Source organism: Dendrobates tinctorius, unplaced genomic scaffold (assembly GCF_039654945.1).
Source record: "Dendrobates tinctorius isolate UK_male_01 unplaced genomic scaffold, ASM3965494v1 ptg000202l, whole genome shotgun sequence".
Taxonomy (NCBI): Eukaryota; Metazoa; Chordata; class Amphibia; order Anura; family Dendrobatidae; genus Dendrobates; species Dendrobates tinctorius.
In genome coordinates this window covers 159,764-448,121 of record NW_027361869.1, presented here as the reverse complement: position 1 = coordinate 448,121, position 288,358 = coordinate 159,764, and the positions used below count along the sequence as shown (strand labels likewise).

At 47.6% G+C, this 288,358-nt stretch overlaps 6 protein-coding genes across 26 annotated transcripts in view; 4 read left to right on the top strand and 2 right to left on the bottom strand.

Annotated features, from left to right (window-relative positions):
* SLX4 (SLX4 structure-specific endonuclease subunit) overlaps window positions 1-11,798 on the top strand; it is a 14,025-nt gene extending 2,227 nt beyond the window's left edge. Inside the window, exons 2-15 of one of the 4 annotated variants that reach the window (XM_073553518.1) lie at window positions 335-669; window positions 920-1,057; window positions 1,142-1,691; window positions 1,769-1,975; window positions 2,291-2,478; window positions 3,665-3,981; window positions 4,057-4,276; window positions 4,346-4,437; window positions 4,526-4,672; window positions 4,810-4,979; window positions 5,922-8,215; window positions 8,587-8,689; window positions 9,770-10,117; window positions 10,436-11,798. In XM_073553518.1, coding sequence (XP_073409619.1) covers window positions 432-669; window positions 920-1,057; window positions 1,142-1,691; window positions 1,769-1,975; window positions 2,291-2,478; window positions 3,665-3,981; window positions 4,057-4,276; window positions 4,346-4,437; window positions 4,526-4,672; window positions 4,810-4,979; window positions 5,922-8,215; window positions 8,587-8,689; window positions 9,770-10,117; window positions 10,436-10,763 — 5,340 coding nt within the window. In that variant the 5' untranslated portion in view covers window positions 335-431 and the 3' untranslated portion in view covers window positions 10,764-11,798. Of the gene's footprint in view, window positions 1-334; window positions 670-919; window positions 1,058-1,141; window positions 1,692-1,768; window positions 1,976-2,290; window positions 2,479-3,664; window positions 3,982-4,053; window positions 4,277-4,345; window positions 4,438-4,525; window positions 4,673-4,809; window positions 4,980-5,921; window positions 8,216-8,586; window positions 8,690-9,769; window positions 10,118-10,435 lie in introns of those variants that run through there. The other 3 variants (XM_073553516.1, XM_073553517.1, XM_073553519.1) reach the window with 3 other exon arrangements.
* A 5,821-nt stretch (window positions 11,799-17,619) lies between these two features.
* Window positions 17,620-38,874, top strand: NLRC3 (NLR family CARD domain containing 3). The gene is made up of 19 exons (XM_073553510.1): window positions 17,620-17,740; window positions 19,628-19,754; window positions 20,232-20,489; window positions 21,410-23,087; window positions 23,178-23,264; window positions 23,383-23,466; window positions 24,482-24,565; window positions 25,719-25,802; window positions 26,716-26,799; window positions 26,904-26,987; window positions 35,431-35,514; window positions 35,604-35,687; window positions 36,030-36,113; window positions 36,529-36,612; window positions 36,974-37,057; window positions 37,993-38,076; window positions 38,208-38,291; window positions 38,363-38,446; window positions 38,650-38,874. The coding sequence occupies exons 2-19, from the start codon at window positions 19,748-19,750 to the stop codon at window positions 38,738-38,740; spliced, it is 3,213 nt and encodes a 1,070-aa protein (XP_073409611.1). The 5' UTR covers window positions 17,620-17,740; window positions 19,628-19,747; the 3' UTR covers window positions 38,741-38,874.
* A 538-nt stretch (window positions 38,875-39,412) lies between these two features.
* On the bottom strand, window positions 39,413-86,000 carry CLUAP1 (clusterin associated protein 1). 5 transcript variants are annotated; one of them, XM_073553511.1, is made up of 13 exons: window positions 85,844-86,000; window positions 82,049-82,160; window positions 81,854-81,938; window positions 70,886-71,065; window positions 70,098-70,193; window positions 62,996-63,079; window positions 57,570-57,703; window positions 57,347-57,488; window positions 52,527-52,599; window positions 47,267-47,374; window positions 47,062-47,111; window positions 39,839-39,895; window positions 39,413-39,716 (listed from the first exon to the last, which is right to left on the bottom strand). In XM_073553511.1, exons 1-13 carry the CDS (start codon window positions 85,863-85,865, stop codon window positions 39,528-39,530), a joined length of 1,332 nt encoding a protein of 443 aa, XP_073409612.1. In that variant the 5' UTR covers window positions 85,866-86,000; the 3' UTR covers window positions 39,413-39,527. The 5 variants fall into 5 exon arrangements, with proteins under 5 accessions (XP_073409612.1, XP_073409613.1, XP_073409614.1 ...); XM_073553512.1 differs by lacking the exon at window positions 85,844-86,000 and adding an exon at window positions 83,910-84,014; XM_073553514.1 differs by having other exon boundaries at window positions 39,607-39,716; window positions 47,267-47,370.
* A 32,624-nt stretch (window positions 86,001-118,624) lies between these two features.
* On the top strand, window positions 118,625-182,018 carry LOC141057025 (glucagon receptor-like). 3 transcript variants are annotated; one of them, XM_073553508.1, is made up of 14 exons: window positions 118,625-118,802; window positions 124,854-124,914; window positions 160,035-160,131; window positions 163,659-163,766; window positions 166,198-166,319; window positions 166,821-166,927; window positions 167,592-167,748; window positions 168,762-168,921; window positions 169,011-169,071; window positions 169,182-169,251; window positions 170,693-170,781; window positions 178,165-178,260; window positions 179,984-180,025; window positions 181,076-182,018. In XM_073553508.1, exons 1-14 carry the CDS (start codon window positions 118,735-118,737, stop codon window positions 181,077-181,079), a joined length of 1,242 nt encoding a protein of 413 aa, XP_073409609.1. In that variant the 5' UTR covers window positions 118,625-118,734; the 3' UTR covers window positions 181,080-182,018. The 3 variants fall into 3 exon arrangements, with proteins under 3 accessions (XP_073409609.1, XP_073409608.1, XP_073409610.1); XM_073553507.1 differs by having other exon boundaries at window positions 118,627-118,802; window positions 178,165-178,303; XM_073553509.1 differs by lacking the exons at window positions 118,625-118,802; window positions 124,854-124,914 and adding an exon at window positions 157,666-158,020 and having other exon boundaries at window positions 178,165-178,303.
* ANKS3 (ankyrin repeat and sterile alpha motif domain containing 3) lies at window positions 181,385-205,903 on the bottom strand. 6 transcript variants are annotated; one of them, XM_073553503.1, is made up of 17 exons: window positions 205,840-205,903; window positions 193,121-193,302; window positions 192,684-192,882; window positions 192,478-192,599; window positions 191,753-191,834; window positions 191,438-191,573; window positions 190,916-191,056; window positions 190,630-190,764; window positions 190,458-190,552; window positions 190,107-190,268; window positions 187,885-188,009; window positions 187,554-187,695; window positions 187,306-187,478; window positions 187,138-187,217; window positions 183,251-183,337; window positions 183,072-183,162; window positions 181,385-181,824 (listed from the first exon to the last, which is right to left on the bottom strand). In XM_073553503.1, the coding sequence occupies exons 2-16, from the start codon at window positions 193,276-193,278 to the stop codon at window positions 183,080-183,082; spliced, it is 1,920 nt and encodes a 639-aa protein (XP_073409604.1). In that variant the 5' UTR covers window positions 193,279-193,302; window positions 205,840-205,903; the 3' UTR covers window positions 181,385-181,824; window positions 183,072-183,079. The 6 variants fall into 6 exon arrangements, with proteins under 6 accessions (XP_073409604.1, XP_073409606.1, XP_073409603.1 ...); XM_073553505.1 differs by lacking the exon at window positions 205,840-205,903 and adding an exon at window positions 197,604-197,728; XM_073553502.1 differs by lacking the exon at window positions 205,840-205,903 and adding an exon at window positions 197,289-197,535.
* LOC141057021 (dynein axonemal assembly factor 8-like) lies at window positions 197,954-272,862 on the top strand. Of its 7 annotated transcripts, none has more exons than XM_073553495.1 (32): window positions 197,954-198,099; window positions 201,019-201,129; window positions 201,213-201,293; window positions 201,642-201,938; window positions 202,345-202,426; window positions 202,539-202,701; window positions 202,938-203,105; window positions 204,600-204,899; window positions 204,978-205,128; window positions 206,288-206,470; window positions 206,539-206,691; window positions 206,853-207,044; window positions 213,358-213,468; window positions 213,660-213,804; window positions 215,212-215,527; window positions 215,601-215,641; window positions 215,838-215,992; window positions 216,596-216,731; window positions 217,475-217,597; window positions 217,987-218,178; window positions 224,930-225,284; window positions 225,391-225,425; window positions 225,529-225,591; window positions 225,917-225,970; window positions 227,113-227,282; window positions 228,461-228,656; window positions 237,013-237,110; window positions 258,778-258,874; window positions 262,917-263,128; window positions 263,205-263,290; window positions 269,623-269,686; window positions 269,946-272,862. In XM_073553495.1, exons 2-32 carry the CDS (start codon window positions 201,037-201,039, stop codon window positions 270,021-270,023), a joined length of 4,590 nt encoding a protein of 1,529 aa, XP_073409596.1. In that variant the 5' UTR covers window positions 197,954-198,099; window positions 201,019-201,036; the 3' UTR covers window positions 270,024-272,862. The 7 variants fall into 7 exon arrangements, with proteins under 7 accessions (XP_073409596.1, XP_073409597.1, XP_073409598.1 ...); XM_073553496.1 differs by having other exon boundaries at window positions 197,959-198,124; window positions 204,981-205,128; XM_073553497.1 differs by having other exon boundaries at window positions 197,960-198,124; window positions 202,947-203,105.
* Window positions 272,863-288,358: the final 15,496 nt, after the last annotated feature.

The window sequence follows — 288,358 nt, the reverse complement described above, 5'->3', positions numbered from 1 at the left end:
CGTGACTCGAGCCTTATAGGGACACAAAGGGACTTTTTTTTTTTCCAATTAAATGGAAACCTTTCCCCGTCCCTTTATCAGAGCAGTCCAATCAGCTGGCACCCATTTCTAGTCAGTGTTCTGTTTCTGTGCAGCGCCTCCGCAGGGAAAATTAAGCATTACACCGTCTCTATGTAATTCAGTAGGTTGAGATACGATCAACAGAGGAGAGGATCCTGCGCACAAGACCCCTCTCCCCCCGCTATTTATTAACCCCAATTCCCCAGTGGTATGTATAGAGATGGGTCTTGTAACCAGACAACCACTTTGATGACTTTTCTCTCCATTTTTCCAGCAGCTGGTATTATGATGGAGAGGTGAAATGAGGGAACGCCCCCCATCCCCCACCCCGATATAACCATCTCACCACCGCTCCAGAGACGACGTCACTAATGGTCGAGTCGGATGATGAATTTGCTGAACTTTGCTCCAAACTATTGAAACGGGTTAAGAAGAATAACAACCCCATAGAAAGTCAAAATGTCCCCAAAGCCAGCACCGCAGCAAAGGGGAAAGTCAAGAGGATCAGACCGCCTGCGAGCAAGAAGCAGAAAAAAGATGGGGGCAGCAGAGAGGCCGAAGTGGGTGTCACATCGGGACCTGGCTTAAACAGACCGGAGCAGAGGAATGGTACGGCACAGATCCACCTTACTAATGGCCTCCAAGATGGTAATAAGAGGAAATCAGATCATTATTTTAGTAGTAACAGAGCTGCAGTACCTACAAGTGGCCACTAGGCGGTGTTCAGCTCTGTGGCGGTCCCAGCGCTAGGTAGCAGTCGGGTGTCGGACCCCGAAAGATCTAATATTAATTACCTGTCCTAAAGATAAGTCATCCTGGACAGCCCCTATAACCACAGCTGTAAATTCCATTTCATCAGATGGCGGCCAGAGAGGAGACCCCAGAGCCCTCGACCATGTGAATGTAAAAGATCTGGTCTTGGAACGGATGCAACAGTTCAAGAGGACAGTCCCCAGCCGGCTGAAGTTGGACTCCACAGAGATCAGCGAAGCCCCCGGTGAGATAGCAGCGTCATTGTCTTTCTCCGTCTCGTCATCATTTCTTTCCTTCCATCTTACTCTTTCTTAATTTGTTCTTGTAGTCGGACCTCTTATAGCAGGACTGAGCACGCGGGACGATGGAGCTCTGGCCCTGGCGAAGCCTCCTACGGCAGGACCGAGCATGCGGGACGATGGAGCTCTGGCCTTGGCGAAGCCTCCTGCGGCAGGATCGAGCACGCAGGACGATGGAGACCTGACCCTGGTGAAGCGTCCTACAGCAGGACCAAGCGCGCAGGATGGTGGAGCTCTGGCCCTGGTGAAGCCTCCTACGGCAGGACTGAGCGCGCAGGATGGTGGAGCTCTGGCCCTGTTGAAGCCTCCTACGGCAGGACAGAGCGCCCAGGATCGTGGCGCTCTGGCCCTGTTGAAGCCTCCTACGGCAGGCCTGAGCGCGCAGGATGGTGGAGCTCTGGGGAAGCCTCCTACGTCAGGACCGAGTGAGCAGGATGATGCAGCTATGGCCCTGGCGATGCAAATGAATGTCAAAGAGAAGCCATCTAGCTTGGAAGACCAAGGACTCTTTTTTTGCCAGTTGTGCCAAAAAGACTTGACCGTCATGACCAGCGACCTCAGGGAGCAGCATGTGAACAGGTAAGTGGATGTTTCCCCAAATCCCGCTACATGGCTCACATCTGGAGACATCTACATTGGTTCCTTCATTTCTTCAGGTGCTTGGACCAGGTGGAGAGTTTGGGAGGAAACTCCGTGACCCCGTTAGTTCCTAGTTGTCCTTTGTGCGGGAAACCTTTCAGCACAGAGAAGAGCCGGGCGTCCCATCTAAAACGCTGCGCTGCAAAACTGGAGGTTCCTGCTCAGACGCTACTGCAGGCAGTTCAGAGACAGGCGGCTGAGGCGGGATCAGGGGTGCCACCACGGTAAGATCGAGACTCTATCTCGCAGTAAAATGTTGCACACCTAAATAGATTTATCTGACCTCATAAGGCCGGAGTACTTACTTTGAAAATCCATGTCCAGAATAGCAGTATAATTCTGATAGTAAAATGAGCATCTTACCTGGACTCCTAATTACACATCTTGATATCAGAATGACACAGCCAATCTCATGAAATATTTTCATAGTTCCCCAGCCTCATCAAGGACCAAGAGGTCGATTTAATATTATCTTTGGTTTGTATTGTATTGTGAAATCTGGTGGCGGTATTTAAAGTTTCCCTACTTCATCTCTCCAGGGTCGTCAACGGGAAAAGAAGAGGAGTAACAAAACAGAAGGAACCCTCCAAGAAAAGGAAGATTGGTCAGACCGGTGCGGAGATGGAGGATTTGATGGTCGCCATGGCATTGTCTCGATCAATACAGGAAGAGAAGAGGGCGCAGACTGCAGCTGGAGGTCAAGTCACCCCGGATCCGCCTGCTCGAGGTACCACACTGAGATTGGGGCCGTCATCTGTTTAGTTGGGCACTTCCAGGGCTACTGCCAAATGTCTGGCTCTGTGGACGGCGGCCAGCCTTCACTCCATTAAGAGGAGAAGTCATTTAATAAGAAAGGCTTTTCTTACTGGAGTCAAAAATTAAAGGTGCATCAAATTTATCCAGAGGCACTCACCCTTTAATACATTTGGAGCACCTCAGACTGTCCAGACGCCATCTTTGAGCAGGCATAGAATTGCGCTTTTATTTGGTCCAGTCTTTCAGGCCATGGCCCCTAGGCTTACCGGGGTCTTCCGGTTTTGAAAAACGCCTTTTCTCGAATGCAGTTTCTTAAATAAAAATAATAGCCTGACTCGCCCTCCCCGGGTCCAGATCTGAGTCTTTGCCGTTGCTCCCGGTGTCTTATTGTCTGTAGCTTCGAGGTCACATCGACTGCGCTGCTGCCAATAATGGAGAATAGCGGAGTCACTTAGACCCACTGGGCTCATTGATTGGCTGCAGTGCTTTGGATTTGACATCAGCACTGCAGACAATGACAGCGTAGGGAACTTAGTGCAGGACCTGAGGAGGTTGAGTAAGGACAGTTTTTTTTTTTTGTTTTTTTTTTAATCCCAGAAAAACTTAATCCATCCACTTTTCTCAGCACTAAGGCCGGTTTCACATTTGTGCTTTATGGCGCTGCGACGGCCTGCGCACGGCCGCCGCTAAGCCCCGCCCCCTGCCGGCTCCCTGCCCGCCCCATCCGGTCATCGCCGCCTACTAGCGCACATGGTCGCTTGCGATCTGCGCACACTATCTTTAGCATAGGGTGCTCAGATCGTGCGCTGGCCGTGCGCTAGCAGGATTTTGCCGTGCGCTGCGCACTTTTGAAGGTGCGCCATGCGCGCCGAAATGCAACATGCTGCGTTCGGCGCACACGGGCGCACCTTCAAAAGTGTGCAGCATACGGCAAAATCCTGCTAGCGCACGATCTGCGCACCCTATGCTAAAGATAGGGTGCGCAGATCGCAAGCGCCCATGTGCGCTAGAAGGCGGCGATGACCGGAAGGGGCGGCCGTGCGCAGGCCGTCGTAGCGCCATAAAGCGCAAATGTGAAACCGGCCTAAGTGACGTGAGAGATGCAAAATGGCGAAATGTCTAACAAAAAATGTCGCCCACCCCCCGTTTTGTTTCAGAAAAGAAAAGTCGTCGGAAGCAAAAGGATAAACCTACCCCCCTTCTGCTGGTCCAAGCCCCCGAGGAGACCAAGGAGAAGCTGCAGAAGAGATTGTCCATGCTGCTGACCGAAGAGGCTGCGGAGAACAGTGTCCTCACATTGCCCCCGAGCCATTTCTGGTCAATGATGGAAGAAGAGCGAGAAAACTGGAGACTGCGAGGAGGAAAGCGATGTGTCCTGTGGGAGATCAGTAATCTGATGGAGAAAAGAGACCCCCAGAGCTACTACACAGCTGAGCTGATGCCCCCGATAGCTGCATGGAAGTCGCCTGTGAAGGTGAGACACACACACGCATGGAGGCGCAGTATCGGCACTGGATGGAAATTGTCAACATTGCTCTTGTTTCAGAAGTTGCAGAGTTCAGAGACGAGTGTGAACACAACCGTATTACGTCCTGGAAAACTGCAGAGCCAGACGGCCGGTGACCAGGATCCCGATCCCCTGTCCTGGGAGGATAAAAACCCGCTATCCGACAGTCAGAAGGCATTGCTGGACCTCGCCGAACTGGCCGGAGAGGGGATGACGCTCACTCAGTGGAATGGAGGTGGCGGCACTTATCACGAGTGTACAGGTAACATGGCTTCTCGGCTCCTCCGTACAGTGCGGCCGTCCGTATACTAATGACACTATTGTACGGCAGGCCGAGAGTCACCGATCGGTATCGCATCGAGCGGATTCATCCTGGCACAGGAGGAGAGGAGCAGAAACGAGATCCGTGCTCCTGATTACAAGGTACGACCGTCGGAAAGGAATGGCCCGCGCTGACACTCGTTACTTACATATGTCTCATTTATCTGTCCTTTCTTTTGTTTTTTTTTAGCTCCAACTGCTTGTTCTGTCAGCCGATTTCATGGAGATGGTGAACAACCCCCATCTGAGTGACACCCAGCTGCAGACTGACTGCGGGGAGGTGCTGCATGCTCACATGTTTGTGCTGTATGCACGCTGCCCCCTGCTGGTCGAAGCCGTAAGTGAAACATCTTCTAGATTTTGCATTGATGGCCTATTGTTGGGATATGCTATTAATGCTCCAGCGCTCAGCACCATGTCCTCCACTGGACTTATTTTACTTTTATTCCTCTTTTGTCGGATCTTCTTTTCTAGATCCACTCTGAAGGCTTCTGGGTAGATGAATCCGGCACGGGCCGAGCTCGACGCCTCCTACTGAACGATGTGTCTGCGGAGGCCGCCCTCTGCTTTCTCCAGTTTATATATTCAGCCACCTCGGATATTCCCAGCCATTGCCTGCCGCACGTTTGTGAGCTGGCGCGCAGGTATCTGATGTAGTGAGGACATAGGAGATATCAGCACATCCCATCCCTGTGTGTCTACCAGTGTCGGTGCACATTCCCCGCACTGCCGGATAGACATTTTTTGCAGAATTAGCAGGAATTAGATATATTCTATTTCAAGCAACTTTTGAGACACTTGTTGAGTAGCAGAAAGCGCAAAACCTCCTATTTTTAAACGTTCATACATCCAAAAAGTTATAAAATCAGGTTACATGGGGGCCCACATCTGTAACATATAGTAACAGTAAGACCGAAAAAAGACATTAGTCCATCTAGTTCAGCCTATAAAATTCTGTCAGAATAAATCCCCACATATACGTTCTTCTAAAGAACCTAACAATAACTGTAAGATACAATATTGTTACGCTCCAGGAAGACATCCAGGCCTCTCGCCGTCACCATCTCCTCAGGCAGGGAATTCCAGATTCTCACTGCCCTAACAGTAAAGAATCCTCTTCTATGTTGGAGGAAAAACCTTTTCTCCTCCAGACGCAGAGAATGCCCCCTTGTGACTGTCACCTTCCTTGGTATAAACAGATCCTCGGAGAGATATTTGTATTGTCCCCTTATATACTTATACATGGTTATTAGATCGCCCCTCAGTCGTCTTTTTTCTAGACTAAATAATCCTAATTTTGCTAATCTCTCTGGGTATTGTAGTTCCCCCATCCCCTTTATTAATTTTGTTACCCTCCTTTGTACCCGCTCTAGTTCCATTATATCCTTCCTGAGCACCGGTGCCCAAAACTGTACACAGTACTCCATGTGCGGTCTAACCAGGGATTTGTACAGAGGCAGTATAATGCTCTCATCATGTATATCCAGACCTCTTTTAATGCACCCCATGATCCTGTAATAATTCTGATTTGTGCTACGATTACTTTGAGGAAACTGGTATTAATCAGGATTTTGACTTCCTTCTAGGTTTGATGTGAAAAGTCTTATAGAAGCCTGTGAATCTCTAATCGCTGGAACGCATAACTCCGAAGGTCAGATGTCCACACAAGAGGAGGAGGGTGATGATGGAGGAGAACGAGCAGAGACTTTCCAGGAGTTGCTGAAGTCCATGTGGTTGGATGAAGGTGAGGACGTCTTTGAAGATTTGAAAGCGGAGGATGAGGAGAAGCCGGATGATAGCGGCGGTGTAGGAGAGGGAGAGCTGGAGGAGATCTACGAATTTGCTTTGACTCAACGTAAAATGATAGCAGAGCAAGAATCCGAAAGTGAAGAGGAAGCGAAATCTGAAGACGTTTCTCCAAAGTGTAGAAGTCTTACTCTAGATGAGAGAAAAGGAATGGATTTGGTAATCACCGCTCCACCTAAAGTGTCTGCATACCCAAAAGTCATGGACAATTCTCCCAGAAAATCACCCGCATGTCTTCTGTCTCACAGCCCCGAATATTCTGTGGTTCCTTCCGTAGCTTCTTCTGCCAAGTCCAAAATGGAGCCGTCATCTTCTTGCTCTGATGTTCACGTTAATGTTACGGGGACTTCTCCAACTAAACAAGTCATTACCTCTCCCGTCCCTGTCATTTCTCTGATCTCCCCAAACAGCGATGAAGACCCCGAGGCAGATATGTTTGCTCAGCACAGTCCTCCACCTTTAGATGATAGTTACGACCGCATGTTCTCTCAGACATGTGGTGAATATGGGGAGCCGTCCGGTGTGGGGGAAAGCAAATCCCAGATAAATCCAGCTAGTCCTCAAGATCAGCAACCCATACTTACCAGCTCACCTACCGCCATGCCGTATCCCACCCTCAGGTGTTCTCCAAACATCCGGCCACATTCATTTCTAGACCGACCTTCCTACTCAAGTGAACATGAAAAATCCCTGCACTCCAGTGTCAGAGATTCTCTTCATGGTACAGCCTCTCAGAATGGAAAAGATCCTTCTCCCAAATCTCAAGATGCCGACATCATTCTGATCTTGTCCTCAGATGAAGAGGCTGAGTCCAGCAATCAATCTGCGGCACCGACCAGAAGTTCACGCTCTGACGTGCCTGATATAGCAAAGGCCATTAAAGATTCTCCGGTTAGTTTTACACAGGAAAGAAGAAGCGAAGGGCTATCCTGTCTAGAAATGAGCAGTAGCTCAGAGATGTCTTGGTTGGTGCCCGCAACACCCTTACCCCAATTAGCAAGCTCCAGAATTTCCCCGCTGCAGACATCATGTTTACCTTCGACCAATCAGTCTTTACAGAAGACGTCACACGCAACTCAGTCGCCTCCAAATTCATGGAAGACGTCCCACACCGATCAGTCACCACCAAATTCCAAGGTGATCTCCCAAGCAACTCAGTCGCCTCTAAATTCATGGAAGACGTCCCACACTGCTCAGTCACCACCAAAGTCCAAGGTGATCTCCCATGCAACTCAGTCGCCCCCAAACTCATGGAAGGCGTCCCACACCGATCAGTCACCTCCATACTCACAGAAGACATCCCACACCGCTCAGTTGCCGCCAAAGTCCAAGGTGATGTCCAACGCAACTAATTCACCTTCAAACTCACGAAAAAAATCCCCCCTCACTTGGTCACCTCCAAACTCACAGAAGTCTCCTATAACCTCCAGTGAGACAGCAAAATCATCTAAAAAATCTAGAAACTTTGACCTTGATGTTTCCTGTAAAAGTTTGGTTTCTCAGACTCAGACAAGCCTAGTGTCCCTCCCTTTGATGTCTCCAAAGACTCCCAGGTCACTGCGACCCTCCATACAAGAATCCTTTGAGGCACAGTCTAGAGCGCCTAGTAAAACCCCTTCTTCCCCACTGATCTCCAGCGCTAGCAGCACTGTGTTTGAGATTGGGGACAGCGAGGACGAGGCCCCTGTAGCAGAGCCCCAGGCCAATATCAGCAACTGCAGCTTCCAGTTTGACTATGATGAGCCTCCTATCCCCATGGAGGAAGATTTATGGCACAGCATGAATGAGACCCCAAAGAAGCCTTATTCTCCTCCTTCTCCACCTTTACGTTTGAATAAGACACCAACCAAAACCTTGAGTTGTGATGCAAACAATCCTTCACCTGCGAAAAACAGAACACCAGCAAATATCGAAGGCTCCCCACCATCCGCAGCCTCTCAGAGCAGCCGTCAGAGCTATCTCAACTCCAGGTTGTGGGAAGACTGGGAGGATGAAGACCCCAAGCTGCCCGCTGTCCTCCCTCTGTCTCAGCGACTAAGTGTCCCAGAGGTGCAGAAGGAGCTGAGGACTCCAGGTAAGGCACGCTATGTATCCGGAAGGTTGTTTATCACATGACAAACATGTATCACCAGTCCACAGTAGCGGTAATGTGCGGGCAGCGGCGGCCCATCTGCTGGAATATTTACCTCTTGTTCTGGTTGAATGGAGTGGGGGAGTCTCAGCAGTAGGTCCAGCGTGAAGTCATCAAAAGATGCCTTGGGATTGCCCCGCAGGTTGCAGGAGGTTCGCAGTGCTCTTGTCTGGCAGTCACAGTCTACCGACTTGGTCTTTCAATCAGGGTCCTGCAAACTTTTTTTTTTTTTTGCCCAACACTAGTTTTGGCTATCTAACATGATGACTTGGACCAATGTAGGACTCTTCTAACAAACTGTGTTTCCTCAATAGTTTCTATCGTGCGTAGAAGAGAACTTGCTCCCAAGGTTCCCATCACTCCACTGCCTGACTATTCGGAGATGGACACTCCAGTCCTGAAAAAAGAGCTAAGCAAGTAAGTTCTCTCCATGTCGCACTGTTATACTTGTATTACTTGCTTATGGCAGAACTATCATCATTAATTTGCTTCCATTTTTCAGAAAATATAGCTTGTTTTCACCGGACCTTCCCTTTGTCATTGATCTGCAGGATAGGTGATAACTTGTTGATTAGTGATGAGCGAGTGTGGTCGGATAAGGCGTTATCTGAGCACGCTCGTGCACTAATACTGTGCTCTAATACTATGGGCAAGTAGCAGTGGCCTTATGTCTCTTAGCCTGTTTGTTAGGCAATCCCTGCATGTGTTGCGGCTGTCGAACAGCCGCGGTGACTCAAACATAGTATTCGAGCACGCCAAAAACACTCGTTTAACACAGCTCGCTTATCACTATTGATGAGGGGGCCCGACCACTGTGATCTGCAGAAGAACAAGGAGCTGTTAAAGTGGAGTGTAGTGCACATGTCCGACCACCGCTCCATTCGTTCTCTATGGGGGTGGCGGATAAAGCAAGGCACAGTTCTCGCAGCGCCGTCGGGGAAGAATGGAGTGTCCAAGCATGCACACTGTGCTCCATACTAATGGAGATAGAAGCCGATCATTGGGGGTTCCAGTGGTCGGACTCCCACCATTCAATCAGCTATCACGTTAGATTTGAAAGATGGTGCACATGCAGATTTCAGAGCGCAGTTCTTGGGATTGATGGGGGTCCCAGTGGTCAAACTCCATGGGTGTTCAGCAAGTCACTTATCCTGTGGATAGTTGATGTCTTGCCCAGGTAGGAATAACCCTTTAACCACTTTTTCGACATTTGGTTTACATGGATCATACATCTCAGGTGTGGGTGTAGGGAACGGGTTCAGTAGCTGAGCCCAATGTACACACAGTCAGCACCTGCTGCTAACAACATTGACCAGAGCCATTATTGCTGCTGGTTAACTCCTTAAATACCACTGTCAATCACAGACAAAGGCATTTTTAAGTGGCTCCTGGCATAAGAGAAACAAAAATAAAAAGTGGCTGCACTGGGAAGTTTTACATTTTTTTTTTAATTATTCTATGTATCTTTGACTGCTGTAATTTCCGTCTGCTACTTAGATTTGGCGTACGTGCTCTCCCCAAAAAGAAGATGGTACTAAAGCTGAAAGAGATCTTCTGCTACACCCATCAGGTCATGAGCTCCGAATCTGAGGAAGACGTCCCTTCATCCCAGCCCCATCGAAGCAAAGGCAGCAGCGTAGCTCAAGTGCTGCCAAAACCTTCTGAAGGCAAACAGCGGCATCAAAACAATACCATGGGGTCCAGCAGCTCGCACCTGGGGAAAAAAGGGACCTCTGTGTGCACAGCGAAGGAAACAGACCCAGGAGACGATCAGTCACTGACAGCATCTCAAGAGTCAACTACGTCCTCTCTGGCTGCAAGCGATACCTCATCCTTATCCCAAAGGTAACGCGATCCAGCGGCACTGTTCACATTGTATGATTGACAGTGGTAGGGATCATAGATTGGAGTGGGAGGTAGTGATTGCACCAATGCTGCCCCCTCAGCTACGTCTCCTCCAGGTGTCATCTCTAGTTTCTGTATCTCCGGCTCCATCTGGACACACATCCGGCCAGTGATTGTCAGCAGAGATCACATGTTTGTCCAGACGGAGCAGATAGTACCAGAGACCCAATTAATTCATGCGGCTGCCATTGGGCAGAACGTACCCGTACAGATGTTTCGCTCCTCACTCAGGTGTTTCTTTTTTACGTCCTTCTGTAGCTCTAACAACAATGAGTTTGAGACAGCGTTTGCAGATGAAGACGACGACGAGCCAATGCCAGCCTCACAAGCCGCCAGCAAAGAGGCTCAGACAGCGGAGGCCGTGAGGAGCTTTATCGAAATGCATCCCGAATTACATAAGCGGATCTTGCTTTATCAGCCCCTGGACCTGGCCGGCCTTCAGGCGGAGCTCAAACAGAATGGTATCAAAATTGCCGCTGGGAAACTGCTGGACTTTCTGGATTCGCACTGTATCACTTTTACTACCGCTTCCACACGCAAAGAGAAGAAGAGCCGAACACGGAGGAAAGCTGGGAAGCGCTACTGAGATGCTTCAAGGGAGTCTCTACAAGAAGGTTGCCTGGCGACAATGGAACTTTGATTTTTGTTACTTCTGTATGGTAGTCACAAAGTTCTAGCTGTATATAATGGTTTGTGACATGGTCATCTACGGCCTCAGGAGCTACGGATGACTGCTGTTGCCTCCATTAGAGGGGGGCCTCTTTAAATGGAAAATAAGGTTAATGTCCTTCTAAAAGTTGTGGCGTGAGACGCATCTGCAAGAGCAGGAGATCTGGTTTCAGAAAACCCTGTCTATGGGCTGCAGTTTGTTTGAAAACAAACTTTGCTTTACTCACCCTCCCCGGGTCCAGCGCTGAGTCTCCACCGCTGCTCCCAGCGTCTTATTGTCTGCAGCTCTGACATAACGTCGACAGCGCTGCAGGCAATCAGTGAGCTCAACAGCTTTTTGCTGAGCTCCGTTTTTGGCTGCAGCACTGTCACCGTGACGTCAGTGCTGCAGACAATAAGACGCTGGGAGCAGCGGTGGAGACTTCGCGTTGGACCCTGGAAGGGCGAGTAAGGCATATTTGTCCTTTATTAATAAGCTTCCGCTGGTGGAATGGTGCTTTCCTTGTTTTCGGAAAACCCATTTAAGCAATGGTATCTACAGCGCCTTCTGCTGCTTCTTGCGCTGCCACTTTTGGGCACAATTGTGAATATGCAGCAGATTTGCCATTTGCAGAAGATCTGTTCCCTATTTGTGCAGCAGCATTGCAAATGCGATTCCTTTCATTCCTGTTCACACGCTGCACAGAGAATCTTCAGACAATTAATTTTTACTGTGGATGTTAAATCAGAAATGTAAAAAGGTGAAATGTGCAGAAACTCTCCATCTTTTCCTCAATGAAATTCACAGCAGATTTTTGCTATACAAAAACCCATACGACATGTGGGAACTAAGCAAGAGACAAAGGAGGAACTCCTGATCAGTGTATGTGACATTTTTGCATGTTTTAAAGTAACAAAATTTTTTTGTAAATTATGTATTTTCAGTTTAATTTGTAATAAATACGTAAAGTCAGTTGTCTTCATATAGTTGATTACTACAGATAAAATTATTAGTAATAAAGGGATTGTCTAAGATGAATCTTTAGGAGCGCACCGCTCCTTTGCCTCAAGTGGGTGACGAATCTTCAGGAGTGCACCGTTCTTCTGCCTCAGGTGGGTGACTATTCTTCAGGAGTGCACTGCTCCTCTGCTTCAGGTGGGTAGTGAATCTTCATGAGCGCACTGCTCCTCTGTCTCAGGTGGGTAGTGAATCTTCATGAGCGCACTGCTCCTCTGCCTCAGGTAAGTGACAAATCTTCAGCAGTGCACCGTTCCTCTGCCTCAGGTGGGTAGTGAATCTTCATGAGTGCACTGCTCTGCCTCAGGTAAGTGACGAATCTTCAGGAGTGCACCGCTCCTCTGCCTCAGGTGGGTAGTGAATCTTCATGAGTGCACTGCTCTGCCTCAGGTAAGTGACGAATCTTCAGGAGTGCACCGCTCCTCTGCCTCAGGTGGGTGACGTATCTTCAGGAGCGCACCCCTCCTCTGCTTTATGTGGGTGACTAATCTTTAGAAGCGCATCGCTCATCTGCCTTAGGTCGCTGAGGAATCTTCAGATGCGCACCACTCCTCTGCCTCAGGTGGGTGGTGAATCTTCAGGAGTGCACCGCTCTTTTGCCTCGGGTGATGAATCTTGAGGAGTGCACCACTCCTCTGCCTCAGGTAGGTGCATTTTAAGGAGTGCACTGCTCCTCTGCCTTGGGTGGGTGATGAATCTTCAGGAGTGCACCACTCTGCCTTGGGTGATGAATCTTCGGGAGTGCACTGCTCCTCTGCCTCAGGTGGGTGATGATTCTTTAGGAGTGCACGGCTCTGCCTCAGGTGGGTGATGATTCTTCAGGAGTGCACCGCTCTTCTGTCTCAGGTGGGTAGTGAATCTTCATGAGCGCACTGCTCCTCTGCCTCAGGTAAGTGACAAATCTTCAGCAGTGCACCGTTCCTCTGCCTCAGGTGGGTAGTGAATCTTCATGAGTGCACTGCTCTGCCTCAGGTAAGTGATGAATCTTCAGGAGTGCACCGCTCCTCTGCCTCAGGTGGGTAGTGAATCTTCATGAGTGCACTGCTCTGCCTCAGGTAAGTGACGAATCTTCAGGAGTGCACCGCTCATCTGCCTCAGGTGGGTGACGTATCTTCAGGAGCGCACCCCTCCTCTGCTTTATGTGGGTGACTAATCTTTAGAAGCGCATCGCTCATCTGCCTTAGGTCGCTGAGGAATCTTCAGATGCGCACCACTCCTCTGCCTCAGGTGGGTGGTGAATCTTCAGGAGTGCACCGCTCCTTTGCCTCGGGTGATGAATCTTGAGGAGTGCACCACTCCTCTGCCTCAGGTGGGTGCATTTTAAGGAGTGCACTGCTCCTCTGCCTTGGGTGGGTGATGAATCTTCAGGAGTGCACCACTCTGCCTTGGGTGATGAATCTTCGGGAGTGCACTGCTCCTCTGCCTCAGGTGGGTGATGATTCTTTAGGAGTGCACGGCTCTGCCTCAGGTGGGTGATGATTCTTCAGGAATGCACCGCTCTTCTGCCTCAGGTGGGTGAATCTTAAGGAGTGCACTGCTCCTCTGCCTTGGGTGGGTGATGAGTCTTCAGGAGTGCACCGCTCCTCTGCCTCAGGTGGGTGATGATTCTTCAGGAGTGCACCGCTCCTCTGCCTCAGGTGGGTGAATCTTAAGGAGTGCACTGCTCCTCTGCCTTGGGTGGGTGATGAGTCTTCAGGAGTGCACCGCTCCTCTGCCTCAGGTGGGTGATGATTCTTCAGAAGTGCACGGCTCCTCTGCCTCAGGTGGGTGATGATTCTTCAGGAGTGCACCACTCCTCTGCCTCAGGTGGGTGAATCTTAAGGAGTGCACTGCTCCTCTGCCTTGGGTGGGTGATGAATCTTCAGGAGTGCACCACTCTGCCTTGGGTGATGAATCTTCGGGAGTGCACTGCTCCTCTGCCTCAGGTGGGTGATGATTCTTTAGGAGTGCACGGCTCTGCCTCAGGTGGGTGATGATTCTTCAGGAGTGCACCGCTCTTCTGCCTCAGGTGGGTGAATCTTAAGGAGTGCACTGCTCCTCTGCCTTGGGTGGGTGATGAGTCTTCAGGAGTGCACCGCTCCTCTGCCTCAGGTGGGTGATGATTCTTCAGGAGTGCACCACTCCTCTGCCTCAGGTGGGTGAATCTTAAGGAGTGCACTGCTCCTCTGCCTCAGGTGGGTGATGAATCTTCAGGAGTGCACCGCTCCTCTGCCTCAGGTGGGTGATGATTCTTCAGAAGTGCACGGCTCCTCTGCCTCAGGTGGGTGATGATTCTTCAGGAGTGCACCACTCCTCTGCCTCAGGTGGGTGAATCTTAAGGAGTGCACTGCTCCTCTGCCTTGGGTGGGTGATGAGTCTTCAGGAGTGCACCGCTCCTCTGCCTCAGGTGGGTGATGAATCTTCAGGAGTGCACCGCTCCTCTGCCTCAGGTGGGTGATGAATCTTCAGGAGTGCACCGCTCCTCTGCCTCAGGTGGGTGATGATTCTTCAGAAGTGCACCGCTCCTCTGCCTCAGGTGGGTGATGAATCTTCAGGAGTGCACCGCTCCTCTGCCTCAGGTGGGTGATGATTCTTCAGAAGTGCACCGCTCCTCTGCCTCAGGTGGGTGATGAATCTTCAGGAGTGCACCGCTCCTCTGCCTCAGGTGGGTGATGAATCTTCAGGAGTGCACCGCTCCTCTGCCTCAGGTGGGTGATGATTCTTCAGAAGTGCACCGCTCCTCTGCCTCAGGTGGGTGATGAATCTTCAGGAGTGCACCGCTCCTCTGCCTCAGGTGGGTGATGATTCTTCAGAAGTGCACCACTCCTCTGCTTCAGGTCGCTGAGGTATCTTCAGGTGCACACCACTCCTCTGCCTCAGGTGGGTGGTAAATCTTGAGTGCACCGCTCCTTTGCCTCGGGTGATGAATCTTGAGGAGTGCACCACTCCTCTGCCTCAGGTGGGTGAATCTTAAGGAGTGCACTGCTCCTCTGCCTTGGGTGGGTGATGAGTCTTCAGGAGGGCACCGCTCTGCCTTGGGTGATGAATCTTCGGGAGTGTAATGCTCCTCTGCCTCAGGTGGGTGATGATTCTTCAGGAGTGCACCGCTCCTCTGCCTCAGGTGGGTGGTGAATATTTAGGAGTGCACCGCTCCTCTGCCTCAGGTGGGTGATGAATCTTCAGGAGTGCTCCGCTCCTCTGCCTCAGGTGGGTGATGAATCTTCAGGAGTGCACCGCTCCTCTGCCTCAGGTGGGTGATGATTCTTCAGAAGTGCACCACTCTGCCTTGGGTGATGAATCTTCGGGAGTGCACTGCTCTGCCTCAGGTGGGTGATGATTCTTCAGGAGTGCACCACTCCTCTGCCTCAGGTGGGTGAATTTTAAGGAGTGCACTGCTCCTCTGCCTTGGGTGGGTGATGAATCTTCAGGAGTGCACCACTCTGCCTTGGGTGATGAATCTTCGGGAGTGCACTGCTCCTCTGCCTCAGGTGGGTGATGATTCTTTAGGAGTGCACGGCTCTGCCTCAGGTGAGTGATGGTTCTTCAGGAGTGCACCGCTCTTCTGCCTCAGGTGAGTGATGAATCTTCAGAAGTGCACCGCTCCTCTGCCTTAGGTGGGTGATGAATCTTCAGGAGTGCACCGCTCCTCTGCCTCAGGTGGGTGATGATTCTTCAGAAGTGCACCGCTCCTCTGCCTCAGGTGGGTGATGAATCTTCAGGAGTGCACCGCTCCTCTGCCTCAGGTGGGTGATGATTCTTCAGAAGTGCACCGCTCCTCTGCCTCAGGTGGGTGATGAATCTTCAGGAGTGCACCGCTCCTCTGCCTCAGGTGGGTGATGAATCTTCAGGAGTGCACCGCTCCTCTGCCTCAGGTGGGTGATGATTCTTCAGGAGTACACCGCTCCTCTGCCTCAGGTGGGTGATGATTCTTCAGGAGTACACCGCTCCTCTGCCTCAGGTGGGTGAATTTTCAGGAGTGCACCGCTCCTCTGCCTCAGGTGGGTGATGATTCTTCAGGAGTACACCGCTCCTCTGCCTCAGGTGGGTGATGATTCTTCAGGAGTACACCGCTCCTGACTCAGGTGGGTGATGATTCTTCAGGAGTGCACCGCTCCTCTGCCTCAGGTGGGTGATGATTCTTCAGGAGTACACCGCTCCTCTGCCTCAGGTGGGTGATGATTCTTCAGGAGTACACCGCTCCTGACTCAGGTGGGTGAACCTCTTTATGGTTCTCTTCTTGCAGCCCCAAAAATCCCATCACTGGTGAAATATGGACAGATCTGCTTAGTGGTCTTTGCTGGTGAAGTCCTTTTATGCCTCACTTTTTTGCCAGAGCAGATTCAAACAGCATATCCCGCTCTGGAGGATGTGTCCTGTTCTGCATTACACGAGACAGTTCATTGATTTTAATGAAAACTGTAATACTACATGTCACCACTGGTGGCGCTGCAGGCACATTGCACACTTCCAGATTTCCCCACTGATTGCAGCTAATCACTGGGGGACCGTGCGACGCACATTTTTTGGAGAAACCTTCCTAATGATATGGATTAACACCTCAGTGCATAAAACAAGGTAAAAAAGATGACAAATTCTCAAAATGCTTCGAAAACTAATTAACAAGGCGCCAGTGGCCACAGGGTTGTGGCTAGGTGATGCCAGCGAGCAGGTAGCTGCCCCGTAGCGTCACGCAGCGTTGCTGGGACGCCTCCAGACTTTGCAGCGCTCACACACGTAGGTCTGCCTCCTTCCTCGTGTGGTTTGTTACATCCTGAGTGTGACCGGAGTCAGACGCGCAGATATTCTTCCTCTGTATTTATATCAATGCAAAAAAAAACCCCATCAGAACCTTCCTCCATGTGCACAGGAGGTACAGATTACCACCAGGATCACCCCCCACACCATAAAACTGCAGCATGGATGCTCGGTGATGGCCATACACCTTTAGATCAATGTTGGGCAAATCTAGATGTACTTGATGGGGATGTACTAACTTTCCCCAGTTGGACAATACACCATCAGTAACTCCTCCAGGCCCATCATACACATGCACGCTCAGGCCCAGTGTATGTGTGCTTTCATTAGTGGGGGCTAAACTTCAGAAGAAAGGATTGGGCATACTGAAATTCAACATGCCTGATCATTCAGCAATATAACATGTTGTGGGAGTTACTAGGCCCCCCATACAGGGCACTACTGGGATTGGCCATTTTCACTCTTTTATCCATGGTTACGTCCACTAACAACTAAATAACTGTCACTATGAATGGTCGTAACCGTGGATACCTAAGACACTGCACATGGGGTAAACAACTAGGCTAATCAGAAGAACTATACTACATTTGTAATTGGAGGTGTTTGCTAATATTCTTATTATTACACCTACTACTTATTGGGATAGGATCTTGGAGATGGGAATACAATGTTATAAACAGATATTCCGACGTGGATCAGTTCCTTATGCTCCTTGTTCCAGTTATTGGAGACATTCTGAGCTGGACATTTTAATTTCTGAGACCCTAACCTCAGTAGCTGTCCCAAAGGTACTAATGAACATTTGGTTACCCCGTTTTCTAGATGATCAGATTCCGGATTACAGGAACTATACAGTAATACAGATTTGTAGATGAATCCTCGCCGCTTCTCCTCTCACTTCTAGTAAATGGTTCTTCTTGTGAATTGTCTCCAATGACAAGCTGATCTTTATTTTCTATTCTTCTAAGTTTAGTTTCAAGACCTAAGACAGGAAGCCAGAGAGGGTGAGACGCTGAGGCGGAAGAGGTGAGATGCTGAGATCAGTGGGACCAGACTGAAGAGCACGGCGCATAGCAGAGCTGAGAAGGTGGTCAGAAGGCTGGAGGGCCGGGGAGAAGCTGCGGCACCAGGAGCTGCCGAGGAGGATTAAAGACCGGCCACAGGTAACGGAGGTATTGCCCATCTGTCTGGGCTAATAGGATGAAGCAAGGAGACCGAGATCAGCGGTGATGATACAAGACCGCCACTCACCCTAGCTCAAAACTGCGGAGGGTCCATAGTGAAGAGGCCACATTGCCCCAATGCGATGGGCAATATGAAACTAGCTAGAACAATGGGGCTGATCCTCACGTGGGTCTGTGTGCAATAGAATGAGGGCGATGGGAGATCGACTCGGGTCAGTAGCAGAGGGCGATGGGAGATCAACTCGGGGTCAGTAGCAGAGGGCGATGGGAGATCGACTCGGGGTCAGTAGCAGAGGGCGATGGGAGATCAACTCGGGGTCAGTAGCAGAGGGCGATGGGAGATCGACTCGGGGTCAGTAGCAGAGGGCGATGGAAGATCAACTCGGGGTCAGTAGCAGAGGGCGATGGGAGATCGACTCGGGGTCAGTAGCAGAGGGCGATGGGAGATCGACTCGGGGTCAGTAGCAGAGGGCGATGGGAGATCGACTCGGGTCAGTAGCAGAGGGCAGCTTTGGGAATATGTGACTGAATCCCATTGTGCCCCTCTTTGCTTTTGATTTTTAAAAGCTATAAAACTTTTTTTTTCTCCAGTTGATATCATTGCATCAGGGTACGAGCTGTAGATTTATTAACTTTCATTGGGGTCAACAAAACTTTTTTACGATTTATTTTTCATTTTTTTTTTAGAATTGTAGCGACCATTTACATTTTGTCTTTTTCCTTTTGGAGTGAAAGGTATGTGATAAGTATTATATTTTATTAGTGCAGACAATTAGAAACGTGGCAATAGTTAATTTTCTTTTATTTGGAAAAAGCACTTTTTTATTTTTATTATATATTTTTTTTTAAAAATTTTTATGGTCCCCCTAGGGCACGTGAACCTGTGATCACTTGATTGCTTCTACATTGTAATCTGCTATGTCAATGCTCCCTTGTTGTGTAAGAAACTGATGGCAGGAGGGACACTTTCCCCCATTTCCAACCTCTTAGATGCTGCTGTCATAAATGAGCGCAGCATCCAAGAGGTCTGTATGAAATGGACTTCATGTTGGTTCCTGTTTCTGTTGTTCCTTTTGATATAGGCAAAATTTGGGGTTTATTGGGGGGTTGGGACGAATTTTGGTTTTGGGCTTATTTTTTATAATTTTTTTTTTTTGCACGCTGTTTCCCTCTTAAATCAGCACTAAGGCGAGAAGTCAGGGCTGTGGAGTCAGTAAATCAAACCTCTGACACCGACTCCACCAAAATGGGCTCCCAACTCCACAGCACTGCGACAAATTAATGTTTAAATTAAATGAGAAATATAGTCGTCACCGGAGGTTTTTTTTTACTTTTGTATGCTCTTCCTGATTCTGAAGAGGTAAGGTCTTTAAGATAATCCTGCAGAAAACACAGGGGTTAATCTCCCCCAGAAGATCAGTTTAATTTTGCTTGCCCTAAGGGGGAGGAGCTTATTGATTCTAAGTCCTAGCAGTGGGGGGGAAGCTCCTGCTGCAGTGGGGGGGAAGCTCCTGCTGCAGTGGGGGGGAGGCTCCTGCTGCAGTGGGGGGGAGGCTCCTGCTGCAGTGGGGGGGAGGCTCCTGCTGCAGTGGGGGGGAGGCTCCTGCTGCAGTGGGGGGGGGGCTCCTGCCGCAGGGGGGAGGCTCCTGCTGCAGCCAGTTGTCTTACAGAGGAGGCTATAGCTGAACTCTTCAGAAACAGAGATTTCTTTATATTTTTTTTAGTTTTCATTGTAAAACAAGACAAATAGGATAAAAAGATATGAAGCATGTTAGGTTAGTCTTCATCTTTTTAACATCAAGATATTGAGTTTATTATATGCATTTTTTTGTTTTTTCATTCCATGTGTGGACTGACATAAATTAGTTTTATGACCTCGGGACGCTGTCTGCTGGGTTTAGTCTACCTTCAGCATAGATGAAGTGATGACATGGACCTTGATCACGTCTGGAATCCTGGAATTTTGTGTTATTTCAAAACAATGACATGGAAGGTTTGTAAACAGCTCTTTATATACTATATGCCTTGTGCTGTTCAAGGGTACATGTCCTTACCCCACCTCTTTATAGCCTTGGCCCACAAGGGCTACATACACCTCCTGGTGGTAAAGTTATTTAGTAGAGTTTCTGTCTCCGAATCCACTGTAGCTCTGTACAGCTACTGGTAGTAAAGTTATTTAGTAAAGTTTCCATCTTCTGAATGAGTATCTGACTTCAGTATTGTACTTTATTCGAGGAAGCTGCTCAACCACCAACATGGTGGGAATTTCTTGTAAATTCATGTTTATTGGGTGATTAATTTTTTGCTTAATTAGACAAATTTAGCATTTTGGGATCCTGGAAATAAAATATAAACTAAATGAGTTTGTCTTTTAGACCTAGAATGAAAAGAAATGCGCTTCAAGATTTTTTTTCATTTTGAGCTATTTAGGCATTGCTTACCTGATAGTACGTCTCTATCTTGTTTTTAGGCCTATGGATTCTCCGGTACAGGAGACAGCTGGCATCCAGTGCCTGTCCGGAATCCCTCCAGGAAATCATGACAAAGCTACAAGATCTGCAGCTTTTGGCTGCAGACGAGGTGAAACGCCTTCAGGAGTTACCATTGCCCAAGCGGGCAGAGGCCCTTATGGACACTGTAGGTGGGAAGGGCAGGATGCCTCTCCAAGCTTTTCAACACTGCATAGAGAACAGTCGCACCTGCCTTTACCTGCGGATCCGCCACTATGGTCGGTGAAGTCCTATATGTGAACTCTAGGGTTTGTCTTAACTTTCTTGAAAAGCTTGAACACACTTGTTCATACAATGGTTTGTTTTATTTTGTTCTTATTTGAATGTGCACATTGTAGATTCAGAATTATGGCAGCAAAACCGCTAAAAAACAGATATGGAAACAAAGAGTATTTGAAACAAACCACAATGTGTGTTATATCTTAGATTCCTCACAGTACTCTTGGTATTCTCTCCAGCAGCTTCATCAGGTCATCACCTGAAATGGCTTCCAATGGATAGGTATGCCTCACCAAAGCTCATTTGGCCTTCAGCAAATGTTTGTGACCATCAGATGTATTTTTGCAGAGGTAGTGTTGGTACACAGATCCATAGTTTACAACTGTTCTAATTTGGAATATTGCAAGAAGCACTGAACTAAGTACAGAGAAACAACAGTCCATTGTTTATTGTCAGTCAGAAAATTGCTAGAACCTTGAAGAAATTCTCAAGCGCAGTCATGAAAACAATAAATCTCTATGATTAAACTGGCTCTCAAGAAGACCACCCCAGGAAAAAGACGACTAAGAAGCCTGGTTTGGGATGATATTGACAGCAGAGTAAAGGCAAAGCAGTCAAGAAGTGCTCGGCCCATCTTGGAACTCATTCATAATGGTTGGAAGCCATTCTTGGTGAAGACCTGACAACGCAGCTTGAGAGAATGCCAAGGGGGTGAAAAGTTGACAAGAGGGGTACCATAATATTCTGGTTTCACACGTGTTGCTTAGCTTCTTGTTGCCACGTGTCCCTTTGTGGTTTTGCTGCCTTCAATCTGAATCTATGTGCATATTGCAGTAAGAACAAGGAAAACCATTGCACAAACAGGTGTGTCCAAACTTTTGACTGGTACTCTACTTCAATCACATTTGTCTTTTTACAGATCCACTGGTGCGGAAACATTTGGACAATGTGGAATACGATGATCACCAGCCACTCTTGGCGCAGTTAAGCTCAGTTCTGATGGTAGAAGGTCTCAAAGATGCCCAGATTCAAGAACATGACGTTGGACAGCTAGAACTAGAGCAGGCTGGACGAGCAGGCGCAAAGTGGTTGCCTCTTGAAAAAATGCTCATGCCGTTGTCACGAGTCAGTCTTCCCCCACGTATCACCCTAACTGTGGGGGTGGCAGGGGTGGGCAAGAGCACTCTCGTTCAACTGTTTGTGGAAAAGTGGACACGTGGCAAGTTGTGTCCAGAAATTAAATCTGTGTTGTCTCTGAAACTGTGGGAGCTGAATATTCATGATCGCCTCTCGGCAGAGAAGTTAGTCCGTATTGCTTGCCCTGGAACTACCACTCTACCGCCAAGTTCTCTTCTCATTTTGGATGGTTTGGATGAATTACGAGCACCACTCGATTTCTCAGACTCTGTTGGCAGCATTGACCCCCAGAAAGAGCTTTCTCCAGAGTGTCTCATTACCAATATTTTAAGGGGGAACCTGCTGCCAGATGTCACCGTGTGGGTCACATCAAGACCAGGAGCAGCTTCAAAGATTCCTGGTGGGCTTGTAGATCGTATGACAGAAATCCCTGGTTTAGGGTCAAATGACATCAAGGATCTTCTAGATCATGTGATACATGACACCAACGGCACCCTGCAGAGGGTCTGGGATCATCTACAATGTCATCGTGCCTTGAAGGCTCTATGTTCTGTGCCCACCTTGTGTCATATTATAGGACTTTCTCTAGAGTTTACATTGCATGCTCAAGACTCAACAAATCAACATTTACCAGATACGTTGTCGGCCATATTTTCCTGGTACTTAAAAGCCCAATTCTGTGATGCAGAAGGGATAGAACAACCATCAAATGGTCGGAGAATGGTTGGAAATTTGGGCAAACTGGCATTCCAGGGCCTGCTTAGAAAACGGACAGTTTTCTATGAGTCAGATCTGAAATCTTGTGGGATCGAGACCCCAGTTCTGCCTGGCAGCTTATGTTCACGATTGCTGGTTTCTCAACACTCTCCCTCATGTGCATCTTTCGCTTTCTCCCATCTTTTGCTGCAAGAGTTCCTGGCAGCTGTTCACTACCACTCTGCTGCTAAACGTGCCATCTTTGACCTTTTTGCCGATGGCGGAGTCTCTTGGCCCAAGTTGGGCTTTCTCAATCACTATAAAAGTGCCACCCAGCGCGTTTTACAAGCTGATGGAGTACAGTTGTCTATTTTCCTCCGTTTCCTATCTGGACTTCTTTCAGCACAGGTCCCGCGCGTCCTAGCCGGATGTCTTCCAAGTAAAGAGGAACCAAGCAACCATCGTGGGTCGGCTATAGATCACCTTCAGAGCTTGCTCAGTGCGGGAAAGGCAATCTCTGGTGGGATGGTGAACTTGGTGTGCTGCCTTTACGAGATGGGTCATACTGAGCTGATCAGTGCAGTGGATGAGGCTCTGAAGACGGGGACTCTTAGGGGTCAGTTGAACCCACTGACAAGTTCTGCTCTTGCCTATTTGCTGCGCGTGTCATGCAGCTGTTCCCAAGAAACGAACCTCAACCAATGCCTGAATTATGGACTAGTCCAGAACTTCCTTCCTCAACTCCAGTACTGCACCAACCTCCGGTAATTACTACAAGTCTTGCGACTATCCATAACGTGCTATTACATGTGCGATACGGGGTGTTTGCATCTCATATACATTTCTTTATACAGAATGGAGAATAACAACTTTAAGGATGATGTTATGGAACTGTTGGCCACCATCCTGCGTGCCAAAGACTGTGCCATCCAGAAAATCAGGTGAATAGCCCATGATCAAATATCTGTCCGAACACACAAGTAATACGAGTAGAGGTCTTGGACTCATTGAGAAGCTATAACAATAAATCTGCCTTTTCTCGACGCTCTTTATTTACAGCCTTGCAGAAAACCAGTTGGGTAATCGTGGTATTAAAGTGTTGGGCAAAGCTCTCATGGTGAACCAGACTCTTTCATCTCTTGAGTAAGTCTCCATGAATCAGACGGGAACCTGTAGGATGTCATTGAGGTATGAAGGCCCTGGTTTCTCCTTGAGGAGATCTAGATGGTGTTAGAAGCAAATTAGCTTCTTCCAAATGGTAAACAAAACTTTAGATTTTGTTTTTTATTCCTTTTGGCTCACCACGAGCTTGAACTTTGTTATTTTTTGGTTGATTTCATTGTATAAAAGCTTGTTTTATTGTGGTACAAACTGTAGTTTCTATCAATAACATTTCTGATCTCGTTTTATTAATTTTTGGGAAAGCGAAATGGCCAAAAAACAGCGATTCTGCCTTTTCAATATTTATTTTGGATTTACCGTATGGGATAAATAATATAATATTTAATTAGTTTAGACATTTTTGCACGGAGCGATACTACATGTCATTTTTTTTCGCTAATTTTAATGAATGTTTTGGAAAAAGGGAGGGGCACAGTGGGCCACGATGCTTCACCTGGGGCAGTGGAACATAATGTCAGGGGGCAATGTGCCACGACGTTTTCTCGGGGGCAGTGGAATATGACGCTAGCCCAGGGGGAAAACGGGCCACGATGCTTGCCAGGGGGCAATGGAACATGATGCTAGCCTGGGGGCAGTTGGCCATGACGCTAGCCCAGGGGGGCAACGAGCCACGACGCTTGCCCAGTGACAGTGGAACACAACCCTTGCCCGGGGGCAGTGGGCCACGACGCTAGCCCGGGGGCAATGGAACATGATGCTAGCCTGGGGGCAGTTGGCCATGACGCTAGCCCAGGGGGGCAACCAGCCACGACGCTTGCCCAGTGACAGTGGAACACAACCCTTGCCCGGGGACAGTGGAACATGACGCTAGCCCGGGGGGGCAACAAGCCACGACGCTTGCCTGGGGTGGCAGTGGGCTATGTTGCTTGCCTGAGTTCGCCATGTGCTTGCTTTGGTGCCACCAACTGGAGGTAGCTACACTGTACGTCCTTTGAGACACAAACATACTATTAATCGCCTGCATTTTATACCACAGCCTGCACAGCAATATCATTGGACCCAATGGTGCCCGAGCCTTGGCAGAATATCTGAGGAACAATCAAGTACTTCTGAGTCTGGAGTGAGTAGACAGTACTGTGTCACACTGACCTCCTCTATGCATCGGTTAGAACAGTCAGACGTGAAGAAAAATTTGCCTTTGTTGCCCATAGCGACCAATCAGAGCTCAGCTTTAATTCTTAAACTGCCCTAGTAAAATGAAAGCTCTGTTGTGATTGGTTGCTATGAGCAACACAGACATGGTTTCTTTTAGGTGGTTTTGATAACTCTGCCCTAACGAATGCCTCGCTGCCAATACTAACATGATCTCTCCCTAGCTGCAATTAGAAGGACTTTTGGAGAGCAGACGACTTACTGCCAGTCAGTCACTTGTATCCATGGCTGGCCTCACATTGGTTTGTGCCCTCGGTTGCTCCTTCCAGAGGTGCTGTCTATATGGTGCACGATGTGTTCTATTCATTATGCCATAAAAGGTCTAATTATCAGCATCATACGGTAAATAAATACTGCACATAGTGCCTAAATAATACTACCTTATAGTGCTTATAAATTAGACAATGACCAAATAATAATACCAGATAGTGCTCAAATAATGCCGACACACAGTGACCAAATACCACCATAAAGTGACCAAATAATACCACCATACAGTGACCAAATGACAGTGATATATTGAAGTATGGTATAATGTTCCTCCTTGCAAAGAGCGACGTGTCAACCCTGACATGCCGAGGTGAGGAGACTTTTAGGCCGCAATGCTCCTCTGGGAAATATGCAAATTGTCTCTTCAGATGGGAAGAGGAGAACTCTAGCGCCACCTATAGGAAGTAGCAATCCTAAAATCCTAATAGAGTCAATATTGATTTTTAGAATCGTTACTTCTTATAGGTGGCGCTAGAGTTCTCATCCTCTTCCTCTCTGAAGAGACAATTTGTATATAGACGTATGGCACTGTACAGCGACTAAATAATACTGTTATACAATTAATGTTAAAATGTGTGTTGGTGACACTATTTGGCTGCTCACCCGTCGGTGTGGCCCCTGCAGCACGGACGGCTGATGCGCCTCATACGCAGAGGATTTCCCTAATCCCAACCCTTTGTCACCTTCAGTGCATTCATGAGGTGCTTCTCCTTGTATCCTGGGAGCGTCACCTGGACCTCCACCCTCGTCAGATTCTTGTTAATGGGGCTGTGCCTTCATCTTTATTACAGTCTACAAAACAACCGCATCAAATCTGAGGGGGCCGAGCACCTGGCGCAGTCTCTACGGAAAAACCGCAAGCTGAAGGCCCTGAAGTGAGTGGACACGTTATTTATGGGTGACGTGAAGATCCCGGACCCCAAAGCCAAATCTGCAACCGGGACCGGCCAGGGGCCATTTCTAATACTAGCGGCTTGTGATGTGGTACAGCAGCATTTGGCTCCTGCAGGCACCAGGGTCCAGGTGTGACTCTACACCCCCACAAACTGTCCATCGGGGTTCCATATTAACCCCGTTCTTACTTAGGATGTAATATTACGTCCTATAGTGGGTGCGGATGTATGGAGTGGGCTCAGGAGCTGACCTTGCTTCCTACTGGTCAGGCGCTGGCTGTGTCATACCGCCAACACCTGCCTGTAACGGCAACCCGCTCTGATCGCTGCTGTTTAACCATTTAAGTGGCAACATCAATCTCTGACGGAAGCATTTACATGGCACGACTGGGTGGCGCTATGATTCCAGCATCCATTGCTCCACTTACCACGAGGCGATGGGGGAGAAGATAGGTTGCGACTATAGCAGAGCGCCTACTGTCGCTCCTCCACCACCATCTTGGGGCTCCTAAGGGCTTCATAGAAGATTGTGGTGCAGTACATAGTACAAAGCAATCAAGTACTTGCAGAATTAAGTCCACTAGGGGGACTAAAATATACTTTTTTTATATAAATTTTTACTGTAAAAAAAAAATACACAAAATTTAAACCCTCTTTCAATTAAAAAAATAAAAAAAAATTTGGTATTTTTGTGCCAGTAAAAGTCCATTTTACAGTCGCCAGCCACACACACACACACACACACACACACACACACACACACACACACACACACACACACACACGCTATAAAAAAAACTAAAAAAAACACAATTTGCAACAGAAAAAAAGACAAACAAACCCTCATATGGCTATATCCGCTGAAGAATTAAAACTCCATCTTGCCTTACAACAGTATTAAGAAGAACGGCATTGAAGCTGCGGGGGCAGAGAGCCTGGCGTCCAGCCTGAAGGAGAACCAGGTACTCCAGGAGCTGTGGTGAGTGATCTGCTCTGTCGTGTTCCCGACCTCTCAGCCCACCGCACGGTGTCATAAAGGGGAAGTTCTGATGGTTTCACATCCTTTGGGTGGGTTTCTTGCAGGTTATCAAGCAACAGCCTGGGAGACCAAGGAGCCGCGGCCTTGGCGGAAGCTCTCACTGCAAACTCAAGTTTAATCACCCTGGAGTAAGTCATATCTATGAATGGGGGGGTCCGAGGCATGGGGGTCTGAGGCAGGTCACATCCGTGTGGATCCCACTGATTGCCTTGTTCCTCGCTTTTACAGTGGCTCACGAAAGTATTCGGCCCCCTGGAACTTTTCAACCTTTTCCCACATATCGTGCTTCAAACATAAAGATACCAAATGTAAATTTTTGTTGAAGAATCAACAACAAGTGGGACACAATTGTGAAGTTGAACGAAATTTATTGGTTATTTTAAATTTTTGTGGAAATTCAAAAACTAAAAAGTGGGGCGTGCAATATTGTTCGGCCCCTTTAACTTAATACTTTGTTGCGCCACCTTTTGCTGCGATTACAGCTGCAGGTCGCTTGGGGTATGTCTCTATCAGTTTTGTACATCGAGAGACTGAAATTCTTGCCCATTCTTCGCAAACAGCTTGAGCTCATGGAGGTTTGATGGAGATCGTTTGTGAACAGCAGTTTTCAGCTCTTTCCACAGATTCTCGATTGGATTCAGGTCTGGACTTTGACTTGGCCATTCTAACACCTGGATACGTTTATTTGTGAACCATTCCACTGTAGATTTTGCTTTATGTTTGGGATCATTGTCATGTTGGAAGACAAATCTCTGTCCCAGTCTCAGGTCTTTTGTAGACTCCAACAGGTTTTCTTCAGGAATGGTCCTGTATTTGGCTCCATCCATTTTCCCATCAATTTTAACCATCTTCTCTGTCCCTGCTGAAGAAAAGCAGGCCCAAACCATGATGCTGCCACCACCATGTTTGACAGTGGGGATGGTGTGTTCAGGGTGATGTGCTGTGTTGCTTTTACGCCAAACATATCGTTTGGCATTGTTGCCAAAAAGTTCGATTTTAGTTTCATCTGACCAGAGCACCTTCTTCCACATGTTTGGTGTGTCTCCCAGGTGGCTTGTTGCAAACTTTAAACAACACTTTTTATGGATATCTTTGAGAAATCGCTTTCTTCTTGCCACTCTTCCATAAAGGCCAGATTTGTGCAGTGTACGACTGATTGTTGTTCTATGGACAGACTGTCCCACCTCAGCTGTAGATCTCTGCAGTTCATCCAGAGTGATCATGGGCCTCTTGGCTGCATCTCTGATCAGTCTTCTCCTTGTTTGAGTTTAAAGTTTAGAGCGACGGCCGGGTCTTGGTAGATTTGCAGTGGTATGATACTCCTTCCATTTCAATATGATCGCTTGCACAGTGCTCCTTGGGATGTTTAAAGTCTTGGAAATCATTTTGTATCCAAATCCAGCTTTAAACTTCTCCACAACAGTATCACGGACCTGCCTGTTGTGTTGCTTGGTTTTCATGATGCTCTCTGTGCTTCAAAACAGAACCCTGAGACTATCACAGAGCAGGTGCATTTATATAGAGACTTGATTAGACACAGGTGAATTATATTTATCATCATTAGTCATTTAGGACATTGGATCATTCAGAGATCCACAATGAACTTCTGGAGTGAGTTTGCTGCACTGAAAGTAAAGGGGCCGAATAATATTGCACGCCCCACTTTTCAGTTTTTGAATTTCCACAAAAATTTAAAATAACCAATAAATTTCGTTCAACTTCACAATTGTGTCCCACTTGTTGTGGATTCTTCACCAAAAATTAACATTTGGTATCTTTGTTTGAAGCATGATACGTGAGAAAAGGTTGAAAAGTTCCAGGGGACCAAATACTTTATCATTGATTGCAGTGGCTGTGCCATTGTAGAAGGTACGCCTCGCTCAGGGATTGCCTGCAGAACTGTAATCTGACTTAAGATTTGGTATCTTTGAAGCATGATATGTGGGAAAAGGTTGAAAAGTTCCAGGAAGCCGAATACTTTCGCAAGGCACTGTACCTGGTTCTCCCCCGACCGTAAGACACAGGACAGAAAAAGTTAAACAGACCGGCTGGTTGCACATGTGCCCCGACGTTCCATCAAGTCTGCACTTGGCTCTAGTCGTACTGTCAGTGCGATAGATTTAGAGAGGCGTGACGGGACACATGAGTGACCAACCGATCCATTCAAGGCATCCTGCTCATGATCTTGCTGTGCAGAGAAGAGGGACACTAATATAACAGCTAACACTTATCCAGGAGAGACTGGAATATACCTTTAAATAAACAGTTGCCATGCAAAGTCTAGGGCCGCACGCAGCCCTATAACGGTTCCATGTTATATGGACAGTGGCCAGAGGCAGCAGTGGCCCATACCGTACCTGATTTTTTTACAGACACGCGGAGTTGTTTCTCATGGTTGCATATTACGCTGGATGACTAATCTCTATATAATATATCAGTATTTATTTCCTCTTTGTGTCATTGCAGTTCCCTATCCTTTAGCTGAAACGTTCCTACTAACTGTGAAAGTCAGGAAAGAGGGACACAGTGTGGGCCGGGGGACTTTATATTTTACGCTATTTCCCGTACCTCACCTATTTTTATATATGTGTTCGCTCAGAAATAGTGCTCTGTGAAGCCCAATAGTGTCCTCACACAGTACAGTACCCCTTTCATGGCCACCACAGACTATCTACGCGCTCACAGTATGATGCCAAACAGTACATTCCCCACACACAGTATGATGCCCCACAGTACATTCCCCCCACACACAGTATGATGCCCCACAGTACATTCCCCCCACACACAGTATGATGCCCCACAGTACATTCCCCCCACACACAGTATGATGCCCCACAGTACATTCCCCCCACACACAGTATGATGCCCCACAGTACATTCCCCCACACACAGTATGATGCCCCACAGTACATTCCCCCACACACAGTATGATGCCCCACAGTACATTCCCCCACACACAGTATCATGCCCCACAGTACATTCCCCACACACAGTATCATGCCCCACAGTACATTCCCCCACACACAGTATGATGATCCCACAGTACATTCCCCCACACACAGTATGATGCCCCCACAGTACATTCCCCCCACACACAGTATGATGCCCCCACAGTACATTCCCCCCACACACAGTATGATGCCCCCACAGTACATTCCCCCCACACACAGTATGATGCCCCCACAGTACATTCCCCCCACACACAGTATGATGCCCCCACAGTACATTCCCCCCACACACAGTATGATGCCCCCACAGTACATTCCCCCCACACACAGTATGATGCCCCCACAGTACATTCCCCCCACACACAGTATGATGCCCCCACAGTACATTCCCCCCACACACAGTATGATGCCCCCACAGTACATTCCCCCCACACACAGTATGATGCCCCCACAGTACATTCCCCCCACACACAGTATGATGCCCCCACAGTACATTCCCCCCACACACAGTATGATGCCCCCACAGTACATTCCCCCCACACACAGTATGATGCCCCCACAGTACATTCCCCCCACACACAGTATGATGCCCCCACAGTACATTCCCCCCACACACAGTATGATGCCCCCACAGTACATTCCCCCCACACACAGTATGATGCCCCCACAGTACATTCCCCCCACACACAGTATGATGCCCCCACAGTACATTCCCCCCACACACAGTATGATGCCCCCACAGTACATTCCCCCCACACACAGTATGATGCCCCCACAGTACATTCCCCCCACACACAGTATGATGCCCCCACAGTACATTCCCCCCACACACAGTATGATGCCCCCACAGTACATTCCCCCCACACACAGTATGATGCCCCCACAGTACATTCCCCCCACACACAGTATGATGCCCCCACAGTACATTCCCCCCACACACAGTATGATGCCCCCACAGTACATTCCCCCCACACACAGTATGATGCCCCCACAGTACATTCCCCCCACACACAGTATGATGCCCCCACAGTACATTCCCCCCACACACAGTATGATGCCCCCACAGTACATTCCCCCCACACACAGTATGATGCCCCCACAGTACATTCCCCCCACACACAGTATGATGCCCCCACAGTACATTCCCCCCACACACAGTATGATGCCCCCACAGTACATTCCCCCCACACACAGTATGATGCCCCCACAGTACATTCCCCCCACACACAGTATGATGCCCCCACAGTACATTCCCCCCACACACAGTATGATGCCCCCACAGTACATTCCCCCCACACACAGTATGATGCCCCCACAGTACATTCCCCCCACACACAGTATGATGCCCCCACAGTACATTCCCCCCACACACAGTATGATGCCCCCACAGTACATTCCCCCCACACACAGTATGATGCCCCCACAGTACATTCCCCCCACACACAGTATGATGCCCCCACAGTACATTCCCCCCACACACAGTATGATGCCCCCACAGTACATTCCCCCCACACACAGTATGATGCCCCCACAGTACATTCCCCCCACACACAGTATGATGCCCCCACAGTACATTCCCCCCACACACAGTATGATGCCCCCACAGTACATTCCCCCCACACACAGTATGATGCCCCCACAGTACATTCCCCCCACACACAGTATGATGTCCCCACAGTACATTCCCCCACACACAGTATGATGCCCCCACAGTGCATTCCCATACACACAGTATGATGTCCCCACAGTACATTCCCATACAAACACAGTATGATACCCAACAGTACATTCTCCCCACACACAGTATGATGCCCCCACAGTACATTCCCATACAAACACAATATGATACCCCACAGTACATTCTACCCACACAGTATGATGTCCCCACAGTACATTCCCCCACACAGTATGATGTCCCCACAGTACATTCCCCTACACACAGTATGATGTCCCCACAGTACATTCCCCACATACAGTATGATGTCCCCACAGTACATTCCCCCACACACAGTATGATGCCCCCACAGTACATTCCCATACAAACACAGTATGATACCCAACAGTACATTCTCCCCACACACAGTATGATGCCCCACAGTACATTCCCATACACACAGTAAGATGCCCCACAGTACATTCCCCCCCACAGTATGATGTCCCCACAGTACATTCCCATACACACAGTATGATGCCCTCACAGTATATTCCCCCACACACAGTATGATGCCCCCACAGTACATTCCCATACAAACACAATATGATACCCCACAGTACATTCTACCCACACACAGTATGATGTCCCCACAGTACATTCCCCCACACAGTATGATGTCCCCACAGTACATTCCCCTACACACAGTATGATGTCCCCACAGTACATTCCCCCCACACAGTATGATGCCCCCACAGTACATTCCCATACAAACACAGTATGATACCCAACAGTACATTCTCCCCACACACAGTATGATGCCCCCACAGTACATTCCCATACACACAGTAAGATGCCCCACAGTACATTCCCCCCACACAGTATGATGCCCCACAGTACATTCCCCCCACACACAGTATGATGCCCCACAGTACATTCCCCCCACACACAGTATGATGCCCCACAGTACATTCCCACACACACAGTATGATTCCCCACAGTACCTTCCCCCCACACACAGTATGATGCCCCCACAGTACATTCCCATACACAGTATGATGCCCCACAGTACATTCCCCCCACACACAGTATGCTGCCCCACAGTACATTCCCCCCACACACAGTACGATGTCCCCACTGTACATTCCCCCACACACAGTATGGTGTCCCCACAGTACATTCCCCTCACACACAGTATGATGCCCCACAGTACATTCCCCCACACACAGTATGATGCCCCACAGTACATTCCCCCACACACAGTACGATGTCCCCACAGTACATTCCCCCACACACAGTACGATGTCCCCACAGTACATTCCCCCCACACAGTATGATGTCCCCACAGTACATTCCCCCCCCACACACAGTATGATGTCCCCACAGTACATTCCCCCCACACACAGTATGATGTCCCCACAGTACATTCCCCCCACACACAGTATGATGTCCCCACAGTACATTCCCCCCCACACACAGTATGATGCCCCACAGTACATTCCCCCCCACACACAGTATGATGCCCCACAGTACATTCCCCCCAGACACAGTATGATGCCCCCACAGTACATTCCCCCCAGACACAGTATGATGCCCCCACAGTACATTCCCCCCACACACAGTAGGATGCCCCCACAGTACAGTCCCCCCAACACAGTACGATGTCCCCACAGTACATTCCCCCCACACAGTATGATGTCCCCACAGTACATTCCCCCCACACACAGTATGATGTCCCCACAGTACATTCCCCCCACACACAGTATGATGTCCCCACAGTACATTCCCCCCACACACAGTATGATGTCCCCACAGTACATTCCCCCACACACAGTACGATGTCCCTACAGTACATTCCCCCACACACAGTACGATGTCCCCACAGTACATTCCCCCCACACAGTATGATGTCCCCACAGTACATTCCCCCCACAGTACATTCCCCCCACACACAGTATGATGCCCCCACAGTACATTCCCCCCACACAGTATGATGCCCCCACAGTACATTCCCCCACACACAGTATGATGTCCCCACAGTACATTCCCCCACACACAGTATGATGTCCCCACAGTACATTCCCCCACACACAGTATGATGTCCCCACAGTACATTCCCCACACACAGTATAATGCCCCACAGTACATTCCTCCCACACACAGTATGATGCCCCCACAGTACATTCCCCCCAACACAGTACATTCCCCCACACACAGTATGATGCCCCCACAGTACATTCCCCCACACACAGTATGGTGTCCCCACAGTACATTCCCCCCACACAGTATGATGCCCCACAGTGCATTCCCCCCACACAGTATGATGCCCCCACAGTACATTCCCCCACACACAGTATGATGTCCCCACAGTACATTCCCTCACACAGTATGATACCCCACAGTACATTCCCACACACACAGTATGATGCCCCACAGTACATTCCCCCACACTCAGTATGATGCCCCCACAGTACATTCCCCCACACTCAGTATGATGCCGTCACTGTACATTCCCCCACACACAGTATGCCCCCACAGTACATTCCCCCACACACAGTGTGATGCCCTCACAGTACATTCCCCCACACTCAGTATGATGCCGTCAGAGTACATTCCCTCACAGACAGTATGATGCCCCACAGTACATTTCCCCACACACAGTATGATGCCTCACAGTACATTCCCCCACACACAGTATGATGCCCCACAGTAGATTCCCCCACACACACAGTATAAGTGTCCACCCACACCCTCTAAGTGTGCATGCACACATGCAGTATCATGGCCCATACAGTCCCTCCCATACAACCATCACATTTGCCCGTCACACCCCTGCTCGCTGCTCCTAGATAGCGCCTGAAAACTTGCCAAGACCTTCTGGTAATGTGACATTTTCGGTTGCAGAACCTTCAGGCTATACCTAGACAGAATTTTAAGTTTAACCCCTTAGTGACGGGCCAACTTTTTAAATTCTGACCATTGTCACTTTATATGGTGATAACTCTGGAAAGCTTCAACAAATCCCATTGATTTTGACATTATACTTTATGATAATGGTAAATTTAGGTTGCTATGTTTTGTATTTATTTATAAAAAAAATTCAGAAATTTAACAAAAATGTAAAAAAAAAAATTGCAATTTTCAAACATTGAATGATTATCCATTTAATCCAGATAGTCATTCTACACAAAAACATTAATAAATAACATTTCCCACATGTCTGCCTTACATCAGCACCATTTTTACAATGCTAATTTATTTTATTAGCCTTTTAGGAGGTTTAAAAAATGTAGCAGCAATTTTTCATTTTTTCCTGGAAATTTACAAAAGTTATTTTTTTGAGGGACCTATCAATATTTGAAGTGACTTTAGGGGTGCTATATATTGGGAAACCACAAACGTGATACCATTTTAAAAACAGCACCCCCTGACACATTTGAAAACTGCTGTCAGGTAGTTTATTAACCCTTGAAGTGATTTTCAGGAATTAATGCAAAGTGGTATAGCCGGAATGAAAAAGTGTTTGTTTACCACCTAAATGTCGGTAACTTCTGAACTGACCGCTATAGCCGGGAGACTCTAAAGGTACTGTCACACTTAGCGATGTACCAGCGATCCCGACCAGCGATATGACGCGGTCAGGATTGCTGGTACATCGCTAAGTGGTCGCTAGTGAGCTGCCACACAGGCAGATCTCACCAGCGACATCGCTGGGGTCGGGGGTCGCTGATGCAGCAAGTTGTCAGCTATAGTGGACAGCCGACAGCTGCTGGATTGTCCCCTGTATGGGGATGCTAGACTCTTATATCTGATGTCAGTTAAAAGACGTATTGGCGGTCATTAAGGGGTTAAAGAGGTAAACTGTCCCTCTAAAATGAATGACTATTACTTAATTCTTCTGCTATAGATGGTGGGATTTGTGGATTTCCTAGTTTTTTCATGTATTTTCACACTGATCTCCTTTGTGTCCAGCCTGCAGAGTAATTCCATCAGTAATCGTGGCCTGACGTCCCTGACCGGTGGCCTGAGCCAGAACTGCGGTCTCAGACATCTGACGTGCGTCCTCAGCGTTCCCTATAGACGGTGACATCTCAGAATATCGCATGTATTATATATTTTTTGCCGTTTTTTCCTCTGTTTCCCAGTTTGCGGGAGAACTCCATCAGCATTGAGGGCGCTCAGGCCCTGTCAGAGTCTCTCCAAAAAAACACCACTCTGACACACTTGGAGTAAGTAGTCACCCTTAAAGGGATATTAACCCCTACATTAATTGTACCCTTCCAATAATACAACCTGCTTAAAGGGGTGGACTGGGATTTTAAAAAAATAAACCAATGGGCAGGTCAGTACTCACCCGGTAAATCCTCGCCTGTTTGCTTATCCGGTGACGTGACTCAATCACGTGTCACTGCAGCCATGTGCCGGCCATGGTTGGCCTGTTGCTTACATGCCAAGGCCAGTGATTGTCTGCAGTGGTCACATAGATATAAGGCACGGTGCCGCTATTTATACGTTACACCAATGTGACGGAGATGCCACATAGTAACTTAGGATATTTATGACCCCTTCAGTCTGACGGCGAATCTGCTGCACGATGAAGGCGTGGAGGCTCTTTCCGGAGCGCTGAGGGAGAACCGGAGCCTGGAGACTCTACAGTAAGTTCTCACAACGGGCGTTAGCCATGAATTGGCTTTTTTTTGGCCATTTTTTGACTATCGGTAAAGATCAAAGGTGTTAAAGGGGTTGTCCAATCAGAAATGGGGCATATTGAGATCGTTGACTCTGTACTCATTTGTGAGCCGGAGTGCTACGTAGCAAGGGCAACGGTGATCTCTTGCGGCCTCCCCTCCAAGGCATGCGCAGAAAAGGCATGGCCACGACCCTCCCGCTTGGTCTGTGGGATGTCAATCAATCCAGTGGGCCGCTCATGAGAACCCGCCCACAGGACTCCTTAACCTCATTGTCACCGTCCTGGATGGATAACTCTTTGGAGGCATTTTAAGGGAGAGGATGAGAAGGCTAAATCATCATGCATGTTCGTTTTAACACCATCTAATTCCTCTCCGTCAGCCTCCAGTGGAATTTTTTACGGGCGGGCTCGGCGTGGTCCCTTGCAGGAGCCCTTCGTGTTAACCAGTGTCTGCGCCTTTTAGAGTAAGTATGAAGCATAAACTAAATGTGGGTATATAGGGGGTAAATAATATAGAATCACATTTCATACTCGTGTCTAGCATTCTGTGCAGGGTAATTTTCTAAATTTATCCTTGTATTGGTTGGTGCTCCAAATCCCCATACATAGAGGTAGAGTAAATTCTAACTTCCTGCAGCAACCACGAGGGGGAGCTCAAGGGCTAAATTCAATGTACGCAGTAAGCTCCTCAGCTCCCTCTAGTGGTGGCTGCAGTCAGACAGAATTTACTCTGCGCCAGCACTGAATACATCAGAAATGTTACAGGATTTTCGTATTTTTAAAATTTTTGAATAATAAACTGCCTAAATATTCCAATCTGATTAGTTTACAGGAAAATGCCATTGGGGACGAGGGCGCGTGTGCACTGGCTAGTGCCCTGCAAAACAACTCTACACTTTCTGCTCTTTGGTAAGTCTTCTTAAAACAAAATTCAGTGGACTGTCATGTGAAAATGATTTCAGAATGAGTGAAACACAGGCAGATGATCGTAAGAAGGATGAGGAGGAGCACAACGAGATGGCAAAAAGGATGTACAGACCAAGGTGCGAGAAGGAGAAGATGGAATAAGTGGCTGAAAACTTGGGAAAATTGGCAAATGTGGCATTCCCTGGGGATAAAATACAAATATAGGCCTGAGAACGATCAATCACCAGGGGTGTGATTTAGGATGAATGAATGAATAGCAGTTGACAGAAAAGTCACCATAAAGTGATATCATCATAGTGGCGAAGTACAACCCTGACCCAATGACCACTGGGTGTCAGGAAAGCTACATGCGGAGTCTTATCTGCGTCCTCCAGCAGAATTGTGCAGTCATCTGTCAATAGATCCATTTCCTGCTACTGATGAGAGGTCTCTGCCGACTCTGTCCCAATCTACAAAGCAAAGCTGAAAAGTAAACTGCAGAAAACAGGAAACATGTGATGTGAAAACTGAAAGAACACCGATTCCAATTAGGGTATGTGCACACACTGCGGATTCTGCTGCGGATCCGCAGCGGTTTTTTCTCTGCGGGTCCGCAGCAGATTCTGTTGCATTGTACAGTACCTTTATTTCCTATGGAAAAAAAAAAACGCAGTGCACATGCTGCGGACTTGCTGCAGGTTACAATCCGCAGCATGTTAATTCTTTGTGCGGTTTCCGCTGCGGTTTCACACCTTATCATTATGAGGTGTGAAACCGCTGGGCAAAACCGCAGGCTAATCCGCAGATAAACCGCAGGACTTCTGTCCTGCGGATTTTCCAACAAAATCCGCACAACCTGAAAACTACGTGGGCACATAGCCTCACATATGAGCACAATACATTTCTCCTGCATTTTATCATCATTTATTATGTCACAGTCTGCAGGGTGCAGCTGTCGGACCGTCGGGAGCACAGGCTCTAGGAGAGGCTTTAATGGTGAACAAGACTCTGACCACGCTTGAGTAAGTACCTTGCACAGATGTAGCAGAGCTCATTTTGTCACAACCCCTGTTCCTATCGCAGGTAAGCCTGTTGTGGTGATTTATTATTTATGTAACTTGATGATTTATCCATTTTTTTTGCCTTTCTTTAGTTTACGAGGGAACAATATTGGCCTTCGAGGAGCTAAGGCTTTGGCGGCTGCGCTGAAGGTTAATGGCGCCCTGCAGATTCTGAAGTAAGGACTACACATGGGAAGGTCTGTAATGTAACACAGGCAGCTACCTACCAGCCATCTTGTCTTCTCAGCTTGCAGGAAAACTCCATCGGTCTCGACGGTGCCATCTGTCTTGCCAACGCAGTCTCTGGAAACTCTTCTCTCGTCTCCCTCAGGTATGTCTCCATTGCCTCCAACATCCAGGTGAGCCCTAATACTCGCCATTTAGTAAGAGACCCCCCATTCAGATCTCTTACCTAATAGTGGGAGGGTGACCCTGCATTACGGGGCAGCCTATTGACATCACTGGGAGTAATGCAGTACTTAGTTTTTCCTGAGGTGGCGCTGCAAGGAAATTGAACATTTTATAAATATTCAGTTTGCAGGGAAACCACATTGGTCAATCCGGAGCCAAAGTGATTTCAGATACGCTGAAGAACGACGCCCCACACTGCAAGGTGAACCTATGAGAAGCCTTCATGCCGCTCCGTGGGCCTGGGGGCACTGGACAGAGCACAAGGGTGTCAGACTCATAATAGATATTGGAGAAACCATAATTAGGGCGATGCTATCGAGCAGTCTCATTAAACTCTTACTAATTTAAGGTTTTGGGTGTTTCCCTTTAAATTATTCGCAAAAAAAAAAAAATTGGGGGAGATGAACACTTGTCTGATAACCTCCCAGGAGTGAAATTTAGAAGACAAATAAGCCGGCTCTACTATCATAGCGCAACAGAAAGGCATTAGGACCTCCCGTCACAACATAGAAGGATGTATATACCAAAGGTGGGGGGTGAACTCAGATACCCCCTGTAATCACATATATTACCCCCAGGGGTGAAGTATGGTGGGGAACAGTGGTCACAACTGCACCCAGAAGTAGAATTAAGGGGGTCTCAAAGGTTCAGCTAAATGTTATATGTTTGGTAGTTTTGATCAGTGGGGGTTCGAGTCCAGAGAAGCCCCCCATAGACTGACTATTGAGTCCATGCACAGCTGAAGCTGGGGGGCTTCTGCCGTCCCTTGTGCGATCGATGGGAACATCAGCGCCCGTCTGCCACTGATCAACACTAAAAAATTTTTTTTCAAAGTTTAGTTCCCCTTTACCATCTTCTCCTTTTTATGCTTTTGTTAAAAAAATCATTACATTAATTTGTTTATTTTTATAGATCTAGATTATGTAACAAAAGGTGTAAAATTGTGAAGCGATAAGGGAAGAATAAATACAAGAGGAGGAGGAGGGTGGCTGGGAAGAGAGTTAGAAGTCGTTGTCGCTCTCCACAAATGATTCACTTTGCTGCAATCGCCTACTCGGTTTACCCAGTCCTCTCTTGGGTCCCCTTGCCCTTACGATTTCTTCCTCATCATCATCATCGTCGTCGTCATCATCGTCTTCGTCCTCATCATCTTCGTCCTCCACATCCATTTCACTGTCTTCTAATGCATCCTGTGCAAAGGAACGATGGCGACATATTTGTTCAAGGTTCATCCATATTGCAATGGTCTGGGCCTCTTCTGACACCACTGGGGAGGCTGCCACGTCCCGTGGTTAAAGGGGCTTGTACCAACCTGCTGGCAGCTGCTCAGAGCCTCAGTATTAACTATAACAGCAGGACTGGCTGCCGCCTCCACGTAATGACAGCAAGGAAATAAAAAGGAGACATGAGGATGAAGAGGAGGAGAGAGCGCGAGAGTATAACAACAGTCAGCAATGAAGAACGGAATGGGAAATGGATAGAAAAAGGCAGCAACCTGCGGGTGACGAACCGGAAACCCAAACCCATATTACATACGGTATAAAAATATACGCAGTCATGACTGAACGTATTAGCACCCTTGAAATTGTTCCAGAAAATTAAGTAATTGCAATCATTTTCTAGGAGAAATACAAGTTTTCTTATACACGTTTGTTTATTGGAAAAACACACACAAAAAAAAAAAAGATAAAAAAAGGCAAACTGGACATCATTTCACACAAAACCCCAAAAATGGGCCGAACAAAATTGTTGGCACCCTCAGCTAAATATTTGGTTGCACACCCTTTGGAATAAATCACTGCAATCAATCGCTTCCTATAACCATCCACAATCTTCTTACACCTCAACTGGAATTCTGGACGACTGTTGTTTTGCAACCTGCTCTAGGTCTCGATATGAAGGAGCCTTCTCCTGACATTTAAGATCTATCCACAGATGTTCAATGGGATTTAGATCCTGAATCATTGCTGCCACTTAAGAACCCTCTCCAGCGCTTTGTTTCCATCCATTTCTGGCGCTTCTTGACGTATGTTTGGAGTACGCAAACCTAACTTACTGACACTGGGAACTAGATTGAGACCCTAAATCCTTTGGGAATCTTCACATTTCATGATGTCTTGCATACAGTCAAGGTCCCTACTGGCAGAGGCAGCAAGGCCACCCCAAAACATCGTTAAACCTCCACCATACGTGACTGTAGGTACTGTATTCTTTTCTTTGTAGGTCTCATTCCATAAACAGTAGAATGATGTGTTTTACCAAAAAGCTCTATCTTGATCTCATCTGTCCACAAGACTCTATCCCAGAAGGATTTTGGCTTTTGGTGCCAACAGTTTTGTACAGCCCATTTTGGGGGTTTTGCTTGAAATTATGTCCAATTTGCCTTTTTTTATTTGTGTTGTTCCAATACCCACAAAGGAAACAAATGTGTATAACAAAACATGTGTAATTGCTAAAATTGTCTGGGAGAAAATACTTCATTTTCTGGAACAATGTCAAGGGTGCCAACACTTTCAGCTATACAAAGAATGGTTGCACTCTATCATGCTAAGGCATGTCAATGTGGAATATATGTAATTAGAATTGCAATACAGCTTTAGAATTAAAGAAAAAAATATATGAGACTCTTAGCATAAAATTTGGCCAAATATTATCTGCCCACCAGCCAACGTCAAGGAGTGCAACCATTCTTTGTATACTGTATATGGGGGTAGCTCCTCTTGGTATGCACCTATTCACATTAGTTTGGATGTGCCAGTCAGTTTTTTTTAACACTTTCAGCTATGACTGTGTGTGTATACATATATACAGTGGGGAAAATAAGTATTTGATATTCTGCTGATTTTGCAAGTTTTCCCACCTACAAAGAATGGAGAGGGCTTTAATTTTTATCATAGGTACACTTCACCTGTGAGAGACAGAATCTAAAAAGAAAATTTCTGGATTTTTAGATTGTATGATTTTTAACCCCTTCACCCCCAAGGGTGGTTTGCACGTTCATGACCGGGCCAATTTTTACAATTCTGACCACTGTACCTTTATGAGGTCATAACTCTGGAACGCTTCCATGGATCCCGGTGATTCTGACAATGTTTTCTCGTGACATATTGTACTTCATGTTAGTGGTAAAATTTCATTAAAATAACTTGCGTTTATTTGTGAGAAAAACGGAAATTTGGCGCAATTTTCCAACTTCGAATTTTTATGCCCTTAAATCACAGAGATACGGCACACAAAAAACTTGATAACTAACATTTCCCACATGTTTACTTTACATCAGCACAATTTTGGAACCAAAATTTTTTTTGTTAGGAAGTTATAAGGGTTAAAAGTTGACCAGCGATTTCTCATTTTTACAACACCATTTTATTTTTAGGACCACATCACATTTGAAGCCACTTTGAGGGGTCTATATGATAGAAAATACCCAAAAGTGACACCATTCTAAAAACTGCACCCCTTAAGGTGCTCAAAACCACATTCAAGAAGTTTATTAACCCTTTAGGTGCATCACAGGAATTTTTTTGAATATTTAAAAAAAATGAACATCTAACTTTTTTTCACAAAAAAAATATTTCAGGTTCAATTTTTTTTATTTTACCAAGGGTAACAGGAGAAATTGGACTGCAAAAGTTATTGTGCAATTTCTCCTGAGTACGCTGATACCTGATATGTGGGGGGGGGGGGACGACTGTTTCGGCGCATGGCAGAGCTCAGAATGGAAGGAGCGCCGTTTGACTTTTTCAATGCAAAATTGGCTGGAATTCAGATCGGACGCCATGTCACGTTTGGAGAGTCCCTGATGTACCTAAACAGTGGAAACCCCCTACAAGTGACCCCATTTTGGAAACTAGACCCCCCAAGGAACTTATCTAGCTATGTGGTGAGAACTTTGAACCCACAAGGGCTTTACAGAAGTTTATAACGTACAACGGTACAATTAAAAAATCATATTTTTTCCACAAAAATGATCTTTTCACCCCAATTTTTATTTTCCCAAGGGTAACAGGACCCTAAAAGTTATTGTGCAATTTGTCCTGAGTACGCTGATACCCCACATGTGGGGGTAAACCACTATTTGGGCGCATGGCAGAGCTCGGAAGGGAAGCAGCGCCATTTGACGTTTTTGGCTAGAATTGAGATCGGACACCATGTCGCGATTGGAAAACCCCTGATGTACCAAAACAGTGGAAACCCCCCACAAATGACACCATTTTGTAAACTAGACCCCCTAAGGAACTTATCTAGATGTGTGGTGAGCACTTTGAACCCCCCAGTGCTTCACAGAAGTTTATGACGCCCGGGCGTGAAAATAAAAAATTCGTATTTTTTCCACAAACATGATCTTTTAGTCACCATTTTTTTATTTTCCCAAGGGTACCAGGAGAAATTGGACCCCAAAAGTTGTTGTCCAATTTGTCCTGAGTACGCTGACGCCCCATATGTGGGAGAAAACTACTGTATGGACACACGTCGGGGCTCGGAAGGGAAGTAGTCACGTTTTGGAATGCAGACTTTGAGGGAATGTTCTGCGGGTGTCATGTTGCCTTTGGAGAGCCCCTAATGTACCTAAACAGTGGAAACCCCCCACAAATGACCCCATTTTGGAAGCGAGACCCCCTAAGGAACTTATCTAGTTGTGTGGTGAGCACTTTGAACCCCCAAGGGCTTCACAGAAGTTTATAATGCCCGGGCATGAAAATAAAAAAATCGTATTTTTTCCACAAACATGATCAATTAGTCCCCAATTTTTTCATTTTCCCAAGGGTAACAGGAGAAATTGGACCCCAAAAGATGTTGTCCAATTTGTCATGAGTACGCTGACACCCCATATGTGGGAGAAAACTACTGTATGGACACACGTCAGGGCTCGGAAGGGAAGCAGTGACGTTTTGGAATGCAGACTTTGATGGATTGGTCTGCGAGTGTCATGTGCATTTGGAGAGCCCCTGATGTACCTAAACTATTGAAACTCCCCACAAGTGACCCCATTTTTGACACTAGACCCCCCACGGAACTTATCTAGATGTGTGGTGAGCACTTTGAACCCCCAAGTGCTTCACAGAAGTTTATAACGCTCGGACGTGAAAATAAAAAAATCATTTTTTTCCACAAAAATGATATTTTTGCCCCCATTTTTTTATTTTCCTAAGGGTAACAGGAGAAATTGGACCCCAAAAATTGTTTTGCAATTTGTCCTGAGTAGGCTGATACCCTACATGTGGGGGTAAAACACTGTTTGGGCGCATGGCAGAGCTTGGAAGGGAGGGAGCACCATTTGACTTTTTCAACTCAGAATTGGCTGGAATTTAGTTCAGACGCCATGTTGCATTTGGAGAGCCCCTGATGTGCCCAAACAGTGGAAACCCCCAATTCTAACTCCAACCCTAACCCCAACACACCCCTAACCCTAATCTCAGCCCTAGCCCTAACCCTAACGGAAAAATGTAAATAAATACATTTTTATTTATTTTATTATTTTTCCCTAACTAAGGGGGTGATAACGGGGGGTTTGATTTACTATTTATGGCGTTTTTTATTTTTGGTAGCTGTCGCACGCTAAAAGACGCTTTTTATTGTAAAAATAGTTTTTGCATCGCCACATATTGAGAGCTATAATTTTTCCGTATTTTGACCCACCGAGTCATGTGAGGTCTTATTTTTTGCGGGACGAGTTGACGTTTTTATTGGTACCATTTTCGGGCACGTGACATTTTTTGATCGCTTTTTATTCCGATTTTTGGGACGCAGAATGAACAAAAACCAGCGTTTCATGAATTTCTTTTGGGGGGGTGCGTTTACACTGTTCCGCGTGCGGTAAAATTGATAAAGCGGTTTTATTCTTCGGGTCAGTACGGTTACAGCGATACCTCATTTAGGTCGTTTTTTTATGTTTTGGCGCTTTTATGCAATGAAAACAATTTTATATAAAAAATAATTATTTTTGCATCGCTTTATTCTGCGAGCTATAACTTTTTTAATTTTTCGCTGATGATGCTGTGTGGCAGCTCGTTTTTTGCGGGACAAGATGATGTTTTCAGTGGTACCATGGATATTTATATGCGTCTTTTTGATCGCGCGTTATTACACTTTTTGTTTGGCGGTTTGATAATAAATCATTATTTTTTGCTTCGTTTTTTATTTTTATTTTTTAAGGGGTTCGCTAAAGGGGTTAACTAATGGGACAGTTTTATAGGGCGGGTCGTTACGGACGCGGCGATACCTAATATGTGTACTTTTATTGGTTTTTTTTTTTTTATTTCCAATAAATGGATTTATTTGGGGGAATATTTTTTTTTTTTTCTAATTTATTTGGCGATTTTTTTAAAATTATTTTAACACTTTTTTTTTTTTTTTTTTTTAAACTTTATTAAATAGTCCCAGGTGGGACTTCACTGTCCTGTGACAGATCGCTGATCTGTCACATCACAGATCACTGTGACAGATCAGCGATCTGTCACCGGCAGTGCAGAAGGCTTCCTCATGCCTGCGCTTTGCAGGCACTGAGGAAGCCAGCTTCCTGCAGGCCCCCGGAGGTCCCCGCCGCCATATTGGATCCGGGGACCTGCAGGAAAGGAGCCCCCTGCAGCAGCGCTGCACATTGCGCTGCCGTGGGGGGCTCAGGGAAGCACGGAGCGAGTCCCCTCCCTGCCGATGCTTCCCTTTAACCCCCGGTACACCGCGATCATATTTGATCGCGGTGTGCAAGGGGTTAACGTGTCGGGGGCGGTCCGTGACCGCCCCTGACACATTGTGCCGGGTGTCAGCTGTGATAATCAGCTGACACCCGGCCGCGATCAGCGGCGCTCACCACGTGGGCGCCGCTGATCGCGGTAGACGTACTATCCCGTCCATGGGCATAGGGGCCCGGGTCCCATGGACGGGATAGTACGTCTGATGTCAGGAAGGGGTTAAACAATTAAATTGCATTTTATTGCATGGAATAAGTGTTTGATACAATAGAAAAACAGAGCAGATCTTCTCCAGATCTTTCAGGTTTCAGGGCTGTCGCTGGGCAACATTGAGTTTCAGCTCCCTCCAAAGATTTTCTATTGGGTTCAGGTCTGGAGCCTGGCTAGGCCACTCCAGGTCCTTGAAATGCTTCTTACAGAGTCACTCCTTAGTTGCCCTGGCTGTTTCGGATCATTGTCATGCTGGAAGACCCAGACACGACCTATCTTCAATGCTCTGACAGAAGGACGTTGTTGGCCAAAATTTTGCGATACATGACCCCATCACTCCTTCTTTCAATATGTTGCAGTCATCCTGTCCCCTTTGCAAAAATTCACCCCCAAAGTATGATGTTTCCCCCATTATGCCTCACAGTTGGGACGGTGTTCTTGGGGTTATACTCATCCTTCTTTCTCCAAACACGGCGCGTGGAGTTGATACCAAAAAGTTCTATATTGGTCTCATCTGACCACCTGTCTCCCTTGCCTCCTCTGAATCATCCTGTAGCCCAGGGTTCCCCAACTCCAGTCCTCAAGGCCCATCAACAGATCATGTTTTCAGGATTTCCCTAGTATTGCTCAGGTGATAATTGCTTCACCTGTGCAATACAAAAGAAATCCTGAAAACATGATCTGTTGGTGGGCCTTGAGGACTGGAGTTGGGGAACTCTGCTGTAGCCTATCCCAGACTTATGCAGGTCTACAATTGTGTCCCTGGTGTCCTTAGACAGCTCTTTGGTCTTGGCCATGGTGGAGTAGTTGGAGTGTGATCAAGTGTGTGGACAGGTGTCTTTTAAACAGGTGCAATTAATACAGGTAATGAGTGCAGAGTAGGAGGCTTCTTAAAGAAAAACTAACAGCTCTGTGAGAGTCAGAATTCTTGCTGGTTGGTCGGTGATCAAATACTTATTTCATGCAATAAAACCCAATTTAATCATATTAAAATCATACAATGTGTTTTTCTGGATTTTTTTTTTGGGGGGGGGATTCTGTCTCTTAGTTGAAGTGCACCTATGATAAAAATTACAGACCTCTCCATTAATTGTAGGCGGGAAAACTTGCAAAATCGGCATACACCCCCCTCTATTTGCATATTTACAAGATTGCAGTTTCCTTGCTTGGCAACTAGGCAGCAGTAAAGGTTACCCTATGTAATATCCACTCAAGGTATGGGGCCCGAGTCATCAATTTTTTCCCATCTAGACTTTGGTGATTTTCATTTTCACTATCTTTGGAAGTTTTAAGGGCAATCTATGAGATTTCCAGATGCTTTCATCTGATTCAATTTTATGTTTTATTAGTCTCAAATGTTCCCCTCCAAATTATTTTATGTACATGTGATTTTTTTTTTTTTTAACAAAATGTGTGCCATTTTACAGTTGAAAACATTTTTGGTTTTGGGCAACATTCATGTGAATGATTATCATGAAGACTTTGGAGCAAATAATGTCATCTGATACCACAAAAGGAAAAAAGGAAAGTGACTAAAAAAAACCCCATCACAAATGATGACTCAGGGCCACAGTGTCGATTTCCGGATTTAATAGACTGAGCCGTATCGTGGTCATCCTCTGCGGTCACTTACCTCGTCGCTGTCACCTCCGTGCATGGTCCCCACAATACGGCCTCCCCTCCCTGTAACAACACATATTTGTTAGTCACGTCCCCTGCTCCTGCCTCCTGTTCCAATGTTCAAAAAGAAAGGGTTAATGTTCCCAGAAATCAGTAGTGGTGCAGACGTTCTGCGCTGATGATGCCGGGACGTGACACCACATACTGGAGCGCAGTACCTTGCATGCTGCGCCCCATCTGGAACCTGCCGAGTCTTCTCTCCTCGTCCTCCATCTCGTCAGAGCCGTCGTCCTCCTGGATCTCAATGTCCGAATCTTCATTACTAACTAGAGCAGATAAAGTCGTGAGAAACACGGGACCGACACCCCGGGCTCATGTGCGAGAAGGTAGAAGGATGTGCGACTAGTTATGTAACGGACCTGACACAGGTAGTAGAGGTGGTATGTGATGGCTGCTATGTGGATGAAGTACAGGTAGCGGAGGTGGTATGTGATGGCTGCTATGTGGATGGAGTACAGGTAGCGGAGGTGGTATGTGATGGCTGCTATGTGGATGAAGTACAGGTAGCGGAGGTGGTATGTGATGGCTGCTATGTGGATGAAGTACAGGTAGCGGAGGTGGTATGTGATGGCTGCTATGTGGATGGAGTACAGGTAGCGGAGGTGGTATGTGATGGCTGCTATGTAGATGGAGTACAGGTAGCGGAGGTGGTATGTGATGGCTGCTATGTGGATGGAGTACAGGTAGCGGAGATGGTATGTGATGGCTGCTATGTGGATGGAGTACAGGTAGCGGAGGTGGTATGTGATGGCTGCTATGTGGATGAAGTACAGGCAGCGGAGGTGGTATGTGATGGCTGCTATGTGGATGGAGTACAGGTAGCGGAGGTGGTATGTGATGGCTGCTATGTGGATGAAGTACAGGCAGCGGAGGTGGTATGTGATGGCTGCTATGTAGATGGAGTACAGGTAGCGGAGGTGGTATGTGATGGCTGCTATGTAGATGGAGTACAGGCAGCGGAGGTGGTATGTGATGGCTGCTATGTGGATGGAGTACAGGTAGCGGAGGTGGTATGTGATGGCTGCTATGTGGATGGAGTACAGGTAGCGGAGGTGGTATGTGATGGCTGCTATGTAGATGGAGTACAGGTAGCGGAGGTGGTATGTGATGGCTGCTATGTGGATGGAGTACAGGTAGCGGAGATGGTATGTGATGGCTGCTATGTGGATGGAGTACAGGTAGCGGAGGTGGTATGTGATGGCTGCTATGTGGATGAAGTACAGGCAGCGGAGGTGGTATGTGATGGCTGCTATGTGGATGGAGTACAGGTAGCGGAGGTGGTATGTGATGGCTGCTATGTGGATGAAGTACAGGCAGCGGAGGTGGTATGTGATGGCTGCTATGTAGATGGAGTACAGGTAGCGGAGGTGGTATGTGATGGCTGCTATGTAGATGGAGTACAGGTAGCGGAGGTGGTATGTGATGGCTGCTATGTGGATGGAGTACAAGTATCTGAGGTGGTATGTGATGGCTGCTATGTGGATGGAGTACAGGCAGCAGAGGTGTTATGTGATGACTGCTATGTGGATGAAGTACAGGTAGCGGAGGTGGTATGTGATGGCTGCTATGTACATGGAGTACAAGTAGCGGAGGTGGTATGTGATGGCTGCTATGTGGATGGAGTACAGGCAGCGGAGGTGGTATGTGATGACTGCTATGTGGATGGAGTACAGGTAGCAGAGGTAGTATGTGATGGCTGCTATGTAGATGGAGTACAGGTAGCGGAGGTGGTATGTGATGGCTGCTATGTGGATGGAGTACAGATAGCGGAGGTGGTATGTGATGGCTGCTATGTGGATGGAGTACAGGCAGCGGAGGTGGTATGTGATGGCTGCTATGTGGATGGAGTACAGGCAGCGGAGGTGGTATGTGATCGCTCCCTGTACTCCATCCACATAGCAGCTATCACATACCACCTCCGCTGCCTGTACTCCATCCACATAGCAGCTGAGGTGGTATGTGATGGCTGCTATGTGGACGGAGTACAGGTAGTATGTGATGGCTGCTATGTGGATGGAGTACAGGCAGCGGAGGTATGTGATGGCTGCTATGTGGATGGAGTACAGGCAGCGGAGGTAGTATGTGATGGCTGCTATGTGGACAGAGTACAGGTAGTAGAGGTGGTATGTGATGGCTGCTATGTGGATGGAGTACAGGTAGTAGAGGTGGTATGTGATGGCTGCTATGTGGAAGGAGTACAGGCAGTGGAGGTATGTGATGGCTGCTATGTGGATGGAGTACAGGCAGCGGAGGTAGTATGTGATCGCTACCTGTACTCCATCCACATAGCAGCTGAGGTGGTATGTGATGGCTGCTATGTGGATGGAGTACAGGTAGTAGAGGTGGTATGTGATGGCTGCTATGTGGATGGAGTACAGGCAGCGGAGGTAGTATGTGATCGCTACCTGTACTCCATCCACATAGCAGCTGAGGTGGTATGTGATGGCTGCTATGTGGATGGAGTACAGGTAGTAGAGGTGGTATGTGATGGCTGCTATGTGGAAGGAGTACAGGCAATGGAGGTATGTGATGGCTGCTATGTGGATGGAGTACAGGCAGCGGAGGTAGTATGTGATCGCTACCTGTACTCCATCCACATAGCAGCTGAGGTGGTATGTGATGGCTGCTATGTGGATGGAGTACAGGTAGTAGAGGTGGTATATGATGGCTGCTATGTGGATGGAGTACAGGTAGTAGAGGTGGTACAGTTAGGTCCATATATATTTGGACAGAGACAACATTTTTCTAATTTTGGTTCTAGACATTACCACAATGAATTTTAAACAAAACAATTCAGATGCAGTTGAAGTTCAGACTTTCAGCTTTCATTTGAGGGTATCCACATTAAAATTGGATGAAGGGTTTAGGAGTTTCAGCTCCTTAACATGTGCCATCCTGTTTTTAAAGGGACCAAAAGTAATTGGACAGATTAAATAATTGTAAATAAAATGTTCATTTCTAGTACTTGGTTGAAAACCCTTTGTTGGCAATGACTGCCTGAAGTCTTGCACTCATTGACATCACCAGACGCTGTGTTTCCTCCTTTTTGATGCTCTGCCAGGCCTTCACTGCGGTGGTTTTCAGTTGCTGTTTGTTTGTGGGCCTTTCTGTCTGAAGTTTAGTCTTTAACAAGTGAAATGCATGCTCAATTGGGTTGAGATCAGGTGACTGACTTGGCCATTCCAGAATATTCCACTTCTTTGCTTTAATAAACTCCTGGGTTGCTTTGGCTTTATGTTTTGGGTCATTGTCCATCTGTAGTATGAAACGACGACCAATCAGTTTGGCTGCATTTGGCTGGATCTGAGCACACAGTATGGCTCTGAATACCTCAGAATTCATTCGGCTGCTTCTGTCCTGTGTCACATCATCAATAAACACTAGTGACCCAGTGCCACTGGCAGCCATGCATGCCCAAGCCATCACACTGCCTCCGCCATGTTTTACAGATGATGTGGTATGCTTTGGATCATGAGCTGTACCACGACTTCGCCATACTTTTCTCTTTCCATCATTCTGGTAGAGGTTGATCTTTGTTTTCATCTGTCCAAAGAATGTTCTTCCAGAACTGTGCTGGCTTTTTTAGATTTTTTTTTAGCAAAGTCCATTCTGGCCTTTTGCTTCTTGATGCTTATGAGTGGCTTGCACCGTGCAGTGAACCCTCTTTATTTACTTTCATGCAGTCTTCTCTTTATGGTAGATTTGGATATTGATACGCCTACCTCCTGGAGAGTGTTGTTCACTTGGTTGGCTGTTGTGAAGGGGTTTCTCTTCACCATGGAGATTATTCTGCGATCATCCACCACTGTTGTCTTCCGTGGGCGCCCAGGTCTTTCTGCATTGATGAGTTCACCTGTGCTTTCTTTCTTTCTTTCTCAGGATGTACCAAACTGTAGATTTTACCACTCCTAATGTTGTAGCAATTTCTTGGATGGGTTTTTTCTGTTTTTGCAGCTTAAGGATGGCTTGTTTCACCTGCATGGAGAGCTCCTTTGACCGCATGTTTCCTTCACAGCAAAACCTTCCAAATGCAAGCACCACACCTCAAATCAACTCCAGGCCTTTTATCTGGTTGAATGACATAACGAAGGGATTGCCCACACCTGTCCATGAAATGACCTTGGAATCAATTGTCCAATTACTTTTGGTCCCTTTAAAAACAGGGTGGCACATGTTAAGGAGCTGAAACTCCTAAATCCTTCATCCAATTTTAATGTGGATACCCTCAAATGAAAGCTGAAAGTCTAAACATCAACTGCATCTGAATTGTTTTGTTTAAAATTCATTGTGGTAATGTCTAGAACCAAAATTAGAAAAATGTAGTCTCTGTCCAAATATATATGGACCTAACTATAATGGCTGCTATGTAGATGGAGTACAGATAGCGGAGGTGGTATGTGATGGCTGCTATGTGGATGGAGTACAGGCAGCGGAGGTGGTATGTGATGGCTGCTATGTGGATGGAGTACAGGTAGCGGAGGTAGTATGTGATGGCTGCTATGTAGATGGAGTACAGGTAGCGGAGGTGGTATGTGATGGCTGCTATGTGGATGGAGTACAGGTAGCGGAGGTGGTATGTGATGGTTGCTATGTAGATGGAGTACAGGTAGCGGAGGTGGTATGTGATGGCTGCTATGTGAATGGAGTACAGGCAGCGGAGGTGGTATGTGATGGCTGCTATGTGGATGGAGTACAGGTAGCGGAGGTAGTATGTGATGGCTGCTATGTAGATGGAGTACAGGTAGCGGAGGTGGTATGTGATGGCTGCTATGTGGATGGAGTACAGGTAGCGGAGGTGGTATGAGATGGTTGCTATGTAGGTGGAGTACAGGTAGCGGAGGTGGTATGTGATGGCTGCTATGTGGATGGAGTACAGGTAGCGGAGGTGGTATGTGATGGCTGCTATGTAGATGGAGTACAGGTAGCGGAGGTGGTATGTGATGGCTCCTATGTGGATGGAGTACAGGTAGCGGAGGTGGTATGTGATGGCTGCTATGTGGATGGAGTACAGGCAGCGGAGGTGGCATGTGATGGCTGCTATGTGGATGGAGTACAGGTAGCGTAGGTGGTATGTGATGGCTGCTATGTGGATGAGTACAGGTAGCGGAGGTGGCATGTGATGGCTGCTATGTGGATGGAGTACAGGCAGCGGAGGTGGTATGTGATGGCTGCTATGTGGATGGAGTACAGGTAGCGGAGGTGGCATGTGATGGCTGCTATGTGGATGGAGTACAGGCAGCGGAGGTGGTATGTGATGGCTGCTATGTGGATGGAGTACAGGTAGCGGAGGTGGCATGTGATGGCTGCTATGTGGATGGAGTACAGGCAGCGGAGGTGGTATGTGATGGCTGCTATGTGGATGGAGTACAGATAACGGAGGTAGGCAGCTGTATGTGGATGATCGGGGGTCCGTCCTACCTGCGGACTTCTGCAGTCTGTTCTCCTCCTCTCTCAGTTTGCTATGCATCAGCCTCAGAGTATTTTCTGCCTCCTGCAGACAAATTCCATCAGTTATTCCCAACAGTCTTACACATTCTGGGGGGTCCGCAGACCCCGTATCTCTCACCTGGAGAAGAACTTTTAGTTTTCGCCTCATGTAGCTTCAGTGGCATGTAAAAGTCTGTGCACCCCTGGTCACAATTACTATTATTGTGAACATTTAAGCAAATTGAAGATGAAATGATCTCTAAACGGCCTAAAGTTACAGGTGACACATTTCCATTGTATTTTAGGTAAAATATATCAATATATTTTTTCATCTTTTACATTTTAAAAATTATAAAAAAGGAAAATGGGCTGATGCAAATGTTTGGACACCCTGCATGGTTAGTACCAAGGAGCGCCCCTTTTTGCAAGTATCTTAACTGGTAAACACTTTTTGTAGCCAGACAAGAGTCTTACAATTCTTGTTTGTAGGATTTACATAATTTCATTGAATCCATTCTTCCCTATACCCGTGAATTGTTCCTCGTGCCATTGTCTGCAACACAACCCCAAAGCATGGTTGATCCACCCCCATGCTTAATGGGTGGCTAAATGTTCTTTTCCTGAAATTCTGTGGCCTTTTTTCTCCATACATACCTTTGATCATTGTGGCCAAAGATTTCTATTTTACCTCATCGGTCCACAGAACTTGTTTCCAAAATACATCAGGCTTATTCAGATGGTCTTTTGCATACTTCTGGCGCTGAATATAATGGTGAGGATGCAAGAGAGGTTTTCTTCTGATGACTCTTCCGGGTGTCTGGGAACAGTAGAACAGCGTACCACAACTCCAGTCTGACAAACCTTTCTGAAGGTCCTTTGCAGTCTAGCGGGTGTTCTGATTCGCCTCTCTGGCACTCCTACGTGCAGCTTTCACTGAAATTTTGCTTGGTCTTTCAGACCTTATCTTGACCTCCACTGTTCCTGGTAACTGCCATTTCTTATTTACATTTCAAACTGCGTAAAGGGAAATGTGAAAAAGCTTTGCTTCCTTCTTATAGCCTTCTACTGCTTTGTGGGCCTCCACCGTTTTTAGAGTGCTAGGCAGCTGCCTAGAAGAACCCATGGCTGCAGTTTTTTGGCACAAGGTTAGAGGAGGCTGGGTATTTATAAAGCTGAGAAATTTGAATCGCCGGGCCTTTCCAAACAATGATTATAAACAAGCCATAACAGGCTAATTAAGGTCTGAAACCTTGGTCAAAGTTATATGAGCACATAAATCTCTAAGGATGCCCAAACTTTTGCATAGGCCCATTTTCCTTTTTGCAATTTTTAAAATGTAGTATATATTTATTTACTAATACCTAAAATAGAAAGAAAATGTGTCATCTGTAACTTTAGGCCTTTCAGTGATCATTTCATCTTCAACTTCCTTAACAGTTCACAATAACAGTCATTTTGACCAGTGGTGCCTAAACTTTTACATGCCAGTTTATATATGGTATTCGGGATTTCTGTGGCACAATGATGGCTCATATTATGTCTTTTACATTTTCTGTGATTTCCATGTTATTTCACATTTACGTGGTGGGTCCTGAGCAGACGCTTCATCCCTCCAACACTACCATAGACACTGCCGTACCCGTTATTCCTCCTGGAAATGAATAAATTGACACTGGTATTACCAGATGCAGGGGGGGGTGATCTACAAGCATTGACTCTGTCCAGTATCAGACTATCCAGGGAGACAAAGAATCGAGATATCAATGTATTCAAATATTTCCAGGAGGAGTAACAGAGGAACAACACAATGCAGGATTCTAAGAATAGTTAAAGGAACACTCCAGGCATAACTGATACAACATGTTATATATTACCTAAGGGGGGAAGCAGGATCTGAGCTTCCTGTGTAATGCTCCACCCTCGCAGGGCCTTATATTAGACATAACTTAGTATTTCACTTTTACCTGTACTGTCACTTTAACATATTGCAGCAGTGCATTAAAGTCGGCGCTCCAGGAGGACACTCCCTTTATTTCCCTGATGCATTGACACATTAGAGGACCTGTCGTCCACATGTCAGCTTCCACTCATCCTACTTTCAGCTACAGATGAATAGACAAATGGGCACATACTGATCCCCCCCCCCCCCCCCGCAGAGTGGTTAACGCTCATGTGAAGAGGCCGGCGAGATGTGCGCTCCATCAGATGTACACCCTGCTAGATGTGAGCCCTGCTAGATGTGAGCCCTGCTAGATGTGAGCCCTGCTAGATGTGAGCCCTGCTAGATGTGAGCCCTGCTAGATGTGAGCCCTGCTAGATGTGAGCCCTGCTAGATGTGCGCCCTGCTAGATGTGCGCCCTGCTAGATGTGCGCCCTGCTAGATGTGCGCCCTGCTAGATGTGCGCCCTGCTAGATGTGAGCCCTGCTAGATGTGAGCCCTGCTAGATGTGAGCCCTGCTAGATGTGAGCCCTGCTAGATGTGAGCCCTACTAGATGTGCACTCTGCTAGATGTGAGCCCTACTAGATGTGCACTCTGCTAGATGTGAGCCCTACTAGATGTGCGCTCTGCTAGATGTGTGCCCTACACTCTGCTAAATGTGCGCCCTGCTAGATGTGCGCCCTAATAGATGTGCACTCTGCTAGATGTACACCCTGCTAGATGTGCACTCCACCAGATGTGTGCCCTACTAGATGTGCGCCCTGCCAGATGTGCGCCCTGCCAGATGTGCACTCCGCCAGATGTGCACTCCGCCAGATGTGCGCCCTGCTAGATGTGCGCCCTGCTAGATGTGCGCCCTGCTAGATGTACACTCCACCAGATGCATGCTCCACCAGATGTGCGCCCTACTAGATGTGCACTCCACCAGATATGCACTCCACCAGATGTGCGCCCTACTAGATGTGCACCCTACTAGATGTGCACCCTACTAGATGTGCACCCTACTAGATGTGCACCCTACTAGATGTGCACTCCACCAGATGTAAGCTTCACCAGATGTGCGCGCTACTAGACGTGCACTCCACCAGATATATGCTCCACCAGATGTGCGCCCTACTGGATGTGCACTCCACCAGATGTGCACTCCACCAGATGTGCGCCCTACTAGATGTGCACTCCACCAGATGTGCGCACTACTAGATGTGCACTCCACCAGATGTGCGCACTACTAGATGTGCACTCCACCAGATGTATGCTCCACCAGATGTGCGCCCTACTAGATGTGCACTCCACCAGATGTATGCTCCACCAGATGTGCGCCCTACTAGATGTGCACTCCACCAGATGTGCGCCCTACTAGATGTGCACTCCACCAGATGTGCGCCCTGCTAGATGTGCACTCCACCAGATGTGCGCCCTACTAGATGTGCACTCCACCAGATGTGCGCCCTACTAGATGTGCACTCCACCAGATGTGCGCCCTGCTAGATGTGCACTCCACCAGATGTGCGCCCTACTAGATGTGCACTCCACCAGATGTGCGCCCTACTAGATGTGCACTGCACCAGATGTATGCTCCACCAGATGTGCGTTCCACTAGATGTGCGCCCTACTAGACATGCGCTCTACTAGACTCCATTTCAGCAATGAAGACAAGACCACCGGAGGGAAAAAGAAGAAATGTAAAAACGGGAATAATAATAAACATCCATGTAAGACACGCAGCGGTCTATTCTGTGCAGTAGGAAAGCCCTACTGATCCGTGCCGGGTCCCTACTGATCCCCCTAGTGGTGTCTGCAGGCTGTCAGCATTTTGTCATGCAACTGTGTGAAATGGACGTTCTGAGCTCCAACTGTGAAAAATGTATCTCTGGCAATTTAAAATATATTAAATAAAATTACAATGGATATTAAAAGGGGGTTGTCCAGGGTTAAAAAACAGCTGCATTCTTCTAAAAACAGAGCCACCCTTTGTGCATAGCTTGTGTTTGGTACTCAGCTGCAGTAGCAGAAGTAACCCGTGGACAGATGGGGCGCTGTTTTTAGACAAAAGTAATCCCGGATTCAGGGAAATAGGAGACCTTGTAATAAAATCTTGAGTCCGCCCGAGGTAAGGTCACTCTTTGCATTCTGCTCTGGGGGGGGGGGGTCTCTGAATGCCGAACCACCCTTTGCAATGTCAATATGCCATAATAGGATGTAGGTGCAGAGATCAGAGCGATCAGAAGGTGGTCTCTATGGGACCGGACATTACATAACTAGTTATCCCGGGCTCAGATAGGTCTTTATAATTGCTGCATTTATTCATCGCATCAATGAAGCGGGAGACTGGACAGATCAGGATCCGATGGACAGCCTCATACGGAGAGCGTGTGCTCCCGGAGTTGGGGGGCTATGAGCTCATGGGCTACAGAAATGTACTCAGCAGAATAACAGATCACAGGCACATAGTCAGTGACAGGTCAGGAGATGGCCGAGCGAATGAAAATTACAGGAATTGTATCTCTATTATTGCTAGCTGGTGCCAGGAATAATAATAACAGAGGACGCGATATAGGAATACGAAGGGTCACTTGGGGGTATATACTCATCCGAGCTCAAAACATGAACTCGTGAGAATCCCCTGCAGAATGAAACGATAAAACTGTGCACCTGCAGCCACCACTAGAGGGAGCCGAGGAATGCACTGCATACGGTTTATGCATAGGGCTCAGTAATAATAGTGTAGGCAGTGTGCTCCTATAGCTCCCTCTAGTGGTGGCTGCAGAGAGACAACTTATTTACACGTCAGGGTTGGAAAATACTAGCTTCAATCTAATGTTATTGCGGTTCTCCTTCACGTCAAATTCCATAATCGCATGGTGTCCTCACCTCAAAGCGCTCCTGCTCCACCCGATGGTGGTCCTCCAGCTGCTGCTCCAGGAAGCAGAGGTTCCGGTACTTGCTCATGTAGATCTCATACTGCTTTTGTAGCTCTTCCTCCAACTTCTCATACTCATCCATAAAGGCGGGTCTGTCCAGACACAGAAGAGGCCCGTTATTAACCTAAAACGGGACCGTGGCCACCAATGATGGTGCAGGAAAAGGCGCTAACCTGACGCTCTGCAGGGTCTGGAGTCTCGCTCGGTTCCTCTCCAGCTCCTTTTTGCGCTTTTCTATTTTGGACTCTAGGGTCACCTCGTCCGATGAGCCATTGGTTTGAAAATCTCTCATCTTCTGACACTGGTCCTGAAATAGAGGGAATAACCGGGATGAAGGGGGTCGCTCCATCCCCTAAAAATACTAGAAACACACTGTATGAGATGTCAACCACATTGCTGCTCTTTTCCACAAACAGCGCCACTCTTTTATGAAGGACGTGTCAGGAATTGCATTATTGTGGACGAGTTGCAATACAATCTATGATCAACAGTGGCGCTGTTCCTAAAGGATAGCGACCATGAGATAGTCCCGCTCTAATGAAACATCCTGCAACAAATTTTTATTAGAAATGATCCTTAGGCCGCGTTCACATGTTCAGTATTTTACATCAGTATTTGTAACCCAAAACCAGGAGTGGTCGGCAGGTTTTATTATTTAATTTGAGAGCAGCATGATGTAGAGGCAGAGAGCCTTACTCCAGGGATGTGTCAATACAATCAGTGTTTTATCAGCAGGAGATTACTGCAGGACTAGGTGTCGCGTGCCAGGCAGTCCAGATATGTGGTTATACAAGAAGCTCAGCCTTCACAGTACCGCTAGAATGGCAGCAGAGAAAACAGGGATTCTATCAAAACTGAAGCAAGCAGCCCTGTAAGTGATGACTTCTGATTTACGGCCTTTATCCTCCCCACTGATCACATCTACCATATGTTTTCCATGGCTGCCTCATAACCCAGCCCATATCAGGGATCGCTCCATCAACGCTGATCATGGAATTTACAGGGGATGTTCCATATTCTGCCATGCAAGTGCATAAATATGAAGATGACAAGCCCATTTTACAGTCACCTTGATGCAGACATGTGACCGTATCATTGTGCATCATCTCGAATCTTCCACAGTATATACAGCTGTGCTCAAAAGTTTACATACCCCGGCAGAATTTTTGCTTTCTTGGCCTTTTTTCAGAGAATATGAATGATAACACCAAAACTTTTTCTCCACTCATGGTTAGTGGTTGGCTGCAGCCATTTATTGTCTAACTACTGTGTTTTCTCTTTCTAAATCATAATGACAACCCAAAACATCCAAATGACCCTGATCAAAAGTTCACATACCCCATTTCTTAATACCGTGTATTGCCCCCTCTAACATCAATGACAGCTTGAAGTCTTTTGTGGTAGTAGTTGTGGATGAGGTTCTTTATTCTCTCAGATAGTAAAGCTGTCCACTCTTCTTGGCAAAAAGCCTCCAGTTCCTGTAAATTCCTGAGCTGTCTATCATGAACTGCGCGCTTGAGATCTCCCCAGAGTGGATCAATGATATTGAGGTCAGGAGACTGAGATGGCCACTCCAGAACCTTCACTTTATTCTGCTGTAGCCAATGACAGGTTGACTTGGCCTTGTGTTTTAGATCATTGTCATGTTGGAACGTCCAAGTATGTCCCATGCGCAGCTTCCGGGCTGATGATTGCAAATTTGCCTCCAGTATTTGCCGATAACGTGCTGCATTCATCTTTCCTTCAACTTTGACCAAGTTTCCTGTGCCTTTGTAGCTCACACATCCCTAAAATATCAGCGATCCACCTCTGTGCTTTACAGTAGGAATGGTGTTCCTTTCATCATAGGCCTTGTTGACCCCTCTCCAAATGTAAAGTTTATGGTTGTGGCCAAAAAGATCAATTTTGGTCTCATCACTCCAAATTACCTTGTTCCAGAAGTTTTGAGGCTTGATTCTGTGCTGTTTTTGGTATTGTAGGCGAGATACTTTGTGGCATTTGCACAGTAAGGGCTTTCTTCTGGCAACTCGACCATGCAGCCCAATTTTCTTCAAGTTCCTCCTTATTGTGCATCTTGAAACAGCCACGCTGCTAGTTTTCACAGAGTCCAGGATTTCAGCTGATGTAGTTTGTGCGTTTTTCTTTGCATCCAGAATAATTTTCCTGGCAGCTGTGGACAACATTTTTGTTTGTCTACATGACCGTGGTTTGGGTTTTACAGAGCCCATGATTTTCCATTTGTTAATCACAGTTTGAACGCTGATGACTGGCATTATCAATTACTTGGATATCTTTTTGTATCTCTTTCCTGTTTTTTACAGTTCGACTACCTCTTCCCGTAGACAATTCTTTTGCTTTCACCATGACTCACAATCCAGAAACGTCAGTGGCTGGATGAAAGATGCAAGAGTCTGTGTGGATCCCAGAAACTCACTCAGCTTTTATGCACACACATTGATTACAAGCAAACAGGTCTCAAGTGAGGATGTTACCTTTAGTAGCCATTCAAACCCATTTGAGCCAACTTCTGTGCATGTTATTAGGCCAAAATCACCAGGGTATGTAAACGTTTGAGCAAGGTCATTTGGATGTTTTGGGTTGTCATTATGATTATAAAAGAGAAAACACAGTAGTTTGACAATAAATGGCTTCACCCAACCACTAACCATGAGAATAAGTTTTAGTGTTATCATTCATATTCTCTGAAAAAAGGCCAAAAAAGCAAAAATTCTGCCGGGGTATGGAAACTTTTGCACAACACGATATATATATCCACCTGCAATATGACGCCTGGATGATCATAGGATGACCGATCAATCAACTGTTTCCAGGACAAGTAGGAAGAGAAGATCCTTTCATGCCACATATGATTATTACATGCGGCAACTGAGAAATCGTCCGCTAAATATGAAGGCTAAAGACTCAGACGAAGAATCGCCAGTCACTGGACTCCTCGGCTTCCAGGATGGTTCGGCCGCTAATTATAAGAGGAGGAAATTGTAGGGCAGAATGTGGCTTCACAAGACAGAAGAAAAGAAAATGTTATAGGCAGAGGAGGGGACATCTTCACCATTGCTATAATGCACAACAAGGCGATTACACTGATGAGAATGGCGTCACCCCGAGAGCGGCCGATAAGTACACGTTGGAAGGCTGTAATTCAACCACTATGTATATATATTATATGAATGAATTGTTGTGCCTTTATCCAGAAGAGCATTTGTGCGGTCAGATACTGATGCTGGGGCGAGGCCGCACTCATAATCTCTGCTCTACCTCATTCCGTAGGTGTTGGATGGGATTGAGGTTAGGAGTCCACATTAAACTCCCCTTCCATGTCTGTATGGAGCTTGTGCACTGGGCACAGTCATGGGGAACAGAAAAGGGTCTTCACCAATCTGTTTCCGCAAAGCTGGAAGCTACAATTGTCCACAATGTCTTGTGATGAAGTATTAAGATTTCCCTTTAATAGACCCAAGGGGCCGAGGCCGACCCCTGATAACAGCCCATAGCGTTATCCTCCTCCATCATCTGTACAGCGGGCACAATGCAGTCAGGGGGTAACGTCCTCCCGGAATCACCACACCCAGACTCCTCCATCACACGCAGATAGAGAAGTGCGATCCGTCACCGCACAGAACATGTCTCCTTCAGAGTCCAGCGGTGGCAGCTTTACATCACTCTATCCGACGCTCGGCATTGTGCTTGGTGATGTACGACTGCATGCAGCTGATGGGCCATGAAGCTCCTAGCGGGGGCGCTGTGTTTGTGCTGATGTTATACCATAGGAGGTCTGGACTCTGCAGTTATGGGGTCAGCAAAGCGGTGGTGACTTTTCTGCCCTCTGCACGTCAGCACTTGGTCCCCCGCTCTGTAACATTATGGGGTCTCCACTTTGTGGCTGAGTTGCTGCGGTTCCTTCCAGTTCTCAATAATATCACTCACAGGTGATGGGGAAAGATTTAGGAGGAAGAAATGTCATGGACTGACTTGTAACCCCAAATGGCTCTTATTAGAGGACCGTGCTAGTATCTGTGAGCTCTACACCACTGGCCGATCTGTCACATGGTAGTAAAGACATACGGCATGGTGGAGGGGCTGCAGGTTATACACCGGGGTGGCGAGAGTCTGGATGTTATACACCGTGGGGAAAGGGGCTACAGGTTATATAGCGGGGGAGAGGGGCCAGATGTTATACACCGTTAGCAATGGGCGGGATGATATACACCAGGCGCCGAATGGCAGGATGTTATACACTGTAGGGCGAGGGACGAATGGACAGAGCATTCTGAGAAATCCCGATCCTGGCCAGCTACAGTGCTACTGTGCTCCTCCAGAGCTGCAGAGGTAAAGCTGCCTCTGCTTGAGAAAGCGCGCAGCGCGGGTCAGAGGGTCAGCAATGCTGCTGCTCTGAACTGTCCATCAAGCAGAAACACCCCTAACAAGTGGAAAATTGGGAGGACGGGTATCAGTGAGCTTCGGAAGAAAGAAGATAAGACAACCCCTTTAAATACTTGCATCATGCTCCACCTTATTGGCATCCCCAATAAGCGAAACACAGCCGATTAGATTTGCCTGGAGTGTCCCTCTATCAACCAACAATGTTTTTCTCCCAAATATTATTAAAAAAAAAAAAAAAGAATATATATATATATATATATATATATATATATATATATATATATATATATATATATATTCTTTTTTTTTTTTTTTAATAATATTTGGGAGAAAAACATTGTATATATATACACACCAAATGATCACACATAACCTCTGACTCATCCTGCACTTCTCCTCCGAGTGGGAGGATTTCTCCTGCCAGTTCACAGGCGTACAAGATGGCATCGTCCTGGCATCACACTGACAGCCCTATAAAATATTGATTAGAAGCGCACACCACATCGTTTTCGAGCACTGAGCTAGTGGAGGATCTGAATTACATTTTACTCCCACCCTGTAGAAAAGTGGAGGCCGCTTGATTGAACGCCACAATGGCTCCTCTGGTGAACATTGTATGAATGTACGAGGAGTAGAATGGAGAAAATCAGCTCCAGCGGGGAGCGTTGGCGATATCCGGGATTGTCACTTGGAACCAAGTTGCTTTTCTATGTCTTCTGAACAATATCTGAGAGCACAGGAATATAGAAGGTGGAGGAATATGTCGTCCAAGGTCCCTTTAAGGTTATCATGTTGGGTTTTAATATGGCACCCAATATCTCGGGACTTACCAAATTTAGAAAAAAAGTTAGAGGATATCCCAGCTTAGCAAGTGTATCACATATCCAAAGAGTAAGTGTCAACGTACTGATCGCTGGGAGAAGGGGGCCTTGAAGTGCCCAGCCGGAATGGAGCAGTACTGAGCATGTGCGACCACCGGACAATTCACTGACCATAGGAGTGGTGGTCGCACATGTGCACTTCTGGTCCAATCACCCACGACTTTGGGGTCAGAGGGGGTCTCATCCGCAGATTCATTATTTAATAATATATAGTTTATGTGAACCCCCCCAAAAAAGGGTATGTTATAAATGCTGGCATTGGGAGGACCCCTTTAGAAGGCTCGGGTGACTGGGTGAGGGAATCGCCGCACACTTACCAAAACTTCTCTGATGGACAGCCTCAACACCTTCTCCGTCTCATTAATTTCCAGAGGACGGGCGATGGCAGCCACTCTCAGATCCTGCAAAATGACAAAGAATGTCATTAAAAAGACGCCGAGGAGGGTCACAATCCCCCGATCCCGTTCTGCTACCAGCTCAGAAATCAATTATGTAAATGCTCTGTGCGGTGAACAAAAGGCGCCGTGTCGCTGTCAGCAAGGAACATGCAATTTGGCAAAAAGCAACAAACACTTTACTCCCAAACAGGTCGTCTGAGACAATGCGAAAAAAAAAAGTCACATCACAGAGAATTAAGAGCTTGTTTTGTACGGGCGCAGCGAGAGGCGACATTCACCGCCGCTGTTTTCCAATGTGCAACATGATGATAATTAAGAAATAGGCGACGTGAGCGACAGAAGATGGCGCACTGACATCTGCGAGACAACAACCGGCGTATCAATACCTGGAGCGCTCCACAGATTACCTATTTTACACCTCCTGCTGTGGCGTCAATAATATATATACACCCTATTAGAAAATCCCAAATTAATAAAGGAGGTTCTTCTGTTTAGGATCTTGGTTTCTTAGTCAAAGTGCAGAGCGCTGGAGGACCTGTCCTGTCCTGTATTACACCTATGATATGAATGGGCACGATGTAATACTCTATTCCCCCTACGGGGGAGCTGCAGGAAAACAAAACAGTTACTGCCAGGTTTTTCTCCTAGATTACAGATGATCGATCTGGGTTTGCAGAAGGGAGACACTTTATAATCAGTTGATTGACAAGGGACCCTTCTTACAAGTAGTTATTGTTCGAAGTGGGGATCCCCTTTTACATATTTTGGCTCCAGCAAACCATTATTTTTTTTTTCGTACATTGATTTTCAAGATTTCTACTTGCGGCCATTGGGCAGAACCTGTATGATTAATTCCTGCCTGATCATAGCCAATCACAAAGAGAGAACCCCCTATGATCCAGAGATCTAAGCACCTAAATCTCTGCCTGTGCCAAACCGTTAACCCGAACGTATCGACCATTCCTACGTCTGCACGTGTTGTGGGACAGTGCTGCCACTAGGGGGAGCAAACTAAGGAAGGCGATAACACGCTAGTACAGCATTCAGGTCTTTAAAAATCAGTCTTCGCAGTGCTCCCCCTAGTGGCAGTCTCTTTCTGGAGAATTAAAAGTCTTTGTATGCAGTAAAATGTATTAATCTGTAGTTGAGGCGGATCAGCCCAGAGTTTCCTAGACTGGATGCAATTGTAGCAAACACTCAGCTGTAGGTGACCTTTAATTATAGTTGTTTAACCCCTTAGCATCAGAATAAATACTCCATACACAATGGGTGCTGTGCGTTACACTGCCAACACACATCTGTCACTGCTGGACGGCCCCTGTAAGTCTACATTTTCATAAAAGAAGAAATGGGGCACAATGAGCTTCATCTGCGGTCGTGTTATACGTTGTACAGAAGTGTGGGCCCGGCCGCACGCTTCTTCACCTACAGATCTGACACTATTTGCTCATGGAATATATTCAGTATTTGCTCATGGAATATATTCAGTTTCTGTATGAAAAATGTCTTGAAAGCGCAGCAGAGATGATTCACAGAGGATGGCTTCAGAGCTGAAATCCGAGGTAGCTGTCCCCGGCGGCCACACATCCAATGCTGCATGGAGAAAGAGCGCTTATTCCCGTATATAACAAAAACCTAGAAATTAAAGCATCGGGATGAAACGAGCAAGAATACAATGTAAGTAAACTAAATATACCCACAGTGCACGGCCGAGCTGCTGCCATGAATTTCACCACGCAGCCTGGAACTTAGGAATAAATAGAATTATATTAGTTTGTTACAAACAGATGGGCACAGACGCACTGTGAAGAGACTGGCAGATGGAGAGATGGCCGGGCCGGCCTCGGGGTTCGTGTGTTCACCATGAGCTCATTGTGGCTCCTCTGTGCCGTCTGGTTTACACCCGTGATCTCATAGCAAACTGGCTACTAGGCGAGAACGAGCGAATGCAAGCGGCTGTCAATAGCTTAGATATTACCTACATAGAGAACAGAATTACTGTTACTACGCTTACCATTATACTCCAGAGCTGCACTCACTATTCTGCTGGTGCAGTCACTGTGCACATACATTACATTACTGATCCTGTACTGATCCTGAGTTATATCCTGTATTATACTCCAGAGCGGAAGTCACTATTCTGCTGGTGCAGTCACTCTGTACATACATTACATTACTGGTCCTGTACTGATCCTGAGTTATATCCTGTATTATACTCCAGAGCGGAAGTCACTATTCTGCTGGTGCAGTCACTCTGTACATACATTACATTACTGGTCCTGTACTGATACTGAGTTACAGCCTGTATTATACTCCAGAGCTGCACTCACTATTCTGCTGGTGCAGTCACTGTGTACATACATTACATTACTGGTCCTGTACTGATCCTGAGTTATATCCTGTATTATACTCCAGAGCTGCACTCACTATTCTGCTGGTGCAGTCACTGTGTACATACATTACATTACTGGTCCTGTACTGATCCTGGGTTATATCCTGTATTATACTCCAGAGCTGCACTCACTATTCTGCTGGTGCAGTCACTGTGTACATACATTACATTACTGATCCCGAGTTACATCCTGTATTATACCCCAGAGCTGCACTCACTATTCTGCTGGTGCAGTCACTGTGTAATAATAATAATATAATAATAAATTTTATTATTTTTATAGCGCCGACATATTCTGCAGCACTTTACATTTCAGAGGGGATTTGTACAGACAATAGACATTACAGCATAACAATAATCACATACAGTAGATTATAACAAATACCAAGAGGAATGAGGGCCCTGCTCGCAAGCTTACAGTCTATGAGGAAAGAGGTAGACACGAAAGGTGGGTGGTAATAGTTGCCCTGATTGTATGGAACAGCCATAATGTTAAGTGTGTGACAGTACAGACACAGAGGGCTAATGGAGGCATAAAGCATGTGGGAACATGATGCGGGAAATCTGGTTATGGTAAAACTTTTGGCTGTGCCACACAGGGATAGATTAGGTTAATGTGTTGAGGCGATAGGCCAGTCTGAATAAATGCGTTTTCAGGGCACGCTTAAAATTGTGGGGATTGGGGACTAATCGTATTGACCTGGGAAGTGCATTCCAAAGAATTGGCGCGGCACGTGTAAAGTCTTGGAGACGGGAGGTTCTGATTATTGAGGATGCTAACCTCAGGTCATCAGCAGAACGGAGGGCGCGGATAGGGTGGTAGACTGAAACAAGGGAGGAGATGTAGGGTGGTGCTGAGCCATGGAGGGCTTTGTGGGTGAGGGTAATAAGTTTATACTGAATTCTGGAGTGGATGGGTAGCCAGTGTAATGACTGGCACAAGGTAGAGGCATCGGTGTAACGATTGGTGAGGAATATGATCCTGGCTGCAGCATTCAAGACAGATTGGAGAGGGGACAGTTTGGTAAGAGGGAGACCGATTAGAAGAGAGTTACAATAGTCGAGACGAGAATGAATAAGAGAAACAGTAAGAGTTTTTGCAGAGTCAAAAGTAAGAAAAGGTCGAATTCTAGAAATGTTTTTGAGGTGCAGATGACAAGAGCGAGCCAGTGATCGAATGTGTACATTGCATTACTGATCCTGAGTTACATCCTGTATTATACTCCAGAGCTGCGCTCACTATTCTGTTGGTGCAGTCACTGTTTACATACAGCTCTAGCAAAAATTAAGAGACCACCACATCAAATCCTTGTCATGGCCAACCCAATCTCCAGACCTGAACCCCATTGAAAACATCTGGAATGTAATCAAGAGGATGATGGAGAGTCACAAGCCATCATACAAAGAAGAACTGCTTACATTTTTGTACCAGGAGTGGCATAAGGTCACCCAAAAGCAGTGTGAAAGACTGGTGGAAAGCAGCCAAGACGCAGGAAAGCTGTGATTAAAAATCATGGTTATTACACAAAATATCGATTTCTGAATTCTTCCTGAGTTAAAACATTAGTATTGTTGTTTCTAAATGATTATGAACTTGTAGCAACCAGCCACTGTGAAGAGAAAATCCCATATAAGGGTTTACCAGAGACATGCAGCCTGATCTCATGGTCCACAATGAGGGTCCTATGGGTTCCCAGGTGGCTATATTGGACCTAGTGTATAGCACCACTGAGTGGTTTGTTTGTCTTTGCACGTGTACCTTAATTATCTTTGGTATTTTAATTAATTAAATAATGTTTATTCGTTATATTTTATATTCCAATACGCTAATCCCTACTTAACAAGATTGGAAATACCATCCGCTAATTACACAGCGTAACCCAGAAGGGAGATTTCACTTATATGTGGGAGGATAATAAATATGGCATGCCTTCTTTAATTATAGCCATGGATGCGATGGATGGATGCGATGGATGGAAGAGCCCTGACCCCACACTGGTAGGATCACACAGGAGCCCCTGGTGGGACAGCAGCAATTATTCCACCTCCATACTGTGTCATACATGACGGACACACATATATTACAGTCAGTAATCTAGGCCAGGCTGCATCACTGCATGTTCCTTAATTACATCGTAAGAGCGGCACCTTCTCTAATGACAAAGGTCTCATGTATAATCAATAAGTTCCCCGAAATACTTTGTGCTATAATAACCTAAAATGTCACTGCGTTTTCCAGTGTCCAGGAGGTGGGGTGGGTCTTTTTCCCCCTCTACAGGAGGTGGGGGCGGGTCTTTTTCCCCCTCTACAGGAGGTGGGGGCGGGTCTTTTTCCCCCTCTACAGGAGGTGGGGGCGGGTCTTTTTCCCCCTCTACAGGAGGTGGGGGCGGGTCTTTTTCCCCCTCTACAGGAGGTGGGGGCGGGTCTTTTTCCCCCTCTACAGGAGGTGGGGGCGGGTCTTTTTCCCCTCTACAGGAGGTGAGGGCAGGTCTTTTTCCTCTCTACAGGAGGTAGGGATGGGTCTTTTTCCCTTCTACAGGAGTGGGGCGGGTCTTTTTCCCCTCTACAGGTGAGGGAAGGTCTTTTTCCTCTCTACAGGAGGTGCGGGCAGTTCTTTTTCCTCTCTACAGGAGGTAGGGGTGGGTCTTTTTTCGCTCTACAGGAGGTGGGGGCGGGTCTTTTTCCCCTCTACAGGAGGTGGGGGCGGGTCTTTTTCCTCTCTACAGGAGGTGGGGTGGGTCTTTTTCCCCTCTACATTAGGTGAGGGTGGGTCTTTTTCCTCTCTACAGGAGGTAGGGGTGGGTCTTTTTCCCCTCTACAGGAGTTGAGGGCGGGTCTTTTTCCTCTCCACAGGAATGGAAGTCTTCAAACAGAGGCTGGACAGACATCTGTCTGGGATGATTTAGCGAATCCTGCTTTGAACAGGGGGTTGGACCAGATGGCCCAGGTGGTCCCTTCCAACTCTATGATTCTATATAATCACTGTGTCGACACAGGAATGAGAAACTGCTGCAAGATAGCAAATTAATGTTGTCATCTCTCCTCGTTCCAGCACTGGAGGCTGCATATTCTTCTTTCTGTTCCTCAGCACATCAGCTTGCCATGGCACACATCAACTCTGACATCATGCCTCCATTCTTTTAGGTTGGCTCAGGTTGCAGATAAGCGCCTGAGTATTCAGGTTGTTGGCATTCACATCATTACTGTTCTTTGTACCATCTCCGCATTTAAATCTCTGACAAACCAAGTTCTACTGCTCAGTCAGCTCTGCTATACTGCTGTGCCAGTTTTGCTTTGGAGTCCCTGACAATCTCAGCTCGGACGCTGAATCATCTGAGCTATTCTGCTACGTCAGCTCCACATTGCTTCTGCTGCAATGTCAGCTCCGCCGCTGAATCAACTCTGCTATACTGCAAGATCGCTCTGAGTCTACCCTGTGGCCCCTGCAGGTGAAATCTCCGGGGGCCTCGTCCGCTGACGTTCTCCATGAAAAGTTACCTCTAGGCAGCTGCTAATGAAATCTCCTGAAGTTTAAAGAATGGGGGCGAGTGTGGCAATGCCGGGGACTGTGAGCGCGGCGATCCATCACGCTGAGGTGCAGCTCATTAGCTGCGGTGAGTAATGGGCTCGCGGTGGTGTTATAGCGGACGATGTGCGCACTGGATGCCGCTTTGCTTCCTATTCCAGTCCCATATTTCTAATTATACACATTGTATGTCACCGGTGACCACGTTACTCGTCTGTCACCTCAGGAGGCACAATAAAAGAAAATAAAATTAATTTTGTTTAACCCTTTACCTTGACACAAATAAAATTATGGAAAAACAAAAAAAAAAAAAAGTACAAATATATAAAAATAAGCTGGAGGCAAGTTTAAGAAGCTTCCTAAACTTGTAAGGATGCAAAAAAAAATCCGAAGGGGAATGATGTGCCTCCTACACCACAGCGTTTCAGGCCACCCGGATGTGCAACCGGCTCCTTGGACTTTCATGGAGCTTTGCTGCAGTGCTCAGCATAGTGGACAGCCTGGAGAACCGCAATGCAGGGAAAAACAGAGATGAAGATCTGCAGACCCTCATTAGCAGGATCATGGGGGGTCCCAGGGATCAAACTATTGCTAATCTGATGGTGGTGGCATTTCCCAGTGATGTGTCACCACCTTATAGGATGAGACCGACGCTTTAAATGGCTTTATGTAAATCAATAGCACGAATAAATATTAAATACTTTGTGATGCTGTATATCATCAACAAATTTTGCTACTTTCTACACTCATGAGCCACTTCTCTGAAGCCTGAACTCATCACTATGAAAAACTGCTAAAATCTGACTTGGTCTAAAGATAGACTGCCAGCCCACTGAGGGATCAGAAGTCAGCTGTCTATAGAGGTCTATGGAGATGGGAAAGGGAGATGAAGGAAACTGAATGAGAAAGACCAATCACACTGCAGCTTTCTGGTGTTTTATCTATCGTGAGTGCTGGATTCACAGCTACACTGTATAATGTCCCCTCATGTGGCTGCTGCTTCTAAACATGAGCCACAGAGACACAGGAGAGCAGGAGTCCCTCATGTCTGCGTGTGCTGTGTTTCCATCTCAGACAACCCCTTTAACAATTCTTTTACTTACTCTCAGGTCCGCTTCCTTGCCCAAGATGTCATACAGCAGGGCTCCCTTTGAGGTGATTTCGGATGCAAGCTGTCTGGCATTCTTTAAATCAGTAATCTGAAATATAAAGGCAACGCGCAGATTTTAACAACCGCAACTGTGTAGAGAAACAGCACTATAATGGCACGGAGATAACCTTAAAGGGGTGTTCCGCATTCGGAAAATCTTGTACCCAAGATGCAGTTTGTTTAAAAAAAATAAAATAAACTGTCTTTACTCACCCTCCCCAGGTCCATCACTAAGTCTCCGCTACTGCTCCCAGTGTCTATAATTGCTGACAGCAGCAATCAATGAGTTCAGTGGCTCATGCAGGTTTTTTTCCTGCAGCGCTGTCGATGTGATCTCAGCGCCACAGACAATAATAGACCAGGGGCGAGACTCAGTGCTGGACCTGGGGAGGGTGAGTAAAGTACAAAGAAAAACTGCAGCTGGGGTACAGCGGTTTTTGCAAACTGTAAAACCCTTTTAAGTATTTGTTTTCATGTAGGAAACATACAAGAGATTTTCAGCTGCGGATCTGCATGGTACTGCAGCACTGATATTTTGGATGAGATTTTACCAAACCTCATCCAATCAATGAAGAAAAAAAAACAATCTGCAGATCTCACCCTTTAATTCCCTCCTGTAACGGCAGCGATATTATATGTAAAGTCGGATCGCCGCCGGGACTTATCAGCTGAAACATGCAAAGTTTTAGAGGGGTCTTCATTAAATCCCTTCAGAAAAACTGGAGATCCCGCAAAACTCACTTTAGTTCCCAAGTCAAACTTGAAGGAGGAGGTGTCTTCCTCCCCGATCGGTGTGTCCTCGATGCCCTTCGTCTTCATGGCGTTGTACAGCACGGTGGTGACCTTCAGCAGCTCTTTCACAGAGTAGCCGTCCGCCTGGTACAGCTTCTTGGTGTTCAGCTTGATGTGCGCTTTAGTGGCCTGAAATTAACATTTGCAGAAGGTGAATCCTCATTGTAACTTTCTACGCTGCTGCAATGATCCTGGTGTGTGGGCAGCACAGCCCCATTGTAGTAGATGGGGTCGGCTCTGGTGGCAGGGCGATAACCAATATGAAAGCGCTACATCAGGATCGGTGGGGATTTGCCATCAGCTAAAGGGGATGTGTCATCAGAAAATAACCTACTGCTTAAAGCAGGATTTACATTAACTTTTTTTTTTTTTTTTTTAAGTCTTGCTATTTTCACTCTGGCTATTAGGCCTTATACCATACACATACTTCCTATTTTGCACATAAGCCTTTTCAGCAGCCTCATTATCATCACATACAATATAACAATTTTCTGATAACACCTCAATATAGAGTTGATAATACAGGATTCACAATAGGTGATATCACAGATCACCTCCTCCTCCTCCTGTACAATAACTGATAACACCCCTATATACAGTAAATAACACAGGATCCACCATTCACAATAGATGTCACAACTCAACTACTCCCTCTCCTATACAATGACTGATAACACCTCTATATACAGTACATAACACAGGATTCACTACAGGAGATATCACAGCTCACCTCCTCCTTCTGTACGATTGACAGCATCTCTATAAACACAGGATAAACCATTCACAATAACTGATGCCACAGTGACTGATCACACCTATATACGGCAGTACAGCAAATATCACCCAGTTTGAATGGTGGATCATGTGTTATCCGCTGTACTGCTGTATATATAGGTGTGATCAGTCATTGTACAGGAGGAGGGGGAGGTGAGCTGTGACATCATCGATTGTGAATGGTTGTTTCTGTGTGATATGCTGTTTATAGAGGTGCTATCATTCATTATACAGGAGGAGGAGGTGAGCTGTGATAACACATGATCCACCATTCACACTGGGTAATATCACAGCTCATCTCCTCCTCCTGTATAATGACTGATAAACACCTCTATAAACAGCATATCACACAGGAACAACCATTCACAATAGAAGATGTCACAGCTCACCTCCCTCCGCAATTACCTTTGCTCTCATGAGAAGAAGAGATCTATCTAAGGAGCTATGTCCAGAGACAGCAGAGTATTTCCACTCTGGATCTTTAGTGATTCCACACCAAAATCTGACAGTGGAAAGATGCAGATTTTGCAGCTGATTTTACCCCATTTTCAACATTACATTACATTCCTTGGTGAAAAAAAATCCTATTTACGAACAAACCTAGAAGCCGGGGAAAAATTAGCACCTTTACAGCAAAATAAAAAAGGCCATTCTGGATGATGGTTCAACCTGGGATTGGCCTGAAAGGAGAAAGCTTGATGCACAGAACATAATGTCAAATTGCAGACAAAGAAGCGAGCGGGATCCCGCTGCCCCCTGATCAAGAGGCGCTGCCAGTTATTACAGTCATGGTTGTCTGGAGGGACGCGCACCCTGCCAGGAAACCCCAACCTTCAAAGCAAATTGACCCGCTTTTCCATGTCCATAATTGTGCTGGATGCCTCGATTTAATTGCACACGTCTTGATGTTTGGGGGGGGGGGGGTTATATAGGAAAAATATAAGAAAGTAGTGTCTACCAGTGTTTCCATGGAAAGTCAGTGCAGATAATTACCGTATATCATATGTATCTACCCGGTGACTGTCATACGTGACAGATGAATATCATATCCTTTTCTTTTTTTCCTCCGATCTGCGTTACACATAAGCCGTATAGTTAGGATGGGAAAGTCTCAGAGGACCCGAGTGTTCCGGATCTAATAGTGCTGGCATCATTACGTTACCTCGCCATCCACAGCAGGAGTGAAGGAAAAAAAAATCCCAAAAAAAGGCCAATTATGTGTCAGATATGTACCCTAGAATTGGCAAAATTCCAGTGTGACGGTAGAAAACATTGAGCTTCACGAGACTGAACCAAAAGGTCAAAACGTCTTGACACTTCCGCAAGGATTTGACCCATGTAGGGACCCGTAGACAATCGGAAGATCCAGCAGCAGCAGCCGCTGCAGGGGAAATGGGATGTTCCACCATTCCCCCTCTTCTTTCTATAGTCTTTAGCTTTCTCATCCATAACCAGTCACAGCATATACACCGTCTCCTTAGCCATTCTGGAGGTTTTCTAGAGGCATCATTCCACTTGAAGCCTTTCCTCCATCTTTCATCCTTGATGTGGAGGCTTTATTGCTCTTCTTGACAGCTGGATCCTTAGTGGTGCAGATAACAGATCTCAGCAGATAAGAGTTGTCATCTCCTCACTTGTTCTCACAGTCACATCTGGACCCCTCGCTGTTAACCCTTTGCCGATGTAAGCAGTTCTGGTGGAGACTTTGACCTTCCAAGAGCTAGAACTTTTGGATTTTGATCGCCGGCGGTTTTGTTGTGATTGAGGCATCGTTCTAATGATAATTGAGTGTCCAATGTGGAGACGCCATTTACCGGGAAATATCCACAGTGCAGTCAGTCTGTTATGTACGGGGGCGGCAGAAGGCAGATGTGCCCCGTCACATGTTTGCCACTGATTTCTGTACATTGATGTAACTGAAAAGAATTTGTCATCAGAACATTACCTCTCGTTTAAAATTAGGTTTTTATGCTATTTTTTTTTCACATCAATCATATCTAAAATTGGAAATCTTGCTATTTTCACACTAGGAGCTTGGCCTTATACTAGACTCCGATACTTCCAATTGAGGACTAAAGACTTTTCAGCAGTCCCATTATCATAAGAGACAGGATGACAACGACAAATATCTACCGTACATAGAGATGTTAACATAGGATCCATCATTCACAATAGGTGATGTCATAGCTCACCTCCTCTCCTCCTGTACAATGACTAACACCTCTGTGTACAATACATGACACAGGACCCACCATTCATAATAGGTGATGTCACAGCTCACCTCCTCCTGTACAATGACTGATAATGCCTCTATATACAGTAGATAACACAGGAGACCACCATTCACAATAGGCGATGTCACAGCTCACCTCCTCCTCCCCCTCCTGTACAATGACTGGTATCCCATCTATATACAGTAGATAACACAGAATCCACCATTCACAATATATGATGTCACAGCTCACCTCCTCCTCCACAATGACTGATAACATCTCTATATACAGTAGATAACACAGGATCCACCATTCACAATAGGTGGTGTCACAGCTTACCTTCTCCTCCTGTACAATGACTGATAATGCCTTTATATACAGTAGATAACACATGATCCACCATTCAGAATAGGTGATGTCACAGCTCACCTCCTCCTGTACAATGACTGGTAACACCTCTATATGCAGTAGATAACACAGGATCCACCATTCACAATAGGTGATGTCACAGCTCACCTCCTCCTCTTGTTGTACAATGACATCTATATACAGCTAATATCACAGGATCCACCATAGTTGATGTCATTCATCCTTTATAACACAGCTCGCACTAGTGGTGACAAGTAAAAGGTTATTGCACCACCACCTGGTCCATCGGACTGAAAGTGACGTCCTATAAATCTGTGCAGTCCAATTACAATGCCCACAATTACCATTAATCTTAGACGCTGCTTTGCGTCAATTACAAGAGATTATTACCAGATGCTGGTAGAATTAATGGCAGGGAAAGCAAACAATTGTACGGTGATGTCCCGCCTCTATGTGACTGATGGGCGCTGTCACTAGAAGATGACCGCCCTCACGCCTCCAATCTCAGCTCCTCGCTTCTTCATTTCTGATCGATGGGTAATAAGATTCCATCATGCCGCTGTGTGGAGGCTTTATTCATAGGCTTCCCATGGGAGTCCCTCTCAACCAATAATTCTCATGTCACGCATCTTGACTTATTGCACATTTTTTTTTTATATATGCACATAATACATACACAGTGCTCAGACTAAATGAGTACACCCCCTTTGAGAAGTAATATTTGATTCAGTATCTCACTAAACACAAGGGCAATTTTCCACATTTTTAACCCATAACAGGAAGGCAAGACCAATAATATAACTTTCACTACAAAGTCTTCAGTTTTACTTCATTTAGTTGATACAAAAATGAGTACACCCCAAATCAAAAACTACTACATCTGGTATTTTGCATGGCCGCTATCATTTTTGAGGACAGCACCAAGTCTTCTAGGCCTGGGATGAACAGGTTGGTGACATACTGTAACATCGATCTTTTCCCAATCAAGGACGAGCTCTTTGAGAGCCTGGATGCTGGAAGGAGAGGACGACTCATCCCTGCAGAATTGCCCATAGGTGTTCGGTTGGGTGCAGATTAAGAGACACTTGGCCACGGAGTCACCAGTTATACCTAGTTCTTCTTCAGAAATGGAACAGCTGTGGTTTGGATCACGGTCATGCTGGAAGAGTGCGGGTCAACGAAGGGCACGGCGTGATGGTGGCATCTCCTCTTTCACTATAGAGCAGAACATATACACAGTCTGAAAAGAACAACAATCTGCCATCTGATACAGCCGAATATTTCACATTTTGACTCCTCAGTCCAGAGCAGCTACTGACATTTTTCTGCATCCCAGATGCTGTACTTCCATGCATAGTCGAGTCGCCTGATTGTTTCCACATGAAAGCTCCAGACAAAATTCTTCCACAAAGAACACTTTTGGCCAGACTTCTCCAAACCGTAGAAGGTCATAGCTATTTCCCCACTGGTTGCAGCCAGTTCTGAATTGATGGCACAGCTGGAAGTCATCTGATTTCTAAGGGAAGTAACATGATGCGTCTTTCATGTGCTGCACTAAGATTCCTTGTGTGACTACTTCGTCTACGGCCCTCAATGTTGCCCAATTCTTGGTGATACATCAGAGCAGCTTGTACAAAAATTCCTGAAACCCCAATCTGCTTTGAAATCTTTTGCCTGGGAGAGACTTTGCTGATGCACTATAACTACCTTGTGTCTTACTGCTTTGCTCTACTTGACATAATGTACTCCCTGTTACGTGAAATTGTTTTCCACAACTTCACCTTTGTAGCGGAGTCTGGTTGTTCCTCACCCAGGTGTGAGCCCCCAACATATATGTTTCTGTTTCAGTTAATAGCTGTCTCAGTTTACATATGAAAATAATTATCACCTGTTTGGTATAATTGGTTTCTCCTACACCTGACGATAATCCTACAAGACTCCTGAAAGTGTGCAAGTGTAACTAGAGGAATTGATGCAGTTTTGAAGGTAAATGGAGCTCACCAAATATTAGTGGGATCTAGATTTCTATTTTGTTCATTCACTTTGCATTTTGTTAATTGCTAAAAATAAACTATAAACACTTCTGCCTTTGAAAACATTCTTTCTAGCATATTTTTCCACAGCTGCCTAAAAGTTTTGCAGTGTTCTATATATGTACAGCTAGGTCCAGAAATATTTGGACAGTGACCGAATCTTTGTGATTTCAGCTCTGCAGGCCACTACCTTTGGATTTAAAATGAAACAAGGGAGATGCAATTGAAGTGGAGACATTCAGGTTTAATTAAAGTGGGTTGAAAAAGAAAAAATATCCCGTGAAACGTTTAGGAATTGCCACTATTTTTTCTACAAATCCTCCTCATTTCAGGGGCTCAGAAGTAATTGGATAAATTAACTTTATCATAAATACAGTGTTCATTTTTAATACTTTGTAGAGAAACCTTTTCAGCAATAACGGCCTGAAGTGTGGAAGCCATGGACGCCAAACGCTGGTTTCCTCCTTTGTGACGCTTTACCGCCTTTACTGCAGCTGACTTTAGTAGTTACTTGTTTCTGGGTCTTTCTCCCTAGTGTTTTGTCTTCAGCCTGTGAAATGCTGCTCGATGGGGCCGAGATCAGGTGATGACTCGGCCACTGCAGAATATTCCACTTCTTTGCCACTTCTCTGCTTTTGCAGGATGTTTTGGGTCATTGTCCATCTGTCCTGTGAAGCGCCGTCCAATCAACCTTGCTGCATTTGATTGAATCTGAACCCGGTGCCATTGGAAGACACGCATGCCAGCGCCATCACACTGCCTCCACCATGTGTTACAGAGGATGTGCGGTGCTTTGGATCATGAGCCGTTCCATGTGTCATCTCCATACTTTCTTCTTCCCATCATTCTGGTACAGGTTGATCTTAGTTTTGCTTTTCCAGACCTGGGTGGCTTCTTTAGTTATTTTCTGGGGTAAAGTCTAATCTTGCCTTTCTATTTATAAGGCTGATTTGATGGTTGGCACCTTCTGGTGAACCCGCTGTATTTGCTCTCATGATGTCTTCTCTTTATGGTAGCCTTAGATACCAACTTCCCAGAGAGTGTTCTTCACTTGGGCAAATGTTGTGAAGGATTTTTCTTCACTACAGAAAGGAATCTGTGATCATTCACCATTGTTGTCTTCTCTGGACGTCCAGACCTATTTGTGTTCCCAAGATCACCTCTTTTTTTAAGAATGTACCAAATTTTTGATTTGGCCACTCCTAACATTTCAGCCATCTCTCTGATGGATTTCTTCTTTTTTTCAGCCTAATGATGGTCTGTTTCTCTCCCATTAAGAGCTCCTCTGACGGCATATTGTGAGTTCACAACAACAGCTTCCAAATGCAAATACCACACCTGGAATCAGTTCCAGACCTTTTACCTGCTAAAATAATGATGGATTAGTGAGGGAACAGCTCATGTTGTCCATTATAGAGCTTTTGAGATAATTGTCCAATTACTTTTGGTTCATTTATTAAAAAGAGGCAGATGCATATTAAAGAGCTGCAATTCTGATATCCTTACCCCAATTGGGATGTTGATACCCTCAAATTAAAGCTGAGAGTTTGCACTTTAGCCCATATTGACTACATAGCTATCTTGAACATGTTTTTTTGTAAACCGCTAAAACGCCAAAACTTGTGTCACTATCCAAATATTTCTGAACTATATACATATGCATAATATATATGATGACACCCACTCATAACCTGTATATATAGAGATGCTGCACCTACCTCTATGGAGATATCCTGCATGTTTAACTACCCTGTGTGTTTGCATTGGCTGGAGTAAAAGGGCTTTTACATCATCATTGTCATGAATTCCTGTGTACTCCAGGATGACATAACCTATTAGATCCCTGCTGGCAGCTCTCAAACACCTCTCCTCACCAAACAACTTCACCCCCTCCTTGTCCCCATACACAGCTAAAGATATCAGAAAATGTATGAAACTTGTATAAAAGGAAAGCTGCAATGTGATTAGTTTCTACGGGCAGCTTTTCATTTGGAGTTTCATTAATCTGTCCCATCATTACTGGTGTACATAGGAAAGCAGTGATAGTGTAGATGAGACTAAGAGAGGCTGAATCGGCACCGCATCATAGGATATGCTGAGACTGCTGAGTATACATCACATAGGAGACACAGACCGTTGTATACATCACATAGGATACAAAGACTGCTATATATCAGAGACTGCAGTACATAGGAGACACACACTGCTGTACATAATGACATGGAAGACCTTGAAACTGCTAAATATACATCACATAGGATAAATTGAGACTGCTGTATATGCGTCACGTAGGAGACTGACTGCTGTATATACACATCACATAGGAGACACAGACTGCTGTATACATCACAGAGAATACATCAAGACTGATGTATAAATCACATAGGATAGACAGACTGATTTTTATACACCCCATAGGACTCCCCCAGAAGAAGGCTGTAGCACCAAAACACATGTAGGAGATTTGGCACCACAAGAAATATTTACATCTTCTGTCTTTCCTTATTTATGCTTTATTAGGGTTGTGCAACCGCTGCATAGAATACTACATGTGCCATATGGGACAATATAGATGACTTTAGATAATATGCAACTGATGCAGTGAAAGCCACATGTACAACTCTTGTAGTTTTGCATATTTGGGGATCATTAGTTAAATGTCTGTTACATATAATTTTTTCCCTATCGCTGGTATATGGTGCCAACTTTTGGCTAATCTGTATAATTATATGTTTGAATGTACCGTATTTTTCGCTTTATAAGACGCTCCGGATTATAAGACGCACCCCAAATTTTGAGGAGAAAAATAGGAAAAAAACTTTATTTTTAATAAAATGGTGGTGCATCTTATAATCCATGCGTCTTATTGCTTACCAGGGGTGGTGATGGAGGAGGCCGGAGTGGAACATTGCTGCTGGGATGAGGGGGTGTTTTGATGTGCAGCGTGCCGCTGCCGGTGTCTGTTACTGCCGCCGCCCTCTGTCCCCTGATGCTTGCCACCACCGCCACGCTCTGTCCCCCGGTGCCTGCTTGCCACCACCGCCGCACTCTGTCCCCCAGTGCTTGCCACCACCGCCACGCTGTCCCCCGGTGCCTGCTTGCCACCACCGCCGCGCTCTCCCCCGGTTCTTACCGCCACGCTCCTATCCCCCGGTGTTTGCCGCCATCGCCGCGCTCTGTCCCGTTCTGAGGGTACTTGCCGTGGCACTCTGTGCCCTGATGCTGCCGCTGCGCTGTCCGCCACCGCCGCGCTCCTGTCCCCCGGTGGTTTCTTCCGCCGCGCTCCTGTCCCCCGGTGGTTTCTTCCGCCCCACCGCCGCCGCCGCGCTCTGTCCCGTTCAGCGTGGGGGGTTCTCTGTCGCTCCATGCCTGCTTTCTTCCTGGAAAATGGCCGCCGCGCATGCGCAGACGGACATCTCGGCACTGAAATCTCGGGAGATGAGATTTCAGCGCTGAAATCTCATCTCCCGAGATTTCAGTGCCGAGATGTCCGTCTGCGCATGCGCGGCGGCCATTTTCCAGGAAGAAAGCAGGCATGGAGCGACAGAGACCCCCCCACGCTGAACGGGACAGAGCGCGGCGGTGGGGCGGAAGAAACCACCGGGGGACAGGAGCGCGGCGGTGGCGGACAGCGCAGCGGCAGCATCAGGGCACAGAGTGCCGCGGCAAGTACCCTCAGTGGCAGCGCAAATGTATATCCTCTTTGTAAGACGCACCCCCTTTTTCCCCTCAATTTTGGGGGAAAAAAAGTGCGTCTTACAAAGCGGAAAATACGGTATTTCTGAATAATAGTATATTTATATCTATTAAAACCCTTTTCCTTGTTTTTGGTTATTTTGCACTTCTTTCTATATGATTCTATATATACACTTCACATAGGAGACACAGATGGCTGTATATAGAACACATTGAGTCTGCAGTATATACACATCACATAGGATACAATGAGACTGCTGTATATACATCATGTAGAATACAGACTGCTGTATATACATCACATAGGAAACACTGAGACTGCTGCATATACATCACATAGGAAACACCGAGACTGCTGCATATACATCACATAGGAAACACCGAGACTGCTGCATATACATCACATAGGAAACACCAAGACTGCTGTATATACATCACATAGGAAACACCAAGACTGCTGAATATACGGCACATAGAATTCACCAAGACTGCTGTATTCACATCACAGTGCTATTGCTCTAATTTTAACTCCTGAGGTGCTGCAAGGCCACAGAAACCTCAAATAAGCGGTATTATCATATCTTGAAAGCGCAAGCAGAACTAATACATAACACCAAGCAACACTGAATAAATACATGCATGGTACGGGGTGCTTGTGACCTCCAGGATGTAGGACGCATTACTATGATATTAGAGAATGAATAAGCATGGGGTGGTAATTCATAACGTGTGAAGATGATTTGTGATGAAACAGCAAAGTAATTCTGTCCTCTTAATAGATTACCTCCCCTAGAAAAACAAATGAAAAATCTCTTTGGAAATTTAGAAGGCTGTACAGATAAGAGATGTATGAGATTTTTCATCTGAGTGGCCTGACGATGAATGGTCTTAATAATGTGAAGGAAACAGATCTGTCCTTATTGTTCTCTATATTAGAGAATTTCAAGCATGTACTGATGTATGTATTCAGTGTGGTTTGGTATTATATATGAGCTGTGAAGATACAGTACAATACAATATCGCTGATTTCTATGAAGCCGCTGCAACTGAGAATTGGCACTATGACACCTCCAGGGGTTTTTGGGAAAAGTCCCATCTTTTAGTACGGTGTGCGCCGTCATTTCTGGTGTTTCCGGGTGTGACGAAACGGAAATGGAGATTTTATGTTTGAAGATCAGGTTGGGGGTGATGGGCAGAGACAAGACGAAACCCGTGGCGCCTCACGCAGGCTTCTCCCTGCACTGCTCCAATTGTGTAAATCAAGACGGACCTGGAAAGAAGCTTGGAACAGCCGCCCAGGAGCAAAGCCGGATTAGTTTTGCCTCCTCCTATGGTTCCCGGCTGGATATTCAAACCAGAATTTCTCTAATGCTCCACAAAAATATGCCAGGCTGCAATTCTACAGCCGGGATCTGATTCATGCTGTCTGTGGTTTAGACATAAATCATTTGACAGGTTCTGGTGAGGGAAAAGGCCCCAGAAACACGTTACTGCCGTAAAACGTGTACGTGTCATTTTATAGTTTTTATAGTGTATTTATATACATTCATATTTGGAGTGTGGGTACACAAAAAAACAAGCCACCCAAAAAATACTTTGAGACCGCAGGAGAAAAAGCTTCAGCGATCTTTGTGACCAGCTCTGGGGACATAAGAACGGCTCCTCCATAAAGAGCGAGAGCCATCTTATGACTATGCGTGATAATGACTGCAGTGAGGAGGAATGGAGGATCGCGATCCCCGCTCCAGTGATCGGTGGGGCTCTCAGTGATCAGACATATATGAATCAGTGATTAATGTCTTTTATGGGAACAGACCCTTTAGACTTCTTACCATGAACTGCGCAACTGCCTTGATGAAGAAGACCCTGTCCTGCTCCGTGTCCACATCCACAGGTAAGGTCATGTCAGGCTCATACCTTGAGAGGAGAAAAAAAAAAAAAAGGTATACAGTTGCTATAGTGCACTGATCGTACGTCACAATCAGGCCGCAATAGTGTCTGAAGTATAATAAATGTATATATTTTACCTTTTCACCAACCAAATGAGAACTTCTGTGACCAGAGGAAAGTTGGGGCTGCGGAAATTCTCCAAGGAGATGAGGCGAGGGTAGCCGAGCGCCCGCATCATTTCTGTGAAGTCTGAGGACAGAGCAGGAAACAATTAAATTACATGGTAAAGGCGGGCAAAAGAGAAAGTGTCGGGTCCCCCACATCGGCCGGGACTGTGACCTCAAGATACAAAAACAGCACAGGAAAGATACATGTATAAACTGCAGCAACCGGGAAACAGAAAACTCCAATACCAGAGAAGGTGTCATTAAAAGAACGGGCAAACTGAGGGTTATATGGCCCTTAGGCTCTGAAGGGGAGCCTGTCAGCACAAAATGACTGTTCAAAACAAGCAGAGCAGCGTGAAGAAGTGGGTCATTGCCTCTCTACAGGAAGCGGGGGGCGGGCCTCTGCCTCTCTACAGGAAGCGGGGGGCGGGCCTCTGCCTCTCTACAGGAAGCGGGGGGCGGGCCTCTGCCTCTCTACAGGAAGCGGGGGGCGGGCCTCTGCCTCTCTACAGGAAGCGGGGGGCGGGCCTCTGCCTCTCTACAGGAAGCGGGGGGCGGGCCTCTGCCTCTCTACAGGAAGCGGGGGGCGGGCCTCTGCCTCTCTACAGGAAGCGGGGGGCGGGCCTCTGCCTCTCTACAGGAAGCGGGGGGCGGGCCTCTGCCTCTCTACAGGAAGCGGGGGGCGGGCCTCTGCCTCTCTACAGGAAGCGGGGGGCGGGCCTCTGCCTCTCTACAGGAAGCGGGGGGCGGGCCTCTGTCTCTCTCTACAGGAAGCTGGGGCGGGTCTTAGTCTCTCTCCCTCTCTACAGGAAGTGAGGGCGGGCCTTTGTCTCCCTCTAAAGTGAAGGCGGCCCTTTTTCTCTACAGGAAGCTGGGGGCGGGCCTTAGTCTCTCTCTCTACAGGAAGCTGGGGGCGGGCCTTAGTCTCTCTCTCTACAGGAAGCTGGGGGCGGGCCTTAGTCTCTCTCTCGCTCTCTCTCTACAGGAAGCTGGGGGCGGGCCTTAGTCTCTCTCTCTACAGGAAGCTGGGGGCGGGTCTTTTTCTCTATACAGGACGAGGGGGCTGGCTTTGCCTTTCGGCTTCTGCTCACCTGCCTGCGAACCTTAATACAGGCAGAGCTTAGAATCGGGAATTCAGTCCACAGAAGGCAAGCCATTGAAAATGGCAAGAGCAATATATGTTGGGAAGTGAGGAAAAAAAACAGTGCAGCACCTATAGTAGCAGAATGATAATAATAATAATAATAATAATGAGACTGATAATAAATGAGAAACTCCCGCAAGCACACACTCAAAAAAAGTGGGCACCAAGTTACAGAGTGCACTCAGCTATAGTGTGAGCTTTTTAACACTATTCCAAAGCAGCACCAAGTTACAGAGGAGGAGAACTGGCCAGTTCCCAGCCATATTAGATGAGCATGTGCGACAAAAGCAGCTGTGCCTTGTTGTGGATGATGAGGTCGGCAAGACCATGCTTAGTCTACAGGATTTTGGTGAAAGGTCAGGTATGCTATAAGAGCTCTGACAACCCCCAAAGCTTTAATATACTCGACATAATGAATGGAAACCTACAAATTAATGAATTGTCCAGCACTACAGAACACTGAGGCCTGTGTGAATTGTGCAAAGTGCTTTTCATCCAGGTCAGGTGCCCACGCATGGCCTACATATTCTGCTTTAACTATAACTAGCACATGGCTGACCTATGAACTCACACAACCTGCTCTGTACGAGTAAGACAACACTAAAGTGGAGCGGTCACCAGACTTGACAATGCAAGCTGCATACATTAATAAAAATATAACAATCCTGATGAGGCAGGTGTACCTACCTTCAAAATCCGTATTGGACCGGTTGGGTACTCCCGATAAATAAAATTAGCATTTTATGAGTCTGGCTAAACAGTGAAAGAGCTCAGGAGTCCAATGTATTCAGCCTCCACCCACTCAGCCTGACAGCTACAGCTTGTACTGAGCAGTGTGAGGATTAGGAACATTGGGGAGCTGTCATTCAAGCTAGGAAGGTGGAGCTTGAATCTTAAGCTATGCCACAGTGTTCCAGCTTTCTGTTAATTGCTTGTCGCAGTTATTGCATCCATGAACTGTTATCTAGTTTCCAGTAGAGATAAACAGTCCTGCACTCCGCTCTGCCTGCACAACAGAGCTGACAAAAGCAGGGTTGAACTATGTATGATGCTTACCATTGACAGATCAATGATGTGAACCTGCAAGTGCAGCTCTGTTGATGCATATGGCAGATGAAGTTCTTCAACAAAGCGGCATTTTTCAGATTGTCAGCAACAGGAACAAACCCAGCTCAGCCCTTCTCCATTGTGGCAGGAAGAGCATATTGTAGTGCAGGACTGTCTCCACTGGAAACTAGCTAACAGATCATTGAAGTAAAAATACACTGTCAGCTGTACTGATGCAGAAGATATTGTAAATCAGTCAGACAGAGTTGTGCACAGGATCATACACTGAATAGAATAGGGTGATTTACCAAGAGCACAGCATAGCAGAGCTGTGCTGGAAGCCTGTGCTGTTTTGCACTTGTACCAGTTATCAATTCAGAGGTGTAAGGCTGGTCAGGAGCACACACATGAGGGAGGCAGGGGCCTGAAGCACTGAGAAGAAGGGTGCTGCTGGGAAATGTAGTTTTGGCAGTGTAACAATAGGAACATCCATTCAGCTATGTGAAACTGGACGCACAGAGGGGCAAACGGAAATTAAAAACAAGACACAAAGGGTACAAGAACTAAACGTTATGTTGGGCTTGGTCTGTGTATTACCAAGTATGCATTTACTTCTCTGTGGAAAAAATAATGCATCCACTTATGAAATTTTAGGAGGACGTCATGTGGTCACTGCACCACTCACTGGTGGTTTACCAGAGTCAGCGGCTTTGGGGGCATCCAACGCATGCACTTTACATGTGATCTGGGGGAGCCACGTGTGGCGACATGTTGTGAGGGCATTGTGGTCCCTCTGAGGCACCCACTCACAGGTTGCACCATGGGGGTCGGTTTCACACGTTCGATACTCACAGTACAAATACAGACCGCCATGTCTGGACCGGCTGCGGGTCTCGACCTAGACAAATAAGAGGCCATTAAAGGGGTCGTCCACCACTCGGACAACTCCTTCTCAACCCGTAGGTTTCCACCAAGTAAAACAATAAACACCTATACGCATCGTACCAGCGGTGTCGGTACTGGCTCTCCCGGGGTTTGCCACACGCCAGTCCCTGTGCAGACAGACATCGCTGGGACGGTGCTGGCACCGGAGGGGAGTGTGTTATTAATTTTGATTGAGGTGTAGTCTGAGTAGTGAACAACCCCTTTAAGTTTAGGTCAATAACCCCGTGGCAGGTCCAGACATGGTGGTGTGTACACAGGCTACAAATGGCCTGAATCTCAGGAGCACGGGGATATAAACACTGATTATCACGATGACGTGGTTACTGGTTATGACAATTCTACAACACAAAAAAAAACAAAACACTATGACGTCATTGTCATCATTTACAAGCTGTGATGTCATCTATAAAAACAACCAATCACACAATACAGGAATTAGATCACAAACTGAGCTGCTTCCCGCATCAACCAATCATACCACAGCTTTTGTGTGCAGGTTAGAGAGCAGCGATCTGATAGGTTGTCCACCTTTTGAGGTGACCTCATATAAACGTCTCTCTCTCCATACAGATTGATTTATGGCTACAAGGTGGGTGGGGAAGAAATGAGGATAAGACTAGAGCGCTTACTCCTTAGGTCCCGGTAAGACATGGCGCCGAGTCCCGCTCCACTACAGCTGATAGACTAGGCCGTTACCAGGCGGAGGAGTTTCGCTGCCATGACAACTGCTGCTTGAACGGAAGCTCTCTCAGACCATAAAGGAGCGGAGCGAAACTTGGAGCATGCGCATTGTGTACACATTTTTACGCTGCAGGAACGCCTGTAGTTTATCATGTATCGAAAAACACTAATGGGAAAGAGGGAAAAATATGTTACTGCGGCCCTCAGTGACCCCACAACAGAGGCAGCTGCATTCACAATATTCTTGCAGGGCTTTGGTCCCTTTTGCCTTAAAGGGGGTGTCCACTTTATGGTAAAAAAAACTTGAATCCAGTTAAAAATTCTGCTAATGCCTAACTGGGACGCTGCCCAGTGAAAAACATCACTACTGTATAGCACACACCACTGTGGCAATAACTCATATTTCTATCCAGCATCGCAGCTGCGATAGAAAGGTGTCAGGACACGCAGAGCATCGCAGCTGTGATAGAAAGGTGTCAGGACACGCAGAGCATCACAGCTGCGATAGAAAGGTGTCAGGACACGCAGAGCATCCCAGCTATGATAGAAAGGTGTCGGGACATGCAGAGCATCGCAGCTGTGATAGAAAGGTGTCAGGACACGCAGAGCATCGCAGCTATGATAGAAAGGTGTCAGGACACGCAGAGCATCGCAGCTGTGATAGAAAGGTGTCAGGACACGCAGAGCATCGCAGCTGTGATAGAAAGGTGTCAGGACACGCAGAGCATCGCAGCTGTGATAGAAAGGTGTCAGGACACGCAGAGCATCGCAGCTGCGATAGAAAGGTGTCAGGACACGCAGAGCATCTCAGCTGTGATAGAAAGGTGTCAGGACACGCAGAGCATCTCAGCTGTGATAGAAAGGTGTCAGGACACGCAGAGCATCGCAGCTGTGATAGAAAGGTGTCAGGACACGCAGAGCATCACAGCTGTGATAGAAAGGTGTCAGGACACGCAGAGCATCACAGCTGTGATAGAAAGGTGTCGACACGCAGAGCATCACAGCTATGATAGAAAGGTGTCAGGACACGCAGAGCATCGCAGCTATGATAGAAAGGTGTCAGGACACGCAGAGCATCGCAGCTGCGATAGAAAGGTGTCAGGACACGCAGAGCATCGCAGCTGTGATAGAAAGGTGTCCAAGACACGCAGAGCATCGCAGCTATGATAGAAAGGTGTCAGGACACGCAGAGCATCTCAGCTGTGATAGAAAGGTGTCAGGACACGCAGAGCATCTCAGCTGTGATAGAAAGGTGTCAGGACACGCAGAGCATCACAGCTGTGATAGAAAGGTGTCAGGACACGCAGAGCATCACAGCTATGATAGAAAGGTGTCAGGACACGCAGAGCATCGCAGCTATGATAGAAAGGTGTCAGGACACGCAGAGCATCGCAGCTGCGATAGAAAGGTGTCAGGACACGCAGAGCATCGCAGCTGTGATAGAAAGGTGTCCAAGACACGCAGAGCATCGCAGCTATGATAGAAAGGTGTCAGGACACGCAGAGCATCTCAGCTGTGATAGAAAGGTGTCAGGACACGCAGAGCATCTCAGCTGTGATAGAAAGGTGTCAGGACACGCAGAGCATCGCAGCTGTGATAGGTGTCAGGACACGCAGAGCATCGCAGCTGTGATAGAAAGGTGTCAGGACACACAGAGCATCACAGCTGTGATAGAAAGGTGTCAGGACACGCAGAGCATCACAGCTGTGATAGAAAGGTGTCAGGACACGCAGAGCATCGCAGCTGCGATAGAAAGGTGTCAGGACACGCAGAGCATCACAGCTGTGATAGAAAGGTGTCAGGACACGCAGAGCATCGCAGCTGTGATAGAAAGGTGTCAGGACACGCAGAGCATCGCAGCTGTGATAGAAAGGTGTCCAAGACACGCAGAGCATCGCAGCTATGATAGAAAGGTGTCAGGACACGCAGAACATCTCAGCTGTGATAGAAAGGTGTCAGGACACGCAGAGCATCTCAGCTGTGATAGAAAGGTGTCAGGACACGCAGAGCATCGCAGCTGTGATAGGTGTCAGGACACGCAGAGCATCGCAGCTGTGATAGGTGTCAGGACACGCAGAGCATCGCAGCTGTGATAGGTGTCAGGACACGCAGAGCATCGCAGCTGTGATAGAAAGGTGTCAGGACACGCAGAGCATCGCAGCTGTGATAGGAAGGTGTCAGGACACGCAGAGCATCGCAGCTGTGATAGAAAGGTGTCAGGACACGCAGAGCATCCCAGCTGTGATAGGTGTCAGGACACGCAGAGCATCTCAGCTGTGATAGAAAGGTGTCAGGACACGCAGAGCATCTCAGCTGTGATAGAAAGGTGTCAGGACACGCAGAGCATCTCAGCTGTGATAGAAAGGTGTCAGGACAGGCAGAGCATCTCAGCTGTGATAGAAAGGTGTCAGGACATGGAGAGCATCGCAGCTGTGATAGAAAGGTGTCCAAGACACGCAGAGCATCGCAGCTATGATAGAAAGGTGTCAGGGTACGCAGAGCATCGCAGTTATGACAGAAAGGTGTCAGGACACGCAGAGCATCGCAGCTGTGATAGAAAGATGTCAGGACATGCAGAGCATCGCAGCTGTGATAGAAAGGTGTCCAAGACACGCAGAGCATCGCAGCTATGATAGAAAGGTGTCAGGGTACGCAGAGCATCGCAGCTATGATAGAAAGGTGTCAGGACACGCAGAGCATCCAGCTGTGATAGAAAGGTGTCAGGACACGCAGAGCATCGCAGCTGTGATAGAAAGATGTCAGGACACGCAGAGCATCGCAGCTGTGATAGAAAGGTGTCCAAGACACGCAGAGCATCGCAGCTATGATAGAAAGGTGTCAGGGTACGCAGAGCATCGCAGCTATGATAGAAAGGTGTCAGGACACGCAGAGCATCCAGCTGTGATAGAAAGGTGTCAGGACACGCAGAGCATCGCAGCTGTGATAGAAAGGTGTCAGGACACGCAGAGCATCGCAGCTGTGATAGAAAGGTGTCAGGACACGCAGAGCATCTCAGCTGTGATAGAAAGGTGTCAGGACACGCAGAGCATCGCAGCTGTGATAGAAAGGTGTCAGGACACGCAGAGCATCCCAGCTGTGATAGAAAGGAGTCAGGACACGCAGAGCATCCCAGCTGTGATAGAAAGTTGTCAGGACACGCAGAGCATCTCAGCTGTGATAGGTGTCAGGACACGCAGAGCATCTCAGCTGTGATAGAAAGGTGTCAGGACACGCAGAGCATCTCAGCTGTGATAGAAAGGTGTCAGGGTACGCAGAGCATCGCAGCTATGATAGAAAGGTGTCAGGACACGCAGAGCATCGCAGCTGTGATAGAAAGGTGTCAGGACATGCAGAGCATCGCAGCTGTGATAGAAAGGTGTCAGGACACACAGTGCATCACAGCTGTGATAGAAAGGTGTCAGGACACGCAGAGCATCGCAGCTGTGATAGAAAGGTGTCCAAGACACGCAGAGCATCACAGCTGTGATAGAAAGGTGTCAGGACATGCAGAGCATCGAAGCTATGATAGAAAGGTGTCAGGACACGCAGAGCATCGCAGCTGTGATAGAAAGGTGTCAGGACATGCAGAGCATCGCAGCTGTGATAGAAAGGTGTCAGGACACGCAGAGCATCGCAGCTGTGATAGAAAGGTGTCAGGACATGCAGAGCATCGCAGCTGTGATAGAAAGGTGTCAGGACACGCATGGCATCACAGCTGTGATAGAAAGGTGTCAGGACATGCAGAGCATCGCAGCTGTGATAGAAAGGTGTCACGACATGCAGAGCATCGCAGCTGTGATAGAAAGGTGTCCAAGACACGCAGAACATCGCAGCTGTGATAGAAAGGTGTCCAAGACACGCAGAAAATCGCAGCTGTGATAGAAAGGTGTCAGGACACGCAGAGCATCGCAGCTATGATAGAAAGGTGTCAGGACACGCAGAGCATCGCGGCTGTGATAGAAAGGTGTCAGGACACGCAGAGCATCGCAGCTGTGATAGAAAGGTGTCAGGACACGCAGAGCATCGCAGCTATGATAGAAAGGTGTCAGGACACGCAGAGCATTTCAGCTGTGATAGAAAGGTGTCAGGACACGCAGAGCATTTCAGCTGTGATAGAAAGGTGTCAGGACACGCAGAGCATTTCAGCTGTGATAGAAAGTTGTCAGGACATGGAGAGCATCGCAGCTGAGATAGAAAGGTGTCCAAGACACGCAGAGCATCACAGCTGTGATAGAAAGGTGTCAGGACATGCAGAGCATCGCAGCTGTGATAGAAAGGTGTCCAAGACACGCAGAGCATCGCAGCTATGATAGAAAGGTGTCAGGACACACAGAGCTTCGCAGCTGCGATAGAAAGGTGTCAGGACACGCAGAGCATCACAGCTGTGATAGAAAGGTGTCAGGACACGCAGAGCATCACAGCTGTGATAGAAAGGTGTCAGGACACGCAGAGCATCACAGCTGTGATAGGTGTCAGGACACACAGAACATCGCAGCTGTGATAGAAAGGTCTCAGGACATACAGAGCAGCCAGCTGTGATTGAAAGGTGGCAGGACATGCAGAGCATCACAGCTATGATAAAAAGCCATCAGGACACGCAGAGCATCACAGCTATAGTAGAAAGGCATTAGGACATGCAGAGCATCGCAGCTATAGTAGAAAGGCATTAGGACATGCAGAGCACTGCAGCTGTGATAGAAATGAGTCAGGACGCACAGAGCATCACAGCTATGATCTGAATTTTTTGGAGGGTTTTTCCTCTTTTTGAGGTTTTCATGTTAGAGTAAGACTGGCAAGTGTAAGGAACTTTGACGCAGTTTGTCAGCTTCCGTATTAAGGCCTTAATATCAACCAATACCTTACATATATTGATATGTTTTTTGTGCACTTTTTATATTTCTTTCAGGGTGCAGTTGGGCCCAAATGGTTCTGCAAACTTTGTGGCCTCTGTTCACACGGGATGCATTGTAGTTGGCACTGGGCAGCCCCCCTATATGGTGTTACTAAGAGGTTGTGAACCAGAAGCCCTGCATTCCCTGTGTGAACACTGCCAAATGCGGATTATTTCTTCTGCACTGGTGTACCACACGGCCAATCACCGACTATCACCGACTTCCGAATGAGCCCCTATTCTCCGCCCCGGCGCTGTCTTTGTGGAACACGGATCCACTGCGCTAATTCACCGCAGGCCATGTGAAGAATAAAATCACAGCATGTGAAAGTCCTGTTCGATTTACGGAACCCTCTGATGCATGTAAACAGCAAGCGGCTTTTGCGCCCCTCCGTTACGCGCACACGGAGACGGTCACGTCCGTAATTTGCAGATGTGACTGACTTGGGTTTTACAAACAGAAGTCTGAACTTCCCTTTAATGTAAGTGAAGCAATTAATCTTCATCTGCTCTAGGAAACCAATTAGTGATGATTAGCGGCAACATGGAGCGTCCTGCAGCTCAGACGCCGCGGACAGGGCGACCGGGTGAGAGCAGATGCAGATCGCTAAAACTTAATTAGACCTCTGTGCTCCTGTCCCCCAGTGTTCATGACAATCACAATTAATTACGGTGTTACCCAACAGTGTCTGGTGCCGAAACCCAGAGAGAGATCTCCGCCTGATCGATAGATCACATTCTTTAGAACTGCACATAGTAAAGACTATCAGATCCATTGATTCTTTTGTGAAGTCTTGTTATGCTGATTATTAGGTGATCAGAACAAGCTATATTACAGTATTCACACCTCTCATATACATCTGACCCCCATATTAAAGGGGTTTTATAATTTTGTTTGTTTTGTTTTATTCTAGGGAAAAAATAATACAATTAGAAGTATTCACCCTTCCCAGGTCCAGTGCTGACCCTCTGTCGCTTCACTGCTCATGGCCTTTCTTGACAGGCAGAAGCTGCATCTTGACTATAGCACACATGACTGCTGCAGACAATCCCTCCAGACCCTATACATACAGTATATATTCATATTCCTTTATATGAATGTCAGATACCAGATCCCTAAACCAATATCAGATCCCACACCGAACCCCTATTTATTGTACAAATAGATCCATATACATATCTACCGAATGTCTGACATTCTTCTTCATCATTGATCACTATCTTCAATCTTCCTCTCCTAGAGTTAAGGTACTGTCACACTTAGCGATGCACCAGCGATCCCAACCAGCGATATGACGCGGTCAGGTTCGCTGGTGCATCGCTAAGTGGTCACTAGTGAGCTGCCAAACAGGCAGATCTCACCAGCGACATAGCAGCGGTCGGGGGTCGTTACTTACCTGTCAGACGAGGCGATCCTGACGTCCTCCCGCCCACGTCCACGCGTCGCTCGTCGGCGCCACAGGAAGCCCAGCAGGAAGCTGACGACGAGAAATGATCCAGGACGTTCTCACGCGATCAGCGATAATCAGTGGGGGGAGCCGGTCAGAGATAAGTATCAGACATAGCGATATCGCTAGCAATATCGCTGCTACATCAAAAACCAGTGACGTTATAGCGATATTGCTAGCAATATCGCTTAGTGTGACAGGCCCTTAAGGGGACATCATGTGAGACAAGGATCCACTATTCACAATAGGTGATATCACAGCTCACCTCCTCCTCTTGTACAATGACTGATAACGCCTCTATATACAGTAGATAACATAGGATCCGCCATTCACAATAGATGATGTCACAGCTCACCTCCTCCCCCTCCTGTACAATGACTGATAACACCTCTATATACAGTAGATAACATAGGATCCGCCATTCACAATAGGTGATGTCACAGCTCACCTCCTCCACCTCCTGTACAATGACTGATAACATCTCTATATACAGTAGATAACAGAATCCACCATACACAATAGGAGATGTCACAGCTCACCTCCTCCTGTACAATGACTAATAACAACTCTATATACAGTAGATAACACAGGATCCACCATTCACAATAGGTGATGTCACAGCTCACCTCCTCCTCCTCCTGTACATTGACTCTTGCACACACTCATTAGATGCTTCAATACGACAGCTAGAGTCTGGGTCGGGCTATTGCTGCTAATGTAGATGTGAATTTGTCTAGAATAACGCCATTGGCCAGAGTGAAAATTGTAAGATTGATATATTTTTTAATACAAATAATGACATATTTTTTAAAAAAAATACATAACCTGATTTAGGTAAGTTTTTGATGACCCAATTTCTTTTTCAGGGTCAAGATTTAAAGGGCTATTAGGGCATATTAATAAAGTTAAGAGAGACCCTCTCCAATAGCCAGGCAGGGGAGCTGCTTACAAGCTGCAGACTTGATACACAATACACAATGGTTGCATGTACTGTAATACTATAATTTACCCTGTAGTGGGCGCTGTTTGCAGAGACAAACCAATTAAACCATGGAGTCCGTGAGGAGTCATTTCACCTCCATCAGCTCCTGTTCACCCGACATGGTCTCGCTCTTCGGATATTCTCCATTTACCGTGCTCAGGTGTCTTCTACACACAGTCATCACAGATGCTTTGTTACAGGCGGAACCAAAGAATTCGAGGCAGCATCGAAAGATATTTGTATTCGGAGCTTATTTACTGGACGGCATTCCTGAATGATTTATTTTTTTGATTCAAGGCTACTAAAGCGAAATATGACGCAGTCACCGCTGCCAGCAGCGCACTGAAGGAGCGCTTCTACATTCAAAATGGAACAATGGTTCTAGAAGTCCGTCATTACCATCCTACTATGGTTTCTACATAAATAATGAAAAATTTATATTAGTTATTGTGTATTAATCCAAAGTTACAGTCTGAATTGTAGATCGGAGCTGCATTCACAAATTTGAAGGCTTCAGAGCTAAAATCTCAAAGCATCTAAAACCCAAGCATTTAAATGCCGCTGCCAGTGATTGAGAGCAGCATTTAAATGGTTAAACAGCAGCGATCAAAGCTAGCTCCGGTTGCTTCTGTATAACAGCTACACCTGCCGAGTATGGTGCAGGCTCAGCTCCTGAGCCCGCACCATACATGAGGAATACTACATCCTACGTCGGACTGGTTCTACCAAGTATAACGTATGTGGTATGTGCTATCCCCTACTATTAGGATAGGGCATAACTAATTTATCACTATTGGGCCCCCCAACGATTCAGAGCATGCTCACCTCTGCTCCGTTCCTTCTCTATGTGATGGCTAGAGATAGTCGAATACTAAGTGTGGCAATTAGCAGTAGTCCTATGGAGAATAAATGGAGCGGAAGTGCGTCTGTTCTCGGATCAGTGGGGGTCTCAACAGTTTTACCTCCAATGATCAGTAAGTTGTTCTATAACTTAACCCTTTAATTGCCTGAATGTGTTTTTTGCACCATTTATATAACCTATCCCCTATGATGATCATGATACCTTCCAGCATTTCTGTGATGTGATCCCATGTGATCTCCAATCCAAAAAAAAGGGGGTTGTTTGGAGCAGACAACTTTTCTATTGAGGGGCAGCACGGTGGCTCAGTTGTTAGCACTGCAGCCTTGCAGCACCAGGGTCCTGGATTCAAATCCCACCAAGGACAACATCTGCAAGGAGTTTGTATGTTCTCCAGGTGTTCCCGTGGGTTTCCTCCGGGTTCTCCGGATACCTCCCACATTCCAAAGACATACTGATGGGGCTCACAATCTAGATTCCCTATTGGGGACAGCGATGATAATGTGTGTAAAATGCTGCGTAATATGTTAGTGGGTCGCCCCCCCAGGGCTGTGGTGTACTCGGTACCGGGCCGGTCTGTCAAAGGGGAATGTCACGGCAGCTGTGACACGGTCCGTGGCCCTGGGCGTCCATTGTAAAAGGGGAATGTTGAGCTTGTGGGTGATGATTAAAGTTTGTGAATAAATGAGTCTTGACGCCACCTGTGGTGTTAGGCAAGGGAGATGTTAAGCCGACGCTGCAAGCAGATCCTCTGGGACAGATGGAATAGTGCAGCAATGATGGTGTAGCCCTCCACAGGTAGGGCTGTAGTCCCAGGGCAGAGTAGGTGAAGTGGCGGTGAGGGGAGACGTGGATGGTGCAGTGTTAGGCACAGAGATGTAACAGTGCTGAGTGTGTTGGCGCAGGAATAAGCGGAGGACACCAGGGCATATAGTCCCAAAGCGTTACTCACAGTCTGTGATGGTACAGGTGCCTGCATCCGTGCCGTGTCCTCCAGGGCAGGAGCTCAGCCAACTTCCAGGCAAGATGAAGTACTCCTTTCCAACACTCCGCCAACATGTGCCTTTTCTGAACGTCTCCCTTTTGGTGAAGTACTCCCAGTACTGAGTTACACTGGAGTTCCTCCTGTCAGATGTTCCTAAGAACTCTACTTGTACGGCAGACAGCTGTAGCCTGCTTCGGGGACTCCTTGCTACCTAGTCCCGGTTCACTCACGTTGCTGTTGTGCCCCCAAATCTTGTGTGGGAATAAAGTGGTGACAACTTCTCTTCCTCCGGTGTCTGCTGCAGGACCATTAGTATCCATACAACCTTGGGGAACGGACCCCGGCTTTGCGCTTAGAACTTGGGAAGGGTTCTGCTCTAACCATAATCCTTAGTCCTCCTCTCCTTACGTTCCGTACTAATCCTTCTTTCTTATGGAGAGAGTCAGGCTTTCCATCAATGTCCCTTTCCTGTGCCAGCGGACCCAGGTCACTGAGGTCGGCAGCAGCACTTCCTTCATCCATCCCACTCAGGGGATCTTCTCTCTTCCACTGACTCTGTCAGACTGACCAAATCCTAAACTCTTCCTGCTCTCTTGGTGCCAACTAAGCTCCACCCACCTCCCAGCACGCTTCATGTTCCAAGCAGGGAGCCACCAAAGGGTGCTTTGCTACACTACTGTGTTGTGTGGGATGCAGGTGTTGGAGTGTGGTCAGGTGTCTCCACCTTACCTGGATAGTGGGGTACCACACCTCAGGAGGAGGTGCAGTACCTCTGTGGTGTCTGAACCCTCAGGGGCGCCACATACCCCCCCGTTAAACACAGCACGTCCGTGGGCTGCAAGTTAAATAAAGACAAAATATAAGGAACATACAAAAATGTTTAAATGCTTAATAAACAATACTTATCTAAACTTCCCAATATGGGAGGCTCTGACTCTTGAACGTTGCAAACAATTTAACTAACTATCTATGTTGAAATATAGTACCTAATTTAAAGTGCTATTGACAGTAAACTCACTACCAGTTCAAGTATTATCATTAACACATTTCTTTCACCTTTTTACTATTACTTCTAGACCCTAGGTGACAACCGCTGATGCCTGGTTCGTCACCTGCATTTTCAAATCTTTATTCAAATTTTTCATCTTTATTCAAACATTAGCATGAGTCTAAACTTTGTAAAACATTCACTATTGTTCCGATTCCTAGATCTCACTACCAAACTATATCCTATATAAAATCTGTTCTATTTCCATTAATGTCTTTATTAAACACTATCACTATTTACTTTTTCTATCAAAATGCTAAACATTATTATTTAAGTGCAATTATGTAAAGTAGACACTGATCAAGCCAAGATGTCTTGAAATGTCCCTATTAAAGCAGGTCTATGTAAAACCAAGAGAAAGCAACTTAAGAAGTGCAACTATTTACAGGACAGTTCTGGATCATTCATTGTCCATGATCTCTGCAGTTCAAATATAAAGGGCTGCCAAAGAAACTGGGCAAACTGGAATCAAAAGAAAAAAAACAACATGATGAAAAAAAAATGAAAAAGGCATATGTGGCGCCCCCAGGAGTATGGCCGCCACAGTGGCTTTGCCTTCCCCCAGGGAGGGTAATGCCAGGCTTGGAGGCAAGGATGGGTCTCTCTCGCAGTTAACCTATACATGCAACACAGTTCCACTCCAGGCCAGCAGGGGGGACTTTGAACCGGAATTAAGGGGAGTGCTCTCTGAGGGCCAAGAGGAAGGAGTGGTCAGTTAGTCTGAGGAAGGTGAAGTGTGCAGACGTGTGGGAGAAGCGCGGAGATCGAGCAGAGAGGAAAGGCTCATCTCCAGTGAGAGCGCATGAACTGGAGCCTGGTCTCCACGGTTGTATGGATACTAATGATCCTGCAACAGACACCAGAGGAGTAGGAGGCTGTAAATGCCCTACCCCCATCTAAGACTCGGAGGCACAACAGCACGGAGTGAGCCAAGAGAGGAATAGCGGCTACAGCTGTCTGCCATACGAGGAGTGAGAGTAGAAGAGAATTGAGAGGAACTTCAGTGTAACTCAGTACTAGGAGTACTTCACTCAAATAAGCGCTAGGAAGGAGACTGCACAGCCCATCTGCTTAGAGAGAATTCCTGAGTTGCTTCCAGGCTAGCCTGCTCCGGTACCATCTGTAATCAGGACCCTGGACTGCATTTATCAAGTAAAGGTACAGAAATTGCACCCCGCTGTGTCTTGTCTGCTTCCTACCCTTCCAGCACCGCTACATCCCCGTGCCAACCACATCTACACTGCCCTGGGACTACAGCTTCACCTGTGGGGAGCTTTTACATCTTTTCTGCACCATACCATCAGTCCCAGTGGATCTGCATGCAGCGTCGGCCTAACATCTCACTTGCCGAACACCGCCGGTGGCGTCACAAACTATTCATTTACATTCCATCATTTCCAGTCTCCCCGTTTTACATTGGGCGCCCAGGGCCACGGACCGGGTCACCGCTGCTGTGACACATCCCGCTGACACCAGCCCGGTACTGAGTACCCCACAGCCCTGGGAGGGCGACCCACATAACGGTGCCTATACCCTCCTGGGTAACAGTTAGTTATTAATACTTAGTGATGGTCCCCTCCTGGGGTGGTGGAAGCGGGTCGCTTGGCTGCTTCCAGGGGAGAACTGAAGGACATCCTCTTCTTGCTGATTGTCCACAAATTGCATGTATTCCTTCTCACAGTCAGCTTAGTGTCCCCAAATTGAGAGCATAGCTCTTCCATTTGTCCCATGTGCATGTGGAGTTCAAGCCTGCCGTTCGCAGTACATGAAAACTCAGGGGGTAACCCATTGGCAGGGGTGGCAGTCATACCTGAAGCCTCCCGGCGTTGCATGATGTTCACTAGAGTCGCCTGACCCAAGATCGGAGATGATGACGGGGCAGATGGCGGCTCCGGGTCCGCAGGGGTCTCCGGTGGGACCTGCGCAGCCGCGACAGGTCCAGACAGGAGTTCAACTTCCTCCGCTTCAGCCTCCAGGCCCCCAGAGAACTCCTCATGACAGGCCGCGCTCAGCGGTGATTGCAGCGTGGAGGTGGAGACTGGCGCCGCCGGTGACAGGGCAGCGGCCGTAGGTTCCACAGGTGCTGCCTGGGGGAGATCTTGTGCAGCAGCGCCGGGTACCGCAGGTGAAGGTACCGGTGATATAGCAGCGGCGGCGGGTACCAATGGCGAAGGTACCGGTGCTGGAGGTACCGATGGTGTAGGCCCCTCCCGGGCGTGCTGCCAGTTCATCATCTAGAGCGCCTCCTGTCTCAACCGCAGACGGTGGGTCAGCTGAACAATCTCGTCCTCCAGCTGCTGACGGTCCATTTTGGAAGTCTGATCGGAGCCTTCAGCCAATGCGCCAGGGAGGTTCAGCTCAGCCTCCCTGTGCTCTTCGGGCCTCCCTCCTTCTTCCATCATGGCGTTCTGGCGTTCTTCCTCCTTCCTGGCCTCTTTTCCCGCCACCGGCTCTCGCTCCTCCTTCTGAGGGCGGCGTCTTCTTCCTACTCCTCCATACCAAGCCAGTATCCGAACCCCTCGGGGGGTGGGCCATGTTGCAGTCGCATAGAAGTTCAGGCAGGAGAGGCCCAGGACAGTTCGCGGTCTTTTCTTAGGTCCACCCATGTTGTCACGCCCTTCTTCACCGTGCCGGCGGCCATTTTTAGAGTCCATTTTACAGTCTATTAACTTGGTTATTCTGCACATTCTCAGCAATGTTTAAGTCCAATAAAGCTTAGGCACACAGAACCCGGTGGCACCGGGCTTCGTCATCCTGTTCGTGATGCCAAGTTGGGTCGCCCCCCCCCCCAGGGCTGTGGGGTACTCGGTACCGGGCCGGTCTCTCAAAGGGGAATGTCACGGCAGCTGTGACACGGTCCGTGGCCCTGGGCGTCCATTGTAAAAGGGGAATGTTGAGCTTGTGGGTGATGATTAAAGTTTGTGAATAAATGAGTTGTGACGCCACCTGTGGTGTTCTGCAAGAGAGATGTTAACCCCTTCACCCCCAAGGGTGGTTTGCACGTTCATGACCGGGCCAATTTTTACAATTCTGACCACTGTACCTTTATGAGGTCATAACTCTGGAACGCTTCCATGGATCCCGGTGATTCTGACATTGTTTTCTCGTGACATATTGTACTTCATGTTAGTGGTAAAATTTCATTCAAATAACTTGCGTTTATTTGTGAGAAAAACGGAAATTTGGCGAAAATTTTGAAAATTTCGCAATTTTCCAACTTTGAATTTTTATGCCCTTAAATCACAGAGATACGGCACACAAAAAACTTGATAACTAACATTTCCCACATGTTTACTTTACATCAGCACAATTTTGGAACCAAAATTTTTTTTTGTTAGGAAGTTATAAGCGTTAAAAGTTGACCAGCGATTTCTCATTTTTACAACACCATTTTATTTTTAGGACCACATCACATTTGAAGCCACTTTGAGGGGTCTATATGATAGAAAATACCCAAAAGTGACACCATTCTAAAAACTGCACCCCTTAAGGTGCTCAAAACCACATTCAAGAAGTTTATTAACCCTTTAGGTGCGTCACAGGAATTTTTTTTAACATTTAAAAAAAAATGAACATCTAACTTTTTTCATAAAAAAAAAATTCAGGTTCAATTTTTTTTATTTTACCAAGGGTAACAGGAGAAATTGGACTGCAAAAGTTATTGTGCAATTTGTCCTGAGTACGCAGATACCTGATATGTGGGGGGGAACGACTGTTTCGGCGCATGGCAGAGCTCAGAATGGAAGGAGCGCCGTTTGACTTTTTCAATGCAAAATTGGCTGGAATTCAGATTGGACGCCATGTCACGTTTGGAGAGTCCCTGATGTACCTAAACAGTGGAAACCCCCTACAAGTGACCCCATTTTGGAAACTAGACCCCCTAAGGAACTTATCTAGATGTGTGGTGAGAACTTTGAACCCCCATGGGCTACACAGAAGTTTATAACATAAAGCCATACAATTAAAAAATCATATTTTTTCTACAAAAATGATCTTTTCACCCTCAATTCTTATTTTTCCAAGGGTAACAGGACCCTAAAAGTTATTGTGCAATTTGTCCTGAGTACGCTGATACCCCACATGTGGGGGTAAACCACTATTTGGGCGCATGGCAGAGCTCGGAAGGGAAGCAGCGCCATTTGACGTTTTTGGCTGGAATTGAGATCGGACACCATGTCGCGTTTGGAAAACTCCTGATGTACCAAAACAGTGGAAACCCCCCACAAATGACACCATTTTGGAAACTAGACCCCCTAAGGAACTTATCTAGATGTGTCGTGAGCACTTTGACCCCCCCAGTGCTTCACAGAAGTTTATAACGCCCGGGCGTGAAAATAAAAAATTCGTATTTTTTCCACAAACATGATCTTTTAGTCACCATTTTTTATTTTCCCAAGGGTACCAGGAGAAATTGGACCCCAAAAGTTGTTGTCCAATTTGTCCTGAGTATGCTGATACCCCATATGTGGGAGAAAACTACTGTATAGGCACACGTCGGGGCTCGGAAGGGAAGTAGTGACGTTTTGGAATGCAGACTTTGATGGAATGGTCTGCGGGTGTCATGTTGCCTTTGGAGAGCCCCTAATGTACCTAAACAGTGGAAACCCCCCACAAATGACACCATTTTGTAAACTAGACCCCCTAAGGAACTTATCTAGATGTGTGGTGAGCACTTTGAACCCCCCCAGTGCTTCACAGAAGTTTATAACGCCCGGGCGTGAAAATAAAAAATTCGTATTTTTTCCACAAACATGATCTTTTAGTCACCATTTTTTTATTTTCCCAAGGGTACCAGGAGAAATTGGACCTTAAAAGTTGTTGTCCAATTTGTCCTGAGTATGCTGATACCCCATATGTGGGAGAAAACTACTGTATGGGCACACGTCGGGGCTCGGAAGGGAAGTAGTGACGTTTTGGAATGCAGACTTTGATGGAATGGTCTGCGGGTGTCATGTGCGTTTGGAGAGCCCCTGATGTACCTAAACTATTGAAACTCCCCACAAGTGACCCCATTTTTGACACTAGACCCCCCACGGAACTTATCTAGATGTGTGGTGAGCACTTTGAACCCCCAAGTGCTTCACAGAAGTTTATAACACTCGGACGTGAAAATAAAAAAATCATTTTTTTCCACAAAAATGATATTTTTGCCCCCAATTTTTTATTTTCCTAAGGGTAACAGGAGAAATTGGACCCCAAAAATTGTTTTGCAATTTGTCCTGAGTAGGCTGATACCCTACATGTGGGGGTAAAACACTGTTTGGGCGCATGGCAGAGCTTGGAAGGGAAGGAGCACCATTTGACTTTTTCAACTCAGAATTGGCTGGAATTGAGATCAGACGCCAAGTTGCATTTGGAGAGCCCCTGATGTGCCCAAACAGTGGAAACCCCCAATTCTAACTCCAACCCGAACCCCAACATGCCCCTAGCCCTAACCCTAACCCTAGCCCTAACCCTAGCCCTAACCCTAATCCTAGCCCTAGCCCTAACCCTACCCCAACACACCCCTAGCCCTAACCCTAATGGAAAAATGGAAATAAATACATTTTTTTTATTTTATTATTTTTCCCTAACTAAGGGGGTGATAACGGGGGGTTTGATTTACTATTTATGGCAGTTTTTATTTTTGGCAGCTGTCGCACGCTAAAAGACGCTTTTTATTGTAAAAATAGTTTTTGCATCACCACATATTGAGAGCTATAGTTTTTCCGTATTTTGACCCACCGGGTTATGTGAGGTCTTATTTTTTGCGGGACGAGTTGACATTTTTATTGGTACCATTTTCGGGCACGTGAAATTTTTTGATCGCTTTTTATTCTGATTTTTGGGACGCAGAATGAAGAAAAACCAGCGTTTCATGAATTTCTTTTGGGGGGGTGCGTTTACACCGTTCCGCGTGCGGTAAAATTGATAAAGCGGTTTTATTCTTCGGGTCAGTACGGTTACAGCGATACCTCATTTAGGTCGTTTTTTTTTGTTTTTGTCGGTTTTATGCAATGAAAACTATTTTATATAAAAAATAATTATTTTTGCATCGCTTTATTCTGCGAGCTATAACTTTTTTATTTTTTCGCTGATGATGCTGTGTGGCGGCTCGTTTATTGCGGGACAAGATGACGTTTTCAGCGGTACCATGGATATTTATATGCGTCTTTTTGATCGCGCGTTATTACACTTTTTGTTTGGCAGTATGATGATAAATCATTATTTTTTGCTTCGTTTTTTATTTTTATTTTTTAAGGGGTTCGCTAAAGGGGTTAACTAATGGGACAGTTTTATAGGGCGGGTCGTTACGGACGCGGCGATAACTAATATGTGTACTTTTATTGTTTTTTTTTTTATTATTTCCAAAAAATGGATTTATTGGGGGAATATTTTTTTTTTTTTTCTAATTTATTTGGCGATTTTTTTTTAATTGTTTTTACACTTTTTTTTATTTTTTTTTTTACTTTATTAAATAGTCCCAGGTGGGACATCACTGTCCTGTGACAGATCGCTGATCTGTCACATCACAGATCACTGTGACAGATCAGCGATCTGACACAGGCACTGCAGAAGGCTTCCTCATGCCTGCGCTTTGCAGGCACTGAGGAAGCCATCTTTCTCAGGCCCCCGAAGGCCCCCGTCGCCATCTTGGATTCGGGGGCCTGGAGGAAAGGAGTCCCCCGCAGCAGCGCTGCACATTGCGCTGCCGTGGGGGGCTCAGGGAAGCACGGAGGGAGCCCCCTCCCTGCCGATGCTTCCCTTTAACTCCCGGTACACCGCGATCATGTTTGATCGCGGTGTGCAAGGGGTTAACGTGTCGGGGTGACACATTGTGCCGGGTGTCAGCTGTGATAATCAGCTGACACCCGGCCGCGATCAGCGGCGCTCACCACGTGGGCGCCGCTGATCGCGCCCGACGTACTATCCCGTCCATGGGCATAGGGGCCCAGGTCCCATGGACGGGATATACCGTCGGATGTCAGGAAGGGGTTAAGCCAACGCTGCAAGCAGATCCTCTGGGACAGATGGAATAGTGCAGCAATGATGGTGTAGCCCTCCACAGGTAGGGCTGTAGTCCCAGGGCAGAGTAGGTGAAGTGGCGGTGAGGGGAGACGTGGATGGTGCAGAGTTAGACACAGAGATGTAGCAGTGCTGAGTGTGTTGGCGCAGGAATAAGCGGAGGACACCAGGGCATGTAGTTCCAAAGCTTTACTCACAGTCTGTGATGGTACAGGTGCCTGCATCCGTGCCGTGTCCTCCAGGGCAGGAGCTCAGCCAACTTCCAGGCAAGATGAAGTACTCCTTTCCAACACTCTGCCAACATATGTGCCTTTTCTGAACGTCTCCCTTTTGCGCCTATGGTGAAGTACTCCCAGTACTGAGTTACACTGGAGTTCCTCCTGTCAGATGTTACTAAGAACTCTACTTGTACGGCAGACAGCTGTAGCCTGCTTCGGGGACTCCTTGCTACCTAGTCCCGGCTCACTCACGTTGCTGTTGTGCCCCCAAGTCTTGTGTGGGAATAAAGTGGTGACAACTTCTCTTCCTCCGGTGTCTGCTGCAGGACCATTAGTATCCATACAACCTTGGGGAACGGACCCCGGCTTTGCGCTTAGAACTTGGGAAGGGTTCTGCTCTAACCATAATCCTTAGTCCTCCTCTCCTTACGTTCCGTACTAATCCTTCTTTCTTATGGAGAGAGTCAGGCTTTCCATCAATGTCCCTTTCCTGGGCCAGCGGACCCAGGTCACTGAGGTCGGCAGCAGCACTTCCTTCATCCATCCCACTCAGGGGATCTTCTCTCTTCCACTGACTCTGTCAGACTGACCAAATCCTAAACTCTTCCCGCTCGCTTGGTGCCAACTAAGCTCCACCCACCTCCCAGCACGCTTCGTGTTCCAAGCAGGGAGCCACCAAAGGGTGCTTTGCTACACTACTGTGTTGTGTGGGATGCAGGTGTTGGAGTGTGGTCAGGTGTCTCCACCTTACCTGGATAGTGGGGCACCACACCTCAGGAGGAGGTGCAGTACCCCTCTGGCGACTGAACCCTCAGGGGCGCCACATCAGCGCTATATAAATAGATTACTATTATATTGTCCTTAATCACAGCTAAGCCTTTCTGAAAGAGACAATGCGATGAGTCATGTCAGCGCGCAGAATCCAGTTTTGTGCCTGCATTGTCTAAGGCCTACATATGTGGCCACCAAGCTTTTTGCCAGCGGCGTGAAATTGTTGGTCGGTTGCAATTATGCAGAGTGTTCTCAGCAATGATCAGGGATGGAGCCAAGGGGCACCGTGCAGTTAGGGCAGGGTTCCCCAACTCCAGTCCTCAAGGCCCACCAACAGGTCATGTTTTCAGGATTTCCTTTGTATTGCACAGATGAAGCAATTATCACCTGAGCAATACTACGGAAATCCTGAAAACATGATCTGTTGGTGGGCCTTGAGGACTGGAGTTGGGGAACCCTGAGTTAGGGGACCCAGTCTATGCCGCTTATCTCAGGGGGGCAATAATGATGTTGACAGGGGGCATGGGGGCACTATGGCGCAGGAGGGATTCTCTTTGTTGTCTTGCTACTGCTTGCTGCATGGGATAAGAGATCCACAGATCTCAGTGCCTCCCGAGGAAAAAAAAGAGTTACACATTTATCACTGTGTGTTGTGCAAGTATTCAATTTTCCTACAGTGCCTCCCTAGGAGAAAAGAAGAATTACACATTGATCGCTGTGCGCTGGGTCCTCCAAATAAAGTGATGGTTTTTGCACATGCTCTTTGTCCTCACTAATAGATGTGGGTCCTCAGCGGGGATCCCCTCTATGTACCTAAATTTCACCAATGGAGTACTTAAAAAATGGTTCCCCATGACAGATCAGCTTTTTAGGGGTATGTTCACACACAGGAAAAAATTCTCAGCAGATTGTTCCCAGGAAACAGGTTTAGATTAAAGGAGTTTTCTCCTTGCCTAGGAGACTGGCCGCCCTGATTGACTGCAGCAATGCGTAGTAAGCTATGGAATTAAAAATCTCTCCGTTTTTGAAAGCATAGCCTTAAATCATGGCATGTTGAGGCATGGCGGATCATGTATTTATCCACACCGCCACTATGTTCCTAAATGGAAAACAGACACTTACTGGACAATGCAAATGTTCGGCCTTTATGACTCCCTGTCCTGTGTGCTGCTTTACACTGTGTCTATCCAACTTTGTTTTCCAATGAACGATGTCGATGAGCGATATACTCCAGGTGGGATCTATCAATGCCTCTTACATTAGTGTCCTTCTCCGCAGCCCCCCCATCACTGCTTTCAGTTGCCTGGTTATTCTGGCATCTACTTCTACCCTTAATACAACTCACAAGGGATTAGCCCCAACTAGATGAGACTGTGAAATGCTTTTATTCTGATGTTTTCTGCAGACATCGCATGAAGGATTGATGAATGATCTAAAAGGGGTTTTCCGGGCTGAATAAATTGTACACAGCTACTGTATGTGCTTGCAATCTGTCGAATTGTGACAGTGTGCAATGCGCACACTGTCAGGATTACCCTCTATTGCCAGCTCAAGTGGGTTGTCATGTTACCATAAGCATGCATTTTGCATAGTTGCAGTCATCCACTTCTCTCAGTACTCCAGTGTTTGCATAGTTGCATTCCCATACCTACTAGATTCACATCTAGGACTCTCAATGTTCTAATTCTTGTATAGCTGCAGTCACGTGCCAACTAGATTCTCATCCACTTTCCCCAATGTTCTTATGTTTGCATATGTCACAACTCTGTTGTCAGGTGTCTCGGGACCAAGGGCTCATTCCCTGTCCCTAACTCTAGGGATGCCCTAGCTTGCCCTTTTCCCCAGATTACTTCTGTTGGTGAAGACGCCGGGGCCACATGCCTTGCCTTAGCTCCTGAATCCGCCCTCAGTCTGTACCCTTCCCACACCCAGGGAAGAGGGATGAAGTAGTGTACCTGAATACATCAACTAGACTAACAAGCTAATACGAACAGGGATAAAGGAAAATATCAATCATACACAATATACTCACACATATAACAGAAGAATGCACGGGGGAGAGGAGGATGGAATAAAACCAAAGTAGGAGAAGAAGGGGAATTAGCACACACTCAAAACCTATCAACAATCTCAGATAAATCCCCCAAATTCCTTCTCAAATAACAATCAACAACCTCCCAGCCATGCAGCATAAGCTACTCTGACAATGAGTGCTAGCCAAGGCCCAGATTATATAGGAGATGGGAGTGGCTAACAGTGCACAGCTGAGAGCCTTAATGCAGGAAAGCTTCCAGGAGCTCTTAACTGAGCAGATTAACCCTTGCACTGCTAAAAGAAACCTGCAGCTTTTTATAAGAAGGTGAAGTGCTTCTAATCAGTGCAGGAGTAGGAGAAATCAGAAGCTACGGTCTTCTGGCTCCTCTCTGTTGCAGTGAACCCGTGACAGCATGGTTGCAGTCATATGTCGACTAGATTCTCATTCGCTTCTCCCAATATTCTAATATTTGCATAGCTGCCATTGTGTGCTTACTAGATTCTCATCCTCTTCTCTCAGTGTTGGAATGTGTGTGTAGTTGTGGTCATGTGCCGACTAGATTCTCATCCAGTATTCTCAATGTTCTAATTCTTGCATAGTTGCAGTCATGTGCCGACTGTTAGGAGTCAGATTTCTGCGGTTAATAAGCAGGAATCCAGACCCTCACATTCTGCAGTCTCCTGCTGTTTATCTACTGCAGAGGAGATTGCAGAAGAGATTGCCTTGCAGCAGATCTCTCCAGAGGCTAAGTTCTTCCATCTGCCTTCTGAGCATGCTCATGAGACGGTCTCCCATTGGAGATCGGGAGTCATGTGCTCAGGTCCCGCTCCAGATCTCATTGGTCCATCTCGGAGGTCTGGAAGCTTCCGGAAGGTCCCGGCTGCTATAAAAAGCGTGCATGGCCGTTCCGCCATGCGCTAGTATAGTCATACTTGCTGCTGTGTGTTTGTTGATGGATGCATGATCTGGTGAATGACTCATTTGAAACCCCCATTCCTATGATATTACGTCTGTGTGAGGGATTGAGTTACTACCAGTGCCAGCGCCAGCGCGCTATTTTTCTATTACCACAGCTGCTAGCGTCCGACATCACGCTTGCGCCATAGCGGTGTCATCCAGTGGCAGTATCCACGCCGTGCTGCTTTAGCAGCCCTTTGAGCGTTCGCGGCTGGGACGCTATATTCTCCGATAACAACGGTAGGTCTAGAAGGTTTTAGTACCGCCATCTTGGACTACTCCTGTGTCCTTTTACCATCCTGTGTGTATTCTACCTGAAGCCTGTGTCACAAACAGGTTCAGTGTTTTGTGTTTTTTGTTACGGTACTTCTGGGTGTGAACAGAGCCCGTCCTGCACACTCCGGGTGAAGTTTAACCCGTGTGCATAATCGCCATATTGTCTCTGCCACCATCTAGCAGCGGTTATATCACCTACTGCACGGTGGACCCCGAGCGGCGAACGCACTTTATTTATATTTTTATTTAGTGCGTTCCGCCGTTCCCAACATTATACTAGCGCCAGGGTCTGGCTAGTGATGGCAGAACAGCAGCAACTCCTGCAGTGTATTCGGCAGCTCTTGAGACGGCTCTCTCTGTTGCACAATCCACTGAAGCTGCTGTAAAGGCACTTACTGACGCGGTTTCTCGTATGTCCATGTCCTCCCTCGCGCCAACAGTTACCCGCCTCCCGTTGCCCGATTAATTTTCTGGTGATGGCGCCTCCTGTAGGGGTTTCATCAGCCAGTGCTCTATTCAGCTGGAGCTGCTGGCTGAGCAATTCCCTACGGAACGGGCCAAGGTGGCATTTATTGTTTCCCTTCTGTCGGGTAAGGCGTTGGAGTGGGCTACGCCATTATGGGAGCGTGGTGACCCAGAGATTCGGACCGCTGCTCACTTGCTAACAGCCATTAAGCAGGTCTTCCTCGGTCCACGGGTCACGCACAATACCTCTCTTCAGCTTCTTGCTCTTGCTCGGGGTTCCCTCTCGGTTAGTCAGTAAGCCGTCCGTTTTCAGACACTGGCTTCCAAGCTGGAGTGGTCCGATAAGGCTCTCATCCCTGTGCTTTGGAGAGGTTTAGCGGAGCATGTTAAAGATGCTCTCTCTACCAGAGAGATTCCTACCAGTTTGGAAGAGCTGATTGCTATTTCCACCCGCATCGACCTCCGTTTTTCGGAGCGCGGTATGGAGCGTGCTCAATCCAAACAGAAGGTTACTCCGGTTCCCAATTTTTTTGAGCCTCTGGAGCTGCCCGAGCCAGAGGTTCTACCCCCAAAGCCCATGGAGGTGTCTCGCGCCATACTTGAGATGCGCCCGGCACAAGATTCCATTTGCAGTTGTCACCGTCTACACGTTGACAGCACCCCACAATGGTCAGATTCTGTGCCGCCCGGCGAGACCTTTGTTCCTCCTCGCCTTCGGCCTAAGCTTCTTGCGTGGGCACATGCGTCCAATGCGGATGGTCACTGTGGCTACATGCAGACCACGAAACTCCTGGCTGGGTCGTATTGGTGGCCGCACAGGGCTCGGGACATTAAAAAGTATATTCGGGCATGCACCACATGTGCTCAAGATAGCCTCTTTAAACGGACAGTGGCGATGCCTGCCAACTCACGGTGGCGTTCCACTTTAACTCCTGCTCCCATCGTCTCCCGTGTGTCCCTTCTTAAACCTGGCGATCTTGCCACCCCTGACGCCTTCCGCGTGTCCCGGTTTTCTGTGTCACCTACCGGGAAACCAGACTTGCCTATGGACAGGTCTGAGGCCCATGCCACTGATAGGCATAGGTTGGTGGGTCGGAAGGCTCAGGGAGGGGGGGGGGGCCCTAGGAGGGGGGGTAATGTTAGGAGTCAGATTTCTGTGGTTAATATGCAGGAATCCAGACCCTCACATTCTGCAGTCTCCTGCTGTTTATCTACTGCAGAGGAGATTGCAGAAGAGATTGCCTTGCAGCAGATCTCTCCAGAGGCTAAGTTCTTCCATCTGCCTTCTGAGCATGCTCATGAGACGGTCTAGCATTGGAGATCGGGAGTCATGTGCTCAGGTCCCGCTCCAGATCGCATTGGTCCATCTCGGATGTCTGGAAGCTTCCGGAAGGTCCCGGCTGCTATAAAAAGCGCGCATGGCCGTTCCGCCATGCGCTAGTATAGTCATACTTGCTGCTGTGTGTTTGTTGATGGATGCATGATCTGGTGAATGACTCATTTGAAATCCCTACCCTTTGATATTACGACTGTGTGAGGGATTGAGTTACTACCAGTGCCAGCGCCAGCGCGCTATTGTTCCATTACCACAGCTGCTAGCATCCGACATCGCGCTTGCGCCATAGCGGTGTCATCCAGCGGCAGTATCCACGCCGCGCTGCTTTAGCAGCCTTTGAGCGTTCGTGGCTGCGACGCTATATTCTCCGATAACAACGGTAGGTCTAGAAGGATTTAGTATCGCCATTTTGGACTACTCCTGTGACCTTTTACCGTCCTGTGTGTATTCTACCTGAAGCCTGTGTCACAAACAGGTTCAGTGTTTTGTGTTTTTTGTTACGGTACCTCTGGGTGTGAACAGAGCCCGTCCTGCACACTCCGGGTGAAGTTTAACCCGTGTGCATAATCGCCATATTGTCTCTGCCACCATCTAGCAGCGGTTATATCACCTACTGCACGGTGGACCCCGAGCGGCGAACGCACTTTATTTATATTTTTATTTAGTGCGTTCCGCCGTTCCTAACACCGACCAGATTCTCATCCACTTCTGTCTATGTTGTAATGTGTAGAAGCTGGAGAAAAAGTGAAGGTAAATCCGCGCTGCCAATAGTATCAAATGCAGAGAGAGAACGTAAAAATCCAAATGCTGTTTTTATTCAACGCGTTTTGAAGTACAACAGCTTCTCCATCAGGACAAACCACAGAGATTCAGAGATATGTTGCAATGTACGCGTAGTTGTGGTCATGGGCCACCTAGATCAGGGGACTCAAACTCAGCCGGGTAAATGGGTCGCACATAGAAAACATTTGAACATGAAGGGCCACGTTCTTTGTGGGAGAAGATGACATTTACAGTGATACCATTATTTTTCAGAATGACTTTTTGACTATCATAATTTAGTTTTTATTTTTTGGCATGTTTTATTCTTTTTAATGGGTCATTTGGATGTTTTGGGTTGTCATTATGATTTAAAAATAGAAAACACAGTAGTTTGACAAAAATGGCTTCACCCAACCACTAACCATGAGTGGAGAAAAAGTTTTGGTGTTATCATTTGTATTCTCTGAGAAAAGGTCAAGAAATCAAAAATTCTGCCGGGGTATGTAAACTTTTGAGCACGACTGTAGACGAGTGCGGCACGGTGATCAGAATGTGATTGTGACTTGTAATTGATGCTGTTTTTGTAACTCCACTCTAAGACTCTTCACATTGGCTATTTGCTGTGTCTCCTTCACCTCCAGATAACGCACACATTTTATTTCAAGCATCACCTTTCTCTTGAAATAATTTTCATCATGTTCAACAACAAAATATCGATCTTCTCACAGATAGCTCCTCATTTCTTGAACCACTGCAGAGCATTGCTTATCTCATTGATGGCCAAACAAGACTTGTGTCAGAAATGCTCCTCACCTGAACGGGTGTAGGAACAAAAAAGCTATATTAATGTCTATTTAGTCCAACATAGATAGAACACAAGTAAAAATGGATAAGACAACATGTCTAGAGCATACCTGGAAATGTAAGACTCTGAGATGTCTTCTTCTTGGAAATCTTAGAATGTCCTGATTAACCATTTCTGAGCAATTTTACATGGGTAACACATGCCAGAAATAACTACTAATCCATTTACTCGATAATCAGGGAGTCTACTGAAGAAAGGCAGACTTTTTATTGAAAGATTAGTCCCACAAAACCTAATAGCACCCACCACTTGGGGGAGTTTACAGTGTATTTATTTTTTTTGTTTTATTGAAAGCTTAAAGGGGATATATCACTTGCCATGAATATGTAATTTTTTAATGTAGTGTAAATGCCACAGTTCTCCTGAATCCAATGTTGTTTTTATTTTGTTCACCCGCCTCTCTGTTGCTGAGATACGTCCTCCTCTTCCCTGTAAATGAATCTAGTCTTTTTATCTAAGTGGGTGTGGTCTTCAACTCTTCTCTGTGGGTGTGTTCTTGAGAATCTAACCCAATTGGCTAATAAGAAAAAATGTATACACAGGAAAGAGGGGGTCATATCTCAGGAACGGAGAGGCGCAGGAACAAAAGAAAAACATCGCCAGATTTAGGAGAACGGCGGCATTTACACCAGGTTGCAAAATTTCTCTATAGAAATATATATTTATGGCAAGTATTAGATCCTCTTTAACTGTGCACGCAATGAGTTCTGCCTTGTGGTGACTATAGGCGGCAAGAATATTTCACTTTATGACTGTGATGGGAAGTACTATAGTGACAATGTTTATGCATATTTACCAACATTGGTGTTCGTAGTTAAGTCCTGCCCCAATTCTGCCCCAAAACACTTCAAAAACCACAATGTGACCACCTTCTTTTAAGCAGGTTTTACATAAAGCCCTGCCCTCCTATTTTTGGCCCAGGATAGCTTCAAGCTTGGAAGAATTGTAACTGAAAAATTAGGACTATTCTGGGAAAATTTGGATTGGACGCAGCTTTGGTTTATAAGGGGGCAGCAGGTTTTTTTTCTAAAGGGGCCTCCTTGCCAACGTTTTATTTTCCCAAAATCATGCATGGGTGGCCATCATGACACCCCCCTAACACAGTACTTATCTAATCTGAGTGACAGATTCCTGTCCTCCCCTACACACAGATCCGGTCAGCATAATGCAGTGATATCAGTGCGCCGCTTGCTCTGCACGTTGACAGCTTATAGCTATATGTAGGTTTTGCAACCTACAGGATGGAGTATAGTGGGGCAGGGAAATTATGGTTTCTTGTTCTAGAACAAGATCTAACAGTTCAAAGTCATGCTCACCCAGAGATCTATAGTATCCACTCAGAAGTCTGGGGCATGTACATCGACTCAAATCTTTGGCAATAGCAACACCAAGTTGTTTTTTTTTTACTTACGAAATTTTGAGCCCCTAAAAATTTTGCATCTAGGACAATTGTCCCTATGGCCTTCCCCCAAACTGTACCGCTTCATATGCTGCCACCCACCCTTTTTGCGTTTCTGTTATAAAATATTGTAGGGTTTCAGTCGCTCTGATAGCTTACACACAAGGCGGTTTATTACAGAGTCCAGAAATCTTCAAAGCACATGATTATAGAACACCATCGGCATAAAATATGTGCGACAAAAATAAACAAAAACAGTTCCCATAGCAGGTTTGGATCACACGTTTGCAAATTAGATCCACACTTAATCAGACGCTGGCAGAGAATGATGAGCATATCAGAGGTCTTTCCACCTCTGCTCAATGGCAATTAATAAAGCAGCTGAGCTGCCTTAAAAAGGCCTTTCAAAATTTGTAAATTGAGAAATGGGAGCGGCCAGTCCCACCCAGCTCTTGTAGCTGTTCCTAAAACCCGTCCCAATATGCCAAAATATTTTGCTTTTGGCACCCTCACTTCGAGAGACAACACTCATCTGTGGGCCACAGGTGTCCAGATGCTCTGATGACAGCGCTATCCTTCCATAGTACGGCGAGTGACACCCCCAGCTGTCACACACTGCTTTTAACATATGTCATTGCTTAGCAACAGTCTAAACATTAATGAACATTACCAGTGAAGAATTAGGCAATCAATAGACTCTCATTGTGTCATCTAACCTGACCATTTGGTGATAATATAGCAGGGACATTTGACTGGTACAAGTGAAATTTCCATAACTCGTTATTCTTGCATTCTAGGGACATAATGTTCCCACTTCACAATAAATCATGTTCCCACTTCACAATAAATTTTGGCCAGAAGATTCATTGTCTATTTAGTGGAACACAAAAGGTAGAATCAAGGCCACATGGTGGGAGGAAAATGCTGGGCCCTATGTATGTTATAGGCTCATCTGGTGAGGTGTATTATCTGAGCTGTAGGACAGAGTGAGCAGGTGGACTGGAGGGGATGGTGCAGCGGAGAAGACCTTGATGGTCAGCACTTGGATCAACGAGAACAAGTACAGCCGGATATGCAGGAGGGCGACCAGACAATTGGAGCATGAAACACCAGATGAAAAAGAGCCAAGTGTGATTATATGCAAAGATAATCGGGAAGTTGTATAGACAGTCCACGACTTTCAGCAGTTTTAGAAAAAGAGAAATGTCCATTAAGTTGAACCAAGGGATGGGAAAGCATGAAAAGAAAAAGGGTATAGTCATGACCACAATGCATGATCCTGTCCACCCCAGAATTGCTCATCTTTCCTTCCTGATCCTAATTGTAGATCCACTGCACTAAATTTTCTGAAAAGCCCTTTACACATTTACATAAATATTTTTTACTCCTAAAAACAAGCATTTAAGCCTTTTTTTAAAACTATCAATGGTTCCACTGTGACCAGCTCCTGAAGTACACTATTTCATAGTTCTAATGGTAAAGAATTCCTGTCTCCTCTCCAGATTTGACTTTCTTTCTCCAGGTGGAGGGATTACCCCCATATCTCTCTGCCATTGACCATTTGCCTACTGACAGCATACAACTCTGCTTTTAACCATTTGTCTGCTGTAACTTTTTGGATTAATTATTCGTCTTCAGTTCATGAGTATATCCACATTCTTGGCTCCATGTTTTCCGATGTGTCCTGTTTTGCTTGTCAGCCGGCTATCCTGCATACCCCTCATCCTTATCGTTCCACGTGTCATCCATCTCCACTGTGACATAGCCTTGGTCCGTGCTGCTCACCTTGACCTACGGCGAGGTGAACCCCTAACAGTGGTATTGCAGGTCAGCCAATACTAAAAACAATCCATGGAAGCGCTATTTCAAGAAGAATGCACTTGAATGTATGACCATTGATTTTTTTTTATATTTTCCCCCCTTTTTTAAAATTGCCCTAGTCAGCTGTGTACGTACTGTTCCTTGCCCTCATCTTTCCTTTGAGTCAATGATATAAATAAAATTAGTATGCGTGAGCATAGTCAATCAAATTGTCAAGGAGAAGGAAGGTAATTACTTTTATAGACCTCCACGTCTCGGCATCGGGACTTTTTCATTCATTTCACCGGTGCCTGTCAGTATTCCGAGGAGTCGTCTTGTATTATGATAATGGATTCTGTGATCCGGGTCTGTTATGAGATGAAGGACAGGAGATTCGATAGGACAGGACGTACAGGAGAAACACTTAAAGATATTAATGGCTGAAGCCGAGGTATCACAGTAAACTGTCAGGTGAGATTGAGATCTAATACAGTAAAGGAGAAAACCATGGTGGTGTTATTTATATTAATGCGGCCAGGCGGGCGCTCGTAACATGACAGATGTCAGGATGAAGAGTGCATGTCGTAGACCAGTGAATTATCACAGTATGATTATAGGTCTGGGGGAAACACAGTGTTCCCATTAATGGTATAATCAGTCATTCATCCTGAGGATTGGTATTTTTGTTCCTATGTCACATTACGATGGCACCGAAAATATAACCGAAAATTCAGGAACAGTTCCCTCCACTTCCAATATATATACATAAACCATGTCATTCCGCAATACCAGACATTGACGTAGATTTATCGAAACTGGAACAGTCACTCTTGGCAATCAATTAGATTGCAACTATAATTTAAGAAAAAAAACCCTATGAACACGAAAAAAGCAATCTGATTGATTGCAATTGGCAAATACAGCATACACTATATGGAAAAAAGTATGTGCCCCCCTCCACATTCCACCTACATGAATTTTTTGACCTCCCATCCTGCATTAATAGACATTAATATGGAATCAGAGGATATAAGAGCTCCCACTATTCTGGGAAGGATTTCTTCAAGATTTTGGAGGCGTTTATGAGATTTTTTTTGCCTCTCCATCCAGAAGAGGTCAGACACTGATGTTGGGGAGAGGTCGGGGTCACAGTCTCCAGTGTTGGTGTTGGATTGGCTTATGTCCAGGCTTTGTGCAGTCGGTCAGGTTCTTCCTCCAAACTCCCTCAACCATGTCTGTATGGACCTTGTGCAATGGGCACAGTCATGGAAGCTACATGTGAAACAACATTGTGTGCAGCACCATTCTTACTTCCAAAATGACGGAAACCACAACGGACCCCATTGTAAGTCAATTGAGTCTTGTAGGCTCCATCACCTGGAAGCCTCCAACAGTAATGTAGTCAGAGCCTTACACGCACTATACAAAGCTTCCCACAGATGAACCATACACCCATCGTAGCAAAAGTCCCTATAATATTATACAAATGGTCCATGTTGTTTCCCTTGCATGCCAAAAAAGACATCCCATCCCAAAAGTGCCCTAGCCACATGCTTACTTGTACGTATCACCATCTGATATGATTTTGTACTCTGTTATGACTCTTTGTACATTACTCATCCCATTCCTTATGTATTGTTATGTCTATGATATGTAGTTGTGGTGTTTGCAGGTACGCAGGATGCAGTGACGAATCGCGAGACGATTTGGTGCTTTCTATAATAACATTTATAAGACTAAAGGGAACTTTCCTCAGTCACGGCCTGATCAACAAAAGGGGTAACACGGGTTGCCCTCGCAGGGGCTCTATACAAGCAAACACAAACGGGTAGAACACGACTACTTCCGGCAATAGTCGGTCACTATAGGGCTGCGGTATGGCCAACTACGGGTCCTTAATTATATAGTCAACTTAGCCGTCCAGACGTCCCTCGCCGTTCAGGATGGTGGTCTTTTGGCGTAGTTGTCGCTGGGCCCAGTTGCTGAGGCTCTGACGAAGCCTTCGCGCGCTCCGGTGCGCAGATGACACTGGAGCCCCACAGGCCCTGGCGGAGTCCTTGGACGGATGGGCCGCAGCCCCCGGACTGGAGCATGCGGCAGCAATGTGGGGTGGCGAATGACAGGCCACCTGCGCAGCTAACGACTGCGACGGGGAGTCCGCGGCCAGCAGAGGCTCGGCCCCTGCTGCGGACCGGAGAGGGACAGTGGTGGCCGCCGACGGCACTGTACTTGCCGCTGCCACTGGTGAGAGCAGGGCGGCTGCGGGTGGCGGGGATCGTCCCGGGAATTCCCCGCCTCCATTATACTGTTCCCTCCCCCAGCCCATCTGTCTGTCACAACGGTCCGACCCGAACTCTGTCCCCCGGGGACAGTTTCCCCCGGAACCCAGATGACGGCTTCCTTGGTTCCGGCCCGGACACTCGACGGGGGCCGTTCCTCCCACATAGTATATCACTGAAATAAAGAAGAAAGACAGTCCATGTAGATGAGTTTCCTCTCCTCCATTACTGTATTGTTAAGATGTCCTCTTTCTAGCTGCTCCTTATAATTATTACCCCAAAAAGTAGGTAGTTTCTTTCAGAGGACAGCCAAACTGGTACTTTGTGTGTAAGATAATCTAGTCACTTGGACAATATTTCTTTCTTTCTGTAACTTTTTCTTAGAGCTGAGGTTTGCGCATCATGTGTTCTTCTGGACATGTGATTTCAGCAACCTCTACGTATTCCACTGAAAGTGATATTATAGCGCCCGGTATTCCACATTATTTTGTAATAGATTTTTAGTAGTAATAACAGGGGAATGGTAGAGATCTCAGAATAGATGTCCAAGTTTTTATTTTTGTTTATTTTCTCTGCATGATTATGATACTTGTCAACTTTTTAATTGCAAAAATTAGAACCAATAAACACCCCCAAAGTGTCAAAGAATGTCCCCAATCAATGTGTTTGTGTAGAGTAGTGTAGTGAGCATGTGCTACACACCTGTCCTCAGTTACCCGGGCTCCGCTTCCTTCCCCTGGGTTCGCTGCCCTCTGCTGTGCTCCACGTTGGGTTTTGTAAGTTGTCCATAGTGGATCTATGACATCATCTCCCTAGACCTATTTTTGGTCCGTTTGGTGTGCTCCACCCTCTGTGCTTTTTGTGTTTGTGCTTGCATTCTTCCCTGCTGGGTTCCCCTTCATCCATCCTGTTTCTGGTCCAACAATCGCGGTCCGTGTGCCCACCAGGTCCTAAGTGTTAGAGGAGCTACCACAACTGGTGAACCTAACAGCATGCGTTGCTCCCTACAGAGAGACCGAGGAGGTAAGAGGAGCTGAGCTGTCCCCATTTACGATTGTCAATTATTTACAATGTGCTACTTATCGGCATAATCCCACCCTCTTTTATGATGACCCCACCCGGGTAAGGACTGGGGCTGAAATTCAGCCCTGGCATTTGAAATCACACAGGCCCATGCCGTCCCCATCCCCAAGCACCAGATGGGATATATTACTAATAATACCCCGGATAGAGGAAAGGAAGACTAACTACAAGACCAATATTTCTACTGATACCCATGGCCTGCTGGGGTGACAGAGTCAGCGACTTTGTGCTTCGTCACAACTCTTAACAGTATGGGTGTCTCTAGAAAACTGATTCTGTTAACAACGTAATAGACAAGGCAGCCCACGACTAGACAGGCCCTTCTGGCATTTGCCAGAATTGCCAGATGGCCAGTCCGTCCTTGACCCCACCCCATTGTACACAGCACCATCTAAAAAGGTTATTTCAGTCTCATTTTTTTTTCATGGAGGTTGAGCTATAAAGTCAGCCAAGAGAGGCTGAGCTATTCTGGTTTTGTAACTCATATAGAAATGAATGCTGTGCTTTGCTATTTCTGTAACCCCCATTTGTTTCTATGGGGTTATGGAACCAATGAAACTCAACTGCTTTGTGCTGACAGTACCGGGGACTGCCTAGGAGTGGTACATGGAGGTTACCTGCAGCTCAGGTCTAACTCCGCCATCAGGAGCTCTAGCGAAAACTGGGTAGCCGCTAGCTTTGCCCCCCTAGGTAAGCTCGGCCCGTGGCCCAGTGGGTCCATGATCCACGTGTGTGACATATACAGTTATACCCTTTTATTGGGAAGGGGTGTACCATGTTTTTGGCAAGATCTTGCATAGCATTGGGTCCACAATATGGTACTGTTAGGTAATAATACGGCACATTATCCTTCTATTTTCGGCCATACAATAATTTACACATAAGCCTTTCTCTGTATTTTCTGCATATAATCGATGTGGCGGAACACACTTGAGAGATTACATTTACCTTCAGTCTTTGTGGCTCCGACATCTCCAGACGATGTGGAATTACGACTCTCGTTTTTAAATTCAGTTTTTTTACCCTAGTGAAAAGAGATCGAACTAAGGTTAACTAATGACTGAGTTTCTATATTTTCCCTGTAGACTGGAACTACAACTCCCAGGAGTTTTTTTTAATCTAGATGCAAGTGTTTATGCCTGAAGAATCTTAAGGAAAAATCCAAAGACTAATCGGTGGTGATTTTTCTATACAGGCACAAGGAGGACGAGGCTGCGGAGGAGTGGGCAGAGGAGGGGTCTCATGGAAAGATGTATAGTATAGGTGGGAATTCTCACCAGAGACATCGCAAAGAAGGAGTCTGGAGAGCAGGATGGTAAATGTGTCTGTATAGAGTAAGCCATAGACTTCAACATGTGGAACTAGTGGCACATAAATGGGCACCTGCCAGGTGATGACCCGGGCACAGGCTTGGCTGCACTTGCACATTGCTCTCTATGCCAGGTAAGTGAACAGCTCATATGGTGGCATTATACTAGTATGAATCTGTTTTACTCCCCTCCAGGGCTGCAATTATCTATCCTCAAAGTCCAAAATCTGCTAAATTAACACCCCCCCTTGTTAAAAAAGCTGAGATATATGGAGCTGTTTGCATGGTCCTAGCGTAAAGCTGCCATCAAACAGCTCCTCATATCTCGGCTTCCTCAATCAGAGTTAATTGCAGCCTAAAAATGTACTTTTTTGTGCAGAATTGTAATTGCCGGTGTTTTACATAGGACTGCAAGTAAGAACTACTGCATTATCATACCTAAGAGAAAATGGTCAGTGGCGGATCACTTCACTTTTGGGATCAGTGGGGTTTCCTGCGAAGAGATCCTCGTCAATTACACTTTTATGATGTACCTGATGTAGTACGCCTATGGCTGGAACGTGGAAACCTCATTGAAGTAACATACTCAGCTCTGCTGTACCATTATACTGCACTATGTGAGATGTATTATGCATCAGCTTTGCACATGTTCACACTGTACATACTTTCTTATTGTGTTGGATAGTGACAATCAATGGCGGAGATTATAAGAAGGCAGAAAATGTTTCAACTTTCTAGACGCATAATACACTACTTTATAGTTTTATCTGTATCCAGAAAAGCTAAGTGATAACCAATATGGCTGCCTTTGAACATGTCATGACAATTTTACTACTCAGACTAGTGGCATGGCTGTATAGGTCCTAGTACGACAATAAAAACGATACCTTTCTTGTAGTAATCCGATGCACCAGCGCTGAAAAACTAAGCTTTGAAGCCATATGCAAATTAACCTGGAAGTGCACGGGGCGTGTCAGAATACAAGAAGCCCCCAATGCACTTCCAGGCTAATTTGCATATGGCTTCAAAGCTCAGTTTTTCAGCGCTGGCACATCAGATTACTACAAGACTGGTATCATTTTAATCGTAATCCCAGGATCTATAGAAGTGTATCACTAATTTCAATAGTAAAATTCCCCCTTAAATCTCCTACATGGGATGTCACTCAGCTTTCCATGACCGCTGAATGGTAAACTTGGCTAGTGAATCAGCTGCTTCAGATTACTACATGGATTTGCTGTTCAGAACTGAAGGGAAGTTAGATGTCAGAACATGTAATGGCAGCCACCAGTATGTGTTTTGGAGTGTGGGAGGAAAGCGGAGAACCTGGAGGAAACCCAGGCAAACACACAGAGAACATACAACCTTCTCGCAGATGTTGTCCTTGGTGGGCTTTGAACCCAGGACCCCAGTGATGCAAGGCTGCAGTGCTAACATACAGCTCCACAGAGGATTTCAGGAAGTTTACAGATGAAGGGAACTCAATCTTTCATCATGTGACTGTCTAACTTTTTGACAGTTAGAGTGATCAATGAGTGGAACAGGCTGCCACGAGAAGTGGTGAGTTCTCCTTCAATGGAAGTCTTCAAACAGAGGCTGGACAGACATCTGACTGGGATGATTTAGGGAATCCTGCTTTGAGCAGGGGGTTGGACCAGATGGCCCAGGAGGTCCCTTCCAACTCTACGATTCTATGATTCTATGATTCTATGTATTAAAGAATTAGACCTGTATCATTCACAAAGTGACAACATCATGGTTGTCATTGTGTGATCATCTCGGCGGGATTGTTCCCGGGTGAGAAAGAGTTAATCAGATGACAGTATGAATTATTTATTGCATGTTCAGATGCAATGTGATGAGCAGGACCCGTGCGATGCTCTATAATGACAGTCGTCTGCTGCAAATTGCTTGGGAGGCAGAAATTTAATGGGGTTGCTAGTTACATTTATGCATGAGCTGTACTTGGAGGGTATGTAGACTTTTGCAACTGATTTTCTTTTGCTTCAAGGCATTGTTAGGAAAACCAGGAAGCAACTTGACAGCTTGTCTTAATTAAGAATCACTTATTATTTTGTGGTTGCAGCTGCCATGCAGACCAATGTATCTCCATGATTATACTTATCTGATAAATAAGAAATATATCAAAGAGGGACACGTACTGTGTAGCGCACAGCGGCAATTTGTATTTTACACTAAGTCAGTAAAAAAAAAACATTGCCCCATCCTTTATATTAGCTGTATGGATAGCAGGGGCGTGTCAGGTTGTCAGTGCTGTCAGTGACAGCTCAGCAGCCCTATCGATAGCAGGGGCGTGTCAGACTGTCAGTGCTGTCAGTGACAGCTCAGCTGCCCTATGGATAGCAGGGGCGTGTCAGGCTGTCAGTGACAGCTCAGCAGCCCTATCGATAGCAGGGGCGTGTCAGGCTGTCAGTGACAGCTCAGCAGCCCTATCGATAGCAGGGGCGTGTCAGGCTGTCAGTGCTGTCAGTGACAGCTCAGCCGCCCTATGGATAGCAGGGGCGTGTCAGGCTGTCAGTGACAGCTCAGCCGCCCTATGGATAGCAGAGGCGTGTCAGACTGTCAGTGCTGTGAGGGACAGCTCAGCCGCCCTATGGATAGCAGGGACGTGTCAGGCTGTCAGTGCTGTGAGTGACAGCTCAGCCGCCCTATGGATAGCAGGGGCGTGTCAGGCTGTCAGTGCTGTCAGTGACAGCTCAGCCGCCCTATGGATAGCAGAGGCATGTCAGACTGTCAGTGCTGTCAGTGACAGCTCAGACACACCAAACCTTGTCTAATGACTAATGCACTAGCAGGATGCAGGGGGCTCCCAAAGATAAAGGCTGGAGCAGCGCATCTGTGTGCCTTTTTTCCACTAGGCAGCTAACACCTTCATCATCACTGCTATAGTGACAGGGTGGCTGCTCTCATCAGTGGTGGGCACCTGCGCTGCTCCAGCCTTTATCTTTGGGAGCCCCCTGCATCCTGCTAGTGCATTAGTCATTAGACAAGGTTTGGTGAGGCTATTTTCTGTGATGTGTTTTTGCTAAAATTTACAGGATTTTTAAGTCCTTTTTTCTCTGTCTGTGAGCTTTGGAGTGACAGCTCAGCCTCCTTATGTATAGCAAGGGCGTGTCGGGCTGTCGGTGTTGTGTTTGGGTTTCCTCCAGGTGTTTTCCTTTCCAGATAATTTCCAGGCTTTTTACCTAGTTGGCAATGTCAGATCATTGCCAATTGTAGCTTCGGGTCAGTGGTGTCTTTACTCTCTGCTCTATGTTTTTGATATGCTGATCTTTTGCTGCTGGACCTTGGATTTGCTTTCAACTACTAGTTTGTAAAACCCCTTTTGCCTTTGACATATTCTGACTTTAGTTACCAGACCCGGACTTTGCCCCTGACTATCCGTTTGTCTTACCACTCTGTCTTTGACATACCTTCCTGGCTTTTGATCTTGGACCTCTTGACTACTTTGCCTCATGTCTAGTCCATGAATAGTGACTACTGTCACAATTACATTACCCCCACACAGTATGATGCCTCCTCAATACATCCCTTCACACAGTATGATGCCCCAAAGTTCCCATGACACATAAAATGATGCTCACAAAGCCTCTCACCACACATAGTATGATGCCTCCACAGTGATATATCCCCGACCTACCGTAACAGATCTTCAAATTTAGGATGGTTGATCGGTTTGCAAGAAGAAGGGCAGAGTGAGTGGAGTAACATGTTGGCAGGATCACACTACGCAGGGTTCATTTGTGATCAGTAATCATGCAGACAAACTGGTCTGCATAGGGGCCGAATACTCAAAATTGCAGGAGATAGTCAAAGGGGAAGCATCAAAAAGGGATAATCCTTAAGGAGGACTGATCACTTACAATAAATATGATTTTTTATTACCGTGTATCGAACCCGCTGTTCTCCTGATTTTGGCGATACTTTTCTTGGGTCCTTGCGCCTTTCCGTTCCCTAAGTATGATCCCCTCTCTGCTGTATATAAATCTAGCCTCGGCCTTGTTAGCCAAGTGTGCGTGGTCCTCAAGAAGACTTCCATAGAGAAGAGTTGAGGACCATGCTTACTTGGCTACAAAAAAGGCAAGAGTATTATCTTAGGAACGGAGAGCCACAGAAAAAAAAAGAAAAATAACACCGGATTCAGAAGAACAGCAACATTTACACCGGGTAAAAAATTAGATATTTTTGGCACGTGGAATGTTTTATGGCTTAGTGTGACACACACAGATACACAGTGCAAAGATTTGGACAACTTCTACCATTTTTATCTGGTTTCAGGTGTGATTTTCCTATTGCCCACACCTGTTACTTGCCACAGGTGAGTTTGAACGAGCATCACATATTTGAAACAAAGTTGTTTACCCACAATTCTGAAAAGGTGCCAACAATTTTGGCCTGCCCATTTTGGGGGTTTTATGTGAAATTATGTCCAATTTGCCTTTTTTTCTCTGTTTTGTTCCAATACACAGAAAGGAAACAAACATGTATAACAAAAGAAGTGTAATTGCAATTATTTTCTGGGAGAAATACTTCATTTTCTGGAACAATTTCAAGAGTGCGAACACTCTCAGCCACGACTGTATGCTCTTAAAAGGAAAGTTGCACATTTTTTTCGAGCTGGACAACCCCTTTAATAATCTTCGCTATAGAAAATAAGTGCTGGAAATGGAAAACAGGCAATTAGATGCACATTCTATTTTTTTCCCCTTTTATGCATGAGTGCAGCTGGCATCCTTATATACATATTTTCACTCATAATCTGCCCTCAGGTTATTTTACTGTTAATAATGTTTGTGGTTATTGTATACGAGGGGGTATAGCGGGAGGGGTAGAGCAGCTTTCCGCTATCCATAGACTCCTCTATTGTCAGCACCTCTATGATGCTTGTGCCAGATGCTTTCTTCGTGTTCTTCTTCTTCGTTGTGTGCAGCTCTGCAAGTAAGAGCCCGAAGGTCAATTCCCTGGAGCTACTTAGACAATAAGTGGCATCAGGAGAGATTCTGTGGTTCCTGACCCCTGTGGGAGTCATAAAATGCAGGTCTGAACAGCGCCATTACAGGTGGATAATAATTAGTTTGGATCGTGTCACAATGGCGGTCATTACCATGATCATCTAGTGCGTCCTCCCAATGGAGTATGGCCAAAAATTTCTGTATGAAATCGGTGGTGCCGTACCCCACTATGTCAGAGGTATAAGGAGCCATAAGATTGTCTACATTAACTGATTTCTTCTAGTGATGAGCGAGCGTGCTGAGATAAAGGCGTTATCAGAGCATGCCCGCGTGCTAACCGAGTTTCTTCAACGTGCTTGAAAAATCTGAGTCCTCGAGCCTTCATGTCTCACGGCTGTTCGACAGCTGCAAAACAAGCGAGGATTGCCTAACAAACAGGAAATCCCTGCATGTGCTGCTCTTGTCAAACAGCACCGAGACATGCAGCCGCGGGGACTCGAAGATATTTTTTGAGCGCGCCGAAGTCACTCGGTTAGCACTCGGGCATGCTCTGATAACACCTTATCCCAGCACGTTCGCTCATCTCTAATTTTTGCCACTCCGATTGCCCAATGTACAAACATTCTACACGTGGACTCAGTTTTGCTGTCAAGCAATGTATATTTTGTTCCTGATGGGGCACAAAGCCTAAATGTCGCCGAGCTTGAGAGATACAGTCTTTTGCAGGACTTTGGCCAGCATGCGGGGAGCCCAGGCAAGTGATGGGGTCCTTTTACACCCAATGGCTTCATCTTGCACTGTGTGCACTGCACGTAGGGAGCGGGCTCAAGAGCTGAGACCGCTTCATACAGATCAGGAGTCGACTGTATTCTACAGCCCACACCTGAGTCTAACTGGAAATGGGGTTCCAATGGCTCCTGAAGGCCCCAATGTCTGCAATATTTGTACCCCTATGAAGCCCTGCCTGTGGCAAGCGAGAGTGATATTCTGCAGATCGCACCGTAAATCGTAGATATGAGACTTTGTGATGTTCTGCAGCTCACAAGACAGATGACGGGTAAAACATAAGAGTGTGTAATGTTCTGCAGAGCACTAGAGCATGATTGGAAAAAATAAGTAATGCTCTGCAGTTCTTTCCGTAAGTTATGTTCCATGCAATACTCTGCAGGTCTGATTTGTGCTGATATTGTTTTGTCTCCTTTGACCCCACAGCTGGATGAGACCCTCACCTCTTCTCTCCTTTCTCATTCTCTGCACCCTCTGTCACTCACAGGTAAGGGATAACGTCATTTTACACTTTAACGAGTCCCCTAGTTTGCCATAATAATGATTTCCCAGGGGCCCTCCAGGATAATATGCCATCGGACCCCGGGAGGATGACACTTGTGGCATTTTATCGTTCATTGCATTTTACTCCTGACTGTTTCCCAACTAGACACTTACTATTAAAATATGAGATAAAATGGAACATATGTGGGAACTATCCGCTCTTACCCTTTATGGCAAGCAATGAAATCAATAAGTTAGTAGGATTTCACATCTGGGATCAGAGAAGAATCCAGGCTGTGGCATCTACAGTATATGCTGTCAGTTCGTAGCGTGGGTGGGCTGTCGGCGCCCAGGGTGCAAGGCACAAATTTTGTATCCTCTTAACCTGTGGACTGTTAGCACCCCTGGACGCCCTTCCACCAGTATGGACCTCCTTATAGCTCGAGCACATGCATTGTATTTTAAGAAAACATGAATGTAATTATAGTTTGCCATCTTGTCTTCCCTCAAGTTTCTTCTGCTTTTTGTTGAAATACAACATTAATTTTTAGGCCTAAAAAAATTATACACTGTTATTGCATTTTTTTTTACTATGTCTTACATTATTTTGTGTTTTTTTTATATAACTATTTTATTACCCTCACCCTCCATACTTTAACCCTAACCCTACCTCTAGTCCATACTTTAGCCCTAAGGGTATGTGCAGCAGAATTAGCTGCGTTGTACAGTACCATTATATCCTATGGAAAATGGAAACCGCAGTGCAGACGGTGCAGAATTTTCCGCGCGGTTTTTGCTGCGGTTTCCAATCCGCAGAAAGAATTGACATGTCATTCTTTTCTGTGGATTCCGCTGCGGTTTGCCATCTCCTCCATTGCAGAGATGAAAAATCGCAGGGCAAAACCGCAGGCTAATCCGCAGATTACCGCAGATCTTTTGACCTGCGGATTTACCTGCGGATTTTGTAAAATTTGCGCGGAAAAATAGGCAGACCAATCCGCAACGTGTGTACATAGCCTAACCCTACCTCTAGTCCATACTTAAGCCCTAACCCTATGTTACTTGGGTAGGGTTTTTTATACCAGGAACTTTCACAAAATTCAATACTGTTTTAATTTATTAGCTGCTCAGCCTCTGCCATCACAGCCATTGCATACGCAGAGTGCAGCAGTCAATGACAATCTCATCTTGTCTGCTGCACTCTGCATAGGAGCTGATGACAAAGCAGCTCATAACCGCCTTACTTTTTCGGTTCCCCGCCCGCGCATATTGGCACACGTGCAGCACTCTAAGGCTGGTTTCACATTAGCGCTTTTTTTTTTTGCAGCGCATCGTGCGCGTCCATGCACATGCGTCATGCGCATCTATGTTTAACATGGGGGCGCATGGTCTTGCGTTTGCACGCGTTCATATGCGTTTTCGTGCGCATGCGTTTTTTAAAGTGTGCACCTAGGCGCGCCAGATGCAACCTGTTGCATTTTTGGGTCCGTCCAATGGCGTCAAAAAAACGCATGCGCACACTTGCGCATGGAATGTGACAGCATAACGCATTACAGTCTATGGGAACGCAGGAGTGCGCATGGACATGCGCACGCCTGCATTAAAAAACGCATGCATTTTAAGAGTTAACATGGCTAGAAACTGGTTAAAACACATGCGCCTAAAAAACGCAAACGCATGCAAAGCGCATGATGCATTTTTGGCATGCGTTTCTATCGCGCATGAAGCGCTGCGCTAAAAAAACGCTAATGTGAAAGTAGTAATGTTTGCCATTGCCTCAGATTTCTCAGCGCTAGTCCTCTACGATCATTCTCCTTCTGGACTGATCTTTTTTCTCTCAACCCATTGGCAAAATCTGTTAAGACAGATTTTTTGCCATTACTGAGATAGGAGGTGAGGGTTGGTGCTTATATAGTTCTATGAAGAGGAGGAGGAAGGAGCTAGAGGCCCAGACATTTTGCTGCAAGTTCTCATGAAACGAGTTAAAATTTTGTAAAAAATCGTTTTAGGAGCACTTGCAGCAGAATGTCTGTGTGTTCCACAAGCTTCTCCATAGAATTTTAAAAGCACCAACTGTCATCTACTAATGATGGGAAAATATGTCTATATTCAATACAGATTTTTCCCCAAGATTTGAGAGTGAAATATTAATCCTGGAGGAGAAAGCAGAAGATTTTTCTGATAAGATATATTGCAAAGTTGCTTATTTTCACGGGTACTATTAATCTTTGAAATAAAAATTAAAACGACAGCTACTCTTTAAATTTCCACCCACTTAGTCCGCTCCATCATTGGGTGAAATAATAAAATTTCTCTGTGCGCAATTATTCTGGAATTCAGATTCTTAATGCATCCGAAAGAATGAGAGGATTTGATAAATTGATTATAACAATAATTGAGGTTACGTGTCGGTTGTGAAGTTACATTTCTAATTTATGAGATCCCCACTCTCGCCGGAGGAAACATGGTGCGATGATACATTATCTATTCTTCAGAGCTCTTCCGGGAATTATCCACACGTAAATGCATTCATTCTTGTTAATTAAGGGCAAAAGTGTGCAAATTAAAAGTGCAAGACGCAAATGAAAACGAGCGTAAAAAAAAAAAAACAGAGAAAAAGAAAGGTGCATATGCAATAATGAATTGGATGTACGGCACAGAAAACTCCTCTACGCCTAATTAAAAATCTGAACGAGTACCAATCTTTACTGTCCTAGATGCTGAATGGAGGGGGCAGACCTCATGCACAAGTTTTGGGACTAGGACCCTCCTGGAAGGTTTTGGAGGGGATATTACAATAAGGAGTCAGAGAATCCAAGTCAGAGTCAAAGAAAAGCTTTAAAGAGGACTTATCATAGTCATAAATATGTCATTCTTTTACCTGGAGTAAATGCCGCTGTTTTCCTGAATCCAGCGTTGTCTTTCTTTTGTTCCTGCCCCTCTCCGTTCCCGAGATATGGCCTCCTCTTCCCAGTATATAAAGCTAATACTTTTTAGCCAAGTGGGCGTAGCAATCATTTTTTCTCTATGGCAGCTTTCCTGATGACCCATGCCCACTTGATAAAGAAAAAGGCTTGATGTCAGATTCATCATTGCGTTTGTCGCCTGTTTTTTGCCTACTTTTCAATGTTTTTGCCCTCTGTTATTTTTTTTAGTTTTTCTCATTTGCACCATTTTTGATGTCACGTTTTTATGTGTTCGCATGTTTTTTGCGTTTGTTTTTTTTTCTGTTAGTTTTAGTTTGCAGAGTTTAGGGTTTCAAGATGTTTTTGCCTGATTAATCATTTGTGTCACAGAGTGATTTTTATGTATGCCAAATATTTTGGATCAAATTTTTCACTATTTTGGGAAAGATGCCACATTTTTTTTTCTGCTAAATAGTCACCAAAATGTTTAAAGCCAAAACTAAAGACCTTTTCTAACTTTTTGTTGTGTTGTTGCAGCAGCCAAAAAGTCACCATATCAATGTTTTGTTTTTATTTCATTACGTCGCTTACCAATCTGATTAATTTATTTTATATTTTGATAGAATGGAGTTTTACGAACACCGAGATATCAAATATGTGTATTTTTTCATTTTATTTCTTTTACTTTTCACTGTATTTGTTAGTCCCCTTAGGGGACTTGAGCCTGCAATCATCTGATCGCTTGTGCTATACGTCGCAGTACCATCATGACAAGCATGGAAGTCTTCAGCAGAACCCTGGCCGTAATGGCAATCCATCTACTCCCCGCGATCAGGTCACAGCTGCGCCGATGGGTGCATAGAACAGTGCGCCCCCTTAACAGGTTAACAGCCACGGGAAGAGCGCCACTCCACCCGCGGCTGTTACAGGTAGGTGATGGCTGAATAGCACAGCACTTATTTTCCAGAAAAAATGCAGGCTCGGCTTGTGAGCCTGCATCAAAGACAGAGAGGCGGCACATATAGTACCCTGTAAGTCATATGTCATTAAGGGGTTAAATACATTTCAATTGTCTTTTTTATGATAATATTTATTATTCTGTGTACTAATTTACATTGGTTATGTATACACACGAGACATTACTAGAAAACATTTTGTATTTCATACATTCTTTTTGTTTTTGTTCCTAATGGGGGGAGGATGTTTTTTATTTGTTTTTCTTGTATATTTTATTGCTTAAATTGCTGTAATGTATGTACAATGGGGAACAAAAAAAGGGAAAAATCTGCTTTGAGAAAAATGATCTGAATAAAGAAGTCACGCTCTCATTCCTACTAAATATATAAGACAATGTACAGGGTGTATAACTAGGAGTCACAGAGAGCATGATCACTCCAGAGAGGCCTAGCGAGCCGGAACTGACCCCGAAAAGGTAACGCATAAGAACAGGGTGAGATCTGTGTGCCCCAATGTACGTACAAGAAGTGATGGGGCAGGGAGGAGAACTCATTCTTGTGACCCATGGATACAACATCCCTAAACATCAATGAAGGATAGATGACGTTCCCCAACCTGAGGGGATGTTTCGCATCAGAGAAGACCTTGATGCACAAGAGGTCTTAGATGAAAGGTTAGCGGCCTTGGAGCAGGCAAGTCACAAAGGTTTCGGCTTGAATCTGTGGGTCTTCTGGAGTCAGAAGACTTGTCACCTCTGATGGCAGAAGAGTTGTGAATGGAGGGCAACATCTAGGATCGCCTGGTTGTCTAAGAACATGTACGATTTGGGGGAGAAAATTATGCTTCCCTCATCCTATCTAAGATGATTTAATCGGGATGCTTGCCAAGGAGTCTTAATTGACAACTCTGGCTTGCTTGGATAGTGCAGTCTGAAGAGAAGTCTCTGTGCAGCAGCGAGCACAGACATCACTCTCTCCTCACTGCTGACTTCGCGCAGGAATAGCTTTGTAGTGGGAAATATCAGCAGAGAGGAGAGAAGGATGGGTATGCCCTCGTCTACACTGAGGTGATAGCAGAGACAAGCGATGACAGCAGAGAGGACAGAGTGATTTGTGCGCTGTCTTCTACACTGAGTTGATAGCAGAGGAGACGAGCAATGTCAGCAGAGTGGAGAGAGTGATGTCTGTACTCACTTCCACACAGGGACAGTCTGCACATTATAAAGGTTTATCTTCAGACAGCACTGGCTCTAAGCAAGCCAGTGCTGTCATTCAATATAGGAAGAGCGCACCCAGGAGTTCAGTCACGGCAAGGGTACACATTTTAAGGCTTCATTCACACGTCAGTATTTGCTATCAGTGTTTGTATGCCAAAACCAGGAGTGGACCTTACAGAGAAAAACTAAAATTGAAAGACTGACACCTATTCTGTGTTTTGGAGACACTCCTGATTTAGGCATACAAATACTGATGAATTACTGATCAAAATTACTGATGTGTGAATGAGGCCTAAGTGTAAATTTGAGCTGCCATTCCCTTTCAGGGCTCATATTACACAAGTATATTGTATGTACGTGTGCTGTGTCAGTGTTAAAATTGGATAGCACACGTTCAGCACCCCTACTAATGTGATTGACTAGGGCAGTTCAGAGGGCAGTTCTTCAATATGGACTGGGTTTCCGTGTGAAAAAAATCACAGCAAGCATTCATTAGTCTCTGTATTTCAGATGAGACTTGGCCATTGAAGTCTACGAGTTCTGGACATCCGTATGGAGTCTGATTTATATGGATACATTGCCACTCTTAATATAGGAAACGGTATTTGGTCTTGTAAATGTTATTGACTCCTGATGAGCGATGAGCGAATCTGAACTTCGGGGTTTGTACCAGACAGTAAGGCCGGGGTCACACTGGCGAGGAATACGTCCGAGTGAGAGGCGCTAAAAGCACGCATTACACACGGACCAATGATTCTCTATGGGGTCCCTCGCACCAGCCGTATATTTCTCATCCGTATTCTACGGTCCGTGCCAATCGCAGCATGCTGCCATTGTCAGCGTACTACGCCCGTAATACGCCAATGCAAGTCTATGGGTGCGCAAAAAATACGGATTACACACGGACCACACATGTGACTTGCGAGAAATACGCACCCGGTGTCTTTTAGCAAAGCTGGCAATTCAGTGCGCTATACAGTAAACTCACACTGACAGGTTTAATAAAGAAACGAAAGAATAGATATAGACATATAGAATATATATACAGTATATATATATATGCATTCTATATGTCTATATCTATTCTTTCGTTTCTGTTTAGAAACCCTGTCATAGGGCTCCATTATATGTCCATTTTGCAAGCCTGCAAGAAAATCTCACCATACGGATGCCATACGGATTACATACGGATGCTGAAATGCGCAAAATACGCGACCACACCTTGATTACGGATGACATACGGAGCACTGTTTAGGGGTCATTTATCCGTATTACGCATGTAAACTACGGACCGTATTTTGCGCTGGTTAGTGTGACTCCAGCCTTAGTGTCCGATGCTAAACACTGAACATGGACTTCGTTGGGGGAGGAAGTGTCATGGTTAGGACATGGTTAATGTCCTGTTCTCACAGGGTTAACTTTTGCCGGCCTCTCTTTGTATCTGGTAGGGGTATTTATACTCACTCCAGACTAGCATTCTCTGTCAGCTATACTGTTATTCTGGCTGTGTGTCTGACCCCCCTGGTGTGCGTGTACCGCATTGCTTGTTTGATTTCCGTGTATGACCCGGCCTGTCCCCTCACTCTGAACTCCGTCTCACGTTTTAGGTACTATTGTCTTTTCTGGTTCTGACCTCCTGGCTTTGCTATTTTTACTCCGCTACCGTTTGCCCCTATTGTACCGTCCATTGCCCGTTCTGGTTTTCTGATCTATTGCTACGTCCTGACTATCCGCTCTGTCTAACCCTTTGGTACTGTCCTGCTATCTCGTGCATTGACCCCAGCTTGATCTGGTTTCCGCCCCTGTCTATGCCCCTTGGTAACTTGTCCCGCAGTTACCGTTCTAGGGGTTTCCCTGCAGCTCCTAGCTCTGTGGAGCTTAGGCCACGCCCCCAGCAGTCACGTGCTTCAGGTCCTGTTAGCTTGAAGCACGCATTGTCACCGCTGCTGCCCTGCTCCACAGGTATCTTTGAGCACGGTTTTTTGTACTCAGGACATGCGCACTGGCTCAGTGAGTGAGTGTAGTGCGGTGTTCCTGACAGGAAGGGAGAGAGACATGCCTGCTCCAAAGTTTGGGTCCCCATTGCTTTCAATGGGGTTCTGGTTCAAATTCTGGTACCCGATCCGAACTTTGGACTAAAGTTCGGGTTTGGTACAAAAATCCAAATTTCCATGGGTCGCTACTCCTGATGTATAAAAACGTATTCCATACAGATGTAAAAAAATGGATATCTGGATGACGCATGGATGAAAATTTTTCCGATGCTCGTGTGACCCTGTCTTAATGGACGGCAGTGAAGCTGTAGATCAATGTGTTACAGTCTATGATGCGCTACTTTCTATGTGACATGTCGGATATCAGATCTGCCAATATTAGTAACAAACCCATTGCGAGACAGCTGGCCGCATGTGCATAGGCAGCCGACCTGGCACGTAATATTGATCGGACTCGGACATAGAGCAGATCAGGTAGATGCTGTCACGCAGGACGTCTATCTTCTGTTTTCTTTTCTTCCTGCGCTATATTCAGAACTTCTTCTCCCCTGGGAAGCTGCCATTGTGAAAGGTAAGGAGGCGGACGATAATCCTGCAAATAGCAGAAAGACAAATGTAAAATAAAAAATGGGTAAGATAATTAAGGAGCAAACATGACATTCTCCTACGTTTTCTGACTCCTTCACCTTTGTGGAATAAAATAAATTTTCCTCTATGCTCTACTTACATAAAATGTGCCTGGGATATACAGTGAATATAAAAAGTCTTCACACCCTTGTTAAAATGCCGAGTTTTTGTCATGTAAACGCTGCAGCTGATCAGTGGCCAATGACCGTCTGCTGCTTTACTACTGCAATGGAATGGGGGACCACTGATTGGCTGCAGCTCTCGCGTGACATTGCATTGGGGGACGCGGTAACGACATCGTAGGAATGGCTCCGGGGAGGGATGGGAGCATAAACTTTACTTGGGGACTTGGGCATTTAAGAAAGTGTTATCCAAGTAGTGAACAACCCCATTAAAAAGGCCTATGCCGAGCCTCCCTGCCAGTGGTAATGTCCTGTTTTCAATAATAGGAAAATAAATAAAAATAAGCTGCAGTACCTGACACAGCCCAAGGACGAGAGTGGCGCTGTTTGCGAAATAAAGGCAAACTCTTTTTTTTTTTTTCTAATAATATACAAACCCTTTTCAGGTAGTTTCTTAGCAATGGTCTTTTCATACAGAAAAGCACATGATGGTGTTGTGTTGTCATACTTCTTTCATGGCTTGTTTTTATATAAATTCCTTGTATACAAAGGAAGACATCAGGTGCGAGCCGTACACGGAGCACAGAACATAATGTTCAGTGAAGAGCTCGACGACGAATGCTAGTTTAATGGGACAATAAAATGATGAATATTACTTTTGTGTAATCGGAAAATAGAATTAAAAAATGCATTAGATTTTTTTGGATTTTTTTTTAACAAGCATTTAACAAGTATTAGAACAGAGTAACAAAATCTGCAAAATAAACTAATGGTAAATACGTCACCTTTCAAAAAAAAATAAAAAAAATATGTGAGTGAGAGATAGTTAACCTGATATGGAGTAGAAAATCATTAGTAAATCCTTCTAATAAGTCAAACAATTTAACATTTTAAGATTTCATAACACAAAAATACAATTATACAGTGCTTAAAAATATTGCAATATGGAGCCCATATTATGCACAAAAATGCTGCAATATGCAGCTCATATAATATTTAAAAATACTGCAATATGGAGTCCATATTATATATAAAATACTGCAATATGGAGCCCATATTATATATAAAATACTGCAATATGGAGCCCAAATTATATATAAAATACTGCAATATTATCAAAATGCTGCAATGTGGAGCCCATATTATTTAGAAAAAATACTGCTATATGGAGCCCATGTAATACTGCTATAATGGTTAATGATTATACAGTGTCCATATAATACCACCATACAGAGCTGAATTATTCCATATACAGTCTCTACATAATATCACTGTACAGTGCTTAAATAATAACCTTATATAATGAACAAATAATACCATCATATAGTAGGAGTTTTTTCTATTATACTGCTATACAGAACACAAATAATATCAGTATACAGTGCCAAAATTGTACCACAATAGAGTGCCCTAGTGAAACCAGTACATAACGGCCAGATAGCAGAGCTACACTTTCTCCACATAAGCATAAATACCTCTGAGCAGAGCCCATGTAATACTACTGCACCCATACAATACTACTACAGAATCCACATTATACTGCTGTACATCGACTAAATAATTATTCCGTAAAGATCTTAAATAATACCACTATATGGTGCTCAAGTAATAATACTTTACATAGCCTACAATTGTGGCCAAAAGTATTGACACCCCTGCAATTCTGTCAGATAATACTCAGTTTCTTCCTGAAAATGATTGCAAACACAAATTCTTTGTTATTATTATCTTCATTTGTCTTAAATGAAAAAACACAAAGAGAATTGTCCTAAAGCCAAATTGGATATAATTCCACACCAAACATAAAAAGAGGGTGGACAAAAGTATTGGCACTGTTCGAAAAATCATGTGATGCTTCTCTAATTTGTGTAATTAACAGCACCTGTAACTTACCTGTGGCACCTAACAGGTGTTGGCAATAACTAAATCACACTTGCAGCCAGTTGACATGGATTAAAGTTGACTCAGCCTCTGTCCTGTGTCCTTGTGTGTACCACATTGAGCATGGAGAAAAGAAAGAAGACCAAAGAACTGTCTGAGGACTTGAGAAACCAAATTGTGAGGAAGCATGAGCAATCTCAAGGCTACAAGTCCATCTCCAAAGACCTGAATGTTCCTGTGTCTACCGTGCGCAGTGTCATCAAGAAGTGTAAAGCCCATGGCACTGTGGCTAACCTCCCTAGATGTGGACGGAAAAGAAAAATTGACAAGAGATTTCAACGCAAGATTGTGCGGATGTTGGATAAAGAACCTCGACTAACATCCAAACAAGTTCAAGCTGCCCTGCAGTCCGAGGGTACAACAGTGTCAACCCGTACTATCCGTCGGCGTCTGAATGAAAAGGGACTGTATGGTAGGAGACCCAGGAAGACCCCACTTCTTACCCCGAGACATAAAAAAGCCAGGCTGAAGTTTGCCAAAACTTACCTGAAAAATCCTAAAATGTTTTGGAAGAATATTCCCTGGTCAGATGAGACAAAAGTAGAGCTTTTTGGGCAAAGGCATCAACATAGAGTTTACAGGAGAAAAAAAGAGGCAGTCAAAGAAAAGAACACGGTCCCTACAGTCAAACATGGTGGAGGTTCCCTGATGTTTTGGGGCTGCTTTGCTGCCTCTGGCACTGGACTGCTTGACCGTGTGCATGGCATTATGAAGTCTGAAGACTACCAACAAATTTTGCAGCATAATGTAGGGCCCAGTGTGAGAAAGCTGGGTCTCCCTCAGAGGTCATGGGTGTTCCAGCAGGACAATGACCCAAAACACACTTCAAAAAGCACTAGAAAATGGTTTGAGAGAAAGCACTGGAGACTTCTAAGGTGGCCAGCAATGAGTCCAGACCTGAATCCCATAGAACACCTGTGGAGAGATCTAAAAATGGCAGTTTGGAGAAGGCACCCTTCAAATATCAGGGACCTGGAGCAGTTTGCCAAAGAAGAATGGTCTAAAATTCCAGCAGAGCATTGTAAGAAACTCATTGATGGTTACCGGAAGCGGTTGGGTTGCAGTTATTTTGGCTAAAGGTTGTGCAACCAAGTATTAGGCTGAGGGTGCCAATACTTTTTTATGGCCCATTTTTGGAGTTTTGTGTGAAATGATCAATGTTTTGCTTTTTGCTTCATTCTCTTTTGTGTTTTTTAATTTAAGACAAATTAAATGAAGATAATAATACCAAAGAATTTGTGTTTGCAGTCATTTTCAGGAAGAAACTGAGTATTATCTGACAGAATTGCAGGGGTGTCAATACTTTTGGCCACAACTGTATATTACGCTTCTATATGATGCCTACGTGCCAAATTTTACTTCTATACAGTGTCAAAATAATAACAATAACACAGAGGGCTCAATAATAACCTACTACAATAAGGTGTCTACATAATACTGCTATACTGGGACGGCATAGGACTATTAAACAAAGCCCAAAAAATACAAAATACTACAATACAATGCCAAATTATACTTCTATCCAATACTCAATACAGTTCCCAAATAAAACCACTATGGAAATGCCAAATATAAGCACTATAAGGCGCTTTAATGCCTCAGCCCTCAATAATTGCCAAGTAAGTGAAAAGGGAATAGCGTGGACGCTACACGGTAAAGGATAACACAATGGAAGTTCTTGGATGTTGATGGCAAAAAAAAACCAACAACACTTTTCTTGTTTTCGATCTTCATCATGTGATTCTCAGCTATCCAACGCCAAGGAGCAATTAACTCAGGATGAGATTTCTATATAGTGTTTTGAAGAAAGCACTATCCTGTAATCCGAACGCTGCTAACTTATTCTTCTTCTTCTTATTATTATTATTAAGTTGATTTCCGCAATTAATGCGGCCCGAACCGCTACACGCACAGACGCCGTTGAGGTGTCGTTTCGAAGCCAGCGTCCATGAGAGGTGTGATAAGTATTTTTCGTGTCGATCGGATTTGTAGTTTTTGCGCAATTTGCGTTTGAAATTTTTTTTTCCCGTCATTGGAATGCACTGTCTCCAATGCTTTTCAATGGGTAATGGCAAAACGTGCCCTGAGGCGATTGAAATGGCAGTTGAGCTCATTGATATGCGCAGGCAGACCCAGTTACTATGCCAACGCCTACGAACGTCACATGACATCCCAAGGACAGAGCTTGTGCCACATAATATCAGCTCTTAAAGTGAAACCCACAGCACAAATGCAAATCTAGCTTCATCACATGACACATTCCCCTGAGATAGAATGTGCGACAAAGTGGATTTAGAAGCCCAGTGAGCCACCCTGGCTCTTAAAGGGCCGACGTGCCACAGTGATTCTTAAAGGGCCAGCGCACCGAAATAAGTCTTAAAGGGCCGGCGCGCCAAATCGAAAGCTGAGCGACCCCGGCCTCCAAATCGTAGGCTGAACCACCCCGGCCTCCAAATCGTAGGCTGAACCACCCCGGCCTCCAAATCGGAGGCTGAGCCACCCTGGCCTCCAAATCGGACCCAGTGTGGCCCGCTCAAAAAATCAGACCCAGAGTAGCACAGCCCACCAAATCGGATACCTGAGGGGCCCCGCCCACCAAATCAGACTCCGAGTGGCCCCGTCCACCAAATCGGACCCTGAAGGGCCCCATCCACCAAATCGGACCCTGAGGAGCCCCGCCCACCAAATCAGACCCTGAGAAGCCCCGCCCACCAAATCGGACCCAGAGTGACCCCGCCCACCAAATTGGACCCTGAAGGGCCCCGCCCATCAAATTGGACCCAAAGTGGCCCCGCCCACCAAATCGGACCCTGAGGGGCCCCGCCCACCAAATCGGACCCCGAGGAGCCCCGCCCACCAAATCGGACCCAGATTGACCCCGCCCACCAAATCGGACCCTGAAGGGCCCCGCCCACCAAATCGGACCCAGAGGGGCCCCTCCCACCAAATCAGACCCAGAGGGGCCCCGCCCACCAAATCGGACCCAGAGGGGCCCCGCCCACCAAATCGCACGATGAGGGGCACCGCCCACTAAATCGGACCCAGAGTGGCCCCGCCCACCAAAATGGACCCAGGGGGCTCCACCCACAAAATCAGACCCTAAGGGGCCCCACCCACAAAATCGGATCCTGAGTGGGCCCGGCCACAAAATCAGACCCTGAGGGGCCCCAACCACAAAATCGGACCCTGAGAGACCCCGGCCACAAAATCGAACCTAGAGGGGTCCCAGTCACAAAATAGGACCCTGAGGGGCCCCACCCACAAAATCAGACCCTGAGGGGCCCCACCCACAAAATCAGACCCTGAGGGGCCCCACCCACAAAATCGGACCCTGAGGGGCCCCAGCCACAAAATCGGACCCTGATGGGCCCCACCCATAAATCCAGACCCTGAGGGGCCCCAGCCACAAAATCGGACCCTGAGAGACCCCGGCCACAAAATCGGACCCTGAGGGGCCCCAACCACAAAATCAGACCCTGAGGGGCCCCAACCACAAAATCAGACCCTGAAAGGCCCCAACCACAAAATCAGACCCTGAGGGGCCCCACCCACAAAATCAGACCCTGAGGGGCCCCACCCACAAAGTCAGACCCTGAGGGGCCCCACCCACAAAATCGGACCCTGAGGGGCCCCACCCACCAAATTAGACCCTGAGGGGCCCCACCCTCAAAATCGGTCCGAGGGGCCCCACCCTCAAAATCGGACCCTGAGGGGCCCTGGCCCCAAAAATCGGACCCTGAGGGGCCCCAACCACAAAATCGGACCCTGAGAGGCACCGGCTACAAAATCGGACCCTGAGGGGCCTCAGTCACAAAATCAGACCCTAAGGGGCCCCGGCCACAAAATCAGACCCTGAGGGGCCCCACCCACAAAATCGGACCCTGATGGGCCCCACCCACCAAATCAGACCCCGAGGGTCCCCGCCAGCCAAATTGGACCCTGACGGCCCCGCCCACCAAATCGGACTCTGATAGATCCCGCCCACCAAATCAGACCCTGAGGGGCCCAGCTCACCAAATCGGACCCACAGTGGCCCCGCCCACCAAATTGGACCCAGAGTGGCCCCGCCCACCAAATTGTACCCTGAGGGGCCCCACCCACAAAATCAAATCCTAAGGGGCCCCACCCACAAAATTGGACCCTGAGGGGCCCCGGCCACAAAATTGGACCCTGAGGGGCCCAACCCACAAAATCGGACCCTGAGGGGATCCGGCCACAACATCGGACCCTGAGTGGCCCCACTCACAAAATTGGACCCTGAGGGGCCCTACCCACAAAATCGGACCCTGAGGGGCCCTACCCACAAAATCGGACCCTGAGGGGCCCCAACCACAAAATCGGACCCTGACGGGCCCCGGCCACAAAATCGGACCCTGAGGGGCCCCGGCCACAAAATTGGACCCTGAGGGACCCCACCTACAAAATTGAACCCTGAGGGGCCCCTACCACAAAATCGGATCCTGAGGGGCCCCACCCACAAAATCGGACCCTGAGGGGCCCCACCCACAAAATTGGACCCTCAGGGGCCCCGGCAACAAAATCGGACCCTGAGGGACCCCGGCCACAAAATCACATCCTGAGGGGCCCCAACCACAAAATCGGACCCTGAGAGGCTCCGGCCGCAAAATCGGACCCTGAGGGGCCCCAACCACAAAATCGGACCCTGTGAGGCACCGGCCACAAAATCGGACCCTGAGGGGCCCCACCCACAAATCCAGACCCTGAGGGGACCCGGCCACAAAATCGGACCCTGAGGGGCCCCGCCCACCAAATCGGACCCCGAGGGTCCCCGCCCACCAAATCGGACCCCGAGGGGCCCCGCCCACCAAATTGGACCCTGAGGGGCCCCGCTTGCCAAATCGGACCCTGAGGGGCCCCGCTCGCCAAATCGGACCCTGAGGGGCCCCGCTCGCCAAATCGGACCCTGAGGGGCCCCGGCCACAAAATCGGACCCTGAGGGGCCCCACCCACAAAATTGGACCCGAGGGGCCCCGGCCACAAGATTGGACCCGAGGGGCCCCAACCACCAAATCAGACCCTGAGGGGCCCCGGCCACAAAATTGGACCCTTAGGGGCCCCACCCACCAAATCAGCCCCTGAGGGGACCCGGCCACCAAATCAGACCCTGAGGGGCCCCACCCACCAAATCTGACCCTGAGGCCAAAGTGGCCCCTGAGAGGCACCCACAGTTAAAACGGATCCTGAGTTGAAAGTCTTGCAGGTGCAGCAGGCAAGTCTCTCTTAAAGGGGCAGCCTGGGCAGCATTTCAAACCACTATCTGTACTTCCTTCAGGAAATACACATCTAGTATTAATGTTGTAATCCGAACGCTGCTAACTTTTTCTTTTTATTCAGTTGATTTCCGCAATTAATGCGGCCCGAACCGCTACACGCACAGACTCCGTTGAGGTGTTGTTTCGAAGCCAGCATCCACGAGAGGTGTGCTAAGAATTTTTCGTGTCGATCGGATTTGTAGTTTTTGCACAATTTGCATTTGAAATTTTTTTTCCCGTCATTGGAATGCATGTCTCAATGCTTTTCAATGGGCAACTTAACACGTGCCCTGAGGCAATTCAAATGGCAGTAAAGCTCATTGATATGCGCAGGCACACCCATTTACTATGCCAATGCGTACGAACATCACATGACGCCCCCAGGACAGAGCTTCTGCCACATAATATCAGCTCTTAAAGCGAAACCCACAGCACAAATGCAAATCTAGCCTCATCACATGAAGCATGCCCCTGAGAGAGAATGTGCGCCAAAGTGGATTTAGAAGCCCAGTGAGCCACCCTGTCTCTAAAACGGCCGACGCGCCAAAGTGATTCTTAAAGGGCCAGCGCGCCAAATCGAAAACTGAGTGACCCCAGGCTCCAAATCGGAGGCTTAGCCACCCCGGCCTCCAAATTGGAGGCTGATCGACCCTGGCCTCCAAATTGGACCCAGCGTGGCCCCGCTCAAGAAATCGGACCCAGAGGGACTCCGCTCACCAAATCAGACCCAGAGGGGCTCCACTCACCAAATCGGACCCAGAGTAGCCCCGCCCACCAAATCGGCCCCCGAGTGGCCCCGCCCACCAAATCGGCCCCGAGTGGCCCCGCCCACCAAATTGGCCCCCCGAGTGGACCCGCCCACCAAATCGCCCCGAGTGGCCCCTCCCACCAAACCGCCCGAGTGGCCCCGCCCACCAAATCGGCCGAGTGGCCCCGCCCACCATATCGGGCCCCGAGTGGCCCCACCCACCATATCGGGCCCCTAGTGGCCCCACCCACCAAATCGGCTTCCGAGTGGCCCCACCCACCAAATCGGTCCCAGAGTGTTCACGCCCACCAAATTGGACCCAGAGGGGCTCCGCCCACAAAATCAGACCCTAAGGGGCCCCACCCACAAAATCAGACCCTGAGGGGCCCCGGCCACAAAATCAGACCCTGAGGGGCCCCAACAAAATCAGACCCTGAGGGGCACCGGTCACAAAATCGGACCCTGATGGGCCCCACCCACAAAATCGGACCCTGATGGGCCCCACCCACCAAATCAGACCCCGAGGGTCCCCGCCAGCCAAATTGGACCCTGACGGCCCCGCCCACCAAATCGGACTCTGATAGATCCCGCCCACCAAATCAGACCCTGAGGGGCCCAGCTCACCAAATCGGACCCACAGTGGCCCCGCCCACCAAATTGGACCCAGAGTGGCCCCGCCCACCAAATTGTACCCTGAGGGGCCCCACCCACAAAATCAAATCCTAAGGGGCCCCACCCACAAAATTGGACCCTGAGGGGCCCCGGCCACAAAATTGGACCCTGAGGGGCCCCACCCACAAAATCGGACCCTGAGGGGATCCGGCCACAACATCGGACCCTGAGTGGCCCCACTCACAAAATCGGACCCTGAGGGGCCCTACCCACAAAATCGGACCCTGAGGGGCCCTACCCACAAAATCGGACCCTGAGGGGCCCCAACCACAAAATCGGACCCTGACGGGCCCCGGCCACAAAATCGGACCCTGAGGGGCCCCGGCCACAAAATTGGACCCTGAGGGACCCCACCTACAAAATTGAACCCTGAGGGGCCCCTACCACAAAATCGGATCCTGAGGGGCCCCACCCACAAAATCGGACCCTGAGGGGCCCCACCCACAAAATTGGACCCTCAGGGGCCCCGGCAACAACATCGGACCCTGAGGGACCCCGGCCACAAAATCACATCCTGAGGGGCCCCAACCACAAAATCGGACCCTGAGAGGCTCCGGCCGCAAAATCGGACCCTGAGGGGCCCCAACCACAAAATCGGACCCTGTGAGGCACCGGCCACAAAATCGGACCCTGAGGGGCCCCACCCACAAATCCAGACCCTGAGGGGACCCGCCACAAAATCGGACCCTGAGGGGCCCCGCCCACCAAATCGGACCCCGAGGGTCCCCGTCCACCAAATCGGACCCCGAGGGGCCCCGCCCACCAAATTGGACCCTGAGGGGCCCCGCTTGCCAAATCGGACCCTGAGGGGCCCCGCTCGCCAAATCGGACCCTGAGGGGCCCCGCTCGCCAAATCGGACCCTGAGGGGCCCCGGCCACAAAATCGGACCCTGAGGGGCCCCACCCACAAAATTGGACCCGAGGGGCCCCGGCCACAAGATTGGACCCGAGGGGCCCCAACCACCAAATCAGACCCTGAGGGGCCCCGGCCACAAAATTGGACCCTTAGGGGCCCCACCCACCAAATCAGCCCCTAAGGGGACCCGGCCACCAAATCAGACCCTGAGGGGCCCCACCCACCAAATCTGACCCTGAGGCCAAAGTGGCCCCTGAGAGGCACCCACAGTTAAAACGGATCCTGAGTTGAAAGTCTTGCAGGTGCAGCAGGCAAGTCTCTCTTAAAGGGGCAGCCTGGGCAGCATTTCAAACCACTATCTGTACTTCCTTCAGGAAATACACATCTAGTATTAATGTTGTAATCCGAACGCTGCTAACTTTTTCTTTTTATTCAGTTGATTTCCGCAATTAATGCGGCCCGAACCGCTACACGCACAGACTCCGTTGAGGTGTTGTTTCGAAGCCAGCATCCACGAGAGGTGTGCTAAGAATTTTTCGTGTCGATCGGATTTGTAGTTTTTGCACAATTTGCATTTGAAATTTTTTTTCCCGTCATTGGAATGCATGTCTCAATGCTTTTCAATGGGCAACTTAACACGTGCCCTGAGGCAATTCAAATGGCAGTAAAGCTCATTGATATGCGCAGGCACACCCATTTACTATGCCAATGCGTACGAACATCACATGACGCCCCCAGGACAGAGCTTCTGCCACATATCAGCTCTTAAAGCGAAACCCACAGCACAAATGCAAATCTAGCCTCATCACATGAAGCATGCCCCTGAGAGAGAATGTGCGCCAAAGTGGATTTAGAAGCCCAGTGAGCCACCCTGTCTCTAAAACGGCCGACGCGCCAAAGTGATTCTTAAAGGGCCAGCGCGCCAAATCGAAAACTGAGTGACCCCAGGCTCCAAATCGGAGGCTTAGCCACCCCGGCCTCCAAATTGGAGGCTGATCGACCCTGGCCTCCAAATTGGACCCAGCGTGGCCCCGCTCAAGAAATCGGACCCAGAGGGACTCCGCTCACCAAATCAGACCCAGAGGGGCTCCACTCACCAAATCGGACCCAGAGTAGCCCCGCCCACCAAATCGGCCCCCGAGTGGCCCCGCCCACCAAATCGGCCCCCGAGTGGCCCCGCCCACCAAATTGGCCCCCCGAGTGGACCCGCCCACCAAATCGCCCCGAGTGGCCCCTCCCACCAAACCGCCCGAGTGGCCCCGCCCACCAAATCGGCCGAGTGGCCCCGCCCACCATATCGGGCCCCGAGTGGCCCCACCCACCATATTGGGCCCCTAGTGGCCCCACCCACCAAATCGGCTTCCGAGTGGCCCCACCCACCAAATCGGTCCCAGAGTGTTCACGCCCACCAAATTGGACCCAGAGGGGCTCCGCCCACAAAATCAGACCCTAAGGGGCCCCACCCACAAAATCAGACCCTGAGGGGCCCCGGCCACAAAATCAGACCCTGAGGGGCCCCAACAAAATCAGACCCTGAGGGGCACCGGTCACAAAATCGGACCCTGATGGGCCCCAGTCACAAAATCGGACCCTGAGGGGCCCCGCCAACCAAATCGGACTCTGAGGGGCCCCACCCACAAAATCGGACCCTGTGAGGCACCGGCCACAAAATCGGACCCTGAGGGGCCCCACCCACAAATCCAGACCCTGAGGGGACCCGGCCACAAAATCGGACCCTGAGGGGCCCCGCCCACCAAATCGGACCCCGAGGGTCCCCGCCCACCAAATCGGACCCCGAGGGGCCCCGCCCACCAAATTGGACCCTGAGGGGCCCCGCTTGCCAAATCGGACCCTGAGGGGCCCCGCTCGCCAAATCGGACCCTGAGGGGCCCCGCTCGCCAAATCGGACCCTGAGGGGCCCCGGCCACAAAATCGGACCCTGAGGGGCCCCACCCACAAAATTGGACCCGAGGGGCCCCGGCCACAAGATTGGACCCGAGGGGCCCCAACCACCAAATCAGACCCTGAGGGGCCCCGGCTACAAAATCGGACCCTTAGGGGCCCCACCCACCAAATCAGCCCCTGAGGGGACCCGGCCACCAAATCAGACCCTGAGGGGCCCCACCCACCAAATCTGACCCTGAGGCCAAAGTGGCCCCTGAGAGGCACCCACAGTTAAAACGGATCCTGAGTTGAAAGTCTTGCAGGTGCAGCAGGCAAGTCTCTCTTAAAGGGGCAGCCTGGGCAGCATTTCAAACCACTATCTGTACTTCCTTCAGGAAATACACATCTAGTATTAATGTTGTAATCCGAACGCTGCTAACTTTTTCTTTTTATTCAGTTGATTTCCGCAATTAATGCGGCCCGAACCGCTACACGCACAGACTCCGTTGAGGTGTTGTTTCGAAGCCAGCATCCACGAGAGGTGTGCTAAGTATTTTTCGTGTCGATCGGATTTGTAGTTTTTGCACAATTTGCGTTTGAAATTTTTTTTCCCGTCATTGGAATGCATGTCTCAATGCTTTTCAATGGGCAACTTAACACGTGCCCTGAGGCAATTCAAATGGCAGTAAAGCTCATTGATATGCGCAGGCACACCCATTTACTATGCCAATGCGTACGAACATCACATGACGCCCCCAGGACAGAGCTTCTGCCACATAATATCAGCTCTTAAAGCGAAACCCACAGCACAAATGCAAATCTAGCCTCATCACATGAAGCATGCCCCTGAGAGAGAATGTGCGCCAAAGTGGATTTAGAAGCCCAGTGAGCCACCCTGTCTCTAAAACGGCCGACGCGCCAAAGTGATTCTTAAAGGGCCAGCGCGCCAAATCGAAAACTGAGTGACCCCAGGCTCCAAATCGGAGGCTTAGCCACCCCGGCCTCCAAATTGGAGGCTGATCGACCCTGGCCTCCAAATTGGACCCAGCGTGGCCCCGCTCAAGAAATCGGACCCAGAGGGACTCCGCTCACCAAATCAGACCCAGAGGGGCTCCACTCACCAAATCGGACCCAGAGTAGCCCCGCCCACCAAATCGGCCCCCGAGTGGCCCCGCCCACCAAATCGGCCCCCGAGTGGCCCCGCCCACCAAATTGGCCCCCCGAGTGGACCCGCCCACCAAATCGCCCCGAGTGGCCCCTCCCACCAAATCGGCCCCCGAGTGGCCCCGCCCACCAAACCGCCCGAGTGGCCCCGCCCACCAAATCGGCCGAGTGGCCCCGCCCACCATATCGGGCCCCGAGTGGCCCCACCCACCATATCGGGCCCCTAGTGGCCCCACCCACCAAATCGGCTTCCGAGTGGCCCCACCCACCAAATCGGTCCCAGAGTGTTCACGCCCACCAAATTGGACCCAGAGGGGCTCCGCCCACAAAATCAGACCCTAAGGGGCCCCACCCACAAAATCAGACCCTGAGGGGCCCCGGCCACAAAATCAGACCCTGAGGGGCCCCAACAAAATCAGACCCTGAGGGGCACCGGTCACAAAATCGGACCCTGATGGGCCCCAGTCACAAAATCGGACCCTGAGGGGCCCCAACCACAAAATCGGACCCTGAGGGGTCCCAACCACAAAATCGGACCCTGAGGGGCCCCACCCACAAAATAGGACCCTGAGGGGCCCGGCCAGAAAATCAGTTCCTGAGGGGCCCTGCCTACCAAATCAGACCCAGAGTGGAACCACTCACAAAATCGGAACCTGAGGGGCCCCAACCACAAAATCAGACCCTGAGGAGCCCCGGCCACAAAATCGGGCCCTGAAGGGCCCCACCCACAAAATTGGACCGAGGGGACCCGGCCACAAAATCGGACCCTGAGGGGCCCCACCCACAAAATCAGACCCTGAGGGGATCCGGCCACAAAATCAGATCCTGAGGGGCCCCGGCCACAAAATCGGACCCTGAGGGGCCCCACTCACAAAATCGGACCCTGAGGGGCCCACCCACAAAATCGGACCCAGAGGGACCACACCCACAAAATCAGACCTTGAGGGGCCACACCCACGAAATCGGACCCTGAGGGGCCACACCCACAAAATCGGACCCTGAGCTGCCACACCCACGAAATCGGACCCTGGGGGCCACACCCACAAAATCGGACCCTGAGGGGCCACACCCACAAAATAGGAGCCTGAGGGATCCCGGCCAACAATTCAAGCCCTGAGGAGCCCAGGCCAAACAATCAGATCCTGAGGGGCCCCACCCACCAAATCAGACCCTGAGGCCAAAGTGGCCCCTGAGAGGCACATACAGTTAAAACGGATCCTGAGTTGAAAGTCTTGCAGGGGCAGCCCGGGCACCATTTCAAACCACTATCTGTACTTCCTTCAGGAAATACACATCTAGTATTATTATTACTATTCAGTTGATTTCCGCAATTAATGCGGCCCGAACCGCTACACGCACAGACTCCATTGAGGTGTCATTTCGAAGCCAGCATCCACGAGTGGTGTGCTAAGTATTTTTCGTGTTGATCGGATTTGTAGTTTTTGCGCAATTTGCGTTTGAAAAAACATTTTCCTGTCATTGGAATGCATTGTCTCAATGCATTACATTGGAAAAATGTTGCCATAGGGAAAACATGGGGCAGTCGTGAGGTGGCAGTTAAGCTCATTGATATGCGCAGGCACACCCAGTTACTATGCCAACGCCTACGAACTTCACTTGACCCCCAGGACAGAACTTCTGCCACATAATATCAGCTCTTAAAGCGAAACCCAAAGCACAAATGCAAATCTAGCTTCATCACATGATGCATGCCCCTAAAAGATAATGTGCGCCAAAGTGGATTTAGAAGCCCAGTGAGCCAAACGGGATCTTAAAGGGCCGAAGCGCCAAAGTGATTCTTAAAGGGCCGGCGCACCGAAAGGAGTCTTAAAGGGCCGACACGCCAAATCGAAAGCTGAGTGACCCCAGGCTCCAAATAGGAGGCTGAGCCACCCCGGCCTCCAAATCGGAGGCTGAGCCACCCTGGCCTCCAACTCGGACCCAGATTGGCCCCGCCCACCAAAAACGGACCCAGAGTGGCACAGCCCACCAAATCGAACACTGAGGGGCCCCGCCCACCAAATCAGACTCAGAGTGGCCCCACCCACCAAATCGGACCCAGAGGGGCCCTGCCCACCAAATCGGACCCTTTGGAGCTCCGTCCACCAAATCGGACCCAGAGTGACCCCGCCCACCAAATCTGACCATGAAAGGGCCCCGCTCACCAAATCGGACCCAGAGGGGCCCGCCCACCAAATCGGACCCTGAGGGGCACTGCCCACCAAATCGGACCAAGAGGCCACGCCCACCAAATCGGACCCTGAGGAACCCCGCCCACCAAATCAGACCCCGAGGGGCCCCGCCCACCAAATCAGACCCTGAGGGGCCCCGCCCACCAAATTGGACCCAGAGTGGCCCCGCCCACCAAAATGGACCCAGGGGGCTCCACCCACAAAATCAGACCCTAAGGGGCCCCACCCACAAAATCGGACCCTGAGTGGAACCGGCCACAAAATCGGACCCTGAGCGGCCCAACCACAAAATCGGACCCTGAGGGGCCCCGACCAAAAAATCAGACCCTGAGGGGCCCCGGCCACAAAATCGGACCCTGAGGGGCCCCAGCCACAAAATCGGACCATGAGGAGTCCCACCCACAAAATCGGACCCTGAGGGGCCCCACCCTCAAAATCAGACCCTGAGGGGCCCAACCAACAAAATCGGACCCTGAGGGGCCAAACCGACAAAATCGGACCCTGAGGGACCCCAGCCACAAAATCGGACCCTGAGGGGCCCCGGCCACAAAATCGGACCCTGAGGGGCCCCGCCCACCAAATCGGACCCTGAGGGGCCCCGCCCACAAAATCGGACCCTGAGGGGCCCCACAAACCAAATCAGACCCTGAGGGCCCCCGCCAACCAAATCGGACTCTGAGGGGCCCCACCCACAAAATCGGACCCTGAGGGGCCCCACCCTCAAAATCGGACCCTGAGGGGCCCAACCAACAAAATCGGACCCTGAGGGGCCACACCCACAAAATCAGACCCTGAGGGGCACCACCCACAAAATTGGACCCTGAGGAATCCCGGCCACTAATTCAAATCCTGAGGAGCCCAGGCCACCGAATCGGACACTGAGGGGCCCCGGCCACAAAATCGGACCCTGAGAGACCCCGGCCACAAAATCGAACCCACAGAATTGGACCCTGAGGGGCCCCGTCCACCAAATCGGACCCTCAGGGGCCCCGCCCACAAAATCGGACCCTGAGGGGCCTCGCCCTCAAAATCGGACCCTAAGAGGCCCTGCCCACCAAATCGGACCCTGAGGGGCCCCGCCAACCAAATCGGACTCTGAGGGGCCCCACCCACAAAATCGGACCCTGAGGGCCCCCAATCACAAAATCGGACCCTGAGGGGCCCCAACCACAAAATCGGACCCTGAGAGACCCCGGCCACAAAATCGAACCCAGAGGGGCCCCACCCACAAAATTGGACCCTGGGGACCCCGCCCACCAAATCGGACCCTGAGGGGCCCTGCCCACAAAATCGGACCCTGAGGGGCCCCGCCCTCAAAATCGGACCCTGAGTAGACCCGGCCACAAAATCAGACCCTGAGGGGCCGCAACCACAAAATCGGACCCTGAGGGTCCCCACCCACAAAATCGGGCCCTGAGGCGCCCCACCCTCAAAATCGGACCCTGAGGTCAAAGTGGCCCCTGAGAGGCACCCACATTTAAAACGGATCCTGAGTTGAAAGTCTTGCAGGGGCAGCAGCCAAGTCTCTCTTAAAGGGGCAGCCCAGGCACTATTTCAAACCACTATCTGTACTTTCTTCAGGAAATACATACTGTATCTAGTATTATTATTACTATTCAGCTGATTTCCGCAATTAATGCGGCCCAAACCGCTACTCGCACAGACTCCGTTGAGGCTTCGTTTCGAAGCCAGCGTCCACGAGTGGTGTGCTAAGTATTTTTCCTGTCGATCGGATTTGTAGTTTTTGCGCAATTTGCATTTTTGAAAAAACATTTTCCTCAATGCATTTCACTGGGAAAATGTTGCCATAAAGAAAACATGGGACAGTCGTGAGGTGGCAGTTAAGCTCATTGATATGCGCAGGCTCACCCAGTTACTATGCTAACGCCTACGAACGTCACATGACCTCTCTAGGGCAGAGTTTCTGGCAGATAATTTCAGCTCTTAAAGTGAAACCCACAGCACAAGTGCATATCTAGCTTCATCACATGACGCATGCCCCTGAGAGAGAATGTGCGCCAAAGTGGATTTAGAAGCCCAGTGAGCCAAACTGGCTCTTAAAGGGCCGAAGCGCCAAAGTGATTCTTAAAGGGCCGCCGCACCGAAATGAGTCTTAAAATGCCGACACGCCAAATCGAAAGCTGAGTGACCCCAGGCTCCAAATCGGAGGCTGAGCCACCCCGGCCTTAAAATTGGAGGCTGAGCCACCCTGGCCTCCAAATTGGACCCAGAGTGGCCCCGCCCACCAAAAACGGACCCAGAGTGGCACAGCCTACCAAATCGGACATTGAGGGCCCCCGCCCACCAAATCAGACTCAGAGTGGCCCCACCCACCAAATCGGACCCAGAGGGGCCCTACCCACCAAATCGGACCCTGAGGAGCTCCGTCCACCAAATCGGACCCAGAGTGACCCCGCCCACCAAATCGGACCATGAAGGGCCCCACCCACCAAATCGGAAGCAAAGGGGCCCCAGCCACAAAATCGGACCCTGAGGGGCCCCGGCCACGAAATCAGACCCTGAGGAGCCCCGGCCACAAAATCGGACACTGAGGGGCGCTGGCCACAAAATCGGACCCTGAGGGGCCCCAACCACGAAATCAGACCCTGAGGGGCCCCGGCCACAAAATCAGACCCTGAGGGGCCCTACCCACCAAATCGGACCCTGAGGAGCTCCGTCCACCAAATCGGACCCAGAGTGACCCCGCCCACCAAATCGGACCATGAAGGGCCCCACCCACCAAATCGGAAGCAAAGGGGTCCCAGCCACCAAATCAGACCCCGAGGGGCCCCGCCCACCAAATCAGACCCTGAGGGGCCCCGCCCACCAAATTGGACCCAGAGTGGCCCCGCCCACCAAAATGGACCCAGGGGGCTCCACCCACAAAATCAGACCCTAAGGGGCCCCACCCACAAAATCGGACCCTGAGTGGAACCGGCCACAAAATCGGACCCTGAGCGGCCCAACCACAAAATCGGACCCTGAGGGGCCCCGACCAAAAAATCAGACCCTGAGGGGCCCCGGCCACAAAATCGGACCCTGAGGGGCCCCAGCCACAAAATCGGACCATGAGGAGTCCCACCCACAAAATCGGACCCTGAGGGGCCCCACCCTCAAAATCAGACCCTGAGGGGCCCAACCAACAAAATCGGACCCTGAGGGGCCAAACCGACAAAATCGGACCCTGAGGGACCCCAGCCACAAAATCGGACCCTGAGGGGCCCCGGCCACAAAATCGGACCCTGAGGGGCCCCGCCCACCAAATCGGACCCTGAGGGGCCCCGCCCACAAAATCGGACCCTGAGGGGCCCCACAAACCAAATCAGACCCTGAGGGCCCCACCCACAAAATCGGACCCTGAGGGGCCCCACCCTCAAAATCGGACCCTGAGGGGCCCAACCAACAAAATCGGACCCTGAGGGGCCACACCCACAAAATCAGACCCTGAGGGGCACCACCCACAAAATTGGACCCTGAGGAATCCCGGCCACTAATTCAAATCCTGAGGAGCCCAGGCCACCGAATCGGACACTGAGGGGCCCCGGCCACAAAATCGGACCCTGAGAGACCCCGGCCACAAAATCGAACCCACAGAATTGGACCCTGAGGGGCCCCGTCCACCAAATCGGACCCTCAGGGGCCCCGCCCACAAAATCGGACCCTGAGGGGCCTCGCCCTCAAAATCGGACCCTGAGAGGCCCTGCCCACCAAATCGGACCCTGAGGGGCCCCGCCAACCAAATCGGACTCTGAGGGGCCCCACCCACAAAATCGGACCCTGAGGGCCCCCAATCACAAAATCGGACCCTGAGGGGCCCCAACCACAAAATCGGACCCTGAGAGACCCCGGCCACAAAATCGAACCCAGAGGGGCCCCACCCACAAAATTGGACCCTGGGGACCCCGCCCACCAAATCGGACCCTGAGGGGCCCTGCCCACAAAATCGGACCCTGAGGGGCCCCGCCCTCAAAATTGGACCCTGAGTAGACCCGGCCACAAAATCAGACCCTGAGGGGCCGCAACCACAAAATCGGACCCTGAGGGTCCCCACCCACAAAATCGGGCCCTGAGGCGCCCCACCCTCAAAATCGGACCCTGAGGTCAAAGTGGCCCCTGAGAGGCACCCACATTTAAAACGGATCCTGAGTTGAAAGTCTTGCAGGGGCAGCAGCCAAGTCTCTCTTAAAGGGGCAGCCCAGGCACTATTTCAAACCACTATCTGTACTTTCTTCAGGAAATACATACTGTATCTAGTATTATTATTACTATTCAGCTGATTTCCGCAATTAATGCGGCCCAAACCGCTACTCGCACAGACTCCGTTGAGGCTTCGTTTCGAAGCCAGCGTCCACGAGTGGTGTGCTAAGTATTTTTCCTGTCGATCGGATTTGTAGTTTTTGCGCAATTTGCGTTTTTGAAAAAACATTTTCCTCAATGCATTTCACTGGGAAAATGTTGCCATAAAGAAAACATGGGACAGTCGTGAGGTGGCAGTTAAGCTCATTGATATGCGCAGGCTCACCCAGTTACTATGCTAACGCCTACGAACGTCACATGACCTCTCTAGGGCAGAGTTTCTGGCAGATAATTTCAGCTCTTAAAGTGAAACCCACAGCACAAGTGCATATCTAGCTTCATCACATGACGCATGCCCCTGAGAGAGAATGTGCGCCAAAGTGGATTTAGAAGCCCAGTGAGCCAAACTGGCTCTTAAAGGGCCGAAGCGCCAAAGTGATTCTTAAAGGGCCGCCGCACCGAAATGAGTCTTAAAATGCCGACACGCCAAATCGAAAGCTGAGTGACCCCAGGCTCCAAATCGGAGGCTGAGCCACCCCGGCCTTAAAATTGGAGGCTGAGCCACCCTGGCCTCCAAATTGGACCCAGAGTGGCCCCGCCCACCAAAAACGGACCCAGAGTGGCACAGCCTACCAAATCGGACATTGAGGGCCCCCGCCCACCAAATCAGACTCAGAGTGGCCCCACCCACCAAATCGGACCCTGAGGAGCTCCGTCCACCAAATCGGACCCAGAGTGACCCCGCCCACCAAATCGGACCATGAAGGGCCCCACCCACCAAATCGGAAGCAAAGGGGCCCCAGCCACAAAATCGGACCCTGAGGGGCCCCGGCCACGAAATCAGACCCTGAGGAGCCCCGGCCACAAAATCGGACACTGAGGGGCGCTGGCCACAAAATCGGACCCCGAGGGGCCCCAACCACGAAATCAGACCCTGAGGGGCCCCGGCCACAAAATCAGACCCTGAGGGCCCCCAACGACAAAACCGGACCCTGAGGGGCCCCAACCACAAAATCGAACCCAGAGGGGCCCCACCCACAAAATCGGACCCTGAGGGGCCACACTCACAAAATCTGACCCTGAGGGGCCACACCCACAAAATCGGACCCTGAGGGGCCACACCCACAAAATAGGAGCCTGAGGGATCCCGGCCAACAATTCAAGCCCTGAGGAGCCCAGGCCAAGGAATCAGATCCTGAGGAGCCCCACCCACCAAATCAGACCCTGAGGCCAAAGTGGCCCCTGAGAGGCACTCACAGTTAAAACGGATCCTGAGTTGAAAGTCTTGCAGGGGCAGCAGGCAAGTCTCTCTTAAACGGGCAGCCGGGTACGATTTCAAACCACTATCTGTACTTCCTTCAGGAAATACACATCTAGTTCTTCTTATTATTATTATTCAGTTGATTTCCGCAACTAATGCGGCCCGAACCGCTACACGCACAGACTCCGTTGAGGTGTCGTTTCGAAGCCAGCGTCCATGAGAGGTGTGCTAAGTATTTTTCGTGTCGATCGGATTTGTAGTTTTTGCGCAATTTGCGTTTGAAAATTATTTTTCCCGTCATTGGAATGCACTGTCTCCAATGCTTTTCAATGGGAAGCTTAAAACATGCCCTGAGGCGATTGAAATGGCAGTTGAGCTCATTGATATGCGCAGGCACACCCAGTTACTATACCAACGCCTACGAACACCACATGACGCCCCAAGGACAGAGCTTCTGCCACATAATATCAGCTCTTAAAGTGAAACCCACAGCACAAATGCAAATCTAGCTTCATCACATGACACATGGCCCTGAGAGAGAATGTGTGCGCCAAAGTGGATTTAGAAGCCCAGTGAGCCACCCTGGCTCTTAAAGGGCCGACGCGCCAAAGTGATTCTTAAAGGGCTGGCGCACCAAACTGAGTCTTAAAGGGCCGGCGCGCCAAATCGAAACTGAGTGACCCCAGGCTCCAAATCGGAGGCTGAGCCACCCCGGCCTCCAAATCGGATGCTGAGCCACCCTGGCCTCCAAATCGGAGCCAGAGTGGCCCCGCCCACCAAATCGGACCCTGAGGGGCCCGCCCACCAAATCGGACCCAGAGTGGCCCCATCCACCAAATCGGACCATGAGGGGCCCCGCCCACCAAATCGGACCCTAAGGAGCCCTGCCCACCAAATCAGACCTAGAGTGGCCCCGCCCACCAAATCAGACTCTGTGGGGCCCCGCCAACCAAATTGGACTCTGAGGGGCCCCGCCCACCAAATTGGACCTTGACGGATCCCGTCCACCAATTCTAACCCTGAGGAGCCCAGGCCACCGAATCAGATCCTGAGGGGCTCCGGCCACAAAATCGGACCCTGAGGGGCTCCGGCCACAAAATCGGCCCCTGACGGATCCCATCCACCAATTCAAGCCCTGAGGAGCCCAGGCCACTGAATCGGATCCTGAGGGGCCTCACCCACCAAATCAGACCCTGCCACAGAGAAAACATGCCCTGAAGCAATTCAAATGGCAGTTAAGCTCATTGATATGCGCAGGCACACCCAGTTACTATGCCAACGCCTAAAAACTTTACATGACGCCCCCAGGACACAGATTCTGCCAGATAATATCAGCTCTTAAAGCGAAACCCACAGCACAAATACAAATCTAGCTTCACATGCCCCTGAGAAAGAATGTGCGCCAAAGTGGATTTAGAAGCCCAGTGCGCCAAAGTGGCTCTTAAAGGGCTGGCGCGCCAAAGTGATTCTTAAAGGGCCGACGCACCAAAATGAGTCTTAAAGGGCCAGCACGCCAAATCGAAAGCTGAGTGACCCCAGGCTCCAAATCGTTGACCCCGGCCTACAAATCGGACCTACAGTGGCCCCGCCCACCAAATCTGACCCAGAGTGGCCTCGCCCACCAAATCTGACCCAGAGTGGCCCTGGCCCCGCCCAGCAAATCGGACTCAGAGTGGCCCCGCCCACCAAATCGGACTCTGAGGGGCCCCGCCCACCAAGTCGGACAGAGTTGCCCTGCCCACCAAATCAGACCCAGAGTGTCCCCGCCCACCAAATCGGACCCAGAGTGTCCCCGCCCACCAAATCGGACCCAGAGTGGCCCCGCCCACCAAATCGAACCCTGAGGGGCCCCGTCCACCAAATCGGACCCTGAGGGGCCCCGCCCACCAAATCAGACCCTGAGGGGCCCCGCCCACCAAATCAGACCCAGAGTGGCCCCGCCCACCAAATCGGACCCAGAGTGGCCCCACCCCCCAAACCTGACACAGAGGGGCCCCGCCCACCAAATTGGACCCAGAGGGGCTCCGCACAGAAAATCAGACCCTAAGGCGCCCCACCCACAAAATCGATCCCTGAGGGGCTCCGGCCACAAAATCGGACCCTGACGGATCCCGTCCACCAATTCAAGCCCTAAGGAGCCCAGGCCACCGAATCGGATCCTGAGGGGCCCCACCCACCAAATCAGACCCAGGGGCCCCACAGGCCAAAGTGGCCCCTTAGAGGCACCCACAGTTAAAACGGATCCTGAGTTGAAAGTCTTGCAGGGGCAGCAGGCAAGTCTCTCTTAAAGGGGCAGCCCGGGCACAATTTCAAAGCACTAGCTGTACTTCCTTCAGGAAATACACATCTAGTTATAGTGATTTGAAAAAACCACTATATTGTAATCCGAAAGCTCCTACTTATTTTTCTTCTTTTTCTGCTTCTTATTATTATTATTATTCAGTTGATTTTCCGCAATTAATGCGGCCTGAACCGCTACACGCACAGACTCCGTTGAGGTGTCGTTTCGAAGCTAGCATCCACGAGTGGTGTGCTAAGTAATTTTCGTGTCGATCGGATATGTAGTTTTTGCGCAATTTCCGTTTGAAAAAACATTTTCCTCAATGCATTTCAATGGGAAAATGTTGCCACAGAGAAAACATGCCCTGAGGCGATTCAAATGGCAGTTAAGCTCATTGATATGTGCAGGCACACCCAGTTACTATGCCAACACCTACGAACTTCACATGACCTCTCCAGGACAGAGTTTCTGCCACATAATATCAGCTCTTAAAGCGAAACCCACAGCACAAATGCAAATCTAGCTTCATCACATGACACATGGCCCTGAGAGAGAATGTGCGCCAAAGTGGATTTAGAAGCCCAGTGAGCCAAACTGGCTCTTAAAGGGCCAACGCGCCAAAGTGATTCTTAAAGGTCCGGCGCACCGAAATGAGTCTTAAAGCACCGGCGCGCCAAATCGAAAGCTGAGTGACCCCAGGCTCCAAATCGGAGGCTGATCGACCCTGGCCTACTAATCGGAGGCTGAGCCACCCTGGCCTCCAAATCGGACCCAGAGTGGCCCCGCCCACCAAATCGGACCCAGAGTGGCCTCACCCACCAAATCGGACCAGAGGGGCCCCGCCCACCAAACCAGACCCAGAGTGGCCCTTCCCACCAAATCAGACCCAGAGTGGCCCCACCCACCAAATCAGACCCTGAGGGGCCCCGCCCACCAAATCTGACCCTGAGGGGCCCCACCCACCAAATCTGACCCAGAGTGGCCCCGCCCACCAAATCAGACCCTGAGGGGTCCCGCCCACCAAATCAGACCCAGAGTGGCCCTGCCCACCAAATCGGACCCTAAGGGGCCCCACCCCCAAAATCGAACCCAGAGTGGCCCTGCCCACCAAATCGGACCCTGAGGGGCCCTGCCCACCAAATCGGACCCTGAGGGGCCCCGCCCACCAAATCGGACCCAGAGTGGCCCCACCCACCAAATCGGACCAAGAGTGGCCCCGCCCACCAAATTGGACCCTGAGGGGCTCCACCCACAAAATCAGACCCTAAGGGGCCCCACCCACAAAATTGGACCCTGAGGGGCCCCGGTAACAAAATCAGACCCTGAGGGGCCCCAACCACAAAATCAGACCCTGAGGGGCCCCGGCCACAAAATCGGACCCTGAGGGGCCACACCCACAAAATCGGACCCTGAGGGGCCACACCCACAAAATCGGACCCTGAGGGATCCCAGACACCAATTCGAGCCCAGGCCACCGAATTGGATCCTGAGGGGCCCCACCCACCAAATCAGACCCTGAGGCCAAAGTGGCCCCTAAGAGGCAGCCACAGTTAAAACGGATCCTGAGTTGAAAGTCTTGCAGGGGCAACACGCAAGTCTCTCTTAAAGGGGCAGCCCAGGCACCATTTCAAAGCACTATCTGTACTTCCTTCAGGAAATACACATCTAGTTACATTTATTAATCTTAATGACCTTCCTCTCAAACACAATCACATCTATCATTTGAGATGAGAGAAATAAGAATGCGGATTGGGATCTAAGAATATCACGCTGGTCCCTGCGGTGTCTTCCTTGCTTCTCTCTTACTTTCCTCTTCTTCCACTTTTCTACTTATCTACTTATAGATCACATTCCTTTTAACAAACTTTACATAAATCAATAGCACAAGCAAGGATTAGAATCTTTATAATATATTATATAACAGAAAAATGTACTTCTTTCTCCACTTATGAGCCACTTCTTCGTCCCCCCCTTTCACAACTAAAGAAAAATGTTACAGCTCCCTATTGAAAAACTATGCAGAGGGGAGGTGAAAGGAAACAATAGGATCTGAGTGAGAGAAGCAGAGAATGAGACAAACACACACACATCTTGCTGCTGCCTTTTAGTAAGTGTTTTATTGCACCCATGAGCTGCATTCACAGCTACACTGCTCAGTCCTGATGTATAATGTGCTCCATACTACTGCTGCCTATTAGTAAATATTTTATCTTACTCATGAGCTATATTCACAGCTTCACTGCTTAGTCCTTATGTATAATGTGCTTCAAGCTGGCTGCTTCCTTTTAGTGTTTATCTCACCCAAGAGCTGTATTCACTGCTACATTGCTCAGTCATGATGTATACTGGTCCACATGCTGCTTCTTAGTGTTTTTTTTCTCCCCCATGAACTGTATTCATGGCTATACTGCTCAGTCCTGATTTATAATGTTTTCCATGATGCTGCATCTTCTGTACATCTGCTACAGGAAAACAGAAATCTTTAATGTAAATGTCTGTTTTGTATAGGATACATCATAACAGCTAGTCTCCTTCCACTAGCACAGAGACAACTGAAAATTGGAGACAGAGTATGCAGAGTGGAAAACAGAGGAAAATGCTGGATACAAGTCATATAATGGCAAGAAATAGTGTTATTTTCCTCATGTACACATGGCAGCAAATTCTGAACAGTCACCTGAAATGACTGTTGCAATTTAAAGGAATTTTACAGTTTATGAGTAAGTTTAATGTTTGTATAAATTTAAAAGTTCTACAACTTTTTAATAGTCCCAAACATTTTCAAGATCTTTGCTTGTCAGTGAATGAGAACATTCTACTATGGAAACTTGTGGCTCTCAGGTGAGTAACAGGCATACAGTAATGAGCACGGCCGAATGTGTTGGCACCCTTGAAATTGTTCTAGAAAATTAAGTATTTCTCCCAGAAAATTATTACATTTACACATGTTTTGTTATACACGTTTGTTTCCTTTGTGTGTATTGGAACAACACAAAAAAAAAAGAGAAGAAAAGGCAAATTAGACATAATTTCAAACAAAACTCCAAAAATGGGCTAGCTCGTTTCTACAATTGTGGATAAACAATTTTGTTTCAAGCATGTGAAGCTCGTTCAAACTCACCTGTGGCAAGTAACAGGTGTGGGCAACATGAAAATCACACCTGGAACCAGATAAAAAGGGGAGAAGTTGACTCAATTTTTGCATTATGTGTCTGTGTTTGCCACAGCATGGAGAACAGAAAGAGAAGAGAACTGTCTGAAGACTTGAGAACAAAAATTATTGAAAAATATTAACAATCTCAAGGTTACAAGTCCATCTCCAGAGATTGTGATGTTGTTGTTTTCTCCTCTGTGTGCAACATATTCAAGAAGTTTACAACCCATGGCACTATAGCTAATCTCCCTGGATGTGGACGGCAGAGCAAAATTGATGAAAGGTTGCAACGCAGGGTAGTCTAGATGGTGGCTAAGCAGCCCCAATCAAGTTCCAAATAAATTCAAGCTGTCCTGCTGGCTTCAGGGTGCATCAGCGTCAGAGCGGACTATCCGTCGACGTTTGAAGTAAATAAAACACTATGGCAGCAGAACCATGAGGACTCCACTGCTGACACAGAGACATAAAAAAGCTAGACTGCAGTTTGCCAAAATATGTTACTAAGATAAAATCCTTCTGCGAAAGCGTCTTGTGGACAGATGAGCCCAACAAAGAGCGTTCTTTTAAAGCATATCATTCGATTTGCCGAAAACAGAATGAGGCCTACAAAGAAAAGAACACAGTACCTACAGTCGAATATGGTGGAGGTTCAAAGATGTTTTGGGGTTGTTTTGCAACCTCTGGCACTGGGTGCCTTGACTGTTTGCAAGGCATCATGAAATCTGAAGACTACCAATGGATCTTAGGTGGCAATCTTGTGCCCAGTGTCAGAAAGCTGGGTTTGCGTCCTAGGTCATGAGTCTTCTACCAGGATAATGGCCCCAAACATACTTCAAGAAGCACCAGAAATGGATGGAAACAAGGTGCTGGAGAGTTCTGAAGTGGCAGCAATTAGTCCAGATCTAAATCCCATGGATCACCTTTGGAGAGATCTTATATTGCTGGTGGGAAAAGGCGCCTTCAGATATAAGAGACCTGGAGCAGTTTGCAAAAGAAGAGTGGTCCATCATTCCAGTTGAGAGATGTAAGAAGCCTGTGGATGGTTATAAGAAGTGATTGATTGCAGTTATTTACTGTGCAACCAAATATTAAGGTGAGGGTGCCAACAATTTTTTTCCGGCCCAGTTTGGGGGTTTTGTATGGAATTATGCCCAATTTGCTTTTTTTTCTCTGTTTTATTTTGTGTTGTTACAAAACACACAAAGGAAATAAACATGTGTATAACAAAACGTGTGCAAGTGCAATCATTTTCTGGGAGAAATACTTCATTTTCTGGAACAATTTCAAGGGTGCCAACACTTTCTGCCATAATCGTATTTGTATCAATTGTAATTTATAGCTAGACGCTGCAATGATCTAAAGCTTCTCACAGCTGAGGGTTTGCTGCACTTGTTCACAGTTCTCTGTGAGTTAAATACATCAACAATTCTGTGTGTTGATAGTGTGTTGCAATGTATCAGTGCAGGTAAATTGCAGATAGACTGTTGACTCAGAGAGAATTGTTTTGATTGGATACAGTTGTAGCAAATCTCCCGATTTCACTGTTGTCAGATTGACACTTTTGATTCCTTGTTTTGCAGAGCGTTGCTGGTAAAGTTCTAGAGAAAACGATTGAAGAATGGATGAGATATAAAGAAGACTGCTACAGATGGATGGAAAGAACGCCACGTCCCCAAGGTCAGCACCGCCATTGCTTCTTGATCCCGGGGCGCCAATGGGTTGTCGTGATGGCTGGGGGTCTGTCTTTAAAAGTGAATATCTCCATAATATGACATTTGACAGCAGATGCCACAATGTCTTGTGCATCCTTATCAAATCCATGAGGGAAAAAAAATAGTGTAGATGTGTCTAAAAGAAAAATACTGTTTTTGTCTTCGTTGCCCATAGCAACCAATGGCAGCGCAGCTTTCACTTTGCCAGAGCAGTATAAGAAATGAAAGATGCTCTGTGATTGGTTGCTAGGGACAACAAAGACAGTGTTCATTTTAGTCACTTGGCCGATGAGGCCTAGTGTTTACCCTGTAAAATCAGTGGCACAAAAAGAAGCAACATGGTCGTGGGCATAAATACGGTACTTGCTTAACCCCTTGGCGCATGTGGACGTAACTGTATGTCCAAGCCGGGGTCCACATGTGATGAAGCCAGTGAGTTACCAGTGAAACTGGGACCTGATGAAGGCCCCAATGGCTGCCATCTTGGTAATGCTGTGAAGCCCCGCCACACGCTGAGCTTCACACACCATCATTTACTATATACTGCAATACCGTTGTATCATAGGATCGCAGGTTCAAGTGCCCTAAGGGGTCTAAATAAAAATAGTAAAAAAAATAAATTGAAAAATTATGTAAAAATCTCCTTTTTTCAGTCTACAAAGAAAGTAAAAAAAGTAAACATATCTAGTTTCACCCAGTCCATAAGTCCGATTTATGAAAATATAAAAATAATTAATTTGTACAGTAAAGAGAAAACTAAACATCAGAAGAGACATTTTTTGGTCACAATATATCTATAAAAAAAATGAAAACAAAAAGCAATCAACATATCGTATATACCCAAAATGGTATCGGTAAAACGCCATCTCACCATGCACAAAAACATGCCCTAACACTGCGCCATTGCTGGAAAATAAAATAATGTTATAACTTGAGTCTTAGAAAATGTCAACAAAAATTTTTAATTTTTTGTTTTACAGAGTTCTGAATTTGTTTTAAGCACTAAAATAATAATAATAATAATAATAATAATAATAATAATAATAATAATAAAACTGCACAAGTTTGGTATCGCCGTAATCGTACTGACATGGAGAATCAGATTATCAGGTCATTTTTACCATAGCGTGGATGCTTTAAAATCAAAATGTAAAAAAAACAAAGGCAGAATTGCTGTTTTTTCATCATTTTATAATACTAGGTATTTTATGGAATTCTATGGGAAAATGAATGGTGTCATTCAAACCTACAACTCATCCAGCAGAGATTTGTAAAATTAGCATTATTTATACGTGTCACATCGCTGCGGGGCAGGTGAACTTCTGGATTTTCAGTGAGGCGCTCAGTCTGGAAAAACTGGTGACACTTGACCCCATAGGTCAGCATAAGGAAATGACCTTTCCTATAGCATCTGTCCAAATGTTTACAAGACGTGTGATTGCAGGAAGTGACACGGAGCTTACAATCTATTTCCCAGAGCAGATGTGTTTACTTATAGGATAATTTTGTCCTGAAAACCTATGAGAAATTCTGAATTTAATACCCAAACCCCTTCGCTCTACTGAACCAAACTTAGAGCCCTGTAGGGATCCATAGTGCTGTAAGTTCAGTTTAGTAGACCCACCAGGGGTCCAGACATTATACAGCTGATTCCTGCCTGTAACTGCTGCGATTAATGCTAAACAAAACGGTTGCAGTCTAACCGCTCAGATGCTGCAGTTAATAGTGACCACAGCATCTAAGCGGTTAGAAAAAGTAACTTCTCCTATCACCCAATCTCTTTTCTCCCCTGGGATCACAGGATGCTGGTGGGATATTAAAGTAGTTTGGGGTGTAATGAATGCTCTTGTGCTTGCCATTTTTGTAACCCGTCATAGGCAGGGCCTTAACAGATAATACTGTAGATGAAATTAAAATACACTGAAATATACATATATTTTAGTGTACTGAACCTGCAATCTAGTAACCACAAGTTCAAGTCTGTTATATATAAAAAGCTTGTTGTCAGAGGGAAGCATGAAGTGCTCTAAAATGTCCTGGTAGACGGCTGCGCTGACTTTGGTCTTGATAAAACACAGTGGATCTACACCAGCAGATGACATGGCTCCGCAAACCATCACTGACTGTGGAGACTTCACACTGGAGAGGCCACAATCCAAGCTGCTGGAGGTCTGGTGTGAAGTCTCCACAATCAGTGATGGTTTGGGGAGCCATGTCATCTGCTGGTGTAGGTCCACTGTGTTTTATCAAGACCAAAGTCAGCGCAGCCGTCTACCAGGACATTTTAGAGCGCTTCATGCTTCCCTGTGCCGACAAGCTTTTTGGAGATGGAAATGTCATTCTCCAGCAGGACTTGGCCCCTGTCCACACTGCCAAAAGTACCAATACCTGGTTTACAAACACCAGTGTCACTGTGCTTGATTGGCAGAAAACTCACCTGATCTTAACCCCATAGAGAATCTATGGAGTATTGTCAAGAGGAAGATGAGAGACACCAGACCCAACAATGCAGACGAGCTGAAGGCTGCTATCAAAGCAACCTGGGCTTCCATAACCCCTCAGCAGTGCCACAGGCTGATCGCCTCCATGCCACGCCGCATTGATGCAGTAATAGGAGCCCCGACCAAGTGCTGAGTGCATTTACTGAACATACATTTCAGTAGGCCAACATTTCATATTTTTAAATCATTTTTCAAGCTGGTGTTATAAAGTATTCTAATTTACCGTGATAATGACTTTTGGGTTTTCATTGGCTGTAAGCCATAATCATCAACATTAACAGAAATAAACCCGTGACATAGATCACTGTGTGTAATGACTCTATAGAATATATGATGTTCACTTTTTGTATTGAAGAACTAAAATAAATTAACTTTTTGATGATACTCTAATTTTGTGAGATGCACATGGGTGTGTGTATATATATATATTTATTTATTTTATTTTTTTTTAAAGAGACTTTTTGTAGTCCTGTTGCAGAAAGTGATGGAAAAGTTGTCTACATCAACATTGTATTTTTAATTTTTAGCAAAACATAAAAAAAACTACATAAATGTTATATCTAAGGGGTTTGCGTTCATGCCCTCTACCTCTGTGAAGGGACAATTTGCTTATATAAATGTGGTATCTCCGTAATCGCGCTGGGCCCGCAGAATAATGTTGCCATGTCTTGTTTGCCTCATATTGAATGGAAACCCCAAAAAGCAATGGCAAAATTGTTCTTGGATATTGGAAGGAACGGTTAAAAAATACAAAAAACAAAAGCGAAAAATGAAAACTATCTGTGCCTGGAAATGGTTAAAAATATTAATAGCATATTGATAGGATCAGTGGGGGTCCAACCGATGGGATCCTCACCAATTAAAAGAATGGGGGGCACCGGTCCAGATTGGGATCCTCAGCTGTTTTCCATATACTATACTGTAAAGTCACCAACATGGATCTCCTCATCGCATCTTCTGACCTTCTTGATTTTTGCGCCCCTCCTCATAGGTCTGCATTGCAATCGCACTTTTGATATGTATGCCTGCTGGCCAGATGGCGCACCCGGAGCGATCACCAGCGTGTCTTGTCCTTATTATCTTCCTTGGTTCCAGAAAGGTAATTACATACTTATGTCATCTGCTTAGAATGTTTTGTATCCGTTCTTTAATAACTGTTCAGCCTCTTGAGGCACGAGGCTCTGGAGGCCTCATGATATGTGAACTGACTTCATATTGCGGTTTTCTGCCTATGTAATTAAGGGTTATACTGAAAAATCCATAGCGGTGGAGGTGATAATATGCCGAGAGTAATTTGCAGGTAATCTTTAGGATGTGGCGGCCTCGGGGTCCACTCAGAGAAGAACTTCTCAGCCTCTGTCAACTACATGAATGGAGTGTATAGGCTTTCTTGTGCCCTCTAGTGGTGATTTTGAAAACTGCATGTTAAAGAGAATTGAAAACCACTTTCTTGGGTGAAATTTTTGCTGAATTTTGGCTGCTCAAAATATAATATTATATATATATATATATATATATATATATATATATATATATGCACACCTCTATATATAATATTTTTTATTTCATTTATTTTATTTTTTGATACATATAATTATATATTAAATAAAAAATATATAGGTTCTATATATTATACATTTTTTTACGGATAGGTTATGCTATCAATGCTTATTAGGGGGTCTGTTGACTAAAAATAATGGGATGCAGCCATAGTAAAGTATGGCATTTGCATACTATGTAGCCCCATTTGCTCGTCGGGATCAATCTTGGGCAGAGAAAAATGCTCTGAGAAGGTGTCTGTAGCATGCATGTCTGCTGTCATGTGGATATTCAGACTTTTAAACTTGCTGTCCCCTTATAACCTATGATTATCCACATATGGGTTAGATGAATGCACAGTACTATATACACACTATATATACTACAGTCATGGCCAAAAGTTTTGAGAATGACACAAATATTAATTTTTACAAAGTCTACTGCTTCATTTTTTCTAATGGCAATTTGCATATACTCCAGAATGTTATAAAGAGTGATCAGCTTAACAGCAATTACTTGCATAGTCAATATTTGCCTAGAAAATGAACTTTATCCCCCAAAACACATTTCAACATCATTGCAGCCCTGCCTTAAAAGGACCAGCTAACATCGTTTCAGTGATTGCTCCATTAACACAGGTGTGGGTTTTGATGAGGACAGGGCTGGAGATCAATCTGTCATGATTAAGTAAGAATGACACCACTGGACACTTTAAAAGGAGGCTGGTGCTTGGCATCATTGTTTCTCTTCTGTTAACCATGGTTATCTCTAAAGAAACACGTGCAGTCATCATTGCACTGCACAAAAACGGCCTAACAGGGAAGAGTATCGCAGCAAGAAAGATTGCACCTCAGTCAACAATCTATCGCATCATCAAGAACTTCAAGGAGAGAGGTTCCCTTGTTGCCAAAAAGGCTCTAGGGCGACCAAGAAAGACCAGCAAGCGCCAGGACCGTCGCTTAAAAGTGTTTCAGCTGCGGGATCGGGCTACCAGCAGTGCAGAGCTTGCTCAGGAATGGCAGCAGGCAGGTGTGAGTGCATCTGCACGCACTGTGAGGCGGAGACTCTTGGAGCAAGGCCTGGTCTCAAGGAGGGCAGCAAAGAAGCCACTTCTCTCCAGGAAAAACATCATGGATAGACTGATATTCTGCAAGAGGTACAGGGAGTGGACTGCTGAGGACTGGGGTAAGGTCATTTTCTCTGATGAATCCCCTTTTCGATTGTTTGGGACATCTGGAAAACGGCTTATTCGGAGAAGACCAGGTGAGCGCTACCACCAGTCTTGTCTCATGCCAACTGTCAAGCATCCTGAAACCATTCATGTGTGGGGTTGCTTCTCAGCCAAGGGAATGGGCTCTCTCTCAGTCTTGCCTAAAAACACAGCCATGAATAAAGAATGGTACCAGAATGTCCTCCAAGAGCAACTTCTCCCAACCGTCCAAGAGCAGTTTGGCGATCAACAATGCCTTTTTCAACATGATGGAGCACCTTGCCATAAAGCAAAGGTGATAACTAAATGGCTCAGGGAACAAAACATAGAGATTTTGGGACCATGGCCTGGAAACTCCCCAGATCTTAATCCCATTGAGAACTTGTGGTCAATCATCAAGAGACGGGTGGACAAACAAAAACCTTCAAATTCAGACAAAATAAAAGCATTGATTTTGCAAGAATGGACTGCTATCAGTCAGGATTTGATCCAGAAGTTGATTGAGAGCATGCCAGGGAGAATTGCTGAGATCCTGAAGAAGGGTCAACACTGCAAATATTGACTTGCTGCATTAACTCATTCTAACTGTCAATATAACCTTTTGCTACTCATAATATGATTGCAATTATATTTCTGTATGTGATAAAAACATCTGACAAACACACATAAAAACCAGAGGCCAGCAGATCATGTGAAAATATAATATTTGTGTCATTCTCAAAACTTTTGGCCATGACTGTATATACTACGCACAGTACTGAGTATTGATGTTTCTTGACAGTAAAACATGGACTAGTTTCCCGCCGCTGCGGACTGGATGGATTCTGGGTGATGATCAATGGGACCCAACCGTGGAGGAACTCATCACAGTGTGAAGACGAGATGGAGCTGACGAAGGAAGAGGTGACAGTATTATATACACATATATAATACACTAGATACAATTCTGCATACTGGGTTATAATTGGGTTTAAAGGGGCTTCCTTCCTCCCTGTCCCTCAAACTTTGATTTATTGACCCTCGGGGGGGGTCTGGTGCTGAGTTTTCGCCTCTAATTCCGGTATCTGGCATTGTCTGCAAAGCTGTCATGTCTACAGCGCTGCAGCCAATCGGTGAGCTCAACAGCTGCAAGCCGTTCATACCTTCAACGCTGGCAGAGCTTCTGCACTCAGTGATTGGCTGCAGTGCTGTCAACACGACATCAGCAGACAATAACAGACACCGGGAGCAGTGGCAGACACTCAGGGCTGGACCGGGGAAGGGTGAATGAAGCACAATTTGTTTATTTAAACAAAACTGCAACCGGCGGACAAGGGTTTTCTAAAGGCAGAAAACCCCTTTAATTTTGTTTATGCATATGCTATAACTCGTGATCATAGTATTACTCCGTCTCTGTTTTTCTAGGTGGACACCAAGGACTTACTGCTGAGTTTCAGGGCGCTGTACACTGTGGGATACTCGGTGTCCCTGATGGCCTTGCTGTCATCCCTACTGATACTAACCATGTGTAGGTAAATATCGCCCCTACTGAGGCCAGGTTACATAGAGCAATACACCACCTGTCTGCACGCCACGCCTCGGCCGTCTCCGCAGAGGATGTCCTGATACCACAAGGTCTTTAACCCCTGACTACCATGGGAAAGGGGGAGCGTGATGGGCAACCAAAACGTAGCGCCACTGAGCTTGAGCTGCCTAAATGCCACTTTCAGAGATGACAGCAGCATTTAAATGGTTAAATAGCAGCGATCAGAGCGATCTCAGATCCCTGTTGTTGGAGGCAGTTGCTGGCTGTATGACACAGCCTGCGCCCTCCATGTATGGAGCTGACAAAGCTATTGAGCCAAGAAATGACCAATAAAGGGTTTTCCGTCATTTTAGGCAGGTGACCCTTACATGATGTCCATATCCAGGCTGTGTATTGTACCTACATGATAGGAGAGGTTCCGCTATAATGGGTGCGTAGGCTGCACACGGGCCTGGGCCCCAATGAAGGTTGACCTCCCTGGTAAGACTTTGTCATGGAGCTTGGAGTTGAACGATGTATGAGGCTTATGAAAGATCTTCTTGCCCACACGGCCTCCAGTGCATGACAACCTTCTCCATTGGCCATTTTGCAGTGGGGTAGACCATTGATTCTTCTGACCTGGATCCACCAAGTTCCTTATATCTTTCCAGGAAATTGCGCTGTACCAGGAATTACATCCACGCCAACCTGTTCTTCTCCTTTGCCCTGCGTGGAATATCGGTCATTGTGAGGGATGTTTTACAGGAGAATAGATGGGGCATGCAGATCATTGAGGTGTCAGACTGGGAGGTTCTCATCAGCAACAAGGTAAGAGAGGGGATGCCACCATGCACAATCCTCCAGTGATCAAGGAAGGTCCCGGAGGTCCGGTCCACCACTCTTCATATATTGATTAATTAGCGCCTTCAGTGCGTGCCTGCTCAGTGTATCTGACTAGTCGTCAGACGCTATAGATGACCGCCCCCTATAATCATCTCGTTATCGAAGAAAACCAATTAATTAAAACCCATACTGTGATAGGCAGTGCAAAATCCACTGCGTATATGGCCGACGCGCCCATACGTTTAGCCCCGGTTTATACATCCTTGTTCTTTTAACTTTTTTTTACTTTTTTTATTGTGTTTTTAGGTGCCTTTTAAATGCAGGAAAAAATTGCATTTTTCTATGTTTTTAACGCTATTTTTGGCTGAGCAGTTTTTTTTGTTACAGTTGGAAAACATTAGAAATATTGTATTTTTTTAATGGTTTTATTTTTAATGGGGCAAAAGGTGGGTGATTTGAGCCTGTGGGTTTTTTTTTCAATTTTTCCTCTTTTTAAAAACATTTCTTTTTACCTTTTTTCTGTATTTAACAGTTCCCTTAGGAGACTTGACGCTGCGATCGTCCGATCGCTTGTGCTATACAGGGCATCATCAGTCACTGCTATGTATACTGAAAATCATGATCTCCTCTGAGCGCCGGCCTCGAGCTGGCATTCACGGGAGAATCGGCATGACCAGCAGCGGGGCCTTCAGTAGACTTGAAATGGTTTCCGCTCCCTGGTGTTGTCTGTAGTGAGGACGTTATGTCAACAGCGCTGCAGCCAATCAGTGAGAGCAGCGGCTCAGCCAAGTGGATTGGCTGCAGTGCTGTTGACATGACGTCAGCGCTGCAGACAATAGCAAACAGGAGCAGAGGACGAGACTCCGTGTTGGACCTGGGGAAGCGAACAGTGCACATTTTTAAAACAAATTTTTAACAGAGGGACAGTTTTTTTTTTAAAACTTCAAAACCCCTTTAATAGTTCTTTATACAGTATATTATTAACTTACGTCCTACAGGCCGCCATCGGATGCCGCGCGGCGCAGGTGATAATGCAGTACTGCATTCTGGCCAATCACTACTGGTTTGTGGTGGAGGCGGTCTACCTGTACAAGCTGCTGATCAGAGCCGTTTTCTCCGAGAAGAATAATTATACCCTCTACCTGTATCTTGGATGGGGTAAATAAGGATATTATACTATTCCTGCTAGGCCAGTACAGTACGGGGCGCTCACATCATGTTCATTAATTTCGCTCTCTCCGTTGCAGGGACGCCAGTTTTATTCGTAATTCCCTGGATGACGCTGAAGTATCTCAAGGAGAATAAAGAGTAAGTGACGCCATATTAGATGTCCCTGGCCAGGTTTTGTTTTGATATTTTTACTTTTTTCATTTTATTTTTTTTTTAATCTCTGATTGGTTGAAGTTTTCCTTTTCCAGATGCTGGGCCCTAAATGACAACATGGCCTACTGGTGGATTATCCGGATCCCCATCCTGCTGGCCTCTGTGGTGAGCGATGATATTGGCGGTACATTATATTTACTGGGCTGTATACTGCGGATTTACCGGTGAGATGTCGATAACAACAAGGCCCGGCCTGGTCATCTAGGCCTGGCCATCCCAGTCTGGTCATCTTAGGCTGGTCATCCTGGCCTGGTCATCGCAGCCTGGTCATCCCGGCCTGGTCATCTTAGTCTAGTCATCTCGGCCTGGTCATCTCGGTCTGGTCATCTCAGCCTGGTCTTCCCGGCCTGGTCTTCTCAGCCTGGCCATCCCAGTCTGGTCTTCTCGGCCTGGCCATCTCGGCCTGGTCATCCCGGCCTGGTCATCTCGGCCTGGTCATCTCGGACTGGTCATCTCGGACTGGTCATCTCGGACTGGTCATCTCGGACTGGTCATCTCGGCCTGGTCATCTTAGTCTAGTCATCTCGGCCTGGTCATCTCGGTCTGGTCATCTCAGCCTGGTCTTCCCGGCCTGGTCTTCTCGGCCTTGCCATCCCAGTCTGGTCATCTCAGCCTGGTCATCCCGGCCTGGTCATCTCAGTCTGGTCATCTCGGACTGGTCATCTCGGACTGGTCATCTCAGCCTGGTCATCTCGGCCTGGTCATCTTAGTCTAGTCATCTCGGCCTGGTCATCTCGGTCTGGTCATCTCAGACTGGTCTTCCCGGCCTGGTCTTCTCGGCCTGGCCATCCCAGTCTGGTCATCTCAGCCTGGTCATCTCGGACTGGTCATCTCGGACTGGTCATCTCGGACTGGTCATCTCGGCCTGGTCATCCCGGCCTGGTCATCTCACCCTGGTCATCCCGGTCTGGTCATCTCAGCCTGACAACTGGTTGCTAAGCAACTCTCAGAACTCATTGGTGATGAGGCCTAACATAATTGGCAATTGAGTCATTAAAGGGGTCGCTTTTGCAAATCTTTTAGGACAGAACCTAGTGGGTTATGTGAATTTGCCAGAATGGTCCTAATATGTTTGGAAACAAACATAAGTTTTTTTTTTTAGGTGCCGGATTCAATTTCCATCCATTTTTGGTCCGTGTGTCCATTATAACCATCAATGTTTAATATGTTTTTCTTGCACGCAAAAAAGAAAAAAAAACCTTCTACCTATCAAACAGTATCAAACAGCTGAAAACAGACATCACTTGGACAGCGCATAGACGTCAGCCATTGTTTTTCTTTTGGGATCCGTTGATTTTAATGGGTGACTTGTCCGATTTTTATCCAAATCATTTAAGTCTCCATTTTTATTTTTGCAGTCACTTGGTATTCAAAAAACACGTAGATGTGAACAGCCCCGTAGACTGTAATGGGTGCGTGTTATAGCCGTGAAAATCACAGATCGGACATGTGAAAAACAGACTTCATTAAACACAATGGGAATTTTTTCTAATTTATTTATGTGATGACGCCTGCCTTACGCCCAATGTCTTCCTTTACTCATTAGATTAATCTTGTGATTTTTATGAGGATCTTGAAAATGATATTGTCCAAGCTGAGAGCCAATCAGAAAGGTTTTGCGGACTACAAACTGAGGTGAGGATCCATGATCCCAATCATGTCCTGTATCTCCCCCCCCAGGGATGTCGGATATATATTGCCTTTGCGAGGGTTGTAGTCGCACTTTGTTCTGGCTGATAGAGAGGGTATATCCTGAACACAGTATGGCGGCACTATTCTATGCACGGTTTATGGAAGCAATATGGAAACTAGAGTTGGTGGGAATCGATCTGTAGGTCCTGGTCCATCGGTCATGTCAGCAATCTGTGCCCACCGGATTACCGGTAGATCCCTGAGAATCGTCTCCCATCTCCCGACATCTGCGGCTCTTCTTTTGATTACGTGGCCTGGCGTGCTGTCACCTATGCATCATACTGCAACAAGGCCAGGTAATCAAAAGAGGAGCCGCAGCTGCCGAGAGGAAAGTCTTAGTTACTCACCGGTTAACGGTATTTTTCGGAGTCCATGACAGCACCACCTGAGAGAGGGGATCCGCCCTTTAGGAACAGGAAACCTACAGATACAAAAGGGTGGCACCTCTCCCACGCATCAGTTGGATTACAGAGCACAAGAGGACTTCCAAGGTTAATGCATGATTTTTGTACAGTATTCTTATTATTATTATAAATGTTTATCACCAGTGGGCATATACAAGAGGAAGACGTGCACACCCAAACTAAACTAAAGGGAGGGAATATACGGGTGCTGTCATGGACTCCGAAAAATACCGTTAACCGGTGAGTAACTAAGACTTTATCGGTCGTCCATGACAGCACCACCTGAGAGAATTACAGAGAGTAAAACTATTTAGGGAGGGACTACAGCCTGCAGAACCCTGATACCGAAAGAGAGGTCTGTGGAAGCACCCAAGTCTAGCCTATAATGACTATAAAAGGTGCTCGGAGAGGACCAAGTAGCCGCCTTACATATCTGGTCAATGGAGACTTCTGATCTTTCGGCCCACGAGGTCGCCATGGCCCTGGTGGAATGCGCCCTCAGCTTCCCGGGTGGCGACCTGCCCTTTGAGGTGTATGCTATTGAAATCGCCTCTCTAATCCATCTGGCTAGCGTATTTTTCGACGCTCTACAACCTTTCCTAGGGCCTTGATGGGAGACAAATAGGGCATTATCTTTCTTCCAGGGATCGGTGACTGCCAGATATTCTATGAGGCATCTCCTAACATCCAGGGTGTGTAGTTTCTCTTCCTTCTCGTTAACTGGATTAGGGAGGAAGGATGGGAGGACTATTTCCTGTGTCCTATGAAAGCTAGAAACTACCTTAGGTAAGTACGATGGATCAGGTCTAAGTATTACCCTATCCTCTTTGAACTGTAAATAAGGAGGACTCCTAGATAATGCCTGGATATCGCTTACTCTGCGAGCTGATGTTAGAGCTACCAGGAAGGCTATTTTGAGGGACAGGTTTTTTATGGAAGCCGATGAGATAGGGTCGAATGGTGTTTCCGTCATAGCAGTGAGGACTAGGTTCAAATCCCATGGCATGAGTCTATCCTTCACTATTGGTCTGGTTCTGCCTGCCGCCTTAATGAACCTGCTGACCCAGTAATTACCAGCGATGTTGCAGCTAAAAAGGGCCCCCAAGGCTGATACTTGTACTTTAAGGGTACTGGTGGAAAGCCCCATGTCCAGACCTTTCTGTAGAAACTCTAATATCTGAATTATAGGTGCTGAATCCCCAGCGACTACTCCTGAGTTTTGAAGGAATTTTTTCCAAATTCTAACATAAATTTTCGTGGTAATGATTTTTCTACTTTTAAGTAGGGTGTTAATTAGGTCTGGGGAGAAGCCTTTCTCTTCTAGCAGCGACCGTTCAAACTCCATGCCGTCAGATGTAGGCCAGCCACCTGAGGATGGAAGACTGGGCCCTGGGATAGGAGATCCGGGATGTCTGGAAGAACCCAAGGATCAGATACCGACATGGTCCTGAGGCATGAGAACCATGCCCTCCTGGGCCAAAATGGAGCGATAACTATAACCCTTGCTCTGTCTTTTCTGATTTTCCTCATCACCAGGGGTAGTAGAGACAGAGGAGGGAAGGTGTAGGCTAGCCTGAAGTCCCACTTTATCAGAAAGGCATCTACCGCCAGAGGATTCTCTCTGGGATTTAGGGAGCAGAATTGTCTCAATTTTTTGTTCCCCTTGGTGGCGAAGAGATCTACCTCTGGATGTCCCCACTTTTGTACAATCAGGTTGAATATGGAGGTGTTTAGGGACCATTCTCCTTGCTTTAGCCGATTGCGGCTTAAAAAGTCTGCCGTGATGTTGTCCTTCCCTTTTATATGTAGAGCTGTTAAAGATAGAAAATGCTGCTCTGCTAGTTGGAACAACCGCTCTGCTACAATCATCAGGGGTCTGGAACGGGTCCCGCCTTGGTGATTGATATACGCCACGGTGACCTGATTGTCGGAGAACACTCGCACGTGATGGCCCTGTAGATACACAAGGAGCTTTTTAGCCGCCTGTTCTACTGCTGTCAATTCTTTTAGGTTAGACGACATTCCTAACTGATGATGTTCCCATTGGTCCTGGACTAGCTTTTCACCCATATGAGCCCCCCAACCGGAAGGGCTAGCATCCGTGGTGACTATGCGGGCTATGTTATACTCCCAGGGTACCCCTTTAGATAAATTATCCTTATCTAGCCACCACTCTAGGGACTCCCTTGTGTTACGGGACAAGGTTAGCTGGCCCTCCAAGTAACCCCCAAGGACTTTTTGATGTAATAAAACCTCACTCTGAAGTTTCCTTGCATGAAACTGGGCCCACTGGACTGCCGGGATACAGGCCGAAAGAGAGCCTAGAAGGGACATGGCTTTCCTGAGGGACATAGTGGGGTTATTGGAGGCGTTCAGGACCTGGTAGTGGAGGCGAACAAGCTTCTCCGGAGGCAGACGGCATTCCTGTTTCTCAGAATCTAGGATTAGGCCCAAGAATTGTTGGACTCTCATCGGTTGCAACCGAGATTTTTTGATGTTCAGCAACCATCCTAACCGCTCTAGGGCAGACATTGCCCTTTGTAGCTGTTCCAAACAATGATTCGCCGTTTTGCCTACGATAAGAAAATCGTCCAGGTAGGGGACCACCAGAATGTCTGACTCACGTAGATGGGCCATGACCTCCGCTATCACTTTAGTAAATACTCGGGGGGCGACTGCCACCCCAAAGGGAAGGGCCGCATATTGGAAATGTCGAACTGATCCATCTAACTGAACCGCCACTCTGAGAAAACGCTGATGAGCTGCATGGATGGGTATATGGAAGTAGGCGTCTTTTAAATCTAACACCACCATAAAGCAGTTTTGGAACAGCAATTTTATTGTGGATTCAATTGTTTCCATTTTAAACGGACGTATGACCAGAAACTTGTTGAGGGCCTTAAGGTTTATTATAGTCCTAAAGGAGCTGTCTGGCTTGCGGACCAGGAACAGAGGGGAGTAGAAACCCTTCCCCCATTCTCCCTCTGGAACCTCTGTTAGGACTTTCTTGCCGCACAGGTCATGAACCTCGGCCTCCAGGGCAGCTTGTTCTGAAGTAGAAGACCTGAGTGGGGTGATTTTAAATCGATCATGGGGGATCCAAGAGAATTCTAGTCGCAGTCCCACAGCTATTATCCCCAGTATCCAGATGCTATTAGAGATCAGCGACCAGGTTGGGTAGAAGGCAGCTAGTCTCCCTCCTACCGGGGCAACTAGTCATTGGGGTGGCTTTTTCGTGTCACGAGCTGGACCTTCCTGGCGCCCCCCTCCTCCAAACATGAATCCTGTACCTTTCCTTCTTTTCTCATCCCATCTGCCCTGATCTCTGGACGGCCTTCTACGGAAATATCCTTTCCTGGTAAAGGGACGTCTATAAGAAGGATTCGGCAGACTGGGAAATTTCTTTTTGTCATCCCCAGCTTTTTCTAATAATTCGTCCAGGACGGGGCCGAATAGATACTCCCCCTCGCAAGGAATGGAACAGAGACGGGACCGGGCCTGAATATCTCCCGGCCAGCACTTTAACCAGAGCGCTCTCCGCGCTGCATTAGATAGACCCGCGGCTCTAGCCGCCATCCTTGCAGAGTCTGCTGAAGCATCGGCTAAAAACGCAGCGGCATTCTGGATGATCGGCAGATTTTTTCGAATGGATGCTCTTGAGGCTCCGTCTTTTAGCTCGGAATCCAGTTGATCTAGCCAGACCATCATGGACCTGGCTGTACAGGTGGCAGCTATCGCTGGTCTTAGTGCGCCTGCTGACATTTCCCATGTTCCTTTTAGAAAAGAATCTGCATTTTTATCTAGCGGATCTTTCAAGGAGGCCATATAGTCAAAGGGTATGGAGGATTTTTTGGACGCTTTGGCTACAGCTGCGTCTAGTTTCGGGGCCTTATCCCATCTGCTTACTACTGGGTCATCAAAGGGGTATCTTCGCTTGAAAGCTGGTGGCATGGTGCCCCTTTTTTCAGGTCTTTTCCATTCTCTGTCTATCAGGCTCTGGACTTTATCATTTAATGGAAAAGCCCTGCGTTTTCTGGGGTCTAGACCCCCAAACATTATGTCCTGTGCTGAGAGTTCCCGTTTTGTGTCCGCTACCCCCATGGTGGACCTTATTGCCTTCACTAGTCTGTCCATTTGATCTAAGGGGAAGCAGAACCGGCTAGAGTCTTCATCCGAGGAAGACGAGGAGGAGGCCGAGGAGTCCGAGGAGTTATCGCCTTTCCTAAGGGTGACTGAGGCCTCCGAGCCTGAAACACTAGCCTCTCTTCTTCTAGACGGTTCCCCTTGAGATAAGACTTTCATCTCCGACCTGATTATCTCCCTCAGGCTTGAATTGAAGTCAGGTGTCTCTTCCGCTACCTGCGTAAACGGGGGAGAGTATAAGGGCCTGACAATCTACCCCTGGACTCCCTGTCTCTATCAACCCCTACCGTCTGTCGTATGCATGGCTGACATAACTTTTTAGGGTGGCCATCTGGCAGGGGGCAACTACAGAGGGCACATTCCCTGTGCTTCTGTTTTCCCGTAGCTTTCTTCCCCTGCGAAAAAACATAAGGGAACACTGCATCAGGGTACATTCACGGAGATCTCTTACCCATGCAGTTGAAGCAGGTACCGGATCACGGAGGGAGGCAGGGGGATCATTTAGTCTGGAGGAACTTCCGCGGCTTTGGTCGCTTGTTCGTCTCTGTTTCTTTTGCTGGCCACTCGTATGTGGTTTTGTTGTGGCCTGTTTCTGCGAGCGCTCCTGCGCCTCGTCCTGCTGGTCTATGGGGGCTTCCGTCGTATCCATTGCTGGGCCCTTCGGAAGCACCCCAGCAGCGTCCCCACCGGCCTTATATGGCCTCTTGGTGTCCGGGTCAGCAGGGATCTGGCCATGGCACCACCCACCCGGGATCCTCCCGTGACCTCCCCCCCATGCTCCGGCCCCCCCCACCTTCCCGAAGCCGCCGCCCGCGACCCCCAGACAGGCGTACACCCGCGGCGCGCATCGGAAGCCAGCCGGCACCCGACTTCCGGTTTCGGCATTCCCGGCTCCGCCCCTTCCGCCGCGTCACTTCCGCCGCTCACCAGAGCTTTGCGGGAGCGCGCGCGAAGGAGCCGGCACGGCGCCCCCCCCGCTCGGAATGCCTCCCAGCCCCGCGCGCGCCGCCATGACCGCCGACCAGGCGCCGACGTCGACCGGGAGGACCGGACCCGGGGGAGCGCACCAGGAGGGCCCGGGGCATACGTACCCGGTGCTGGCGCTCTGGAGGCGGTGTCCACCGGACCCTCTGCTCCACCTGCTCCGTCCACTGCCGTGGTGACCTACCCGGCCCCACCGTGGCGCTTCCAGGGACCCCGCACTGACCGAGGTAGGAGACCCCCCCGCTACCTGGGTCGGTCAGCCGGCCTGGGAATCCATGACGACTCCATGACGGACGATCTGTAGGGAGTCCTGTCCTCTAGGAACAGGAAACCAACTGATGCGTGGGAGAGGTGCTACCCTTTTTGTATCTGTAGGTTTCCTGTTCCTAAAGGGCGGATCCCCTCTCTCAGGTGGTGCTGTCATGGACGACCGATAAAGTAGCGGTTCTCATGGCTCCCGACCAGCGTCCACAGATTAGCAACATGGCCGAAGGACCGGATCCTGTGAATCGATTTGCACTAACTGAAATCTACAGCTGCTGTGGGGCAGCAAAAAAAAAAAAAAAAAATGGCAGCTATGGGCGTCTCATTCATGTTTTTGTTTTTTTTAAACTCTTAGCTTTCGCAAATAAGGCATATGAATGGAATGGGTCTTGCAGGTGAGGGGCCGCTTCCCATCATTCATTAATTATGATACGGCTCTCCGATTGCTTCGCCTGTCATTCACATCAATTAGCGCTATCCCCCGCCGCTTTAAACAGCTCCGCTTGGTGCTGATTGCACAACTTGTGCCTGACAGATCCTTGTCACAGCAGAACGCGCGCTGATGGGGGCCGCCATTCATCACTTACCCACGAATGGAGGCCACACAAATACCACCTTGATTACTTAGATGCCTTGTCCTATAAATACTGTGTATTTTTAGCTTCCATTTCTAGGCCTATAAAAGTCTTAAAGGGGACGAATCACCTGCCATAAATTTGTAATTTTTATTACCTGGTGTAAATGTCGCTGTTCTCCTGAATACGGCGTTGCCTTTCTTTTGTCCCTGCGCCTCTCCGTTCCTGAGATATGGACCTCTGTTCTGGGTATGTAAATCTTCTGGGCTCCTCAGCTCTTCTCTGTCAACGTTCTCTTGTTGACCACACCCAGTTGTCTAACAAGACTAGATTTACGTACAGGGAAAAGTGGGTCATATCTTGGGAACGGAGAGGTGCAGGAAGAAAAGAAAAACATCACCGAATTCAGAAAAACAGTGGCATTTACACTGAGTAAAAACAAATTACATATTCATGAAAAGTGATAGATCCTTTTCATGAAACAACATTTGGGGTCTATGATGGCATTTATTTATCGATACTTGATACCGACAGCAGATTTTGAGGTTTCATCCCTGGTTTAGCACTAGCCCATGCCAAACAGGCCTTTCATTCACCAACAGACCTAACAGACTGCCTCTTGCGCAGGCCTATTCACTTACATAGTAACGCTCCGCAGTGGGTGGCTGGAAGTGACGCCGTGCAGAGGATGCAGCAGACTCTTCATTGGCAATGGTTGGCTGGGGTCCCCACCAATCCTAAGAGGCAGTATATCCTAGTAATAAGCGATTACCTACAGAGCTGGGAATACCCTTGTGACGTACAATTTCATAAACGCCTCATTGGGGAGTGATCACTCCATGTTATTACACCTTTCTGTGTGTCAAATTCTGTTATTCAGCAGAATAAATGTATAACTTTGCCTTACAGGGGGCTCACAGATCCATTTTTAATATTCTCCATTTCTCCATTTTTAGACTGGCAAAGGCGACACTGACTCTCATCCCGCTCTTTGGGATCCATGAGGTGGTGTTCATCTTCGCCACGGATGAGCAGACATCAGGGATCCTGCGGTACATTAAGGTCTTCTTTAACCTCTTTTTCAGCTCTTTCCAGGTATTATTATTTATTATTATAGCGCCCTTTATTCCATGGCACTTTACATGTGAGGAGGGGTATACATAATACATACAAGTACTATTAAACAATACAGGTCACGACTGGTACAGGCGGAGAGAGGACCCTGCCCGCGAGGGCTCACAATCTACAAGGGATGGGTGAGGATACAGTAGGCGAGGGTACAGCTGGTCGTGCAGCGGTTTGGTGGATCGGTGGTTACTGTAGGTTATAGGCTTGTCGGAAGAGGTCGGTCTTCAGGTTCCTTTTGAAGGTTTCCATGGTAGGCGGTTGTCTTATATTTTGTGGTAGAGAGTTCCAGAGTAGAGGGGATGTGCGGGAGAAATCTTGTATGCGATTGTGGGAAGAGGAGATAAGAGGGGAGTACAGAAGGAGATCTTGTGAGGATTGGAGGCTGTGTGCAGGTAAAGGGCCTGTCACACTAAGAGATATCGCTAGCAATATCGCTATAACTAGTGACGTTATAGCGATATTGCTAGCGATATCTCTGTGTGTGATACTTACCTATGACCGGCTCCCCCGCTGGTTATTGCTGATCGCGCGAGAACGTTCAGGACCGTTTCTCGTCGTCAGCTTCCCGTGGCGCTTCCTGCTGTGAGGACGAGCGACGCGTGGAGCCGGGCGGGAGGACGTCAGGATCATCTGGTGTGACAGGTAAGTAGCGATCCCCGTCCCTAGCGATGTCGCTGGTGAGATCTGCCTGTGTGGCAGCTCACTAGCGACCACTTAGCGATGTACCAGCGATCCTGACCGCGTCATATCGCTGGTCGGGATCGCTGGTACATCGCTAAGTGTGACAGTACCTTAAGTACCAGGAGACGAGGTCACAGATGTATGGATGGAACAGGTTGTGGATGGCTTTGTATGTCATGGTTAGGGTTTTGAACTGGAGTCTTTGGGTAATGGGGAGCCAGTGCAGGGATTGACAGAGGGGAGATGCCGGGGAATAGCGGGGGGGACAGGTGGATTAGTCGGGCAGCAGAGTTAAGAATAGATTGGAGGGGTGCGAGAGTGTTCGAGGGGAGGCCACAGAGCAGGAGGGTGCAGTAGTCAAGGCGGGAGATGATGAGGGCATGGAGTAGGGTTTTTGCAGATTCTTGGCTGAGGAATGTACGGATCCGTGAAATATTTAAGAGTATCTCAGAGAGAAACCAACAAAAAATGAGCTAACACTTTAATCAAGGATTTATGATTGATTACCAAATTTGGGGGGAAAATGGGGGTGCGTCTTATAATGCAGATCTACCTTAACAAATGGAGAAAAGGTTTTGGTGTTATCATTCATATTCTCTGAAAAAAGGGCCAAGAAAACAAATATTCTGCTGGGGTATGTGAACTTTTGAGCACAACTGTAGCTGATAACACAGGATCCACCATTCACAATAGGTGATGTCACAGCTCACCTCCTTCTCCTTTTGATTGACCGATCACACCTCTATATACAGTAGATAACACAGGATCCGTCCATTCACAAGGTCACAGCTCACTTCTTCCTCCATTTACGGTTTTTGTCCTTACTGGAGCATGCTCAGCATAGACGATCAGAAGGTTTTGATACAAAAGCTAGGAATAGACTGACTCAGACCCCGACTCTATCCCCAGCCCCTTGTGGATGGTGGACGTCATCTAACCACAGTTACTGCTGTCATTGTCTTGCAGGGTCTCCTGGTGGCGGTATTATACTGTTTTGCTAATAAAGAGGTAAGTTAAGTTCATGATAAATGACAGTCCTGGTTCTACTAATGTACACAGATTAAAGGTGAACAAATCAATTCACAGATCCCTGCTGCAGTGGGCAGGTCAGTAATTCGTGGCTGCCGGACGGGAACCCTGCGAACCACCTCCTACCTGCCAGAATACCCATCTCCTCTTCTGACTTGTAGGACCGACACCACAACGAAATAATGAAGCCGCCCTGGGTCAGCAAATCAGAACCGGCGCTGGGGATGCAGGCAGGAGGTCGTTCTCAGAGCCGTGGACTATGGATGTGGGTGCTGAACCAGAGTCCTCTAAATCTATGTGCTCATCTCTAATACACACCGACAGGATGGTTTTTTTTCTTCTCATTGTTAAAAAGAGGGCTGGATTGAACAAAATGCACGCCTTTCACGCTGATCTGAGGCATTTGGAAATTACAGTGTACTAAAATAAATATTAAATTTCAATATTTTAAAATATTAAAATAAAATTTATATAATATAGATTTTGTGTGTGTGTGTATATATATATATATATATATATATATATATATATATTTCATTTTATCATTAAAAAAATATATATTAGTGTGTACGTCTAATTAAAAAATAAAATATAAAAAAATTTAATACATAAAAATGTAAAATACAATTATACGTACACACTAATATATATGACATGTGTACGTATAGTTGTATTTTGTTAATTTTAAAATAAAAAAAAATTATATATATATATACACATATATATATATATATATATATATATATATATATATATATATACACACACACACACACACACACAATATATATATAATCATACATACAATTGTGTGTATGTATATGTGTATTATATATAACATTGTATTAATTTTACTTTAAAATAAAATACAATTAACACACACAAAATGACAAATTAACCCTCTCCCCATACAAAGGCCCTTTTGTTCTGCCGATTGCACTAAGGCCATGAAAACGCCATTGATATTCCTCATCATTATGTATGATTGCATTGTAGACCGTAATAATAATAATTTTGGCTCCTTTTCAGGTAAAGTACGAAATACAGAAAAAGTGGCAGATGTGGAAAATGGACGGCTCCTGTCTGCGGTGACCAACACCTGCTTATACGCAAACTTTACAAACTTTTAACCTAATCCGGTATGCAAGTAATGGCTGCTGCATGTGCTTCACCCCGATGGGCGAGAGCCATCATGAAGAAGTCTGCTTGCTAAGCATCGAGGGGTTACAGGCCTTAGAAATCCCAATGGGGGTGGCCAATAATGAAAGTATTGCCAAAACAGAGTCATCTGGACGTCTCTTTGTTCTGCATTTTTTCATCAGAAATGGAGCCTGAAACTTTTTTTTAAAATGTGTTTCAATTTTATTTTGGGTACATAACGTTCATCTGTGCACCATTGTAACAGCCTGCGAGGCACAGTCTACCCGTTAAACCCTTCTGCTAAAATAAAAATCCTGGACAGGCGTCTGAACCCTATGATCCTGCACACGTCCGATAAAATAAAAAAGGTATCGCGGACCGCAATGGCTGAATCAGTGAGAAAGCATAAAAATGTCACCTCCCCCTTTTCACTTTCTGCAAAAAAAAAGGGGGATCAGTAGAATATCACCGGAGATTGCAGTCTGCCTCTAACGTCGTCAGCCCAGAAAGGGTACTGCATCTGTGTCGCCATCTGAGCCGAGAAGACCGGGGGCTGCCAAGGGCGGCGTGATCAAGGATCGCCACATCTTCGGGGTGGAAAGTTTCACCCACCGTCTGAGGTATGGTAAAAGCATCTCCTAGGAAGGGGAAGATTACAGTCGTTATGCAATATTTGGAGGTGGAGGATTGAAAAACACCAAGATGAGGGCCATACAAAGCTGGACTCCTGTACAGGGAGTTATAAAAGGACTTGGGGAAAGGTTTACAGGAGTCTTCTGGAAATAACGATTCTGCACTGTATAATAAAAAGGTCCGCAATTTTCTTATTTTATTTTTAGGATGTTTTCTGGGAGACCCTAATATCCCCATCTAGACAGACGGGTCAAGGACATTGCCACATTTCTCCTCTTTCACACTTTGCTAAAACCTTCCTGACATTAGAAACCCGTTTTTTTTGGAATCACGGACCTCTTATGTTCCCCAAAGCAGTACCACCTTGCCCAAAGGCGGTTTTCGATTTTGCAACTAAACCGCAATAGAATGACGGTTCAAACCAAGCACAGGCGCTCAGTGCAGCTTTGGTGTGGCCAAACAATTCAGTGCACCTTCCCACCTATCTCCGCCCTTCTCTGACTCTATACATTCAAAGCTGTCAATTAAAATAGAAGAGGGAAAACAAATAGGCGAGAAGGTGCTCTGAACTGTTTGGCCACACCAAGGGTGCACCGAGCATATGTGTTTGCGCAGAATAGGCAATCTGCACTGAGACTCCCTTTAAGGCACTGTGTAATGCTTAAACCCCACCCTGCGGAGGCGCTGTAGGGAAACTGAACACTTCTTGCTGCATTCCAGGTGATTGCTTCCAGTTATCAGCTTAAAGGGGTTTCCGAGTGGTCAAAATATTAGGCAAGGGGAAGCATTCCTTTGCTGTATAGTGCCGAGGCCGGTCACATGTGGCATAGAGCACGTCTTTGCTGTGGCCAAATAGACAAAGGTCGGCTCAGAGCTGCAGCGCTGCAATGGTGGGTACTCACCAAGGAAGCAATGCATCTCTATTATTATATTGCGCCCCCAACTCTCTAACAAGAAGGCACTGATCAAAGCAAATGGAGCTGAGTGGTGGTCTCCTTTGATCATTACCTAATGAAGCATCATTTGATCACTTATTGCTGCATACACATTAGATGGAGGTGGTCCGGCCTCACTGACTTTTGCGGACCATCTGACGTGTATGAGAGATGGGGAGTCATGACTCTTCCCCAATGAAGATGTCAAGAGAAAGGTCAGGGTATGAATGGAGTGTGCATACGGAGGGAAAGGATCTAGGAGTAAATTTCCAACAAAGGGTCGCTGACGCATAGAAGAAAATCATGTCTTCTGTTACCTGCCTTCTCAGGGATCCGGCCATTTATGTCTCCCCTTGTCTGAAGTCCTCATCTTCTCCAGGTTCTCCTGCAGCGCTCTCATTGCCTTCTCTGCAGAGACAGGAACCGTTCACATCTCCATTCTCTTACAGTAGAGAGTTTTCAGGTCTCTCGTCTAGAGAAAGATCCCACGACTTACCCAACACCGCCGTGCTTTCCTCGAGAGATGACGAAAGCTCCTGCACGTTAAAAGACTTCATCGGAGCAGCATTACTGACCGGTGGGGCTAAGAGAAGAAGAAACGAGATTATCACCCGAAATCCAGGTCCCTCACTTTATCCAGCCCATGCCTCCCCATAACAGCCATTACTGGAGGAGGAACCGGGTGCTGGAATAGGTTGATCAGTGGAGGTCCGACTGCTAAGATCTGCACCAACTGGCAGAACCGGGCAAAAATGGAGCCCCAGTGCACATATCCGACCCCTGTGACTAACTCCAATCCTGACACTAGAAGGCCGATTGAGTGCGGTGTCCTCCTATTTAATTTTGTTTTGCACTGCAGCACTACTGGAAACCCTCCACTGTACCGGCAGCTGCAGCCGCCGGCCTCTTGTCCAGGTCTCTGCTGTGCAGCTGGGGTGGACGCTGTAGAGGAATTGCAGCCCTATACCATCAGCGCAGTCACTATGCTTAGGATGGGTTGGAGATCAAGACATTTTTTCATTAAATTTTTTTTTTTTTTTTTTATACATGACCAGTCATAGCTTTGAATAACATCATTCATTTTACTATATACTAAACCCAAAATAAAAACTAAATGAGAACCATAAAAAGGGACCCAGTCCCTCTTCTACCCCCCCCCCCCAACAACATGTCACCCTATTAAACAAATATTTCATAGTTCTGTCCACAGCAGATTTGAACCACTATCGTAATGATATTAATGGGGAAACCAGATCTTGGTTTGGCACAGTTATATACATGCCGTAAGCTGCCCATTATTATTATGCATTTATATAGCGCCATTTATTCCATGGCGCTTTACATGTGAAAAGGGGAAATATAGACAAGTATAGTAAACATGTGTAAGATAAGGGACACACAAGTACAGAAGGAGAGGGGACCCTGCCCGCGGGGGCTCACAGTCTACCATTATGGAATATAACATCCATCGTATTTAAATTGAATCTACACATAAATCAAAACAGACTTAATCGGAATCTCTGCAGTTCTGCTAGGCCGGAGCCGTTAATCCATGGAGCCCATATTTTTTCGAATTTGGAGATGGCCTTCCTTTTCAAATATATTCTTTGTTCCAGATTTAATAGCCAATTAGTTTTATTTATAAATTCTGTTACTGTGGGCGCCTGCTCTGATAACCCAACACTGGTTATTAGTTTCCTGGTCATGTATAACATGCGTTCATCAGTGCTCAAATCTTCTATATATCCCAGTATACATATAGTCATGCGCAAAAGTTTACATACCCCGGCAGAATTTTTGCTTTCCTGGCCTTTTTTTCAAAAAATATGAGCCATTCAAACCCATTTGTGTCAACTTCTGTGCATGTTATCAGGCCAAAATCACCAGGGAATGTGAACTTTTGTCAGGGTGATTTGGATGTTTTGGGTTGTCATTATGATTTAAAAAGAGAAAACACAGTAGTTAGACAATAAATGGCTTCACCCAACCACTAACCATGAGTGGAGAAAAAGTTTTGGTGTTATCATTCATATTCTCTGAAAAAAGGCCAAGAAAGCAAAAATTCTGCTGAGGTTATGTAAACTTTTGAGCACAACTGTACTAATGGTAAGGGATCTGTATCTACTGAGTAAGTTCTATTAATGATCGCTATTACATCCCTCCAGAAAGTTTCTAAAGTGGAGCATATTCACATCATATGAAGTATATTAGCCCGGGATGTTTTACATCTAGCACATAGGGAGTCTGGTCTAAGCCCTATATCGTGGAGAAATTGGGGTGTTCTATATGACTGGTGTAGTACCTGTAAGTGGGAGAATATATGGGATTCACTCAAAGACAACTGTGGAACTCTTTCCAGTAGTTCAGACCACAATAGGCCTATCATGCCCTCCCATTTTCCTTTTGACCGTATGGGGTGTTTTGTTATTACAAGGTCCAACAGATATCTGTAAAGTAATGAGATTAGTCCCCCCCCAGAGTTATATGAGCTGGCGATTCTCTGTATTACATCATTTTTGATCACTCCGTTGTTTAGGACGGGACCTTCTGCCTGATATATGACCACATATCCAAGCCCTCACCTCCTCTTGCCGCCTCAAACTCAAAAATATTTCCCGGATCCGCTCATTCCTCAACCACGAAACCACAAAAACACTAGTGCATGCTCTTATCAACTCCCGCCTCGACTACTGCAACCTCCTACTCTCTGACCTCCCCTCTAGCACTCTGGCTCCGCTCCAGTCTATCCTACACTCTGCTGCCCGACTAATCCACCTGTCTCCCCGCTATTCCCCAGCGTCGCCCCTATGCCAGGCCCTTCACTGGCTTCCTATTGCCCAGAGGATCCATTTCAAAACCCTAACCATGACATACAAAGCCATCCACAACCTGTCTCCTCCATACATCTGTGACATGGTCTCTAGGTACCTACCCACACGCAACCTTCAATCATCTCAAGATCCCCTTCTCTACTCCCCCTTATCTCTTCCTCCCACAACCGCATACAAGACTTCTCCCGTGCTTCCCCCATACCCTGGAACTCTCTGCTGCAACACATCAGACTCTCACCATCAACGGAAACCTTCAAGAAGAACCTGAAGACCCACCTGTTCCAACAAGCCTACAACCTGCAATGATCCTCGGTCTACTGAACCACAGCATGACCTGCTCTACCCTCTCCTACTGTATCCTCACCCATCCCTGTAGACTGTGAGCCCTCGCGGGCAGGGTCCCCTCTCCTTATGTACTTGTGTGTCCCTTGTCTTACACATGTTTATTATACTTGTCTATATTTCCCCTTTTCACATGTAAAGCGCCATGGAATAAATGGCGCTATATAAATGCATAATAATAATAATAATAATAATAATAATAATAATAATAATAATAATAATATGCATGTCGTAACTGAACATACTTATAAAATTCCGTGTTGGGCAGTCCATAGTCATTCCGTATTTGTGAGAACTCCTGGGGTGTATTTCCCTCTGAAACGTGTAAATCTTTCTACTCCTTTTAGACTCCAGTTTTTAAACCCTTCCAAATATTATAGATTAGGGAGCCACGGCGTTTCCCACAATGATGTAAATTGTGAACTTCCTTGTATAACTTGTAGTTTCTTCACCGTCCCCCAAAGTTTGTGTATTAACAGTGTAGTTGGGGTTCTACAAGAGGGGATCGGAAATTTGTGAGCCTCCAATGCTTCACAGAGTCAGAGTGATTTAAACTGTGATCGGAGTAGTAGACGCTGAACTCCCCGTCCCCCTCCAGGGTCGTCCCACCCAGGAATGTGCTGGAGCTGAGCTGCCATGTAATTAACCCATGCATTTGGGACTGCAAGGCCACCCAGTGTTTTATCTCTTTGCAGAATTTCCAATTTAATTCTTGGAGCTTGTCTTCCCCAGATTAAGTCTCTAAACATCCTATTTTTAGGTTTTTAAAACTTTTTTTGTTATTACATTACACTTATTATTTCAGTCTCTCTAGGGAGTTTGAACTTGCGATCACTTGTACTATATATTACAATACTACTGGATTGTAGTATATAGTAAAAATCATGACCTCCTATGAAGCTAAGTAGGCAGCACGGGGGTCTCCACTGCTCCCCTCCCATCTGTCATGTTGACACCGTGCAGGCAGCGAATGGCAATTTAAATGCTGCTGTCAGCAGTGATCAGAGCTTGCTCCAATCACTGTTAGAGGCAGATGCCAGCTGTATAACACAGTTGGCATCTTCCCTGTACGGAGTGGGATCATCTTCTGAGCCCGCTCCATACACCCGCACCTTGTATATGACATACATGGACATTAAGGATCAGTTAAGTAAGAGGTTAATGGACATCACGTTCCTAATCTAATGCTTTCCATCCCCCAGCCTCTTACCTGTAAGTCTGCAGCCAGGCGGCCTTGTCCTTGTAGTGCTACCCTTGCCGAGCCGCTCTGATAGCTCTTCCTGGCAGGTCCTATGGGCAGTCCACAAAACTGTAAGCTCCTCATCAGTTCTCATTATGGTCACATACATATCAGTCCAGCACTGAATATCGTGGGTACCTCAATTGGGCTAGTGCTCGCTGGGCATCAGTAGCCAGGTTGCTAGTGGCATCCAGCTGGCTTTGAAAAGCCCTCCATTTTGTCTCTTGCTCCATAAGACACCCCTCGGCTACGGCTCGGAGCGCCTTCTCCTGGTCCACCTGTCCTTTCAATGTCTCCGTCTCCTCGCAACGCTATGCAGGAAAAAAAAGAGAAATGATCCGGGGTCCAGGAGGCAAATAACGACTGATGGCGCTGTACGCGGCTACCTTATGAAGCTGTATGGCTAGCTCCTGCATCTCCGCTTCCAGACGGTCGGCGTAGGCTTGTTCTAGCGCATCTCCTAGAGGGCGGGCAGAACTATGCCAACGGGCAATGGCGGACGTCATTTTCCGCTTTGGCCCAAATAAGCTATAAAATAAATAGAAACCAAAAAACAAAATATAGAATATTTTTCCGGCAGCTGCTCTCCTTCTCATTTATAGCAGGGCGGACATCTAACAACACTTGGCTCTTTTTGAAGGAGCATCATGGAGTCACCGCATCATACACGATTCGCTCTCTTTGTGCAGCCACAAATACCAGCCGCCCTTTACTTACGTGATGCCCACCTCCCGCAGGTCAGTTTCAGTAAGGGTAAGGAAGATTCGGAGATTAACGTCCTGCTCCTGGAAGACCGACAAGTACTTGGAGCAGCCGATCTGCTCCAGAAGCTCCGCCAGGTCCTGACCACGGGACATAAAGCGATGAGGAACACAGAGGTTAGAACAGGAATGAATGAGCGGCCTTCGTCTACGCCGTTGTCGCTGCAGCCAATTGTCATTTTTGCACTTTATTTCTTTTTCTTACTCACTGTTGCTTTTTTTTGGTTTTGCTTCTATGGCGTTTAGTGTGCGGCAAAACAGGGCTGTGGAGTCGGAGTCGTGGAGTCGGTGGTCATTTTGGTGGAGTCGGAGTTGGAGTCGGTATAAAATGGACCGACTCCGACTCCTAAAATATATAATAAATTGGGTACAGTAGTTCAATGCAGAATGTGCTGAATATTTTTTCATAGGAGTTTGGGAAAGTTATGAAATGTCCTATAAATGGCTGTTATATTCCTGATCTAAGGCTACATTCACACACAGCGTTTTTCCTGTGTTTTTTGAGGATACGTTTTTCAGCTGCAAAAGCTGATCATCTTTTTAAAAAACTGCATCACCTGAAAGGTTTTTGAGCTCATAGATAATGTTTTCAATAGCAAAAGCAGATTAGAAATCTGCTCTATCTATCCATTTATCCATATCTGTCTATCCATATCGCATCTGTACCAAAAAGAATGAAAACCGGGTAGTACACCAATATATATTCTGTTCTATCTAAATATCTTGATTATTGGATCATAAAAATGATTAAATGTCTGAGGTTCACATTGTACTACAATAAATTTTTCACTTAAATATAAGCAATATGTGTGGGAGTCGGAGTCGTGGAGTCAGAGTTGGAGTTGGAGTCGCAGGTTTGGCTTACCGACTCCACAGCCCTGCGGCAAAATTGACCTGGTGCCACGATTCTGGCGATATCAATCTAGTATAGTTTCTTTTATATTTTAGTAATTTCATTTTTTTTTTTTAAACCAAGATTATATAATTTTTTATTTTTTGTCAATGGAATTTTTTTTTTTTTTTCCAAGGCAAGTCGTCATTTTGGATGGGTATCATTTTTGAGGAACTTCCAATATTCTGATTATTTTTTACTGATTTTTTTCCTCAGGGTGGTGGTGGCGGTGGAGGAGCGAGGAAGGTTGCAGTCACAAAAAAAAAAAAATTTTTTTTTTTACATTTATTTTTGTATTTGGAAAGGAGTGGTGGCGGACTTTAACTTTTATATTCCTATTAAATCTGTTTTTTTACCCCCTCTAGTCTTGAGGGTACTTGAACCTGCGATCATTTCATAGACTGCATTGTGTACTGCAGTATCGCCTATGAAGCCTAGCCCGAAGCTGGGCTTCATAGGAGTACAAAGATGGAAGTGACCGAGTCCTTTAATAGCCCCCAACCTGAATTGCATCACTGTCAGAAAGGTTAAGTATGAGAAATCTTGCTACCAAGTATTGCGCAGGCTCGGCTCCTGGGCACGCCCCCTGCCCAGGCTCAGCTCCTGGGCTCGGCTCCTGGGCTCGCCCCCTGCCCAGGCTCGGCTCCTGGGCTCGACCCCTGCCCAGGCGCGGCTCCTGGGCTCGACCCCTGCCCAGGCTCGCCCCCTGCCCAGGCTCGGCTCCTGGGCTCGCCCCCTGCCCAGGCTCGGCTCCTGGGCTCGCCCCCTGCCCAGGCTCGGCTCCTGGGCTCGCCCCCTGCCCAGGCTCGGCTCCTGGGCTCGCCCCCTGCCCAGGCTCGGCTCCTGGGCTCGCCCCCTGCCCAGGCTCGGCTCCTGGGCTCGCTCCCTGCCCAGGCTCGGCTCCTGGGCTCACTCGTCCTACCTGATGTTTGACACCCACTACTCTTGAGAATTGAGCTGTGACGCCACTTTAGAGGAAGCGAGAAAGGACCACAGAGCGGAGGACCTCTTCATTATCAAAAAGTCGTTCGGACCTCCGCAATCATACATTTATGGCATATCCTAGTGACATCCCATCACTTTATGAGAGGAGACCCTTAAGTGCAGGTCACACTTGATATTATTGCTGCTGTTCAAACACAAAACTACTGATGAAGTTCCCCACAAAGTTGCCCAGGATGCGTCACCATGCGCTATGATTGGCGTGCTAATGGACCCCAACTGACCAGTTTTGTATAGGAAAAATATTCCTATAAATAGTCACATATTAGATCTGTGTATTGTACCTTGGGTCCAGTATATGGTGGGATGTTCGGCTCTGCCAAGGGGTTGGAAGCCCTGCAGTGCGAGGATCCAGGGGCAGTATGGGTGTCACCATTGCGCTGTCTCCCTTTGCCGGATGATTTGGGGTGCTTCCTGTTAGCGGTTTCTAACGCTGGATCAGAGTCCTAAAGATGAAGAGAAGCCTGGCTTAAAAAATTGCCGCTCTTTTCAGTGCAGATACCAGATGTAACCCAAGAGGGGCACCATTTCCAAAAAAGAAGACCCTTGTAAATGCTTGATCCTTTTAAATATGCATAGAGGTCGGACATGCGAGGAGGGCGAGAGAGCGAGTTTATCACGCCGGTCCTGCCTACCTCATTGCTCTCCAGCGAGGCCTCGCTGCTCACATCTGTGCTGATACATATCCCCTCACTGCTGCTGCTCCGCGGACCCCCGGTGTACCCCTCCTCTGAAACAGAGCAGATTTCCTTCAATAAATCATATACTCATGGGTGCCATGGGTATTCTTACATCCAGAGTACCAACCTTTACTGCTGCCATTACTCTCCACGTCACGCTCGTTGATGGGCGAGGTGACATCTCGATATCGGAGATCTGAACCTCCAGACTCATAGTCGCCATCACTGAAGGTAAAATAGCCCTGAGGAGGAACCTGAACACCTAAAGTGAAGGGAAGGACCATCTTATACCCTACAGCCGTGATTCTTCGACTGCTGCACAACTACAAGTCCCAGCATGCTCACTACAAGGAGGAGGCCAGTCTCTAAGCAAAAAACTAAGGAAGCTGCAAGCGGAGGATGAATGTACTCACCAGAGCTGGGACCACCGGCCGTCATCTTGGCCAGGGCTTGCGGACCATCGTGAATACTGGGACCTTTAGGCTTACGTTGGTGCCTTGGTCGGTGGGGGGTGAAGGAGGACTCGTCAGACGAGCTGAGATCCTCATGACGTGCTGAAAAACCAGGAACACAATGTGACATAATGATACCCAGAAGATAATGACTTTACCGCCATCTAAGACGTAGGAAAGGTCATTAATATCAGTATCGGGGGGGTCCGACACACAATCAGCCAGTATTTAATAGCTTATGGGGCCAGAACATACAGAGTAGTGGTCGTTCTCTGTACTGCAGCCCAGCTCCCATTCATGTCAACAGGAGCAGTGCTGCAGAATCTGAGAACGGCCACTAAACAGTGCTCGGATCGCCATCTTGCCACGCTAGGAGCAACGTGGGCTACGCATGTGACCTAGAAACCCGATCACTGTGCACGCTTCTGTGGCATCAACCTATCCAATTATATTGGCTTCACTTTAAGCCGGCGCAGATCTTACCTGATCCTCGACTGTGAGTCCGGGAGCCCTTGACACGATGGGAGTCCAAAAACGTCACTATCCTAGAATGGCCGTACCTGGCTGCTAACTTGCGGGCGGTGTCTCCTTTGTGATCTGTCTCAGTCACTTTGACCCCCTTTAAAATACAAAGAATTGGAGGTCTTGATTGTGTGTTTTACAATGTGCCCACGTTGTCATCTTCTACCTGTTGATGGGAAATAAAGCCTGGCGGAGACCCGTCAACGGGCCGTCATCAGAGCCGCGGACCTCCCAATGCGGAAGGCAGCGGAGCACCTATTGACTCTGGAGACTTACGTGGTTCAGTAAATGCTGCACTATGATCTCGTGTCCTGACGCCGCAGCCTCCATTAGGGGAGTGAAGCCGTACACCGGTTCCCTACAAGGAGTCAAACAGTTTTCCAGTTACGTTCAAGCAAAAGACGCCTCTAAATGCAATACAGGGAACGATAACAATCGCCCCTTTATTATTCTAATCGTTGCCTATATTCTGCAGAAACTGAAGTTTAATCAGATATGCTAATTAGGTGATTGGTGCACCCTGGGTGTGGCTAAACAGCTCCGTGCACCTTTCCACCCAGCGCTGGCTTACCTGGAATGATTGCTGTCTGCCCAGAAGACTCAGACAAGACAGCACCGTCACTCACCAGTGAAAGAGGCGGGAAACGCAAAACCACTGGGCGGAATGGTGCACTGAGCCTCGGCTCCATTCATCGTCTATGGGGTTGCCGATAAAGAATAATGGCCAACTCCGGCAATCCCATAGGCAATATAGCAGAGGTGCGCATGCTCTACTTCACTCCGACTCGCTGCAGGGGCCCACCCTCAGAACACTGGGGTCCCAACAATCATTAAGTTATTCCCTACATTACACCAAGGGGAAGGACTCACTAAATTAAGAAAAACCCTTTAAAAAAAGATGAACAGGACACCAGAGAGCTCGGGCACCATCTAACAGCTGATGGTAGGGGTGCGGAGAGTCAGGCTGCACAGTGGAACCCAAAAGGGCTTGGCATCCTTACTTGGCATCGGCACTGGCGCCATTTTCCAGCAGGAAGCGCAGCATCCGCTGATGCCCAGCACTGGTGCAGTGGAACAAGGCGGTCCAGCCACGGGCATCTCTCGCCTCAATCTCAGCGCCCTGCTGCAGGAGGGAAACAGAGACTAATGGTGATCACCGATTATGGTGAAGACCAGATCTAATTCCACCCACAGGCCAGGGTCGTACCTGGATCAAGAAGTAAGCAACGCTTTCATTGCCACAGCTGGCTGCCAGGATGAGAGGGGTCTGCCCGCTGGGGGTCCTGCAGTTCACATCCACCCCGGCCTCCAGCAGCAGGCTGACCACAGCGTCATGGCCTATGTATGAGGCATACATGAGCGGCGTCCATCCACCCAGGTTCGCCTGGTTCAGATCCACATCTTTCCTGTGCAAAGACAAATCACACAAGATTAGTTACCGGGAGCAGCGACTGGCACTGATGAGGGGCAAAGGGCAGCCACCATGAAAAACAGAGCGATAACCAGGAAATACAGCAGAAAGGGGCTTAAAGGGGTTGTCAGAAACAGGACACGGCACGAGGAGGGTTTAACAGGTTTTAAGTATATTAGATGGAAACCGATAAAAACATCTCATTAAACTCATCATCATCATCCATCTCTTACCTGCGCACACAGCACTGAACCACCTCATACTGACCGATGGAGGCCGCGGTGTGAAGGTCCAGGGACAACTCCTGACCGTCCACAGGTTCTCCATACCACATAGACAGGCTGCAGCTCAGCATCTCTGTCTCACTGGCTTCATCGCTGAGCTCTGCCATGTCACTGATCTATAACGCGATGTCCTACAAAATAAGGAGACAGATTACAGCCCCGTCCTCCTCCTCCTAATACACAGGGATCAGGACACAGCCCCGTCCTCCTCCTCCTAACACACAGCCATCAGGACGCGGCCCCGTCCCCCTCCTAACACGCAGCCATCAGGACGCGGCCCCGTCCCCCTCCTAACACGCAGCCATCAGGAAGCGGCCCCGTCCCCCTCCTAACACGCAGCCATCAGGACGCGGCCCCGTCCCCCTCCTAACACGCAGCCATCAGGACGCGGCCCCGTCCCCCTCCTAACACGCAGCCATCAGGACGCGGCCCCGTCCCCCTCCTAACACGCAGCCATCAGGACGCGGCCCCGTCCCCCTCCTAACACGCAGCCATCAGGACGCGGCCCCGTCCCCCTCCTAACACGCAGCCATCAGGACGCGGCCCCGTCCCCCTCCTAACACGCAGCCATCAGGACGCGGCCCCGTCCCCCTCCTAACACGCAGCCATCAGGACGCGGCCCCGTCCCCCTCCTAATACGCAGCCATCAGGACACGGCCCCGTCCCTTTCCTAATACGCAGCCATCAGGACACGGCCCCGTCCCCCTCCTAATACGCAGCCATCAGGACACGGCCCCGTCCCCCTCCTAATACAAAGCCATCAGGACACGGCCCCGTCCTCCTCCTAATACACAGCCATCAGGACACGGCCCCGTCCTCCTCCTAATATACAGGGATCAGGACACGGCCCCGTCCTTCTCCTAATACACACCCATCAGGACACGGCCCCGTCCTCCTCCTAATACACAGCCATCAGGACAACTTCAAACTTGAGATTTTCGGCCAACTACATTTCCCACAGTGCTTTGCGGCAAGCTCCGCCTTTCTTTTGAGTGACAACTGTTGTATCCAATCGAATAAGCAACTACTTGAAGGACGTCTAGTAAAGTAACCAATAGGGAGGCTCCACACAACGTCCTGCCATCCCAGCCATCCGGACGCGGCCCCGTCCCCCTCCTAACACGCAGCCATCAGGACGCGGCCCCGTCCCCCTCCTAACACGCAGCCATCAGGACGCGGCCCCATCCTCCTCCTAACACGCAGCCATCAGGACACGGCCCCGTCTCCCTCCTAACACGCAGCCATCAGGACACGGCCCCGTCTCCCTCCTAACACGCAGCCATCAGGACACGGCCCCGTCCCCCTCCTAATACGCAGCCATCAGGACACGGCCCCGTCCCCCTCCTAATACGCAGCCATCAGGACACGGCCCCGTCCCCCTCCTAATACGCAGCCATCAGGACACGGCCCCGTCCCCCTCCTAATACGCAGCCATCAGGACACGGCCCCGTCCCCCTCCTAATACAAAGCCATCAGGACACGTCCCCGTCCCCCTCCTAATACACAGCCATCAGGACACGGCCCCGTCCCCCTCCTAATACACAGCCATCAGGACACGGCCCCGTCCCCCTCCTAACACGCAGCCATCAGGACGCGGCCCCGTCCCCCTCCTAACACGCAGCCATCAGGACGCGGCCCCGTCCCCCTCCTAACACGCAGCCATCAGGACGCGGCCCCGTCCCCCTCCTAACACGCAGCCATCAGGACGCGGCCCCGTCCCCCTCCTAACACGCAGCCATCAGGACGCGGCCCCGTCCCCCTCCTAATACGCAGCCATCAGGACACGGCCCCGTCCCTTTCCTAATACGCAGCCATCAGGACACGGCCCCGTCCCCCTCCTAATACGCAGCCATCAGGACACGGCCCCGTCCCCCTCCTAATACAAAGCCATCAGGACACGGCCCCGTCCTCCTCCTAATACACAGCCATCAGGACACGGCCCCGTCCTCCTCCTAATATACAGGGATCAGGACACGGCCCCGTCCTTCTCCTAATACACACCCATCAGGACACGGCCCCGTCCTCCTCCTAATACACAGCCATCAGGACAACTTCAAACTTGAGATTTTCGGCCAACTACATTTCCCACAGTGCTTTGCGGCAAGCTCCGCCTTTCTTTTGAGTGACAACTGTTGCATCCAATCGAATAAGCAACTACTTGAAGGACGTCTAGTAAAGTAACCAATAGGGAGGCTCCACACAACGTCCTGCCATCCCAGCCATCCGGACGCGGCCCCGTCCCCCTCCTAACACGCAGCCATCAGGACGCGGCCCCGTCCCCCTCCTAACACGCAGCCATCAGGACGCGGCCCCATCCTCCTCCTAACACGCAGCCATCAGGACACGGCCCCGTCTCCCTCCTAACACGCAGCCATCAGGACACGGCCCCGTCTCCCTCCTAATACGCAGCCATCAGGACACGGCCCCGTCCCCCTCCTAATACGCAGCCATCAGGACACGGCCCCGTCCCCCTCCTAATACGCAGCCATCAGGACACGGCCCCGTCCCCCTCCTAATACGCAGCCATCAGGACACGGCCCCGTCCCCCTCCTAATACGCAGCCATCAGGACACGGCCCCGTCCCCCTCCTAATACAAAGCCATCAGGACACGTCCCCGTCCCCCTCCTAATACACAGCCATCAGGACACGGCCCCGTCCCCCTCCTAATACACAGCCATCAGGACACGGCCCCGTCCCCCTCCTAATACACAGCCATAAGGACACGGCCCCGTCCTCCTCCTAATACACAGCCATCAGGACACGGCCCCGTCCCCCTCCTAATACACAGCCATCAGGACACGGCCCCGTCCCCCTCCTAATACACAGCCATCAGGACACGGCCCCGTCCTCCTCCTAATACACAGCCATCAGGACACGGCCCCGTCCTCCTCCTAATACACAGCCATCAGGACACGGCCCCGTCCTCCTCCTAATACACAGGGATCAGGACACGGCCCCGTCCTTCTCCTAATACACACCCATCAGGACACGGCCCCGTCCTCCTCCTAATACACAGCCATCAGGACACGGCCCCGTCCTCATCCTAATACACAGGGATCAGGACACGGCCCCGTCCCCCTCCTAATACACAGCCATCAGGACACGGCCCCGTCCTCCTCCTAATACACAGCCATCAGGACACGGCCCCGTCCTCCTCCTAATACACAGCCATCAGGACACGGCCCCGTCCTCCTCCTAATACACAGCCATCAGGACACGGCCCCGTCCTCCTCCTAATACACAGCCATCAGGACACGGCCCCGTCCTCCTCCTAATACACAGCCATCAGGACACGGCCCCGTCCTCCTCCTAATACACAGCCATCAGGACACGGCCCCGTCCTCCTCCTAATACACAGCCATCAGGACACGGCCCCGTCCTCCTCCTAATACACAGCCATCAGGACACGGCCCCGTCCTCCTCCTAATACACAGCCATCAGGACACGGCCCCGTCCTCCTCCTAATACACAGCCATCAGGACACGGCCCCGTCCTCCTCCTAATACACAGCCATCAGGACACGGCCCCGTCCTCCTCCTAATACACAGCCATCAGGACACGGCCCCGTCCTCCTCCTAATACACAGCCATCAGGACACGGCCCCGTCCTCCTCCTAATACACAGCCATCAGGACACGGCCCCGTCCTCCTCCTAATACACAGCCATCAGGACACGGCCCCGTCCTCCTCCTAATACACAGCCATCAGGACACGGCCCCGTCCTCCTCCTAATACACAGCCATCAGGACAAGGCCCCGTCCTCCTCCTAATACACAGCCATCAGGACACGGCCCCGTCCTCCTCCTAATACACAGCCATCAGGACACGGCCCCGTCCTCCTCCTAATACACAGCCATCAGGACACGGCCCCGTCCTCCTCCTAATACACAGCCATCAGGACACGGCCCCGTCCTCCTCCTAATACACAGCCATCAGGACACGGCCCTGTCCTCCTCCTAATACACAGCCATCAGGACACGGCCCCGTCCTCCTCCTAATACACAGCCATCAGGACACGGCCCCGTCCTCCTCCTAATACACAGCCATCAGGACACGGCCCCGTCCTCCTCCTAATACACAGCCATCAGGACATGGCCCCGTCCTCCTCCTCACACACCGGCTCCTGTATAGACAGCAGTAGCTGACCACCTTTCTTGGCTCTCGCAGCCTCCAGCTGTTGTTCCCTCTTCCCGCTCAGGACTCTGGATTCTGTAGTTCTCTCCTAATTAGTAACTTCAAACTTGAGATTTTCGGCCAACTACATTTCCCACAGTGCTTTGCGGCAAGCTCCGCCTTTCTTTTGAGTGACAACTGTTGTATCCAATCGAATAAGCAACTACTTGAAGGACGTCTAGTAAAGTAACCAATAGGGAGGCTCCACACAACGTCCTGTCCGCTGCACACTGCAGAATATACATAAATACAGCTTTACCCAATAGAGGTGACATAGACGTTCATGTGCAGGCGGAGGACTCGCTGTCGTTACATTCTGAGCCCGATTTGAGTCCGGACACCAATCACAAGCACTGAGATTTAGCCCTTGTTTTATTTATCTGCCAGGACCTTAAGAGGCGGAACATGAACTGGTTGTCTGGGTGACCGAAAGGCGAGCGACGCGAAAATACGTTATGGAGGGCTACAAAGTGTTTAGTAGGCGTGGTTTGGCAGTTAGCAACTCCACTCACGAGCTTGGACGTGGGCGTGGTCTACACTGTACCCTCGCACCTGTAGTAATTCAGCAGGTGGGCGTGTCCTGGTGAAGGGGCGTGGCTGTGCCGGTCATTTGAAGGAACGCAAGAAGTGACGGACAGTTGTTCGGTGAACGTCAGTATTAACGTTAAGGCCCCGGAGGGGAAGGTGCTGGGAGATAGGGATTATATGCAGGAGACGTCTATTCACCGCAGCCGTGCCCGGTGCACACTGAGCAGGTAGACGAGGTTTCCATGGAGACAGGTACGCTGTGAGGAGCGCGAGACGTGACGGTTCACAGGACACAGCAGGGGCCCGCGGGGAAGTGACGGGGCCCGGAGCACGCGTGTGAATGCCCCCCCCAAATAATAATTACTGTATATATATATCCCTATTGTCTTCACCAGCAGGAGGCGCCTGTTATGGCCATTATAGAGAATGATGGTCCCAGCTACCCACTGAGCATGATGTATCCTCCACCAGCCCCCCAATCAGTATGATAGACCCCCAACAGCCCCCAATCAGTATGATAGACCCCCCCAGCCCCAATCAGTAAGATAGACCCCCAACAGCCCCCAAACAGTAAAATAGACCCCCCAGCCCCAATCAGTATGACGGTCCCACCAGCCCCAATCAGTATGATGGTCCCACCAGCCCCCAATCAGTAAGATAGACCCCCCCCAGCCCCCAAACAGTATGATAGACCCCCACCAGCCCCCCAAACAGTATGATAGACCCCCACCAGCCCCCCAATCAGTATGATGGTCCCACCAGCCCCCCAATCAGTATGATGGTCCCACCAGCCCCCCAATCAGTATGACGGTCCCACCAGCCCCCAATCAGTAAGATAGACCCCCAACAGCCCCCAATCAGTATGATAGACCCCCAACAGCCCCCCAATCAGTATGATGGTCCCACCAGCCCCCCAATCAGTATGACGGTCCCACCAGCCCCCAATCAGTATGATAGACCCCCCCAGCCCCCAATCAGTAAGATAGACCCCCAACAGCCCCCAAACAGTAAAATAGACCCCCAACAGCCCCCCAATCAGTATGATGGTCCCACCAGCCCCCCAATCAGTATGATGGTCCCACCAGCCCCCCAATCAGTATGATGGTCCCACCAGCCCCCCAATCAGTATGATGGTCCCACCAGCCCCCAATCAGTATGATAGACCCCCCCAGCCCCCAATCAGTAAGATAGACCCCCAACAGCCCCCCAATCAGTATGATGGTCCCACCAGCCCCCCAATCAGTATGATGGTCCCACCAGCCCCCCAATCAGTATGACGGTCCCACCAGCCCCCAATCAGTATGATAGACCCCCCCAGCCCCCAATCAGTAAGATAGACCCCCAACAGCCCCCAAACAGTAAAATAGACCCCCAACAGCCCCCCAATCAGTATGATGGTCCCACCAGCCCCCCAATCAGTATGATGGTCCCACCAGCCCCCCAATCAGTATGATGGTCCCACCAGCCCCCAATCAGTATGATAGACCCCCCCAGCCCCCAATCAGTAAGATAGACCCCCAACAGCCCCCAAACAGTAAAATAGACCCACCAGCCCCAATCAGTATGACGGTCCCACCAGCCCCAATCAGTATGACGGTCCCACCAGCCCCAATCAGTATGATGGTCCCACCAGCCCCCAATCAGTAAGATAGACCCCCAACAGCCCCCAAACAGTAAAATAGACCCCCCCAGCCCCCAAACAGTATGATAGACCCCCACCAGCCCCCCAATCAGTATGATGGTCCCACCAGCCCCCCAATCAGTATGATGGTCCCACCAGCCCCCCAATCAGTATGATGGTCCCACCAGCCCCCCAATCAGTATGACGGTCCCACCAGCCCCCAATCAGTAAGATAGACCCCCAACAGCCCCCAATCAGTATGATAGACCCCCAACAGCCCCCAATCAGTATGATGGCCCCACCAGTCCCCCCAATCAGTATGATGGTCCCACCAGCACCCAATCAGTAAGATAGACCCCCAACAGCCCCCAATCAGTATGATAGGCCCCCAATCAGTATGATGGCCCCACTAGCCCCCCCAATCAGTATGATAGACCCCCCACCAGCCCCCAATCAGTTTGATGGCCCCACTAGCTCCCCCAATCAGTATGATAGACCCCCACCAGCCCCCCCCAATCAGTATGATAGACCCCCAACAGCCCCCAAACAGTAAAATAGACCCCCCCAGCCCCCAAACAGTATGATAGACCCCCACCAGCCCCCCAATCAGTATGATGGTCCCACCAGCCCCCCAATCAGTATGATGGTCCCACCAGCCCCCCAATCAGTATGACGGTCCCACCAGCCCCCAATCAGTAAGATAGACCCCCAACAGCCCCCAAACAGTATGATAGACCCCCACCAGCCCCCCAATCAGTATGATGGTCCCACCAGCCCCCCAATCAGTATGATGGTCCCACCAGCCCCCCAATCAGTATGACGGTCCCACCAGCCCCCAATCAGTAAGATAGACCCCCAACAGCCCCCAATCAGTATGATAGACCCCCAACAGCCCCCAATCAGTATGATGGCCCCACCAGTCCCCCCAATCAGTATGATGGTCCCACCAGCACCCAATCAGTAAGATAGACCCCCAACAGCCCCCAATCAGTATGATAGGCCCCCAATCAGTATGATGGCCCCACTAGCCCCCCAATCAGTATGATAGACCCCCCACCAGCCCCCAATCAGTTTGATGGCCCCACTAGCTCCCCCAATCAGTATGATAGACCCCCACCAGCCCCCCCCAATCAGTATGATAGACCCCCAACAGCCCCCAATCAGTATGATAGACCCCCCCAGGCCCCCAATCACTATGATGGCCCCACCAGCCCCCCCAATCAGTATGATAGACCCAGCCCCCAATGATAGACCCCCCCACCAGCCCCCCTAATCAGTATGATAGACCCCCACCAGCCCCCCCAATCAGTATGATAGACCCCCCCACCAGCCCCCCTAATCAGTATGATAGACCCCCACCAGCCCCCCCCCAATCAGTATGATAGACCCCCCACCAGCCCCCCCAATCAGTAGTTTGACAATAAATGGCTTCCCCCAACCACTAACCATGGGTGGAGAGAACGTTTTGGTGTTATCATTGATATGTATACTTTTGAGCAGATCTGTATGTGTAACCATCTTACAGGTCCGTGAAGTTGACAACATGGCCAGCGAGAACGGACAGACGGCTCATGAGCTGGAGCTGCTCCTCTCCTCCCTGAAAGCCCCCTCCATCGCTTCGGATGTCAGCTCCCTGGTGAGCGCCTTATGGGGGGATTTGGCGCCCCCAGATGATGGGCGCACAGTGATAATCTCTCATGAACGTGTCACTATTTCCAGTCTGACCTGGAGTCCGAGGACGCGGAGATCCTCCAGATGGACGACTGCCACATATCTGATGGGAGTGATGATATAGAGAAGGTGAGAACGACCAGGAGCAAAGTCGGGGGGGGGTTGGTTGAAAAAGTTGCAGTTTGGAGTTTATAATACGGGATGAATAATTTTTAGACATCGTGTTTTTAGGAGCGTGGCGTTACCAAGTATGTTTATTTATTTTTATTATTATTTATTTGTATTTGGATCTCAGGCTGTTAATTTGACCTTTTTTAAGTTTTATTTTTTTATTAATATTTATTATTTATTTGAACTTTTTAGATTGAATTTTTATTATTTATATTTATTTGAACGTTTTCTGTTTATTTTGTATTATTTATTTCTTGGTCTCCTATGTCCTGTACTAACCCGATTCTTCTCTCCGTCCCCCTTTAGGTTCTGCCTGCGCCAGCGGTCGGACAGTCAGACCGTGGTGGTGCGGTGACATCAGACATGACGGCGTCACAAACGCTTCCAGATTTGTCAGGCTCATCATTAGGGCGCGATACTTCACCCCAAGAAGACCCGACGCACCCGGCTCCTCCCCAGACGCTGCCGGGAAGTGTTATCTCACCGGAGCCGGGTCATCCTGAACGAAAAGCCGTAGAGCGACTTGTAAAGTCGAGAAGTGGTCCAAAAGAGCACGACCCCCATCAGGTTCAGGAACCATTGTTCCCCCCGCCCGGCGTACAGGTGAGAGACGCTCCCCGAACGGAGCAAACACACAAGTAAAAAAAAATGTAAAAAGCTTTAGTATGGAGCTGAGCCCGCAGCATACGAGGAAGATGCCGGCTGTGTCATACAGTCAGCGCCTGCTTTGTAACAGCAGCGATCCGAGCTAAAAACAAGCAGGTGGGAGGGAGCACTGAGCGGTTTGGTGGGCCGAGCGCCAGTGCTTGGTTTGAACAGTCATTTTCTGCTGACAGATTCCATAAGTCATTAGCACATGGCCTGTGGGGTGGAGCACGGCGGACCCTCGGGGGGGGGGGGGGGGGGGGGGGTAATATACCTGTTCCATGGAAAGTTCCTTTAAATGAGGTCCAAACACCATGAAATCTGTAAAGACGGTGCCTCTAAAATGTCTTCTTTTCCATTTCAGCCGATAGATCGGGAGGATTTGGAGGCGATCCTTCTACGCCTGGAGGCCGAGGCTAAAATACGGCAGTCTTCTAAGGAGCCGGGTGAGCGCCGTATATGTGTGGACCAGATCCTGCGCCATCCTAACCGTACCTGGCACAGTGAGATTTGTGACTTTCTCCTTATGTTCATACACGGCCTCTTTTCTGCCCACAGAAGAAGCGGCGCCCCCATCCGTACCAACCATGGCGACCAGTGCGAAGAAACGGCAAGAGCAGATCATGGAGCAGCTGGCAGAATTAAGTGCCCGGCAATCACAGGGTCAGAGTCTTAAGGGGGGACGCGTGGACAATGAAGGAGTCAGGCCCAGTGGTCACAGGTATCCAGACCGGGGGGCGAGAGACTTAGTAGGGGTTTGGGTGGGCCAGAAGTTTAGCATCAGTGTCCTGGAGGTATGGCACGTTCTGTCCACTAGGGGTCAGGCCATCCATACATCTGTTGTTGCCCCCTGTCCATCTCCGCACGTTCTGTCCACTAGGGGTCAGGCCATCCATACATCTGTTATTGCCCCATGTCCATCTCCTTCCATATGTAACCGATTGCATCACACGAAAGTGTCTCCAGCAGCGCAAATGTGACCGAGAAAAAAGTCCACGTGGGGCGTAAAGAGAATAACCCCACAGTCTTCATAGACCTGAGAGCCGCGTCATCCAGCCCAAACCTGACAGCTGGTATAGGGGGAAAACCAGCGCAGAAGAACCAGAGGAGAGCAGATGTGCCACGGTACGTGGAAGGCGCTGCATTTACTGGCTGCGCACAATGTAGAAGATGCCGAACATCTGCCCCCCGCATCCGAAAAACGACTACAGAGATGTCACGGCCAAATATGAGTCCACACTTCGCCGTCTAGTGGACATCGCTGACACTGCACCTTTTTATTACGTTTTATATTTTTATTTTGGTTTTACAGCATTAAGTGTTCAGTAAAAATGACACGACTACAGCGATAACAAACTCGTATAGTGTTTTTAAAAAAAAAAAAAAAAAAAAATTTTAAGTGGTGAAAAAAAAATTGAAACTGTTGTTTAAAAATGTATATTTATGTTTGTGTCACCATTTTCAGAGATCTATAACCTTAATATTTTTTTTTTGTTTTTTTGTCAGTGGAGCTGAAGGAGGGTTAGTTTATCTGTATAGTGAGCTGTTGTTGTTATTGGTCCCATTTTGGGGTACATACAACATTTTGATTGCTTTTTATAGGGTTTTTTGGGAGGACGTACGGCAGCTGGAAAGTTGCAGTTCCGGCATTTTTAATTTAGATTTATTTATTTACTTTTTTCTGTAGGACATTAACTTTATGGGTTAATTTCATAAATATATTGATCAGACTTCTACTTTAATATGTTAATTTTTTTTCATTTTCTTTATTTTTGGAATTGAAGGGGTGATTTGAATTTTTATGCTTTTTTTTTTTGTTTTTTTTGTTTTATTTTTTTATACTGTGTAGCCTGTCATCATTAGATCTCTTGTAGTATATCCCCAAGTATTGCAGTATACAGTAAAAATCGCAGCCTCCTGTGAAGTCCAGCCTGGGCTTTACAGGAAGACTTAGATGGTGACAACAGACCCCCAACAACCCATTGGCACCCCTTCATTCGCATCACTGGGAAAGTGGGGGCTGGGGTGGGAAGGACATCTCAGTAGAATCACTGCAGAAATTGATGGTGGCATTTCAGGGGTTAAACAGCTATGGTCGCTGCTGATAGTGGCAGGTGCTGGCTGTATAACACAGCGGGCACCAGATCAGCTTCTCAGCCCGCTCCATAGACTTGCACAAGCTCCGTGACGTTTTTCTTTAAAGGGCAGTTTGTAATTATTTGGCATTATTTTAAGCCAAATAATAGGGATGATGCTCAGAAATCCCTTTCTGTCTGTGCCTCCTCAGATATGTTACGAAGGAGATGAGAGCAGATAAAATGAACACATGTCTCAGGATCAGACTACACTGGGTTTGTTTGTAGTCTGTAACCATGGTGATACATAAGTCGGAATAGGAGCTGTTGACATTGTTTGTTTATTTATTTGTATTATTTACAGCAGTAGTAATATTGGTTGCGCAGCTGGATGTTGCCTTTTAGTGCCTGTTTATAGCCTTAATAAAATCAGAACAGTAATAACATCAGGATACATGTTAACAAAAGAACTGTACCAGGCAAACAGGAGGGTTCCGACTTATTAGCACATATTCATTGTGACCATTGCACCTTTATCCCGCAGGTCAGTCCACACCGGGAAAAGTGCATTGCTGCAGCAGCTGCGTTGGAGCAAGATGGGACCTTGCTCGCCACCTCCGGACTGTAGAGCTCATCCGCCTGTCACCGGCAGCCCGGAGCTGCCCAAAAAGATCAGATCCCATCAGCTGCACAGATCGAACGTCAAGTCGGATGTCCGAGCAGGCAGCCTCCCGAACAAAGAAGACATGCCAGAGATGGACAGCAGCTTCAAAGATGGAGACACAGCAGAAGAACATCCAAGGAAAGAGACTGAGGAACCCCAAAAAACGCAGGAAAGCCGCAGGTAAGGAGAAGCTTTGCATGAGCCCTTAGGACCTTTTCATTTAAAAAGTTTGGGGGTCATTTTGTTTTCTTCTCACAGCAGCACAGAGGAGCTGACACAGGTAGAAAAGCAACTCGGGGAAAATAAAAGCAGACAGAACATGCAGAGCCGGATAGAGGGGATGAAACTTCAAAGCTCTGCGAGCAGCCAGCGGCCGACGGCGGAGCAAACACCGGTGCTGTTCCATCTGGTAAGACGTCTGATCGGTAATATGATGGCACAGGAGGGGGCTTGTATATGATAACCAATTGGCTTCCTCCTATGAAGCTCAGCCACTGGTAGGAGGCGATGATCATCGGAACTGATGGCCACCATCTTTTAAATGCTGCTGTTGCCTTTGACAGTGGCATTTAAGAGGTTAAACTGCTGAGATCGGCACTAGCCATCACCCACACTGTATGGAGCGGGCTCAACTCCTGAGTCCGCTCCATACAAGCAGGGAGCACAAGGGCTCAAACGGATATAAATCGGTGAGGGTCTGACTGTTTGGACCCCACAATTAATGGGTTGCAGCACTAATGCAGCGCTGCATTTCCGTGACTGTTTTTCTTGCACAGCTGCGCTCCCCACCACCCAGCTGGGAAATGAATAGAGATGATGTTCCTTGCACAGCCAGTAAGGGAAAACAGTAATGGAAAACAGCGCTGTTCTCGTGCTGCTTCCGCTTTATTCTCAGGATCGTGGCGATCCCTGAGGTCGATCATAAAGTGAAGACACTATAAAATTACAATACCTCTTATAAGGATCCCCCGCTCTTTGGTGGCCATTAGCGTACACACAGGCAATGGCTCTGGTCCAGCATGACAAGGTTTATTAAGTTCACAAACACCGGAGGACTCCAGGCAAAACAAAAACAACGTTTTATGGCATAAAGGTACAACAGAAAATAAACAGCTCGCACCTCAGTATGGGCACACCCGCTCAGATACAGGTCCAACTCCCACAGAACCTGCAGAGTCTAGACAACCTTAGAGTCCTTCCCTTCTCCAACACAAAGCCTGGACTGGAGCTATGGGAGGGACCATTCCCACCCAAGCTCTTCTGGTCGCTCCTAAAACCTGAACCCAAAATCCGGTCCCATTAAAAAAAACTTCCCAGTCACCTTTTATTCCTGGAACTTTAATATCCCAGACTTGCATAACCAAAGCTAGCCACCTCAGTGACACAAATCTCCCGCCCAGGACTTTACCACCTGCTGCTTTACACCCTATAATAGTTTTGTGTGTTACTGATGCCCCTTATTACATTATTCTGTGTCCTGGCTGGCAGGTATTATATAAATCTAATATATGAGGTGGTGCACATTAAGGAGGATACGGTATAGAAGGAACTCTGTTATGTCTTCACAGGAAGCCTCCTACAGCCCGGAGATTGACACTTTGCCACCAAGGAGCGGTGTGGAGACTTTACTCCTCACCATCTGGCTGTCCAGCTGCGGGCAGCTCCTCATGCCAGGGCAGCACATCAGCCGCTACGCCACACTACCAATGGCCAACGCTTACAACGCTCTGCTCGTCTGGCTTCTCTCCCTGGTAAGAAAGATAAGTGCTCCAGGCCAATATCCAGCATTATCTAGTCATGGTGTCCTCTGTCACCATAGGTTGCCCCTTTAAACCCCCAGTACAAGGGCGATGCCCCATTCCAGGTGCTGGGACTTCAACAGATGTGGCTGGAGGAAGGATTGGCGTTGTATGTCTGTGTTTCGCCAAGAGATGTTTCGACTCGCAAAAGTATTAGGATGCTAAAGTACAAGGTAGGAGGACTGTGGTTAGATGCGTTATTATTGGGGGGGCAGGGTCACAATCTGGGGCATGTTCCTCTATTATTCCTCCTGGAAATTCTTGTATCAGTTGACAACTGGGCGTTCCCAGGAGGATGCTGGGACTTGGGATTTATGGTTTTGCCTTGTCACAGACACAGGGCTTACGTGGGACTTCGAATTTCTACCTGCACGTGTCCACGTTCCTGTCGCACCACACCCTGCAGAGCATCAGCAGCTGGAAGGAGGGCGTCATCCGGCAGCTGCAGGGGCGGCTGTTCCCGCTACACCTGGAGGTGCCTGCCATGAGGTTAAGCAGCATAGTAATGCTAAACCCCGACCCACAGGTAACAAAGACCACCCTTAAATGACGGTATATAAGTGTATTTGCCCACCACCGACAGGGCCGGCACTAGAGTTATGCGGACCCTTGGCCCACAAAGTCCCAGTGGGGCTGCTCATCGATTTCTATTTTTCCTCCTCACATTCCAAGAGTTAGAACTTTTTGATTATTTTTCAGCCGATTGGTATCAGGACTGCTTGTTTCTTGTAGCACAAGCTGTAGTTCTCATCGTCTCCATTTTGGTATCCATACGACTTTCTAATCTCTTTGCATTCAATTTTTTTTGGGGGAAAGGATAAGTGACCATAAATCAGCCATTTTGTCATTTTATTTTGGGATAAATATTACAATATTTATTAGTTCGTCCAAATACAGCATGGATTTATTTTTTCCTTTTTTTAGATTTTTAGATCTCATCCAGGTTTCAGGAAAAGGGGGCAACATAAAAATTTACCATTTCTATTTTATTTGCATTTTATTTGTTTAAGATTTTATGAAAAGTGGGGAAATATATATATATATATATATATATATATATATATATATATATATATATATATATATATATAATTTGTTCATGTTGTCCACTTTTCCTGAAACCTGGATGAAATTTTAAAAAATAATTAAAATATAAATATTTAATATTTTAATATAAAATTATATATGTGTGTGCGTGTATATGTATGTATGTATATATTGTGGTGTAATGACCACTGTGTCCGCTAGGGGGTGCTGTGCGGATGTCCTAGGAGAAAGGATGAATGGTAGAACCATGAAGGACCATTATGTATCTCAAGGTGGGTGGCCTTGAGATGGAGACTGATGCGTGTATTGACCAGCAGTGATACTGCTGAGGTGTCGTTTCTACGTATTAGGGAGAAGTCTCCAGGTAACTAGAGAGTTGGGAGGGCCTGGTTACCTACAAACCCACCCAGGGGGTCTGTTTAAAGCACTATTGTAAAAGAGTATGGAAATGCCTGAAGGACCTGTGATGAGGTCATGGTCATGTGACCTGGTGGGTGTGGCTATGGACCATATAATATGGCCAGAATAGGTCACATGGAGTGAATGCTGGGACCCGGTTGGTCCAGTGTGGAAGGTCCTGCTAGGAGAAGCATCTCCTGGCTAACAGTCTGTGGAGTGGCTGTGTGGAATGGCTGCCAGCATCTGGGAGTTCCCAGAGGAAGGAAAGGAAAGTCTGCACTCTGCAGTGAGCTGTAACTGCCACGAGGTAACCCTGAGAGGGGTGAGGAATCTGTGAGGCTGAAGAACCTGAGTACTGGACATTGAGACCCTGTGTGACCACAGGCGTAACAGAGGACAGCTCTGTAACGGACGCTATGCTGGTGATATGAGCTGTATGTTATTGGTCACGGTTTCTGCTGTATAATAAACCGCAGGGACTGATATAGCTTTTTGAAAACCTGTGCCGGACGTGATTATTCGCTGCGCGTGTTCCCCAACCCTGAATGACAGCGCTACCTCACATATGGTGGAGAATTGCAAAGGGCAATGTTGTAGCCTTGTTGCTAGGGGCAATGGAAAAGGACTGCAAAACTCAGTTGCTAAGGGCTGCGGTTCCAACAACACATGTTGCAGTGCTGGCAACGCTGAGCCAGGAGGGCTGATGGTTGTGGAAGCCGTGTGATATACTGACAGCAGGTCAGTGAAAGAGACTGGTGATTGCTAGGGTGCCTCTGCGGATAAGAGGTACCCGAGGACCTGTGTGGCCGACACAGGTAACGGACTGGTGTTCGTTGTTGTACTGACCTGGGTCAGTGAGCAAGGTCCTGGAGGGTCAGTGTTCGGAGGTTCTGGGAGAAGAATCGGATCCCTGGAACATGTGGTATGACCTTGGACCTGGTGAGGCGTGAGTGTTGGGCAGTCTCAGGCGGAGACGGATGTCCTGAATAGCACCCGCTGAGCCCTGGACCTGGTGAGGCCGGTGTGTTGGGAAACCCTGGGAGGAGGGTTGGCTCCCTGAATAGCATCCGGTGCGCCCTGTGTGTTGGACGGGCTCAGGCGGAGACGGTACGTCCTGAATAGCACACAGCAAGTTTTTTGTGTGGTGTTTTTTCTTTTCTCAACTCAGTCTGCGGTGGCTCAGTGGGAGTCAAAAAGGTGACAAGCGGCTTGCTGTAACTCGGCGGGGTTACGAAGGGGACAAGCGGCTTTCGGTAACTCGGCGGGGTTACGAAGGGGACAAGCGGCTTCCTGTAACTCGGCGGGGTTACAAAGAGGACACCAGCAGCTGTGTGTGAACAGCAGCCGGTGGTGTCGGTGACAGCAAGAGCTGTGGTGGTGCCAGCAAGGACTGGTGTGGTATCGTAAGAGACACAAACTGTGTGGTGTAAACTGTGGTCTGAGAAGACCAGTATAACGGACATGGGGAGATCCCGAAAGGGGGTGGAGTCCCAGAAGGGGGCGGTGACCCAAATTGGGGTGGTAGCCCAAAAGGGGTGGGGTCCCAAATTGGGGTGGTAACCAAAAAAGGGGTGGAGTCCCAGGAGGGGGCGGCAACCCAAATTGGGAAGGTTCAGGAAATACCCACTGAGGCAACCAGTGCTGCTATGTCTGGGGAACCGCAGTGTGGGTGTATGTCTTGGGAGGAATGCGGTGTCTTTTCCTGATAACGACGGGCCACAGGTGTGTACCGTGATGCTGCACCGGGAAGGAGTCCCTGTTAGGCTGGACACAAAGAGTCAGGTGACTCTGACAGGAACTCCGCTCGTTTTACCTCTGACCGAGAAAAACGTCAGAGTTCGCTGCGTCCACGGGGTCATTGTGAATTATAAGGTGGACAGAGTCCTGATTGAGATGACAAAGGGGGAGTACCAAGGTGGTAGTATGCCACCAAACCTAGTGCATACCTTTGAGAGGCGCCGGGACTTTGTCATGTTTAAAGATGTGGGGCAGGAGGATAGAGATGTTTCTACTGTAGGGCTAGCAGACACCTCCTAACGTGGACAGGCCAGACATAGGGGCGACTGGAGAAAGAATTGCGTCAGACGAATTTACTGACCTGACGTCACCTGAAGGGTACCACAGTGTGAATGAAAATGGTGTGGTAAACAAAAAGAGCGGAGCTGACACACGGATAGAGTGCCTTGGGGGTTCACCGTACGATGTGGTGTGACTGTGACATGTTGTTGCCAGTAGCCACCACTACGACAGAATCTAGTGCTGTGCTGACTGAAACTCGTGACAGGACTGATGGTAACCTAATTGAGAAGATAACGGGAGTAGAAACACGGTCAGAGGGTGACTGGAGGGTTCACTTGACTGACGGGACTGACTCAGCGGTACCCTTTGACGACATAATTAAAGAATTAGTGGTGCGACACGTGCTGGCCAAAAGAGAACAAGATCAGGAGATACAGTTAATAAAAGAGACACTAGAAGAACATGTCAAACGAGAAGGAATCTTGAGACAATTGGCTGAGCACAAGGTGGAGGAGCACGAGAAAGAAATCTTGGAGCTCAGAGGTCACCTGTCCACCTGTTAAACTGTGAACCAGGGCCTTAAGGAAGAGATGGAAGAACTTAGAGGAGTAGTAAAAGGTCTTCTGCGGGAGAAGTTGGACGAGGACTTACCGCGGGTGAGCGCGAGTGACAACAGGACGGAACTGCCAGTATCCATCGTGGCCAAGGGTCATGAAGAGATCAAAGCGTGTGAAGTTTGTGAGTTAAGAACTGAAGAAGACAGTCACCCGGTCTGGTCAACTGTAGTGAAGGAAGTGTCCGTGGTAAAGCCAAAGCCTTCGGTCCAGGAAGAGAGCAAGACCACGACCTTCAAATCTATGATCGAGGTACCCGAAGACCTGCAAGAAGCCTGTGCGGAGGAAGGTGTACATGAGGCTTTCAAAGAGGCGGTCAAAGCGTGTGAGGTGCACTGGGCACCTGAGACTTGGCAGTTGGTGGTAATATCAGCCACAGAAGATACATCAAACCGAGTAGCTGTCCTGAAAGAAATGCATTTACAATGTCTCCACGCCAAACAGCTGGTCAGGCGGAGTAATATGAAGGCTGCTCGACGCCTAGAGTTAGCGTAGGAGGCTATAGATCGGCTGAGTTTGCGGAAAGGTGTGGTTCCGGTACCCGAAGCTCTGATTGGAAGAATCATTGGAAGGTCCGGGAAGGTAATGCAAGACCTCATGAATATCTCCGGTGTGGTGAGGGTGAGAATCCCTCCTGATGATGAAGACCAGGTATCCAGTGAAGTGGGTAGGATTCCCATCATGGTGGTTGGCTCCGTGGAAAGCCTGAGAGACTTTCGGATGCACGTGGAGTATCGAGTGGAGTACCTGCAAGAAATTGAGCAGTTGAGGTTGGACCGTAGGCGAATTAATAAAGAAATACGGGATACCAGGTGGCGGCCGCCTCCAACCTAAGATGTAAGGACCCGAACGGTTCCTCCAAGAAGTGACATGGCAGATGGCCGAAGAGTGTTAGCAAGGGGTAGTTCGACTGGCAGGTTGACGTTGGAAGACCGTAGTTCCTGTGAGACGCTGAATGGGTCAGACTTAGGCCAGACAGTAGGACCGATTAAGACTGATGACTGTACCAACCGGGAGAGCCGGTCAGTGAGAGTAAGGTCAGGTGATGAAGTGCACTATAAGAGTGTGGTGACTAAACAGTGTCTGATGACGCAGACAAACCGGGACTGGAGGACCAAAGACAATGACCGGTATTATGACCGCTGGGAGCGGGGGAGGCCTAACGTACAAATGAGGCCATATGACAAATGGAAACGGTTCTCTCGACCTGGGGGGCAAGGCATAGTGAGTGCCCGATCTCGAGAGCCAGGGGTTATGCTGTGTGTTCAACCCCACAGGTTTGAACATAGGGGGAAGGTATGTGGTGTAATGACCACTGTGTCCGCTAGGGAGCGCTGTGCAGATGTCCTAGGAGAAAGGATGAATGGTAGAACCATGAAGGACCATTATGTATCTCAAGGTGGGTGGCCTTGAGATGGAGACTGATGCGTGTATTGACCAGCAGTGATACTGCTGAGGTGTCGTTTCTACGTATTAGGGAGAAGTCTCCAGGTAACTAGAGAGTTGGGAGGGCCTGGTTACCTACAAACCCACCCAGGGGGTCTGTTTAAAGCACTATTGTAAAAGCGTGTGGAAATGCCTGAAGGACCTGTGATGAGGTCATGGTCATGTGACCTGGTGGGCGTGGCTATGGACCATATAATATGGCCAGAATAGGTCACATGGAGTGAATGCTGGGACCCGGTTGGTCCAGTGTGGAAGGTCCCGCTAGGAGAAGCATCTCCTGGCTAACAGCCTGTGGAGTGGCTGTGTGGAATGGCTGCCAGCGTCTGGGAGTTCCCAGAGGAAGGAAAGGAAAGTCTGCAGTGAGCTGTAACTGCCACGAGGTAACCCTGAGAGGGGTGAGGAATCTGTGAGGCTGAAGAGCCTGAGTACTGGACAATGAGACCCTGTGTGACCACAGGCGTAACAGAGGACAGCTCTGTAACGGACGCTATGCTGGTGATATGAGCTGTATGTTATTGGTCACGGTTTCTGCTGCATAATAAACCGCAGGGACTGATATAGCTTTATGAAAACCTGTGCCGGACGTGATTATTCGCTGCGAGTGTTCCCCAACCCTGAATGACAGCGCTACCTCACAATATATATAATATTATTTTTTTTACATTTTTATTGGTCCCCCTAGGGCACTTGGATCTGTGATCACTTAAATCACTTCTACAATACACTGCAATTCCGTAAAATTAGCAATGTATGTGCAAACATGGCAGGCACGTTGGGCTTCAGTAGGCCCCTGGCTGCCATGACAATGCCATTAGCACCCTACCATCATGTTGTTGAGGGTGGGGAAGCAAATGGACACTTTTCCTCATTTCTAACCTCTTACATGTTGCTGTCATGATTGGCTGCGTCATCTAAGAGGTTAAACTGCTCCTTGCACAGAAATGACTCTCGAATGCCGGCTATATAACGCAGCTCCTTATCCTGCTCCATACTTGCGTACATCCGCCATACACAAGCAGCGCATATTGAAAAATTCATTGTAGCCCCCCTAACACCCTGGGACCCACTTATAGCCCTGCGAGTAGACTTAGAGATAAATGATATAAGTGACTACCACTAGGGGGAGCCGTGGTTTTATTGAGCATGTGAGCTCCCCCTAGTGGTAGCTGACTGGTTGTGCAAATTCTGCAATGTGAATCGTCTCCTGAATTGCCAGAATATTATCAGTTTTTAGTGTTTTGTCCTCTTCTAGTAATATATGACCGGGACGCTGGTTTGCTCCAGTGATCTGTTCACCTTGTCGCCCCCTGTCAGGCGGTGGAGAAGGTTTTCTGTTCCCCCTGCGGATTCTTATGGAAGACGACGGACACTGAGGAGAAGCTAAGTCCTCTGGCCCCGGATTTCTTCGAGGATGGTGAAATTGAGGTGGGAATTTTTCTTCCAACCAGTAATTTAAATCCCAGACCGGCTGTTCTGGACCTCAGAGAAGTCGTCTGACAACCCTCTTTTCTCCTGGCACTCATTACTGGTTGTTACTCGCCTATCTAAGAAGCAAATAAAGCAGATTGTAGCATTGCACCTTCCTGGACTCATTTGGGTCTTTCCTCTCTCGCTAGGTGGTTACCGTCAAAATGTATGATGCCCTCTTGCAAGATTCTCTGGCTTTCCACCATGCTTTACACCTCATCCTCACCGCAGGGCTGGACGTATGTGGAATAAGACTGCTGTACCCACAATCCTCTGCTCTATGTCCTCAGATCTGTACGTATGAGTCTATACTATATGTATACTTATCCTACATGGACCCACGTAATATTGTGCTCCAAAACAGCTCTGACCCATCGTGGCCGGATCACTGGATCCCGTGGTCCTGAGCGTTGCTCGCTGTGGCCTTAATAGATCAGACTTCTGATTCCGGATTAGTTGGATTCAGATCTGGAGAATTTGGAAAGAAGTCCTCATCTTGATCTCTTTTGTCATGATCCCTGGACTATTCCTGGCCAACCATTATCCCACTGCGAGGGGCTCTGCTATTGGGGAACCCCGCTGCCATGAGGGGGTGCTTGGTCTGTACATTTTTAGGTAGCTGTCACATAATGGCTGCCATCTTGTCTTCTTCCCATAGTGCATCCTGGTCCCATCTCTACAGGTAAGTGGCGCACAAGTACCGGCCATCCTCATGATGGAAAAAGGGATTCAACAGATCCGGCGCCTTCTACCATTGCTCCTGGTCCAATTCTGATGCTCATGTGTCCAGTGTGGGTGGTGGGCAGGGGTCATCATGGGCGCATTTAAGGCTCCATATACAGCAAGCTGCGATGCTCCGCGACTCTCTATAATATCCAGCAGTAACAGTTTTAGCAGTTTCTGTATCTGAAGATATCCTGTGTATTCGGACCAGACAGACTAGCCCTCGCTCTGCAAAGATCAATGAGCTTTTAGTGGCCGTGATCTTATTGTCAGTTTTACTGGTCATCCTTCTTTAGACTACTTTTGGTAGGTACTAAGACCTGCCATATACCGAGAACACCCTCCAGGACCCGCTGTATACAGGGAACACCCCACAAGACCTGCCGTATACAGGGAACACCCCACAAGACCTGCCATATACCGAGAACACCCCACGAGACCTGCCGTATACCGGGAACACCCCACGAGACCTGCCGTATACCGGGAACACCCCACGAGACCCGCCGTATACCGGGAACACCCCACGAGACCCGCCGTATACCGGGAACACCCCACGAGACCCGCCGTATACCGGGAACACCCCACGAGACCCGCCGTATACCGGGAATACCCCACGAGACCCGCCGTATACCGGGAACACCCCACGAGACCCGCCGTATACCGGGAACACCCCACGAGACCCGCCGTATACCGGGAACACCCCACAGGACCTGACATTTTTAAAGTAACCCAGATGCTTACCCATCACAATTTGGCCCTGGTCTCAGTCGCTCACATCCTTACGCTTTTCCAACTTCCAGCACATCACGGAGACCTGACCAGTCACTTGCTGATAATATCTCCCCCACATCGGCGCCGCTGTCACCAGATTATCATGTCGTTCACTTCCGCTGTCGGTGGCGATGGCTGCTCAGTCCATATATACAGTCTGTATATATGTAGAACACGACAATTGAGCGTTCGCCCTTTTCTTTCCAGACGTCGTCCCTTTGTCGTACGCCAGACGAGATGGTGAGATCCGCCCAGTCCTGGTCGTGGCACTTCGCGGCTTCCGTGCATTGAAGATTTGGGACGACATATCAGGCCCTTGTGACCCGCAGCTCGCCCGTCAGACAGACCCGAACTCCCTGAGCGCTCTCTATGGTCTCACAAAGGAATCTCCCCTCCTGCATTATTCCCGCACGTCAGGCAACATGATGAAAGACCTCTGTCTTTGGTTTGGGGGTAGAATACCCAGTAATGGTATCCTCAGTACTCGACTGTCATACTCATCAGGAAGGAGCGTCCCGCCCAGGTAATGAGGCTTAGTTTTCTATTATTATGTTCTTTATTATTATGTGATTTTTTTTTTTTTCTTATTTTTTTAGCTCTCAGAGCCCTCCTGCTCTGCTGACAGCGACTACGAGGGGTAAGTCAAACAGTTATGGATACACTACTCTAACCCCCATTCTTTGTGATTCCCTACAGCAGGGGTCTCTAACCTGCAGCTCTGGGGCCGTTGCCTACGGCTGCCTGTGTATGTTGGGAGTTGTGGTTTTGTAACCGCTGGAATGGGAATGATAAAGCGCAGGTATAACCTGATACTGTCATGTTTACCCCTCCAGGTGATGTGTTTCTGGTCGTCTCTCCTGCGGTTCCACCGTGCGCCTATGGGGATTTGATTGACACCTGCTGCCAGCAGGGTTTTGCCATTCATGGTATCCGACGCCTTCGACTTGCTGCTAAACGTGGAGCCATGCTGAACATGTCTGCTGCCCAGGTAGGATATTTAGCATCCCCTTGGTCTGGACACTCATTTAGACGACAGCAGTCTCTGCTGACCCCCCTATATACATGCATGATCGACTGGGCTGAGTGTGCTTGTGTTCGATAGGAGGTAGTAAGCCGGTGACTGATGCCTCCAACCGCTGCTTATCTTCCATGAGAACATAGCACGGGGGCAATCTGATGACCTCCCTGCCTGAAAGTCCTCACCCCTGGTCTCTGCCGTGTATATAACGCACATAACCACCCTTAAAGGGGTTGTCCAGTGGAGACAAGCATGTCTCTTTAAAGGGATAGTCCATGGGATAGGTGATAACTTATTGATTGTGGGGGACCCACATGATCGGCATTAAGGGAAACTTTTAACCCCAACAGGTCCCTTTCTTCCCTTTCCAAAAATTGACCATATCTCCATTCACTCTCTATGGGGCTGCTGGAAAAATTCAAGCTCAGAGCCGGGCAGCCCCATAGTGAATGAACGGGTGTGGGTCGCAAAGGGGATAAAGGTGCCCTGTTCTGCCGATCGGTGCGGGCCCCGGCCGTCGGACATGGCAGCACTTATCACAGCTTAACTATTAATGTTCTCTCTTTATTGCAGGTGAGTTTCTTCTGCCCCAATGAACCATCATTCTCACCAGAGGAGAAGCCGCACGCTCCTGCACCGCATCTCCACTGCTTACTGCTCCTCCTGAGGAAGGAGAACGCCGGGCATCACACAGCCGCTCTGCTCCAAGGTGACGTCCTTATAAGCATGCTAATCCAATACATCCCATCCTTCTTTCCCTCTGGTCACACCGAGATCGTCAGATTTGGCCAACGTTAATCCAGCTTGAATGGCGGTCTGTTTGCGGCAGCTATTTTTGCAAAAGTGACCACATGACGCGCAGCCATATATGGATTAAAGCAGTATTCCCATCTCCACGACCCTATCCCAATATATAGGGATGTAATAGTAGTAGATGTAATAATAACCATATTAGCAAATACCTCCAATTAGAAATGCAGTATAGTTCTTCTGATTCACTATGTCGCTTACCCCATGTGCAGGGCATTGCAGTAGCGTAGGCATCCATGGTCACGACCACTACCAACTAACTAACTGTCACTATATGTGTGGTCTTAACCATGGATTCCTAAGCTACTGCAATGCCCTGCACATGGGGTAAGTGACATAGCGAATCAGAAGAACTATACTGCATTTCTAATTGAAGGTATTCGGTAATATTATTACACCTACTACATATTGGGATAGGATCTTGGAGATGGCATAAATGTTATTTGGGAAAACTCTTTAAAGAATTGACCAAAGGGAGTGCGACTGTGGGGATTGTTTGTTACCATGGAGATGCATAATTCTACATAGGAGCTGTATACACAATAGGATAGGTTTGGCTCTGCCCGCTTTTTGGGGTATTTCTATAAGAAGGCAGCCTATGGCTGATGTTGATTGATCGCGTGTCGCCCCTTTTTCTCCCAGGACTAATGAACAATCTGGCTGAGCAGGGTCTTCTGGGTGTCATCCGGACTAGTGAACTTCCTGTGGATCACACTTTGTGCTTCCATGCGCTGCCTTTTACTGACAGTCTGCTACAAATCCTGGGTAAGACGAGGTCAGGACACCTTCTATGGCCACAAGTCAGTGTGGAGTGATGGGGAGAGAGAGGGGGGAGATGCAGCTGCACATTCCTTCTTTCTTTGCGCCTGTGAAACTACATAAAGAGGAGCAGATGTAGGGAGACATTTGATTATCTCTGAGGATGCAGGAAACTCCACCAAAGGAAGGGCAAGTGTCAATCTGGGGAAAGTAATCCATGTAGCGCAGGTTGGATACATTTCTGGTTGAGCTATGATGGCTGTAAAATCATATGAAAGGGCCGGTCACTGCCTTCTACAAGGTCAGCACAGTCTGCCCCCGCTGCGCTCATCATTCTCACCACAGGCACAACCCGCACCTGTGTACACCTCCGGTTATTTTGTGATTTTTGGCAGGCGGCACCTTGCACACTGTACCAGACTCCAGCACCGTATGGCACATGCAGGCCCGCCGACCTTGTAGTTTTGACCCCGAGGTGGAACAAGTGGTGGTCCTGACCATTAGCGGCAGGCAGGCCCCGCAGAAAGCAGGACACTTCCTCCGTCAGATCCTTAGGCCAAAGCCTAAAATTCAAGAGTCAGCGCCAGGTAAGAATAAGTATCTTTAAGGTGTGGGGTGATCACGGGATCGAAAAACGTACTGCAGCTCATGGGGCAAGAGAGGATGGATTTCTTGCTTGTGTTATCTTCCTAGTCCTTACAGGATACAAAGGTTTTACATTTCTTGCTGCCATCCTGTAGACTTTCTAATCCATGGAATAATCAATAGTCTGATTGGTGATCATGTCATCGTCTTCTTACCGTCAAAATATATATATATATTATGCTGTGTGCTATTCACAAACACGCCACTAGGTGGCAGCAGACACACTGAAATAAGTAGGTTTATAGTCTCTTCTGTATCTGCTGATGGCACATTCTACAAATACACAAGGGTGTGAATCACACCGAGTCCTCCAAGCGGCGCAAAGGCAAATAATCGTATGTCAAATAAGAATAATTATTGTATTCATTGCCATAGCTTAAGGGGATTTATTGCAAGGATATGCCATCACTATATGATCAGCAGGCGTCCGATCTCCAGGAACCCCCACCGACACGGAGAATGAAAGGACCATAGCACCGATTTAGTGCTGTGTACAATTCACTGCACAGCAGCTTTCTTTATCACACAATTGCCGTAAATTGCAGCCGGCCACATTCACTTGAATGGGACTGCAGTTTAATTCCATGCTCAGCAGGTGGCAAGGTTGTCCCCGTGCAAGATGAAGGGGGCGACCGCATCACATCAGCATTGCATCCCCCTCCTTGGGGCGACCGCATCACATCAGCATTGTATCCCCCTCCTTTTCAAAATCAGTGGGGGTCCAGGAGTCAGATGTCCACCGATTTCGAAGGTGATGGCGCATCCTACCAATAGGGGAATACTCTTTAAACATGGCTAGAGACTGGACTTTTATAGCTGTCTCTGGATCAAGGTATGATACATGACGGATGTATAGGGGCTTGTCCCCCGATAAAAACGATACCTTTTTTATAGAAATCAGATGTGCCAGTCATGAGAAATCAAGTGTAGAAGCCATATGCAAATCAGACAGAACATGCACTGGGGGCGTGTCAGGAAGCAGTGATGACACGCCCCGAGTGCACTTCCTGTTGGATTTGCATATGGCTTCTACACTAGATTTCTCATGACTGGCACATTGGATTTCTATAAAAAAGGTATCGTTTTTATCGGGGGACAAGCCCCTATACAGCCGCATCACAACTTCCACATGTAAAAATGTGCAGACTGGTTCACTTTAAGTCAAAGCAATTTTTAGAACTGAATAGCAGATATCGCATTTCTTACTAGCTAATCGCACAGTTAGAGAAGTAAGTACCCCCTTCTCCCCACTGCTCCCATAAATCAGTGACTTTGGCCATGACACCCATGGCATAATGAATGTGGTTCACATCTGCCCGACTTTCTGCAACTTTTCCATTGCGATCGCAGCAACTTGTGGTTTCGCAACGCAACTATGCAATTTTTGATCGCATTCCATGCATCGCTTCCAAAGTCGCCATGTACCTACAGCCTAAGAGTAATGAATCCTCCAGAAGACGGATGAAAAGTGAATTATGAATCCACAATCTGCAGAGGTGCACGTCTCCCCGGCGCTATCAGATCCTTCCCAGTCGTCATAAATACAGTTATAACCTCGGCCATCGCTTCTAAGCAGCCCCAAAAGAAATGTACTTCCCATCACAGATGTCCTTGCCAGACAGACACAAGTCATTTATCATCTCCGCCACTATCTGATATTAATATATCTGACAGATGTAATCTGCAGAGCGATGGTCCAGGGTCTGCAGCGCATTTAGTGACCCTGCTTATACCGAACGTCTACAAGGAAACCAACAGCGATAAGAACGGCATCATTTTCCTAATATATTGGATAAGGTTCCAGTGCGTCATTTAGTGAATAAATTCCATAAAAGTGGTTTTGATAAATTCCCCCAAAAAAGTGTGCCAGAGAACACGTATATGTAGCAGAGCTGAATGTCAGATGTAGCAGAGCTGACTATGTCAGATGTAGTAGAGTTCATCTGCTAGCTGTCCTGCTGTATTATCTAACCTTGTGTCACGACACAGCTGTCGGGTGACCCGGGACCAAGGGCTTCTTCCCTGTTCCTAACACTAGGGGATGCCCTAGCTCGTCCTGTTCCCTGGGATACTTCTGATGGTGAAGATGCCGGGGCCTCCACCCTTGCCTTATTGCCTGAGTTAGCCCTCCGTCTTTTCTCTGCCCCCACCCAGGGATGAGGGGGCACTACTGTGCACCGCAGTACACCAACCCAACAAACAGGGTAACAAAGGCAAGGGTTAACAGAAAACTCCACACACAAAATATTCACTCCTATATAACAGAGGAATGCACCGAGGTGTGAAGGTAGGGGAATAAACCAAAATAGGGAAGGATATGGAATTACCAAACGTACCCACCAAGCAACAGTCGCTAATAAATCCTTCAACTCTCCTTCTCATACCAACTTCTCTCCCTCCGATAGCCATGCAGCAAAAGCTTACTCTGACGAGGATTAGTAATAGAGCCCAGCTTATATGGGGAAAAGCAGTGGCTAACTGAGCTCAGCTGAGCACAGGGATTTCCAACATGGCCGATTAACCCCTGTTCAGTCGGAAGAAATAAACCCGTTTAATAAGACGGAGAAGTGCTTCTTCTCAGTGCCAGAATAGGAGCAACCACACGCTGCAGTCTTCTGGCTCTGCTCCGTCGCGGTAACCCTATGACACCTTGCTTTACACAATAAAAGTTGTTAACACTGAGCTCTGATAAATCTTTGGGTGAAGTCAGGAGAAGCGACCGAGTCGTGCCGTCGTGTGGTCGCAATATGGCCAAAAATAGCAGCGGTCCAGGATGGTCCCAACCTGGTTTCTTCAAACATATCCATAGGTTCCAAGTGATCGGATGGTCCCAACCTGGTTTCTTCAAACATATCCATAGGTTCCAAGTGACCGGATGGTCCAAACCTGGTTTCTCCAAACATAACCTTAGGTACCAAGTGACTGGATGGTTCCAATCTGGGTTTCACAAACGTATCCATGGTTCAGCAATGGTCAATGGAGCAGATCCATATTCTTCGAGCCGGGGCCGAGGTCCCTTAAGCTGGCATCCTGTAGAATGATAAATCTGGTGTCCCTCATGATGGAGCCATGATAACATGGCTACAGTCTCTCTGACTCAGAGGCATATCCCCTCCTTTTATGTTTAACAAGTGTCCTTCAATCCAGCATCACAGATAAGGGGAAGGATGGTGACCACCAAGTCACATTGTTTGATTATGTAATCTATTTGCATAGATTTTCCTCCTCTGTTTTAAAATTCAACAAACTATCAGGCCTAGACAGTGCGTAATTAGCATATCAGTAAACATCACTAGTCACCAAGGATAAGAGCACAGTATGTTACATCAAATGCCACCTTAAAAGTCAGTATCACAGGCTTACACAAGCAAAAATCTGTTTTCTTGACCAACCAGAAAGAAACACATTAAATTCAAAAGTCTACATATAGATAACAGTCTATTCTTCCTGGCTTGCTGAAAATAGGCATCTGGATAATTAAGATACAATGCTGCGTCTCCAGATACCCACCTGTGATGTCACAGCAGCATGTCTGAGTAATACTCATTTGTGTACCCTTCTGTAATTTCACCACATCTCACCGCAGAGACACACACTTGTGATAGCACAGCAGCTCACAGAGATTTGATGTCCCAGCAGTCCCATCACAGCGGCATTTTGCTCTATTCCTTTAATATGTATTCTGAAGAGAGACATTGGTGACCTTCAGCCTCATCTATGCACAGTCCATGCTGCACCTATCCTGCTTTTCTTTGGCGTAGTTCGATGCTCTGAAGATCTTTTCAGACCTTCACTGAGAACACCTGTGTCCTGCAAATAGCCGGCACCACTTTGTTGCTTCCAAACAAAAGTGAGCGCCTCCGTGCCCCAGCAGGGATGACTCAACAGTACGATAATATAGAGTCAGGACCCCCGGGACAAGGGATCAGATAGAAACAGAGCTCAGCTTTTGTGCTGGGAGATTTCTGCAGACATAGACACATCTGGCCGGATTGCAGACGCTCTTGCCATCATGGTGCCGGGCAGCAGCTGCGGGAGTGCCCGGCATACACAGATGCCCTGCTGCGTCTCTTCAAGTCCATGCCATCATTCCATTCTTTCCCTCCACACTCTCAGGATTTTAGAGGGCTTCGCTTTAGGCCACAAATGCAAGTTTTCTTATCTATCCAAGGAGTTTACTTAAAATTTCTGTTTGCACATGCTCAAAAGAAAGCATCTCACTTTACAGCCTGCAGTAAAAGTATTAGCCCCATTATAATTAGCAGGTAGACATATAGCAGAATGAGGGGAAAGGGATATCTTGAAAGGGTTTGGGACATCACAGGGTGAGGGGCGCAGTCATCTGTAGATTTGGTGCCACAATGAAGGGGCATGGTTTTCTAGGTGTTCTTCAGGAAGGGGGTGTGGTTATCTGAAGAATGCCGGTGTCACTTAGGAGGCGGAGCTGTCTGAAGTGGGTTGATGTCACTTAGGAGGCGGAGCTGTCTGAAGTGCGCTGATGTCAGGAGAGGAGCTGTCTGAAGTGGGCTGATGTCACTTAGGAGGTGGAGCTGTCTGAGTAGGCTGATGTCACTTAAGAGGCGGAGCTGTCTGAAGTGGGCTGATGTCACAGGAAGGGAGCTGTCTGGTGGGCTGATGTCACAGGAAGGGAGCTGTCTGGTGGGCTGATGTCACAGGAAGGGAGCTGTCTGGTGGGCTGATGATGTCACAGGAAGGGAGCTGTCTGGTGGGCTGATGATGTCACAGGAAGGGAGCTGTCTGGTGGGCTGATGATGTCACAGGAAGGGAGCTGTCTGGTGGGCTGATGTCGCTTAGGAGGGGACCTGTCTGGTGGTCTGATGATGTCGCTTAGGAGGGGACCTGTCTGGTGGGCTGATGAAGTCACTGAGTGAAGGGATGTGGTTTTCTAGATAAGGTGTAGAGCAGGGTTATCGGGGAAGTTGGTGATGTCATTGGGTGAGGGGCGGTGATGTCACGGAGTGTAGAGCAGGGTTATCGGGGGGAGCTGGTGATGTCATTGGGTGAGTGGCGGTGATGTCACTGAGTGTAGAGCAGGGTTATCGGGGGGAGCTGGTGATGTCATTGGGTGAGTGGCGGTGATGTCACTGAGTGTAGAGCAGGGTTATCGGGGGGAGCTGGTGATGTCATTGGCTGAGGGGCGGTGATGTCACTGAGTGTAGAGCAGGGTTATCGGGGGGAGCTGGTGATGTCATTGGCTGAGGGGCGGTGATGTCACTGCCCAGCTCCCTTTCTAGATATTGTTGACCATAAAGCGCCCCTCTTCTGCTGTGAAGTCATTGTTGTGGGGGGGGGGGGTATTTAAGAACCTCGAGGAATATGAAACAATGGAGTAAAAGACGTGAATTGTATAAATATTCCACTGCTTTAGTTGACCGCGTCCCTCTAGGATTTCACCGTTATCCTTCCCACACTGACCTCGGGGTAAACCTGTATTTGAGCGTCCCCCTGCCTTTCACAGTGGGTGTGAAGGATTTTCCTGCTGTTCTGTGTCCTTCTCATTACAGATTTCTCAGCTTCCACTCTGCACATTTGCTCCCATCCCCCTGAGGCTCGCTCTCCTTAATGGGCACACAGGGCCTGAGGCTTTGCCACCAGCTCATCTGAATGTAAGAATCGTCTATTTTAGGGTGATTCCGTATATAGGAGTCCGAGGGCTTCCCTGCGGGTGTCGTCTGAGCTCCCTGCTTGCCAGTGCGTCACTGGTTCTGACGAAGCCAGATAAATTCTGGCAAATGGGACGTCTGGTGGGACCCGGCTTTCATTTGCCTTCAAACAAAATCCCAAAGAGATGGCCCAGTGTTCTCATCCACATAATCCTGACCAAAGGGATCAGCATCATAGACCATAGAGGTGGTCACCCAGCTTCTCTCTGGTGCTGCATGGCAAATGTGCCCCTATTTCTCTGCACAACCAGGCACATGATCAATGCAGGAGTCCGGGAACGATGGGGGCTCTAACAATGTCTGCCGTTCATCGCCATCCTGCTACCTCACAACTGGCTAGATAGAAGTTTTTTTTCAGCCCAACAGAAGGAGACAAATAATTTGGTGCCCCTACAGGTAGCCAACCTGTATGTTTTTACCCATTGTTATTGCATGGTATTGACGTACCTGTAGATAGCATTAATGAGTTTTCGTTCCCCATTGTAATACTTCACACATCAGCTGACTCTCCACAGTGACTCTGAAACATCTATCTACAAATAAGTGTCTAGTTTAGGTAATATCCCAAGTAAAGGGGTCATTCCCATCTTCATGGATAGGTATTATTGGATTGAGCATGTAGAAACAAGCACTTTTGTAATTTACTTATTAGAATTTTCTGCCGTTGTTGAGATATTTAAAACTTTTCTTATCTGTGCAGCTTGTTGTCTTGGAGACCGACCACCTCTATTGGTCTCCTAGACAATAAGCTGTAAACAAAAGTGTTACTATCTCAAGAATGGCTGCAAATTCTAACAAGCAGTAAATTGAAAAAGTGTTTGTTTTCACAAGCTCTACCCAAGAAAGTATGAAACTTTGAAGATAGGAATAACCCTTTAATGTTTTAGAGACTGACATTTTTGTCTCCCCGCACCCCCTTCTTATCTCTTAGAGGAGAGATGGGTGTTTTGAAGCTGCTCATACCACAAGAGTCTCTTGTTTTATTGTTTTTTATTGTTTTTCTTTCCAGGAGGAACTGAATTTCAAGGTTTTGAGCTTTTGGGTCTGAAGTGGATGCCTTCCCTGAGTTTGGCCCAGGCTACTGAGATCACCCCGTATGAGGTCGGAGAAAATCTCTGGCAGGAGAGTGTGGACCAGCTAGCCTCCAACCCAGCCCTGGTGTGTGTCCTGCGCCGCATCCAGGCCTTCTCCAAACTAGCAGACGTTATCAAAGAGCTTGTTCTGGGGATCGGAAAATGCCCAGCCCCGTTCTTCATGTCCGCTACCCCTGAAGTGGCTTTTCGTCAGGCCATCCACTTTTTCTCAGAGAAGGACTTGGTTTCTGGTAATCAACATCTTAAGTGTCAGCTCTGCTCTTCCTTATGGTTTGTGTCTTCCTTTTTTCTCCAACTGATTGTTCCATCCTTTGAGTCCTACATAGAGATGCATAATGACCTTGTAATCTTGCAATTTGTTGTCCTCTGTTTTCAGCCATCATTATACAGAAAGGCCAGGAGTTGTCCATGGTGGGCAATTTATGTTAAAAGTCTGTGTGGCCTCCATTAGCATGCTGCCTTAGGTTCCTTCTCTGCTGCTAACGCATGCTTATAGTAATATTCTACTTTTTAGATTCCCAAAGGCGACCCGTTCTGAAATATCTCGCTCCTCCTGAGATCTACTGCAAGTCGGAAGGTAAGTGTGACCGTAACCTTATGGATTAGACAGGGTGGAGAGTAGAAACCAAGAAGGTCTTGCTCTGGAGGATCTGGCACATCCATCCAGTACATGGATACCCTATTCATATCACTGAGATCTGTGTAATGCTTTATGTCTCCTGTGGGGGCACTGCAGGGAAATGGAACCCTGGCTACTGGGTTCCTGTAGGTCATCATTGATCACTGGGAGTAACTGGCCTTCTATGCTGCATTGTTTCCCAACGAATGACTATGGATGGCAACATCGCACTATCACCTGTGTATACCCTCGACCTAAAAAGCGTTTTTGGCCCTTCTGACAGGTGGAAGAGAGCACAGGGGACAGACGGAGTCCATATTTATGTACATGCTGTCTGGTAAGTTCTCCATGTCATTTTTTAGGGGAAAAAAATAAGTAATTCCCAAATCTCTAAAGTTGTAGAATGAGCGAAGATATATCTTAAAGGGGATTTCCAGTGAAAACAAGTTACCACCTATCCACATGATAGATAAAGTTACCAACATTTTTCGTAATGCCATTCGGTGAGGTTCCCTTAGGTCGGACCCACTCCGATCAATAGGTTATCATCTATGCTGTGGAAACCCCTTTAAAGGGACATGCTTTGATATGCAGTCTGCAGTTCTCTGTTGTCAGCCATGTCAGGCTAGGTAACGAATAACTCAAGTCCACCAAAGCGCTTTCAATGGCTTTACATATGTCCCAGGAAGCAATCGTTTAGTCTAGCCTTACATATTAGATTAATGGTGGCCTGACCCTTTAACTTTAGTGGGATCAGCCAACCATCGAATGTGCATCGGGGTGTCCCAACTTTCCCCGGCATCTAATGTCGGAAGAAAAAACCATTGTTTGTCGGATTTCATTCTTAGGGGAGATAAGATGTACGGGATGGACCTATTCTTTTTCCGCAGGAAGAACACATGCACGCTCTGCTGAATAGAGCATGCATGTGTATAGGAACAAGCATTGAGCCCAAAGCTGTCAGAACGGTCATGGCCAGCTGTAGTCTCCACCTTCTTCCCTTTTTGCCTGCAGTGGATACCAGGCAAGATGCCACCTCCGCCTTAGCCAAACTGTGCCCCTTCGTCAGCCAGGCCCAGATTAAAACGGATGAGGAGCGTTGAAATTGTTTGCAGTTTTCGAGCATATTCATTTCTGGGTTTATCGTCCCTATAAATGATGTTTCGCTGAACAATGGCGGCTCTGTTAGTGTAGGTCACCTGGGAGCGTCCGTGTCCCTGCGCCAGTAATAGGAGCTCCAGGTCTTTCCAGGCAACAGAAACAACAAGACTGGTGGGAAATTGGCTGAAGATCAGGTTTGGATTAAGGCTGTCAACACATGGACTGTTCCCGCCACCGGATTTAATTTTGTTTGGCCCCTTGGGTCTAGTGGCCTAATTACTTTCGGCTACATAATGGTGGCAGCGCTTGATGTTCGGCTCTGGTGTGCTTTGATGTGTACAGTAAGATAAGCTGGTTTTGTCCTCGTTGTTCCTCTAGGTCCTCCTCTGTTGTTCACCGTTCTTCTCCTTAAGCCCCGATCCTGGAGCGCTAACCTGGGGAAGATCATGCGCAAGATGGAGCTGCAGAAGTTTGTCCTGGTGGGAATGAAGCTGGTGACACTGACCACAGAAGACTCATTACAGATCATCCCCGCCGAGGACAAAGAGGTGAGGCGTCCGTCTGGCCTTGGATTTAATTGTCACATCATGCGGGGTTCACATCCCTCGTTCATCACCCGTCCTGGGCAACATCAGACTCGCCCAAAAACAGGTCTCAGTCCTCCGTGTAACCATTGACTTCAGTGAGGCAAGTGGAGTCCAAAATATGGAACTTTTACCTCCTTTTTCGCAGTTTTACTAAAACACAATAGCATAATAGGTTCAGCATTTGCATGGGGGCCCAGGAGCTATTACGGGAATCTGTCAGAAACCTTTACCCCCAAAAATCTCTAAGCCAGTCATTCCCTTTATGACCCCAGAGTGCTGGTCTGGCAGTGAGAAATCTAATTTTGAAGCTGTCAGTCTGGAAATGCATTGGAGTATGAAAATGCACTTACAGCTCCTCAGGCTCCGCTGTATTTCCTACCCAGCAGTAGCCTCCCTGGCTGAATGACAGATTAATTACTTTGGTATATGGCTATTGACCTGTCAATCAGCCAGGAGAGGGTGCTGCTGGGTAGGAAATACAGCGGAGGCTGAGGAGCTGTAAGTGCATCATCACGCCCCAAAGCACTTACAGACACGACTTCAGAATGAGATTTCTCGCTGCTGGAGCAGCGCTTTGGGGTCATAAAGGGATCGTCTGGATTCTCTTATGAAGGCCTACAAGGTGTAGGCCACTGCCAGAAACTTTTGGCGGCTTCTCATCTTCCTAGAAAACAAAAAGGATTGAGTGTTAAAATTCATCCTGATTCTTCTCCCTCCCGAAATCAGTGGGGAGGTGGGAAATCCTTCTACACAGCATGCCTGTATTCTATAGAGGTTTGGTGATCACCATTTTATTAGAAGAGATGACATCAGACGGCAGAAATAAGGGGTTGACAGGTAGAAAAACATAGGTGTACATCCCCTCCCCCCTGAAAGCCCACCACCACTATCTGGTATTGCAGCATTCATTTAATTGGGTCTGAGATGACAAGGAGCAAGAGTTGCTGTGTGTTTGCTAAAAGTATCAGACCTTTTGTGCATGGAAGGCATTGTATGGGATCAGAGCTGCAGTAACAGGCACAGCCCATGGACTAGAGGGGCGCTGTTTATGCAAAACAAGACTTTTTTTCTAAGCTTAATGCACTTTCTATTATATTTGTTCAGTAGACATTCATCATTGATTGTTGATATCTTTAAAGGACAAAACGCTCTGCCAAGCACACTGTGACTACCTGACGTCAGCGCCGAGCCTTGTGCTCTGTCTCCAGAGGATTAATGCAGTTCTCAAACTCCTAGACGTTCTGGGCCCAGATGATCCCCAGCTGTGTAAAGCTCAAGACCAGTTCCTCTTGAGAGCGCATTATGGAACAAGTTCTGTGCAAAATGCCATGTATGGTATGTGGGTCCTCCACATAAATTTCCTTCTGTTATTATGTCCCATATTTATGAAATAGCTTCTTTATTCTTAGGATCATTGATGGCTTAAGAGGTAGGACCCCCAGCGTCCAAGTGATCTCTTATCCTTTACTAGGGAATACACCTTTAGGGCTATGGACACACTGGCAATGGAAAACTTATTTTTACATGTTACTAGTTACTTTTTATTAGTTTCAAACTGCAATCTTCATTCCTTCATTAATTTTCAGATTTTCAGACTCCCCCTGATATGCATTTTACATCTTGATCCAAATTTCAGATTTTTATTTTGTGGGAGTGTCTCTTCCTGTAATACAGGCTGCATGTGAGGACTGTATGTATCCAAAGTGCTGCTATCATATATCGGCACAGCTTATATTCTGCACTTATTTACGGGCTTTTCTCCTTATCTACAGACTGCTTTCTCTGCCTTCCCTGAAACTATAAATGCTTTCTCCTCATCTAAAGACTGTTTTCTCACTCCTCACTGAAACTGTACATTGTTTCTCCTTATCTAGAAACTGTTTTCTCTGCCCTCCTTGGAACCATACATGCCTTTTCTTTGTCTACAGACTCTCTTATCTGCCCTTCTTAAAATTTTACATGCTTTCTCCGTATCTACAGACTGTTTTCTCTCCCTCCTTGAAACTATAAATGCTTTCTCCTTTTTTCAATCTATAGACTGTTTTCTCTGCTCTCCCTGAGACAATACATGTCTTCTGCTCCTCATCTACAGGCTGTTTTCTCTGCTCTCCCTGAAACTATAAAGACTTTTTCCTCTTTATGTGCCCTCCATGAGACTTTACATGCTTTCTCCTTTCTTTAGTCTTCAGATCTGTGCGCAATTCTCTGTTTCCAGGACGTCCACCTGACAGCACTATGGAGGACGTCCTCCTCCTCCTTACAGGGACAGGAAAGCACACGAGAGGTTAAAAGGCCATGTCCCACCCCCTTTCCCTCAGTGTTTTTCCTGTCCCTGCACGGAGGGACACGCGAGAGCTTACCGGAGGGACCCAGGGGATCGTGCGGCCGGTCCAATCCTTCCCCTGTCAAGAGGTCCCGGAGCCGAAACTTCCCGGTGGGGAGTCCCTCGGTTCCAAAGGCCAGGAGCAGGACGGCGCTCCTGGAGGGAGCCGTTCCTCCCGGTGGGGGGGCTCTCGGCTCCAGGACGGGTCGGCTCCCCGCAGGCGGCTGGCCATGCGGGCACCGACAGAAGCGGGGCGGCGGGCCGAGCCCGCAGAACGACGCTGACGCTGGGCAGTGGAAGCCGGAGGGCTCGCGCCGAGCGCGGTCGCGCGCAGATGCCCGGCAGGAAGTGGAGGCGCGGCTTACCAGCGTCACATCCGGTGACGTCAGACGCCGGTTTCAAATCCAGGGCGCGCGCGCTCCTGGACCAAAGCCTTCTCCAGAGTCGTCACAGGCGGTTCCAGGCTGTGTGACTGCATCAGGACGCCAGGGGATGGAAGGCAACACTGCATCTGGTGGAGGGGTAAGTGTGCATAGCGCAGACCACCCTCCCCACTCGTCCCCACAGCCCAGATCTGATGAGGTGCCCCTTATATTATTAGGAAAAGGGAACCCCGGCTGAGTCCCCCTCGGGAAAGGACCCGGCGAAAGCTACCGCCAAATCAGTCAGATGTCCGGTGTGCAGAGTAAAGCTGCCAGACACCTATAGCAAGACCCTATGCGGTCCCTGTACCTCCAGGGTCATAGGCGAGGAACAGCCATCTCTGCTTTCCGAAATGAGGTCGCTGATAAGGGAAGAGATTCAGGCCTCTACGTCCCGTCGATCCCCCAGCCCTGGGCCAGGTCGCAAGCGTCCGAGGTGGGAACCAGTCCCAGTATCAGAGGCGAGCCCTAGCGAGGAATCCGATTTCCGGAACTCAGATCAGGAGGAAGAAGGCGAGATCCTGGGGGATAGTCAGGAACAGAACAGAAAGTACCTGTTCAGACTGGAGGATACGGACGAGCTGGTACACGCGGTCAGAAATACCATGCAGATGGAAGAAGTCCCTAAGCCACAGTCCAGACAGGACTTAATGTTTGGAGGACTGGTGTCCCGCAAACAGGTGGTGTTCCCTGTGAGCGAGCACATCAAGGCAATGATCCAGGAGGAGTGGAAGGAAGCAGAGCGTCGGTTGACACTCTCCCGAAACTTTAAAAATAGACTGCCCTTCGATCCCGAGGAAACTCGGGCGTGGGAAGAGGTCCCTAAGATCGACGTCCCGGTTGCCAAGGTTACGAAGAAATCGGCTATCCCAGCCGAGGACTCGTCCGGTCTTCGAGACCCAATGGATAGAAAGGCGGACGTTTTGTTAAAAAGAACATGGGAGACGTCGGCGGCCCTGATTAGAGCCAACATAGCAGCCACCTCGGTGGCCAGGTCTATGTTCCTGTGGTTGGGGCAGTTGGAGGAAAACCTAACCAACAAGACCCCGAGGTCAGAGATTCTAGCATCTCTTCCTCTTTTGAAATCAGCCACGGCGTTCCTGTCGGATACGTCGGCGGAATCAGTTAGGTTTGCGGCCAGAAACAGCTCCCTCTCTAATGCGGCCCGGCGAGCAGTCTGGCTTAGATCCTGGTCGGGAGATAACCCTTCTAAGGCCAAGTTATGTGCCATCCCTTTCTCGGGTCTGAGGGTGTTTGGTCCAGCCCTGGATAATATCCTTGAGCTGGTGTCTGATAAGAATAAGGGATTCCCGGAAGAAAAGCCCAGACGGTCCCAGTCCTTTCGGAGAGGCTCCTTCTTCAGAGGACAGTCAGAGTTTAGGGGCCGGGCGAGGTCTAATAGAAGCTCCTACAGAGGCTCCTTCAGCCAAAGTGGGAAGAGCAGAGATCCCCCATTTGCATCGACATCTAGGTCGAGGAGACAATGACGCCATAGGCATTGGGGGGAGACTTCGCCACTTTGCAGCAAACTGGTCGCGAGTCACCAACAATCAGTGGGTTCTCAGAACCATCAGAGAGGGTTACAGGATAGAGCTCTATTCTCCTCCCCCCGACAGATATATTGCCCCCACTGTCGTCCAGGAGGACTCCGCAATGTGGTCGGATCTTCAGGACATGCTAGACTCAGGGGTCATAATACCAGTTTCACCATCAGAAAGAGGGAAAGGTCACTACTCTTCCCTGTTTGTAATTACAAAAAAATCCGGAGAGGCCCGCACCATCATAAACCTGAAGCCACTAAATGCTTGGGTCAGATACAGGAGGTTCCGGATGGAGTCAATCCGATCCGCAATTCCTCTGATAGACAGGGACGCAGTTATGTGCACCCTAGACCTAAAAAAGGCATATTATCAGGTTCCTATTCATCCCTCATCCCAAAGCCTACTAAGGTTTGCGATCAGTTCACCAGCCCGGACCTGCCATTTTCAGTTTCAGGGTCTTCCATTCGGGCTGGCCTCAGCTCCCAGGATCTTTACAAAGCTGGTGGTAGAGGTGGTGGCCTACCTGAGAGATCAGGGTATTGTGATTGTGCCGTACCTGGACGACTTCTTACTGGTGGCAAGATCCAAGGAAGCGCTCATCCGAGACAGGATCCGAACAACTACTGTGTTGGAGTTCCTGGGCTGGGTGATCAACTGGGAGAAGTCGGACCTCACTCCAAACACCAGAAAGGTTTTCCTGGGAGTCCTCCTAGACTCAGCCGACAGAATATCCTGGCTACCCGAGCAGAAGCAGAAGTCCATTCAGGCCAGAACCAGAGGTCTGTTGAAGCGTCAATGCTCCATAAGGGAAGCAATGGAGGTCCTGGGCCTTATGACAGCCTGCATCCAGTGTGTCCGTTGGGCCCAATTCCACTCGCGGTTGTTACAAAGAGAAATTCTCGCGAGGTGGGACAGGAGTCAGGCGTCGCTAGACAAACCCCTAAGACTCTCAGGACGAGTAAAGGAGTCCCTTCGCTGGTGGTTACAGGCCAGGAATCTTCAGGTGGGCGTGCATTGGACAACCTCTCCATACGTAGTAGTCACCACAGACGCAAGTGCGTGGGGATGGGGAGCCCACATAGAAGGGAAGATCTTCCAGGGGAAGTGGCCAGCAAGCATCAAGGCCAGATCCTCCAATTTCAAGGAACTCTTCGCGGTCTGGGAAGCGTTGCGGAGAAACCGGTCGGTACTAAAGAGTCGTCATGTCCGCATTTTATCCGACAATACGACGACAGTGGCATTCCTGAAACACCAAGGAGGAACCAGACATCAACCACTTCAGGCACTGGCGGAAAAGATATTCACGTGGGCAGAACGGACAGTTCGATCCGTGACCGCGGTACATCTAGAAGGTTCCCAAAACGAAGTGGCGGACTACCTGAGCAGACAACAGATCCACCCGACAGAGTGGGAACTGAACATAGAGATCTTCAACCAGCTTTGTCAGCGCTGGGGGAACCCCAGTATAGATCTCTTCGCAAGCCGCAAGAACGCGAAGGTTCCCAGATTCTACTCCTTAAATCCGATGGACCATCCAGAGGGCGTAGACGCCCTGAGTCAGACTTGGGGAGAATCCCTCTCTTATGCGTTCCCACCACTGGCCCTCATACCGGCAGTGCTCAGAAAGATACGCGAGGACCACGCAAGAGTGATATTGATAGTGCCATACTGGCCGAGGAGAAGCTGGTTTTCCCTTCTGGGAGCCATGGCAGTAGAAGATCCAGTCGAGCTGCCCTTGTGGAAGGACATCATCCACCAGGGCCCGATCCACCACCCGGACCCAGCAAGACTCCATCTATCAGCTTGGATCCTGAGAGGGACATCCTGAAGGCAAAAGGATTGTCGGAGCAGGTCATATCCACCCTACAGGCCAGCAGGAAGCCGGTGACGTCGGCAATCTATCGGAAGATATGGAGGAGATTCTGTCTGGAGGGTGGCAGGTCCGAGCTCGTGGCAGGTACCCCGGATCTCCCTAACATACTAGGGTTCCTGCAGGCAGGCTTTAATAAAGGCCTCAAGCCCAGCACTCTAAAAGTCCAGGTTTCAGCTTTGAGCGCCTTCTTTGATTATCAGTTAGCTGCACATCCCTGGGTGATAAGGTTTATAAAAGCCACACAACGCCTGCGTCCCACGATTAGGCAGCTCACCCCACCATGGGACCTGGGCCTGGTACTTCGGTTCCTCTGCTCGGACACTTTCGCCCTTAGTGAGAAGATACCCATCCGTGCTCTCACTCGTAAAACGGCCTTTCTAGTAGCCATTACCACGGCCAAAAGAATAGGGGAGATCCAGGCCCTATCCACTAAGGATCCATACCTCCAGATAAGAGAGGATAGTATAATCCTTAGGTTAGACCCGGCATTTACCCCGAAGGTAGCCTCCACAAGAAACCTGAACCAGGAGGTAGTGTTACCCTCTTTCTGTGATAATCCCCGAAATGAGAAGGAGCGGCGGCTCCACTCGCTAGACGTGAGGCGCGCAGTTATAGAATACCTAGAGGCCACTAATAGTTGGCGTATCGACCCGAACCTCTTCGTTCTCTTTGGTGGTAGGAATAAAGGGAAGAAGGCCTCTAAGGCGTCCATAGCGCGTTGGATTACCTCAGTAATCTCGGACGCCTACCAGGCTGAAGGCGCCAGCCCGCCTGATTCCTTAAAAGCCCACTCTACAAGGGCGGTATCGGCCTCATGGGCCGAGCGGGCAGGGGCGTCAGTTGATCAAATTTGTCGAGCGGCAACCTGGGCTAGTCTTAATACATTCTGCAAACACTACAAACTAGATGTGTTAGCTGGCCAACAAACCGCATTCGGGAGAAAAGTTCTCCAAGCAGTAATCCCACCCTGAGGAGGTGCTTTGGTACTCTCCATAGTGCTGTCAGGTGGACGTCCTGGAAAATAGGTATTAGACCTACCGGTAATGATGTTTCCAGGAGTCCATCCTGACAGCACGGGTAGTTCCCTCCCTGGTATGTTATACTATGTTGTATTATGTTATGTCATATGCTGTAATATGACTGTTTCATTAAACCGTTACTAGCATCATCCACCTTGTGGTACTTGTCAAATCACTGAGGGAAAGGGGGTGGGACATGGCCTTTTAACCTCTCGTGTGCTTTCCTGTCCCTGTAAGGAGGAGGAGGACGTCCTCCATAGTGCTGTCAGGATGGACTCCTGGAAACATCATTACCGGTAGGTCTAATACCTATTTTTTCTCCTTCTACCCCTAGCACTGAGTGAAGAGCGTGGGGAGTAGAGAGAACCATCATAGCTCCCGCACCTGGTTCTGACTGCTCTGAAACATTTTTGAAAAAAAGTAATCATCTAGATAAAGACTTACACTCGGTATAGAAAAAAATTATAACAAAGACAATTTAGAAAGTTGCTTAATTTTGCTTTCAGGAAGCAAACTAACAATAAAAATAAAATTCAAACCAAGATGTATATAACGTTGTAAAATAAATTAAGTGTGCCCGTATCACTAATGACCTCTAGATGTCGCCGCACTGATCCCTTTACACTGTCCATTGGTCGGGATGGATCATGTATAGCATATTATCACATCACACGGATGCCGCGAATCAAATATACATGCTGCATACTATAAAATGGTCCTCATGAAAATTCAGCGCTCTCCTCACCCATATAGGGTCCATCCAATTCAGAGATTTTGCTTTTTCCTTCGTTTTATCATTAAATTTTAGCTCCTAAGATGATCATTTGCCTTCTGATATTTCTCTTGAGCCGTAATTGCAGAATTTCCAGTGTGTAAAGGGGGTAAGTGCTGAACGTTTTACACAATTAATGACCCGCCGGAGAGGACAGCGCGGACCATTATTAACCACCTTGTCAGTCCAGCGTTCCGACTTACTGGAAAACCTCAGGATGGAGCGTCTCCATTATTGATGCTTTTCCTGTATGGCTTGCAATGGCTGTCATCTCCAGGGCTCCTGATCTTACGGACCCCAGTGACCGTACTCGACACATGTGTTTCCCAAGTGTTAACAATCCTGATGCATATTTTCATAAAATTCTGCATTGTGCTATTCCTCTGTTACTCCTCCTGGAAATGTGCAAATGCTCTACAGTTTATGCATATAGTACCCAGAAGTGACTATGATTCAAGTAAATTAGATTATGTAGGGATTCTCTACAGTTCAGTATTTGTTGGCACATCCGTTACATATGGCATCAGGGGTTGCCTGGTGAAGGTCTGACCACGGCACTCTGTAAAGAGGAGGTCCCACTTTGAGGGTTTCATAAACTGACATCATATAAAAACTGCATTCACAGCCCAATTCACGTTGTAGGGATAATCTACAGTAAGAGCACATAGATTCAATCAGTAAATGAGAATGACTTAGATTGGGGTAGGTAGACATTCTCTACAGTAAGGGCATGTAGTATCCATTAGTGAATGAGAATGAAGTAGATTGGAGTAGGTAGGCGTTCTCTACAGTAAGGGCATGTAGTATCCATTAGTGAATGAGAATGAAGTAGATTGGAGTAGGTAAGTGTTCTCTACAGTAAGGGCATGTAGTTTCCAGTAGTGAATGAGATTGATATAGATTGGAGTACGTAGGCATTCTCTACAGTAAGGGCATGTAGTATCCATTAGTAAATAAAAATGACATAGATTGGAGTAAGTGTTCTCTACAGTAAGGCCATATAATATCCAGTAGTGAATGAGAATTAAGTAGATTGAAGTAGGTAGGTGTTCTCTACAGTAAGAGCATGTAATATCCAGTATAGAATAAGAATTACGTATATTGGAATAGCTCATATAATATCGAGTAGTGAAAAAGAATGACGTAGATTGGAGTAGGTAGGTGTTCTCTACCGTAAGGGCACATAGTATCCAGTAGTGAATAAGAATGACGTAGATTGGAGTAGGTAAGTGTTCTCTACATTAACGGTATGTAGTGTCCAGTAGTGAATGAGAATGACGTAGATTGGAGTAGGTAAGTGTTCTCTACATTAACGGTATGTAGTGTCCAGTAGTGAATGAGAATGACGTAGATTGGAGTAGGTAGGTGTTCTCTACAGTAAGGGTATGTGGTGTTCAGTAGCGTATATAATTAAAGTAGATTAGGTAGGGATTCTGTACAGTTTAGTATTTAGTCTTGAATTAAGTGAATGCGAATGAATTAGATTGGAGTAGATGGGGATTCTCCATAAGAGCAAATTTGTACAGTGACGAATGAAGAAAATGAGAATGAAGTATTTTAGAGGAGGTTGCAAGTCTCTGCAGCAAAAATGCAAACTATCCAGTAGTGAATGAGAGACATGTAGTTTGGCTAGGTAAGGATTCTCTACAGTAAGTGCACATAGTATCTAGCAGTGAATGGATTGCTTGCACTCTGCCTCCTGGGTGTTCCTGACCGTTCACCATTGTGTCCTCCTCTCTAGGTTCCACCTCTTACCGGGCTGCCATCCGAGAGATAAAGCACTTTTTCACTGACGGACTTGTCTGTGATCACCGGTCCATTGTTCTAGAAGAAGAACAGGTAACTCCATCCCCTTTTCTTCCTGTCCTGAAAATCTCCTTTCCGTGATGCGTGCCAAGTAAGCCCGACTGACCTCTTTTATTTCGGAGATTGACCCCATTTTACAACCCACTGGACCAGACACGAAGTGAAGGAAATGGAAAGTATTAGTGTGCGGCGGCTTCCTAAGCATATGCTGCATGTATCATGCAGTGCCGCGCGCCTCGTCTATTTATAAGGGAGGTCTCCTCTGCCTATACATTGGCTGATGGCTCCATGGGGTCGACAACTACAGCGTGGCAAATCGGAGCTTTTATTTTCCGCTGTTTCTTTAATTTAAAGGGCTATTTACAGGACCTCTCATAAAGTCAGGGAACATCGCTAGGGTAGACCTATGCTGGGCACAGGATCTGATGACTGGTAAATGGTCCATGTGCCTTCAGACAATGTGATCCCATTTAATAGACAATATGATAAATGGATAATCTGCAAATTACTTTATTCACAAATTATGTTGTTTTCCCGTCAAAAATTTACTCTACAGTATGAACCACCAGGGACCTCCCATCTCTGTAACTGCCTGTCCTCCGCCTGTTGTCACGTGTAATCTGTCTCCAGCAGCAAAGATGCCGAGATGGATTACTGGCCATGAGGGCAGGGATTTAGCGTTGCATAAGAAGTGGGGGCGGGTCTTTGGCTTTTTACAGGAAGTGGGGGCGGGTCTTTGTCGTTATACAGGAAGTGGGGGTGTGTCTTTGTATTTCTACAGGAAGTGAGGCGGGTCTTTGTCTTTCTACAGGAAGTGAGGCGGGTCTTTGTCTTTCTACAGGAAGTGAGGCGGGTCTTTGTCGTTATACAGGAAGTGGGGGTGTGTCTTTGTATTTCTATAGGAAGTGTTGGCAGGTCTTCTTTATTTCTTCAGGAAGTGGGGACTGGTCTTTATCTCTACCTTAAGTGTGGGGAGGTATTTGTCTCTTGGAAGAAAGTGTGTGCGGGTCTTTATCTCCACAGGAAGTGGCGGCCGGTCTTTTGTATTTCTATGTCAAGAGGGAGTGGGTCTTTATTTCTCTTTCTCTACAGGAAGTTGGGTGGGTCGTTGCATTTCTGTAGGAAGTGGGGGGTAGGTCTTACTCTGTCGCCTAATTGGGGGACACAGAACCGTGGGTGTATGCTGCTGTCCACTAGGAGGCGACACTATGCATAATCTGAAAAAGATTAACTTTGACTCCTCCTCTGCAGTATACACCCCTGGACGGCGTCAGCCTTCTCCAGTTTTTGCTTAGTGTCGCAAGGAGGCACACCTAAGATTTTTTTTTTAATCCGTTTTTTTCTTCCTTGATTTTTTTCAACAGATTACAGATGAAGAAACGTGGGTCTCCAGCGAGACTCCCGGCATGGCTCCCTCCTCGGTCCCCTATTAAGGGGTACCCGGTTGAGGTCGAGATGACTCTTCCCCATGTCGCTCCTTCCCCAGTCCTTCAGGTACTGGTTCGAAGTCGAGAACCCCCCCTCCTTCCCCAGTTCCCTTGGGCTCTGGGTTGAGGATAGGATGAAGCCCCCTGACGGTGACAGGAGCATCCTCCCTAATCTCCCTATGGGGGCATTAGGTTGAGACACCGCAGGTAGGGCCTGTATCAGGCACCGTTCGGCCACTTACAAGTCCAGTGACCCCAGCCCAGCTGCGGGCTCCTGTTGGGACTGGTGGAGGTGCAGGCAGGCATGGCACTTGTCAGAGACAGGGCTCCCTGCGCCCCTGTCTCTCCGGCAGCACCAGCTGCATAGCGCCTCAAAGGGACCCCCCACAGGGCCCAGGTTGCGCACATGACCCCACCGCTAGCCTACCATTCAATCCGGGGGGGTCTGGTTTGAATCCGACAACCGCGCCGTCCTGGAGTCCTTCTGGGCATGAGGTATCAAATTTAGGCCGCGGCTTCGGCCTAGCCGAAGTCGCCGGCTTATTCCCGCCCCCCGGATGACGAAAATGACACTCCGCAGTGTCATAGAAGGGGCGGATTGAGTCAGGAAGGGCGCGCTTTTACATAGCTCAGCGCTTTTCAGCATCTCCGCCCCCTTCCTCCTCCACCTCAGAATTCCGGTGGCCATCTTGCTGCACCTGAAGCTGAAGGCAGCACAGCGGTCTCTGGGGGGCACAGGAGTGGGATTTATCGGCGCTGGACCTAGGGGGCTCACCGGTGGGGTAAGATCACAGCTGGGTTCTCTGTACTCAGCTGTGAGTTCATATAACCTATAACGCTCCCCTATTCCTTTTCCACTGCGTAGATACCCCTGTAGGGCCTCTGCTAATCAGCCTCTAGACACTATGTCGAGCTCAAGGAAAAGGACCAGACAAGACTGCTTTTATGCAGTCTGCACAGCCTGCAAGGCCACTCTCCCCAGCAGCAGCACGTACCTGCACTGCCGGGACTGTACCCAAAACACAGGATCAGAACCCCAAGAAGTCCCTACCAACGCTTCTGCGACCGCTACTGCGCCGGAATGGGCGACTCAGATGTCGCAGTCTATGACACAGTCTATAGATAACCTGACCTCCACACTACTGCAGGGTCATGTCTCGGCTATGAACGTTACCCAGCAAAGATCTCAGGGACAGACCGCTTCCGACAGTTTGAGTCGTAAGAGGACCCACAGGTCGCGTTCATCTGCGTCCTCACATCGCACTAGGTCGCCCCCCTCCAGGGAGAGACACAGTGGCTCCAGGTCACCGAGACCGTCCCCTGATAGAGAAACACAATGCGGATCTTCACAACGATCCCAGACCACAGAACACCTCCGCCCTAGTTCGCCCGCTAGGGAGCTCCTTAGCGGTGCGCAAGACTCAGAGGGCGTATGTGACTCTAACTCAGATAATGAAAGGGAGAACACTCTGGTCCCTTGTCCCTCTAGCAATACAGCGCTAGTTGAGGATATAATCTCTTCCATCCTTCGGGTACTGGACACAACCCCGGAAGCATCAGAACACAAGATTTCCTTCGAGAGTGTTCAGAAACCATCTAAGGTCTTCCCTAATCACCCGGAATTTCAAAAAATACTTTCTAAGCATTTTTCGCAGCCTGAGAAAAAATTCGCCAATCGCAAATACTTGGAAGCAAAGTACCCCTTCCCACAGAAGGAGACTAAGGATTGGACAGATCCGCCTGAAGTGGACCCCCCAGTCTCTAGGCTGGCAGCACAAACACTTCTCTCACTGCCGGACAGCTCATCCCTCAAAGACGCAGCAGACAGACAGGTAGAACGCATGGCGCGTTCAATCTTCGAAGCGGCAGGTGCCTCTCTGGCTCCCACATTTGCTTCAGTTTGGGCAGCCAAGGCCATTATGGCCTGGACTAATCTATTGCAACAGGGCCTCCAAGCTTCAAATCCTCAGCTGGCGGACCAGGCAGTGCAAATTGCAGTAGTGGCAGATTACATGGTCCATGCAGTGTTGGATTCTGCAAGAGGGGTAGCGGGAATAGCATCAAACGCCATCACAATCCGGCGTATTCTCTGGCTGAGAGCATGGAAGGCGGATGCGGCCTCAAAAAAGTCCCTGACAAATCTCCCGTACTTCAGTGGACATCTTTTGGGTGAAAAGCTGGATACAATGATTTCCAATGCTACTGGGGCTAAAAGTACTTCTCTCCCTCAACTAAAACCAAAACGCACGTTTATCTCGTTTCCGATCCTTTCGGAATTCTTCAAGCTGGTCCGTCTCGCGCCCAGCACAAAATCGTAACCGCTCCCCCCGCAGAGACAACACACTGGCGGCACAGAGGCCGGACAGGAACTCGCAGTCAAAAGCAAGCCAGGCAAAATCCAAAGGAGGAAAAGCTCAGATTTTCCCCTCATCATGACTCATGCCCTCCGGAAGACACCCCACTTGTGGGCGCACGACTGCTACTCTTTCAGCATGTCTGGCTTCCTATTACAGAAGACAGGTGGGTCAAGGAAATAGTGTCTTCAGGATACAAGATCGAGTTTACTACCAGCCCACCGCACAGGTTCTTTCTCTCCGTTCCTCCAAAGCCTCCACTCAAAGCTCGAGCCTTCCATCAAGCGGTTTCTTCCCTCCTGCAAGCAGGAGTCATAGTACCGGTTCCAGCAGACGAGCGATTCCGAGGGTTCTACTCCAATCTGTTCGTGGTGCCCAAGAAGGGAGGCAGGGTCCGACAAATACTAGACCTCAAGCAACTCAACAAGTATGTTCGAGTTCGTCACATTCGCATGGAATCCCTCCGGTCAGTCGTTGCGTCCATGGAAAAAGGAGAATTTCTCGCCTCCATAGACATACAGGACGCATACCTGCATATACCGATTGCTCCCGCCCATCAGAGATTTCTCAGATTCGCAATCAACCAAGACCATTACCAGTTTGTGGCCCTCCCGTTTGGTCTCGCCATGGCTCCCAGAACATTTACAAAGGTCATGGCGGCCACCATGGATGTTCTACACTCCAGAGGCATAGTAGTCGTTCCATATCTGGACGACCTTCTCGTCAAGGCCACCACCTTCAAGGACTGCGAGGTCAACGTCTCAATCACCATCGACACTCTGAGTCGCCTGGGATGGTTAGTCAATTTACAGAAGTCCTCGACTACCCCTTGGGATGCTATTCGACACCTCCTGGGGTCTGGTGATCCTCCTCAGGGACAAGGCACTGGCCCTCCGTTTGGGAGTTCGCTCTCTCATCCACAAGTCCCCCCGATCTCTCCGGTATGCCATGAGAGTAGTTGGCAGGATGGCAGCGGCAATGGAGGCGGTACCATTTGCCCAGTTTCACCTCAGACCCCTTCAACTGGCCATCCTCAAGTCCTGGGACAGGAATCCGTTCTCCCTCGACAGGGAGTTCCGGTTATTATCGAAAACCAGGAGGTCCCTGCACTGGTGGCTCAAGCCAACCTCGCTTGCACGGGGAAAATCCTTTCTCTCTGGTCAATGGAAGGTTTTGACCACCGACGCAAGACTTACGGGTTGGGGCGCGGTGCATCTACATCACAGAGTGCAAGGCAAGTGGTCACCAATGGAAGCGACCATGCCCATCAACATCCTGGAAATTCGGGCCATCTTCCTGGCATTGAAAGCCTTTAATCACTTGCTAGCAGACTCTCATATCAGAGTACAGTCGGACAATGCCACGGCGGTGGCATACGTGAACCATCAAGGCGGGACCCGCAGCATCCAGGCGATGAACGAAGTAACACGTATCCTACACTGGGCGGAGGATGCGAGGTCGGTACTCTCTGCGGTCCACATTCCGGGTATGGACAACTGGGAAGACGACTATCTCAGCAGACAAGGAATGGACTCGGGGGAGTGGTCTCTCCATCCCGAAGTTTTTCGTCAGATCTGCCATCGCTGGGGGACCCCGGACGTGGATCTGATGGCATCCCATCTCAATGCCAAGGTTCCCAATTTCATGGCCAGGACGCGCGACCCGCGGTCGCTAGGAGCAGGTGCCCTGGTTCAGGACTGGACCCAATTCCAGCTTCTGTACATTTTTCCACCCCATCCCCCTGATCTCCAGAGTCCTGAGGAAGATCAAGCAAGAGGGAGTTCCCACCATCCTGATCGCTCCAGACTGGCCCAGGCGTACATGGTACGCCGACGTCGTGCAACTCGCAGCAGACGCTCCCTGGCATCTCCCCACACATCCTGACTCTCTGTCACAAGGCTCGTTCTTCCACCAGAACTCAGGAGCTCTCAATTTGACGGCGTGGCCATTGAGACCTGGGTTTTGACCCAAGCAGGTTTTTCGACGGACGTCGTTAAAACCATGATCAGGGCTCGAAAGCCAGCTTCAGCCAGGATTTACTATCGTACCTGGAAGACTTTCTCCACATGGTGCGAATCTCGAGGACAGGTCCCACTTCCCTACTCTCTTCCAAAGATCCTCGGTTTCCTTCAGTCGGGCCTGGACGCCAGGCTATCCCTGGGCTCGCTTAAGAGCCAAGTGTCAGCGCTTTCAGTGCTCTTTCAGAGGTGTATTGCTAATAAGCCGCAAGTGAGGACTTTTCTACAAGGGGTTTCCCGTTTGATTCCCCCCTACAAACATCCATTTGAGACGTGGGACCTCAACCTGGTTTTGACAGCATTGCAGACACCTCCTTTCGAATCCCTTAAGGAGGTCTCACTCCGCCTTCTGTCATAGAAGGTGGTCTTTCTGGTGGCAATCACCTCGCTACGCAGGGTGTCCAAACTTTCAGCACTTTCCTGCAGACAACCCTTTCTGGTTTTCCATCAGGACAAGGTGGTTCTCCGTACAGTCCCATCCTTCCTTCTGAAGGTTGTGTTCAGCTTCCACCTCAATGAGGAAATCTCACTACCATCTCTTTGCCCGGTTCTTGTTCATAGAGTAGAGAAGGCTCTGCATACACTTGACCTGGTCAGGGCATTACGTATTTACATGTCTAGGACTGCTCCCTTCCGGAAGTCTGATTCACTTTTCCTTCTTCCAGAAGGCGTTCGCAAGGGTCTACCGGCTTCCAAAGCCACCCTTGCTAGGTGGATCAAGTCCACCATGCAAGAGGCTTACCGACTTGTCAATTCCCCTCTTCCGGCCGGTATCACGGCACACTCTACGCGGGCGGTAGGAGCCTCTTGGGCCATTCGGCATCAAGCCTCGGCACATCAAGTGTGTAAGGCAGCCACTTGGACTAGCCTGCACACATTTACAAAACACTACAGAGTGCATACTCAGTCCTCAGCGGATGCGAGCCTGGGTAGACGGGTCCTGCAGGCAGCAGTACCCCAAATCTAGGGGACTGTCAGCACAATATTCGTCCACTGCTTCCCACCCAGGGACTGCTTTGGGACGTCCCACGGTTCTGTGTCCCCCAGTTAGGCGACATAGTAAAGGAGATTTTTGTGTACTCACCGTAAAATCTTTCTCTTAGCCTTTAATTGGGGGAAACCGCTCCCACCCTGTTGCCCTTACGGGCCGTTGTTAGTTGAGTTCTCATATTGTTCTTTGAGCTCGTACATAGTGGCCTTCTTACAGGCAGGGTTGTTATTTGTGTTACGTTCCTCCTAATGCTTTTGCACAAAACTGGAGAAGGCTGACGCCGTCCAGGGGTGTATACTGGAGAGGAGGAGTCAAAGTTAATCTTTTTCAGATTATGCATAGTGTCGCCTCCTAGTGGAAAGCAGCATAACACCCACGGTTCTGTGTCCCCCAATTAAAGGCTAAGAGAAAGAGATTTTACGGTGAGTACACAAAAATCTCCTTTTTCTTTCCACAGGACTGGGGGTGGATCGTTCTAAAAGAAGTTGCGGCGGGCCTTTGTATCTCTGTTCCCACTCTTCTATCAGACTTCATACAGTTATAACATAGAGGCTGGCATTCGGTTCAGGGCAGGCAAGCTATTGGACAATGGCAGGAGCAGTGGATGTTGGGAATTGAAGGGGAAAGCAGTTCCAGCTGTCAGAATGGTGATAAAAAGAAAAAACCTATAAAATAGTGATCGGCAGGTGACAGAGGCCTGAAGTTCAGAACATATCCGGTATGTGCACGTAGTTTATCTGTATGATGGGTGATCGCACCATGTATAGGGGGCACATCCTCCTGTAATCTCGCAGACACTGTGTTCTAGGCCTGAAATAAACCACCTTGATTTTCCTTTTTTAAATGAATTTCCCGGAAGAGTTAACACAATCCAAAAAATATTTTTGGCCGGGAATTGGGCTACCAGACTGCACAGATTTTACGGAACACACCATGAGACTTTAGCCTGGAATAGCTACCAGGAAAGTACAAGGCGTGTGCTGATATTTTTGGTTGTCCTGGATTGTGCAGGCAGAATATATATAGGAGGGTCCGCATCTGATGCATGCACAGCTGTGCCCGCAGGGTCACCTGCCCAGGTTGACGTCATTGTGTAGGACCGGTAATTATTTACATGCTGCATCCGCGCCTCCATCCTTTTATTATTTGGGTCTTCTTTTCGGAAGGGAATGGGGCTGATGAACACGTGGAGGCTTCGTGGAACCTTCTGCAGAGCATCCACATTGAGCTGCCCTTCACCTTTACACCACAGGGGGTAACTCTGCAAATTAGACAGGTGACCTCAAACCAGACATTCCTCCCACATAAAATCGTTTTCCAAGTGCCACTTATATATTGTTTGATTGATATCCCAATTAAGTGATTATTTACCTTTTTTTTTTTTTTTTTTTTAACTTTTTTTTTTATTTCATTAAATGCATGTATTTGAAGCTTAAAATCATTTTCTCCATAGGGTCTCATTAAAACTTTTGCACCGTTTACCTTCTATAGACCCTGTGTTGCGCTGCTGATTGCTGGCTGCAGAATGAGTCAACTGAGGATCCAACAGTGAACTCGGCATGTTAGTCTTATAGGAGAGTTTGTAACGCTTATCTATTTTTCTGAGCTCCTCTCGGCCGATTTATGACCACAGACCATGTTAAAGTTGAATGTGCCAGAAACATTTTTAATGAAATCCAAATGCAAAAATGATTTTTTTTTTAGCCCAAATACGGTACATGCATTTAGGAAATTTAAAAAAAATGCCCCCATAGGCAGACAACCCCCTTTAAGGGCTGGGGCTTGGCTTAAAGGGTGACCGCCTATAGGTGGCACTAGAGAGACCATTTCATTTTGCACTTTTTCCCCCAGGGAGCATTGCACTAGTTGGATCCCCTCGGTTCAGTCATTACTCTTCATTATGGAGGAAATGACGATGGAATTCTTAAAGGGATTTTTACTGCAAACTATGATAATTTCGTATCACCTGAATCTGCCGGAAATATCTCACCTTTTGAGGGTCTAACGCCAAAATCCCTAGTGATTCCAAGAAAGTAGGTGCTGGACTCTCGCTGCCCGGGGTCTATTCAGCATGGATCAGGTGACAGGTTCCCTTTAATGGTCAGCTGATGAAGCAGTGGTTGCACATGCTCAGTAACACTTCATTCACACAGGAGAGTTTTCTTTCTCTTGCTCGGTGGGACTTCAGCGATGATGCATATATCATCTATGCTGTGGATCGGGCAGACATGTTGTTAATGGCACATCCCCTTTAAGTCTTTTAAGGCTCAAAAGGCAAAATACAGACCAAAAATGGCAGCCTGTCCTTTACATATGGCACGTATTGTCTCGTTCCGGCCCTGCTCCGTTATTGGGTCGTTCACGTTCCTACAGATAGCGTTACCTAGAATGGGGCGCTGAGGATTCTGCCCTGACCGCTAGGACTGGGTGGGGGTCCCGAAGGTCAGACCTCCATCGATCATAAGCTAGCTGCACATCCTAGCAATATGTCATCACTTTATAAGATGCGACCCTCCTTTACTATTCATCACTGTGTGTCACGTTATTATTATTATTACTATATTATATTTTAGGCTTTTTCTATGACTGCTTTTTATTACTATATATTATTATATTTTAGGCAGTTTGCTAATACTTTTTATTACTGTGTTATATTTTATGCTTTTGGTATTACTGTTTTATTCGGTCGTCCATGACAGCACCACCTGAGAGAGGGGATCCGCCCTTCTTAGGAACAGGAAAACCTACAGATACAAAAAGGGCGGCACCTCTCCCACGCATCAGTTGGTTTCCTGTTCCTAACAAGGACAGAACTCCCTACAGATCGTCCGTCATGGATAACCGAATCCCAGGCCAGCGGACCGACTCAGGTAGCGGGGGGTTCTCCTACCTCGGTCTCGCTGGGGGCCCTGGATGCGCCACGGTGGGTCCGGGTAGGATTTCCACGGCAGTGGTAAGAGCAGGCGGAGACAGGGTCCGGCGGTCGCCTTCTCCACGGGGCCGGTGAGGTGAGCGGTGCCCCCGTGTCTCCTTCCCCCGGGGGTACGGTCCGTTCGGGCGGGTGTCCCACAAAGGGAGCGGCGGTTCCGAGCCGGCGGCGCAGTGCTAGCCCCTTGCCGCGCGTCCCTGCTGCCTCTATCGCGCGGTGGAAGTGACGCGGCGAAGGGGGCGGGGCCTAGCGCCGAAACTGGAAGTCGGATGCCGGCCGGCTTCCTGTCGTGGTGGACGCGCGCCGATGCGCGCCCGCCGCCTGAGGGGGCCGGGCACCTGAAGGGGAGGGGCAGGATCGCGAGGAGCGGTCCAATGGGGGGCCCGAACACCGGACAGAGTTCCTGCTAATCCGGAGGGGGAGCCTTCTTAAGACAGAAGGCATTGCTGCTGAGGTGCTTCTGGAGGCCCAGCGATGGACACAACAGAAGCCCCCATGGACCCACAAGAGGTGCAGCCCGTGGCAAAGCGCCCCAGTGACCAACCTAAGAGGCGGAAGGAGGGACGTTCGAGTGGACAGAGCCACAGCAGTTCCTCTAGGTCAAAGGATCCTCCTGCAGCCCCCCATGATCCGGTACCTGTCCTCATCTGCAAGGGTAAGAGATCTACGAGAATGTACCCTGATGCAGTGTCCCCTTATGTGTTTGATTCTCAGGGGAAGAAGGCCACAGGGAAGCAGAAGCACAAGGAATGTGCCCTCTGTAGTTGCCCCTTACCAGATGGCCACCCCAAGAGATTGTGTCAGTCTTGCGTGAGACTGACGGTAGGGACGGAGATGAGGGGTAGAACGTGAGTGGAGTATCAGACTCTTACACTCTTCCCTATTTATGCAGGTAGCGGAAGAAGCTCCAAGCTTCGCTACAGACCTGAGGCAATTAATCAGGACTGAAATAAAAGCCCTATCAAAAGAAGATTCTTCTAAAAGAAGACGAGCTAGTGTTTCAGGCTCAGAGTCTTCAGTCGGCCCTAGGAAGGAAGATATCTCCTCAGAGTCCTCGGCCTCCTCTTCTTCTTCCGAAGAGGATTCCAACCGGTTCTGTTTCCCCTTGGACCAAATGGATAAATTAATTAAAACCATAAGGTCAACCATGGGGGTAGAAGAAAAAAAGACAGAACTGTCTGCTCAGGACATTATGTTCGGGGGTCTAGACCCTAGAAAACAAAGGACTTTTCCACTAAACGAAAGAGTCCAGTACCTGATAGACAGGGAGTGGAAAAAAACGGAAAAAAGGGGTTCGATGCCGCCTGCTTTCAAGCGTAGATACCCCTTTGAGGACCCAATAGTAAGTCGATGGGATAAGGCCCCCAAGCTGGATGCAGCGGTAGCTAAGGCCTCAAAAAAGTCATCTATACCCTTCGACGATATGGCCTCCCTTAAAGACCCCCTAGATAAAAAGGCAGATTCCTTTTTAAAGGGCACATGGGAGATGTCAGCGTGCGCCCTAAGGCCAGCAATAGCAGCCACGTGCGCAGCCAGATCCATGATGGTCTGGCTGGATCAATTGGACTCTCAGCTAAAGGATGGAACCTCGCGAGCCTCCATCCGTAAGTCTCTTCCAATTATCCAGAATGCTGCTGCCTTTCTGGCAGATGCCTCGGCGGACTCAGTAAGAATGGCGGCCAGGTCTGCAAGTTTGTCTAATTCGGCCCGAAGAGCCCTCTGGTTAAAATGCTGGCCGGGAGATATCCAAGCCAGGTCCCGTCTCTGTTCTATCCCCTGTGGGGGTGAATACTTGTTCGGCTCCGTCCTAGACGAACTATTAGAGAAAGCCGGGGATGAGAAAAAGAAATTTCCGAGTCTGCCGAATACATCCTGGAGACGTCCCTTTTCTAGGAAAGGGTATTCCCGCAGGAGACAGGCCAGAGATCAGAACAGATGGGACAACAAAAAAAACAGAGGTACGGGCTTCATGTATGGAGAAGGGGGGCGCCAAGAAGGTCCATCACGGGATAATAAGAAGCCACCCCAATGACTAGTGGCTCCGGTAGGAGGAAGATTATCTGCCTTCTACCAGGCCTGGGCCAGAATCTCGAATAGCAGCTGGATACTGGGGGTGATAGCTACAGGACTGCCCCTAGAGTTCTCCTGCGTTCCCCAAGATCGGTTCAAGGAAACTCCACTCAAATCTTCCCCGCTAGAACAAGCTGCCCTGGAGACCGAGGTCCTCAAGCTACTGGACAAAAAAGTCCTGACGAGAGTTCCAGAGGAAGAGAGGGGGAAAGGCTTCTATTCCCCCCTGTTCTTGGTCCGTAAACCGGACGACTCATTTAGGGCTATATTTAACCTCAAAGCCCTCAATAAATTCCTGGTTGTACGTCCATTTAAAATGGAAACAATTAACACCGCAATAAAAATGCTGTTTCAAAACTGCTTCATGGTGGTCCTAGATCTGAAAGACGCTTACTACCATATACCGATTTGTCTAGCACACCAATCTTTCCTTAGACTGGCGGTTCAGTTGGATGGGTCAATCCAGCACTTCCAGTACGCGGCCCTACCCTTCGGGGTGGCGGTTGCGCCCCGAGTATTCACCAAAGTGATGGCAGAGGTGATGGCCCATCTGCGCGAGCTAAACATTCTAGTCGTCCCCTATTTAGATGACCTCCTTATAATAGGCAGTTCAGCCGAGCAGTGTTTAGAACAATTACAGAAAACAACGGCGGCTCTAGAGCGGTTGGGATGGCTACTTAATATCAAAAAATCCCGTTTGCAGCCATTAAAAATTCAACAATTTCTAGGCCTAACCCTAGATTCTAAAAAGCAGGAATGCTGTCTGCCCCCAGAGAAGCTGCTGCACCTGCATGGCCGGGTCCTGAACGCTTCCAACAACCCCTCCATGTCCCTCAGGAAAGCCATGTCCCTATTGGGTTCCCTCTCATCCTGCATTCCCGCAGTCCAGTGGGCCCAAGTTCATACGAGAACTCTACAGGGCGAAGTTTTATGGTATCAGAGAATCCTGGGGGGGTAATTTAGAAGGTCGACTGACCTTATCCAGAAACACAATAGAGTCCCTGGAGTGGTGGCTAGAAAGAAATAACTTGTCTAGAGGGGTCCCTTGGGAGTATAACATTACCCGTGTGGTCACCACGGATGCAAGTCCTTCCGGTTGGGGGACGCATATGGAGGAAATTCTGGTCCAGGGCCTATGGGAACGAGATCAGATACAAATGTCTTCTAATTTGAAAGAATTAACAGCGGTAGTACTCGCAGCTAAAGAGCTCCTTATGTATCTACAGGGCCATCACGTACGAGTTCTCTCGGACAATCGAGTAGCCGTGGCCTATATCAACCACCAAGGCGGAACTCGATCCAGAACTCTGATGAATGTGGCAGGACAGTTGTTCCAGCTAGCAGAGCGTCATTTTTTATCTCTCACGGCTCTTCACATAAGAGGGAAAGAGAACGTCGCGGCAGATTTCCTAAGCCGCAATCTGTTAAAACAAGGAGAGTGGGCCTTAAACACCTCCATTTTCGTTCAGATTGTGCAGAGATGGGGTCAGCCAGAGGTGGATCTATTCGCCACCAAGGAGAACTCGAAAACGACACAGTTTTGCTCCCTAAATCCCAGGGAGACTCCTCTGGCAGTAGATGCGCTACTGATAAAATGGGACTTCAGGCTAGCCTACGCCTTTCCTCCCCTATCTCTACTTCCTCTGGTGTTGAGGAAGATCAGGAAAGACAGGGCAAGGGTCATAGTCATCGCCCCGTTCTGGCCCAGAAGAGCATGGTTCTCGAACCTCAGGATCATGTCGGTAGACGATCCTTGGGTTCTCCCGGACATCCCGGACCTTCTGTCCCAGGGCCCGGTCTTCCACCCTCAGGTGGCTGGCCTACATCTCACGGCGTGGAATTTGAGCGGTCACTGCTAGAAAGTAAAGGCTTCTCCCCAGACCTAATTGACACTCTACTAAAAAGTAGGAAAGTGGTGACAACTAAGATTTACGTCAGAATTTGGAAGAGGTTCCTCGAAAGCTCAAATATAAATACTGATGATTCCGTCCCCATAGGCCAGATCTTGGAATTTTTACAAAAAGGGCTGGACTTGGGTCTCTCCACCAGTACCCTTAAAGTACAGGTATCCGCCTTAGGGGCCCTCTTTAGCTGCAACATCGCGGCTAATTATTGGGTCAATAGATTTATCAAAGCAGCGAGTAGATCCAGACCAATAGTAAAGAATAGACTCACGCCGTGGGATTTGAACCTAGTCCTCACAGCTATGACAGAATCGCCATTTGAACCCATCTCGTCAGCCTCTATTAGGAGCCTGTCCCTCAAAATAGCTTTCCTAATAGCCATAACGTCAGCCCGTAGGGTAAGCGACATTCAGGCATTGTCTAGGCGCCCACCTTTTCTTCAGGTAAAAGAGGATAGGGTAATACTTAGACCCGACCCAGCGTATTTACCAAAAGTAGCCTCCAGCTTTCATAGGTCGCAGGAAATAGTCCTTCCATCCTTCCTCCCTAATCCAACTAATGAGAAAGAGGAGAAGCTACACACTTTAGATGTTAGGAGATGCCTCTTGGAGTATCTAGCGGCTACCGATCCCTGGAAGAAAGACAATGCCCTCTTTGTCTCCTACCAAGGCCCTAGGAAAGGTCTTAGGGTGTCCAAATCTACACTAGCCAGGTGGATTAGAGAAGCAATCTCGTTAGCTTATGCCTCAAAAGGTAGAGTAGCTCCGGAGAAATTGAAGGCGCATTCCACCAGAGCCGTGGCGACCTCGTGGGCCGAGAGATCGGAAGTCTCCATCGACCAGATTTGTAAGGCGGCCACTTGGTCCTCTCCGAGCACTTTTTATAGTCATTATAGACTAGACTTGGGTGCCTCTGCAGACCTCTCCTTCGGTATCAGGGTTCTGCAGGCTGTAGTCCCCCCCCTAAAGTAGTGATTACTCTCTGTAATTCTCTCAGGTGGTGCTGTCATGGACGACCGAATAAAGTCTTAGTTACTCACCGGTTAACGGTATTTTTCGGAGTCCATGACAGCACCCATAGATTCCCTTCCCTTAGTTAATTTGGGTGTGCACGTCTTCCCTTTGTACATATCCACGGGTGATAAAGATTTAAGTATTAATATTGTTGTACATATAATCATGCATTAACCTTGGAGGTCCTCTTTTTATACTCTGTAATCCAACTGATGCGTGGGAGAGGTGCCGCCCTTTTTGTATCTGTAGGTTTTCCTGTTCCTAAGAAGGGCGGATCCCCTCTCTCAGGTGGTGCTGTCATGGACTCCGAAAAATACCGTTAACCGGTGAGTAACTAAGACTTTCAGTACTGTGTTAATCATAGAATCATAGAATTGTAGAGTTGGAAGGGACCTCCTGGGCCATCTGGTCCAACCCCCTGCTCAAAGCAGGATTCCCTAAATCATCCCAGTCAGATGTCTTTCCAGCCTCTGTTTGAAGACTTCCATTGAAGGAGAACTCACCACTTCTCGTGGCAGCTTGTTCCACTCATTGATCACTCTAACTGTCAAAAAGTTTTTTCTAATATCTAATCTGTGTCTCCTCCCATTCAGTTTCATCCCATTGCTTCTAGTCTTTCCTTGTGCAAATGAGAATAAAGTTGATCCTTCTACAATGTGACAGCCCTTTAGATATTTGTAGACAGCTATTAAGTCTCCTCTCAGTCTTCTCTTTTGCAAACTAAACATTCCCAAATCCTGCAACCTTTCCTCATAAGACAGGGTTTGCAGACCGGTCACCATTCTGGTCGCTCTTTTCTGAACTTGCTCCAGTTTGTTGATGTCTTTTTTAAAATGTGGCGCCCAAAACTGGACACAATAATCCAGATGAGGTCTGACCAAAGAGGAGTAGAGGGAAATAATGACTTCACGTGATCTAGACTGTATGCTTCTGTTAATACATCCTAGAATTGCATTTGCCTTTTTTGCTGCTGCATCACACTGTTGACTCATATTCAGTCTGTGATCTATTAGTATACCCAAGTCTTTTTCACATGTGCTGTCACTTAGCCTTATTCCTCCCATTCTGTATATGCTTTTTTCATTTTTATTGCCCAGATGTAGTACTTTGCATTTCTCCCTGTTAAAAACCATTCTGTTAGTTGCTGCCCACTTCTCCAGTTTATTTAAATCTTTTTGAATCCTCTCTCTCTCTTCTCTAGTATTAGCTATCCCTCCTAGCTTTGTGTCATCAGCAAATTTAATTAGTTTACCCTCAATTCCTTCATCTAAATCGTTGATAAAGATGTTGAACAATACAGGGCCCAGGACAGAGCCCTGTGGTACCCCACTTGAAACATTCTTCCAACTGGATGTGCAGCCATTTACGACTACTCTTTGGGTCCGATCACTAAGCCAGTTATGAATCCACCTAACAGTTGCCTTGTCCATTACATACTTAGTCATTTTTTCAATAAGGATTGTATGAGAGACTTTGTCAAATGCTTTGCTGAAGTCAAGATATACTATATCTACAGCATTTCCTTGATCCACCCAATCAGTGATTCCGTCATGGAAGGAAATTAGGTTAGTCTGACATGACTTATTAGTTACAAACCCATGCTGACTCTGTTTAATCACTTCATTCTTATCCAGGTATTGACATACATGTTGTTTAATAATTTGTTCAAAGATCTTTCCTGGTATAGAAGTCAGACTCACCGGCCTATAGTTGCCTGGGTCCACCATCTTCCCGTTTTTGAAGATAGGAACAACATTTGCTCTTCTCCAGTCTTCTGGCACTTCTCCTGTTTTCCAAGAATTTTCAAAGATTATGGAGAGGGGTTCAAAAATTTCTTCTGCTATCTCCTTCAGTACTCTGGGGTGTAATTCATCTGGACCTGGAGACTTGAATTCATTTAGGTTAGCTAAGTGTTTCCTCACTATCTTTCTGTTTATAGATATCCTGGATTCTTCTATTCCCTTAATAGGACAGTGAAGAACAGTTGATGTTACATTTCCTTTCTGAGAGAAAACAGATGCAAAATAGGAATTTAAAAGTTCAGCCTTCTCAACATCCTGTCTTACCATTTCATCATTTTCATCCTGTAAAAATCCTATAGCATCTTTGACTTTTCTTTTACTTTTGACATATCCCCAAAATCCTTTATTATTGCTTTTGACATCTCTTGCAAGCCTCAATTCATTTTCAGCTTTAGATAATCTGATTTGTGACCTGCAGGTTCTGCAGACAGCATTATATTCTTCTTTAGATATGCCTCCCTCTTTCCATTTTATAAACATTTTTTTTCTTCCTTTTTAGCATGTGCTTAAGTTCTGTGTTCATCCATCCTGGTTTCCTTAAATGCTTCCTATTCTTCCCTCTTTTCGGAATTGTTAACAACTGTGCTTTGAGAATTTCATTTTTCAAGATTTCCCATCCTTCCTGGACATTTTTGTCTTTAAGGATATCCAGCCATTGGATCCCTCCAATTCTCTTTCTGAATCCCTGAAAATCTGCCTTTCTGAAATCTAACCTTGACGTCTGAGTCTTCACAGGTCTTCCGCCTCTAGTTATCCAAAATTCTAATATAGCATGGTCGCTACCTCCTAGGGTCCCAGCCACTTTTACCTCCTCAACCATTTCCTCCCTGTTTATAAGGATTAGATCCAAGGTAGCAGTTCCCCTTGTTTTCTCCCCTACCTTTTGGAAGATAAAGTTGTCAGCAAGAGAGGATAAGAATTTCCTTGACCTGTTAGTTTTGCCTGAGAGAGATTCCCAACAAATGTCTAGATAGTTGAAATCTCCCATGACAACTATGTCATATTTTTTGGAGAACTTGGCCATTTGATGCATAAAGAGTTCATCCATATCTTCAGCTTGCACAGGCGGCCTGTAGTAAATGCCTACAATGGTGTCCTTTCCATTGTTCTGTCCTTGTATTCTTACCCAAACAGTTTCCACAGAACTCCCAGTCTCTGAAGCTTCAATCTCTGTGCAGATATACGCGTTTCTAACATACAATGCGACACCCCCTCCTCGTTTATCAAGTCTGTTTCTTGCAAATAAGTTGTATCCTTCTAGCCTTGTATTCCAATCATGTGTATTGTCCCACCAAGTTTCAGTGATTCCAATGACATCATATTTCTTTTCCTGTGTTAGTAGTTCCAATTCTCCTTGTTTGTTGCCCATGCTTTGTGCATTAGTATAGAAACATTTTAGTTTGTGATTTGTTTCTCTTTCTCCAATATTTTTATTAATTAGATTCTTTTGTCTTTGTTCTTCCTTTCCACTTCTAATAGCAGAGTTCTCAATAGCATTTGTCAGGTGTATGGCTTTTTATGGTCTTTTGCTTCCCTTCCCATGTTGTTCTAGTTTAAAGCTCTCCTTACAAGTGTAGCAAGGCGACTTCCAAATACATGCTTTCCAGTCTTCGTAAGGTGCACCCCATCTCTAGCAAGTAGTCCATCGTAAAAGTAATTCACTCCGTGATCCATAAATCCAAATCGTTGCTGACGGCACCATCGACGTAGCCAGTTGTTCACCTGCAGAATCTTATTCCACCTCCTTGTTCCATGGCCATCCAGCTTTTTGCTAACTTTTTATTACTATGTTTTATTAGTATACGTAGGCTTTACTATTACTTTTTTACTATTATATATTTTAGGCTTTTGCTATGACTGTTTATATTACTGTATTATTGTTATTACCGTACTATTATATTAAGTATTTTATTTTAGACGTTTTGCTATCCTTTTTACTACTATATTATACAGTTGTGGCCAAAAGTATTGACACCCCTGCAATTCTGTCCGATAATACTCAGTTTCTTCCTGAAAATGATTGCAAACGCAAATTCTTTGGTATTATTATCTTCATTTAATTTGTCTTAAATGAAAAAACACAAAAGAGAATGAAGCAAAAAGCAAAACATTGATCATTTCACACAAAACTCCAAAAATGGGCCAGACAAAAGTATTGGCACCCTCAGCCTAATACTTGGTTGCACAACCTTTAGCCAAAATAACTGCGACCAACCGCTTCCGGTAACCATCAATGAGTTTCTTACAATGCTCTGCTGGAATTTTAGACCATTCTTCTTTGGCAAACTGCTCCCGGTCCCTGATATTTGAAGGGTGCCTTCTCCAAACTGCCATTTTTAGATCTCTCCACAGGTGTTCTATGGGATTCAGGTCTGGACTCATTGCTGGCCACCTTAGAAGTCTCCAGTGCTTTCTCTCAAACCATTTTCTAGTGCTTTTTGAAGTATGTTTTGGGTCATTGTCCTGCTGGAAGACCCATGACCTCTGAGGGAGACCCAGCTTTCTCACACTGGGCCCTACATTATGCTGCAAAATTTGTTGGTAGTCTTCTGACTTCATAATGCCATGCACACGGTCAAGCAGTCCAGTGCCAGAGGCAGCAAAGCAACCCCAAAACATCAGGGAACCTCCGCCATGTTTGACTGTAGGGACCGTGTTCTTTTCTTTGAATGCCTCTTTTTTTCTCCTGTAAACTCTGTTGATGCCTTTGCCCAAAAAGCTCTACTTTTGTCTCATCTGACCAGAGAAAATTCTTCCAAAACGTTTTAGGCTTTTTCAGGTAAGTTTTGGCAAACTCCAGCCTGGCTTTTTTATGTCTCGGGGTAAGAAGTGGGGTCTTCCTGTGTCTCCTACCATACAGTCCCTTTTCATTCAGACGCCGACGGATAGTACGGGTTGACACCGTTGTACCCTCGGACTGCAGGGCAGCTTGAACTTGTTTGGATGTTAGTCGAGGTTCTTTATCCAACATCCGCACAATCTTGCGTTGAAATCTCTTGTCAATTTTTCTTTTCCGTCCACATCTAGGGAGGTTAGCCACAGTGCCATGGGCTTTACACTTCTTGATGACACTGCGCACGGTAGACACAGGAACATTCAGGTCTTTGGAGATGGACTTGTAGCCTTGAGATTGCTCAGGCTTCCTCACAATTTGGTTTCTCAAGTCCTCAGACAGTTCTTGGGTCTTCTTTCTTTTCTCCATGCTCAATGTGGTACACACAAGGACACAGGACAGAGGTTGAGTCAACTTTAATCCATGTCATCTGGCTGCAAGTGTGATTTAGTTATTGCCAACACCTGTTAGGTGCCACAGGTAAGTTACAGGTGCTGTTAATTACACAAATTAGAGAAGCATCACATGATTTTTCGAACAGTGCCAATACTTTTATCCACCCTCTTTGTTATGTTTGGTGTGGAATTATATCCAATTTGGCTTTAGGACAATTCTTTTTGTTTTTTTCATTTAAGACAAATTAAATGAAGATAGTAATACCAAAGAATTTGTGTTTGCAATCATTTTCAGGAAGAAACTGAGTATTATCTGACAGAATTGCAGGGGTGTCAATACTTTTGGCCACAACTGTATATTCTATTTTCTACTTTTGCTATTACTGATTTTATTATTGCATCATTCTTATACATTTTATTACATTAAGTGTTTTATTCTTTTTGCTATAACTGTTTTTATTATTGTATTATTATTATTATTGTTGTTATTATTATTTTATTATATTAGTCTTTATTTCAGGCTTTTTGCTACCTTTTTATTAGGCTTTTGGTATGAATGTTTTATTACTATATTATGGTATATTTTAGGAATTTTGCTATGACAGTTTTTAGTACTATATTATATATTGTATTTTTGGCTTTTTGATATCCTTTTTATTAATATATTATATCTTAGACTTTTGCTATGACTGTTTCATTACTGTATTATATAATATATTTTGGGTTTTGCGACTACTCTTTTTTAATATTATTATTATTATTTATTATGAGGATTTTTATTTTTGCTTTTTTATTCTTTTTTATTATAATTTTGCTATGACTGTTTCATTTCTGTATTATATAATATATGTTTGGGATTTTGCTATTGCTCTTTTTATTAATTATATTTTAGTCTTTTTGCTATTCTTTTTTTATTAGACTTTTGGTCTGACTGTTTTATTATGATATTATATTTTAGGCCTTTTGCTATGGCTGTTTTTTATTACTATATTATATTTTAGTTTTTTTGCTATCCTTTCCAGTACTATATTATATCATAGACTGTTTTATTACTATACATTATACTTTGGGCTTTTTGCTATGACTTTTGCTTTATTACAGTGTTTATTATTATATTTTGTTTTTTTTTTGTTACGTTGTGTCACTAAGCTCACATTTTGGCAGGCAGTTTATTGTCGGGAAAGTGGGTCTTTGTGCATCCAGCTTCCTTTGTAACAGACCCAGTTTTCCGGCACCTCCAGGGTAAGGCCTAATCTGCTGTCTTGGCATTCTTTGCTGCTGCGACGCATCCTCAGGCTCATTTTTTTCATGTACATGTGGCTTATTACAAAGGGACTGAACTGCATCAGAAAATGCAGCACATTAATAATGTCGTGACTCTTTGATATCAATCACTCCACCTTTCAAGACTTCCAGTAACGATAACCCCAAAAATAGCAGGGACCCCTTTTAATATTCTGTTCAGCCTTGTTCTGGGTAGGTGAAAGATGTGGATTGCTTCCTTTAATTGAAGCCATTACAGAGGTCTCGGGGGTCGTAACAAGGCACGAAAGAATGATATCACTACTGGGCCATCGATGTTAGTTGTAGCAATGCTGTAGTTCTCACTCATGAACCAGGAGGATCAGGATGAACACTCGGGATTGTGCTGCATTGCTGGAGATCTGTAGGGAAAGCAGTTTGAAGGATTATTCCCATTTTATCAGTAAGCTATGCCATGACATAGTACTCTGGCTGGGGCCCCAAAAACAAGTCATGCTTCGTGCCGCTGCCGCTCACCCACTTTGCAAGTCAATAGGGCTGAATTGCAGGTCTCGGCGCCAGGGCAGTTGCCTCTTCACACAGGATTGTCAGGGTCCCGGCAGTCGAACCCCCAACAGTACAAAACGATGGGGTGTCCTAAACAATATGCCATCACTTCTGATTATAATTTACTATGTCACCTTCACCTTTTGTCTCTTCAGATCCCCAGAATGACGCAGGACGCCATATTTAACAGCCGAACACAAAGACATACTGTGAATAATCTGGATTGCAATGGCGGACTGTCACCAAGTGCAGGTAATGGGGTGCAAACATGTCCTAGAAAGTTGTGGCTTGGGTTCTATAAGAGAAGCAACGTCCATACTAATTTAGGATAATTAACATGGTGACTTCACCTAAAAGCATAATATATTAAATACACCCCACGAGACCCGCCGTATACCGGGAGCACCCCACAAGACCCGCCGTATACCGGGAGCACCCCACAAGACCCGCCGTATACCGGGAGCACCCCACAAGACCCGCCGTGTACAGAGAACACCCCACAAGATCTGCCGTATACTGGGCACACCCCACAAGACCCGCCGTGTACAGAGAACACCCCACAAGACCCGCCGTATACTGGGCACACCCCACAAGACCCGCCGTATACTGGGCACACCCCACAAGACCCGCCGTATACTGGGCACACCCCACAGGACCCGCCGTATACCGGAAACATCCCACAAGACCTGCCATGTACAGAGAACACCCCACAAGACCCGCCGTATACCGGGCGCACACCCCACAAGGCCCGCCGTGTACCGGGCACACCCCACAAGGCCCGCCGTGTACCGGGCACACCCCACAAGGCCCGCCGTGTACCGGGCACACCCCACAAGGCCCGCCGTGTACCGGGCACACCCCACAAGGCCCGCCGTGTACCGGGCACACCCCACAAGGCCCGCCGTGTACAGGGAACACCCCACAAGACCCGCCGTATACCGGGCACACCCCACAAGACCCGCCGTATACCGGGCACACCCCACAAGACCCGCCGTATACTGGGCACACCCCACAAGACCCGCCGTATACTGGGCACACCCCACAAGACCCGCCGTATACCGGGCACACCCCACAAGACCTGCCGTATACTGGGAACACCCCACAGGACCCGCCGTATACCGGAAACATCCCACAAGACCTGCCATGTACAGAGAACACCCCACAAGACCCGCCGTATACCGGGCGCACACCCCACAAGGCCCGCCGTATACCGGGCGCACACCCCACAAGGCCCGCCGTATACCGGGCGCACACCCCACAAGGCCCGCCGTATACCGGGCGCACACCCCACAAGGCCCGCCGTGTACCGGGCGCACACCCCACAAGGCCCGCCGTGTACCGGGCACACCCCACAAGGCCCGCCGTGTACCGGGCACACCCCACAAGGCCCGCCGTGTACCGGGCACACCCCACAAGGCCCGCCGTGTACCGGGCACACCCCACAAGGCCCGCCGTGTACCGGGAACACCCCACAAGGCCCGCCGTGTACAGGGAACACCCCACAAGACCAAGACTATACTGATAGACCTGGAGGCCATTGTCCATGAGGAATAGGCTAAGATTTCACAGGAACACTGCCATAAGCTGGTGTCTGGCTATGCTTCTGCAGCAGGTTATAACATTCAGAGAGGCAGCAGGTCATAACAGCCTGAAGGGCTGTACTAAGTATTAAAGATCCTTGTCATGAAAAGGGTAAATAATTTTGAGACGTCAGTAAAAGTGGCATTTTATGGTGAATTTGGAGAAAGCGCTTGTTCTATTAGTTCTGTTGTGTTGCGCTATTTACGTTACTCTGTTTTTATTGGTTTGTTACCAGCAGCAGAAAGCAGCACTTCCCCTTTGTGTTCTGTCTGATTGATGTATGTGAGGGCTCTGCCACACGGGGTTAATGGTAAGGACCTGCGGCTGTGCGCTGACAAGTGCTTGCAGCTTATAGTTTAAGTATATGGAAAAATGCAAGTCACATACAGAGCGACACGTGTGCTCGGCTAATGACGCAAGCGGGTGTCAGCGTCTCTGCACAGGAGCACAGCTGCCCAATACTGCCGCCACTATCCCACTCCTTCAGGACCAGGCATCTTGTTAACCCTTTCCAGCCCCACAGCCGGGCTCAGCTGGCGGAAACGACTTCAGTTTAAAGTTAAATAGTTTCCGCCTGTCGAGCGGATGAGCAGAGTTGTGTTATGTGCCAGCAACAATGGAAAGCCTCAGGCCGATGTTCTGCTTTTGGCCCAGAGATGTGGACCTGGCCTAGTGAGATCCTTAAGTGATCCGCACTGAGGGGCCGAACCTTCTGAAATGATAGGTTGGGATGTCTTTATCACCGTGGGCCGCAGTGAAGTCACCGGAGTTTCTGTTAATTGAGATTCTTCGCTGAAAAGATCTGTCAAAACATGACAAATGGTGGATGAAGACAATGGGATGGAGGAGGCTGGTGCAGTCTGCAAGGTGGTGCAAACTATGCAATTTTCAAGGTGGTAGGGTATGGTGCAGTATGCAAGGTGGTGCAGTGCACAAGGTGACACAGACTGGTGCAGTGTGCAAGGTGTTACAGACTATGCAATGTTCAAGGTGGTAAGGCATGGTGCAGTGTGCAAAGTGGTACAGGTTGGAGCAGTGTGCAAGGTGTTGTAGGCTGGTGCGAAGTGCCATAGGCTGGTACAGTGAGCAAGATGGTACAGGATGGAGCAGTGTGTAAGGATTTACAGACTCGTGCAGTGTGCTATGGTTGCAAGTTATCATATGCTAAGGTTAAAAGTTGGTGCAATGTGCTAAGGTTACAGGTTGGTGCAGTAAGTTAAGGTTACAGGTTGGTGTAGTAAGTTAAGGTTACAGGTTGGTGCAGTAAGTTGAGGTTACAGGTTGGTGCAATGTGTTAAGGTTACAGGTTGGTGCAGTAAGTTAAGGTTACAGGTTGGTGTAGTAAGCTAAGGTTACAGGTTGGTGCAGTAAGCTAAGGTTACAGGTTGGTGCAGTAAGCTAAGGTTACAGGTTGGTGTAGTAAGCTAAGGTTACAGGTTGGTGTAGTAAGCTAAGGTTACAGGTTGGTGTAGTAAGCTAAGGTTACAGGTTGGTGTAGTGTACTAAGGTTACACGTTGGTGCAGTATCCAGTTACACCATGTTACTATGTTGTGATCGTGGACTGGTACATGGTGCAGTGATCACGAGTTGCGCAGTTGTCACACGTGGTGCGCTCTGCAGGGATCACAGATTTGTACAACATACAGTGATCTCAGATGGAGTCGGCCCTGGTTCTTGTTGTCGGTGGGTTTCTAGGCTCCAGAGAAAACAAAAAGCAAAAAACACAAATATCCGGAACTAAAAAGTAAAAAATAAACTGCAAATAATACATAAAGGTGGTGGTAATAATAATAATAATAATAATAATAATGGTATTTAGTAAACATAATTTTGATCAAAATAATGTACAAGCCATCCCACCACATCACGGCAACCCTTGTGGTACAGTCCCTACTCTAGTATTTAAAACCTTTTCACTTGCCAAGTGACGTGAATGTGAACAAGGACCGAGCGGCTGAACCACTAGTAACAGCTTAGGCCAGACTGGATGGCTTTCCCAGTTCAGAAAGAGGGCGGTCACACCCCTATATGCACTGAATGCACAACGAAATGAATAAAAAACGAATCTGAACTGAGAAAGAAAGTTAATGTGTACGCACGATGTAAGTGCATATTAACACATGACCATTAACCAGAGAAAACAAAAAGCAAAAAACACAAATATCCTGAACTAAAAAGTAAAAAATATACTGCAAATAATGTATAGGACTGCACTGATGACCTCTACCATTATAGCCGGCCATGGTATAACCCAGATTTCCGTGCAGCAGACCCCCAGACTGGGCGGTGCAGCAATGCACGTTCTGGGCTCTGCTACATTCTCTCTTTAGCAATGATATTGTTATTACTGAGATATCGCCTTGCGTGAAAAATCCAAATTCCGGCACAATGGATGTGTCACTGGAATGCGATGTTTCTGCTATTGTTCCCGCCACGGTGGCGGTGCACACATCGTGTTATTTCCACATAATAATTATATCGTCATGTCAATATTTAACATATAATAATCAGGGAGTGGCGCCGTAATCACACGATGAATTACATGTGACTGACAGGTGGAGTGACACCGGCTCATTGTCACAAATCCCATTACGCGGAGGAAGACGCGGCACAATTAACACAATTAGATTATTACACGCCTGCATTAAGTGTTTGTATCTGCCGCGCACCATCAGACGGGTGAGAGCCGCTGCCGTGTGTTTTGTATTGCAGGGACGCCGCTCGCTGCTACCTTGTGCCAGACCACCTGCCTGCTGTTACCGTCTCGGGCGCTACGTGGCTCCTCACCAGCGTACGTCCAAGTGCTAGAGCAGCTGAGCCGCAGAGCGTTCCACATCACCGCCGCGCGACTCGCCGCCTTCGACCAGTCCCAAGCTCCATTTGTTGCGGAGCTCTATAGCCTACGGGACAGCCTCTCCGCGAAGGTAGGTTCGCCGTGAATCGCAGTTTGTATGCGACATCCTAGACCACCCATCAGATAACGTCTCACTCTTCTTGCAGTTCAAGGCTGAGATCGCCGGCCCCTGTCTGCTGGTGGCCGCCCAGCGGGACAACGCCGTGACCTGTTTCCACTCGCTAATGGCCAGGTAAGCGCCAGTGTATTTCTGTCAAGGAAAGAAGAAAAAAAAACTCCGGAGAGTAATTAGCTAAGGAAATGAAGTGAATAATTCATTACAGCCGCATCGATCAGATCTCGCTGCTCGGACATGGAGCCTCCAGATGAAGAATCCTCCCATGCCCGCATCCATTGGCATCGCCGCCCGCTAGAATAACCGGGCAGATAAATACTTAAGATAGGTGATAAACGCATGATCACCAGGGGACCCCTTACCAGTCATGAGTAAAGGGGGTCCTTTCCTGTGTGATAGGAACGTTAGTGTTCATGCGAGACCACCACCCCATCCATTGCCTATGGGCATGGTGGTCACACAGCTCTGATCTCATTGCGGACTTTGGTACCTCTACTCCCATGAACAGACCCCATCTGTGGATACATGTTGTGTGTTGTCTATGTCCCGGTTTATATCTGGTCACGGGTGGTCCCACTGTTGTTTTTCCCACTGAGAATTTATTATTGATGACATTATTGTTGGAAATGTGAAGGATCTTTCTAAGAATTGGGCACCTAGGGCCACAGAGACTGCCACATGTCCCAATCACCATTGGTTGCCTAAAATGAACAATCCCTTTAATGATATTTTCCACTGAGACTCCAGTCATCCTGGCCGTGTGTAAATGGTCAGGGTTCAAAGGATCAAGCAGCAGGATGAGTGGGGTAGTAGTGACAGCTGGCCATTTTATTTTTTAATGAATGGCCGCTCCTCATCAGAACTTAAAACGTGGGGGCTTGTACAGGACTTTCTTGTCTGTCACCCTTTTATGATGACATTTCCATCTTGCCATGTAATGAACAAGGTGCAGGTATTTCCTACAATCCGCTTTAGGGTTAGGGTCCGAGGGTGTTTGTAAGACCAGGGTTAATGGCCACCTTCAGTAATTCGAGCAGTGTAGGGTTAAACTGCGGCACAGCAATAAAGGGGGTCATGGACAGGGGATTTGGGAGATTGAAGCCTGGACAGTTCAGTTATCTCTGATGGATTACGCCTCAGGAAAATCCGTTTATAGAAGGCTTTTGTTATGTCACAGATTAGGTGGTGTGTCAGGATTTCCATGACTTAAAAGATGCCATGGAGCTGCCCATACATTCACCGAGATGAGGGCACCTTCACGTTCCGCCAAGGACATCCAGCCGGTTGGCTCTGTCTCTGCCAGTCTTCTCCTTCCAGCTCTCCAAGCCTTCCAGTTCATTAGGATATCACTCAGGCACGGCAGATGCTGCGCCGTGAGGGGCCCATACACCTTAGATCACTGTTGGCCTAACCCGCTTATGACAAACCGCCATCTCTCCCGTATTCCCCATACACTTGCGGATCAGGGGGAAGGTTCATATGTTCTCCATGGGGAGCCGCCGACAGACTTTTCTTTCAAACCGTTGAGGCTTCTAACCAATCTGGGCACACTTAACATTTCGTCAAAACCAACAATGGCAAATGTTATGAGCAAGAAGGATCAGGCTGATAGATTTCAACATGTCCAATCTATTTTGTTTTCAAGAGTGATAAGCCGTCGAAAGGGCTATCTGGCAACTCTTCTCTTCCTATCGAGAACGCATACAACATCGGCCAACCATACATGTGTGTGAGGGGTTTTTTCTACCCAACTTTCCTACCATAAACCTGCACGACTGAGACTCCTATCTAGAGTTCAGGCCAGCTTTTGGTTGGTAGACTGATCTTTAATAACAACTGTGTGCCATCTGTGCCAGCTTCCTCGAGTAGACCTGTTGGGAAGGATGTCTCCTTAGGTCACCAAGACTTTGAGCATGACGGTGGACGTGGTTGATGTTCTTACGGGTCTTTTTGATGTCTCTGGCGTCACCAAAATCCAGGACTTTATTATTCAGCTACCCCAACCAGGTCGATCCAGAGGCCTAGTGCCCACCCTCTCCGCAGTGAAGCCAGATCTCAAGTTCTTCCTCTGTGTGATACAGGAAAGATGTATATCTTTGTACCGTGTTAGCCAGTGGATAGAAAAATATTCAGGATTGAGAGTCCTCAGTAGTTGATAACTTTTAATGGCTAACTGAAAAGATGGTAATACATTGCAAGCTTTCGAGACTACTCAGGTCTCTTCATCAGGCTAGACTAATACAACATCTGAAGTCACATATTTATGCACAATACAGCCTAGAAAAAATGCAATAGATAAGACAAGTGACGTGAAGCAGAACTATCAATATGGGAGAGGGAGAAACATAAATATAAACATTGGACCAGTTCATAGATAAGGAGTCTGGATGTTTTATGGTCCTCTGATTGGGGTCTAGTTCTGTGTTGCCCCGCAAGGTTTTAAAAGGAAATTCCTTAATTGATGTAAAAAGACATATGACGAACTTTGACACTCTCAGTGCTGGAATGAATGTGTCGCATGGATTTATGTCTTTTTACATCAATTAAGGAATTTCCTTTTAAAACCTTGCGGGGCAACACAGAACTAGACCCCAATCAGAGGACCATAAAACATCCAGACTCCTTATCTATGAACTGGTCCAATGTTTATATTTATGTTTCTCCCTCTCCCATATTGATAGTTCTGCTTCACGTCACTTGTCTTATCTATTGCATTTTTTCTAGGCTGTATTGTGCATAAATATGTGACTCAGATTTTGTATTAGTCTAGCCTGATGAAGAGACCTGAGTAGTCTCGAAAGCTTGCAATGTATTACCATCTCCTCTGTGTGATGGAGTCTTGGCCTTCACCTGAGTTTTGGGCCACCCTTTTAGACCTGTATGGCCACCATCTGACATGTCAGTGCTTTTCGGGGTCTCCTTCCAAGAAGGCGTTTATTTTATATGCAGAGTTCCTTGGTAGAGTAATATGGAGCCAGCAATCACTTTTGTCCCCCAGAGTGCGCACACGTGTCTGTAAAACCGCACACACGTGTATAAGTGCCCCACGAGCATATAGACTTCTTTTTGCGGCAGGGAGCAGGCTGCGTGACAAGAGGCTGTGTCGGTCCCAGCAGGGAGCAGTGTTGATTTCTTCTCTGTTGAAGGAGAGGGGGGTGACAGGAGCGTCTGAGATGCCTCCTCCCAGCTCTCTTATCTCTGATGTTCCAGCACCGCTCTCCTCAGAACCATGAGTTATAGCCAGCTGCACAAGAAAACTAGGCCAGACGGAGTTTAAAACAGTCTATTGAAATCATGCAAAACCAGAGCAAAGGGATTTTACTTGGCGGTGCAGTTGTTTCGGTTACCTCCATGGAAATCGCTTCTTCAGCAAGTTATTTTGAGGTCGTTTTGGAGTGTGATTATTTTTACTTGTTACTTCAGATTTAGTGAAAATCTCCACCTGGACCACGGCAGAGTTTGGCATTTTTTATTATAAACTATAGGAGGACGTGTGCTGTAATGACCTAAATCAAAAGTGGGTCACCCTCCCAGGGCTGTGGGGTACTCGGTACCAAGCCGGTCTCTGAGGGAGGTGTCACAGCAGTGGTGACCCGGTCCGTGGCCCTGGGCGCCCATGTAAAAGGGGTTGAGTGATGGAATAAAGTTCAGTGTGCTTATGTTGATTAAAGTTTATGAATGATTCGTGACGCCACCTGTAGTGTTCGGCAATGAAGATGTTAAGCCGACACTGTAGGCAGATCCTCTGGGACAGATGGTGGGGTGCAGCAAGGATGTTATAGCTCTCCACAGGCAGGGCTGTAGTCCCAGGGCAGTGTAGGTGAAGTGACACGTAGATGGTGCAGTGTCAGGCACGGCGCAACCGTGCCGTGTCCTCCGGGTCAGGAGCTCAGCCAACTTCCAGGCAAGATGAAATACTCCGCTCCAACACTCCGCCAACATGTGCCTTTTCTGAACGTCTCCCTCTTAGCGCCTAGAGTGAAGTTCTCACAGCACTGAGTTACACTGGAGTTCCTCCTTTCTGATGTTCCTATGAACTCTACTTGTACGGCAGACAGCTGTAGCCTGCTTCGGCGACTCCTTACTACCTAGTCCCGGCTCACTCACGTTGCTGTTGTGCCCCCAAGTCTGGTGTGGGAATAAAGTGGTGACAACTTCTATTCTTCCGGTGTCTGCTGCAGGACCGTTAGTATCCATACAACCTCGGGGACCGGACCCCGGCCTTGCGCTGTGAACTTGGGAAGGGTTCTGCTCTGACCCTAGTCCTTAATTCCCTTCTTGTCCTCACGTTCCATACAAATCCTTTCCTTCTTATGGAGAGTCAGGCTTTCTATCAATGTCCCTTTCTTGTGCCAGTGGACCCAGGTCACTGAGGTCGGCTGCAGCACTTCCTTCATCCATCCCACTCAGGGGATCTTCTCTCACAGACTGCCTCTGTCTGACCCCCTGACTGACTAACTGACAAAATCCTAAACTCTTCCCGCTCTTTTGGTGCAAACTAAACTCCACCCGCCTCCCAGCACGCTTCGTGTTCCAAGCAGGGAGCCACCAAAGGGTGCTTTGCTACACTACTGTGTCGTGTGGGATGCAGGTGTTGGAGTGTGGTCAGGTGCCTCCACCTTACTTGGACGGTGGGGCACCACACCTCAGGAGGAGGTGCAGTACCTCTGTGGCGACTGAACCCTCAGGGGCGCCACAAAAGCACTGCAGCAAAATCTGAGGATCAGTTCACAAGTTGCGACCAAATCCGCAGAGAACTAGATTGTCACCAACTGAGTTGACTCCTTTTTGGAAAGTTGTGCTCAGTTCTCGAGACCTCTTCAAAAAAATATTGTTTGGATACCTGTTAGAAATGGCACTAGTTGTGGAGGACAGATACCTTGTGGGACGCTCATCCGAAATGGTGCTTCCCTTCTAAGACACTGATCACTCTAAGACACTTACCCTCTATTGTTGCTCCCTTCTGGGACACCTTTAGTATTTACACCTACAGTAACTTCTAGGACACTTTTCTTCAAGGACACCCAATATAAAAGTACACCAGACTTATAGGACACCTGCATGATGGGACAACCATTAGAAAGGACACCTTTTACCTTCTTGGGCCGTCTTTAGAATGGAGACTTATAGGATATCCATTATAATAGATGCTTTCCTTCTTTCACACATTTTATAATAGACACCTACATTCTAGAACATCCTTTTAGAATGTGTCCTTCTAGGACACCCTTTAGTATAGACAACTACCTTCTAGGACCGCCTTTAGAATAGACACCTACTTTTTAGGGCACCCTTTAGAACAGACACTTGCTTTGTAGGGCACCCTTTAGAACAGACACACTTTCTAACAGACACTTACCTTCTAGGAAACCCTTAAGAATAGACACCTTTTACGACACCCTTTCTAATAGACACTTACCTTTTAGGAAATCCATTAGCATAAACATCTAGCTTCTAGGAAACCCTTTAGAATAGACACTTACCTTCTAGGACATCTTTTACAATAGACATCTAGACTTCTAGGACACCCTTTCTAATAGACGCCTACCTTTTAGGACATTCTTTAGAATAGACACCTACCTTCTAAGAGCATTTCTAGAATAGTGCCACCCATTAGAATAGATACAGTGGTGTTTAAAAGTTTGTGAATTCTTCAACATTTTTCAAAATTCTGCATAGATTTGACCTAAAACTTTATCAGATTTTCATACACGTTCTAAAAATAGATAAAGAACCAAATCAAACAAATGAGTCCAAAATTTTAGACTCTGTCATCTTTTTATAGTGGGTGGAAAATGGTATCACACGTCTGTGAGTATCAAAAGTATGTGAACCTTTAGGATTACCAGATAATTTGAGTATGAAATCCTAGTCTGGTGTTTCAATCAGTGAGATGACAATTAGTTGTGGGTGGGCAACCTGTTTTGTTTAAAGAACATGAATCTATCAAAGTCTGATCTTCACAACATGTTTGTGTAGAGATTTCTGAGGACCTCAGAGGAAGAGTTTTTAAGGCTCATTAGGCTGGAAAAGACTACAAAACCATCTCTATAGAGTTTGGATTCCTCCAATCCACAGTCAGACAAATTGCGTACAAATAGGGGAAATTCAAGACCTTTATTTCTCTCCCCAGGAGTGGTCAACCAACAAAGATCACTCTATGAGCAAGGTGTATAATAAATAGCCTGCTAAGTCATAAAGGAACCCAAGATAACATCTAAGCAACTAAAGGTCTCTTTCACATTAGTTAATGTTCATATGCAGCACCATGCATGATTAGATTTATTTAGTTAGGGGGTACTTCCACCTGTTCTAGGACCCCCTTAGAAATGGACTCCTACTCCATAGGACCTAGCCTTATATGTAACATAGGTTAGTACCCTTTTGCTTTGGCACGTTGAAGCTCTTTTATAGTTAGTATTTATGCTTTTATATCTTCCTTCTCACAGCCACAACTTGCAGAAGGACCAGAAGAGTATGGCCTTCATCTTGAGCCCTCAGAGCCAGTGGCAGGTAGGTCCTACGTCCGCTTCTCCAGCGTTGCCTCATTATATGATGACACATACACGACGTACATAAACCAGATGCCGGGAAGGTGATGGACAATTGCATTTATATCATTGATTTCATTTAGCAGAAGTGAATTACATTCTCCCTTGGGCCTTTGGGACTTGTGAGATAAGCGGCGGTTGTGCTGACGCCAGATTGTGTGCTCCATTATTTCCTCCGTCTCATCCTCACGCCTTGCATCTTCGCATTTTCTTCCCTTTAGGCCGTCGGGATGATCAACTGCTTTTTTGATTCACTGACTCCTGACAGCATTCACCGAATTGTGCCTCAAGCCTCCTGAGAAGAAGAGGCGAAATTTCCTGATGTCCTTCATCAGGCCTCAGTGACAAGGCTCAATGTCACCCTGAAAGCCTTGTGGGTTGGTAATCCGATAAAACTTTACCCGTAAAACTGATAAGATCTTCTGATAGTCTCACTAGTCTGGCATGCTGGGAGTTATAGTTTTCGCTGCCAGCATCACAGGAGGACAAGTCAGCGACTCATCCTTAGAGGTCAAACCAGAAGGATCATTAAACAACTAAGTGTCGCGGAGACCTAATTTCTGACGAAGGCAACAAATACTTCTTAGGCACCAATGCCCTGTTCTGCTCCACACAACACTCATCGTCTGGTCCTTTTACATTCCGTCAATTACCACTTCCTCCTCTAGGTGGCGCCAATCAGTATTTCTACCACATGAGGTCAAAAATCGACTAGAAAGCGCCACCTAGAGTGAGAATTTTGTAAGGTTCGCCCGGACCAACGATCAGAACCTTCATCTGCTATAGAAAAATAAAAAGTAGAACATGATTGCAAAAGGAAGAGATCTGCAGATAGAATTAGCAGGGAAAGTTTTGCTTGATGTTACAGTATATCCCCCATATCCTTTTTTATTACTCCAGTGCATCTAAAAAGAATTAAAAAATGCAAATTTGAATTCATTCTTTATGTAAAATTTCTTACTGTTTTGTGCCTACAGTTCCTATTCAGACTGATGTGTCTCCATGGTGACAGACTACAAACAAACAGGATGTAGTCTGGCCCTGCAATCTCACTCCCTTCCATCGGTGCCCTAATTCTTGCTACCCTTCTAAATGCACGATATCAAGAAATAAGGGAGAGGTGGCAGGATCAGACTACACAGGGTTTGTGTGTAGTCTGTAACCATGGAGGCACATCCAATGTTTCCATGGGCAACGGGGGGAGGCACAAATTCCAGAACTGCAGCAACGAGTGAGCTGCCGTAGAATTTTCTGCGGCAGAGGACCACCGTTTATCCTGCCGTTTTGCGTTCACTGCTCTTATGCAGAGCGATGTGTCTCCATGGTGACAGACTACAAACACGCTCCGTGTAGTCCGACCCTGCAGACATATTCCCTTTCCACCGTTTCTCCATTTCATGCAGTGACACTCCCTTCCATCTGCCCCCCCCCCTCTAATTCTTACTACCCTACCGATGTATGCCTGTAATCATAGAGGCACGAAGGTCTGCGTAGGAGCTGTTCACACAAAACGGTGGGAGAATATAACATAAGTCTAAATGAAAAGTTGCTTCTTTTTTATTATTATTTTAGATGAATTGGAGAAATAAAATAAAAAATTGTTTGCAAAATTATGCACACCCTTTATATAAAAGGGGAGATGTGCCTTTAAGTAGATCGCAACAGGTTGCAATTTGGTGCGCTCGGCGCAGCGTCAAAAGGACGCATGCGCCGCCAAACGCATACTGCGCACGGCCTGCGTCCCCAGTGCTAAAGATAGGGGACCCATGCAGCGTCATGCGTCCGTAGGCGGAGCTACCGGCGGCAGGGGGCGTGGCTTAGCGGCGGCCGTGCGCAGCCCGACGCTGCGGCCGTAAACGCTAATGTGAAACTAGCCTCAGAAATTCAAAAGTGCGCTACGCGCGCCATAGTGAGAAGAGGTCACCCGGCGATCTATCCTGGGGACCCTCGGTGACCCCTTCAGACAGCGGAGACCTCCGGATCGGTCAGGGGAGAGGACCACAAATTGGAACCAAGTTTACTTTGCATATCTTTGCTTCCTGTTCATCCTAAAACTAAAGGGGTTGTCCAACATTAGAAGAAGAGAGGTTTACTCCTTACAAGAACAGCGCCACTCTTCTCTACAGGTCATGTTTGACATTGCAGCTTAATGCCATTCAAGTGAAGACTGCAATACCAGACCCAGCCTGTGGTCAGGAGTGGTGCTATTTCTTTTTTGAATCAGATCTTTTTTATTAAACATTCAGGAATCAATACAGAAAGAATATGACATCTTATATAGCTAGTAAAATTTACATTGAGAGCAAATATTATTTAAAGGGTAAAACTCTTCCTGTGTAAGAATAAATAAAAAGAAGAAATCTCAAAACACAGATATTTGCATAAAATTGAGCCTATAAACAACATGGCTCCACAAATAAACAAAAATCAAAATTATACATCAGTGCCTCATTTCAGCGGGAAAGGAGTGGTGCTATTTCTAGAAGAAAAAAAAGAAGACTTTCTTCTTTTTATGGATAATTCCTTTAAGACACTAATGCTTGGAATGGATGACACGGCAAGACGTCTTATATTCCCAGAAGTTTATGTATAGAATGTGTAGGCTCCAGAGCAATGGTCTGAAACCTATATTGAGAGTTAGAGACCGACAGATTAGAGGATATAAGAATGAGCGTCCATTATTGCCAAAGAACTCAGACATATATATAGATGTATAGTACCATGCAGCACCTCAGGGTTTTTCATTTTTGAGGGTTTACAAAAAAAAGCCATAAAAGACCCATTAAGGTGTCTTCTATTAACCCTTGATGTTTCTATAGCACTTCCGGATGAGATAAGAGTAAGCCATGTACTTTTAGTTTTTTTTAGTGCTCCCTCACACATCGGGGGTTTAGATACACAATGATGATTCCGTATTTTTAAAGTTTTGAAAGGTTCCGAAACGTTCTAATTTACTTTAGTCCTCTGCTTGTTACCGGTGAATGGAAACAACCTCAGAGTACGTCGACACAACATCTTTTTCAGGTGGGTCAGCTCCTGAAAAAGCGCTCAAAACGCATAAAAAAGATTCCAGAGACGTGTTGTTAACTAGGCTGTGTGGTGTTGTACCAATAAAATTAGCAGGAGATTATCACTACAGGACTAGGTGTCTCATGCCTCTTGGTCCAACTCCAACCACACCCCTATCACATTGCACACAGCTTCCAATCAGTGGTGTGGGCGGGGTTATACAGAGCTCAGCATTTAGAGCTCTGCTAGATCTGTAGCAGAGTAAACTGTGATTGTATCACAACTGCTGCACCCAGTAAACCATGTGAAACATTGCTGAAATCAAGGTCTCTGTCCCTATATCATGCTGCTGCCAGATTACATAGCAAAAACTTACTGACAGATTCCCTTTAAGAATGATACTTTCCATTTATGCCTCCTTTTAGTGACTTTCGGTCAAAATGATCCGTTAAAGACAGAAATTTAAATCACTAAGCTTATGGTGATGAAAATATGAGATCTTTTTGTAAACTGGTCACCTTTATTCCTTAAAGGGCATCTCCATCCACAATATACACTGCTCAAAAAAATAAAGGGAACACTAAAATACCACATCCTAGATGTCACTGAATGAAATATTCCAGTTGCAAATCTTTATTCATTACATAGTGGAATGCATTGAGAACAGTTAAACATAAAAATGATCAATGTAAATCAAAATTAATATCCCATGGAAGTCTGGATTTGGAAGGATACTCAAAATCAAAGTGGAAAATCAAATTACAGGCTGATCCAACTTCAGTGGAAATTACAAGAAAATGATGCTCAGTAGTGTGTGTGGCCTCCTCATGCCTGTATGCAGGGCCGGACTGGGACTAAAATTCAGCCCTGGCATTTGAAGTTACACAGGCCCACTAGTCACATGGTGACTATATAATATCTTTGTACACTTGTAGGTTACAAGAAGTGAGAGGAGATTAACACGACTATATAACATGTAGTCACAGCTGTGCCCAGTATTTCAGCTCAGTCCTATTTATTGCTTTTAGGTACAGTACTCCTCCCAAATCTCTGTCCCCTTTTGTACGCACGGTAACAGAATTCCTGGCAGAACTGCTCTTTATTGGGCAACCAGACCCCCTGGTCATAGCCGCCCCTATCATACCTCCCAACTTTTGAAGAAGGGAAAGATGGACAAAGACTGCGGCGCGCATAGCGCGCCGCTGCAAATTTTGCCCACGCCCAGCCACACCCATTTCACAACTAGTCACACCCATGTACACACCTAATCGCACCCATTTAGCACTGCTGATCACACTGACTGGTACTGAGGGCACAGTGGCTGGCATTATGGGCACACTGACTGGCACTAAGGAAGAGAGAAAACAGAGAGAGAGAGAAAAAAGAAAACCGAGAGAGAAAGAAAGGGGAAAAAAAGAAAGAACAGTGAGAGACAGAGAAAGAACAGAGAGAGAAAGAAAGAGGGGAAAGAAAGAAAGAACAGAGAGAGACAGAGAAAGAACAGAGAGAGAAAGAAAGAAGTAAAGAAAAGAAAGAACAGAGAGAAAGAGAGGAAAGAAAGAGGGGAAGAAAGAACAGAGAGAAAAAAGAAAGAACAGAGAGAAAAAAGAAAGAACAGAGAGAGAAAGAAAGAACAGAGAGAGAAAGAAAATGAGGGAAAGACAGAACAGAGAATGAAAGAACAGAGAAAGAAAGAAAAAGAGAGAAATAAATAAATAAAGATTCTACAAAGATACTATAGCAGCCCGGCTCCCATTGTAGTGCCCACCTGAGCCTCCCGGTGCAGGACGTATCATGATCCGCTCACATGGCCGGCATCCCCGATTCCAAGGCGATCCTGCTGTCTGCGCTGTCGGAGGAGGACACGATGATGGATCTGAAGCATTCCTGGTTCCGTCACAATCTCCTCAAGAAATTCTCATTTCCGGTCAGCTTCCAGCACATCACTTCAGGTGGAACGTCATGTGTGTGTTTTAAAATGCTCCTCGGGGCTCCACCGTGTACTCCTGTGTCCATGGGAAAAGCCCGCTTTGTATGCTTTGTACACACTTGGCTCCTCTCTGTACATCCCGTACACATATGGCTCCACTCCATACACACGGCTCCACTCCGTCCACCTCGTACACGCGTGGCTCCACTCCGTCCACCTCGTACACGCGTGGCTCCTCTCCGTACACCTCGTACACGCGCGGCTCCGCTCCGTACACCTCGTACACGCGCGGCTCCGCTCCGTACACCTCGTACACGCGCGGCTCCGCTCCGTACACCTCGTACACGCGCGGCTCCGCTCCGTACACCTCGTACACGCGCGGCTCCGCTCCGTACACCTCGTACACGCGCGGCTCCGCTCCGTACACCTCGTACACGCGCGGCTCCGCTCCGTACACCTCGTACACGCGCGGCTCCGCTCCGTACACCTCGTACACGCGCGGCTCCGCTCCGTACACCTCGTACACGCGCGGCTCCTCTCCGTACACCTCGTACACGCGCGGCTCCTCTCCGTACACCTTGTACACACGGCTCCTCTCCGTACACCTCGTACACACACACGGCTCCGCTCCGTACATCTCGTACACACGGCTCCTCTCCGTCCACCTCGTACACACGGCTCCTCTCCGTACACCTCGTACACGCGCGACTCCTCTCCGTACACCTCGTACACGCGCGGCTCCTCTCCGTACACCTCGTACACGCGCGGCTCCTCTCCGTACACCTCGTACACGCGCGGCTCCTCTCCGTACACCTCGTACACACAGGGCTCCGCTCCGTACACCTCGTACACACAGGGCTCCGCTCCGTACACCTCGTACACTCACGGCTCCGCTCCGTACACCTCGTACACACACGGCTCCGCTCCGTACACCTCGTACACTCACGGGTCCGCTCCGTACACCTCGTACACACACGGTTCCGCTCCGTACACCTCGTACACACACAGCTCTGCTACATCCACACTGTAAATCCTGACCCCACACATACATACCTCAACCAGTACCATGACAACAGCAAAGCAGAGTCTTGCAGACGGTAGAGGCAAGGCTGAGCGCACAGGACCTGTGATGAGGTCACAGGAGAGGCGGAGTCAGGGGTGACATGATCAGGGGTCTGGACAAAGGCTCCTGCTGATCATGTGACCCCCTGACTCCTCCCCTCCTGTGAACTCATCACAGGTCCTGCGAACAGAGCGAGCAGGCAAGCGAGTGCGACGCTGTGAGTGGCTGCGGAGGGGAGGGGGTCTCATGCTAAGGCGAGGATGGGGTGCGTGGCGGCTTATCTCCCTGCAGTGCGGGAGGAACTTGAAACTATCACCGCCGTGCCCGCAGAGGGCCAGCGGCAGGAGCAACAGTGGCCGCAGCAGCTGGCAAGCGGCCACCCGCGGCCCACGTGACAGCGGCCCAGCGGGAAAATGCCCGGTTGGTTATATTGCCAATCCGGGCCTGCCTGTATGACCTGCCTACAATGCCTGGGCATGGTCCAGATGAGGTGACGGATGTTCTCCACGGCATCTTAAGACTCGCATGTGCTCTGTGTGAACCTGCTCTCATCTGTGAAGAGCATGTGGCACCAATGTCAAATATGCCAATTGCCCAGACTGTAAGCTCAACACTTGTGGACGTCGGGCCCTTATACCACCCTCATGGAGTCAGTTTCTGACAGTTTGAGCAGACACATGGATGTTAGTGGCCTGCTGGAGGTCATTTTGCAGGGCTCTGGGAGTGCTCCTCCTGTTCCTCCTTGCACAAGGGAGGAGGTAGCGCTCCTGATGCTGGGTTGTTGCCCTCTCCACATCTCCTGGTGTACTGGCCTATCTCCTGGTATTTGCTCCATGCTCTGGACACTATGCTGACACATAGCTACCCTTCTTGCCACAGCTCGCATTGATGTGCCATCCTGGATGAGCTGCACTACTTGAGCAATTTCTGTGGGTTTTAGACACTGCCTCATGCTACTGTACTGTACCTCTAGGGGTGAGAGCAATGATAAAATGCAAAAGTGCCCAAAACAGCCAAAAAGGATGAGCGCAGACAAATGGTCTGTGGTCACCCCCTGCAGAACCACTCCTTTATAGGGTTTGTCTTGCTAATTGCTGATTATTTCTACCTGTTGTCTGTTCTGTTTGCACAACATCAGGAGAAATTAATTCACAATTGGTGTTGCTTCAAAACTGGACAGGTTGATTTCACAGAAGTGTGGCTGATTTGAAGTTACATCGTGTTGTTTAGGTGTTCCCTTTATTTTTTTGAGCAGTGTACTTACAAAATCAGCGCTGATGAAAAATGCTCCCATATTAGGAAATTTTGAGTAAATTGAAAGGGGAATCTCTAATCAGAAACTTAATGTCTTGGCAAAAGTGGTGAGCTATTACAAAGAGCGTCTCTTGCTGTGGAAGACCTGTCCTGTCCTGCATTAACTCATTGGTTTTAATGGACAAAGTGTAATGCTTCACTTCTCCTGTGGGGGAGCTGCTGGGAAATTGAACACTTAATGTAAGACTCTAAACACATGACAGCTGATCCCCGAGGATTACAGCGGAGAAACAATTTGTGATCTGCTCATTGTCAAGTAAGGAGCGTAAAATAGCCTTTCATCTATTCTGTTTTTTAAAATGGTGTTGCTAGCCCTTTAAATGAGATTATATTTTAGTAATTCTGGGTATATTTGCCCATTTTTTGGCATAGGCTAAAGAAGCTTTACTCCAAATAGCATTTTTTCCTCCCACAGATGCCCACTTGGATGGAGAACGTGTATATTATGTGAAGATGGAGGAGACAGTTTTAGCCTTGTGTCATAAAAGCTTCATCGAAAACTAATAACAGATGGCAAGATGCTGACACAAAGGGATGCTGCAGATCACAATGCTCTCATGCATTAAAACCCCGCACTTCTTATATCTGGTGGCTTAAAGGGGTATTCTCATCTCCAAGATGCTATCCCAATAGGTAGTAGGTGTAATAATAATAATATTAGCAAATGCCTCCAATTAGGAATGTAGTATAGTTCTTCTGATTAGCTATGTCGCTTACCCCATGTGCAGGACATTGCGGTAGCTTAGGTATCCATGGTTACAGCCACTCATATAGTGACAGAACACAAAAATTGAGCTTGGTTTGAGTTGGTACACATGCAGCATATAAATGCATGTTCACATGGCCAAAAGCAAACAAAACCTACAAAAGACAAAATGAAAATAACCCTGCTGTAATTAAATAAGTAAAAAGCAAAAGTGCTATTCACACAGACGTCAACTTTGACACATGATAAGGTTATTAATACTAGACAGTGTAGGACCGCCCCACCACAGAGTCACCTTGTCGATGGTGGGACGGCTTTTATGCTATGTTTGATCAAATACAGTATTACTAAGAACTCTGCATGATTTAAATGAACTTTTGCTTTTTACTTATTTAATTATAGCAGGGTTTTTTTCATTTTGCCTTTTGTAGGTCTCATATAGTGACAGTTAGTTGTCAGTTGTCATATCCATGGCTACCTAAGCTTCTACAACGCCCTGTACATGAGGCTAGCCACATAGCGAATCAGAAGAACTATACTATATTTCTAATTGGAGGTATTTGCTAATGTTATTATTATTACATCTACCACATATTGAGAATACATCTTTAAAATGAAAAAAAAAAATAAATGGAACGGCCCCGTCATAAAAGGCAGAAATCTGAAAAAAAATTCTGCTTTAGACCCTCGACTCTCTCATCAAGGGGCCGGTGCCGGTAAACCGTTCTGCTGTCACATAGGGACATACGTGTCGTCATGGTTACACATCCTCCGGGTGTCGGTGTTGGTCCTTCCAGCTGTGTCTCCGTGTTCCCAAGGGGGACCCGGTGCATCGACACTTCTGTGTATGAGATTGATAGATCTGCCGTTCTCCATTTAACCCATGGGAGACCTGCGCTTTGTCTGTGGGGACTTGGGATAAGCAACTTTTTTTGTCTATTTTTTGAAGGCTTTCACTATATAGAATAAATAATTAGATTTTTTTTTACTATTTTTATTTTTAAGTTTTGGTCATAAAAATGATTTTAAAAGGGCCAGGATCAGAGCTGACGCCAATCTAGGGTGTCCACTGCTTATCTGGGTACATACCCACATGTGCCATATAAATACAAGGTGAAAAAGAGGTAGGAGGATCACTCAGGGCAGAGGTAGTGCCCGATGTTATGCCAAATGCTGGGTCTCGGGCAGAACAGAAAAGATGTAATCCCTATGTCGTGCGTCTCATCGCCTCTTAAGATCCTATATGAGGCAGCGTTTCAGCTTTAGAGTCCTTTAATTTCATGTCTGTGTGATTAAAAAAAATTGCGTCCCTCTGTTATTCCTCCTGGAAATGTGTAAGCTTTTGGCAAAGTATTTAGTCTGGTCAGTAGGACATGTCCTTCCTTCCATAGACTGAGACTATGAATCAGTGATTCTATGATTTTTTGGGGCAATGGAAGCGTTACTGAGGGAGTCCAAACTCGATACCAAAATGGTCGACCTCAACCATAACAAACGATCGCCATCTGATCATTTCGACCGACAACCAACTGGCAAACGTTTTGGAATCATTTATAGTGATCTGTGATGTGTTTTTGGGCCAGTGATGAATAATCATTTGTCTGCCCATTTTCAGCTAGTGAGTGGGGGCCTTATCATCCACTTACTAATGTGATTACATAGTACATTTCCAGGAGGAATAACAGAGGGACACATCAAAGATGCTCCAGAATCATTGTTTCATAAGGGAATACAGACATTACAGTTAGGAGACACTAAGACAAGTCATAGGGATGTAACCTCATCTGATCCAGCAGATCCCCTCCGGCTGCTGCAGGCCACACTTCACCCTAATGACCCCTAAAATTTGGGTCATGTTGCTCCTAAGCTCGTAAAGTTGGGGTAACTCTGTCCGATTATATTCTAAAAATCTCCATGCCGCACAGACTATTGATGGAAACTGCGAATCCAGATTATCAGACAGAATTAAATCATTTCCCCAGAATGAACAGAACCTTCTGATCACATAGCAGGTATGGCGCGGGCAGCAGCAGTGCCAAGCAGCGCCCACGCGTACTACCCTGCCAGATCCTCCTCCTGGGCACAGAACAGGTACAGAAGGGGCGGCAGCAGCGTTGTCCTCTCCCACACAGGCACCGTCCTGCCAACTGCTCTGTTTGCACTTGAAGAAGACAGTGCCAGCCCACCCCTCTCTGTGCCACATCCATGCCCTCGGTGTGCCCCCTCTTTATATCAGTGCTTGTCGTTTCCATGTGAGTAGAGATAATGTATGACACCCTAATCAGTCGAGATCTGTGGTCCTCATTTGTGCGGTTACCTACCAGCCAATACCGCCATATGTGGCACTTCACTGTGTAATATCTGGATACACACTGAAGCATAGCTGTCTACCAGTGCAAATAACATGATATGTCATGGTGCTCCTATGCCCTCCTCTATTGGATCATATGCCTTCCACTATTGGATCTTATGTCCTCCTCTATTGGATCATATGCCCCACCTTATAGCCTCCTATGCCTTTCCCTATTGGATGATATGCTCCCCCTATTGGATCTTATGTTGTCTCCTATGGGATCCTGTGCCCTCCCCCATTGGATCCTATTCCCTCCCTTATTGGATTCTATGACCTCCTCTATTGGATCTTATGCCATCCCTTATTGGATCACAAACCCTCTCTTATTGGATCCTATACTCTCCCTTGTTGCATTCTATGCCTTCTCCTATTGGATCCTATGCCCTCCCCTATTGGATTCTACGCCCTCCCCTATTGGATTGGATTCTATGCCTTCTCCTATTGCATCCTGTTCCCTCACTTATTGAATCCTATTCCCTACCCTTTGTATTCTATGTGCACCCCTATTGGCTCTTATGCCCTCCTATATTGGGTATTATGCCCTCCCTTATTGGATGCTCTTCAAAATAGGGTTTGTTATTAAGGTGAGATAGGGCCCCCTCAATTGGCTCTTCCAACACACAAAAGACAGACTTTCTTCCAATTTTTGACAGTTTTTTCCATAATTTCAGTACACATACTACCGCCATACTGAGCCAAGATTATACTGGTCAACTCTACCAGAGCATCCAGGAATCTCCAGTAAAAATGTGAGGCCTCTTGGATTCCTGGAAAAGGTGCGCAGAAAATGCATCCCTCAAAGGAGCGCTCTCTCAACAAGCTGAGCCCCAGTATCTAGATGCATAGGGGTGCAGGGACAAGTTGCCAAAAATGGGGTGTAAGTTGAGATAGGGGTCTGATCTGTGTTTATAAAAACAAAACGGTGAAATGTTTTGTGCGCTGCAAGTAACATTGTCCCAGAAAAGTATGTAAATATGGCCAAAATAATACCGCCATATACAGCTCGTATAATACCGCTGCACTGTGTCCAAATAATATTGCCTTGACCATATAATACTTTACTACATGGCTGGTTTTAGTTTTCTCTTGGCTGTAATTAGGAAATTGGGTCTTTGAGCAACTGCAATCGGGGGGCTCCTGGAATAGTCCCCCCCCAGTTCTAAAAAGTTTTCTCAATCGGCTGAAGGAAACATTTCATCTGATAAATCTCAGGCCGATAATCTCAGAAGCCGTCCTTCACTTCTTCCATAATCCCAGATGAAGAAATGCAGCAACAGATGGAGCAGATTCTCTCATGCTAGGACCAAACTGCTCCGAATCCTGTATTACTCCGTAGGACCCCCGATACTGAGGCGGTGGGGAGATTTCCTGGCGGCCTCCATATACCAGATCTGTGTGACCACGGGGTGTATTTAGGCCATAGAAGAGCAGACCTTCTAAGCTGCGGCACAGGACGAGTCTAATAAAATCCATATTCATCGTGCATTAAGCGGAATGCTGAAAGCGCCATCTACTAAAATGCCACCATATATACAGTATATATATAATTAATATTAAAAAGTCAGGGTATTTTGACCACCAGATACGTATTTTATTCTTAAAGGGGTTTTCCACAATTTTAAAAATAAATTAACTTTTTTTTTCCCCTATAAAAAACAGCACCACATCTGTCCCACAGGTTGTGTCAGGTCTTGCAGCTCAATTAAAGTGAATGCAACTGAGCTGCAGTACCACATACAAGCTGTGGACAGGTGTGGCGCTGTTTTTGGAAGAAAGATGTGTTTTTCTAATCTTGGCCAACCCCTTTAAAAAAAACAACAACCAAAACAGCAAGAATACATAACCTTCTCGTTTGCTGTTGCCATCGCCTTCTTCTGTGTGCACCAAGTGCTGAAGAAGCGACAGTCCACAAAGGGACCTAATAGACTACAGAAGAACAGGATTATACAACAGCTCTAGATGCCACCTTTACAGTTTGCACTTTGCATGATGCTATCATATACGCACTATATGGCGGTATTTTTTTGACATTTTACTAAGGGGGCAGGGTCAGACCTCTTCCATCTATTAACTATGGTAGGCCACCGAGGTTTAGAGGGGTTGTCCGGGACTTTAACATTGATGGCCTATGATTAGGATAGGTGATCAATGTCTCATCGGTGGGGGTGCGACACCCCAACGATCAACTGTTCCCGTGTGTCAACAGTGGCCGGAACTGCTCAACAGTTCTCCTCCTCTGCAGACTCTTTAATTTTCAATTATCTCTGAGCTAGTGGGAAGAGAGTAGTTGGTGTAATGTTTCCTATACGCAGCAAACACAGACATAATGGATTCCTGCTCTGCCATTTCTTTGTAGCATATATTCAGCAGCAGCAGCATTGGGGGGCATTATACAGCAGTATTGAGCGGTGTAGCTGTAAATCCAGCTCTGGGGGTGAAGTGAGATAAAACACTTACTAGAAAGCAGCAGCAGTACCATTTGTGTGTGTCTCTCTGCAGGTTTTCACTTTGATCCTCACTCCTTCTTTAATTAGCTACTGGAATCTGATCCCTTGTTTTTAGTAAGACACATTTTAACAGTTTTTTTGTGAATAATTATAGAATATTATGAATTCAGAGGCAAGGTCTACGTGTATCATAAGGGTTGGAAAGAAGCAGATTTCTCGGATATATTTCAAAGTTTTTTTATAGTCAATTCTACAATATATATATATATATAATATAAGTTCTGTTACTGCCATCCAGTACCTAAATAGTGCAGACATATAATGCTCAGAATATACCAGTATCCAAATAAAACTGCCATATAGTGCCCACATGGCACTGTCATATACGTCCGGTGTTCACACAATACCATCATACCATTAGTGGTAGTCCCCGGTGGTCTAGGACATGCTCTCCCCACAGGTTGCCCCTGAGGACACACCCTTGGGGGGTGAAACAAAAGGTTACCTCGAGAATTGTCGGAGATCACGTCCTGGTAGTCTCCGGGATGTACAATATGAATTTAGAAAATCCCTTTAAAAAATAAGTGAACCATGTACAGACTGAGGATTCTCGGGGCTATGGCTTCTGCGACAAGCCCCCCGATCTACCTCTTTATTCCCTGGCGTTCTAGGTAACAGAGCCGTGCGCCGTGTAGGGGGGCTCGGTGCAGAATCCTCAGCTCCCTGTGTAGCTCTAACAAGGGACACGCTCCGCGAGCTTCTTTCATGTGGATGGTTATCTGATGCGGTTGCCATGGTAACCATGAGATCCCGTGCTGTATGGTCTAGATATAGCTAAGGTATAACACTAAGGGCCATCCCTGACAAGCAAGGAACACGAGCGCTCATACGGGGGTAACGTGTATATATAGGCGAGCAGCGGGGAGCGAGCGATGTACCGAGCGCGCCAGCATGGAGAGAAAATGAGAGTAGTATCAATATATATACGGAATGAGATTACTGTGTAGTGGAATTATTAACGTTATATGGTACGGAGGGAGATTAAAGGGGTTATCCAGGGTCATAAAAAAAACCATGGCTGCTTTCTTCTGGCAGGGTACCATAGTGAAGGTTCAAATTTTCCCCCTTCTTTCCTCACACATGGGCCTCTAGCTGCCATTAAAGAACCCATCGGGCTCCTGCCATTGTCTAACTGCTTAGGTGCCTCGGTCGGTATTCACCACGGCATCTAAGGGGTTTTAACTGCTGTAAATAGAGCTAGCTGCTATCGCAGCAGTTACGGGTGGGTGTCTGCTGCGTAAAACAGCTGGAATCCGCCAGCTTAAAGGGGTATTACAGTTGTGGAAAACCTCTGCCCCCCCCCGGCTGCTGTTTGCTTTAAACACAAAAAAAAGTGAGCCTCAGTCACCCTCCCCAGGTCCGGCGCTGAATCTACACCGCTGCTCCCAGTGACAGTTAACTGTCTGCAGTGCTGACAGCGCTGCAGCCAATCAGTACACTCAGCATCTCGCCTAAGTTGACTTTACGAGTCTCTGAGCTCACTGATTGGCTGCAGACCCTCTGTCATATCTCGCTGCCCACCCCTATAGTGGACCTGATGGTTGTTGTCACCTGCTTGGAGTAAATGACACACGGAGATAAAGGCGGGAACTGACCCCGACAGTGATAAATACATGCTGCCATATATCGGCTACAGACATGATAGGCGTGTAATTCTGAGAGTGCCGCTTATCAGTCCCATAGTCCCCTTTAGTTTGGCTGGATTAACTCACCATAACTCAGGCAAGTGAGGTGTGCAGTTATTTGGATGTTGTGGGTTTTTTTGTTACCTCTTTGATGAGTGTTCACTACGCTCTTAGGGTAATTTCGGTCAGCCAGCCACTCCTGGGAAGCTTCACCACTGTCCCATGTTTTTGCCATTTCTGGATAATGGCTCTCACTGTGGTTTGCTGGAGTCCCAAAGCTTGAGAAATGGCTTTATAACCTTTTCCAGACTGATGGATCTCAATAATTTTGTTACTCATTTGTTCCAGAATATCTTTGGACAGCGGCATGATGTCTAGCTTTTTATGATCTTTTGCTCTACTTCACTTTGTCAGGCAGGTCCTATTTATGTGATTTCTTGATTGAGAATAGGTGTGGCAGTAATCAGGCCAGGATGTGACTAGGATATTGAATTAAGCTTCCCAAAGATGTGATAAACCACAGTTAGTTACTTTATGTTTTAAGGGGGAAGGGGCAATCACTTTTTCACACAGGGCCCTGTAGGGTTGGATTTCTTTTTCCCTTAATTATAAAGACCTTCATTTATAAACTGCATTTTGTGTTTGCTTGTGTTAGCTTTGTCCAATATTTAAATTTGTTTGGTTATCTGAAACATTTAAGTATGACAAACATGCAAAAGAATAGGAAATCAGGAAGGGGGCAAACACTTTTTCATACAACTGTAGTTTGTCTGTGTTCCTGTGACTGCTTTGGTGGATCCACGAACCACATGCACCACCTATGGGGGTGACAATTATTATCTCACTCTATGGAAGTGTTATGTTGGCTCTAGCGGTGTGCAATATTTGGATACTTTTTGACTGTATTACATGGGGTTATAAGACACTACTATTATCTCACTCTATCACCTCACAGGTGGAACACCTCTCCACTTCAGCATCTGCAGTACACAAGTGACCTTGACTTATCCACTAGTGGCAGGAACTCACTTTATACTAGGTTACTCATGGCGTCTTGCGAACACTCCTATAGCCTCACTTCACCATACTTTCTAATCTCATAGTACCAGGTCTCTCTTACAGGCGTTCTGTATTCTTTGCCTTTGAAATCTACAGAAAAGCTTCTTTGCTCCTCAGCCAAGACAGCACCTCATACCTAAAAATGTAGCCATCACAAGCTTTGTGTATAAGGATTGTAGACAACAGCTTAGTTATCGATTGTGTGAGTGCCCTCTGTAAGTGACCCCTGCAGCAGAAAAAAACATCTAAAATATACAGACGTATATCACGTGTTCTCTGCAAATGCAATGAGATTCTCACATGCACAGCACAGCACATAGCTTAGGCTAGTTTCACATTAGCGTTTTTTTGCGCAGCGCATCGGGTGCATAAAAAACGCAAAGAAAAACGCAAAACAAACGCGTGTTTTTTTAGCGTCATGCGTACGCTGATGCGTCAAAAAAACGCAGCGTTGCTTGCGTTTTACATGCGCTTTTGCATGCGTTTGCGTTCTTTATGCGCATGCGTTTTTAGGTGTGACATTTTTTCCATTGTCTAGAAAACATTCCAGACTTGTTTACCTCAAAAACGCATGCGCAAAAAAAACCGCAAGCGTGCGCAAGACCATGCGCACGCATGCATTCTCATGGACTTCAATGTGTTGTTTTTGCGCATTCCGTGCGCAAGCGTGCGCATGCGTTTTTTTGACGAGACAGGGCGGACCAAAAAATGCAACATGTTGCGTCTGGCGCGCCTGGCGCGAAAGACAAAAAAACGCATGCGCACAAAAACGCAAGTGTGCGCAAGACCATGCGCACGTCATGTTAAACATAGGTGCGCAAGCGCACGGGTGCGCACGATGCGCTGCGCACAAAAGCGCTAATGTGAAACCAGCCTTATTGAGTCACCAAGGACCACCAACTTGTTCACACCAGCCATTTACCTTCCCTGCAAATCACATCACTCCACATCGACATCCCAATATATGGACTCCCAGAACACAACCACACACACACATATTGCAGAAGAATAACATTGAAGTGCTTATGTATATACAGTGCATGTATTATAGCCGAAAAACAGGCAATTTACCCAACATGGGATAAAGCCAACATGGCATTACGGGAAAACAAGGCATAATATTAGTGGGGGCGGTCTGGCACGAGAGCTTGGCACTGCAACCGGTACGAGAGAAAACAAACACTTTTCCAACCTTCTTACCCCGAGATGGAAATCACTCAGATCGCTCAATTTTTATCATTCAAATGTGGATTGAAACTAAAACTATCCTCCTGATTTTGTGTGGTGATCGCAGGTCACGTGTTTAATTTCCACACGGGCGAACTCCAATGGTGAATGGGCCGATCCGCGTATATGGTTAGTGTATATTATAGTTTATGATTATTATGTATAGGTTCAACAAAACCTTCTTTCTGGAATCTATAACTGTTGTATTTGGCGTAAAAAGAAGGAATATCCACTCTGTCATTATCACCCACGGTTTTTTTTCTTCAGCTTTATTTTGCAGAGATTTTCATGTGTTAATCCGGTTGTTAAATATAGGACATTTCACCGTGTAAGACTATAAGCTGCGTGAATATAGAAAATGTGTTATTCATATGGCTGGCAAGAGACTAGCGGATACAGCCATGCGACCTTCTTATGCAGCGTTGGGTACATGCATTAACTCTTTTGCTTCCGTTTAGAAAGCGGCTGAAACTGTAATGGTGGCCAATCTTTTCAATTGCTCTGCAAAGGGTCTAAAACAAGCCTGTTAAATAAGGAGAATCAGTCTGTTATAAAGCAGAGAGAATGTTCTGTGACCTCTCCAGTACAGCAGGTAAGGTGAGGTTTACATCCTACTTGTCAAATTTTGCAAATTGCCAAATGGCATAATAGGGAGTAGGCAGACTGTTTCTCCACTGATCATACCTGCTCCTATGGCCACACCTCATCCACGACTCGTTCCTGCTCTGCTCATGTATCTGGATACCAGGGCTCGATGTCGAGGTGAAGAACTGCTACCCTGAAAATTGTGTAGCTCATGGAGTACTCACCAACTCATCCAGAAGTCAATTTGGTCTCCCGTTACCTTGAGTCTCTCTCTCGGAGTGTTAACCCTGTCCACTAGACTTTCTTGTGCTCCATGTTGGGCTTTGCAAGCAGCCCGGCATGCTCCCATTTGTTGTATTTTCTAGGCCTATAAAAGGCCTCCCAAGACACACCCCTGTGTCTTGGTATTGTTTTAAGACTTTCTGTTAGCTTCTATATGTCCGCATGCAGCTTCCAGGACATCTACTGTCCGCTTGTTGCTTCCAGAACCCCTTCAAGACTATCAGTTTGCCTCTACATGTCTGCCTGCGGGTTCCAGGATGTCTCCTATCTGCTTGCAGCTGCCAAGAGACCTTTAAGATTTTCAGCTTGCCTCTATATGTCCGCCTGCCGCTTCCAGGATGTCTCCTATTCGCTTGTGGCTACCAGGACCCGTTTGAGACTTTGTTTGCTTCTACATCTCTGCCTGATGCTTCCGGGATGTCTCCTGTCTGCTTACGTCTTCCAGGTCCCCTTGAAGACATTCAGCTTGCCTCTAGGTGTCCACCTGCGGTTTCCAGGACTTCTCCTATCCGCATGCATCTTCCAGGTCCCCTTTAAGAATTTTAGTTTGCCTCCAGTAACTCTGCTGTTTCTTACGTTCAACACCCATGGCCGTGTGCCCACTCCAGACCCCAGCTTAGAGGATCCACCTCACCTAGTTTGCCTGCTTTGTGCAACACAGATATTTTGGAGAGTTGACTAATATGGTTTGCATTCAATTGATCAAATTTTTGGCCAGTCAGCCCAATATTAATCTAAATTGGTGGGTAAATGATCAGTTGATCTTTTTAAAATCTGACTTCTCCACCAAAAAAGACCAACCATCAAGACGTTGGTCTGATTAGTTTGAATTTTCAGAAATGGAAGGCAACCTGAATTTCCACACCTACAAAGTACACGAGAGTCTTGAAGGGTGAGAAAAACTAATTATATAATTTAAAAAGGTTGTCCCCTGCTCAGCCTTTCAGGATTGAGACGGGAATAACTCAGTCTAG

What these genes read in the sequence shown, in the direction of transcription:
- NLRC3 (XM_073553510.1), top strand. An exon ending in TGTGCCATCCAGAAAATCAG is followed by an intron (nt 23,265 to 23,382) that starts GTGAATAGCCCA and finishes CTTTATTTACAG; the next exon opens with CCTTGCAGAAAACCAGTTGG. An exon ending in CGGAGCCTGGAGACTCTACA is followed by an intron (nt 36,114 to 36,528) that starts GTAAGTTCTCAC and finishes CCTCTCCGTCAG; the next exon opens with CCTCCAGTGGAATTTTTTAC.
- CLUAP1 (XM_073553511.1), bottom strand. Translation starts at nt 85,865, where the DNA reads ATGTCTTACCGGGACCTAAGGA. An exon ending in CAGACCCTGCAGAGCGTCAG is followed by an intron (nt 57,489 to 57,569) that starts GTTAGCGCCTTT and finishes GTGTCTGGACAG; the next exon opens with ACCCGCCTTTATGGATGAGT. An exon ending in GATGGGGCGCAGCATGCAAG is followed by an intron (nt 47,112 to 47,266) that starts GTACTGCGCTCC and finishes GTGTTGTTACAG; the next exon opens with GGAGGGGAGGCCGTATTGTG.
- LOC141057025 (XM_073553507.1), top strand. Translation starts at nt 118,735, where the DNA reads ATGGGCACCTGCCAGGTGATGACCCGGGCACAGGCTTGGCTGCACTTG. An exon ending in TGGAGCTGACGAAGGAAGAG is followed by an intron (nt 166,320 to 166,820) that starts GTGACAGTATTA and finishes CTGTTTTTCTAG; the next exon opens with GTGGACACCAAGGACTTACT. An exon ending in TCTTTTTCAGCTCTTTCCAG is followed by an intron (nt 178,304 to 179,983) that starts GTATTATTATTT and finishes ATTGTCTTGCAG; the next exon opens with GGTCTCCTGGTGGCGGTATT.
- ANKS3 (XM_073553503.1), bottom strand. Translation starts at nt 193,278, where the DNA reads ATGGCAGAGCTCAGCGATGAAGCCAGTGAGACAGAGATGCTGAGCTGC. An exon ending in GGCCGGTGGTCCCAGCTCTG is followed by an intron (nt 190,765 to 190,915) that starts GTGAGTACATTC and finishes CCTTCACTTTAG; the next exon opens with GTGTTCAGGTTCCTCCTCAG. An exon ending in CGAGCACTAGCCCAATTGAG is followed by an intron (nt 187,218 to 187,305) that starts GTACCCACGATA and finishes GACTGCCCATAG; the next exon opens with GACCTGCCAGGAAGAGCTAT.
- LOC141057021 (XM_073553495.1), top strand. Translation starts at nt 201,037, where the DNA reads ATGGCCAGCGAGAACGGACAGACGGCTCATGAGCTGGAGCTGCTCCTC. An exon ending in TGTGCAAAATGCCATGTATG is followed by an intron (nt 228,657 to 237,012) that starts GTATGTGGGTCC and finishes CCTCCTCTCTAG; the next exon opens with GTTCCACCTCTTACCGGGCT. An exon ending in GGGACAGCCTCTCCGCGAAG is followed by an intron (nt 263,129 to 263,204) that starts GTAGGTTCGCCG and finishes CTCTTCTTGCAG; the next exon opens with TTCAAGGCTGAGATCGCCGG.